Below are 262375 nucleotides of genomic sequence, written 5' to 3'. Positions count from 1 at the left end.
TTTAAGCCTCAATGGCTTAAAACCTGGGGCAAAACTGAATCGAGTCACAGGTGCCTGGCTTCAAATAATCCATTTTTCTCCTCACAAGCAGTTTTCCATCAAAAATAGAAACACCAGCAGTCAAAAAGCAAAAAGCCATCATCATGGGATGACCCAACACGCTGCCTTTAACCCAAAACATTTTCCTACACCGCAGTAGCCCAAGCTCTGCCTTTTCCCACCCACAACATCTATTTTTCAACAATAAAACCCCACTGAAAAATGAAACAACCGTGTTTCCACAACGCAGCTCTTCTGGAATTCCTGCCACAGGTTTTTCTTAGCAAAGCAGCTGGAGCCAAAGCGCTGTTTCCCTGGTTAAAAAAATCTCCTTGCATTTATTTTTAGCCTACCATTGAGTGCCAAACGCCCTCAACTGAGCCTGCTCTGGCCAGGTAACGTGAAGCATCCAAGCCCTGTGATGCAGGAGGGAACTGAAGTGATTTTCTCAATACTTTTCTCCTCCTTTGACAAGCCGAGTGGTAGAAAACCACAAGGAGCAAAGGAGCATCATCACGTTAGCAAGGGGCTTTTCAGAGCACACGCGCCGTAATTAATAAACTATAATCGATACACTGACAACATCAATGCAGAAGGGCAGGAGCAAACCCCAGAGCCCCCGAACCCACAGCCTAAATGTGCATAAATGTGCTTTTAGCCCCAAATCTCTCAAAATCAAGGTATTATTATTATTATTCCACCCCGCCTTTTGCTTCAGCTCCACCATGCATTGACTAACCCCCAGGGCTGCTCTTTGGGGCCATCATTATTCCATTATTATTTCTAATAATAGTTATAAATCTATGCCGGTGGCTAATACATTTTAAAAGTCCTTATTTCATTCATCTCCACACTAAAATGGGATCCTCTAACTAAATAGATGGCCACATGAGAGGGAGAAACGTCCCTTCTATATGGGCAAAATTCAGAATGTAAGTCCCCATACGTTCAGCCCTGCCCTGCCCCCGAGCCTGGGAGGCAATGTTAAGGCTGGATTTACTGTTTTCCACCAAAATGAAGTTCTGGGGGAATTAAACCCCCCCTCATTTTTAAAAAACATTGCAGTATTTCCTGCTTGTCAGTCACTCAGGGAGAGGTTTGGGGCTTGAATGTTGTGTTTTTCGAAAAATGGGGAGTATTTTCAAAGGATTAATGTGGTCTTTCTCTCTGCGTAAATGGAAGGTTTTAGTTTTTTCAGCTAGAAAAAAACATTTCATTACAGAAATCCCTTCGCTTCTGCCTTAAACCCCCCCAAAACTGATACAATTCAGCTGCCTTTGAGACCAAGCATCTCAGCAGCTCACATTTCCCCCCCCCCCAAACCCATGATTTGCCAGAAACCTGAATATTTTCTTCCTAGAATAACCTTTGTCCCCACAATTATTTGCTGCATTTGGGGGCTGTGCATTGCCCGGCATACCCAACACTCCTACAGCATCTCCAAGTTGTAAGGGGAAAAAAAAAATATATTTTTTTTGAACACCAACCACCATTGGAAATCATTTGCTTTTTCCATAGGATGTCCCTCGCAAAAAACACCTCGATCAGCTCACAGCCCTAAATTCCCTCCAAACACCTCCAGGAAGCATCTCCCATCACTAAATGAATCCTCCTAGGAGATATATAAATATAAAAGCGCACATGCACAGATATATATACATATAAGACGTTTGAGCGGACGTCTTCGCAGCTGTATAAATAGGCTGATGACAGCCACGGGGTGGATATAAATAAGATTAAAAGTTGTAGGCACCCTTTCCCTGACATTTTTCCCCCCTTCCATCCCCACACATCTTGCGGAGGGGATGGAAAATACCTTCTCCAGCCTCCTCCAAACCCCATTTTTGCATCAAAACAACATTGTTTGCAAATAGGTGGGTTAAATCAGGACCAGCCTTGTGGTTTTTTTCTTTTTTTTACCTAGGCTGGTGGGAGTTACATCCATCCTCATCTTCACCAAACTAATTGCAGTTGAACAATGCTAGATACAGACAAAAATACTCCTTTTCCCCCCTTTTCACCAATATTCCCTGTTCCAAATATCCCCACTAATGGCCAATTGGGGCCCCTCAGCCTCGGAAATGTGTTAAAAAAAAGCATTAAGCAACAATTGCAGGATCTTTTTCTGATGCTGGCAGCCATGTTGAGCGCTCACTTGAACTTTCCCCCCCCCATAGGATGGGTAGAAAAAAAGAAAACTACTATAAAAATGAGCAAGCAGAGAAATAAGAGCAGAGCGTGGCCATCGCCCACCTCCCACGTCATCCCTGGACAGGGGGCCACGGTGTGGGGTGATGCTCAAATCCTGGCTGCCTTCTGAGCATCTCACCCCCACGGTGACCAATGGATGGGGCACTGCACGGGTGTCACTGTGCCCGTCCTTTCGGCTCCATCCCTCTTTCAAGCCCTTGCAAACCCAGAGCAAGCCCTCTTTCAGCACGAGCTGTGTTGGCAGCGACCAAACCCAGAGCAGCACCCTCTGCTCCACCAGCAGGTTGCAAGAAAACCACCCTGAAAGCTCAGAGTTTTGCAAAAACAGCTGGTCTGCATCCCCACTGCCTTCTTTCTGAGCGTCCCTCCCTGCATAAATAACGGCGGATTTGCAACGAAGTATCCCTCCCTGCAAAAATAATGGGGGGGTTGCAACAGAGCATCCCCCCAGCAAACAAATAATGGGGGGTTTGCAATGAGGCATCCCTCCCTGCACATAAAACGGAGGGTTTGCAATGAAGCATCCCCCCAGCAAACAAATAACGAGGGGTTTGCAACAGAGTATCCCCCTGTTGAACAAACAATGGGGAGTTTGCAAAGGAGCATCACCTTGGTGAACAAGTAATGGGAGGGGGGTGGGTGCAACACGGCATCCCCCTAACAAACAAATAATGGGGAGTCTGCGATGGAGCATCCTCCCATCAAACAAATAACAGAGGGTTCGCAGCAGAGCATCCCCCTGGTGAACAAATAATGGGGTGTTCACTAGCAATACCCTATGCACGGAGTGAGAAGAGGGAGGGAATAACCCACCACCCACCCCTGAGCTGAGCTTGTCACCGTCTTTAGTGACTGGAACAAATCCAAAGTGTCGACCGAGACCGTGTTAAGCATTCAGGGAGACAAATGCCAGGCCCGAGAATAAAGATCGGCTGCTCCCGTTTATTTCCATAAGGCAATAATAACCCGCGCCTTTGCTTTATGAAGTCAAATTTGTTACGGCGGATGAGCTGTAAAAAATTGTGGAGTTGGGGGGGGGGGGGGAGGAGGAAAAAATAGAGGCTATAAATAAATTTGTAATTTTAACATGCATTACCATGTAATTGAGAGGGTAAAGGATGGAGCCGGCGCTGGGTCGGAGCTACCTATGGGCTCCCATGGGTTTTTTGGCTGAGCTACGAGCCCCTGGGGTCTGCTCCTGTTCTAGTCGGATGGTGGCTTTGGCCAGGCATGGAGGAGCCCAGAAAAGAGCAGGAAAAGGGGGTAAATAATAATTCCTTGTTGCAACAAGGCATGGCAAACGATTAGCAAGGAAGAAGAGCCAAACAGCCCAGCCTCAAAGCTCCTGCACTGATGAGGAAGGTCAATTTGGGATTTAAACATAGATATCTAGAATCTGTGGGCTGAGGAATAACTGCTAATTTATCTTCAATATATATCAAGGGCTCCAGGAGAGCAGTCCGCCCTCGGATGGGCATCAGGGGACTGACTTCTGCTTGGGAGCAGGGCTTGAAGCGCTGACATGGGGATGTTGGGGCTAAAATGGGACCAGCGCATGGATGCAGCATCCTTTGGGATGGAGGCATCACAAGGAGGAGGGACAATGGGTCCCAAGTGTTTGCAAAGCCCCAGCCTGGTTCTGCAGAGCTGGCCCCTTGGCAGTTGTTAAAAAAAACTATAAATCTCCACGTCTTGATGGTCAGGGCCACTCTCAGAGGGGAAATTTTCAGTGCAAAGCTGGACAAACACAGCTGCTGTTCCACACAATATGGAAAACCCTTCCAAGCATCTTGCCAGCCCGAAATCCAACCCATGCACTGTGTTTCCAACCTCAAGCAACAGCAACAGACAGACAGACAGGACAAATGCCTTTTAAAAGCAGAGGGCACCTCCCCACTGGCTCAGGGCTGCTGCACGTGGCCATAAGCCACAGGGATTTTAATATATTTTGCTAAAATACATTTTGGGAGCATCCGCCCCATTGCAGCTTTGCGCACATGGCTGCAGGCTTTGCCAACGGAGCGAACGGTGACCCAGGGAGCGCACAGGTCTCCCTCCCGTCATGTTGCCCACCTTCCTATTCCTTCTTTTTTCCAGTATTTTTCCAGAGCCTTTTTCCCTTCAGGTAGCAACGATGCCAGGGTCAGCAGAACCCAGCCCCACTGCCATCCTAGGCACAGAGATTGCTGATTTATTAACCATCATTATCGCTTGCTTGCAAAAGGCTGTCAGGTCTTTTTTGTGTCTGGTCTTGCTCTGCCATGCTTGAGCTTACTGAATTTCGGGGGGCTGGTCCAGGGCTTCTTCAGCACAGGCTGGGGTTTTACAGGTTAATAGGACAATATATATATATATATATGTAAAAAAATGGAAAAATCACTTAATAAAAGGGCTGTGTCTTGGGGAATAGGGTGGGTTCATACCCTGAGTGGTGTTTCCCTCCCAGATGGGGACCGAGGAGGGATGCTGATGGCAGCAGGAGCCTTTCCAGCTCTGCCTGCATCCCCGTGTGACCTCAACTCCTCCGCGGATGCCCTAAACCTTGGGAAAAGCCATGGCTGGGAAGGCAGGGCTCACCGGGACCCAGCCAAACGCGATCAGACAGGTCCCCTCCAGCCCTCTCCCGTCTCCCTGGCACAGCAGGAGCAGGGGGCTGGCTGCCTCCTACCTCCCCCCTCCCTGTAGCAAGGCAAATACATCCCCGATCCATTTGCAGAGGGATTTCCACAGCGGAGGGGCTCGTCTGGAGACAATCCTGGCTGGCACCGGGGCGAGCAGCTTTCCGACACTTCTCACCGCCCAGCTCCGCAGGAGCAAACAGCGGCCGACGCCTGTTTAAACAGAGATGCCGTCGGGTGCATCGCCTGGCTGTTTACACTCCTGCAAAAGCAATATCACCCAAGCCTCTCTCAGCTGTCATCTTGTTTCACATCTCATCTGTGCCTCCTAAATTCTCTTTGCATCCCATACGACGAGGTTTGCTTCCCTCTGCAGCATTCCTCCCAGCAGCCGTAACCTGAAGGGATTGCCCAGGTCACTCAGCCTGACCTTTGTCAAGAGGAAAATTGCATTTCTTCCAATAAATTCACTGCAATCCCTACGCACCTCTGCTCCAAGTCATCCTCTGTGCTAACACCACCGGGACAGACCTACACCAGCTGCATCATCCAGACCTTCCTCCTCCTCACTCACTTCCAACATCCCTCTACCAGCTTTGCTTTCACTCAGCTTTACCTCCCCAGCGCATAAATCTGCAGGTTTGAAGCAACTATAAATTTTTTACATATTGTCAAGGGAGCTCTTACAATGTCTGTATCACCTTGGGCACATAAGATGTTTTGTGGAGCGGGGAACATCCATCCATCTCAGAGAAGAGTGTGTGTTTTCTGCTCTAGATGCTGACTTTAAGCACTGTCCATCACCCAGCAAGAAATACAGATAACAGACAGCACACGCCAATGCAAACAGGTGAAATTCAGGCACTGGGGAAGTTTTCAGCCAAGTTTTCCTTTTATTTCCACATTTGAGGCTCCTTCCCAGAGGTGTAAATGGGATTTGCTTGTTTGCATGCTTTCCATCCCTCCCAACAGCACTGTATTTGCTTTCTGCCTTGGAAGAAAGGTGAATTATGCAAGCTCTCCCAGCGGCCAGGTTAGCAAGTGCTACTGCAAGCAGGTGAGCAAAAAAACCCTCTGGTTTGACCCAAATTGAAGACATGTAGGTCGATTCCTCAACATCCAGGTAAGGAAGACAAGCCCGTGATGGGTCTTGTAGCATCACTTTAAGTGTAATACGTTCCTGGTGGTGAGGGATGGGTGAAGGAAAAGGAAAGGATGCTTTTTGGCTCAAAAGCCTCAAAATGGGGGTTTTGAGGTGACTGACCAAGCCAGCCCCAAATTTCAGGTTTTGGGCACAAGAAGCAGTCACACAAGATGAGCTTTCTTAGAGAAAATGGGTTAAAACAAGCAATGCTAAATACCTTACGGGACAGCTTGTTGCTTTACTGAGACCAAAGCAAAAATGAAATAAAAGTAAGCTTTTTTGGTCAAGCCCAAGAGAACTCAGCAGTTCATCGCTGCTGCACCAGAATATAGGAACGGCTGCCAAATTTGGGGGAAAAAAATATCCAATCCTCCCACCCCAGGGGCTGCCCGTCGCCTTTGCTTGTGGCAGATGTAAAAGCAGCCGGAGGACGAGCTCAGATGCAAAGCATCCGCGTGGCAGGCGTCAAAAATTCACTGAGATGAATCACGCTCTGATCTCCAAGAGCATCCCATCACCGCAGGTGCTCCTCTTCTTCATTAAGACCATGTTAAGCAACACATTTTGAGCACAGCACAGGTCTTTTGAGCTTAAAAACACGACCCCGAGTGTTTTCCCCACTGCCTGTCTACACCTGCTCTGACTCCAAACGACTCCTTTGGGAGCACCAGGATAGTTTCGCTGCTCGAGGTTTAGCAGAAAAGGGAAAATAATGGAGAAAAAGCAAGATCCTGACTCCTCAGGCACCTCTGCCTATTTTATCTTTAACATTTTTTACTGTGCTTTTCTGTGGTGGGTTTCCCCCTCCTCCCACCGCTGCTTCACCTCCCAGCATCGTGAGCGAGATGAGCAATGTGACTTGTGTATCCTACTAAAAGATATTTAATAAATATGCAAATCACTCCCCGCATCTCCTCGGGCAGGTGAGGTGTGCGAATAGGCTGTAGTTAAGTATTAAATCCAGCCACCGCCAAGTACCTGGAGAAGAGCAGAATAAACCAGAGCTGAAGTTTGCATGGAAACAGGGTAAAGAAACGCATCTGATGGCAGCAGGGAAGCTTTTCTCATTGAAAAACAAATCCAACACACCGTGCCATAGCACTCACCAGTCCAGATTGAAGTGAGCTGGAAAAGAAAACAGCTAAAACCGCAGCATATAGTCTCATTACAGGCCAGACGTGTGAAATTTTTGTTTCATCAAGACAAGTTTTCCCCACTGGGTTTTTGCAGCATCTTACAGCCCCCGACTCCTCTTCCAGTACCACCAGTGCCTGCTTCCTCATCTTTACCCTATTCCGTATTTCCCAGGCCCATAATAACCTTCCTACCAGGCTCTTCTCTTGGATAAATAAGTCTAATCTTTGTAATCGCTCTTCAGCGTTTTTCCAAGGCAGGCAGGCTTTATAAATGCTTCCCCCAAGGAATAAATCACTATTTCCCCCCCCAACCGCAGGCTAGCCAAAATAAATACAACACCAAGCAAGCCTCAAGATGGGAACAGGCAGGCAAGCATTTGTTGGTGTCTTATGCCACGCTCTTGAGCACACTATGGTTTTCCCCTATTTTTCACCCAAACCCTCCCAAATCCACAGAAAACTGTCATCCCTGTAGAGGGCAGGAATAGGAGAACAGCTCAGATTTGAAGCAACACCATCGATTTACCGGGTTATTCCATACCACCATTGCTGCGCTCGGTATTTTTGCCTTCTAAAGTGTTAGATTTGGGCAGGAGTTGTAAGAAAACCCACTGTAAACACCCGACTTTCCAGCCGAAGAACTTTGCAAGCGTGATCCAAGTGCCTTTTTATTCCCCTTTTCTTTGAAAGCGCTGAGCGTTCCCCTTGCCAGCTACCTGCCCGCACACAAAACCATGCCAGATGGCCCATCGCTGCCTGCTGCCAGCTCCTGCCCATCCCTGCCGGTGCTGGGGAGTGGACCCATGGGGCCATGCTCCTGCCATATTGCTCCTATGGGAGCAAATGCTAAAAAAACCCCACAAACCCACCCTAAATCCTCTAGAAAATCACAGAGGTAGCGATGCTTTATATAGGGGTGGAAATGCATCCATGCATCGGAGCCAGCGGCCAGCTGGGAGAAGCAATGTTGTGTGTCACACAGGGCTCGGAGACTAAAAATGACCTTGAAAAAGAGCCAGACCTTTCCAGGGAGATGCAACAGTGATGCCAGGACAGGAGGGGTTTGGTCGATTGGATGCACAACTCGGCATCAGCTCAAGCCGTGGTGTCGGCAGCCAAATATTGCAAGTGAAGATGTATAGGGTTGGCCTTAAACGGTGCAGAAGGGCAGCCAGGTCCTGTACATCTCCCCCATCAACCAGAGAAACCAGCAGTAATCTGGGTTTTTGTAGAGCAAAAATAAATTTAAAAAAAGAAAAATAAGAAAATCGTCTAACAAAATATAATGAATAATAATTTTGGCGCTGCTTGAAGCTTTCACTCCTCTGCTGGCCCCGGCAAAAAGGGAGCAGGAGCGCTGTGTTCCCTGGCGCTTCGGAGCAAACCCAGCAATAATAAATCAAAGCCAACCACCACAACCCGCCGCGAAGCAACGAGGAGGCAAAAGGGAAAGAGCATGACCCAGCTCGCGTGGGGAAAACGCCAGGAAGGGATGGGAGCCAGGTGCTTTGCTCCAGCTCAAGGCAATAGCTGACAGAGAATTCTGCTTTTTAAGGTTTTTTTAGTTGGTTTTTTTTTTTTTTGTTGGTTGGGGTTTTTTTTGTTTTGTTTTTTTTTTAGCCTTTCAGAGGAGACCTTGCCCTCCTCGGGCTGTTTTACAGCAAGCCTGTCTCCATTCCGGGCACATCCACAACCCTGCCCGGCACACGACTATTTTCTTTGGAGACCTGACCTTGGCCTGTAATGGGCAGATTTACAAGGAGGAAAAGCACCTTGAGGAATTTGCAGAAAACTGACTTTTAGCAAGGAGGCATCTTGTTTTCCTTTTGCTTTCTCCATTTATGAGTTCTTTGGAGATTTGGCTAGACATCTGCTTGCGAAGGGGCAGCTTTTGGGGATGTTGCAACATGACAGTGAGCAAAGAGTCACCGGCAATGTCTGACCCAGATCCTTTCTGCTCCTTTACACCAGCGATGGGATCCCTTCAAGATAAACCTCCCAAGAGGATTTCCAGCTAAAGAAGTAGGGAGGGGGAAGCGTTACTACGGCTGGAAGAGGTCAGGATGAAAGACTGAGCAAAAAGCAAGAGAGAAGCAGTAGAATTTTAATGATATTTACTTTATTCACAAAGGGAAGAAAAAAAAAACCCAACAAACCAACAAAAAACCACCAAAAACTCAAAACCTTGGGTTTGTGCATCAAAGTGCCTGGCTGTAATGCTGCCAGGAGAAGGCGGCTGGAAAAAGGCCACGAAAGGAGCTGCCCCTTTGCATTCCGGCTCTGTGCATGAGTTACAGTGCGATTCCCGAGGACGCTGGGCTTATCGCTCCTGATAAGCCTCTTTTGATAGGTCTGGCAGTGAGATGCGAGAAAGCAGTAATTAAATTTTCATGCGGAAGAAGGTTTCTGCTTTGCGCTCGCGTTGGGAGAAGTCAGCAGAAATGTCAGGGTGGGCCAGCGACGGGGGGATTGCAATTGTATTTAGGGCAAGGCAGTAATACTAGAAAAAAAGTAACACTTTTCAGCTCAGAAAGCAAGCACAGACCTGGGAGCACCTTCTCCCCCCCAGTATTAATTGAACTGCCACCTTTTTACCCACTAAACACATACAGACAACCTGAGAAGTTCACAAGTGGTGCAAAGAGACTCGTAGTTAGGTAGTAAAGCCAACTCATACCTGGAAATCAGCTTGGAGGGGTGGATAAACCCAAAACGACCTTGGAAATGGGTCTGCTTAAGATTTCCAACCCCTCTAGAGAAGCTCAAGTCCACCAAGGACATGGGCAAGCAAGGGGACATAGTGACCTAGATGCTCCAAGAAGCTTTCCCTGTGGTCAACCCACCAAAGCCACTACTTGGATGAGCCTCCACCAATACCTGACACTGCCAAATTTTGTGGGTGACCTTCAAAGAGTTGCTGTCATGGCTGGTCCAGGTCCAGCCACCCCAAATCCCAGGGGGAAGCTTCTTTTCCCAAAGCACAAAGAAGAAAACGAGGTTGCCAACACGAGAAGAGCATCGTTTCCTCCCAGAATGAAACACAGCCCCAACAAGTGCTTTTTAGCTCCAAAGAGATGAAAAGCAGTGGAGGAAAAGCTATTTCAGGTGGAAGATGCAATGTGATGCCCTACTTAGGCAGGTGCTTCATCAGCCAGAGGAAAGGACTTGACTTGTGTCTATTTTATGAGGTCTTTTTCTCCATTCTGCCGAGTGCTTGGCTGTCTCGAGGCTCCAGACTTCCAGTCGTTAGAGGCAGTTATCTCTATGCAATTTAATTAAAGTCTAGTGTTTAATGACACAACGTGCTGCTAATTATTTTTCACTGGTTGTCAGGAGGTTTTTTTTTTTTTTATTGGTGGTTGCAAAGCAAAATTTAATTACAGCAAAGAAAGCACAGGGGTACTGTCTTGAGGGCTTTTGGAAACAAAGAGGCTTGGGTGGGCAAGGGGTGCATTCGGCTCTGCTCAACAAGGACTATGAACAAGAAATATTGTCTGGGGAAAATCACCACCACGTAAAGATGAGAAATGGGGTCCTGAGGGACACCCCTGGGTTGGTCCACTCTTGGCCAACGTGGTCGTGGAGACACATGAAGAAGCTGGCATGTAGATGCAGCCTAAATTTGCACCTCTTCTCGGAGATGTGGTCTATGGAGGTGCCATACCGTGGCAGCAAGCAGGGGTTTTGGGGGGAAGCAGAGCTTATGGGATGCAAACAGGTTGAGTCACTCCAACTCATAGCGTGAAAACTGGAGACAGATTGAGTTTGCTCATGCAAGATGAGACTCCTTGGGTCACCACCATAAAATACTGACTTTTCTCCTTAAAATAGCTTCTGACACAGCAAGTCAAGTCTTTCAAGCTGTCTTTTTTTTTTGGGGGGGGTGGGAGTGGGGAGAATCTATTTACAACTCAATGCATTTCCTCTTTCAAGCCAAATTATTCCCCGTTGGAGCCTTCGTTGTTCATACTCTACCAAACGTGTTCACCAGCAATTTTAGTGCTCCACAGTTTCGCCTCATCAGCAGAAGAGGGATTTGGGAATCCTGTTTTCCCCTCCCTGCCTCCAAGCCTTTGTCTGCTGGGAGATTTCCCCTCTCTAAGCCTCAGTTTCCCTGTAAAGTCGAGATAATGACACACATTTATTTTGCAAATTGCTTTGATCTCTACTGTTGAAGGGTGTTCTGCAAGACTTAATTACATGTGTCACCACCAGCCTTTGCTGCACACATTAAAGTATCTTAAGCCGCCTAGCAATGCAGAGGAGATCCGTGCAGAGAGAATTAAATGTGCAATATGCTCATCTGAGAGCAGAGTTTTGCAGTTTTGAAGAGGGCTGGTGAAGTTTTGCCGCTGATAAGTAGCTTTGAGGAACTCCCCAGCATTTTTGCATACGTTATTATAGGGTTTTTTTCTTCGATATTAAAATACATCTGCTTGGCACTGCACTTGGCAGTGGGTCTAGAAGCAAGAATCTTTTCTAGCAAGATGCAGACAGGTCCCATTTTGCTGCAAATAAACCCAACTTTCGAATGCAAAAGCCCCACTGGAAATTGTTATTTTCTTGAGATCTTTGAAACACCTACGCACTCAGATGGCACAAGTGGCGCGTGATACACCCGATAATTATAGCTGGTCAAAACATAGAATTTCAGTCCCAGGAGAAGTTCTGACATACTGAAATTTGCAGGTTTGTTCCAGCTGATGGAGAAGACATCATTGCAAAACTGCCCACAGACATGGGGGTGGTTTCTGTTTTGGAGCATCACCTCCAGAAAAGGCTGGGTGATGTTACAAAACACTTTTGGTGGAGCTTTAGTATTTCATTAACGCGTGATGTGGTAGCGGCCGAGACATTAGAACTCTTGCAAAAGCATAAAACAGTCATTAAATACCCCAAACCCTCAATGATTGCGGGGAAGAACCTGCAGCAAGCCAAGCTGGATGATGCATTTCCTCAGCAGCACGACCTTGACGAGATGAATATTGCAAAGACATCCAATATCATTTGCATCCTTCTGCCCACGACTTTCCTCCTCATCAGCCATCTGCTACCCTTGAAGGGCTCATGCTCTTTGGGGAGAGGTTTAGTTTCCAAGGCCGGAAACAGCAAGATGAGCTGCAGTAAGAGCAGCAAAAAATCCAGGAAGAATTCGGAGGTCAAGCATGGAGCCGACCCAAAGTGCTCCAAACACCCTCTTCCTAAGGGCTTGCTGCAGCCTTTGCACACACAATGGCAAAGACAAAGAGACAAGAAGGGAAAAAGACCAAAATGAAGAAAGAAAAAAAAAAAAAAAGGGGGGGGGGGAGGGGTTGGGGGGAGAAGAAAGAAGGGAAGAGAAAAGCAAAATGCTTCCCAGGGAAAAGCATCCCATCCCCAGTTCCCACCAGCACGGCAGTGGGCAGGTTAGCGAGCGGCAGCAGCAAAGTCTGGGCAAGAGCCACCGGTGCAATTATTTTGGGAAGAGGAGCGTGGCCTGAGAAGCTCGTTGCCATCCTTTGCAGATCTTTAATGAACCTTTAAACATGCCAAAAAAAACCCAAAAAAACAACTCACCCAAAAAAACAACCAACAACAAAGCGAAAGGGAAGTGAAAAGCTCTCATTAAGGCTTTTGGCAGATCTGATTAGTGGTTTTAAAGCCCTAAACAACCGCTTAATTGGTAAATCCTCCAGTAGCCAAGGAAAAGAAAGGGCCAGGCACAAAAGCGGACTGTTTTCCTTGTTGTTGGAGAACTGCTCCCTTCCTCCCCGGGGAGAGGGCAGGGCTGGGTGATGGCATTGCCAAGAAAAATCAAATATCCCGCAGAAATTCCCCTCTTCCCCCTTTAAACCTGCTCTCTCTGTAAAGCATTGCATCAAACTTTGCATTTCCCCACCTCACCCAGCCAAGATGCTTCATAGGGCACCAACAGAAAGGGCAACGAGCAGGGACCTCGCCTAAACCCAGGTCATTAGCGCTCAGCAGTAATTTGGGTTGATGCTGAAGGCTGTGGCCGCATCCCTGGCCACACCTGCAAACAACCCCTCACTGCTCGGTTCAGGTTTTGTTCCCAGCTCGGAAAAACTTCAGGATAAAGTAAAATCCTAACAAAACCCAAACAGAAACAGCCAAGCCGCAGCCGTGCGGGATGGACGGCCAGCTCAAAGCCATCCTTCCGCACCTCTCCCTTCGGAGAGCGCCGCTGCTTTTTTTTCCCCTCTTCAGCTTTGGTAACCTGGAAAAAAGCAAACTTCTCCCAGGCGGCTGAACAAATCCCTCATGCTGTGACTCAGCCGGCAGCGCGATGAAGCTGCTCTCCCACACACGCCCCATGCACCCTGGCACGCTGTGAGCTCGCCCCATTTCCCTGGGGCTGGCTCCATGTTTTGGCATTCTCTTTGCAACTTCCACACTCTGCAGCAAGAGCTGGGGCTACCAGCAGCGGTGTGAAAGTTGGGCTGGGGCTGTCGTTCCCTGGAAAAGTGGGGTTTGCAATAGGGCTCCCTGTCCCCCTCCTGCCTCCCTCCAAAATCACTGCAAGGCTGCAACAACCTCCCGTGCCCAGGGATCTGTTGCAGTGGGGTTTTCACACCGCCTCCCACATGGTGCAAGCACCGCTGGCTTTTATTTCCCTAATTCATCATCCGCTTTGCTATTTCAGCTTCACTTCACTGTCGCCATCCTTCACAGGCCTATTCCCAGCTTGGGTTCTGCAAGAGAGATGCCATCATCACAACTAAAACCATCTTTAGTTGGGATGATGCTCGCACCAGCATCCCTAAGACCCAGGTACCCCCAGGCTGCTGCTGGACCACAACTGACTGGAGCAGCAGCAAAGCACTGCGGCCGAGCATAGCCCCGTGTCTCTCCTCCTCCACTTGCCCTAAAACAATTCCATGCAAACTGTGCTCTGAAGAATTTGGGACCCCCAGCCTCCTCCCTGCCTCCTGCTACCTCAGTGCCTTGCTGCCTTCCTTTGCTGGCATCTGTAACGTTGCACCAGGGATTAATTTGGCCCTGTGCCTTCATTTCCATCCTTGGCCTTGAATGTCCTTTGAGCTCCTCTTAAAAAGAGATTGATTAATATGAAATTACTCAAAGTCCTTTTAGCCAGCGCTGGTTTTGACACCGAGAAGGAAAGGGTAGGATGACGGCACCCAAGTCAAACATTTGCCAAATTAATTCCTCTGCTAAAAATTGTTTCAGATTTTAAGTATTATTTTTTTTTAATCCATCATGCAGTAATTCCCTAATTAGCTTGGCATTGCCTGGGTGACGACACACTGATCTGATTTATGAAGAGGGAAAATATTTTAGGTAAATGCCTTTTTACACACATCCCAACACAAAGGGGAAGGAAAAAACCCAACCGGGTGCGGGAGACCTCCAAAAGCTAAGAAATGTCTCTTAACTGCACGAGAGCATGGAGTTAGAGGGAATTTGGTCTCGGGGACCCAAAAGCACGCAGGGGTGGGATGTGGGCAGGATGGGCAGCAGTGCTAGTGCCCGCTGGCTGCTGGCCACAGCCTTGGGAAATGGCATTAGGGCCACTGCTGCGCTGCTGCCAACGCATTGATGCTCCATTTAGGATCAAGGCTCGTTGATCCCTCATCTCTGAGTAACTAATTCAAGCTCCCGGGGGGTGGTGGTGGTTTGCTTTTGTTTGGGTTTTATTTCTTTATTTTTTATTATTATTATAGATAATGGGTATGAATTTTCCCACACTTGGAAATGTTCCCATTACTGGCAGAATTCTGCACCCCCACTGGTGCAATGAAAGTGTCAGGGCTCAGCGCCCCATCTCCCCTCTGGGTCTGCATCGCTGCCCTTTGCTCCCGGCAGAGCATCATCACTGCCAAGGGCTCGGTGCTGAGAAAACCGAAGCCTCAAAACCCAGAGAGCCCAAACCACAGCTCCTGAAAACACTGAATCAGCACAGCGCCTTTCCCCTGCACCACTTGCTCTCAATTTTGCTCAGGTTAATTAAAGGAGGCAGAAAATCCTATCTTTGGTGGTCTCAAATTTACAGTAACACATGTCCTGTCATCGCCTCAGTGCAAATTGATTGCTTTGCCCTTACAAAACCAAAAGAACCCCGAATTTCCTGCAAAACGTTTCCTCTTCTGCTTTTCCACGTCAGCGCTGTTAACCGCACCCCTTCCCCTTGGTTTCCTGGGCACAGATCTGGAGGGATCATCCCACACCAGGGAAAGCCAACCCTACCCCAGGACACACACTAAATTGGAAGCAATCTCCCCCAAAAACTTCCCTGCAGCATTCAGCTGCTCGCCGAGGAGCATCCCCCTCCCACAGCCATCCCTTTGCACTGGTGGGTGAAGCCATTCCCACCTTATCAAGCACTTTGGCACGCAAGGTATTATATAATCCCACAATATTAAGATTTTTCCAGCCCCCATAGGATGCCTAGAAATAAAAGAAGGGAGGGGAATAATCCCACTGCAGCCTGGTGATGGACATATCCATCCCTTACACCCACGTGCAGCTAAAAAACCCTGGGGGAAGAGAAGGGGCGCCCGTGTTTGGCTTGAATTTAGCCCAACACCTTAAATAAGCCCCCCAGGATTTCACCACCATGCACCAGGTAAAGAGCAGCCCCCCAGAACTCTTCGAGCTTGGGGTCAGCTGCCTTTTTGCTCCCCAAACCAAGGCTGCATTGTCCGCCCTGCTCAGGAGGTGTATCTGATGAGCAGGGGAAAAGAAACCCAAAACAAAACACCCAAACCCTCTCCACTGGTCCTTCCAGAGCCAAAAAAACCTCACTCTGAACCCCAAAAGTCACCATTTGAACCCCAAACCACCTCAGCATTGGCACGCAAGTTGGTGGAGAGGCCACAAGAGAGAACGGATGGATTCAAAGAGGAAATAAAAGATGGATTGGGGGAGGGAAAAAAAAAAGAAAAAAAAAAAAGAAGATGCTTTGGCTCAGGGAGAGTAAGGGGAGATGGGAGGAGGATGCTGAGGAACACTTGGAAGTTCAATTTTGCATAAATTGGGGCTGAGCTGAGCCAAGCCTGCAGGGACACGCTTGAACATTGCTCTGCGGCACACGTCTTTGCTATGGACAGCAAAACTGCCTTTATCCCGCCCCACTCCTTGCATTTCTTTGGGATTCATCCATTTCAAATTGAAATCTGTAAATAGCCTTTTCTTTCCCCCCACAGCCACCCCCTCCCCCCTCCTCCCTCCTCCTAAGCTGCTTTAATTTCCTAAAAAAGATGTATTCCGGCTACTTTGACTCCTGTTACTGATGATCCTGGCTCGGGAATTGCCACCAGAGGATTTGCTCTCCTTTCATTGCTCCACAAATGCGGTGGGCAAAAGGGACTGGTGGAGGTGAAGAAATCCTTCAGCCTTTCCAAAATCCTGCCTTTCCACAACTTCCCAACATTCCCCCCATCACCGAGACCTCAGAAGTGGTTGCAGTCATCCATCAGGCAGTGATTTCCCCAGTCTTCCCCCAATATCTGCTTTTATATATTATTTCTGGCAATAGTAGAACAACAAAAACTGGGGTAAAAAAAAAATATTTAAAAAAATATCACATTTTAAAAGCAAAGTGTTAAGGCAAGGAGGCTAAAACGCAGCCAGCCCTAGCAAATCCTGTTAATAAAGATTGAATTTTGTCCTTAATGGGATTAAAAAAAAAAAAAAAAAAAAAGAGGGAGGGAGGGAGGGAAAAAAACATATAGATAATGGAGAGAAAATAATTGGGTGGTGTAAATTTTGTGTTTAATCCAAATTTTGGGATAAATATGTCCTCGTGTGGACACTGGTGGCTTCTTCCTGAAGCCCAGCTTTTTCCCAGGAGGATGGGACCAGGGGAGCAGTTTCTCCTCAGGATATTGATAAATGCTTCTGCCCCAAATCAGAAGGGACTATTAGAGATAGATAGATAGATATATATATCTATATATAATCTCCAGAAAGTTGGAATACTGAATGCTTTTAAAAAATGATCAGGTCATTCCTGATCATCAACAGATTCTGCCGTGGCTTTACCCATTTCACACTCCCCTTCTCCCCTCACATTTCCTTTTTTTAATTGTTTTTCCAAGGAAAAAGCCCCCAGATTTTAAACACAGTTGCCTAGGAAAAAAAAAAATCCTTAAATGGATTTATTTCTTTTTTTCCCCAAATTTGAACCCCCCCCTGCCCCAACCTTCAGCCTTCATCAGCCCCGTGCTCCACCTCTTCCTCCCCGGGCAGCGCCGTGGTGATGCTGAGCCCATTAAGGATCTGGAGGCTGTAAATCATCCCATTCGCAGCTGGCTGAAATGCCTGGTCAAAAAGGGGGAAGACTGATGGAAGTCTTATTTAAACATTTGGGAAGTCATTTGGGGGCATTTAAGTCTTTCTTCATTTGCCGCCGGCCCCTCTCCGGCGAGCCGGGGGCCTGAAAGGAAGACTGATAGTCGAAATAAACCTTCTAATTGGCACCTTTTTCCCTGTCTTTGGCCAATTTCGAGTCTTAATCATGATGAATAAGCGGGAGACCCAGGCTGAGCAGGTGCTGGGGTGTGGGGGGAGGTGGTGGGACGGGAGCATCCCCCCTCTATCCCATGTTCCTGCGTTTCCATTGGTGCTGGCCGCCTTTATCTGCCATGTTCCAGCCAGGATGCTGCATTTCGCTCCCGATCACTATCTCCCGGGGAAGGCGATATCTTCCTGGCCAGCAGCTGAAGCCTGCAAGCACCTTTGCAGACTAAAAAAAAAAATAAATAAAAATTATCCTTTTTTTTTTTCCTTTTAATTCTTTTTAACAAGCTCCGGGAGATTCAGCCAAGCGAGCACTGGGCAGGACATCCCAATAGGTTCCATCCTCAGTCTTCAACTGACCCCAAATCCCACCAGGCCCATCTTTCGTTGGGATATTTTGGCATTTTGGGGTATTTGTAATGGGAAAAATGCAACATACGACCATTTCCCGGGAACTAAACCTCATGCACCCACTTTTCCACATAGATTCGTGGTGGATTTCCTAAAAATAAGCCTTTTTGCAAGCTCACAACAGCCTCCCCCAATGTACGGTGGTGCCCCATGCCCACTTGCAAACCACAGCTGGATTTATGAATAATAAAGTTATTTTGGCAATTTCCTGGAAAAAAAAAAAAAAAAAAAAAAAATATCACACAATGCTTCCCTAGCATCCTTGCAAAGGAGCCCAGCACCCCACAGCTCCATCCCAAGAGGAGGGAATAGGCAGCACACCAAGTATTTTGGGGGCTAAAAAGCAGGAAATCAGGGCTGAAGTCTGCAGGAGCTGTTTCACCTACAAAGTCCCGTTGGTGGGCTGGGTCTCAATTCCCCAGGGATGAGCCAAGGTAGGGATGCGATTTCAGGGCCAAGCATCATATTTGGTCCCTGGGCTGGTCCCCAAAATCCCTTCCTGTGAGCATGATGCGCCCTCGGGATGGCTTTGGTCCCCCTCTTGATTTTTCTACACTGTTCCATCGCTTTATTCTTGGAGATTTACATTGATGTTTGCCATAAAACATTATTTTTGTCCCCAAGCAGTACTCTAAACAACACTGATCCACTTCTTGCTTTTATTTATTTTTTGGATGGCAACGTGATGGGCCAAAGCTGTTCTCGATGGTGCAAACCCACCTGGGAGCTGCTCCCTGAGCAAAGGCAAAATATGAACCAAAAAAAAAAAGTGGATTTATCTCATGCAAAAGGGATGGGCACAGAGGGAAAAAGCTCAGGAACTGGTTGTCTTTTCTTTAGGGAGGTTTCTTCCACCTTCCCCTTGCAGGGTGACCTGTACCACTATAAATTCCTTGGGGTACCTGTAGGCTCCCACGTGCAGGTGGCAAATAAAGCCGGGAGCAGATTCTCCCGATAAATAACACCTATCCCAAGCAGATAATGGCCAAGTTCAGAAACTTGCACCCCACAAACGTGAAAATTGGATTTCACTGATGTCCTCAAAGAAAAAAAAAAAACCAAAAACAAACCATATTAAAGAAAAATCCAGATTTCCCCATCTCTCCAGAGGAAAACTCCTCCGAAAGCATCAGTTTAGGCTTTTCTGAAACATCAGCTTCTGTATTTCAAAACCAAATTAAAGCCCAAATGCTTCAAAGTGGGGGAAATAAATAAAGTGTTTAGGTTTTGAAAAAAAGAAGAGATAAAACAAAGCATTTCTGCTCTCTCCAGACCTTTCTTCCCCAAACAGGAGCCTGGTGAAACCAACTTCATTTTTTGCAGCATATGGTTTTGTTTTTTTTTTTTTTTTTAACAGATTATAATTCAGTCGAGACATCTCCTGTTGGATGTACCAACCTCTGCCACCTTCATGGAAATCCGTCTCCAAGGCTGAATTTGACACAAATTGCCTGGGGACCCAAATACATCCTTAGGAGCCAGCTCCTTGAATTTGAAAATGCTAATTTCTAATATATAACACACCCAAGTGGTGCTTTTTATAAATGGGACCTTCGCACAGCACGGGTGGGTCTAGTGATGGGGACAAGCTCTGTCTCTTGATTTTTAGTCTGACCCCGTGCCACCCAACAGCGGCCCGAATGCTGCCCACCACCAATAAATACAATTTTGGGGTGACATACAGTATTCCTCCTGCTGGCAGGCACGTATTTCCCAGCCTGTCAGGTGCAAATGAGATGTTCATTGCAGCCTCCGCCATGAGCATCTTCTGGTGAGATGTCATTGCCTTGGAAACAGGCACCGTGCTGCTGTGACAGCAGCGTTTCTCCTGGTGGAGAGTCCCCCCCTCTCCCCAGCTGCCAGTATTCACAGCTGGAATAGCTCCACTGGGTCCCACCACCACTCCAGTACCGACACTGGTGTCCTCCAACCATCTGGGGACAACCCCAAACTCCTCAAGCTTTGACCAGCGGAGCTCTTCCATGGCTTGGGGTTTGGGGACAGGATGCCACCAGGTCCTCTGTGGAAGAAGGGCTAAATTTTCCATGGTCCAAAGGCATCACCACCATCAAATATCCCCAGGAAATGCCAAGATGGGCATCTTGGCCACGCTCTTCACCTTGAACAACTCCATGTATGCCACGGCGACGTGCAACTGGTTTTTGCTGCATTCCCCCAGTCACACCGGCTTTCCTATGGGGCCCATTATCTCAGGGCAAGCGAGCAGAAGAGTCTTCCCGAAATGTTGATTGCAAAATCAATAGGCGTTTCATTTTAATTGAATTTCTGAGCCAGGCAGGAAAGTCGGAGCCGCTTCCGCTGCTCCTCTTGCACGCGGGCTGCGGTGTAGACAGGCAAACGGACCATCCCGTTGCGGTCAGATGAGCCAACAACTCGGGTCAATCCAGCCTCTTGTGCATCTAACAGCCCAGACACTTGAGGGCAAGATGATTTCATCAGTGATACTAGCTTGGAATCACCCAGCTCTCACTTTTTTTCCTCCTATCCCATCCAAACAACATCGTCTTGCTGCTGGGGCCAGCTTCAGGCACATCCAGAGGGTCCAGGCACTGACTGCAAGAAGATGGAGAGCTGGGGCAACCCACAAGTTCTAATTTATTTTTTTTAAGACAGAAAATTACACGGTTCAATGGATGCAGGTGACCCAGGAGGCTCCAGCCGGTGATGCATCCCTCAAATAACCATCATCGCCAGCTTTGGGCTCCAAAAGTTTCCAAGGAAATAGTCCTGCCTTTAGCCCTCGGTTGTGCCAAAGAAGATTTTGGAGGGGTGCATTTTTCCTTTCCTCGTCCAGCCCCCGCAGATCATCCACCAGCATGCCCAAACATCGTTACCAAAGATATTACCAACCAAACCCTAATTTTCCTGCCTGCATATGACTCCACGGACTGCCACATGAAATTTCAGATGCACAAAGTGGATCAATACCGGCTTGTTCGACCGTCCATGTTAATTTGCAATTTGGATGCAGAAACCGCTCACGCATTAGCAAAGAAAAAAAAAACAAACCCACAACAAAAACAGAGCAGCAGAAAGCAGATGGGGAGCAACCCCCCGTGCTTGGAGGGTTTAGGGGGGCTGGAGAGATGTACAGAGCTCTCGGGGAAGATGAGCAAGACCCCAGCCAAATCCAACCTTAATTTGGGCTCTGGATTTAGGCAGAGCTACTAATTGCCCCCGTATTTTGTAGGAAGGTGACACAGCTCTGCATCCCTCCATCCCTGCTCTAATATCCAGCGGGACAAGGAAAACAAATAAGGAAAAACTCCAGACAAAGCAGCACCGCACCACCATGGGCAAAAACCATGTGCAAAACCACGTGCAAACCCTTTTTTGCTGTATTTTCTGTGTTCCCCACGACACCAAACCCAGGCGCTGGTACAAAGTAGCTGCTTGGTAGGAGTTCCAGAAGAATCTACATCACCCAAAGGGATATCACCCTGCCTCTTCCCTTCAGCAGCACCTGCAAAAAGGATGGTTTGGGGGTTGGGTGAGTGTTTTTTGCACCTCCAACCCAAATCCTTCCTAAAGGAAAAACCAATTTGCGCAGTAGAGGCGTCCCATTTGGAAAAGCCACGTATCCACCCTCAGGCTCATAGTGCAACTGGAAGATGCAGACATGTGAAAGGAGGCAAATAGCCCCCAAAATAAGGTTTAAAATAGCCCCCAAAGTAAGGTTTAAAAACTCCACTGAGCTTCTGATGGTCCCCATCTCCATGGCAGTTGCCCCTGTAAAGGGCTATTTGTGGTCCAGGTCCTCAGGAGCACAGGGCAGGGCTTTTGGGGCAGCCCCATGCACCTCCCGTCAATTTCTTCATCCCCAACCTCTCATTTTAAACACTTTGCTAAATCACAAATTGTTTCATCACTGCAGAAACCTGGGGTTTTTGCAGCAAACTGGCCAAAAATCACAAGTTCGTCTGCTCCTGGGCATGAGACACATTGGGGTGACTGCTGCTGGTGCCAGGCACTGATGGGTGACCCCAAAACTCAAACTGCTGTGAGCGTTTTCTTGCTTAGTAGCCTTTTTGAAGATACGCTGGAGCTCAAGTCCCCAAGGGATGCTCAGCAAAAACGAATTTTAAACCAGGGTCCCCCCAGAGGTACCAAGTCAGGGACCATGCGCGGAGGCGCCTTGGAAAGGGTCACCCATCCCCATGGGGACAGCGACAGGCAGAGCCCATCCCCGCTGCAAAACCACTTCACCCACCAAAAAAAAAAATATATAATGACATTATAATTATAAGTTAATTAAAGCAGAAGAGATCAAAGACACTTTAGACAGATTAATGATACGACGAGTGCCAGAAATTTTCCGCGGTTTATGCATCAACCACATCGCCGGCGCCTTTTTCCAGGCTCTGGTGCTTTTGTGCGTGCCGGGCAGCTCTTTCATTCCCCCCTTGATCCCCCCCTTTTTCCTTGCCTCTCTTGATGGATGAAGGATTTGAAGTCCTAACAGCTGCGGGGATTTGTGTGGGGAAGAGAGGCTACATTCAAAGGATTATCAAGTGAAAAAATCAACTCGCTTTGAAAAAAAAAAAAAAATAAAAATGAGGAGGGTTGAGAAATTGCTGGCACACATGGAGAGACGTGTGTGTATATATATTTATTTTTATATATAGTTATGGATATATATAGTTACATATTTTGTATCTATTTATTTTTTAACAAGTCTATATAAAAACAGAGAGGGGCCAAAATTAAAACAGAGAAGGCAAATTCAGGAATAAGCCAGCATCTCATGAACTGGAAGTGGGGTAGTTTCCTATAAGAAAAAAAGGGCATTTCCCAGCTTTCAGCTCCTCAGCCCTCATTTTCTCTCTCTTGGCCGAAGAAGATAGTTTTCTCTTTTTTTCTACCCAAGGGATGCTCTTCTCCGTGTTGGGGTGGCGCATGGGCCCAGGGGACCATGGCGAGAACTGGGGGGGATGTCTCTCTGAAAATCTCATTTTCTCTCTGCCATTGCCTCCGAGGGCTGCATTTCCACAGGGAAAAGCAAATGGAAGCCCAGATAAAAAAGGGAAAAAATAATATAAATCTATAAACACCCCCAAATTGGCAGCCAAAATTAAAATTTCCTGGGGAAGGAGAAAAATTCAACCCGGAAAACTAAAGGAGAGCTGGGAAAGTGATCCAGTCCCCCCCCCCCCCCCCCCCCAAATGCCTCAGAGGGAGAGAAAGACCAGCAAAATCCCCTCTAGAAATATTCCTACCCTTGCCCCCACAGGACATCCCTCCATCGCAGGATGAGCATGCACTGAGGGAGTCGACTCTGGTAATTGCAGTCTCTAAATTTCTACAGGCAAGGGCCTGACCAGGCAGCAAAACCCCAATGTCAGGTTAGCTGTCTTTCACTGAGGTCATTTAAAAGAAGAAAATGGCATTTAGATGTGATTTTAACTAAAAACACATTCAGATGTGTCAGTTAAATTGGCTTTCTGCAAATGTCTTCCTCTTCGGGGAGAACAGATTGAGTCCTAGTGCTCCCATAATAACTCCTCAAATCCAGTTACATGTTTCAGCCGTTTTACACATCCCCCACCCTCAAAATAGACCAAAATACATAAACCCCAACTTTTGAACCACTGATAATCTTACAGATTTAATTCTGACTCAAGGATGCTGCCGAGACGGGGGCTGAGCAACAGCCTGGGGGTTTTCGACGTGACCACGTGCCTCCATCGGTGTCATCATACATCACTGCAAGCCATTCATTATCCCCCCAAATATTGTGAGCAGATTTGATGTCACCTCCGCGCACCCGTCCATCACACCTACATAACCAAGACAGCTGATTGACAGCTTAGGATAAGGGAGTAAACAGATACACAGTGGATAGAGCTTTCCACCCATAAAGTATTGCTTTTATATTAAAGTCAACAAATAACACCATGGCTGTAAGACATGGGAAGTGGCTTATTCCCTGCAATCCCCCTTCCAAAGCTGCTCCACATCCACCTCTGCCCCAAAATCGGCTGGGTTTTGGCAGTGGGTTGGGTTGATGGACAACGGTCTCATCGGGGATGAAAAACCCTCTGAGCTGTTCTTCTGCAAGTGGCTTTTCATTAGGGTGTCCAGTTAAAAACTGGTGAAACAGCTCAGGAGGACTATAGGGGATTTAGAGATGGGGTTCAGAGGTGCATCATCACCATCAAACCTTCAGCTATGCAAAGAAGCATCCCCTATAGGCACCTGGTGACAACAGACAGGCTCCGATGGATGGGGACCAGCATCATCCCAACATCTTAACGCCAAGCCCTGTCTTCCAGCTCTTCAACCCCTAGAAACCACCATCAGGAGGAAGACTACCCAAAAAGAGCACGCACATGCAGCTCTACCTTGCAATTATCCACTGCCTGATTGCAAAGCAGCTGGAAGGACCCGTAAAACCAGCAAGAGCAAATATTTTTTGCAATTGCGAACACTTTGCATGGGGACATCACGTTACTGCAACGCAACTGCATCCTTCCGGAGATGCACCAGCTGCTGATGCACCAGCTCCAGCCTGAGGCCCAAAAATTCAGGACCAAGGGGCTTGATGAAGCCACGGGGATGAGTACAGCACGTCCTCGGCCTGTAATTACAGCGTAGCTGCTTCGGAAATCAAGAATAAAAAGCAAAATCCCCAGATCTTGATGGCCCACTGTCACCAGCAATTAGCTGTGAAATCTTCCAGCAAAGCAGGTCACCTTCACAATGACATTACATAGCTTTTTTTGCCTCCCTCCCCCCCCCCCCCCCCCCCCCCTTTTTTTTTTTTATAAGGTCAGGCTAGAGCAGGTTTGGGATGCAGCTTTCTCCACCTGTCCAAACTCGGACATTAAGTCATTTTTATTCAAAATATACCCAATGTGGATAAATCTGACTTGTTGAACTCACATCACCCAAGCACACATCTGAAAGACAGGGCCATTGTGGTCCTCGATGCTCAGTATCCTCCTGTCCACCTGGGTGATGCTCACATGACGGGGCTTCACCGAAATCCCTGGTAGAAGCCAGTCTGGAAGCAAAATGAGCCTCCAAAGCCTCCAGGTTTGCCGCATCCCATCCTCAAAGCTCAACCTCACAGGTACCAGAGGGGTTTTCTCTCACACCAACACACCTGGGAGCTTCGAGCTGTCATTGTCTCAGCATAGAAGAGCCAGAGCGCAGCAGATCCTCCCCACAAAAAGAAAAAAACCCCAGCGATTCAAGGAATTAGCGGCTGTCTTGCAGATCATTTTTATATTTTGTTCAGATAAACACGGATTTTGGCTCCCTGCCCAGGCCAGCAAAAGCATTTATCTCCCGAGAAACACCAGGGACCGGGTGAACTTTAAAAAATAAAAAATAAAAACCAAAACCAAAAAACATAATTTCCCACCTCCTCCTGCCATCTCCCTCCTCCAGCCAGGGAGAGTTGTTGTTTCTTTCTCTGTAGCAAGTTCATTTCTTAAAAATACCATTTTCCCCAGCTTTTTTTTTTTTTTTCCCCTTTTCTATTTTTCTCCTCTCCCCCCCACAATTCCTCATGCTAATTTATGGAAATCAAACCTCGCCTGTTCCCAGCCAGGGATAATAAAGGGAAGGTATTAAAAGAAGGAGGAAGCCCAGCAAAGGGAGGACTGTAAATACTAATTGTTCTATATGGAGAAGGCGGTTTATTTTCTTCTTAAAGGGAAGGTTATGTTTAATTAAATCTGCTTGTTCTCTGCTTTTAAATGAGCTCTGAGCCTCTGTCATCGGGCAGGGGAGGATGCTCCGCTGCTCCCACCTTCCCCAGGGACCGCGGCCGCAAAGGGGCCGTGCTGCCAGGTCCTGCTTGTTGCAATCACGATGGTGCATGGGTGAGCACCTATATGTGCAAAGGGGTCACCTGGGTGCAAAACTGATCAAGACTCATTTTTTGCTGGGAAACTCAAGGATCGCACATGCTCAAGTGTTGTATTTCCTAGACAAACGGCTTTTGGACCACGTACCGGGATGCAAACCTGCCTGAGGACCTCTCAGAAAGGAGCACGGAGCCAAACGCAGCCAGGAGTTGGAGATAAAGCTCCTTTGCCAGCACATTTGGAGAGATGCAGCCCATGAGAAGCTGGAGATGCTCCAGAGAGCCCCATTTACACGTCTCAGTCACTGCATCCCTGCTCAACCCAGCATCACCACCGCAGGTGATGGTCCCTCCCTTCTCATCCTCCTCGAATCTGGATTTTGGGGGGAGGTTTATACCTGTTATTCTCTTCCAAGTAATTAAATACAGGCAGCTTGGTGCTGCGAGGCGAGGTATTCCCGCCCCCTCCGATAACATCTCGGATCGTTCAATTCTCATTGCTCCAATAATCCAGATCTAATTTGCCAGGAGCCAGGCGCCGAGTCTTTCGGCACTTCATTAGGGCACGTGAGCAGCATTTCATTACTGCAACCCCTGCTGCCATCCCCAGCAAATTTCCCTTTGGAAAAGTCCAAAGTAAAAGCCAAATTTGCAATCCATGCAATCCCCAGGGATTCAGCCAGTTTCCCAAAGGCATTTTTGGTTGCAGGGGGTGCAAAGTTTCTGCTACCCAGACCCGGATTTACCCTTCGTGCTCCCCCAGTTCGAGCTCATTTGAGCTTTTCCTAACGGGGGCAAAAATTAACACACTTTCATGGGGACAATTTTTACTTCTTGAAGCTTTATGTGTTCACCCAGACCCAGCAATTATTTCTGGAAATACATATTCCCATGGGCCAAGGGACAATGTTTATAATCCCCATGCAGCTAACCCTCCCCCCTAATCTGTTTGAACCAGGCTCAGAAAAAGCTGAAAAGCATCATTACGAGCATTTTCCTTCAGGATAAGCGTGCCCTTAGGGGTGGAAAACCAGGGAATTCCATGGATGAGGGGGAGATCTTAAGGGAGGATTTGGGAGCATGAGGGAGGATAGGAAGTACAGTCAATCCAATATACACTAAATTATCGTTATGGGGGTTTGGGGAGAAAATTGGGGTGGGTTATTCTACATATAATCCAACTTCTGTGTATCCCCCACATGCCTTAGATGCGGCTGATTTAAGGGCTCACGGGGGTGTTGGATGAGCCGAGCCCCCACTCCAGGCTCTTCCAGCATCTCCTCTCCGCAGGTGAAGGGACAGACGAGGCAAGGAGAAAGGGAGACGTAGCGATACGAGGTGTGTGGGGGGGGTGGGGAGTGAGCATGAGCGCAGGCTGGAGTTATTTATAGGACATGATTTTGTGCGGGAGGAGATAGCGATGCCAAAAAGAGATGGTAAAAATAATCCTGGAGACAGGTGCCGCTGCCTTGGGGAAGAGGCTGCTGCCAGCGACAGCTTGGGGGAAGTGCAAGGTAAGAAAAAGGAAAGGATAATAAAATAATAATAAAAAAGGTATTTGCGTTTCTCTGCATCATCTCTCACCCACGTACAGAGAAACCTTGTCCTTCGCAAAAATCTTCCCACCACAAAACTGGAGGCTGGACTTCATGGACTTCCCTTCTTGCTGTAAAACTAGGGTGCACCGATACCTCTGGCTCAGGTTTTTGGGAGCAGAGAGCTCCCTGAAGCCCAGACAAATGGCCCTGAGGAGGTTTGGATGCAGGGCACAACCACCAACCATTTTCCAAGGGAAGGGTAGGGAAAATATGCCCCCCAGATCCAACCGTAATTCCCTGCACGCTTTGCCCCACGGATGGCAACCTGAGTCCTGAAACTATTTTCCACAGCCAAGCCTCTGCTCAAAACGGTGTTAATAATAATAATAAAAAAACACAACAGCTTTGTTAATTTGCCTGCAAAGCTCTTACTCTCTCCATAGGGGCAAAAAAGAAAAAGCAGAAGCCACGTTATTTTAAGGAAAAAAAATAAATAATCCATTTTGCCGGGTATTTTGCCATCAGCAGCCATCCCGGAGCTATTTGTGCTGCAGGTTTGGCAGGGGGAAGGGACCACACCAGACCCACTCCTGTCCTGCCCCATCCTCACGTTGCAGGGAGGCAGCTGGCACCGAGAGGGCTCCTGCTTTTAGAGATACATATATATAAATAAATATAGATAAGTAAAAATAGGCAAAGCCACCAGAAACGGAGGAGGGGATTAATCACACCGCACGAGGAGGGAGGAGGTGGCACGCACTCCAGCTCCGAGGAGCTGCAATCGGATAATCAAGGCGAGCGCTGGCAGTAAAGTGGCATCTCGACGTCTTGTTATTCCTTCCGTGACCTCCTTCCCTCCCTCCTCTTCCCCCCTTTTATTTTTTTTTCCTGCACAAATCTATCTCCTCACCCTCTTTTCGGAGCAGCTTTCATCAACTTGTCACCCAGTGACGGTGAGTTGGGCTGTGAGCGCAATGCAAAAAAACCCAAACATCAGTAAGAAGAAGGGAAAAAAAAATTAAAAAAAAATATCTAAACCCACCCGAAGCTTGATGATCCATCCCAATAACACAAAACCTGGGAATATGTTCCTAAACTGGCGGCATTTTTGGCTGGATGAGCTGACGGCGGCTGCTTGCACCTAGGTGACCAAAGGCAAGAGGAGAAACAAGAAGATGGGACAAGCCTTGCTCTAAGCATGCAAGACACGATGGGCTCGGCTTGCATCAAACCCAAAAAGCCAAGTTGGGCTCTAGCACATGCTGGGATGGAATTAATTTTATTTGTAAAGTAGAAAAAAAAAAAAACCAAACACTTTTCTTTCCCCGCCCCCCTCTTTCCTTGTTTCCTCTTGGCCTGGGAAGTGCAGAAGGATGAGGCCAGGAGGGATCCACTGCGCTGCACGGTCCTATGCCTCAGCTGACAAGGGGAGGACAAATGAGAGCATTTAGGCAGTAATTAGGCAGTAATGACCTACTTGGAGGTCTCTACCGTGTAGGAAATAACCTGAGCTGGGAGTTGGGCAAAGCCAGCTTGAGTGTACTCAGCAATTTATCAGGTTATTGCTGGCTTGCGGGGAACCGCCGACTGAGTCATTAACCCCATTATGGACTTCTGCTTCTTATAGATATCCTCTTTTAAATAAAAAGTCTCTTTTTTTTTTTTTTTTTAAAAAGAAAAAATCCCAGACCCTCAGTTCCTCCAAACTGAGAGCTGCTGGGCTCCTTTAGCCTCTTCAAGCAGAGCAAAGAAGCATCCCCACAGGTGCTAGAGAATGCACAGCTGCCTTTGCAGAGCCAGCATGCAAAAAAAAGGGGAGGTAGCCCCAAATTTCCAGCTCTTGGAGGCTCTTCATGCCTGGTGAACATACCCACCCCCAAACAGAGCCTTTTGCCATACTTGAGCATCTTCCCATCGCTATATATAGATGCTTTTACTTAGACTGAAGGAATTAATTGTACTTTGGGGGGGGGGGGAAACCCACATCTTTGTCCAAGTTTCATATTTATATACTGCCGAGCTCATGCAGTTTTAATGAGGGTTTTGGCATGCTGGCTGAGCTGGAGCAAAGCCACATGCTGTCTCCTCCTCAAATCCTTCTCTGCCAGGTACGGAGCTCACCTAGCTCCAAGACACCCCCCCCAAACCCAACTGGAGATCCTCAAGGGGGCCCTGGATGGGATCCCATCCTCCTACAAAGGGGCTGGAAGTAACATGAGCCATCCTGCGTGAGGTTTCTAGTAATCCTGGGGGGGGGGGAAGGGGGGGGGGGGGGGTTGGCAGGGAAGGCTGCAAAGACAAACCCCCATGCTGTGACAGAAGCCGGCGTTTCCAAGCCTGGCACCAGAGCTTGGTTTTGGCTTTGAATCCAAGTTCAAGGTTTCGCTTCCTTCCAGTTCACTTGCTCCTCACAAAGATGCCAGGGGGACACAGGCAGCTCGCAAGCAGTAAGAGGAGCGGACCTTTCATGCATCGACTTTTTTGGCCATCCTGGCAGCCAACCAAAAGAGAAACCCAAGGTGGGCTTCACCTTCATCGCTCAAGATGTCTTTTAGATAGTCATGTCTTGGCAATGACCTTCATGCTCTTAATAGTCGACCAAGAAAAAAGGAGATCTATAGGCAAGAAGGCAAAGAAAAAGGACAGTAACAGGACCCTAAAGGCACTATTTTTTTTTTTTTTTCTCTGTCTGCTGATCCTTAGGGGAAGGTGCAAAACCTACCCTGGTACCAATATCTTTGCCTCAGGTACCTAAACCCAGGCAAAGCACATCCTCCTCCACAGCATCCCCTCTCCCAAAACTTCAGGAATTGTGTCCTCACCAGGATTTAAGAGAGCATGGCCACCAGAGATGCTCACGGCGTGGAGCATCCTTAATTACCACTACATCTCATTTACTCTCCAGGGTGGTATCATCTTTGCAGCATCGCCGCAATGCCTCATCGCAGCATTAATGCACTGTGACTTACACGACATCTTCTCCGCTGCGTTGCCATGCCCCACACCCACGGATTCACGCAACCGATCCAGTCCTCAACCTGTCACGCCGCCTTAAAATCAACAGCGGGATGACTCTGGGATGCACAAGGCAGCCTGCGAAGGGTGTGAATAATTCATGCACAAGATGTGGAGAGTGATGCGACATTGCCAGCACATGTGGCGGGGATCCCGTGGGGTCCAGCAGCAGCGCTGGAGCAGAGCAGAATGAAAAGCACTTGGCAAGTAGATCAGTTGCCAAAGAAGAAAGGAAGGAAAAGGTTAAATAAACAGGTAAATATATATAATAAAGCATGTTTTGGCTTGCGGAAGCATTCACACTAGTTCCCAGGGGTGCATTCTTGAGTCTGGGCGTGATGCTCCAGGATGAACAAAGCTTTCCCTTCTCACAAGGAAATTGCTCTTATTTTTGTAGGATGACAAACATTAGGTACAGTCCAGGGTGGTTTGCAAAAAAAACCCCACCAACAAACCACAAAAAAAACAACAACAAAAAAACCCCACCCCAAGAACCAATCAACAAACAAGGGGTGCTGCAGAGAGACGAGACCCAGCACACGATGGGACAGGACCCCAGGCAGCAGAAGCCTGATATCGCGTGACAACTGGTCTCCAAAAATACATTCCACCCTAAATGTTTCCTCTCCCCAAACCCATTTAAATCCACATGCCGCAGAGCGGGTGAAGCAAACAGCCATGCAAATCCCAAGCACTTGAGATGGGAGGAAAACAACCTCGAACAGGGGGCTCTGCCTCATACTGCTCATACTTGAGAGCCTCCCAATTTAATTTTAATTTATTTTCCCCATTTCTTCAGCATATGCAACCAAGGAGGCCGCACATGAAGTGTCACGAATGACCTCTGCGCAGGCTGGGATGCAGGATGTGATGCAGATCCCAAGCATCCCTGGGGGGCACCTGTGTCCTCCTGAAGCCTCTGACCCCAAATTACAGAGGATTTCTCCTCTTCTTTCCTTCCCAGACTCCAGTTAAGAGTCTGAGCAGGAGAGGGAGACAAACAAGGTCGGCCAGGAGCCTTTGCAAGGGTTGAACACCAAATCAACACTTTTGAGCTCAGTTGCACGAAGCTTTTTTGGGATGCTGGGACTTTTGGGCAAAACACAAGCTGGCAGATCATTGCATTACTCAACTGCATCTTTTCAGTACCTGCAATGTCAAAAAGAAGGTGGTTTCTGCTCTCTGAGCACCAGCAAACCCCTTTCCACTGGAAAAAAAAAGGAAAGGAGAAAGAAGTTTTGGGCAAAACCCTGGAAGAGGAGGTATATGCATGGCTACATCCTTGTCATGAACAGAAATGCCCCCCAATTGGGAAGTAAATAACGGGGCTGGGTGTGCAACCAGCAGCTCCCTGCAGCCTCACCAGGATGTTCATCCCTGACATCACCACCAAGGGTGATGAAAAGACCATGGACAAGCCATGTCACAGCTTTTGGCATTATGAAACCCCTGTTGTCACCTGAAGCATCCCGGAGGGCAAGAGGCTGCCCCTGAGCCAACAGGTAAACCCAAACATATGTTAAAAGACCATGATGGATGGCAGATTTGTGTCGGTTAGAGGCACGCCAGCTCCCAGGCGTGCTTCTGCTCATTCCTGATTTCAATTTCCTCCCATCACCCGCTTCACTTTCCAAAGGAAATCATTTGCAACTACAAAGCTGCTCCATTTTGACAATTTCAGAACATAAAAACCTATTGCAATCACTCCGAAACATCTTCAAAGCAGCACCGCTGTCAGTCAATCACCCTTCCCTACCTCCACAAAGGCACTCTGCGGAAAAAAGGTTCATCCGAAACCACGGACAAAATTTAAGCTGCTCTTCTGTCTCCCAAATCAAAAGATCTTTTATGAAAACTGAACCACTTAGGAGTCTATATTTAAGGAGTTATTTTATATCACGGGATCATTTGGCTCTGTAGCCAAACTACTTCTTGTGACCGCGAAGACTAGAAAAACCCCTGTAGGTTAAAAAAAATCCCCCAAAACCTAGGATTTTTTTTTTTCTTCCTGACCACGTGGCATCTCAGCTCTTTGCTCCTGGGCTAGCAACAGGACAACAATGAAGATATCAGTCCCTGGAGCACCAGGGATGCAGGTGTAGAACAGGCTGCAACCAGAGCCAGTCACAATCTATTCAATCTCTCTCTCTCTCTTTTTTTTTTTTTGGTATGAAAAATTGCATTAAGCTAAAATTTGTGCAGAATTGGGAACCCTCCACGCTTGTAATTACTTACTTTAATGTGCTGTTTGACAGCTCTTGTGATTACTGTAGTTTTAAGGCTCCCGGCATCTCATCATCACACGAGCGGCTCAGGCTTTGGGAAGAGAAACGCCAATTTCTCCCCCTTGTGATTGCACAGAAAACCTTGGGAATTCAACCAAAATGTGCCCAAGCTGGAAGATAAACGGGGAAGACCCTCCACACGCCACGATCCCTCCTTGTTATCTCCGAGCCCAGCTAAGTCCCACCAAGCTGCTACTAAACCATTTACGGCGTGAAACGGCGCATCCAAAGGGACCATTAGTTCTTTCCCCTCTAACCAGATTAGCAAAGCAGCTCTTTGGCGTGCCAATAATCCTGGCTAGCATTTGCCAGGACTGGCACCTCCTGTGCCAAGCCACTGACCCACGGCTGAGGACCCAGGTTTTGCAAAGGGGGATTTATGGAAAATCCCCCGTGAATCCCCAGCTCCAAGTATCCAAGCCAAGAGGAGCTCTGCAATATATCCAACGGGGCACCCAAACCCCTTCCTGAGCCCCTCCAGACTTCAATTTCTTCATCCAAGTGGATGGACGACCAAACCATGGTGTCCACCATTTGGGTTCAACCCCTCCAAAGCTCCCGGCCCCTTACCAAACTTTAATTCCTTATTCCTTTTGCAGAGGAGAAGAAAAACCCCTCCAGGGTGCAGAGAGACAGAGCAGCATGGAAACATCCACATATTTCCCAAATTCTGAAGTATATGGGCCCATCAGGACCAGAAACTGCTTTGCCTACTGCAATTCCCATTCCCCCAGCCTGGGTGCACGCAGACCTCCAGATAAAGACATTTTCATATTTAAATGTTTTCTTTGCCTTGTCTGCACTTTTTGTACTGATAATGAAAACACATTTACATTGGTGGATTTTAATTTAATGAAACGATGCTTCCTTTCCCCCCCCTTTAAAAGCCTGGTGCTCACATTTATTTCCTGCCATTGCCTGGTAACACTTGAAGCAAGCAATTCAGCCCTGGAAACGAGGACATTAGTATAAAACATTTAAACTATAGGTGGGGGGGAAAAGCAGACAATAGTAGACGATTGCAAGTTATATGGTACGAACAAGGGAGTGCCAATAGAAATGCTCCCAGTCAAGGATGAGAGGAGAAAGGCTGTCTATAAATTAACTCCACCTGCATCTATATATACCTGTGCTGATCCAGCAGCAAGTAAAGTACACGGTGTTCTGGTGAAATGAAAGGGAAAGGAAGAAAAGCACAGAGGGTACAAACGGGCAGCCAGAGGGATGCGTTGGATGGAAGCGGGTCCAGCTGCAATTCTGCTGCCCCTTCCCAGCATCTCCCAGCCCCATGGGGTGATGCAAGGATGGGAAAGAAGATGGCAAAAATAGCTATATAACGCAAATTTCCAAAAACAGCTTTGGCAGGTGGGGTGGATGGGGAGATGCTCCAGGAGATCTTCTGCCCCTTATGCCCAAAGCAATAAAATCGTACCCATCCCTGTTAACCTAAGCCTATTTCCCCTGTGCAGCCTAAATTTGGGCTCTGAAGCACCCCTGGGGAGGTGAATATCCAGCCTTGGAGCTGGGAAGCTCGGGCATTGGGAAGGCATCCCCATCCCATCCCCTCTCAGGGCTTGGAAGAAGGAAAATTATACTGAAAAGTCAAGTTGCGGCAAGCTGGAGTGAGAGGTCAATGAAGGACACACAAACAGTAGCAAAAAGTTTGGTTATCTTCTCAGAAAAACAGAGGTTTATCTCATAGTATCACCCCCAAGCCAGGCTGTGTAGTTTTGACACGTTTGGTGGCGGGTTCCCAGTTCACGCACCAGCATCCTGCCATTCCATATAGCAACCTGGCAGCTATTTTAGGAAAAAACCAGCCTGATTTCACTCAGGTCCTAAACGAGCACATCATGCCATAACGCCTCCATTAGCCAGCTTACAAATCCCTCACAGCCATCCCATTAATTACTCTTTCCTCCCCATTTATAGAAGCCCCGTGACTTCGCGGCTGCAAACCCACACCATTACGCTGCTTCCCATTTACCTGCACACCCATTAGCAAAACGAATTAAGCTTTTAGCCATGGCTCTAAATGACACGACTGGTTCCTCTCTGGCCATTCCTCAGGATGTTTTGCATTTAGGAGGAAGCTAAAACTGCAGAAAACGCAGCGTTTTCCTCCTTTACAGCCGAGCTTTTACAAAAAAATCAAGCTTTTATTTAAAAAAAAAAATTGGAGGTTGCACAGAACCCTTGTTCCCTTGCCCTGGGATGAGCTTTGGGAGAAATTCAGCTTTACACCACTGAACCTCACCCAGCACAGGTGTTTTGCCCATGTTCAAGGTGGTGGAAATGAGGCAAAAAGGGCCAATTTTCATTTTTTCCCCCAAATCCAGGATCTTTATTTTTTTTGCACATGTTGCAAGCACGAGCTGGTGCATCCCAGCACAACCAGGAGGCCACGCACAGGGGGCAGCCAAAGGGATGTGATGCACCCTTGGGGAATGGACACCGAGCAGCATTTCCCACCACCCAGATAAATGGCCTAATTACAGGGCCAGCTAATTAAACTGCTTCTTGGACCAGAGGAAGGGCGAAGTAGAGCAGCGCCCAAAAACCAGGACACCGGTGTCATGGTGGGGACCCCAAAAAGCAGGTCTGGACGTCAAACATACCACCAGGGATGTGTCCCCCATTCCAGGTACCGCAGCTGGTGCATTTTTTATCCCAGCAGTTCGGAAAAGCTCCGGACCAGGCTGGGATATACGGAGCAGCTCAAGCAGACAATGTAAATCCCTCCCTGGTGGGACACACAGTGCCAAACCCATCACAGTGAGGAAAGCCCACGAGATAAGGTCAAAAAAACCCGCTTTCTGAAGCCCACCTTCTCCAAAAAAAACCTACAAAGCACAAATCCACCTGTGCCAAAAGACTTTCTAGAACAATCTCCTTCATAAAACCCACCGTTTCCAAAATAGCCGGGATGTAAACCACAGGAGGAACATACCGTGCTTCTTTCGATGCAGGAGGTGCAGCGCTGCCTGGCAGGTGTCAGCTCTCCTTCCCCAACACCAGCATCCCAGGTCCTCCAGGCGCAAGCCCACAACTGGGCAAAGCAAACTGGTGAGGATTAAGTTTAGAAGAACTATTTTTTCCTTTAATTTTGAGGGGAAAAAGAAGACTGAAAAGCCCAGCAGCAAAAGCCCCAACAGCCTCTCCTGCCCAGGAACCATTGGGGCTACCACCTGCTCCTAATAAGCTACAGGTGATGTCCCACCTGAAACAAATAAACTCCTGTCACCCCAATTATATTCAGCTGCAAAATTTAAAGGGAAACTGCAAAAAGCAGCTGCATCTTGTAGAAGCAATTCCCTTCTTTTGCCCATGTCCCTTGGGGGAGGATTTCCAAGCTCCTGCTGAGGTCAAATCCACCACCTAAATCCAACCTAGGCTGAGCTCCTTGCCCACTATTCATGCTCTTCTGCAAAACGTTTCTCCCTTATTACATTTTTAAAGGATTAAGTTTAAAAGGTTACGGAGGTGGGAGCAGCACGGCATGACTTGGTGCACGTGTCTGAGGTGCCCATTGCGGCTCCAAAAGGACCATGTCTTGGCATGATAAGAATCTCAGTATTAGCAAGGGGAACAGGGAAAAATCTCAATATTAAAAAGGGGAATAGGGAAAAATCTCAGATTAGCAAGGGGAACAGGGAAAAATCTCAGTCTTAGAAAGGGGAACAGGGAAAACACGGAATTTTCTTGCAATACATGGATTTTTCTCCTTGTGTTTCAACCCTATCACCAAGCAAAATATATAGTATTGCAACATTTTGCTGAAATAAAAACTAGATTTCAGCAGAGCCTGGGCCATCTTCAGCTTTATTAATAGAGATTTTGGTTTGTTTTGTTCCCCCGGGCTGGCTCCAACCCGTGTCACCACCTCGGTGACACTGACGCGAACAGGAGAGGGATGCTCGCGTGGTGCGATGGATGGAAACAAATAGGTCAGGCTGTCAGCAGGCACGGGGACTTGCTCCTGTGAGCCTCGCTTTATCCCTCAGCAGCTGCAAACGGGCCAGATCCTGCCAAAATTTAAGCATTTATTCCTTGCTAATCACGGCAGCAGCGTTAGCAACGCCACCGAGGTGCTTAAGTGCTTCGCTGGCTGGGTTTGAGTGGGATTTTTCTGCATTTATGTGTCTTTTGGGAATCCATGGGGTGGTTTTTCTTTTCCTTGTCTGTGTAATGGGGACATTACAGATGGGGTAAATATAGGGACAATTTAAAGCAAGTCATTAAGCAGAAAAGTCCTTGAAGTAAATAAATCCAGGGCAGGGGGATGGTTCCAGCAGCAGGAGAGGCTCAGAGCAAGGCAGGGGAGCTAAAACCAGGCTGTTTGGGGGGTGAGGGACCCCCCAGCTGCTAAATACACCCTAAAAAAGCGCTTGTTGTGTTCCGTCCCATTGGGATTTGCACGGCTCCATCTCTGGGTACTAGAGAGAAAATCCACCTTCTCCCATCACTTGAAGCTTTTCTCATTCTCCCCTTTCCTGTTGAGTTCCTGGTTATGAATTTACTCAGGAAAGGGAAAAACAAAACGCACAGGAGCTGTTCCCAAATAGGTGTTACCACGGAGGTTATTTTTTTACAGAGGACCGGCCAACTCGTGAGCAGGGTGGAGAACCTCAGGCTCCCATTTTTGAACCCCCCGAAGGGTTAATACATCTAAGAAAGGGAGAGAAAAAGATCTCAAATAAAGCCATTACATCCCATCACCACCTGGTCTGGATAAACCACCATCGGATAAATGGGGGAAAATTGCAAGAAGGTGCACAATGACCCCGAGTTATTTCCGAGCGATTATGGAGGATAACAGTTATTACGGGCAAGAACGAGGAAGGTCAAACGGCCTGATCCTGGTGCAACGCCACCGTGCTGCTGTGCTTAGCGTTGTGCAGCTGCTTCCACCGGGAATGGGGGATTTGGAACCTCTGAAAATACCCCCTTGGTGAAAAGCGATTTTCTAAACCTGGGTTAGTGCAGGAAAAATCAAGCCTAAGTCAGACAAGGGGGAAAACTGCCTGAATTAGGGGTGTCCGGGAGCTTGCAGGGGTGGAAATGTGCTATCATGGACTGATGCTCTGCTACCGCACCCCCTGAGCGACCCTGGGCATGTCCCTTAGCCTCCGCTCAAGGCCTGCCTCCAGCCACTTCACCAAAAATACTCATTTATTTTAAATAAGATTCCTTTTCCTATAGAAGAACTCAGCAAAAACATAATCTTTTAACTTTTCCTTGGAGAAATAGCTGAAAAACCCACCATATCCAAGCCCACGGAGCAAGATGCCGTGAGGATGCAGGGATGGGACAGGAGTGAGCAGGGAAATAAGGGAAACCAAGAAAAAAAAAGAAATTTGAAAGCATGGATCCCCCTCCCCGCTCCTGCCAATGACACGTTATTCGACTCTCCCATGAGGGACACTAATTTTTATGGTGGAGCACACTTGTCTCCCTGTTATAGGAATAATTTAATTAACTTGGAGAAATGTAATTAATTTTAATTGTTCGTGATAATTCATTGTTTAATATGATATTAATAATTACCAAAAAAATCCTAATGCCCAGTAACTGTCCTATAATGTGCTAATTAAACTCTCATATAGGAAGCACTTAATTTAAAGCATTGGGAAATTGTTTCTGGTCTCCTGAGCCTGAGTCAGCGACCCAAGACAATGGAGGGAGACAAGAAGGGAGGTACGGCTGAGCCCACTGCACCCCGAACCCCAAATCCACCTGCAGCTGTTGGGTTGGGTGGCAATGCACCTGGATGCTCCTTTCTCCTGGGATTTTTGATTTCCTGAAGTTATCTGTGTGGGGTCCATCCCCGTTCTCCAGCAGCCCGCTGCACCCCAAGAACGATGCTCTGTTGAACTTTGCAGGGTGGAAAACGCTTGTTTCCATGTCCTCCGCTGTTCTCATAACCATCTTAAGTACTTGAATATACAATTTCCATCAAGGAATTACATGCTGCTGGCAGCCTTTTAAACCAGGGAAAGGACCCCCCGTGGAACTGTTTGCTTTCTTGGAGTGGCATCATCTTCAGCAAAGGATTTGTCCTCTAATTGCACCATCTGTGCGTTGGGATGATGCGATTGCATCCCTTGTTTTGCTGTTTTTTTTCGCCTATTTCTCTTTTTTTTCCTGCCTTGGAGAAAAGTTCTGTAATTGCAGGTCTGAATATCTCCCCAGCCCAGGGTTGGATGCTCAGACCCCCCAGGTCCCAATATCCCCCCAGCCCATGACTCAGATGATCAGACCCCCGGGATCCCAATATCCCCGCAGCCCAGGGCTTGGATGCTCAGACCCCCCATCTCCCAATATCCCCCCAGTCCAGGGCTTGTATATTTGGATCCCTCAGCTCCCAATATCCCCCCAGCCCAGGACTCGGATGCTTAGACCCACCAGTCACAAGACTCCTATTTTGGGGTAGTTTAGTGGGAAATATGTAACAGGTACCAAAGCAGCACTCAACTGGGTGCAAGACCCTGTTGCACCAACTGTCCCCTGACTCAAGCACATCCCTGAGTCATGATCCCTGCCTTGTCACAGTAGGATGGACCCACACACCCATAGAGATGCTCCCCCAAAAGCCAGACCACACCGTTCCCAAGCTGCAAGGCCAAAAACGGGGACCGAGCAGCAAATCTGGGGCAAGGAGGTGATGCCCAATGCCAGCTGGACACATGTTTGTTCACAAAGCGCCCAGCACATAGTGTTGATTTGAAGATGGAGGAGCTGGGGGGCTTTGCTGCGCTCAGAAGAGTTGGTGCTGCCAACAGTGTGGATGAAATCCTCGCTGGAGATGCCAAACCCACCTCCACCCTCTCACCCAGAGCTCGGCCGCTCACCCACCGTGGCAAAACTGCTTTTCCCTGGACAGCGCAGCAAGGACCTCAAAACCCTTTTTTTCTTCAACTGTTCAAAGTTTGATTTTTGAACAGCCCTTGCAGAGAGACCCTTGAGGGGGGAAAGACACACACATCTCTTGCTCTACGAGCAATGCTCCCATTGCAGTGCCACGCAAAGCCTTTGCTAAAAATACCTCCGCCTGCTCTGATGAGGCAGGAGACAGCGGCTCCCTGAGCCTTCGGCAGCCGTCATTAACAGCTCGCATCTGCCTGGCTGGCAGCAAACAGCTCCTTTTCCATGTGGAAGTGTTAAAAAAAAAATTAAATATATCTAACAAAATAAATAAACCCGCATCATTTGTTTTACTTGTGAGCCCTGGAGTGATGGGAGATCTGCTGCAAAGCACCTGTTTGCTGCTTTCCCCCCTCCCTCGCAGGTGGGTTTTGCACAGCTTGGGGAGAAAAAAAAGAGCATGCAGGAGAGAAGAGAGCTGCCTCCATGTAAAATAGCAGGGGATGGAGCTAAGCAAAGGGAAAAAAACCCTCTTAACGCAAGTGGGGTGGTGGGAAAGCATCTCTGCAAGCTGGGAGAGGCTGGTAGACACCACCCAGCTCTCCCTCTCTGCGTGCACAGGGAGAAGACATCAACGGACTACAGCAGCCACTGGCATCCCCACAAGAAATCCACTGTCCCACCTTGCAAACGATTTGTTGAAGGACAAGTCTGGCAGAGCAGATCCTCATGGGTCTCAAGAAGATGGTAGTGGGCTGAGGAGCAGCTGCCTGCAGAAGCTGGGTGCCCCCCTAAACCATCACTGCATTCCCCCCCATCCCGCCGGTACATCACTGGCAAGTAGCAATTAGCACCAGAAGAAGAAGTAGTCTCGCTGTAATTAGTGTCATTTACTTAAAACGCTCGACCTTGAGGAGGTTTTCATCGATCTAAGCTCAGGCGTTGGAGGGTTTGATAGCAGCCACATCTCCCATGTGCGCGTAACCCCCCCGTCTCACTGCCAACCCTACAGCACTGTATTGAGCTACAAGTGTTCGGTCTCCAAATTAAGTAGGGGGGTGTGTTTTGCTTGGGGAAAAGGAGGAAAGTGGGAGCAGATGGCTGCTGGCTGTGCCCCAGCTTTGCAAAGGGGACTCAAGCCTTAATTACTCCTTTCCCTTAACCTCATTGCACCTTGAAGTATTTCAACATCACTGTTGCTGGCGGTGGGGATTGATCGATCGTCCCTCCTTTGGCATCCAGACGGCCTGATTAATGTAAAACTAACCAGTCGCTCCCAACCCTGGGGAATGAATCACTTAAATGTGGGAATTACTCAATAAACTGTTCAAACCCGCAATAAACTGAGCCATTAAAAATTAATCGCTTGACATCCCTGCCATGTAAACATAGCTAATAAGACTGGGGTAGGGAGCGGAGAAGGCGCAACAGCCCCACATTGTTTGTGTTTCCCCACTCTTACCCTGAAAACATCATCAGAAAGCCCAGCAAAGGACAGAACTCTTCCAGACTCAACCGAGCCAAGGACTGGCAGCTCAACACCGATGAACCCGCTTCATCTCCCACAGGAGAAAGGCGAGGGGTTTTATTTTAAATCCCTTTCCTCCCATAATACATCTGACACTAATCAGGGTTCCAGCCCCATGGGAATCAATGATTAATGATGTTAAATATAGCAGGAGATTGCGAGGGTAAAATTAGGCGCCATGCATAAAACATCACAGCTCCTCGTTAGATAGTCAAATTAGACTAATGGTTTGATGTTCACGCGGGCTCTGGCCCTGTAATTATGAATGGACCAGCTAACCTCCTCCCCAGCTGCACATGGCTTGGATGCTGGTGCTGAGAAATAGCCTGGGCTCGAGCTTTAATGAGAACACAGCCATCATAATTAGTGCACAAGGACGTACCAGGCTGGGGCTGAAGGTGGACCTGGACATCCTGAAGGTCAAGGGTATGGTGGAAACAACATGGTCCCACTGAGCAGCTGTTGCGCATCCCTGATGGTCCGCTGCAGCACGTGGTTATGTACCAGGATGGGATGGTTGAAGTCAGCATCGTTATGGCCTTGCCCTTGGATCAGCATCAACATGGGTTTGCCATAGGGTCAGCAGCGATACGGGTCAGCTTTGCCCAGCAGTGTGGTCATAGATCCAACGTCCTCGAGGCTCGGGGTAAGGGTTTCCTGCAGCACGTGGCCCTCTGCCCCAGCGGGGTAGTTTGAATCAGCATCACTATGGCTTTGCCATGGGGTCAGCATCACTGGGGCTTTGCCATGGGGTCAGCATCGCTGGGGCTTTGCTGTGGGGTCAGCATCATTCGAGCTTTGCCGTGGGGTCAGCATCGCTGGGGCTTTGCCATGGGGTCAGCATCGCCGGGGCTTTGCCATGGGGTCAGCATCATTCGAGCTTTGCCGTGGGGTCAGCATCACCAGGGCTTTGCCGAGGGGTCAGCATCATTTGAGCTTTGCCGTGGGGTCAGCATCACCAGGACTTTGCCATGGGGTCAGCATCACTGGGGCTTTGCCGTGGCGTCAGCATCATTCGAGCTTTGCCGTGGGGTCAGCATCACCAGGACTTTGCCATGGGGTCAGCATCACTGGGGCTTTGTCGTGGGGTCAGCATCACCGGGGCTTTGCCATGGGGTCAGCATCATTTGAGCTTTGCCGTGGGGTCAGCATCACCAGGACTTTGCCATGGGGTCAGCATCACTGGGGCTTTGCCGTGGCGTCAGCATCATTCGAGCTTTGCCGTGGGGTCAGCATCACCAGGACTTTGCCATGGGGTCAGCATCACTGGGGCTTTGTCGTGGGGTCAGCATCACCGGGGCTTTGCCATGGGGTCAGCATCATTCGAGCTTTGCCGTGGGGTCAGCATCACCGGGACTTTGCCCAGCCACGTGGCCATCACTCACCATCCCCTGCCAGAGTAGGCTGTTGCCAGAGCTATTTGCTCAGCATGGTTTGCAAAAATACCCTCCAAACCCCCCATCTCCCAGCCTTACAGTTTCACACCATCACCCTCCACCCTCCCGGTCACTAATTAGCTCCAAGCAAAGCTATTAAGAGCCCAAAGCTGGGGAGAGGAGGGGGAACGTGAAGCCATCAACATATATAACCGGTTCCTCCCAAATGAGTGCAGAGAACACAAATCTGGCTGTAATTAATCTCATTATCTAGGAAAGAGAGAGACACGGAGCGGCTGCGTGGCTTGAAAGGGTTGTCAAAAATGAGAGTACGGGAGGGATAAGCCTTTGTGAGAGTTTAAGCTCGGACAGCCACCAGCCTTCAAGCCGGTTTCAAGGGAGATCAGAGCGTCAGGGAAATAAAGACAGGAGGAAACCAGCCTGGAGGAAGCAAATTCAATAACGTCTTATTCCGTGGACCTTTTTGCTTAAGAAGTGAGACAAAAATAGCCCAAATAGGCCAAAAGAGCCGCTCGTCACCGCCTGCTGCTGCCTTGTCGCATCCCCGGCAACCCCAAGCCAGCGGCCAGTGTGGGATGGGAGCATCTGCGCTCATCCTGCGAGCCAGTGGGCCACATCCTGTCCCACAGAGCTGTGCCGGGACTGCACCCAAAGCATCCTTCAGGAGAGGTGCTGGAGGGGGGGAGAGCCTTTCTCAGCACACCGAAGGGGATGAACTTGGATTCCACAACGGGGAGCAGGGCTTGGAGCCGGCAGCTCATCACCAACCCGCCCCCCCCCAACCCACTGCAAACCAGTTAAACAGCCCCGCGGCAGTGGATGCGTCCACCCCACACACACACTCTGCGCAGCAAGACCCCCCAGCAAACAGCTTATCCAGGGGGGAAAAAAGGGGGAAAATTCCCCCTCCCAGCACTGGCAGCAGCTGGTTGGGGGAGCAAAAGCCCCCCAAAAGTTGCAGATGGCTATTTTGTGCCATTTCTGAGATTGTCAGTTGTTTGGAGAAGAGGAGATTATAGCCTGTCAGGCAATCTGAAACTGAGCCAGGCGGGATCTTTGCAGTCTTAAACCCCTGAAAACAAGTCAGCAGATTAAAAAAAGCAGTTACAAATAAAATTAAAAAAAAATATATATATATAAAAAAACCCAAGCGCTTTTTTCCCTCCTTCGGCTGTAGCGAAGCAGGAGACACAGCCCCAAACCCAACGTGGCCTCCATCAGCCCCACGCTGGGGAATTAATGCCAGCCTTGACGAGTTTTTCCTATTGTGTTAGCATCTTCGTTTGCTCCTCTGGCTTTAATTGCAGAAGGCTGGAAGGAGGCAAAGCCACAGTGCTCAGCCCTGGGTTCAGGTTCCCATTAACACACTGGGGGTGCAGCCCAGGCACCCTTCACCCCAAACATGGTTCATTAGCCAAGAGCAAAGCACCCAGCCACTCACTGATGTGTTTTTTCCCCATCTGGAGCAGGATTTGCCCTTCCCAGGTTTTCAAATCCCTGCTGAGGAGGCGTCTGCCCTGCTGCATCCCAACTCAGCCTGGGCACATCCCCACCACAGCAATCCATGCTCTCCTGGGGGTTGCTTTTTTGTCCCCCCTCTGAGACTTTTAAACCCTCTTCTGCCTCAGATTCCCCCCGCCCAGCATGACCCAGCATCACCAGCTGCATCTTGCTCCGGTGAAGACGTTTGGGGTTCGGCACCGGCAGCGGATCAAAATGGCTTTGTCAAGGCGGATGGGAAAGGACGTGTCCACTTGACAGATTGGGGGTTGGCGGAGGGGGGGGTTGGCTAACAACCTGAGAATTGTCATTTTTGACAAGGACTTCAAAAAGCTCTAACATAAAGAGCGTTTAAGCCTTGTTTCTGCGAGAGGCTCCTGCGAGAGCACTTTTTCCCTCACCGCTCACAGACTGCAATCCTATTAGGATGGTTTACATCCCTGAGCTGGGGATGAGACCACAGGACCCCTAAATCCGCACCCAAGGGGGTTACCCCCACCACGCAAGGCGTTGCACTCCCATCCTGTCCTCCCCGACCAGGAGCAGCCCCATCCTTTCTCCCTGCAAACCCCCAAAGCTCTGCAGCCCTTTGCATCAGCATCATGATGCAAAAGCAAAGCCACCGCTGGTGCGACGGCGTTCCCAAGGGACAGCCGTGTCCCCACAAGGAACAGCAACCGTTATTAAAAGTCCAATAATGTCTGGGAGGTTGCAGCTTTGATAAGTACTCAGCTGCGTGGCTGTGGTCAACCGCATTAGGAAAATGTAAGTAGACTAATAAATTCTTGAGTGATTTTTTTTCTTCATCTTCAGAGTACCAGGAACTCACTGAGTCTCATCAGCTGGGGAAGCCACGGGTCCCGTGGCTTGGGTGGATTTAAGATCTCAAATCCGGGGTTTTGGGCTTGCAAGATCAGCCAACAGGGAGTTATCAGGAGGCTCTCCAGCCCAGTTCTCCAGCCTTACTGGTCCCAGTTGTCACCATCCATGAGTGCAATGACCCGCACCGGGTTAAAGCACGGGAGCTGGTCCTGCACAGGTCCTGCCACACATCACCAAGCATCTTTCCACCTCTTTAAGCTAGACTGCCAGGACCCTGGGTCGCATCCACACTCCCAGCAATAAAGGAGCTCACTGAGAGCCATGCCAAAGTTGGCTTCACCCTCCCCATTGCCTCCCTTCCCATTTCCCAAATCTCTGCCTGCAGCAAAGCATCCCAAAGGCAGCAGCTACTTCCCAGCTCACCCAACTTCTCCTCTTGGCAACCTTTGCTGGCAGAGCCCTATCACCAGGAATAGCAACGCGTGCGGAGGTCCAGCTCTTGCAAACAATGATGCCTGATTAAGGCAGCTGCCTAATATCCTACCCTGGGAAGGGGAAACTCTTCCCAGCAGCTCCAACTCCCGTTGAAACAAGATATGAAGCATCTCAGGTCCATCTCCCCTTCCCCGCATGCCCACCAGCACAGTGGATGGTGGCAGAAAGGTGTTTGCATGGCAAATACATTCTCCAAAAGAGCAGCCAGGAGCAGGACAACCCTTGGACTCTGCTCAGCATCCCCATTTTGCTGCCAAAAAAAGCCCAGGACGAGACCAGGCGAGCTGTATACACTTCAGCCAGTGCACCATCCTCCAGCCCCCTCCTTGCGTGGAAGGTACTGAAGCAACTGCTTCATAGAGACATCATGAATCAGCCTTTAATATAGCGTACGTTGCATTATTTTTAGCCAGGGACACTATTGTATTGTGCTTGTGCGCAGGAATCAGACCATGAAATTGGCTGGATGCAGACTAGTCGTGTTTGTCAGCATGAACAGGCAAACAAGCAGCTGAGCCGTGCCAGGGTGAAATGTTAAAAGCATTTAAGTGCCATTTAATGGCACCTGATATTAGCAAGCTGGGCATTCAAAAAGATGCGTCGTTATTAAACGGCATCCTTGGCAGCCGGATCCCATGGCCCCGGTCAAGTTGGGAGCGAAGGTTGCCCTAAAATTAACCTGCCTACCCAAATTCAGGGTCTGGCAGGGCGCCTATAGCAACCCCGCACTATATAGTGGCTATAGGAAAGGCAGCACCGCCCTCGGAGCAAAACACAGCCGGCTACAAGCGCTCCACCTCCAGCTCAGCAACCCCTGGGCCTTGCAAGCAAGCATGGGAGCAGAAACCCCTCTTTTTTTAAAGGATAATTTAAGCCCCTGGGGCTGGATCACCCCCACTGGGGTTGCAATTGCTCCAGTGCAGTTAATAGTGGCTCTATCCCAAGGATGCTGCGGGAGGCACCCCCCAGCCATGCAAGGGCTGGGGACAACGCTAAAGCAGGTGAAATATCCCCGGTGAGCATCTGAGGTGGTCACGGGGGCTTCCACGTCTTTATAGGCTAAAAAGGGAAGAAACTGGGGTCGTCCCGCCTCCGCAGATTCAGAGGAAGAGTCATCAGAAACCAAAGCCCTGCTTGGAGGGCGTCAAGCCAGGAGTTAAAACAAACCCATCCAAGATATCTGAAGAGGGCAATCACGGCTCTTCTCGCAGCCCAAATTGTTAGTTTAGCAAATTACTTTTGAACAGCCCGTGTTTTGACATTTCTCAAGTGTTTTGCTTCCCTTCCACCCAACTCAAGGTGACTGTTTCCCAGCTCAAACACTCGGCCAAGAGTAAAATAAGAGCTTTGGAGCTTGGGTTCCCCCTTTGCTTTGAGAAGCAGCTGGTCGAGGCACCAAAAAAAGATGGGAATGGGGACACCCCCATCACCTCCCTTGGAGTCACTTATGGGGCTGCAAAACCCACATTACCTGGGACAGGGGAAGCGGAGAAGCAAACCAGCAGCGCAGAGGATGGGAACTGACATCTGCCTCTCCTCTGCACTCATTACTGCACTTAATTAGATTAAAACTAGCTGAAACCGTAACAGCTGAGGAGAGGTTGTTATTGGTTATCAGGTGCCTCTACAAAAATTAATGGTGAGTGATAAAACCAGAGCCATCGCCTGAGGTTGGGCTGAAGATGCTCCTTCCACGCCTTATTCATGGCAGGAGTCAGCCAGGAGCAGAGGTCAGGTCTACCCTGCTGCTCTAACATTAGTCACTTGGTTAAGGTTTAGAGCCAAGTATTGCACTGCAGACACAATTAGCAGGTGGTATTTATTTTGCCTGAGGCAGAGGATGTTCTGCTGCAGAGCACCTAGGTGAAAAATAAGGAGGGGGGGAAATATCAGGATTTAGTATCCGGAGCCCCTGTCTCCCCCTGCGATGCTCCTGCAGTGGATCTGTACAGCAGCTTTGCTAAGCCTGGACCCAAACTCGGTTTCAAGCTTCACAAGAGTCTCTGCTCTGCTGCTATATTTGATGTCTCTCGCTCTCTGGCTTCCCCAGGGGCAGAGCCCAGAGGAAAGCTTGCAAACGAACGCGAATTTCTGGAGGTTTTTTTTGTTGTTGTTTTTTTTTTTTTTTATCATCTTTCCCAGGATTGAGACGGCTGCTCTCTGTGCCGGTGCCGTGTAGCTGGGCTTTGATACCACAAGCCGCAGCCCAGCGGGTTACTAGCTCCCCTGCTTGCTTTAGAAGCCAGAGACAAAGATACCACAGGGGGATATTTTGCATGTGAAATTCATCTGCGTTTGCTGCCGGCAATGCCTGCAGCTGGTTTCAGTGGATATGGCACGAGGAGAGTACACGCACCCCTGCGCCAGCTGCACTTGGCTGTGCCTTCACCCCAACAGCAGGCACAAAAGGCAGCGAGAGCTGCAGAAGCAGCAAGGGAAGCACCAGGTCATCCCTCTGCAAAAGGGATTTCAGCCTCCACAGCACCGGGGCTTGCAAACGCCAGTGATGGGGGGGTCAGCTTTTAGCCAAACCCCTTCCAGTCTGGCTCCAGTCCACCCGAAAAGCAGCCTCTGCCTTTGCTCCTCGCCCTCCCAAAGTGCTCCTTGAAGTTTCCCATGGAGCAGTAATGTACCTCCACGCAGGGAAACCACCCTGTAGCCCATGAGGAGATAAACTAAAAAATAAAAAGCTTGCCATAAACCAGCTTTGGAAACACACCCGGCAGGGGTAGCGGCAAGATGAAGAGCCATTGGGGTGTCACCAGCGCATCAAAGCTCAAATACCTTCCTGAGGATGCTGACAGGGCTGATAGCTTGGCAGGGAAGGTGGGTGGATGTTTTCCAAACTTTCCCAAGGCTCATTATTGCTTTTCTTCCCTCTTCCCCAACCCCTTTTGGGTTAAACCCCCAAATCCCAGCCTGGATTGAGCCCCAGCTACTTTTCTATCCCCAGCAAACGCGATGCACGTGGTACAGCTGAAGGAAATGGGGCATTTGGGGAAGGACCTGGCTCCTTGGAAAAGCAAAGCCTAGCTCAAGGGGGAGGACAAAGCCAGTTTTTAGGCAACTGGGGAGCACTGAGCGGGGCCCGAATGCCATCCCAGCCAAGCCAGGCACCGCACTGGCAGCCAAACCCAAACTGGCTCAGCGCCGAGCTGCAGCGTGGCTTTTGCAAGCCCCCGTGCTGCCAAAATACCTCCTAGGTCAGGTCGGGGGCTGAACCCCAAATCCTGCCCTCCTCTGCTGCCCCCCTTGCAATGCCAAATACACCCCCCCAGCCCCGCTGCACGGCCACTGCTGCAGCATCTTTGCCCTTCAGCTGTTGCAAAGGTGAGAAAATGAAGGTGGAGAGCTAGAAATCGCTCCCAGCTGCTACTAAAGCTCAAGGAATAAAAGAGGATCGTGGGGAACTGAAGCACCCCCAGGTGAGCTGCCACCCAGTTCCCTTCTGGTAGCAACGTGCCTGCCTCGGAGGTGCCCTGGGCAAGGGAAAACCCTGGAATGCCGGGCTGAGGCTGCAGCCAGCCACCAGCTGGTTAAGCATCCGACAGCACTGGGATTATTACCTGCTGTTCAGTTGGGTTTAATCCTTCCAAATTGCTGAGGCAAAATTCACTTGGAGGAATTAAGAGGGCACAAATATTGCCTGTTAGCCGTGGGAGGTGACTCCATCCCGCTGCTCTCTCTCAGCCCATCCCCACCCCCCACCCCCCCCCCGCCCCCACCCCCGTAGCTTTGTTTTCCTAAAGCTTTTTTTTCTGCAAACACCCCGATCGTTTTTAGAAGCCGAAACGATGCAGCCCAGGCACGGCTCGACGTCCGCAGCAGCCAGCCACGTGTGCGAGGGAAAATAAGCCAGAGATTCAGCTGCACTTTGAAATATTTTTTTTTCTTTTTCTTTTCCCTGCCACACAGCTGGGTTTAGCATCCAGCCATCCACCTGCAACAGGCTCTGCCCCTCAGCATCCATCCTGCTGCATGCATCCCTTAAATACGGGAGCATGCAGTCGCCCTTCTAGGGCATCGCAGTTTGCTACCAGCTCCTTTAGAGCAAGAAGAGGTTGGAAAACCAGCTCTGCATCCCATCTTTTTTAAGCAGGCAGCCATTTCCCCACCGGGAGAGCGTGCAAAGAGCTGCAGCCGTTAACCCTCCGCTTCAATTAAGAGCGGGGTGAGGATTTGCACGTCCAGCCCCGGCGGCTTCAATCATGTCAGATAAGGGATGAGCAAAGGACGCCGGCTCCTTGAGTTATTTTGAAGGGAAACAAGATCGAGGGGATGAAGTGATGCTCATGGGCATGGTTTGCAAGCTCTGGTCCCAAAAGGTGCAGCATCCTGAGGGAGCCCAGAGCTGCAGAAGCATCCCAGCACCTAAAACCTCCCCCATCAAGCTGGAGCAATTGATTTCTCACATTTATCCAGCCCGGCTGACCTGGGAAAGCCTTTTCCAGTGGGATTTTTACCCAGGATTTAGGGGATGCCCTTTCCAGGTGGTCCAAAATGTTTTTTTTCAGGCTGATGAGGAAGCCTGTAACCTTATTTAAAAGTCACTTTTGCTTGTAATGGAGGCACTTACCCCTCGGATACATCATTCGCTGCACATGGATTTTATTGCTGGTAATAACTCCCGGAAAGTCCTCAACAGATGGAAATTTTATTTGGCTAATCATTGCCGTTTGAGTTACGGTGAGGAAGGCACTGGTGGGGGTGACCAGCTCCGGGAGGAGGTGGGGGCTGTGACCCACCAAAGGAGCTGGGCTAGGGCGTAAATTAAGGATGCTGCAACTTTCCCGACCTATTTTTATGAGATGGGGGACGAGGAAGGGGAGAGAAAATACCATCTCTTCCTATCCAGCAGAGCTCCCTTTCCAGGAAAAATAAGGGAAAAAGGGATTTTTAATTTTTTTCTGAGTTAAACAAGCCTCTCTGAACAATTCTGCCTGGAAATGACAATTACCAGCCTATTCATTTATGCATTGTGGACATGGGAGATATATATATATATATATATATATATGTATAGGGGAGGTAGTGCTGCATAAGCCTTTCTAGCACTGCTCTACACACGTAACCACTCCTCATATATGCTTTTTTTAAAAAAAACCCAGCTGATTCCCATGTAAACTGCTCCCAATCCCCACTCCCCATGGGGACCACGCGTGTGACGATGTCCTTGCCACCAGAGCTGCTGCAGAAAGCAGGTTGGAGCCTCCGCTGCCGCAGAGCCCAGACTGACAGGGGTGTAAGGGCTGGATCCTGAAGGATTTGCACTAAATTTGGTGAATTCTGGAGGAATATATCCCAAATGGATTTTTTTTCATAAATATCTATGTATATAATTATAGATGTGTACATACCAGCTCCAGGCTTCTTGCCCTGAGCAGGATGGGGGAGAGGGACTGGATGAAAACCAGACCCAAGATGAATTTATTGCTGTAATTAAGGTCTAATTAGTGCAGAGAGACCTTTTGGAAATAAAGAGATGGGGTTGCAAGCCCCAAAAGCAAAGGGATGGGGGGGAAAGCAGAGCCTCTCCTGCACTGTAGCCTGGGGAAGGGGCATGCAAAAAATAAATTAAAAAAATAATAAAGGAATATAACCAGGAAGGATTTTAATAGCAAGCAAGGATGTTAACCCTTAAATCCCTCCCGTGCCCAGCCAGGGGGAAATATCACCCTTCAGTGGGTGCTGGAGCAGGTAGCACCCACCGAATGGGGAGAGAAACTGAGCCCAAGGGACTTACCACTTGCTGTGGTAAGAAAATCATTTACAGATCGGGTCTGGTTTGTCAAGCATTTATTTTTAAGCAAAGCTTGCTTTCATCCTGCCTGGCAGCCACTTGTTGTATTTGATAGAATAATTTCCACGCCGAAAGCCCTCTGGCCGCCACACTTCCTCAGGACTTAATAACCAAACACCTTCATACGGACCCCAACTTCATCCTGCGGAAATAATATTGTCCTTCCCTACTGCGTATATATATAGATATAATTCTAAAATATTTATATATATATGCGTACCTATAAAATATATAACGCATCTAACGTGCAGTATGTGAGTGCTTTTAAATGCAGGAGCAAGGAGCAGTGCCGGGGATGCAGCACCTGGTGCAGCCCCCCAGCCCTCTCCATCCCATCCCAGCTCCTGCACCCCACTTTCCTGCAGCAGTTTAATTGCTTTCCTCTTTTAATTGCTCCTTTCAAGACAGGTTTCTCATCCCAAATCTCAGGCGAGCCCATCTTCAGAGCAGTCTTGCCTTTGCAGCTCAAAGCAATTTCTTCTTTGCTCCTTTCCCCCCCAGGCTCCCACACTGCTTGTTATGATGATTATTATTATTATAAATTTATTTCTTTTTTTTTTATTTTCCACTCGCAGCTTGAAAGGAGGAGGGGGGAAAATCCAGGAGGAATCAAACTGGCTTGATTAAAGGCAACGCAGAGGGATGATGGGCAGCGAGGAAGGGAACTGGCTTTGTTTGCATCTCCTGGGGAAGAAGCCAAGGGGAAAGCACGGCAAGGCTGCTTTCCTTTTGCAGCGCCACGGCTGGACCACGTACCCCTCCCAGAAACCCCTCGGATTCGATTTCCACACCCAAATATTGGGGAGGTAAAGGAAATTTCTCCCCCCATGGTTGCAGCCAGCTCAGGCATCTCATAACCCAGCTTATTCCCCACCAGGCACCGTCCGCTTGAAGGACACGGCTGCTCCAGCATCACGCTTCCTTTGTGATGGGACATTCCATCTTGGAATGTTCTTGGTTCTTGGGATGATGAAAAAAGCCACAGAGATCCCACTGATCACAGCCCAACATCTCCATCCTCTTTGGGAACCTCTTTGGGACATACCGACATGACACACCTGTGGCGATGCCACCAGGGCACCACTTTGGGACATGCTACCATGGAAACCCTTGGAGATGCCGCCAGCACACCTTTAGGACATACCACCATGGCACCTTCGAGATGTATCACCATGGAACCCTTGGGAGATGCCACCAGGGCACCACTTTGGGGACAAAACCACAGCATCCCTCACAAAGACCACCCACGGCACCTTTGGGAGGTACCACCACAGCAGCCCTGGGAGATGCCACCAGGGCACCACTTTGTGGACAAAACCACAGCATCCCTCACAAAGACCACCCACGGCACCTTTGGGAGGTACCACCACAGCAGCCCTGGGAGATGCCACCACGGCACCTTTGAGACGTATCAGCACGGCACACCCAGGGGACATGCCCCCCCTCCACAGCAGCTCTCCAGGGGAGCCAAGGGGCCCCACCAAGCTCTCCCCACCTTTTTCCACAGCAAGAACTCACCCTGAGGGCCCACAACCGCCCTCCAGGCTGGTGGCCGAGGCACAAGCCCACCTTAAGACCTGGCCCACCATGGCACATCCAGCCACCTCAAGCCTGCAGCAAGGCAGGGAGCAGGAGCACAGCTACACCTAATCCAGCCCCTGACCTTCAGCCAAGAGCACAACTGGAACATCCTTAATCCCTTGGTCGGGGAGAGCCACATGGCACTGGCCACCAGCCAGCCCAAACCAGGAGGAGCATTTCAAGCACCCGGAGAGGCTTTGGGGCAGGGGCTGCTCATGAAGCCATCGCTCTCCATCCCCTCTGCAACACACAGGAGAGCTGAAGGCTATCGACCACCGAGGTCTGGGCAGGGCTTGGTGACAACCAAAGAGGATGGAAGAAGATAGGAAAGGGTAACTCCAGCTGCCTACAGACGGGCAATGAGCCTGGTCTGGGTGGAGGCTCCCACATCTTCAGGGGTGAAAAGCACGACTGAAGCAGCTTCCCATTGTCTGTACCTGATTCTGGCCACGCTGGCACAGCAAACACATCTCCTTACCCGCTGTGGACCATTGCAAGAGCAACTGCAAGGATGCTTGCGTGAGATGCTCCATGCATGATGGATCTCCCCTGGGACAAGGGTCATGAGCCTGTTTCTCCTTGAACATATCTGAAAGAAAAAAAAACCCACAAACCAGCCCCACCTCCCAAACAGTTCTAACCCTTCAAAGTAGCAAAAATCCCCATTTTAAGTCAAAAAATCCACGCCTCACCCCCCCCCAGCAAGCTCTCTGAAGCCAGGGGGCTGTCCCAAGCCCCTGCAGCTCCCCTAGGTAGTGTCTTTCAGAGAATAAGCAAAAAAAAAAAAAAAAAAAGCAAAAAAACTCAAAAAGTCTTTCTTAAAAGATCTCTGGGATTTTATATATTCGTTTTTGTTGACACAGTTGTTAAAGGGAGCCTTCTGCTCAATAACATTTGCTGGGCGTTTGCAAACACCGCCTGCAAGCAGCTCACCAGCTGCCCTGGCACATAAACATCCGGGTGAGGATAACGAGGCTGGAGGAAGGGATCGACACAGAGAACATCAAGGAGAAGAAAAATAGGGAAGTAATAAATAATAATAAAAAAATCATAAACTTGGGAAGATGATTCTTGGTGCAGAACAGCCATCCTCCAACTGGGATGAGGGGGGAGCGTGTTCAGGTCTTGCAAAAGCATCTTCTGAAGAGTACCAGCATAGAAATAGTTGCATTTAGCGCATTAAATACACTTTTTGCCTCTTGTGCACGGGAGATGGTGGTGACCCTGCCCAGGGCTGTCCCCAGATTGGGGGAGATTGGGGTCAGGCCACTCTTCGGTTAATAACGCAGCTCATTAAGGCAGCAGCAACAAACCTCATTGGTCTGACAGCTCCCCTCTCCTTACAGGAGCCCAACACACACCGTTAGCATGAGAAACATCCTCGTTAGCTAGAGGACATCAACTTGGGAAAAAATATGCCAGGTTGTAGAGCCTCCCGGTGCCATCAGGCCATGCGTGGGGGGACAAAACCTGCAGTGGCATCTCCTCCCGGCTTCAAAAGCAGCAGCGCAGCTCGATGTAGCATCCTCATTTTGGGGTATTTTGATTGCAATTGTAGCTCAGGTGGCTGGTGAGCCCAGAGGGATGGTGTCTGGGGTCCCACAAATTGTTTTTAAGATCCTCTTGCTAAATAAAGTGCATACTCCACAGCTGTCATTACATCCAGCTCTGCAATAAATATATATATATTTTAACTGTGCCATTGCAATCACATAGCGTGGGAAATCCTTACAGCTCCATGGGGTGATATCCCTCGAGAACCAGCTGCTTTCTCACACACTGACCCCAAAGGTGGTAAAATTGCAATGGAAAATAGGAAAAAGGGGTGGAAAAAGCCACAAGCTCTTTTGACACCCTTCCCACGGACATCACAGATGCTCATGAGGATGCTCGTGGTCCTCCAGCTGCGGCTGGTCTGGAGATTGCCCCCCTCTTCATGCCATTTCATGCAGCTGAGATAGGGAGAAAACTTAATCAGAAAAGACTTTAAGGGCAAAGAAAGAAAAACCCAGCAAAGCACATTTGATGGCTAATTAGAAAAATACTCAGAAATCGGTACAAGGCGGATAATCTTCGCTCCCTGGCAGCAGGAGCCATGCCGTCCCATTTCAAGGTTGAGCGGTTGGGAATTTAAATCTGATAATTGTAATGCTACAAATGAAAATCAAATTGAAGCCAGTTAGAGGATCGCATTATAAATTGATTTAGTCCTCGGACAAGTTTCCACCTCCCTGGCCTTGTGTTTCTCTGCCGTGGACGGAGAATGCTCTGGGTACCAGAGATGCAGGTGACAGGGTACATCCTTCTCCCCATCTTCCCTCCATCCTGCACCATTTCTGGGGAGTGCAAAAACGGGCATCTGGGGGCTTCTGATTGATTTTTGAGGGTATATGAACCCCTTGGGATGTGTCGCTGAAGCAAAGGAAAGAAAACATTAGCACCCAAGCCAAACCCAGTTACAAAATACTGCAAGGAAACACACCGATTCCTATAGGATTTATTTCCACGCTCCCAAAATTTCCTTTCCTCTGGAAACCGCGAGTACTCAACTCCCCAAAACAGGGGATTTTTGTACCAAATATCCTCAATTCACAGTCAAAAAAATGGTTATTTCAGCCAAATCCCCCCGTTTCGGCGCAGCCGGCACTCGCTGAATGCTCTCATCACTATTTCTGCAGCTCCAAGTGCCCCAATATATACAGATTCCTTCTTTATACAGGTAATAATATACATCATATTTATATATATATATATTTATATATATATATATATATATTCACACGCAGACACACAGACACCTTTGGCCAAAGAGCCGGCACCTCCAAAGCCCGCAGGGAGGTTGCCGTTCCTGCCATTAAAAACTCCCCTCTCCCCATGCACAAAGCTGTTTTCTTGGGGGGGGGGGGGGGGGGGGGCGGGGAAGAAAAAAAGCAAAAAAGCCCATTTTTCAGTCTTTTCCTCCTTAAAAAAAACTAAAGGGTGATGCACCCAGGGCAGGACCACCCCCGGCAGCTTTTGGGTGGCTTTTTGAGGTAGGTGCCGGGTGGATGGGTGGGGGGGGTCCCGCGGTGCTATAGCATCAATGGCACCTGCCAGATGAGCAGGGTGCTGTCGGCATCGCTTCCCCGGCGCGGCGATTCAGCGTTGAAGTTACGGTAACCCCGGCCCCCCGAAACGATGGCCACCGAGGAGATCTCCTTGCGTGGGGTGTCACGGGCACAGGGTCGGCTCCGCACCCAGACGTCGGGGTCATCAGCCATCTCATAGATGGAGCCGTCCTCCTCCGTGTGCGCCGGCGTGCCACCCGTGGGCGCTTCCCGCACCGACAGCAGCTGCCCGGGGAGGTGGGAGGTGGATCGCAAGCGGTATTGTAATAAAATCCCTTTTTTTCTCATTTCCCGAGGTGGGGGACCATCCAGTTCTGGGGGTTTCTCTTCCTCACCCTCCTCTTCCTCCTCCTGATCACCCTTCAGCACATCGGGTGCCAGGGTGCTCAGCGCCACTGCCAAAAACTCCACGGGGCCACCGTGCCCATTGAGGGACACCATGCCTTTTCCTGCCAAAAAAAAGGGGGGGTTGCTAAAAACAAGCCCCAAAATAAGGATGCATCTGCCCAGGGAGGGGGTTTGTGGGTGCTCACCAGTGATTTTGGGGATGCCCTCCAAGCGGGGCACGGGCAGCAGCACGATGATGCCCTGGTCAGTGCCCACCCAAAGCGAACCCTGGCAGATGAGCAGGCTGGTGACACGGACATGTTTTTGACCTGCATGAGCGGGGAAAGAAAAAAAATTAAAAAAAGAGGGTGAGGGATGATTTTACAGCAGCATCTTCGCAAATAACCCATCACCAGTGGATTTTTCATGGGGAACACACTCCAGAGCCCCTCAGAACCAAGCAGCATCTTTGCACAAAGGTCTCCACGCCAAGGAAAGCACTACAAATATAAACAAAAAAAGGAGGGGGAGAAAAAAAAAAAAAAAGTGAGACTTCTAATGGCAAATGAATATTTTATTGCCAGGACTTAGCGCTGCACGGCGTCGAACTCGGCAAAGCAATATATCTGCGGAGATGCAACTCCAGTTTCTCCAGGAGGACTTTATTAATGACCTGTCGAGTTAAAAAGGATGAGGGAGCGCAAGTTCAAAAACGCATTAATACCCAACGCTCACTCGCCCAGGAAGAAAAGGAAGTGATAAATATTTTAACATGCCCTAAAAAAAAAAAAAAAAAAAAAGGGAAAAGTGACTTACATGAGTATCGTGCTTATAACTAATTACACAATTATGTTGCTCTGTAGCTGGAACTAGGGGAGAGCCAACCTTGCAAGCCTGGGGCAGGCGAGAGCCGGGTGGGTGGACACAGCGGGGAGATGGTGCTGGATGGTAAGGTGGGGAAAAAAGGGGTGCACAGGGTAACGGCAGTGGGGTGCACGCATAGATGTGTGCAGGGGTGCAAGGATGTGGTGCAAGGATGCATGCATGGGGATGCACGTGTGTCTGAGGAGGCATGTGAGGATGCACACGCAGTGCAAAGATGGGGTGCAAGGGTGCAGGGGTGCAAAAATGGGGTGCAAGAGTGAACGGGTGCAAAGATGGGGTGCATGGGTGCAGGGCTGCAAAGATGGGGTGCATGGGGTGCACACACTTGTGCAAGGGTGGGGTGCACGGATGCAAAGAGGAGGTGCGCCTCTGAGGTGAGTGGGTGCACACACGGGGTGAGCGGATGCACGTGCACACACAAGGGTGGGCTGTACGGATAAGGTGCACACATGGGAGCAACGGGTGCAAAGGTGGGATGCAGGGATGCGCGCACGGATGCAAAGGCACCACTGGCTCTGTCTCTGCATTCAATGAGGAGAGACCCCAGAGGCCCAAGCTCAAATCTTTACACCATTAACCAAATAAATTCCTCACAGTTTCTCTGTACATCAGCACAGCCATAAAGCAAAGCAACACACCCATGGGGTGATGCCCCACCTTGCCCATTAATTGCAATTAAGAGCCAGGGAGAAAGGGCAGCTCACCCGGGAGGACGAAGGTGGTCCTGGTGGCAATATTGATCTCCTGCAGATGCTCCAGCGTCTCGGTGTGGAAGAGGCGGATGGAGGAGCCTGAGGAAAAGGCCATCCAGACCCCGCTGCCCGCCTTGATCATGTGCGTGACGCTGGCCTCCGTGTCCGGGTGGGCCTCGAAGGTTTGCTACCAGAAGGGGAATTGCAAAAATGAAATCAAAAAGTTGCTCCCTAAAACTGCTGCTGCCTTGGGCTCTCTCCAGGAGCTGCATGGGGAGGGGACCAGAGTGACCGTGAGGTCCCCCCATCCTCGCCAGCTCTGGCCAGAGGACACCAAAACCAGCCCATCTCCAAACCCCTCGGGGGTTTTTTTGGATGATAACACAGCATTTCCCACCCCCTCCACCTTCTTTTTCTTCTTTAAAAGACTCATTTGCCTGATGAGCTGCATCTGCCAAATCCACCCCAAGGTGGGACAAGACCTTCCTGCTCCCCTCCAACGACAAAAAACAGTGACAAGGCTCAGCCCCCTTGCAAGAGCTCTTTGGGGATCACGGACTGGTCCATCTGCTTCCCAAACTCCCCGCCAGAGCATTTCCCTACCAGACACAGGATGCAAACTGCAGGAAAAACATCTTCTTGCATCCAAAAAGTTGCCCATGCTGCAGCCTGGGCTGCGGGCAGGATTGAGGGATAAAAACACGTCAGCATCAAAGGGTTAAATCACTGGGGGAGAAACCTGCAGGCAGCAACTTCACCCTCCCTCTCCTATGGCTTCGAGACATTTTTTTGCCTTAAAATTTATTTGATATGCGTATTAAAAAAAAAAAAAAAAGAGGAGCTGGTATCAACCCCCTTCCCAGAGAGGACCAGCACAGAGCATCCCCCCCAAACCAGCCCAAACCAGCGGTAAAGAGAGACTTTTAGGTGATGTCCCCCTCATCCCCCACCCCACAGGGGGTTTATTCCCGAGTCTCTGGTCCCACCCAGGCAGACCCAAGACCCTACACTACACAGCTCTCCATCAAATACCATTTATACCATCCCCCAAGCATCCCACCACCACCGTTTTTTTCCTCCCCCATCACTTTTCTTCTGCAAAAATTCCCACCCAGCTCCTGTCATAAATAAAATCAGAGACTGAAAGCGAATCCAGTCCCCGATGCATTATTCATCCCCGGCACCGCCGTTAGGCTGGATTTACGACAGCTAATACATGCAAACTAAGTTTGGGCACTAAATGTGAAAATTAAAGGTGGGAGAAAGGGATTTTTTAAAAGGAAAAAGCAACTATTCAGCACTCCCTGTTTATGCAGCTGCAGAAGACATCTCTGCATCCTCTTCCTGTGACACCATGTCGGAGGGAAGGGACCCAAAAGTAATGAAAAGCAGCAAAAAGCAGCAATAAAAGGTTGGTTTGGGCATTGCATAGGCAGGGATGCGCCTGTGCCTGTGCATCCTTTGGGGCTTAAACCACGGTGACCCCCCCAAAGCCACCTCTGCATCCCCCTGCAGATGTAGCACAGGGGTCCCGGCGATGCTCCCTACCTGGGCGCGGAGGCTGGTGGCATCGAGGACAGTGACCTGGTTGGCACAGCTGGCCCAAAGGGTCTCATCCAGCGTCAGGAGAGCTCGCACGGGGCCGGTACCCACAGCCAGGCGGGTGGGCTGCTCCGCCAGGTCCCACAGCCCCCCTAGAGCAGAGATGCCAGGATTGGGGTAGGGGGGAGCAAGAAGATGCTCAGCAAAAAGGAAAATCATCTTTTGATACAGCTGAAGCTGCCCTAAAGGGCTGCTGGGGTCAGCTGCGAACGCCTTGTGTCCCCAGCATCACCCAGGATGCCTCTGAGCATCTTCGTGCCACAACCCCAAGGATGAGGGGAGTTCACACCCCCAGCTTCACCCCCCCCAGAGCCCCTTTGACCCCGTGCAAACAGCTTGTTAGCAGCAAACAACTGGCCACCTGCAACACTCCGGCACGTTCCTTGCTGGAAAAGCCAAAAATTGATTTTTTAATTTATTTTTTATTTGCTCTTGAAGCAACACTCCAGAGCCGATTCATCCAGGGTGGATCTGGAGTGTCTGTGAACAGCATCCAACCTGGATTTGGATGAATTCACCACCAGCAGTGGCTGAGAAGCTTCAATAGATAATTGCTCTCCTTTCCTTATTTCCAATGCAATTTTTTTTTTTTTTAATAAAACCGTAAGAACTGAGGGATAAAAGAGCCCTTTGGGCGCTCGGACCTCTGCTCCCATCAGCAGGAGTTTGCAACCGAGCCATCTTTCAGCAAATCCTAATTTTCACGTAAAAACAAGCTATTTCAGGTAAGCTTTTTCTTTCCAAAAAGATAAGGATAAGATTAAAAACCCCACCCTGCAGTCCTGCCAGCAGCTGGCTGCCTTCAGTGTGCCTTTCTGCAATTGAAATTAAATTAAAGGCACTTTAATTGGCTTGCACCGTTGCGGTAAGGTTGGAAAGGGGATGCGCAGCACCCCAAAATGCAACTGAAGTGGTTTTACTGGCTCTGGGTTGGTTTGGGTGCTGCTCTCTGCAGGTTACCTGGGAGCAAATGAAGGTTTTTGTCCAAAAATAGGCCAATGTGACATTATTTGAGGCTCTTTCCTACCCTCTAGCGACAAAGCAAAGGCATTTAAGAGCCCAGGCGAGGAGTCCCTGGGGAGGAAGGCTCTCAGCAAGCCACAGCCTTGGCCCCAGCTGGAGCCAGGGAAAATAAACCCAAAATCAAGCTAATGAAGGAAAGAGGTTTTGTGTGGATGAGGTTTGGAGGGGATCAGCTCGGTTTATAGCATGAAAAAGGTAAATTTTTTGAAGCCAAGAGCTCCGATTGCTTGCGCATCCCAGTGTCAGACCCCTCCTGCATCCCTCGAGTGCAACCAGCCTCCCAGCAAACCCTTTGCTGCGGTACCAACCCCTCCCCAGGACTGTTTTCTACCCTTTTCCCCCCAAAACTGAGCCCCTTCTGCATTCGTCTTGGCGACGTAAACCAGCTTCCCCTCTCCCGGGCTGCAAGGAGCAGAATGAAATAGTGGGAGCAGGGGGATAATGACAAATATTTATCACCATTTTAGCAGCCAGCGTATCTTGCCGGCACGAAGAACCTCCTGCTCCATACTTTTGAGGGGTCCCACCACAAAGCCTGTCCGAAAGCATGCACGGGGGTGCCCTCACCGTTGCTGCGGGGGTAGGCGGCCACGGTTCCATCCTGTAGCCCTGCAAACAGGTACTGGGGGCTGTGCCGCAGGCAGAGGACGGGCTGCATGCCCGGGCTTTTGCAGGTCAACAAGCACTGCGTCCCCGTGTCCACGCTGCCATAGACGGCGATGCTGGGGGGGGGGGGGGGGGAACAGGGGGGAGATGCAGGAGATGGTGCTGGTCCTCAAGGCTCGGTGCTGGCGATCGCACCGGAGGATGGATGCAGAGGCTGCGGGCTCACCTGCCATCCTGTAAGCCCAAGCACACGGTGGGATGCGGGGATGCGGGGGGCTGCTCGGTGGTGGGGTGAGGCTCCTGGGTGCCCGCCGGGCCCCCCTCGCCCCCCTCAGGGATGTACTCCATGCACAGCACCGGCGAGGCTACCGGGAAGGACTTCACCGTCCGCGGCACGGCGCGGTTGAGGGAGAAGATCTCCACCTGCCCCCCTGCACCTTCCTGCCCCCCCCCAACCTGCGGGGAGCAGAAAAGGGGTGTTAGCACCAGCCACGAGCGCTGAGGAGGGGGTCTGCAGCCAGCATGACCCAAACCCGGCAGGTTTTGCCCCGTTTTGGGGTGGGTTTGCTCACCCAGAGGTAGCCCTGCGGCAGCGAGGTGCTGACGGCGGAGAAGCCCAGCAGGGAGGACTGCACAGGGTTGTGCACGGCAGTGCCAAGCTGCAGGAAAGATCGGGGCGTGGGGGGGTTACAACACCCCCGAATTACCCTAACACATGCAGGGTATCCATGCACGCCCCAAAATTCGGGATCGAGCCACAGCCTAACTTGTATTTTTAATTTTTCCAGAGTGGATTGCACCGATTTCTGCCTTTGCAACCAGCCTGGCCGCCCCATCCAGCCCATCCGCCATGGGATTTCTGCCTTTATTCCCCAAAATGATGGATGTAAAGGGGAAGGAGGTGTTGGGGGGGGGCTGGAGAAGAACTTGGCTGTTGCTCTTACCTGCAGATCGAGGGCCTTGGAGGAGAAGGCAGGCATGTGGCAGGAGAGGATGGGGCACCAGAAAGGAGCTTTGCTCTTCTTGTCTTCATCGGGACAGAGCCAGCCCGGCTGGTTCTCTTCCCCTGTGGTGAGCAGAGGAGATTGAAGACAGCCAGGACACCCCTTAGCATCCCTCCCCTCCCTGATGGGACCCCAAAATCAGGCATGTGAGGTGCAGGGTGCTCATCTCCAACCCTAAACCACCACCATCATCTGCAGACCTGGGGTACATCTCACCCCTCTCCTCCAAACTACTGCGCAGCACGCAGCCAAACAACTGCCTCGAGTGGCAGCAAAAAAAAAAAAAAGCCCCCCCAAAAACAGATAATATATAAAGGGGGGGAGGGAAATACACCCTAATGTGTTTCTTCACATTAGGCTTTAATGTGTTTTCATTTCGAACTCATGGATACAGGATTATCCCCTAGGCATCCCAGATTAAAATAAAAACAAAACCCAAACCAAACACATAAACTGGTGAAAACAAGAGAATCAAAAATCTTTCCAGCCCAGGGGGATCCGAGCACTCAAATAGGATTTCAAATGATTTTTTTTTTTCCCTTCCATTAAAACTCTTTTTCTTTTGCTGCAGTGGCTGGTGGAGTTAAATAGGAATAGGGATAGGGAAGCAGCAGGAGGGACGGCTCCTCCTTTGCTTATTCATATTATTTCATGGAAAATGGGTCAGCACCATCAGCACGAGAGCCAGTGGAAATCCATCACCAGGTGATGCCAACCTGGAGATGCCACCTGAGAGCAGCAAGCCGCATTTTGAGCCAGAATTATCAATTCCCATCATTTCCAGTTGTGACCTCGCAAAATGTTCTCTACCCCTTTGCTCTCAATTCCCCCCCCCCCCCCCACTGCCCCATTTCGCATCAGGATGCTGGGACTGAAGCAAACCACCTCGCCACGCTCCCAAATCTGGCTTTTCAGAGCAAGGGTGATGGCAAGCCCCACGCCATGAGACCACTCACGCAGTCCTATCTTGGCCAAGTGCAGGCGATTCACCCAGGAGATCTTGCTCAGGGGGTTTGGGGTGATGAAGACCACCATGACGCTGATGGGGCGGCCAGACCTGCATAGGGAAAGCATCATCACGTTGATCTTCAGCCTCCTCCTGCCCAGGGTGGGAAGAGCCCATCCATGATCCACAAACTCACTTGTCCGGCTTCCCAGGCAGCAGAAGGCGGAGGCGGCACTTGTTGGCAGAGTGGATCTCCTCTTCCTTCACCTTCATCATCCTCTGCAAGGCCAAGCACCAGTCCTGGGCCACCGTCATGTTCAGGTTCTAAAGAAAAAGTCATAAAATCACAGCAGTGCCTCCAACACAAGCCTGAATCACCCCCAACTATCATCTGCGGGGCTCAGGAGGATGAGGTGACCAGCAGCCCCTGAGGGTCCACACGGTTATCGCAACGCAGCCAGGCTTGGTTCCACCCAAATCATGAGTCTGACCATGCTTTGGCACACAGATACCTGGTAGGTGCCATGCAAGGTGCTGATGAGCAGGGTGATCTGCTCCACCACCGCCAGGTCCTTCTGCAAGTCCTGCAGCTCCTGGAAGAGTCGTGGTGGCCCCAGGTAGACTTTATCTTGGGTGGAAAAATGGAGAAATGAGGTCCAGGGAGGATGCTCCATCCCACCCCACCGAAACCAGCCCAACACAGGATCGAGGGATGGGTGCTCACTGTGCGAAGCCTGCCCGGCTGGCGCGTGCTTCTTGGCACCGGCGTTGTGGATGACGACGTTGTCCTTGTCGTAGGCACCGCTCTCCTGCCCCACCTCCACCACCTGCACCTGCGGGAGGGCCGTGCTCCACTTCACCACGTATTTGGGACCCAGGGGCACCAGGCTGCTAATTTCCAGCTGGCCTCTGCCGAGGGAGGATGCAAAAGTGTAGGTAAATCCATGAGCAGGCACTGTGGCTTGCCCTGCGAGCCCTGGCAAAATGCATTTTGCAAGCCAAGCCCCTCCACTGGTAACCCCACGCCATGCACTGGTGCATGCCTGCACCCCCAGATGTGGGGCACACGACCACAGCAGACCACAAGCAGCACCTACCCTGCGTTCACCGGCCTGAAAGAAGGGAAAAATGGTTAAGAAAGAGGTGTGATGGGGAACACCCCAAAGGTTTTCCTCTACAGCATCAACCTCCACTAAGCCCTGAGGTCCTAGCAGGCTCCCAGACCTCGCACCAGCTCCAGGACACCACAGTCAAGAGGGGATGGGGCTTTGCATGGAGACATGTCCACAGTGGGGGCAAAGCAACCCCAGACCAGGTGGTTTCCCCCTCCAAAATAAGGTGAGGGGGTTTTAAAACTCCGTGGGGTAGAGCGAGAAAAACCCACTAAGCCCTGAAATCGAGTTGGGGAGAGGCAAGGTCCTTACATCGGTGCTTTGCAAAGGGATTTGGGGGTCTGGGGCCATCAGCACGTACTTGAAGTTGATGTTGGCGCAGACCAGCATGTCATTGAGCAGGAAAACCTTCCTCTCCTTTGACTTGATGAGCTGCCCCCGGTCGCCGTACACCGTCTCCGTCAGCGTCTCGCAGAGCAGGAGCTGCCGCTGCCCCGAGCTCAGCAGCTGCAAAGGGGATGGAGCAGGCAGGGGGCTCAGCCTGGGGGCTCTTGCAAGCCTCCTGTCCCAAAATTTGGTTGCTTTTCTCTTATTGCAAGGATTTTCCTCCAACCAGGACCACACGTGGCTCCCAGCTCTGCAGAAATGGCCGTGCAACAGGCTCTGGGGCTGCACAATGCAAACCCCCTTTGCACCCTGTATGTCCAGCCCCCAGGAAAGCAGAGCCCTGGAAGACCGACGTGGTCCTTTGGCAGCTGGTTTTGGGTCTCTCTTCACCCCCCAGCTCTAAATCCCAGTCCCAGGGCTGAGCTGGTGGGTGCCCCGCTGCGCTTTTTGCCACCACGGCCCAGGATATGTCGCAAGAACTTCACTTAGGGGATGTTTGGGTTTTTTGCCACCAACAGTTGCAAAATCAGGCGGATGAGACAAAGCAACTCATCCTTGCTTTTCGCTGGAGAGGAATTTCCCCGTGCCAGCCTCAGGATTTGCTTTTGCTCAACATCCTTTTGGATAAAACCGGGATTCTTGGCTTCCCCACCCCCTGACGCAGAAAGGAAGGTGGAAGCAGCAAAGCTCAACCAACCAGCTCCAAAACATACCCATCACAAGGATGAGGGCGTGAGGCTGAAGGACCCACCTTGTTGAGGCTGCTGCGGTCGCTGATGCTTTTGCTGAGCTGCTGGATTTCGGCGACTTGGTCGGCCAAGCGCTTCTGCTCGTTGAGCTTCTCTGCCAAGGTCTCCAGCTCGGTGAGGGCCAGCTGGAGGGACAGGCGGTCCGCATGGCCCTTGGGAGTGTTTTTCAGCATGTCCTGGAGCAGGGAAAGGATGGGGGACAAAAGCCACCCCAGGAAAATCAGCCCTGTGGGGACTGCTGTGATCGGAAGCGCTTTCAGCACCTCCGAAATCAAAGCTTGGAAGAAGATCCTTGGGATGGTCCCCAAAGCTGCAACCAAGCTGCCAACCCGAACCCGCGTCCCTTCCTAAACCCTTTCCCACAGCACCCAGGTTGCAAAAAAATGGGGTGCAAAGCAAGAGAGGTGCAGGTACCCCTTGCCCATACCTGCAGGAGTAGGATGAACTGAGGGAACCTCTGGATGGGCTTCACCATCAGCCCATAGAGCGTGACCCGGTCGGCGCTGGCCATCTGCCTCTTCTGCAGGGGCGGGGGGCAGGGAAGGCAAAAAAAGCAAAGTTTTCAGTGATAACAGCACCCAGCAGTGCCATGTGCCTGCGTTTGGGTCCTGCTCACCTTGAGGAAGTCGAGGAAGGCAGGTTTGGTGAGACAAGCCTTCTTGATGAGGGACATGGCAGTGGTGAAGTTGTTGACATAGTCGCTGTAGACGTCCAGCACCATTGACTTGGAGAACTGGGGAGAGGGCAGGAGGAGAGGTGCGATGGCGTGGGGCTCCCCCAAAAAGGAAGGCTCAGCAAAACGGGGTGGGGGTGGGGGGGTGTGTTTTTGGAGTGATGCTGAGGATGCTGGTGGTACCCCAGGTGGGGGTGCATCACTTGGATCCTCCCCCCACCTCAGCTATCACAGAGAGGAGTCCAGGGGCAGGTTTGGCAGCGGTCCCCCAACTTTTCCTCCTACCGAGGCCACGAAGAGGTCCCCGATCTTCTCTGCCGAGTCCCACTCAGCCACGCGGGAGGCAAGGGCGATCTGGAACATGGAGTGGCACTGCAGGATCTCCTTCAGGCGAAAAAACACCACCTGGCACTTCCTAGCGCTCAGCACCTTCGGCTCCATCTCCATCAGCGGGTTCCTGTAATCCTGCAGGAGGTACCGGTGCATCAGCATCCCTGCATCCTTGTGCGCTCCTGACCCCTCCCCCCCCCCAAAAAAAAAGGGGGGGTCCCCCACCTGCAGGATGCGTTTCAGGGAGTCCACGTAGCTCCGCTCACTCTGCACGATGGAGCCCAGGATGTGCCGCCGTACCACCTGCAACAACGCTGGGGGTCAGCTGGGGGGGCCCCCCCACCCTGAATAACGGGATGGGGGGTGCACCACGGGCACAGCGTGCTGCAGAAGTGCTGACACAGCAGCATCGCTTTCTGCTGACCCGCCCTTCCCTGCTTGCTCAATCATGGGACCAAGAGGAAGCTGTGCCCCCCCCCCCCCCAACCCCCCCACCCCACACTGACCTGCTGTGGGCTCAGCCCCTCGGGCATGGGCCCCAGCTCCGGCGGCGGGTGCTTCATGTCAGAGACTGTGACCTCCAGGAAACCTGTGTCCTCCTCCTCCGAGTCCCCTGCAGGGCAAAAAATCCACAACCGAATGCCAAAAATCCCCAAATTTTAGACTTTTTTGGGGTCTAAAGAAGAGCCCGTGGCCCCATCAGTGGCTTGGCTGGGGATGCGGTTGGGTTTGGAGCTGCCAGCGAGATGGACTCCAGCGTCCTCCCAGCATCGTGTGTCCCTCCCGGAGCCCCAGCCACTGTCACCGGACACCAGCATGAGTCAGGCTCCCGGCAGGGACCGAGCCAGCTCCCCACGGGAAGGGGACAAAAAGTGTCCCCGGCCCCCCAACAGCCACCCTGGATGGGGGAAGAGCCCCCACCCCCGTCCTCACTCCAAGGGCGGGTGCAAGCAGGGAAACTGGGGGGGGAAGGAGCCACAAGCCACAAGCCGAAGAAAATGGGGAAGGCAAGAGGCCAACACTGGCCGGCCGGCATGGCGATCCCTTACCCGAGGCCGAAGCAGCTGAGGAGGAGGAGGGTGAGCGAGCCAAGGCGGCGTCGCAATGCAGGGATGGCCGCTTCTTCCACATGGCCGCAACGCCCCGCTACGGCCACCCCGGCCCCATCCCCATCCCCTATAAATAGCCGGGCACGGGGAGGACCGGCTGGGCTGGAGGGGAGGGCGCTGGCGGCCGGGTGACCTTTTTCCTTCCCTAATTTTGGCAGGGAGGATCGCCACCCTTAGCTGCCAGCTCCGTCAGCTCCCCCTGCCCATCCCCGTGCCCGGGGGATGGGATGCTCTGCAGCACCCTGGGGACGGGATGCCCTGCAGCACCCCGGGGACCCCAAAAGCATTTAAGCCCCCACCCTGGCAAGGCTAAGCCGCATCAGGGACATGCAGCGAGGCTGGGACACACACGCCGGATCCCTCAGGCAGCCCCGGCTGAGCCACCAGGCCACCCACTGGGATCCTACCTCCCCCGTGTTGCTCCAGGGAGACCCTCGAGCTCCATCGGGAAGGCGGCTGCTTTTCCGCCTCCGCCGCCCTCCTCCTCTGCTCCCCAACCCCTATGTGACAGCAGGAGGGTTAGGAAAACACCCCAAAAATCAGTATTTCAGGGCATATCTTGCCCTGTGTCCAAGGGAGGCACCCATGGGTGCTGGCGTGGTGGGGCACTGTCCTGCTCCCAAAAGGGCATGGGTGCTTGGAGCAAGGAGCGAGCCAAACCAACTGGGCTTGCATGGGGATGCAAAGAGTGGGGGAAAAAAGTTAAAACAGAGCTTAAACCGCAGAAAATAAATCAGCAAAAGGAAAAGCTGAAAGCTGTAAGGATTTATAATGAAATTTTTTAAAAACCACCCTCAAAAAGGCTTTTTTTGGCTGTCGAAGGCAATGGGGGTTCCTCTGCTTACCCGGTGCTTCTTTCCGGTGCAGGAACGTCACCTTCCTCATCACCGCGATCTTGGTCTTCTCCAAACCATCCTTGGTGCCGCTTTTAGCCGCTTTCATCAGCTGTGTCATCTGGGCAGGGGGGCAAGAGGGACCAGGAGGCTCGAGGCAGCACCGAGACCCCATTTCAGGTCTGGATCCAGCGGTGCCACCCCTTTGGGGACATCCCCCCACTTTGGGGACATCCCCTCTGAGCATCGTCCCCGTTTTCCCAGGCAGCCCGAAGGGGAGGAAGAGAAGGCAGGTGGTTGAGGAAGAAGGATGCTCTGGCATCTCTCCTCCCTCCGCCAGGACATGGCTGTGGGCAAGCAGGCACAGGCAAAGCGGGAGCATGCAGCAAAAGCAGAGAGGAGGGGGGGGAAGGGAGGCACGAGCACATCCATCCCCTCCTCACGGCCGGGGGTTTGTGTACCAGAGCGCAAAGGTCGGGGGGGGGGGGGGGGGGGGGAGCTTTCACACCTCAAATCGCAGCGGTTTTAGCCCAAGCTGACATCCAACGTCACCTGCCCAGCCCAAACTGGCCATAAAGTCCCAGCCTGGATGGTTTGGGGCTGGGAAAGGCTTTGCACTAAGTTTCTACGCCTCCCAAGAATCTCCTTCCCCACCTGATTTCCACCCTGTATCAGGGGAAAAACCTTCTCAGATCCATCTAGCCCACGGGCAACCTTGCTTCGTCCAAATGCCCCTTAAAAAAAAACAAACACCCAAAAAAAGCAAATGGTTTGGGCAGCTGGAGGACGGGGAGCTGCAAGACAGATGGACACGAGAGGCAGCTTTGCGGTGCTTAGCTCGATTTTTTTTTTTTTCTCCTTTGGGGGATAAATCAGGATGAATTCAACCTGGATAAATTCTGGGAGGGTGGGTTGTTGTTTTTTTTATCACCCCCTGGGAAATCTGGGGGACAAGGGACAAGGGAGGGAGGAGGGACAGTACCTTCCAATCGTACTTCTGCTTCAGCTCCTGCATGTCTCTCCCCCCAACTCTTAAAGCCAGGATGTCCCTCTTAGTCCTGGCGTATCTCTCCTTTAGTCTATTCAGGTCTGGAGAAAGCTGAGCCCAAAGCAAACCAGGCGGGAGGAGAAGGCAGAGGAGGCGAGAGAAGGCAGAGAAGAGATCCAAGTAAGCAGCAAAAAAAAAAGGAAAAAAAAAAAAAGGAAAGAAGAAAAAAAAACAACACAGAGGAGGAGAAATCATCCCAAAGCAGCACAGTACAGTCAGCATCTTCCCAAAAATCTGGCTTTGCTTGAGCAGGGAAGGGAGCAAGCGCAGGGAAAGGCAGCAGCCACGCTCCAGCAATGCCAAAATGCAACAGGAAAGGGGGGAAAAAAAAAGGGGGGGAGAGGGGAAGGAAGGAAAAAAAAATAAATAATGAACCACCAAAGTTTCAGGCTGGCTTTGCAGCAGGTGACCCCAGGAACCACAGCATCCTCTGCGGGAGCAGCTGGGCTTGATGCTCCAGTGCCTTTATCCAAGCAAACCCAAGGGAAAAAAAAAAAAAAAAAAAAAAAAAAAAAAGGAAAATAATAATAATAAAACCATCAATTCAAGCATTACCTTGGGCTGGAAGGATGCCCGCTGCTTGGCCGGCTCGGCCTCCGGCTTGGTGTCCTCGCCCGAGTCCTCGCTGTAGCTCTCGAATTCGCTGGAGCTCCAGCCCAGCTCCTCGCCCGCCCGCGGCCCCTCGCCCCGCTGCACCTCCTCGTAGATCAGGCTGCGCTCCGTGCCGGCGCCTGGCGAGCAAAATCCAGCTCCGGCTCCTTCCAGGGAGGCCATTCCCCTCCCCAGGGACCCGGAGAAGACCCCCCCAAATCCTCAGGGTCTTGCAGTCCCTCTGGAAACACATCTGCCTTCATCCCTCCCCAATCCCAGCGGTTTTCCGGGGTTATCCCCCTGAGCATCCTTTCTAAGATGCGCTTTTCCCTGCTGGAGCGTGCCTCAGTTTACCCAGCTGGAAAATGGGCTCGTGGTCCCTGGGGAACCGGGGAGAGGAAGGTCTGTCCCTACCGTCCTGCTCGGCATCGAGAGTTTCACAGGGGACATCGTCGTAAATCACATCATCCTCCACCTCCGGGAACTCGAAGCGCTCACCTTTGGGCGACAACCCCACCCCCACCCCAGGGACTCAGGTCAGCACCCCAGGATCAAGCCAGGATGGAGGAACCCTTCCCAAGCCTTGGCAGGTTTGGGGGTTGTTGGGGTTTTTTTCAGCATTTTAACCCACCTTGGCAGATGCTTTTCCTCTTCCAGGTCTGGGCATCGATGTGGGGGTCTCCACCAGCCTCCCCATTGCTCACCCCCACCGGCAGCCTGCAGGGAAAGGGGTCAGGGAGCACCCCGGGGTGCAAACCCCCCAGGATCAGATGCACTCAAGCCCCCCACCCCCATCACCTCCCATTCCTATTACAGGGGTTCACAAACACAGAATAAAGCTTGTATCTGGGGCCCCCTGCCCTTGCCCATCTGCTTCCTCCTGGATTTGGGGGTCCCAGATTTTAGGGTCACGATGGCTTTTTAAGTAGGTCCAGGCAACCTACAGGGGGATGATGCAAAAGACCCAAAAATGGCTTTTTTTAGCCACGGCCTGCTGCAGCACAGGAGGATGCGCCAGCATCGGGGAGCACAGGGAGAAGGTCCCCAAACCTGGGGGGGTCCTGACCCTCTCGCTGAACCTTGTGCCTGGGCTGCCAGGGGGGCACAAGCCCTCCTTGCAGCCAAATGGGCATCTTTTCCCCCCAAATCTGCAGCTGGGGTGAACACCAGCCCCTTCAAACACCCACCCCCACGGGTTTCTCCCTCATCTCCTTGGTTGGGGGTTGGAGGAAGCCCCCATCACCCAGTTAACCACAGACCCCCCGATGGCACCCACAGCCCCCACAGATCCCCAGGGCTGCAGGGTTCACCCCAAAACCCTGGAGCTCTCCTGCTTGTAGCCCCCTTTGCAAGCAATGGGGAGAAGTTGGGGAAACTGAGGCACGGCAGCAGGCCGCAACATATTGAACAGGGCAGGGGACAAACCCCAAAGCTGTGCTTTCTCCTTCAAGGACTCAAAACCCCCTAAAATCCCCCCCAAAACCCCACATACCCTTCCTGGGTCTCCGGCACCAGCCCATCTGCGGAGAGGAAAAGCAAAGAGAACCAGCGCTGGCACCCAGGCTTGGGTGGCACCACCCTGGGCACGTGAAGGGGACACAGTGGGGACATGGGAGACACCAGGGACCCCCCGCCCATGTTCCTCACCGACGCCGGAGCTGGCAGCACGCCGCCTACGAGGAGGTGCCCGGAGGACAGCTTCGCCGCTCGGCTCAGCCGCTGAGTCCTCTTCCTCCTCCTCCTCTTCCTCGCTGTCCTCAAAGTCAAAGGCTTCACCGAGGTCTTCCTCCCCGTGGGGCAGGGGGCTGGGGGTCTCCAGGGCAAGATGGTCACCTGTGAGCAGAAACCCCGTCACTTGGTGTCCCCCTGCAGTGCTGCTGTACCATAGCAGGGATGGAGGGATGGGAGGGATGCAGGGATGGGAGGGATGCAGGGATGGAGAGGACAGAAGAGAGCATCACCCCAAAAACCTGCAAGATGCAACAGCCCTTCATGTTTTCACGACCCAAAGAGGCTCTGGCAGGGATGTGTAGGATGCTCCCGGGTGATTCACCCCCTTTCTGCCAAAGGCTGGGTGTGTGTCCCCCCAAAAAAAGACCCCAGCTCTGGTGGGTTGACAGTACCTACTGCAGGATGGGGGGGCAGCTCAGACGAAGCCATGGCACAGGGGGTCCGGACACTCCGCCTGGGCCCTTCCCCGAGGCTTTCCTGCAGGAAAGAAGGAAAGGGAGGTTGAGAGGGGCAATCCGCCCCCCCCAGATCCATCCCCAGGAGAGAAGGCAACGTGGAGAGACCCCAGGTGGGATGGATCCAGCTCCGGCCGCTGTAAAACCTTGCAAGGAAGCAGAAAAGCTGCTCCCAGGTCCCAGTTTGCCCAGCAAATTCACCCCATGCATGGCAAATTTATCCCGTGCACGGCAAATCCAGCTCCGAGCATCAAGGTTGAAGGTCTCGGAGGCTGGGAAGCGCCAAGCATCCTCCTTGCAATCGATGGCTCATCCGCTCGGGTAACCAGAGACGCCCAGCACAACTCCCTGAAAGGTCGCCAAGAGGAAGAGGAAGGACAGAGCAGGGACCCCCAAGTCCAAGGGATGATGCAGCAGAAAGAAACGACACCCAAGAGGCTGCAAAGCACAAAACGGGGCCAAACTCTGCTCATGTGGTCCTGCTGGGAGCAGCAACTGGTGCACGACGGATGCCACCACCCTGCTCCGAAGAGCTGTGACCCCCCCAGCAACCATTTCTTCCATGCCTGGACCCTCATTTCCTCTGGGAGGTGGATATAGGGGATGTACAGACGCAGGACTGATCCCCCCCAAAAGGATCTATTTAATCCCCCTGTACCACAACCCCTTCAACCTGCAGCACAGCATGGGTGCAATTGCCCCACATGGGTTTGCAGCAAGCCATACAGCTCCAGGGCCACCTAAATATATATGTGTGTATATATATGTGGGTCTAGAGCACAGCAAGAGGGAGCTGAGGTCTGGGACCACCTCCAAAATTTGCATTCACCCCTGGAAAACAAGCTAGAAACTCCTTGCAGTCTCAGCACGGGCACAAGCTGACGTCACAACCCTGCCAGGCTGCCAAGTGCTCAGCGACCCCAACCCCATCCCACTGCAAACCCCCCCAAAGCATCCAGCTAAAACCCACCCGACCCTTTCCCAGCCCTAAAAATAATTTAAAATAAACCTCTTCCCCCCGCTTCTTGACCTGCATTACCGCCGCAAATATCCTCTTCCAGCCACTTTTGCAACCAGCCCCTTGCCTCCATAAACAGGTTAATAGAGATTTGTTTGTGGGGAGGACGCGGGGACACTTATTTTTTCCTCCTGGAACTCTTTTCCTGGCGCTGGAAACAGCAAGCAGTTGGCAGCCGAGGCTGATCTCATATGTCACCTAACCTGCTTCCCATTAGCGTGGGAGCAGCAAGTCTCTTCTCTCCCCACTTCACAAGCCCTGGGTTTTATCCCTATGGATGTGATGCCAACCAAGCCATAAATCCACGATAAACCAGCCCCAGGAGATGCGACGGAGCAGAGGACCACAGGGGAGAGAAGAGGAAAAAAAAAAAAAAAAAAAAGGAATAAGCCATATTTCTGCAGCAACACCTCCAAAAACCAACCAAAATGAGTTTAAAATAATGACACCTGGGTAAACGAAACCCAGCAGAGAGATGCTTCTTGTTTTATCCAGAAACCAGTTTGCTTAGTGGTTTGGTTTGCCCTTCCAGCCACACAACAGCTTCTGCATTCAGAGAGGGGAGCAAGGAGGACGATGCGCAGCCAGGCCCTGTGGCTTGCTCCCGGTTTTATCCTGCTAGCGGGGCAGGAGAAGGTCACATCCCATTTTGACAGTTGACATAAGCTCCCATCAGCCCGATTTGTCCCAGGGCTGGTTATTTTTCCGGCCGCGAGCACGCCTGCCCCTGAGGAGAATTACCAGCTTTCCAAAACAACCCACTGCAACCTTTAATTGGGTCTTGTTAAATTTAAAAAAAAAAAAAAAAAAAAAAAAGAAAAAAGGTTATTTTGCATAATTTTTAATAGCAAAACTGCTATCAGGGGTAGAAGCATCCCAGTAGCAAAAATGAAAAATGCATCCCGTGGGATGGGGTGAAAAGCTGGTGGGACAAGCTGCCCTACCAGGGAGATGCCTCCAAAGCAGCGTGGGATGGCAAAAAGGGGATGCAGGATAATCCAAGAAGGACGTGGGGATGCAACGTAATCCAAGAGGGATGCAGGGATACGATCTCATCCTTGGGAAAAAACGGCTAGAAAGCCCAGGGGAGCTGCCGGGTCCTCACCCCACCGGCAGCATCACGAGCTGCGGCTCAGCACCGTCTCCTTCCCAACCTGGGTGGGGAGGGAAAATAAACGGAGCCGGAGCTAAATAAAGGCAGAAAAGCAGGGCCATCTGCTGCGGCCAGCCCGACCCCTTGCCTGGCAAGCTGGCAGCTCTCGGGCTTTATTGGGTTTATTTTTAGCCGTCGCGACGGAGCGACAGGTCCCAGCTGGCAGGGACGGCTGCCAGCCCTGGGGACCCGGCCCTGCTCCGAGCATCATCCTCCACCACGCTGCCCCATCCTGCCGACCCCCTTTGTCCTTCCATCGAAGGGTTTGCAAAAAAAATCCATAATATCGCAACCGGGATTTACCCCGGGAATCCCTCCTGCTCCTCTCTGCGTCCCCGCCGTGGTAATCCCTCCTTATAAATAACCCCGGCACTATTTATAAGGGATGGAGCGGGGCGGGATAGAAATAGAAATTCGCTTTTGTCTCCCAAAAGTTTCCTCCGACTCCTTATGAATCCCTCCAGCTGGTGGCCCCACATCCCAACTGTGGCTTCAAGCCTCATTTCACCACCCGGATGATTTACCACCGTCACCTCAATCAAAAAAAAAATAAAAATTAATTCTGATTATTCCCAGCCAGGGTAGAGTAGCACCATCCCCGGAGCAAAGCAGGGATGTTTTCTCCCCCAGATCCCCGTCCTTTAAAATAATAATTCAAAAAAATCCCAGCAAAAGTCTTCTGCAATTTGTTTTTTTCCCAGCCCTCATTGGGTCTGTGCAGTGCATTATCGGTGCTTTTATGGCAGAGTGGTTTATTTCCCAGTTTTCCAAGGAAAGAATTGAGGAGATTTGAAGGCATCCGTGTCGGAATGAGGGCTCTGGTGAAGAAAAATTATACTCAGTCTTCAAAACTTCCCCAAATCGGGTGTTTTGATGCAGTTGCAGGTGGAGGAGGCAGCAATAAGAAGCAAGTGGTAGGAATGAAACGATAGCAAAAGATGGGGGGTCCCCCTAAAAAAAGCCAACAGATATTTTTCCCCCAAAAAAAAACATTAAAAAAAGGTTTTCCCAGAAAAAAAGCCAAAAGAGCGGGTTTGCCCCTGAAAAAAAATTCCACGAAAAGTCCTGATTCAAAGCAATTTGGTGATAATATTTTAAATGAACTCTTGCCAAAAAGCATCATCTTATAGGAGAAGCTTTTCCTCAACACGGTGTTTCCCTCTTTCGCCTTGAAACTACTCTTCTGGGCAAACAGCCTGCAAATATTCCAGCTAAAACCCGAGACCTGGAAAACCGCCACTGTTTTCCTTCTGATTCGCTTTTCAACATCACCGCTTAACCAGAAAAAATCCATCCCTCGTCCAGCTCATGCCGTGAGAAGTACAAACGCAGGGGGAAAAGGGGGGGGAAAGAAAAAAAGAATCATAAAATCAGAATTATTGCACTGAATTTTTTTTTTTTTAAAAAGAGCCTGTGCTGCAAAGATTTCTTGCGGAGAGACCCAAAAAGCAACAAAAAATATTTATTTATTGCCAAAAACCTCCCCAGGCCAATGTTTACCCCCATCTCTCCTTCTCAATGTTTGCAAAGCAAATGCAAAGTTCACCCACTGCAAAACTATCCCAGTCAGGAATCTGGAGGCAGAAGAATTTGAATTAAAAATAACACCAAAAACAGCGAAAAATTGGGATTTTTTTTTCCCTATTAGTGTTTCCAGCTCAACATTCCCAACAACTTGGTGGTTTGCTTTATTGCAAAGCTCCAAATTAAAGCATCTCCCACCAAAATTTCCTCCTGCTGGGGCGCTGGGATCACCTTTTTTGGGGCTGAAAAGGGACTGAAAAATCAGCATCAGGTGATGATGCTGATTTATTTGAGATGCCCCCCTCCCCCCCCCCCCAAATTCTCCACTTCTCCCCCCATTTTGCAAACACCAGCTTAAGCACCCCATCAAATACTGGGGGGGTTCCACCCCGAAAATGCATTTCTATACTTTTTTTTGGGGGGGCTAGTATTTTTGAGCAAAATGCTCTTTGCAACCTGGCACCTCGCTAAAACACATTTAATACTTAAAAAAAAAAAGAAAAAGGGTGCAAACAGAAGGAACAAAAATAGCGCTGCGACTTCACCCCCTTTGCAAGCCTTGCAGCGTGCAATGCAACCTGGTGCAGCAATGCAACCAATGGCTGGGAAAAAAAATAAATCAATAAAATATCGCTAAAAAGGGGGGAAAATTACCATTATTTGCTGTCAAAATTATCCCGGAAGTTCTCACCCCTCCCAAAATTGCAGTTTCCTGCAGGTGCTGCAAATCCCAGCCGGGAAAACCCAGGAGGGATTTGCAACGTCGTGGAGTTTGCAAGAAAATGGGGTGAACTGGGAGGAACCGGTGCGGAATAAGCGCGATGCAGAGACGGCCGCCCCCTCCCTCCCCATCGCTCCTGCTTTGGGCTGATATATTTAAAAGCAATAAAAAAATAAATATATATACATATAAAATATATACGGATAATAAAAGCCCCGATCGCTGGCAGCAGCGGGGAGGCAAAGGGCAACCTCCTCCCCCCACCAGAGGATGCGATCAACTATAGATCCGCATCCTATGTGGGATATAGCGGGATTTGGGGCGGGATGAGATGAATTTTGCTGACCTGGGAAGGCCGCGGCTCCTCCGGCTTTGTATCCGCATCGGCCGAGCAGGCCCCCGGCGGGCAGGCGATGGCGGGGAAAGCAACCCCCAACCCGATGGGGATTAACCCCCCCAGGCCCCTACAAGGGGGTGCCCAGGGTGGGTGACCCCCAGCTGGCACCCATCCCCCAGCCCAGCACCCCCAGAGTCCAGCCAAGGGCTCGCTGCCGGATGGGAGCTGCGGTCCAGCGGCTGCACCGAGGGATGCCGGGATTTTGGGCAGCATCTCCCCCCCCTCCTCTTCTTCTTCTTCCCAGGCAGCTCTGATTTATACTCTTGGTGATCCCAAGCCTAATAAATAACACACACCCCCCCAAGCAGGATTTAGCCCCTTCCTTGCCTTTTAACCCCCTGGATGCTGGGGTGCCTGGTTAACCCTTTCGCTGCCAACAGCATCCCCCATGCAATAAACAGCCCGGACCTGGGTGGGTTTGCAGCAGGAGTTTCCAAAATTTCCAGGCAAAGAGGATTTTTTTCTTTTTTTTCTTTTTTCTTTTTTCTTTTTTTTTTCTTTTTTTTTCCCAGGATATTTTACATCCAAGCCACCAGCTGTGGGGCTGGCAGTCCCAAAACACCGCTCCACAACCCCCCATTCCAGGGTGCTTCCCCCACACCAGCTTTTCAAGCCATAACACCACCATTCCTCCAAATACACTGTACAGAAAAAAAAAAAAAAAAAAAAAAAAAAAGACAAGTTACGGCGGTGCAAGGCTCCCTCGCACACCTTTCTTTAAATGCAATATCCTGGCTACTAAATGCACCCGTCTTACCTATTTCATCGGAGTTTGGGGCTGTTTTTCTTGCTGGGAAGGAGTTTTCTGCCACTGTCACAGCGTTACCTGCCAGCACACCCCAGCTGCTGCCGCCCAGCCCTGCTGGAAAACATTCCTTGCAAACAAACTCAACAGCTGCCAGGTTTATTCCAGCTTGGAACCAGCCAAACAAGCCCGGCAAAGAAAAATAAAAAATAAAATATATATATCCCAGTGCCCTTCGGATGACTTGAAGGCAGCCGAAAGGAAAAAAAAACACAACCAAATCCCTTTTCCTTTGGGTAACGACATTGCTGTCCTGCCCGGTGCTGCTGCCTGTAGAGGTGCTGAGCCCTGCCAAAATCTCTCTGCAAGAGGGAACAGGACCCAAGCATCGCCGCAGAGAGGGCTTCACCCCCACCGTCCCCCTGTTTGGACAGGGGAGACCCTCCCCAGCCCGGTTTGGGGGGGGCTGGGTAGCAGCAAAAGCAGCTCAGCGGCAATCACGGAAATTAAAGTCATTTTTCTGGTTTTTCAGATCACGCTTCAATCATGACTCAACCTTCCATTCCCTGGCCCAGAAACTTCGTGGAAAGGACTTCAAGCCCTCCCGAAGGGGCGAGGGGCCACTGCACCCCAAAACCAGCTCTGCAAAGCTCACAGCAAGGGGAGAATGGAGCCAGAAGCACCCCAAAGCACTCCCCTTCGCAGGCTGCTGAGCCAGGAGCATCCAAAGCACCCCCCCCTTTGCAGGGTGCTGAGCCAGGAGCACCCAAAGCACCCCCCCTTGCACTTGCCTTTGCACCAGCCAAGCAGAAACGCATCCATGGGGCGCACGCAGCACCACGTGGAAAGGTCGCAGCACCCCCCCCGGTGGGGGACATCAGCCCCACAGCCAGCTCTATATGGTACAGCCATACGTCCGCACAGATGTATAGCGCTAACCGTCCCAGTGAGCCGGTGATTAAATGGTTTTCTGGCCCCGTTGCATTGGCAAAGGGGGTGAGTTTATGCACCACCACCCCCGAATTGCACACACAGAGCACTCAAAAGTGATGTGCAAACCCCCTGGCAAGGGTGCACCAATGCACCCCGGAGTATTGCCCTCCCTGGCACCCATAGGGTGCCCCCAGCCCCAAAAAACTCACCCTGTGCTAATTAAAAATAGGAGGAACAAGAGATTTCCTTGACGGTGGCCGGCGTGTTGGCACTGGTGCGGTGCCCAGCGTGCCCGCAGCACTGACTCAGCCAGGGCTGGGTGCCGGCGTCAGCAGGGCTGGGCTACCCTGGGGTACTGGGAGCTGAAACACCCCCCCAGAATAAATAAATTCTCAAGAAAAAGAGATTAAAACTAAAACAATGCCCTACAGATCATCTCCCCTGCAAGCCAAGGGGGGTCCTGGCTGCAGCACTCAGCCAAGAGGCCCCCCGACCTTGCAGGGCTGCATGTTTGCAGCAGGGTTGCCAACACCTGCAAGAGTTAAGGATGCTTTTCCAGCTCCTTGCTTCGAAGGGATGCCATGCACCTCCTGCTTGCATGCAGGACACCCTCCATTTAGCCAAAAAAAAAAAAAAAAAAAAAAAAGTCCATCCACCTGGTTTTATTCACCCACAAAGGATTGGGGATGCACGTGGCTGGCTGGGGTCACCCACCCGTGGTCACAGCACCTTAATCCCACCTGCCAGAGGATTTGTGTGTGTGTGTGCTTCAAGGATCCAGACCTTCACCCCTCCAGGAGAGGACATTTGGGCAAGCAAACAGCTTACACCCATGCTCAGCCCTTCAATAAGCAGCCGCCTCCTTCCCTCCTAACAATGCTGATCCAGCCCAGCTAGCCTCATCCTGCAACACCCCCTGCAAAAGCCACCACCGCCTGGTTTAAAATGCAAACCCCAAGCAAAACCCTGCCCCACCAAAAAATTAAATCTCCACCCTGTGCACATTTACACCCTCCCTGTAAAGCTTCACAACATATAAAATGCAACAGGAACTCAATCAACCTGTTTTTATGGGCGTGAACTGAAACTTTTTCAAGGAACTTTAAATATTTGGCATTTAAGTATCTGTAGAAGCACACCATGTGCTTCTGCATGATATGGGATAGGTGGGATGTGCACAGAGGGAGGGCATTTATTTAAATATATATATGTGAAAAATATTTAAATATAACCATTCCATGGGTGTGCGTATATATGTATTTATGGGTAGCTATGTAATTGAGGTGATGGAGCCAGGCCAGGGATGCCCTCTGCTGGCATCCTCCCTGGGAAAGCTGTGGGAAACCTTTTTCCAAAAGGTGTCCCAAATTCTCCAGAGTATTTTTGGAAAGACCTTGCGGGGAGGCATCCAAAGCTGCCGTCTGTGGCATCACGGCAGCCTTACAAACGCTGGGTGCAGATACCGGCCCTCTTGGTGCATCGCGCAGGGATGCAGGAGGGCAGCTGAGCTGCTTTTGCTCCCTGGTCTCCCGAACAAAATCTCCTCAGAGATGCATGAACCCGCCTGCAAGGTACGTGGGTACAAGCTCGCAAGGCATGCATGCGTTTTTTAGCTCAGCCCTTGCTGCTTCCACATCTCCTTGTAACACAATTCTCAGCAAAACCGGGATCTTGGTAACAAAACCCTCCTGAAGCCCCTTCTGCCTGCGACGTCCCGAGGCAAACCAGACCTCACATTCCCCTTTCCCTTGGACTAAAGGCTTGGGAAAGTTTAACGTACCCTTCACCCGGAGGATAAATCGCCTCCCAGAGCATCAGCAACTTCCTACAAGGCTCCAGCAGTGCAACCGGGCTGCAAAGGCAGCAGGAAAAGGGATTTGCATTTATTGCAGCAAATCTCACGCCGGATGCACCAGCCGGTTTTTGCTCCATGCAAACACCCCCAGCCTCCATTCCCATGCTGCACCCAAAGCCACCCTCTCCCCAGGACAGAGGGATTTTTGCAGAGGGTCTTGCTGCAACCCCCCTTTTCCAATCCCTGGGAGCGCATCCCAAAGCACAGTCCCTGGGGAACCCCCAAATATCATTGGCCGGGGATGCAAACCCCGCGGCCAGATCCCGGTTGGGGAAGGCAAAGCAAGGCCAAGGTTATCCCAGGTGAGCCGCTCCCCATCCCAGACACCCTTGGGAATTAACAGGTAAGACCAGTTTTTCCTTTATCCAGGGAAAAACCAGTTTAACCCACAGCCTGACGCAACCTGCCAGGATCACCTTGAAATCTTCCCATCCACGCCATACAACCCAGCAGGCATTGGGGGGGGGGGGGGGGGGGGGCAAAAAAATACACATTTTTAGGGACAACTGGCCACGTTCCAGCGCTGGCAGAGTTTCAATGACATCACGTTCCTACCGGAATCATGGAAAATCCCTAATTAAACTGAGTTCCCCCTCCCCGCTCCTTCCTCTCCCAAATCCAGCTGGAGCATGGGCAGGACGGGAGGTCGCTGAGCTGAGATGCTTTGTGGATGATTCCGTAAGTAATAGATTTATTTTTTTTTTAACCACCTAGGGGGTTATTTTTCTTAAATAACAACAGGGGTTTGCCAGCAGTTGGGCATTTTGGGGTGGGTGGGGGTGGGGGGTGGCATATGGCACCCACCAGTATCCCATGGGAACGGGTCCCCACGTTGCAAATGGATCACAAATTGCAAATGCATCACATTGCACATGGATCACAAACTGTAAATGCATCACACATTGCAAAAGCATCATGCTCCAAATGGATCACAAACTGCAAATGCATCACACGTTGCACATGGATCACAAATTGCAAAATGGATCACAAATTGCAAATGCATCACATTGCACATGGATCACAAATTGCAAATGCATCACGCGTTGCAAATGGATCACAAACTGCAAATGCATCACACGTTGCATGTGGATCACAAACTGCAAATGCATCACACGTTGCATGTGGATCACAAACTACAAATGCATCACACGTTGCATGTGGATCACAAACTGCAAATGCACCACACGTTGCAGTTGCATCACTTATTGCACATGCATCACATCCCGGCGTGCCTGCACAAGATGGAGACACCAAAACTGAAGCTGCCAAGGAAGGTCAGGGCAAACGCACCCATCTTCCCCTCCTGCAGCATCTCTCTTTGCAATAAAGGGAATGTTCTGGTAAAAAAAAAATAAATCTGCAATAAGGAGAGTGAGCACGTTTTCCTTCCTGCCAAAAAAAAAAATATTTCTTTGGGGGGGGGGGATTAAGTCAACCTTCCCACTGCAATAAAACTTGCTTTGCAAGAAAGGGAGCGTGACTTTGCTCCCTCAAAAATCTTGCTTTGCAGTAAGGGGAAGGAGCGCACCTTTCCTTTGCAACAACTCTATGCAATAAAGGCAGTATGCGCATTTATTTCTTGGGAAAAAACCTGTTCACATTAAAGGCAATATGCGCATTTATTTCCTGGGGAAAAAAACCCACCACTTTGCAATAAAGGCAGTATGTGCATTTATTTCTTCGGAAAAAAATCCCTTTGCATTGAAGGTAGGATGTGCATTTATTTCTTGGGAAATAAACCCTTGCAATAAAGGCAGCATGTGCATTTATTTCCTGGGGAAACATCCCTTTGCATTGAAGGCAATATGTGCATTTATTTCTTGGGAAATAAATCCTTTGCATTAAAGGCAGCATGTGCATTTGTTTCTTGGGAAAGAATCCCTTTGCAATACAGGCAATATGTGCATTCATTTCCTGGGACACCCCACACACACACGTTGCAATAAAGGCAGGATGTGCATTTATTTCTTGAGAAATAAATCCTTTTGCAATACAGGCAGCATGTGCATTTATTTCTTGGGAAAGAATCCCTTTGCAACCCAGGCAGCATGTGCATTTATTCCTTGCAGGGGGAAGAAACCCCTTTGCAACCAGGGGCGCGTTTTCGCTCTTGCAAAAAAAGCCTAATTCTCCTGTGCAAGAAGCAGCGCCTTTTCCTCGGCCATTAAAAAAAAAAAAAAAAAAGAATTAAAAAATTTTAACAAATCCTTTGGGAAGCAGGGGAGCGCGTGCACACCCCACCCCCACTCTGAGCCTCTTCGCGTTGCTCTCACCCTTCCCCGAGTCTTCCCGTCCTAAAGATGGAGCTGTGGGTGCCGAGCCGGACTTTGCAGCCTCTTCCTTTGCAAAGCAGGATGATGCCTTTTTTTTTAAAAAAAATTTTTTTTAAACACCACCCCCCCCCCCCCCGCCTTTCCTGCCCATACATGTGTTTCTGTTTTGTATTGTAGCATTTGTTCTGGCGGCTCATATTTACATTTTAAGTGCATCTGGTGGGTGGGCGCTCAGGGAGGAAAGGGAAAAAAAAAAAAAAAATTACCTCCTTTTTTCTGCAACAGGAAACACCACCAAAAATATTGCAAAGGCCCCGAGTTGTTGCTTTCTTTATGCTGCACCCTTCGCCTTAAAATCAGGTTTGCAATGGGGGGGGGAGGGGGGGGGGGGGGGAGGTAGGGAAGGGGGGGAGGAGGAGGAGGGGAAAAGGAGATGGGGGGGGCTTAAAATGCCTTAAAAAAAAAAAAAAAAAAAAAAAAGGAGAAGGAAGGCGGATCCACGTGGTGTAATGGGGGCAGACAGAGATCCCATTGTTTCCCAGCAATAATCAAGGGGAAATTAAAAAAAAAAAAAGGGGGGGGGGAGGCATGGAGGGAGATGGATGGGGGGGGAGGCCCCAGCCGCGTAGGGGGCTGGGATTTTTTTTCCACCCCCCCCCAAAATATTATCCCCCCTCCCCAAGCAAAAAAAAAAAAAAAAAAAAAAAAAAAGCTCCCCCCCCCCGCAACAAGCAAATAAAGGCCGGAGGCAGCGGGAGCACGAGCGGGCAGGTGTGGGGGTGCGGGGGTGCGAAGGGTGGGGGATCCCCGACCCCTTCCCGGGAGGGGGGGCGGGCTTCGTGGCTCCGGGCCGTTTGCTTGCCGTGCAACCCCCCTCCCCCCCCCCCCCGCGAAACCCCCTTTACACCCCCTCGTTTGCAACCCTCCGCAAATAGCCCCTTTGTAACCCCCCCGTCCGACCCCCCCCCTTTTCAAAAGGTCTCTGCGCAACCCCCCCGTGTACCCCCCTACACCAGCCCTCTGCACCCCCACTTTTCCAGCCCCCCCCGCAATCCCCCGTTTGCGACCCCTCGCTTTGCAACCCCACATTTCCAACACCCCCTTCGCACCCCATTTTCCAACCCCCCCTTTGCAAGCCCCTTTGTAACCCCCCATGCCCCCCCTTTGTAACCCCCCTTTGCAAACCGTCCCCATACAGCCCCCCATGCCCCCCTTTGCAAACTCACCCCTTTCAGCCCCCCCTTTGCACCCCTTCTTTACAAACCCCCCTTTGCACCCCCCCTTTGCAAACCGTCCCCATGCACCCCCCCCTTTGCACCCCCCCCTTTTGCAAACCGTCCCCATACAACCCCCCCTTTGCACCCCCACTTTGCAAACCCCCCCTTTGCAGTCCCCCCTTTGAAACCCCCCTTTGCAAACCGTCCCCATACAACCCCCCCTTTGCAAACCCCCATCCCCCTTTGCACCCCCCTTTGCACACCGTCCCCATACAACCCCCCCTTTGCAAACCCCTCCTTTGCACCCCCCCTTTGCAAACCGTCCCCATACAACCCCCCCTTTGCAAAGCCCCCCCCTTTGCACCCCCCCTTTGCAAACCGTCCCCATACAACCCCCCCTTTGCAAAGCCCCCCCCTTTGCACCCCCCACCCACCCCCGGCTTCCCCCGTAGCACTCGCTCCCCCCGCCGGGCCGGGCCGGGGGCGGGGGGTCCCCCTTGCCCCGGCCCCCCCGGCGCGGCCGGGCGGTGACGGCGCGCTGTGCCCAGGCGCCATGCCCCGGAGGAAGGCGGCGGGGCCGCCCTGGGACGCGGGCCCGGGCCCGGGGGCGGCAGCGGGGCGGCGGCGGCCCGGCGCGGCGGCGGCGGCGGGAGCGGTGGCGGTGGCGGGAGCGCGGCGGCGGCGGGCGGAGCGCGGCGGGAGCAGCGGCGGCAGCAGCGAGGACGAGGCGCCCCGCGAGCGGCGGGCGCGGCCCGGCAGCCCCGGCAGCCCCGGCGGGAGGCGGCCCGGCAGGCCCGGCGCGGCGGGCGGCGGAGCGGCCCGGGGACAGAGCGTCGTCATCTGCGAGCCCGAGCACAGCAAGGAGCGCATCGTGAGCGGGGCGGGGGGGATGCGCCCCCTGCACCCCCGCGCCCCGGAATGCACCCCCCGCACCCCCTAACGCAACCTCTAATGCACCCCATAATGCAACCTCTGCTGCACCCCCCGCCCCCCATAATGCAACCTCTGCTGCACCCCCTGCACCCCATAGTGCACCTTCTAATGCACCCCCCGCCCCCCATAATGCAACCTCTGCTGCACCCCCCGCCCCCCATAATGCACCTTCTAATGCACCCCCCACACCCCATAATGCAACCTCTAATGCACCCCCTGCACCCCCCTGCACCCCATAATGCAACCTCTACTGCACCCCCCACACCCCATAATGCAACCTCTGCTGCACCCCCCGCACCCCATAATGCAACCTCTGCTGCACCCCCTGCACCCCCCTGCACCCCATAATGCAACCTCTACTGCACCCCCCGCACCCTATAATGCAACCTCTCATGCACCCCCCGGACCCCATAATGCAACCTCTGCTGCACCCCCCTGCACCCCATAATGCAGCCTCTGCTGAATCCCCATGCACCCCATAATGCAACCTCTGCTACACCCCCTGCACCCCATAATGCAGCCTCTACTGCACCCCCTGCACCCCCCTGCACCCCATAATGCAACCTCTGCAGCATCCCCTGAACCCCCTGCACCCGATAATGCAACCTCTACTGCACCCCCTGCACCCCATAATGCATCCCCTTGCACTCCCCCGCACCCCCAATGCAACCTCTGCTGCACCCCACACACTCACTAATGCACCCCCTAATGCAACCTGTAATGCACCCTCCCTGCACCCCCCCGCACCCCCGAATGCACCCCTTGCACTCCTGTGCACCCCCCCCACCTCACAATGCAACCTCTACTGCATCCCCCGCACCCCATAATGCCCCCCCACATGCCAGTGCACCCCCATGCAACCTCTAATGCACACCCCCTGCACCCCATAACAACCCCCCACGTCCCCTAATGCAACCTCTGATGCACCCCCTGTACCCCCCTGCACCCCACAATGCAACTCCCCTTGCACCCCCATTGCAACCCCCTGACACCCCTAATAAAATTCCCAATGCACCCCCAGTGCAGCCCCCCTTGCACACCACCTAATAACCCCCAATGCACCCCCCCTTTGCACCCCCTAATGCAACACCCCCTTGCACCCCCCCGCAGCCCCCCCTTTGTACCCGCAATACACCCCCCACTGCACCTCCCCTTGCACCCACCCCTTGTACCCCCTAATGCAGCCCCCCCGCTGCACCCCCTTACTGCCCTCCCCTAATGCACCCCCTGATGTACCCCCCATCGCACCCCCAGTGCAACCCCCCCAGGGTACCCCCTAATTGCACCCCTCACTGAACCCCCCCATTGCACCCCCCTTGCATGTGTCCCCAGTTGCACCCCCCTTGCACCCCTCAATGTACCCCACAATTCCCCCCCAGTTGCCCCCCCCTTGCACCCCTTTATTGCACCCCGCTGCGCCCCAGTAATGCAGCGCCTCATTTCATTCCCCTAATGCACCCCCTTAACGCGCCCCTCTGCTGCATGCCCCCGGCCCCCCGCGTACCCCCAAACTGTACCCCCAACATTGCACCCCATCGCGGTGCTCCCGCCTGGCCCCCCCTTACTGAGCCATTTCATCGCCCCCCCCCAAAGTTTCACCCCATCGCACCCCTCAATTACTCCCCCCAGCTCCATCCCGCTACCATAAATGGGGGGGGGGGGGGGGGGGGCGGGGAGCAGTCCCCCCTCTTTTCCAGCCCCCCTTTTTGCCCTGTGTCCTGCCAAGGTGAAATCCCAGCCCCTTTTTGGTTGGGTTTTTTTTTTTTTGCAATTGACCCATTTTGGGCTTTTTGGGGGGGGGCAGGGGCGGGACTTTTGACCCCGTGCAAGCAATAGCTGCAATGTTGGGGTGTGCAATCAGGGACCCCCCCTCCACCCTGCTGCCCCCCCACATCCCCAGTGTCCCCCAAGTGCTCCATGTCCCCCACATCCCCAGTGGCCCCCATGCCCCCAGTGGCCCCCGTGTCCCTGATGTCCCGCACGTTCCCAGTATCCTGCACACCCTGTGTCCCCAGTATCCCCCATGTCCCCAGTGTCCCTGGTATCCCCAATATCCCCCACACCCGCAGCGTCCCTGGTGTCCTCCATGTCCCCCACACCCCCAGTGTCCCCAATGTCCCTGATGTCCCCCACATCCTCAGTGTCCCCATGCCCCCCATATCCCCCACATCCCCAGTATCGCCCGTGTCTCCCACATCCCCAATATCCCTCACACCCCCAGAGTCCCCCATGCCCCCAGTGTCCCCCGTGTCCCTGATGTCCCCTGTGCCCCCAGCATCCCCACTATCCCCCATGTCTCACATCCCCAGTATCCCCCACACACCCCGTGTCCCCCATGCCCCGAATGCCCCCCGTGTCCCCCATGCCCCCCGTGTCCCCCATGCCCCCCTTGTCCCCCGTCCCCCCGCGTGGCTGATGGTGTCGCGGCTCCTTGCAGAAACTCGAGGGCGCCAAGTGCCGGGGGCAGCTCCTCATCTTCGGGGCCACCAACTGGGACTTGATCGGCCGCAAAGAAGTGCCTAAGCAGCAAGGTGAGGGGCGCGGGGCTCCTGCACCCCGAAACCGGCCGCCCTTTCCACTTCTAATTAATTTTTTTAATTATTATTAATTAATTTTTCTTGGTTTGGTTTTTGTTTTTTTTTTTAACCAGTTGCATATCATGATCTGGGATGCGGGGGACACGGGGACTCCCGTAAAGCAACCTAAAAGCGCTGCTTATTTTTGATGCGTTTATATTTAACTAAATCCTCTGCTTATTTTTAGGCATTTCTAATTTTTAGTTAATAATACTGGGAGGGTTGCAGTTGGGTATTGTAATCTGGGCCAGAACTTGGGGTACGGGGTGTGCTGGATCTCCTGCGAAGCAAAATTAACACATTGCTTAATTTTGGTGCCTTTAATTAATTTCTTCTGCTTATTTTTAATGCTTTTATATTTTATTTTTATTATTCATATTTTTGGAGGAGCTTTTTTGCAGTTGCGTAGCATAATCTGGGCCAGCACCTGGGGAGCGCCGGATCTGCTGCAAAGCAAAATACATGCGCTGCTTATTTTTGATGCATTTTTATTTCGTTAGTTTTTCTCCTTATTCTTGATGCATTTATATTTAATTACCTTTTCTAATTAATTGGGGGGGAGTTACAGTTGGATATGGTAATCTGGGCCAGAACTTGGGGGGCGCTGGGCTTCCTGCAAAGCAAAACAAAACGCGCCACTGCTTTTTGATGCATTTATAGGCTGTTCATTTTCCTAATTATTTCTAAGCCTTTGTGTTTAATTATTTTTTTTATTGATTAATTGGGGAAGGGGGTTGCAGTTGCACATCGTAATCTGGGTCAGAACTTGGAGTGTGCCAGATCTGCAAAGCAACACACGGGCGCTGCTTCTTCTGGATGTGTTGATATGCCGCTGATTATTTTTTTTTCTGTTGATTTTTGATGCATTGATGCCAAATTAATTTTTGCATTAATCTGGGGGTTGTGGGTTTTTTTTTTTTCAATACAGTTGCCTATCGAAATCTGGGCCAGAACTTGTGGGGGCCGCACAGGTACGGGTGTCTCTCAGGTATTCAGGTGCGGAGCGTGGTTTCGGGACCCTGCGCCGCTCACAGCCTGCTCATCACCACCGAGGGCAAGCTCTGGAGCTGGGGTGAGCGACAAGGGGGGCTGGCACCCCCAAAAAACCCTCTGGCCACCTGGTAGCCTGATGCCAGGAGGCTTCATCCTCCCATTTTGCTGCAAAACCTGGCGATTTTGGGCTAGGTCGCAATGAAAAAGGGCAGCTGGGACACGGGGACACGAAGCGGGTGGAAGCGCCGAAGCTCATCGAGGTGCTGGGGGGCGAAGCCATCGTGCTGGCAGCCTGCGGCCGTAATCACACCCTGGCCCTTACAGGTATGAGGGGGGGGGGGAAACCTGACATTTTAAGCAAATTATCTGAAATCAGCCCATTTTGCCCCCAAACATCTTTTTTTTTTTTTCCTTATTGCATTGCAGAGAGTGGCTCGGTGTTCGCCTTTGGGGAGAATAAAATGGGGCAGCTGGGGCTGGGGAACCAGACGGATGCCGTGCCCAGCCCCACGCAGGTATCACTGCTCCTTTCCGTCCTTCCCCTCGTGTGGTTTGAGTGAAAAAACCAACAGATTTGGGGGTTTCTCCTTGAAAAAAATCCCTAGCAGAGCCCAAACCCCTTTAGGAACTCCCGAGCATCCCTCTCAGGGAGGGCTTCATGTGCAGCTGCGGTGGGAAAAGAAAAATGCAAGAATTGAAAATAAACCCCCAGATCTGAGGATTTTGGGGGTTCCCCTGGGAAATTCAGCTTTTTTGCCTTTTTCCTCTATTTTTTACCCCTTTTTCTGCAGATCATGTACAATGGGCAGCCCATCACCAAGCTGGCCTGCGGGGCTGAATTCAGCATGATCATGGATTGCAAAGGAAACCTCTACTCCTTTGGGTGCCCCGAGTACGGGCAGCTGGGTACGGTGCTGTTTTGGGGTGTTTTGCTGCAATTTTGAGGTATTACGGGGTTGGGGGGTGGTGGTGAGTGGAATTTCCCTGCCTCAGTTTCCACATCTGAGTGACGAGAGCATCCCTCCCCTTTACCTCCAGGAAAAGTGGCGGGGTGGGAGCTGCAAATAAAAAGGGGGTTGCGAGGGGAGAGGGGATTTCTGCAGGTGACGTGGGACTAGTGGGGTGCAAAGTGTGGGGGAGGGCACCCCGTTTTCATCCTGTTGCTTGTCCGCAGGGCATAATTCCGATGGGAAATTCATCGCCCGGGCGCAGCGGATAGAGTACGACTGCGAGCTGGTGCCGCGCCGCGTGGCCATCTTCATCGAGAAGACCAAAGATGGGCAGATCCTGCCTGTCCCCAACGTGGTGGTGCGGGACGTGGCGTGCGGGGCCAACCACACGGTACGCGCGGCCGGCGGCGCCTTGTGTTCAGTTATTTGCAAATAGCGGTGTGCGTGAATGCAGGAAGGTTTGCAGCGTGCATGTCAGGCTGAACGTTTGCAGGGTGCGGGTGTTCGCAGGGTGCACGTCAGGGCAAAGATCTGCAGGGTGCATTTAAGGATTAAAATTTGCAGCATGCATTTTTAATGCACACGTTGCAGTGTGCATGTCAGAACATTTGCAGCGTGCATTTTAAGGGTGAAGTTTTGCAGCGCCTGTGTTGAGGATAAGATCTGCGGCATGCATTTCTAAGGATTGAAGTTTGCATCGTGCATGTAAGGCTAAATATTTGCAGTGTGTATTTAAGGATTGAGATTTGCAGGACGCATTTAAGGGTAAAGTTTTGCAGCATGCATGTAAGTGTAGAGATTTGCAGCGTGCATTTAGGGATGGAGATTTGCATTGTGTATATAAGGATAAATACTTGCAGCGTTGCATTTCAGGATAAGAGATCTGCAGTGTGCGTATCAGGATAAATACTTGTGCTGTGCATTTAAGACTACAGATCTGCAGCCTGCATTTAAGGATAGAGTCTTGCAGCCTGCATGTAAGGATTGAGGTTTGCTGCATGCCTTTAAGGCTGAAGGTTTGCAGGGTGCATTTAAGGATAAATACTTGCAGCGTGCATTTTACAATAGTGATTTGCAGCATGTATATCAGGATAAATACTTGTGCCGTGCATTTAAGACTACAGATTTGCAGCCTGCATTTAAGGGTAGAGTCTTGCAGCCTGCATGTAAGGATTGAGGTTTGCTGCATGCCTTTAAGGCTGAAGATTTGCAGAGTGCATTTAAGGACACAGATTTGCAGGATGCGTTTAAGAATAAATACTTGCAGTGTTGCATTTCAGGATAGAGATTTGCAGCATGCGTTTAAGGATAAATAGTTGCGCCGTGCATTTAAGACTACATATTTGCAGCCTGCATTTAAGGATAGAGTCTTGCAGCCTGCATTTAAGGACTGAGGTTTGCTTTAAGGCTGAAGACTTGCAGGGTGCATTTAAGGATAAATACTTGCAGCGTGCATGTAGCATTTGCGATACGCACCGCAATCGATGCCGTTTATGGCGGCCGCTGCGGTTTTCCCTGCAACAAGCTGGTCGGGTCTCAGCTGCTCATGGGTGGTGGGGGGGGGGGCGTTTCTCCATCCCCAGCTCGTCCTGGACTCGCAGAAGCGCGTTTTCTCCTGGGGGTTTGGGGGCTACGGGCGGCTGGGCCATGCCGAGCAGAAGGACGAGATGGTGCCTCGGCTGGTGAAGCTCTTCGACTTCCCGGGGCGCGGGGCGGCGCAGATTTACGCCGGCTACACGTGCTCCTTTGCCGTCAGCGAGACAGGTCGGGATTTGGGTGTTATTTGGGGGTTTTAGGGGATGCCGGGGGGGTGCTGGAGCTTGACGCATCATGTCGGGGGGCTTGCAGGCGGCTTGTTTTTTTGGGGTGCCACCAACACCTCCCGGGAGTCCACCATGTACCCCAAAGCCGTGCAGGACCTCTGCGGCTGGAAAATCCGCAGCCTGGCCTGTGGGTAAGTCCAAGCCCCACTGCCCCGCCCCCCCCCCCCCCCAAAAAAAAACCAAACAAAAAACCACCCCAATTTCCTGGTGTTTTGGGGTGCAGCCACCTATGGGGTGGGGGGTGGGGGCACAGGGTCACCCTGCCTTGCACCCCACTGCAGGAAGAGCAGCATCATCGTGGCGGCGGACGAGAGCACCATCAGCTGGGGTCCCTCGCCTACCTTCGGGGAACTGGTAAGATGGATTTACTGGGAACCCCCAACCTCTTGACACCCCAGACCCCTCTGGCAGCTCCTAGTGGCAGGAACCGGCTGCTTGCCAACCCCCCCCCCCCCCCTCCACACTGGTTTCCCCCCACCCCGCTCCATGGGATGCGCTTGGCAGGGCTACGGGGACCACAAACCCAAATCCTCGACGGCTGCCCAAGAGGTGAAGACCCTGGATGGGATCTACACGGAGCAGGTGAGTGGTGCTGGAGGGGGGGCCACTGACCTAAATACGGTGGCTGGGGCCGTACACAACTCATCACACCCATGGGGTGCTCAAACATGGTCCTGGATGAAAAGAAAGGTTGTGGGGAGCGGGGGGAGGAAAGCAGCAGGGCATGGTCTCGTGCCTCAGTTTCCCCACTCTGCCCCATCCCAGGTGGCCATGGGCTATGCCCACTCGCTGGTCATCGCCCGCGACGAGACCGACGCTGAGAAAGAGAAGCTCCGCAAGTTGCCCGAGTACAACCCCCGCACCATCTGAGGGGCTCCCCCGTTCGCCGGGACCCCCCCCCCAAACCCCGCTTTTCCAAGCCAGCCGCGGTTTTAACTACCTGTTCTCCCATTTCCAAAGCCTTGGGGTTTTTTTTTTTATTTCACACTCCCTTTCCCCCCATGGCTTGTTGAGTTCCCGACCGTAGCAGGATCTTTTGGCACATCCAGGCTTAATTTTGGGGGGTTATGATTTGAATTATTTTGACTTTATTTGTATTTTTCTGCATTGCTTTTTATTATTTCCCCTTTTCCCAGCCGCAAACATCCCTGGCTGCAGGCTTGGGGTGAAACTGGGGACCTGAAGAGCAGCTGCAAAACATCTCTTTTTCCTCAATATTCCAATTTTTTGGCATTTTTCCCAAATACCCCCCACTTTGGGTGCTATAATTTTGGGGGTCCCCCTGCCCCCCAGCATCCCTTTTCCCAGAGGGATTCAGGATACGGATGTCATCCCACATCCCCAAGGGCCAAACCCATCCCCAGCATCATTTTGGGGCTCCCCTCGCCGCTATCGCAGCCCTCGCCCACCCCAGGGAGATCTCAGGTATGAAGAGGGGAGCCCTAAAGCATCGCGTAAGCTTTTTCTTGGAATTATTCTTGATTTGTTTTTAATTATTATTAATTATTTCTGCCTGGTTATCAGCCCAAAGTCCCTCCTACAACGCTGTGCACTGTGCTGGAGAAACGAGGTGCCTTTATCGAGCAGAGCCCAGCTCTGCCTTCACGCAACCCAAGGGTGATTTTTTTTATTTTTCTTTCAAAATTTTTAGGGTTTGTTTTGAAATACTGATTTTTTTAAGTCCTTTCTGCTCTCCCTGACGGGTCGCGCTGGGTGCTCGGGGGCGGTGGTTGCCGCATTCGCGCCCGTTTGGGTTGTTTCGCAGTAAAAAAAAAGGGTGGGTTGGGTTTTTTTTCTTAATTTGCTTGGGGTTGGGGGTTATTTTGGGGTTTTTTTGGGGTGTGTTAGAGAGAAAATATCCAGGACAGGGAGAGCAGCTGGGTGGAAAAGTAAAATATTCCGCTTTTTTAGCAATATTAGGGTTTTTTGGAGTTGCAGCACAAGCAGATGCCGCAGCCTCAGTAAAAGATGGGGTGGAAAAATCACCAAACCCCCACTTTTACACACACACACCCCCCCCCCGAAAAGCATCATTTCGGTTCATCCTGCCTTCCAGCAAAATAATTTTAGCCTGATTAAACTTCTCCCCCATCGGCCACCCTGTCCCGGCCACGGGCGAGCAAAGGAGGAGGCTCGAGAAAGAAAATAATCCTAAACCACGAGGATCTGGGAACAGCTCGTCCTTTAGCAGAGGGTCCTGGGTTAGTGCTGTAATTGTCTTCTTCATGTTTGGTTTTGTTTTTTTTTTTTTTTTATATTTCTTGGAGTAAATGTTTAAATAAATGACGTCATTGTGTACACCCCTCTCACTCTTCACTTTATCCACCCTTATTTCTTAACTCTTTTTCATTTAAATTTGATTAATTTAACCAAAGGGAGGTGCAGGGGATGCTTTTTCCTTGCCGGGATGCACGCCCAGCATCCCCAAAAGGAAATCCACAGCCATTAGAGGGCACCATCCTGCTGCCGACAGCATCCTCCATCCCAAAATAGCCTCCCCCCAGCATTTCTCTTTCATATTTTGCAGGCAGGGTGCAAACACAGGGCGGCGCATGCATGTCTGAGTATTTCAGTGCATGCCTGGGTGGTTGTGTGCATGCCGGGTTGTGCTTTGTGTGTACACATGGGTGGTGTTTTTGTGCATGCACGCATGGTTTTGCACATGCATGCAGGAGTTTGTGCATGTGTGTGCCTTGTTAGACATCCCTGTGTCTGTTTTCTGTGCATGCATGTGCATTTTTGTATGCGCATGCAGCAGTCTTAAGGGGCACACATGCTTGATGGTTTTGCGTGCACATGTCTTTTTGGGCACACCTGTATTTCTGTGCCCACATGCATGTGTCCTTTTGTGTGCATGCATGTGGTTTTGTGCACACACGCATGTCTGGTTTTGTGCATGCATGTGGGTTTGTGCCAGCACACGTAGCCTCACGTGTGTGCACTTTGGGGCATGCACGTGTGTTTTTTGCCCATGCATCACTGCAGCAATAGAGAGAACTGTACAACCCTGCTCACCGCTTTTTTCCCCCGCCCTGTTTAACCATTTTAATTGTAATTGCTGTGCCAGGAGAGAACGCCCACGTGCCACACCACACACCCAGAGAGTGACAAAAACACCTGCCCGTTTAAAACAAAGCTTCCAACCTTGCCCCCAGCAAGAGGGAAGCCAGGAGGAAGCTGCAGCCCTTTATTTCAAACCATTGAAGGCACTTGCAGGGATGGGGAGAGGGCTGTAGGGAGAGGGGACTTCAGGGCACCATGTGCCACCATTTGAAGGCGAGGGGCTTACGGCAGACGTTGGTGCCACAGTGGACCTCCCCAGAGAGGACATGGTAGGAGTAGTAGTCGTCGATGAAGGTGCAGGTGAGGCCCAGGGGCTCCAGCAGCGCCCGCACCCGCTGCTCCAGGCAGCATTGCCCACCCACCAGCGGTCCAAAGGGCTTGGGGATGCCCAGGTGCCTGCCCAGCACCAGCATGTTCACCTGCAGCATGGGGATGGTGGTGAGGGTGCACATCCCAGCCCAGATTCACCCCGGAGGGTCAGGGCAGGAGGAGGATGCTGGGTGTTAGTTACCATGTCGGGGAAGTAGGCTGAGGCACCAGTGGCTGCGTCGCCTTGGAAGAGCTGGGGGATGTCAAGGATGTCCGGCTCTGTCAGCCCGAGCGCCCGCTTCAGGATGTCCCGGTTCCAGTTGATACAGCTCTGATAGGAGGGAGGCGGGAGAGATGGATGGATGGATGGATGGACAGAGGGAGGGAGGGACAGAGGGAGGGGCAGGCAGGTGGAGGGAGGGATGGGTGGAAGGAGGGAGGGATGGAGGGACGGGTGGATGGATGGATAAAGGGATAAGAGGGATGGATGGAGAGCAGAGGGATGGGCAGGCAGGTGGAGGGAGGGGTGGGTGGAAGGAGGGATGGGTGGATGGATGGATAAAGGGATAGAGGGATGGACAGAGGGACGGGTGGGTGGATGGATAAAGGGATAGAGGGATGGATAGAGGGACAGGTAGACAGATGGACAGAGGGATGGAAGAAAGGGTGGAGATGGGGAAGAAGGGAGGGAGGGTTGGAAAGGAGCCCCCCCTGCTCCCCTTCTTTACCTGGACATAATTATTGAATTTCCGGAGGCCTTCGTTAGCCAGAATCTCGTTTATCGTCCGCTTGGGCACGTCCTCCAGTCCTGCAGCACAGATAACTGGGCAGGAATTCTTCCCCCAACACATTTGGGATGAGATTCCCAGGTCTGATCCAGGAGCTCCCCCATTTCAGGGGTCACGGGCAGTGAGCTCGATCCCAACCCAGGAAATCAAATCTGCGCAGCTTTTTAATTAATCCTGCCCCCCATCTTTGCTGCTGGCAGCGCTTTCCAGCCATTAGCTGGGTTTCAGGGTGTCATGCACTCACATGCCCCGTTGCATTTTGCAGGAAAAAAGGGAAAATGAACCCATCAAGCCCCAGTTTTCCTCCTCCCCCCTACCCTCGAACATCACCGCCTCGCCAAACCCCTCCTCTTGCTTCTCCTTGAGGAGCTGGTAGCAGGCGCCAGGGCTGGCCAGGAGCAGCCGAAAACCCTGGGGAGGAAGAAGGGATGATTGGGGGGGAGGGGGGGGGGGGGATAAAGGCTGCACCCCACTTTTTTCCCTGCTCCAGGACTCGTTACCTTCCGATCAGGTGCAGGGACGAAGCTGAGAAACTCATCTACGTGGCCGACGAAGAGCCAGTCCGAAAACAGCTCCACCGGCGCCTGCACTTTTTGGGCAACGAGGAAATCCTTGACGGCTTTTGCCATCCGCCGGCCACCGAACCTGGGGGGACACAAGGAGGGGGGCTGCCATTTTGGGGTGCCCAAGGTGATGCTCTGCTTGCAACCAGCCTCAAACAGTACATAAAAATCTTTTTTTGGAGGTTTTTTCCCCCAATGCTTCAAACCCCCATCGTGCATCTCACCGGGGGAAGCTGCTGCCAATCAGGATGCGGCCCAAGGGATACTCCTTGCCCTGAACCGTCACGGGGGGGCTCACCTCCAAATTACCAAAAGAATCAAGGCTGGAAGCACCCTCCGGTGCTTGCCGGGCCACATAACCAAAATCAGGGCCCTGGATGGGGAAAAAATAGGGATAATGGTTAAAAAACCAAGGGGTAATGGTTAAAAAAAAAAGCTGTAAGCACCCAAAGTGCAGTGCTCCCAAATCATCCTCCCTGCTGGCTCTTCCCCTCCCAAAAGTGAAGGAAAAATAATAGATTTATCCTATTTTTTTAATGGATTAGCAAAGCTTTATGCCTTGCTGGGGAAGGGAGGAGGAAGGGATTGGGTACCAGGATGCTCTTGACGGGGAAATCCTTCAGTCCCTGGTCACGGGGTGAGTCAAAGACAACGGGGAAGGTCTTGTGGGGGGCTTGCACGTAGCCAAATTCGACCTCATCCTGGAAAAGGGATGGAGAGGGTTTGGGGGACCCCCCCTGGAGCTGCTGCAGTGAGAATGGGGCTGGGCATCATCCTGCACTCACCTGGATCCAGCGGTCATGGCGGTTCTTTGGCAGCGGACAGACAGTGAGAGGGCACTTGGCTTTCTCAGCCATGGCACCCACGGCCGCCACAAAATCCTCGTTGTCATCCACACTGGGAAGAAAAATGGGATACGGGAACTGCTCCAGCACCAGGCAGGATGCAGCCACCCACCCAGCACCCACCTGCAGACAAAGACCTCCAGCGGTGTTGCTGTGTTGGGAGTCATGATCCACGGAGCTACGCGGAAAACCACCGTGTCAGTGAAAATCGGAGTCTCCAGCAAACCCTGGGAAGGCGGGGAGGGGCAGGGGGGCAGTGTTTGGGCTCTGCTCCCCCCCGTCACAGCTCACCCTGACCCCCCCAGTGGCTGGTACCTTCTCAGGGCTCTCCAGCAGCGTGACGTGGAAAGCCACGAGCCCTGAAAATCCGACGTCGGGGAAGGCAAGCCCCTCCACGTAGAAGATGCTCTCCTCCTGATGCCGGCTGTGTTTGACGGTGTAGGCGAGCTTCGAGCCCCCCAGCACGTGCTTGTAATCCTCCAGCGCCACGCTGTCTGTGGATGCAAGCACCGTGCAGCCCCCTTAAACGGCCGACCCCTTTTCTGCAGCGTTTTGGCTCTTTTATTTTTTTTTTTTTTTTTGGCTAAAAGACATATTTGATCCCATGGAGCATGCACAGCGGGAACAAAATCAGCCAGTGCATCAGATAAACCCCCGCCACGGGATGTAGGCTGGATGCTACAGAAGTGGTACCCGCCCCGCTGCAAGCATTTTGCTTGAACGGCAATAATCTGGGGTGCCTGTCCCCCCCCAAACCCCAGTGTCAGCCACTCACTGCCGCCATAGAAAACGCCGACTTTATCAGCGTCGCTGAAGTCTACGTGGAGGAGGAGGTGATGGCCGGCAAAGATCGTGCGGGGACCTCGGGTCCGCAGCACCATCTGTGACATGTCCTTCAGGTCTGGCAGGAAAAGGGGTGTAAGAAAGGATAATCTGGGGGAAAAAAATAGGAAAATGGGGGTTTCTTGTATGGGATGTGCCAGTACCGGCATAGGAGCGGATGGCGGTGTCACGGTTATCCGGCATCTCGGCTTTGGGATCGTCGCGGTCACAGTTCACTAGCAGGATGGCCCCATGTCCGTCGGGACCCCACGTCCAGGTTGCCTGGCGGGGGGATGAAGCAGGGCTGTGGGTGTCAGCCATCTCCCCCCATCCCACAGCAGTGCCGGGGGGCTCCTACCCCCCCTTTATACCTTATCCAGCAGTGTCCTGCTCACCGTCCCGCTGCGGTTGGTGTCGGCATCCAGCGAGACCTCTGTGGGGAGAGGGATGCTGGGGGTGGGGGGTGGGGGGCATCCCCACCAGCGCCATGGCTTGGGGGTTCCCCCACCCCACACACTTACCCACGCAGGTGAGGTACAGCATGGCTCTGCCCACGGGCACCCCGCCAGCCTCCCCAAAATAAGAAATCCTGACCTGCAACAAGGAGTGGGTGCTCGCCACTGTGCAGAGAAGGGCCGGACCCTGCCGGTACACCAGCACCCACCTTTTCGTCGCCCACGTCCTTGCTGAGAGCATCCATGGCCAGCAGCACCTCGGCGCCGGCGGCCAGGGGCCAGCGGCACACGCTGGAGGGCAGCTTGACGCTCTGTGTCTCATGTACCACGTAGAGCTTCACGCCCGGCGTCCCCTGCACGTGGAAGGCAACCGCGTCTTTGGGTGCAGATCTGAGATCGGGGGAAAACCCAGTGAGAGCCCCAGGTGGGGGCATTGCTGGAATAACAGAGCGTGCGGCCAACCACAGGTGACACAAATCCTGCCACGTGCAATATGCAAGGAATCCTGCAATGTGCAATTCCAACAAGTCGTGCAAAAAGCACTGAATCCTGCAAAATGCAATTGCAACAAGTCCTGCGATACGCAGTTGCAAGAAAGCCTTCAATATGCAACAAATCCTGCAATTTGCAGTTGCACCAAGTCCTGCAAAATGCAGCAAACCCTGCAAAATACAGCTGCACCAAGCCCTGAGATATGCAACACATCCTGCAATGTGCGATTGCATCAAGTCCTTCAATATGCAACAAATCCTCCAAAACGTGATTACAACAAATCCTGCAAAAGGCAATTGCAACAAATCCCGCAAAAGGCGATTACAACAAATCCAGCCAGAGGCAACAAATCCTGCAAAAGGCAGCGGCAACAAATCCCGCAATATTAATTGCAACAAACCCTGCCATTCACACAAAATCTTGCAACATTCAACTCTATCAAATGATGCGAAATGCAACAAGTCCCTCAACATTAATCACAATAAACCCTGCAACATGCACCAAATGGTGCAATACTGAGTCGCAACGCAGCCCACAAAATGCCACGAGTTCTGCAAAACGCAACTGCAACAAATCAATACCACAAAACCTCCAAATTGCCACAAATCCTGCAACATTCCTTGCAGCAAACCCCCTGGAGCTGTTTGGGTTTAGCGTGGTGGTTTTTTTTTTCATGGGATCACCCAAATATTCACGTTTAACCCCCCCGGCAGTGCTGGCAGCGAGGTCTGACTGGTTGCATCCCCTTCAGAGTGAAGCAAAGCTGCAGCGGTCGGGCAGGCTGCAGCTCGCATCACTCCACCCGGCTGCAAGAGGCCACGGGCGATGGGCCAAGGAGCACAAATCCTGACCGCCAGGAGGGAAGCACAGATCTGTCCCCAGGGGGGAAGGAAAAAACCCATCCCCACGGCAACTGGGAGAGGATGGGATGCTGTCGGCAGCCATGGTGTGGTGGGTTTGGATGCAAAATAAAACCCCAAGCTTCTGCTTGAGCTGGATTTCGAGGAAACAAAAACCCCAAAACCTGCTGCTGAAAAGCACTTGAACTTGGGCTGGGGCCAACGAAGCAGCGAAAACCCCCAGTGCTGGGAGGTGACGTCCCGGCCAGCAGCGCCGTGGTGGTTTCACTCCACGCATTCCCCCCAAACAGAGAAATATTTCAGTTTTGCAGGACACGGCAAACCCCGCCTGAGATGTCAAACTCAGCCCAGGGCATCACTCAAAGCTCCCAGGGGGTGCTTTCTGCACCCCAAAAACTGCAAAATCCCCCTTGGGGGGGTCACCACCTGGCTGTTGCATCGCGGTTTAGAGCATCCCCTTCCTCCCAGGGCTTGGCATCCCCTGGGAAAAACACCCCAAGCGGCAGCACTGCCCCGGCCTCACCCTGAGCTATTTTTATCAGTTTGATTAATGGGATAAAAGCAAAAAAAAAAAAAAAAGCAGATTTTGGGTTCCTCCCCCCCTCCATCAGCATCGTGGCTGCTTACCCACAGACATCCAGGGAGAGCTCGGTGCCCAGCACGCAGACAGTGCTGGTGGGACGCTGGGTGGAGAGCTGGACGCGGCGCTGCTGGGCCATGCTGGCAGGCCCCTGGGGCACCCTTGGGTGCTGCGATGGGTGGCACAAGGGGATTTATAAAGTGTGGCTGCTGGGAGGGGATTAATCAAAGCCCAGCTTAATCCCACCTCCGGGCTCTCAGCCTCTAGGCTGGGTGTGCACTGTGCCCGGCCGTGCTTCCTGGTGATGGGAGTATGAATCAGTGCGGGGGGAAAAGCACCCCAAGACACCCACGAGGGTTTTTTCTTTCTTTATAAGAAGCCTGGGGGTGGGTTGGTTCCCCCCCCTCCCCCCTTAGCACAAAGAGACGCTGATGTGACCAGCCACCCTTAAACCCACGCTATAAAATATTCAGTGTGACACCAGAGCCGAGCTGGGGACATGCCAGCACCAGGCTCGGTGGGGTTTTATTTCTCCTCCTAAAGGGTTTTATTTGTCTAGCTGGAAAAACGAGCTTTAATTCTTATTTTAGGGCGGGCTGAAGGTACAAGCTGGGTGCTTGCCCATCCCCTGGCTGCTGCATGGGCCGGGGGCTCGGTATGTCACCTGCAGTGGGGACAGAAGACCCCACCATGGCTTTAATTGCCTTTGTTTTAATTAAATCCTGGTCTCGGCGTGGGAGAGCCCTTTGCTGATGCAGCTGTCCCCCCACCAACTCCCTGCAGGGTCATGCGCCGCTGGAATTTAATATCGCTCCTCAGGGCTGGGGAAACTCAGCAGAACCATAATTGCAGGGGAAATGGGGTTAGAAATCATCTTTTTGGGCAAGAAGAGGGGCGCCAAGTGGGACACATGACTTTTTGGGAGCCATCCCCCTCAATTCTCCAGCACCACTTGCAACAGTGTTGCAGCAGTGTGGATGGGAAGTGTGGCTACACTTTTACACCTCAAAAAGTACTGCTAGAAAAGCAAATTGACCAAAAAAAGTGGGTTTAGCCCAATAATAGCTCCCAGGGCTGCACAGGGCTAAGCGACGCCTGGGACAGGCCACTGGTTTCAGTTCCTGGTGCTGGTTCCTGCTGCGTGATGGCAGCATGGGCAGGGGTGCCAGGCTGGTACGGGGAAATGCCACGCTTTGTTTGCGATGAAAAGAGGGAGAGAAAGAGCGGCTGGGGCGGCTGCATACGGAGAAGGAAATTTTCTGGCTGGGGAACGTGTAAAATGATTCCCACAAGGAAGGGGCTCTGCCTCCACACCGTGCTGGGGTGAAGAGCCAGTGTTCCCAGCAGGAGGTGGGTTTTTGGCTGATATAGGGAATGGGGTGGTGGTGGTGGTAAGGTGGTTATTAGCCAAAAACCTGGGATAAGGGACTGTAAGACCCATTAGCAGTGGGACGGGGCCTCAGACCCCCCAAAGCAGCCTCCTTGCCTGCTGATTCACATGCACCACATTCCCAAAGATGCCCTGTGTTGTCCCCATCCCATAAAACCACCATTCCCCATAACAAACCCATGTGCCTAAAAAAAGGTCTTAAACAATATTTTCAACCCAACAGCAGGGGAAGAAAGGATGGGAGACGGGAAAGAGCTGCGCCCTTGGTGCTAATGCAGCTTTATTGGTGAAACCCTTTATTTTGCTGCGTTTTCTGATGCAGCAAATGCCCTTTCACCCTCCGGTTGCAGGACCTAAGCTCACTCCTGGGTGCTTCAAGGCACCATGTGCCACCATTTGAAGGCGAGGGGCTTACGGCGGACGTTGGTGCCGCAGTGGACGTCGCCAGAGAGGACATGGTAGGAGTAGTAGTCGTCGATGAAGGTGCAGGTGAGGCCCAGGGGCTCCAGCAGCGCCCGCACCCGCTCCTCCAAGCAGCATTGCCCACCCACCAGCGGTCCAAAGGGCTTGGGGATGCCCAGGTGCCTGCCCAGCACCAGCATGTTCACCTGCAGCCAGACCAGAAAATAGCATTTGCCACCCAAAAGGTGTGTTTGCATCAGGTGTGGACAGAAAAAGAAGGGTCAGAGGGGAGGAGGTCTCACCATGTCTGGGAAGAGGGCATCTGCGCGGGAGCCCTTCAGGATGAAGAGCTGGGGGATATCAATGATGTCCTGCTCACTCAGGCCCAGCTCCTGCTTCAGGAGGTCGCGGTTCCAGTCAATGCAGCGCTGTGGAGAGGGAGGACCTGGAACTGCCACCCCTGGCCATCCCAGCCCTCCGGATCCCATGCACAGACCCCTGTGTGCCCCACTGCATCCTGCCTGGAGCCTCACTTGCTCCATTGCATCCCACCCCACCCTTTTGAGCAGCCTCCTGAACCCATCCCCAACCCCAGCAACCTCTTTTTCCTTCAGTTTTGACACCTCTGCAGTCACCTGGGGCATCGCCCAGCAGGACGATGGGCTTGGGGTGAGCCACCACTCAAGGGTGTCTGGCTTCTTCAGTGGCTGCTCTTCTCACCCGCCTGTTTTCACACTGCACAGTGCAACTCACATCACGTTTCCTTGCTATTCCCCAGGATCTCTAAAAATGCTGCCTGCACCCAGAAATCATGCAGCAGCAATACAGAAGTGAGGAGAGCCAATCTGCTCAAATCCACGGCTGCGAAGTCCTACCTGCACATGCCTGTTGTCGTTCTTCAATGACTCGTCTGCCAGGATCTCATCAATGCTTCTCCTCTCACTGCCCTTCAGCCCTGCATAAGGATGGGAGCAGAGCGTTAAGGGATGCCTGTAAGGGACGCTGGTGGTCCCTGCCACGCTGCAGGGATGCCTCGCCCACTCCCTTACCAACAAGCTGAGTAGCTTCCCCGTGGCCCTGCCTCTGCTTCTCCTTGAAGAGCTTGTAGCAGGCGTTGGGGCTGGCCAAGAGAAGCCGGAATCCCTGCGGGAGACAGCCCGAGGGTCACGCTTTGCTGTTGGTGGGATATTTTATCCCACCGTCCTGCTGAGAGACAGCCCGCTGCTCCCAAACACAGCCCCAGGCATTGTAGGGTGCACGGGATGCCACCGTCACAGGGTGCATGGGATGCCACCCAGGGACTCACCGTTTTCCAGGAAGCCACCCCAAAAGAAGGTGCATCACCCCACTCCCCCTGGGTGGACAAGCAACTGCAAAAAGGGCTTTTTTTTTTTTTTTTCGTTTGCAGAAGACACCCCGTGCGGGAACAGGGATGGCTCTGGGGACCAGTACCTTCCTATCATAAGCAGGGACAAAGGTGAGGAATTCATCCACGTGGCCCACGCTCAGCCACTCCGAGTAAACCTCCACCGGCGCCTGCACCTTCTGGGCGTAAAGAAAATCCCTGACCGCCTTGGACATCCGCCGGCCGGAGGACCTGGGGAGCAGAGGGAGGAGGAGAAAGTGGGTGGCCATCGCACCCCTCCCCAAGATTTATCCCCATCCTTCCCCTGAGCATTGTGCCAAGGGGAGAAGATGCATTTGCACATCCCATTTTTATGGCAAACGGCTGGAAATGGTCTGAGCAATATACATCTGTATTATATATCAATGTATCTAGATATTGTATATTAACATATCTAGATCCTGTATATTAATATGTTTATATTGACATATAATATAGCTTTATTATACCTTACTATCTCCTCTATATATTATTATATATTAATATATATCTAGGCCATAAATATCTCTAGGCAATTGTGCATAACATCCTCTGTTCTGTTTGGGCATCTTTCACTCTGTCCTTGTGAATCTTAAATTACTCCTTATGCAGCACTTTGTGCGGGCGTGAAGTTTTCTTAGACAGAGAGCAGTAGGCTGGGAAAACATTAATTAAACTTCTAGTAATAAGGGATAATTACAGTCCCGGCAAGGCTGGGAAAATGCCATTTACCCACCACCATAACCGAAGCAAGCCCCCTGGCTTGCAGCGGGGCTGGGGTTGGAGCATCCTGTTTGTTATCCTGGATCAAATCCCATCTGGATTCGTCCCCGTTGTTATTTCTCCAGGAAAATAACCTCCTTTGTGGAGGATTTTGCAGGGCACTGTTGTTCCCGCAGGGCTGCCTAGCACTGCCTGCCCAGAGCAAAACAATTTCCAGTTATTCAGGGTTTTACCCTTTCCTGGATTTCCCTGCTTTTCCTTTTAATAGGATAGGGAAAAAAAGTAAGCCCAGATGCTTACAGTGCTGTAGGATTGGAGCAAAAGCACCAGCAGCTTGGGAGGGGGTAAAAATCAGAGCGGTGGCAGGATTTTGTAAGGTATGAAGGAATAACAATGCGGTTTGCATGTCACATCTGGGGTCTGATGGGAATCGCCCCAAATTTCCACTCCAAAGGGTGCAACCTCTCCTCATGCAAGGATTTCTGGTGCTTCCCCACATCCCAGATGGAGGGCTCGAGTTCCCCTTGCATCTCACCAAGGCAGGGGGCTGCCGATCAGGATCCGGCCCAGGGGATACTCCTTCCCTTGCACTGTCACCGGTGGGCTGACATCCAGGTTGCCAAAGGAGTCAAGGCTGGAGACGTCTCTCCTGGGGGGCTCACGGGTCACGTAGCCAAAATCAGGACCCTGGGGAAGAGAGGAGCAGTGACAGGGACCACCTGGGTGGGGGATTTTGCAGGGAGAAAGGGGGCTGGCAATGCAGCCACGCACCAGGATCTTTTTAAAAGCAAAATCCTTCAAGCCTCTGTTCCTGGGTGAGTCAAAGACGACAGGGAAGGTCTTGTGTGGCGCTTCCACATAGCCAAACTCTAGCTCGTCCTGTTGCAGGAAGAAGAGGAGGAGGAGGAAGAGGAGAAGGAGGGCTCCTAGCAGAGTGATAGCCATCTCCACAAGGCATGTGGTGAGGGTGGAGGAGGAAACATGGCACACCTGGCAAAGCCCGGCTATTGCCCTTAACCCCAAGGGAGGCAGCTGTCTTGCTCTCCCTGGGGGGTGACACCCCACCTGGCATGGGTCACCCCTGGGAAAGCGACACAGGGCCACAATGGGCAGGGAAGAGAGGCAGGGACGGCAGGGCTTGAGCATGCTGCGGGGCACCCTGCACGTCCAGCCGGCACACACCATGTCCTCCTGGCAATGCACTGTGGGGCCCCTCTTGCAGTGGAGACCCTTTTGCAAAGCCCTACGGCATCCCTTTTGCAATGGAGTCCCTCTTGCAAAGTCCCTTTTGCAATGGGGTCCCCCCTTGCAATGAGGTCCCTCTTGCAGTGCCCCATGGGGTCACTCTTGCAAACCAGGGTCCCTGTGCAACATTTCTGTGCTGGTTGCCACCACCAGCAGCATTTCCCTATGCTTTAGTTCGTGGTTGCCTGGTGATGCCTCTTAGCATCCAGGTGCTTCCCTGAGCAACTCAGCCAGTCCCTCCCAGAGGTGCCAGCAACAGGGGTGACACCTTATGTGCCCCAGGAGCTTGTAAGGGACCAGAAGAGCCACATATTACAAGCGTCAATTGATGACCTGGATCCAGCGGTCACTCCGGGTTTCCACTTCTGAACAGATGGTCAGCTTGCAGTTGGCTTTCTTCAGCAGGACCTGGAGCCCTTCCAGAAAGACTTCATTGGAGTCTGAGCCTCGCTGGATGCTGGAGGGAGAGGAAGGAGCGAAGGCTGCAAAGGGGGATCACAAGAAGCCCCTCACAACCCTGACCAAGCAGCCCATTCCTCATTCCTAATTGCGCTGGGCAATAGTGCTGCACGAGATTAGACCCCAAAGAGGGCCCTCCAGCCTTTCTCCTTGGGGTGGCAACGAGTGCCGCAGTGCCACCAGGCTCCCTACCCAAATACTGCCTCCAGTATAGCATGCACAAAGCTTGGCTCACCCTATAGCTGCTACATATCAAAGAAGGGCTGAAAACTCCTCCTTGGAGAGTCCCCCAAGGCAGGAGAACAATGGGGTGACATCGCTCCTACCTGCAGACAAAAACCTCCATAGGCTGCTGGGTGTTGGGTGTCATTATCCAGGGTGCCATGCGGAAAACCACTGTATCCGTGAAAATTGGAGTGCCCGGTGAATTCTGCAAGGGGTGAAAACAGCGTGGAGCAGCGGTTGAAAACCCACCATTGGGGGACTTGGCAGGGGATGGGGCAAATCTCACATACCTTATGGGGGACCTCCAGCAAGCTGACGCTGAAGGAAACCAACCCAGAGAAGCCCACATCGGGGAAAGCCAACCCTTCAACGTAGAAGGTGTTTTCTCCACTGCCGACATGGTCCAGCACGTAGGAGAGCTTGTCTGGCCCCAGCACAGGTTTGTACTGGGGGTGTGAGTCACTCCCTGGAGAAATACCAAAATACCCAACCCAAGACAGTGTGACCAACCTGTCCACTGGGCTGGAAAGAGGCACCAGTGAGGAGGTGGCTGATGCCAACGTGGTCTGCAGAGGAGTGGGTGTGCCTCTCCTTCTCTGGGGAACACACTTGATCTTCCTATACAAAGAGGACTCTATACCCTCAGGTCCAACCCTTTCAAGATGCGTGGCTCAAATTAAGCATCTAATGATATACTTGGGTTCCCTGACCTGATTTTGCTTGGGGAGCTGGTGGCATTCAAAGGCAGAATGTGCTGACCGACGAGATGGGCTGCATTGTGGCTGGGTCATTGCCTGCACCAAAAAGGTGCTGGGAGCCACGTGGAGGTTATCTGTCCCATGGGAACGTCAAAATTTCAGCAACGTCCTTGAGAAAAGCTTTTTTTTTATCCATTTTCCCATTTATTTTTTCCATATAACCCCATCTTCTACAACAGCAGAAGAGCTTTGGGGATAAGTGAGTGTTTCCAGCAATCAGGGCTGCCCAGCCTTTCACCACAGTGAACAAAAAACGTAGGGTTCACCCACCTTGGGGTCATGCACAGATATCTGGGAAGAAAGGAAGAAATACTCACGGATAGCATGGAAAACCCGTACTTTATCCGCATCCGACTCAGGGACATGCAGGACCACCTGGTACTCAGTAAAGATAGCACTGGGACCCTGAGTCCGCAGCAGCATGACAGACATGTCCTGAAGGTCTATGGTGGGCAGGGGGAAGTGTGGAGAGAGGGGAGGGCAGGGGGAAGGGTGGAGAGAGGGGACATGGAGAGAGGAGATGAAGGTGTTGCAAGTGGGAAACATCCCAGTGAGACCTTTTGGGTCTCCTTGCACCGCGGATGACACGCTACCTGCACTGGTCCGTATGTCCACCTCACCGCTGTCCGTCCCCCCCCTGCCAGGGCTGTCCCGGTCGCAGTTGACCAGCAGCACGGCACCTTGCCCATCTGGACCCCACGTCCATTTGGCCTGGAGGAGAAGCACCCAAAAGGGGTGAAAGCAAGATTTCCTTAATTCCAGCCTCCTCCAAAACCAGGGAAAACCCCACCACCACGGCCATGCTTGAAGGACAACCCACAACAAGCAGTCAAGGCTAGTGGGGAGACAGCAATGATGCTTTCAAGCCACTAAATTTCCTAACCTCTAGCTTCTAGCAAGGCCAGCAAAGGCTATTTCAAACAGATCTTGTCTTCCAACAAGCCAGAAAATATCTGCCGGGCCTCATCTAGACAACACTACGCTGTTTCTAGAAATACATCTCATCTTGATGTACAATTTGCACTGCCAATTGGGCTGCAGCTAATTACCCAGGTGTAAGTGCTTGGGCATATGCAGATATATTGCCAAAGGGGTAAATGTCTTGCTGTTTGCTAAACTTTTAGCTGACTCATTTAGTGGCATGTTTCAAGTCCAAAATGGAAAAAAAAAAAAAAAAAAAAGGCGGTGGGGGGAAAGGCAGAGTGTTTTCTCCTATGTGGGCTGGACTGGAGAGGTAGAAGATTTTGGTACGGAATAAGAAAATAATGACTTTTCCTTCTCAATTAGTACATTGAGAATTTGCCAGGTTATTTGCCCTAATGCAGACATCAGAGGCACCACCCAAGTCCCTCTCCCTCCTGGGGATTTTCGGGGAAGAGACTGCAAAGGGGTACACCCGGCACTGACCCCCCATACACCGCCTACAGCAAAGTTTCTCCTTACCTTGTCCTTCCCTTTGCTCTTCACTCGGCCACTACGGCTCAAGTCCACATCCAGGGATACATCTGAAACATCAAGAGGGAAGGAAGCCACTGGCAGGGGAATGAGCTCTCAACGGCATTTTGGGCTCAGCCTTGGCACTAGCCATGAGTCATCCAACACCAACCCCACCTTCATGCTCCGATGCTGCTCCAGACCCTGTCTCCAACAAAATGCTGATAGAAAAGCCAACTTTATAGCTTTTCCATGGCTTTCCCCCTTTGGTCTCCAGCTATCGTCTCCCACCTTGGTTCCTCCAGCAGGGACGTAATCACTTTATGGCATATTTTGTGTTTTCACTGATTTCATATTGATGATACTGTTTTTCATTATGCCAAAACATGGTGGAGGCATGAAAGAGTTTTCACCACGGGTGAGTGGTCACCTAAATAATTACTAGGCTCGATGCAATGTTTGAGAAGGACTTTCCCTTACAGAGCTCTTCTTGGCCCAAATCTCTGTCTCTGCTGCAATAAAATGGATGTTTACCAGTGACCTCATCTAAACCCTACCTAAATCTGTATTAAGCCTACCTCAACATAGAAACTCCTCCAAATGGGAATGTGGAAAACACAGGCACTGGTCCTTCTCCTTGATGCAAAGAGGAGGACATGGAGAAGCTGAAAATGAAGCTCTAAATCTAAGCAAGTGAAAAACATTTGTAAGGCAAAAGCCCTGCCGACAGCAGTGGCCCCATGGGACATGGGAAACTATCATGGTCATGGGACACAGGAAACCATCAGCCTCTACAGGTGCAATTTTAGGAGGCATATGCATGACTTAAGGACACAGGTCTGACTGTCATGTGAACACTTTAGAAAAACCCAAACTTAGGGTAATTAATCCATCCAAGTGGAAGGCTCTATATCCAGACTGGTTGTCTAGACTCCCTTTGTAGTCAGCAGAGGAAAATAGGCATTTCAAGGGAATGATTCATCTCATCCTAAACTTCTAAAATAGGTCAGACGACTACACTTTGGTGCCTGTTCCTCACCCCTAGCTGCAACGGAGGTCAAGGAGGGGGATGCCAGCCAAAGTTGGGTGAGATGGTCTCCTTTGGTTCCTCTGCCACCAACGCAATGGCCTTGGCAAGCAGAGGAGGATGCTCGGTGTGTGCGTTGGGTGGGGACACAGCCCAGCCTGTGTCTTTTTTGCACCATATAAGGCAGCATAATAACATTTTAATTATTTCCCTCTTGCTTGTCAGCATCAGTCAACACCCAAACCTTCATTGCACATTGCAGAAGGGCAGCCCGCGCCCCCCACTTAACTCCCATCCCATGAACCCAACTAGATCTTGGCATCAGAAAGAGTTGGCCGGGTTTGAAAAAGCATTGCTGTAATACCTACCTACGCAAGTGAGATACAACCAAGCCACCGAAAGCTCATTGCCTTCTCGTCCGTAGTATGAAATCTTAACCTGCAAAGACATCATCAGATCATGACCCAAGTCCTGTGTCACATCATGATGAGTAGGTCTTTCTACTCACTGGGTTGACCAACCAATGCTATACACCAAGTTCTTGGAAGATTCATCCAAGTCATTCTCCATTAATCACAGTTCAGCGAAACCATTTCTGCCTGCTTCAGCACAGAAACAGGCATGGAAAAAGCCAAGGTTGGAGTATTTTTTCTGCTTGGCATGGAATTTTTGACACCAGCTTTTGCAGCCACTGCTATCTCATCTTTAGGGCTCAACATGTGAACTTCTCCTTCTTAGTTTCATTTTTCGTAAGTGATAATTACACAATTCTGTTTAAGTTTGAGTTTTTTCCACGGAAAAAATCCAATGTCAGAACCACCTAGAAATGCTGGAGCCTGCCCATAACCCTCCCTTCTCTCTAGAAATTCTGACTTATTTTTCAAGTTGCTTAAGCAGCAACTAACCTTATTGTCATTTACTGTCCTGCTGGTGACATCAATGGTCACTACAACCTCTATATCTGGATCCAGGGGCCATCTGGAGTTAATCATGGGTTTTGTCGTGAGGCTGTGGATGATATGGACCGTAACTGCGGAGGTGGCATGGACATCAAATGACGTGGCACCTTTGGGGGTAGATCTGAAACAGAAAGCAGTGTTGGGTTATAAACCAAGTTGTCCCTCCTGTTCTCTGTGGAGCCAAATACTTGAACCTGGAATTAAAATCCAGCCTTAACTGGGTGGAAAGGACTCAGAAACCATCTCCAGGTGATGAAATGCGTCATCTGAATTTTATATGTATTATCTCTGTGGCAGTGTTGAGCAAGCAGAGCTCCCACTGGAGCTTCAGCACGTCCGTCTGTGGTTAAGCCTAGATTGCAAATTGCTGAAGTTTGGGCATCCAATCTCCCTCCACAACAGCAAGAAAACCCCCAAAATGTCAGTATCTCATGAGAAAACCCCAACAAAGAGCCAGGACAATTTATTATGTCAACCATCCAGGGAAATGGTTATTGTGGACCATACCCTGACCTGAGAGATGCTCAAACTGGAGCAAAGCCTGAATCGGAGCATGGAGAACACGCACCCCACCTGCATGACATCCCTCACCTTTGAAGTGCTGCCTACCTGCTCATTACAGCACCCCCATCCCAGGAGCACGAGTGCTCCGACCTGTCTGCCACCAGGAGCCAGCCTCCCCAGCCACACACAAAAAGGGACAGGGTGGTAAATTTTAACAGTGAGGAGAGAAGAGGGGAGGGAAAAAAAAGGGGACAGAAGAGATTTATTCCCAGTGTTACTCTTGGCATGGCATCCCTGGTACCTGCAGTGGCTTTTAAGGGAAGATTAAAGAGTCATCTTGCTTGTCATCCCTCATATTTAACATCGTGCAACATCATAAATCCACCTGCACACTGTTGCACACTGTGACTTCTCAAATTTGGGTCTATTTGCCCTGATTTTACAGCCCTCACACCTCAGCATCATCACCAGATCCCCACTGTGCACCATTTGCTGCCCCAAAACAGTCCAAACCACAGTCAAAGCTTGACACATCCATCACCAAGCTCCCCCTGACCAGTGCTTTGCAGGAACAAAATGATCCTATTTTTTTAGTTGAAAGAACATCCGCCGTCTGCTTTTTTGGACCAAAGCTCAAATTTGCTACCAAGGAGCCAAATCAGCCTATTCTGGGGCTTGGGCTCCACATTTAAATGGAACTGATCTTGCTTTGAGTCCTAATCCAGGGGGGGAAAAATTGCAAATAATAGGGTTTATATATTCCCATCTGGCTGAGGGAAAAAATAATACTATTTAGGGCAGCTGAAGCTCAGTCTGAAGCCTTTTTGGGGGCTAACAGCATGTCCTGGCTTGGCTCCAACATGCAACCCCAATAATTGCTATGGATGCAATGCCGGTTGGCTTGTCCTGTAGTCTCTATCATTATAAACATGATTTATTAAATAATGACAATGTAACAGCAGGGTAAATACAGCCTCATATCTGGCCAATAAAGCAACCCCCATATTTAATGCTGGATTTAATGGAAAAATCTCTTTTTATGAAATCACCTGCACAAACCCGCTGGTGGATTTTTTCTGCCTGAGCCACACATTTTATTCTTTAGCTCATTTTAGCTCCAGCCAAGTTGCCTGTCTTGAATTGCTCTTGCCTAATGTTTTCACAGCCAGAAATAGATCACGTTTAGCCAGGGTGTGCACGGGCTTTGCCTGCAAATCGTCATGGCTCAGCTACATTTCGACGCCTTGCATTTGCCAGAGCCAACGTCCCTCTTTTGGCTGCAGCTCCCCATGGGACATCATCCCCTAAAACAGACCCAGCGGGACATGTCCACCATGCACTGAACAAACTTGCCAAATCCTTGAATGAACCCATGATGTGGGCTCAAAATGAGCTCTGATTTTCCCCCAGCACCCATTTCTCCTCCAAAAAGCGAACACGCCATTGGGCTCCCCCAAAACCCATCAGCTCTATAGAAAACAACAGGGATAGCCCGGTCCCAAGCCTTACCGGCGTGTATCAAGGAAGACCTCGGTACCCAACACGCAGACACCATAGCTGGCATGGCTGGTGGACATCTGTATGACGTGACGTTGGGGCATGATGTGCCGGGGACAGCGGCCACATGTGAAGAAAGCTGCTGCCTGGCTTTGTAGGTAAACCAGCAGGACTGGATTAAAAGGCAGGGGAATTTAACTCCTCCTTCCCTCGATGACGGGGTTCAGCCAGGGGACCCTTCAGTCTCCACCTCCACCACCCAGCAAGCTGCCGCCCTGCTCAGGGAGATGGAGGTGATAAAGCAGCCCCGGGAGGGGACACGGGCAGCTCCAGGGAGATGACACCCAGCAGGGGGGCAGAACAGGGTGGGTAACACCCAGCCGTGCCCCAGGATGCTTGGCAGCAAGCTCTTTCAGGGTTTATTCTCACTTTTTTATTCCCTTATAGCTCCATATAAGGACTCCAAAGCTTAATGCATTAAACATTTTTACCTCCTGCTTTAGGGCAACGTGGTTGTTTAGGGTTATTACAATACACTGTATCATTAAAATAAAGCATTTTCTTTAAAACAACCCAAATTTTCCATCTAGCTTCTCTACGAGTGACTCACGGCCTCAGCTACCCCATTAGGGCAATGCCCGAATAAAGCCTAACAAAAGGAGATGTTTGTTCAGGTTGGTCCTTCCCATAACAACTCCCGAGGAGCACGACAGGCAGAAACGGGTGCAGGGAAAACTGGTTATTTGGCATGCAGGGAAGGGGAAAAAAACAAACAAGAACAAAACAATAAGAGGCTTTCAATGGAAATTAAAAGTTCTCTGTGTTTTGCTTGGACATTACCTTTCAGGGGAACTGGGGTTTTTGGGGCATACAGCAAAGCTCCCATGGGAAACATCCACGTCACTGGAAGATGTCATCTATCAGAGATAGTCATCTCTCTCCAGGCCATCCCAGGAGGCTTTGCCTGCCTGCAAAGAGGGAAACCAAGCGAGATTAACCTTGCTGAAGCCAGAAAGGAGGTCTCCACCACTTCTGGGGAAGGAGGCAGCAGCTAAGATGGAGGAAAAAGGCAGTGCAGGGACAGAGAGCGCACCAACAGCCCCATCGCTGCAAGGTTTGTCCACGCAGCAAGGGGGGACGCAGGGTAACGTGGTCATGTTAGGGATGCAATGGGCAGGACAGGGCTGGAACCAGAAGAAATCCAGTTTTGTGAGCAGCAGGACCCCTTGCAAGCCCAAAGAACCTCTTCTAAGCTTGGCAGAGCTAGAAGGACTAGGCCTCACCACTGCACCGAGCTGCACGTCCTTAGCCGGAGGAGCAGTGACCTGCACACACCTTCCCCTGCAAGATCAAACCAGCTGCTTTAAAATATCTCCCAGCCAGTCTACATTAAAGGGCTCCTTCTGACTTTAATTGCAGCTGAAAAAAAAACCCCAGCACTGTGTCTCAAACACAAGAACAGTTTTAATAAGATCGTGGGAGCCTGCTTGAGGTGGCCAGGATGCTTAAGTGGGGAATGCTAGTGGCATTTCCAGGCTCTCCAGGACCTTGCCTTGCTTGGCTTGAAATTTCAGATAAAACCCTGTTTCCCAAAATCCAGCACAAGCCAAACTCCTCATGGTAACAGACTTGTGAATTTTGTTGGTTCTCAAGGTCCCTCACAGAAGCACAAGCCTTCATGCACCCCTAAAACCCTTCAAGCTGGGGTGAAGCAGAGCTGGCACAGTGGGCAAGGAGCTTGCTGCATCCTCCAAGGAAGAGTCTGGCCACGGCAGCATCTCTACCAAAGAGAGCTGCAAGTTGGATTTCCCACTCGTGGCTGCTGGTCACACTGGTTTGGACTGGGCATGGTGCTGAGCTTGCCACCTGCTGTGATTTTAGCATCGTATCCTGCTCAGCTGGTTTGAATCCTGTGCCGGACAGGGAACACACCTTAATCCCCACGGGGTCAGGCTGGTATGGTCTGTAATCTGGAGGGAGGTGGAGGATAGTGGTTTCAGGCTCCCAGTGAGCATGAGGGCTTCAGCAGAGGGTCTGGGAACATGTGCTTCTCCAAATCCACCTGGGATCACACCTGTCCAGAAAGGATGGAGAGACAGTGCTGAAACCTCATCTTCATTTTGGGTTTGGGGTTTTTATTCAGCAAGTTTAGTCACGGCACATTTTGAGCCACCACGGTCACTGCGGATGCTCACTCAAGCCCAAAACACCTCGTCTTCGTTGGGTGGTACCTACACTCACTCCTTCTTCCTCCTCCACCTGCTATTAGCACCAACATGCCTGTGCACAGGGAGAATGACGATTTTAAGTCATCTGGCCCATTCAGAGCTGAGTGCTCCTTCCTAATAACACCTTGTCCTGAGAAGTTGCTATTAAGATCCCTGGTACACAACAGACGGGATCCCGCCTCTCCATCAGATTGTGTGAGCTTGGTCAGACTTGGTTTTTGGGGCTCACTTCATCTTTCTCCCAATTTCAGCCAGCTCCATGATGGAGCTAGGTCCGACCCCCCAGTGCTCCCCCAGGAGCCCCATTAATAGCCCAGACCCCCTTGGGGCGTTTCTTCTCACCCATCCTGCACCACCACTCTGTCAAAGAAAGTTTGATAATCTCCTTAAGCTGATAATTATACCTCATTTATTATTCTGTATGTGTAATTGCAGGCATAAGAACTTTTAAGAGCCATGTCAGTCTAATTACTTGCAATAGGGCAAGACATTGAACCAGTTATCAAGTCCCACTTGGGTTTGCATGAAGTTTTTCCTTAGGCATGTAGCTGTAACAGCAGGGCAGGAGCATCCCAGGCAGGCACAAGTCCCCTCTCAAGGACCTGCATTCCCCATCCCAGTTGGAAGCCAGAGAAGATGGGCAAGAGGCTGGTTTGGACCAGCAAAAAATGCTTTTAAAGCTGGTAAAACCCAACAGATTGCTGCCAGTCCTGGTAAAACATCCTGGCTTTGCAACCACTTTGTCCTGGGTGAGAAAGCACCAAAAATCCCTCTCCATCTTGTCTTCTCCCCAAAGTAAAGGTGTCTGCCTGGCTTGGAGAGTTCATACCTGGCAATCCAAGAGCAAAGCACCCCATAAAACTGCTTTTGCCTTCCGGGGCTGGAGTCATGCACGTACCCCTGTGCTTGCCCTGCCCACGCTTTCCCCCGGCTTTGCATCAAATTTGCTGCCCTATAAATATCTCCCTCACTGGGGCGAGCTGGATGCCTCTTCCATAGAGAGCAATAAAGCCACAGGTGGGCTCCGCTTCGCCCCAGCTCCTTCATCCTTGCTGGTGGGTTGGTTTCGCCTCCTCGAAGCTGCCTGCCTCTTCCAAAATAAAGCCAGCGCAGGCAGGAATAGGCAGGAACAGGCAGTGCCTCATGGCTCGATTGGGATGGGCACCTGTTTGCACCTCCTAAACATGAAAGGTCAGCCTGAAAGGACTCTGTCGGGGGAACATTTCCCTCCTACTCTTTGCAATAAGGCACGTGCCTGCTGGCAGGGAGCCACAAAATGACCCCAAACCCCCTCACCAAGCACCCATGGAGCTTAAAACCCCCTTGTACACACCTGCTCAGTCCTCCTCAGGGAGGAGATGCTAGGCGATGCGCACGTGAAAACCCTCAGGAATGAGCTCGCTGGGGCTGTTTGCAAGTTCCAGCACTGGGATCTGTTCCCAGGTCCTCGAAATTAGGGCAGGCAGGGATCCATCAGCGGCGGGGAAGTTTATGCAGAGCAGCTCCTAATCTGGCAGATCTGATTTTTTAAAAAAACAGAGAACTCCTCTGACCAGATTGACTATAGCCACGAAACCACGAGCCTCCAGACATCTACATGTATATAGATATCTATCTATCCATATATACACACATACGTCCTGTGATGGTTTACCATGTCTGATGTCCCATCTGATAGCACAGCGTAGGTCCTGCATCACAAACAGCACTTTTGACTCCTGAAAAATCCTGTTCTTGCAGCATAAACTGAGGTTTATTTAGCCACTCCTGGGGGGAGTCACCCAAGCCGTCACTGTGATGGGGACAGGCAGGTCCTTGTACTTGTCCCCAACACCAGATGCAGGTATGGAGATGGTGCCTCAGCCACCTCTCCGCAGTGTGATTGCCCCTCTCCTTCGTCCCCAAATGAGACATTGCAATGGGTGGGTGCTTTGCCAAAGGCTCTGCAAGAAGGATTTAGTATTTTCCCCACTGCTGGCATAGCTGCAGCAGCTCCATGAAGACCTCCAGAGGCTTGCAAAAGCCCCAAGGCTTGCAAAGACCCCAGAAAGCTTACAAAGACCCTACACAGCTGGCAAAGAGCCCCAAAAGTCTCCAGGAAGTTTGCAAAGACCCCAAAAAGCTTTGGAAGACCCCACATGGCTTGCAAAGACTAAACCTGGTTTCCAAAAACCCCAGGAAGCTTGCAATTGTGCTCAGCAATGCAAAGTCCTCAATCACACTTGATGAGGTCACAGCAAAAAAACCCACCAAACTACAGATGTGAAAGTGGATTTGAGCTTATTTCCTACAGCCCAGCCACAAAGAGAAGAGAGCACTGAAAAAGAAAAGCCCGAAAGGGATATAAGTAGGGAACATCAACCTGAACATTTCTGCTCCTCACTAATTACTTGTGGCTTCCAAAATCTGGGGCAGAAGTTTGGTTTTTAAAATGAATATTTAGCTTGATGTTAATAAATAATGCAAACACCTGCGTGGGCAGCAATTGCTCCTGACGTGCTCCACTGTAGTGCAGGGTGGCAAATGGCAGGTTTGTCATGCAAAACCACCTCTGATTTCTCCTCATCAGCAACTGGCTCCCCAGCTTCCCTTTGAAAATAAGCACGGGGAAAAGAACAAGGGGAGAGTCCTGTTCTAGCCTAAAGGCTGGGAAATTGTATTTCTTCATCTCAAAAGCAGCCAGAGCTTTTCCCTAGAGAGCAAAAACAAGCGGATACCCAACAGATGCAAACACCTGCCAAAACCCAAAGCACTGCAAAATCATCTCCACGTTGAGCTGCTCATCCCTGTTTGGGGTCAGGGAGATGCTAGAGGGATGGGGAGTTGGGGACAGCTGGGGGAGCTCCTTGCACAAGGCTGGGAGCCAGCCAGGCTTTGGGCCAGCTCCCCTCCCTCTCCATCCTTCCCTCCCCTTGGAGATCATTTTCATGGGGCTTTAGAGGGTCCAATCCAACTGCCCCCTCCCTTCGGACAGGGGTGGAGGCTGCAAAGTTGTCATCCCAAACTCTGCAAGCTCCAAGAGCTGATTGATTTGCTCCAGGGCCAGAGGAGGAGGAAGGAGGTGTGCCGGGCAGGAAGGAGAAGCAGCTGGGTGCTGCCAGGGGTCTCAGTGCCACCCAGAGCAGGTGGGGAGCGGCGTGCGTGCCCATCGTTGGGGCATCCAGGCTGCTGCACAGGGAGATGCCAGGGGACCGCACACTCCGGCTGCAGCATGGGAACCGCATCGAGGCCCTGTGCGTGCTGGGCACCCACATCTCCGCCGATGTCTACAGGTGAGTGGGATGCCCTAACAATCCCTTTCCTCCTCCATCTCTGCACCTTCACCTTTCTTCTCCCCTTTACCCCCTGTTTAACCTTCTGCAAATTTCCCTTCCTCATTTTTCCTTCTGCTCCCTCAAAACCCACAGCCTTGACATTGTGATTTAATGCAATTTGTGGGCAAAATCCTCCCTGGGCTTTGCAAATCTACACAAGTCCCAGGAAAGCTTTGAGCATCCGCATTTGCACGATATGGTATTTACCCCAAGTCTGCAACAGCAATGGGTTTGATCCATTTGTGGTGAACAGATGCAATGTCATCTTGGAAAGCTGCTGGAGCGTGGAGGGATTAGCAGGAGCTATGGGGATGGACTGCAAAGGAGGGGATGTAGCTGGGAGACAGGAGGAAAACAAGATCTAGTGACCAAGCAGTGTCCAGCGAAAGCATGCAAGTCCCCACAACACCAACCCTGCTCCCCTAAAACATGAAGTGCTGTACTTCAAGATAATTATTCCCCCAAAGGAAAAAGTTTAAAAGCTCATTTCATGGTTAATTCTGGTCTTTGCTGCTTTTGCAAATCTTACCCTTGATATTCAAGCCAAGCAGCACAGTTACAACTCACCTGGCGTCTCTCCAGGTCAAATCTCCTCCCAGTGGGATTCCCAAAACCCAGAAACAAGGAAACCAAACCAGTTTTTCCATGCATAATTAAATGTAATTTAACGATTTAAGAAACACCCAGGCAGCAGCAAATGAGCACTTAGATTTCCTCTCCCTCTCTCTGCAACGGGCACAGGTTTGGTGGGGCTATCAGCATTCCGAAATCCAATAAATGATGCTGTAACGGTGATACGGCGTGAGCTCTCGGGTGTCAGCAGCATGCATGCTCAAAGGGAGCCTGCATCTCAGGAGCTGCAAGCAGCCCCAAAAATAATAACCCTGGAAAGATGGGGAAATTGGGGAAAAGGAGCCAGAAGAGGGGAAGTGGATGTGTGGAGTGACTTGGGAAGAGCAAGGACACATCAGACTGGGAGTGGTGCTACACTAGCTGCTTCAGGGTTGGATAAAATCACTCCGAAAATTAAGAGTTTCCCATGGTAAAGTCTCCCAGCTGGCTTGCCACACTGTTATGATGAGCTGTTAAATACCTGGTTTGGCTTGGTTGGAAAATAAACACAGATTTCTCTATTGAAGTGCAAACTCAAGTTCAGTTCCAGCAGCACCAAGTGCTTTCTTTGGCTGTGATAATTATAGATTGTAATCTGCACCAATGGCTATGAAACCGACTCATTTTACTAAAATAGCATGTTCTGCCCTAAAAAACCCAAGACACTTTAAGCATTCCCAGGCAGGGAGGAAAGGGCAGAAAGGTACCAGCAGTCAGCGTGGAGACGCCAGCATGCCCAGTCTTGGCTGTGTTCTGGGCAGTGAAATTAGTTGCAGTGAGAACCAGGTGGTTTTGAGATAAACCTCTAAAAATACAAAGCATTTTTGGCAGGGCGGCCCCAGCTGGGGCAGCTTCCTTCAGCGTGAAGCACACAGAAGGGGTGAGCATGGAGTTGGTGTGCCAGGGCCAAGCGGAGGTCATGTCAGCCCCCAGCAGTGGGACACGGTGGCCACTGGATGAGGGGACAGTTCTGAGGTTCAGCATGAGCCAGGCCAGCACCGAGGTCAATGATAACAAGGTAAGAAGTGGGGTGCTGGGCTGTGGGACCTCCACAGAGGAAGAGCATCCTTTCCCAAACAGGCATCTGGGGGTTTGCAGGTAACTGTCAGCTTTTACACAGACGGAGGGCAGCCCATCAACCAAGCCGGGGTCTTCCTCACTGGCATCGGTGAGTACGAAGGCCTACTGCAATGCAGCAATCTGTCTTCACCCCCTCAGTCCCTTGGGGTAGGGTCCTGTGACGTGGGGGAAGAGACGGACCCAAGTTTGCAGGGTTTGGGGGGCTTTTGCACTCACCCAACCTTGCCTTACCCTGAGATGATGGTGGGGTCTGTCCACCCAGGGATCTCTCTGGATGTGGATGCAGATCAGGATGGCATGGTGGAAAAGAACAACCCCAACAAGGTAATTCAGCCTGTTCCACGGCACAGAAAGTCCACAGGCTTGCAAGAGCCTGAGCTCACTAAGCTAAGCCTCAGTGGGGTGTTTTAGGCAAGCTGGACCTGGGGTCCTGAGGGACACGGGGCCATCCTGCTCGTCAACTGCGACAAGGAGAGCCCTTTCACTCCAGCATCAGACTGCAACGATGAAAGGGTGTTCAACAAAGAAGGTAACACAGCTTTAAAAAAAAAAAAATCACATAAAGCAAAAAATGCTCCATTATTCCCCCTCTTTAACCTTTTTTGAGATGAAATTTTGCTTGGGAACCAGCTGCCCATGAGCTGCTTTCCACCAAGCTGCTGAGTAAGCTTCCCACATGGGAATTCATTTTTTTTTAATGCCGTGCTAACTAATTGCGGTCAAGCAGGGGCATGAAGCACAGCCAGAAAAATAGCAGAGGTGCCACTGACGGCAGAGCTCAGCCCAGGGTTGCTTCGCACGGGTGAAAGGAGCTCGGGGCAAGGCATGCGGCCGGCAGCCAGGAATACACCCGCCTGTTCCTGGAAAACTAAAACCACATGGAACTGGTGCCCATCAGCTTTTTGAGGCCAGAGATCAACTGTGCCAGGGCTATGGGGGGAAAAAAGAAACTGGCATTTGCTTCAAAGCACAAGCCACGAGCTTTGCTAGCAGGACCACAGGTTGTTTTTCCAGCTTGCAAAGGCTGGTAGCAAGGGAAGAGCAGATTTCTTGGCATGGGAGATGCAAACCCCAGGAGGGAGCATACAAGTCAGCCAGAGCTGCATGGTGCAATCACCCATCACTCAGGTTTTTTGTTTGCAACCCAGATTTGCTGGACATGTCTCGGATGGTCTTAAGGACTGAAGGGCCACAGCGCTTGCCCCGGGGACACGAAATCATTCTCTATATTCCTGTCTCTGATGCTGACAAAGTTGGAGTCTTTTATGTGCAGAGTAAGTTCTTCCTCACCTCCTCCTCTGCCCCTTCCTCCTCATTTGTAGTGCTCTGGAGATCCCTGCAAGCTCTTTTCTTGTCCTCTCCATGCTCTTCAAATGGCACTTCTAAAGCAAATCATGCCCTTGGCATCCCTTCTCCAATTTTTTTCCAGCATTGAGTATTCTCTCTTCTCAATTAATTGGAAAACTTTGGAGATCAACAAGCAGAGGCACAGTGCCATAAAGCCATTTATCCAAGGTCATCCAGCAAAGGAGTAGTAAAAAAAAAAATAAATGTGTCCTGATACCCAGATGTTTTATCCATGATGGCAATATGCTCTAGGACACATTTTCCCCTCCTTGTTCCTTGTTGTGGGCCCAGCAATTTATTCTCTGGGACCAAAAGCACTCATCCAGCCCAAAAACATGCCATTAAGCAGCCTGGCCTTATCCCTCCATGCAGGAGCAGTCTGTCAGCAGGAGGGCTGGTGGCATTGTCATCCCATGGTAGGTCAGATGGAGGCTACAAGGGCAGAAACACCACGAAAACATCTTCCCCATGACTGCACCATTCAAGAAAAGGCCAAGACATTTTTCCTCACCCTTTTTGTGCATGACCACAAAATTTTGAGCCCCTTAACTCCTATTTAAAGGTACTTCTGCCAGATGAAGTTGCATCTACCCACAGAGATGGAGAAGCTCTAGCACACAGGGATTGTGGTACCTCCTTGCACACAAGCAAAATAGACTTGAAACTGTCAATGAAGTTTTGGAAATTGCCCACTTCTCCCCTTTTTCTTGCAGATCCCTTCTGCAGGCAGCGCTACATCCACGTGCTGGGCCAGAGGAAGCTGTACCACACCGTGCAGTACACTGGTGGGGCCACTGAGCTTGACTTTTTCGTTGAGGGGCTCCGCTTTCCTGATGACACCTTCTCTGGGCTGGTCTCCATCCATGTCAGCCTCCTGGAGACGCTAGCTGAGGTCTGGGTGCTCCAGGGAAGGGGCACAGATGGGAGGCTGCAACAGCCCAAGAGGCATGGAAAAGGGGAAGGGGATTGAATGAAGAGCAGTGCAAAAATGACCTCAGGGGTAGGGTATTTAGGGGGAACAGTGGTAAACAGGGTGTGGAAAGTCCTTGATTTGTGCTTGCCTCCCGCAGGGTATCCCACATACACCAATCTTCACTGACACAGTAGTGTTCAGGGTAGCACCATGGATCATGACTCCCAACACCTTGGCACCAGAGAACGTCTTCGTCTGCAGGTAAAGGCCAAGGGATGATGCCTTCCCAGCCAAATCAGCATCAGCCCCACAGTCTCCCTGGAGGTCACGGAGACAGGCTGGGGTGGTGATGGGCAGAGGGAAAGGCAGCTGCCTGCAGGGGATGGGATATCCATCCTCCAACAGCCCTTCATCCCCTCCCTCCTGCCATCCACTTTCCCAGCATGAAGGACAACTACCTCTTCATCAAGGAGATAAAAAACCTGGTCAACAAGGCAGGCTGCGAGCTGAAGGTTTGCTTTGGCTACATCAACCGTGGGGACCGCTGGATGCAGGTAGGTGGGCACCAGAGAGAGGGCAAAACTTTCCCTCCCTGCTGATGTGCCCCATGCAGGTTTTCCTCCCTTCTTTAGGATGAGATTGAGTTTGGCTACACCCACGCTCCCCACAAAAGCTTCCCGGTGGTGCTGGACTCCCCTCGAGAAGGAGGGCTGGAGCAATGTGCCATCAAGGAACTGCTGGTAAGAGCAGGACAGTCGCTCGCATTTCCTGAAGAGCAGCTTGCAGGTTTTTATGCTTAGCCTATTTCACCACTCCTAAATCACTGCTTGCACTTGGCTCGTTGAAGACCCTACAATGAATTGCCTAAAAAATGAGAATTTAACACCTCTGCATGCAACTGCATGGAGATACTACCCCATCCACTTCCAGCTGGGAGTACACCAACATCTCCCTCAAACCAAGGATCAGAGCCTAATCCACATCTCAGCCACACAGAAAACCTTTTATTCAGAAGGTGCTGGACAAGAGGAGAAAGGAGGCGCTCACTCCTCTGGCAACAAAAGACTCTTGCCAAGCTCTGGGATAGGACTGGATTTCTTCACCCTGAGTATCACAGCAATGGGCTGGTTTTTCCTTTCCTCCTCTAGGCCTGCAAATACGCAGCAGCTCCCAAGCAGGAGAGGAAAGGAAAGCACGAGAGGGGTCAATTTACTTCCTCGGAAGAGGACAAGATGCAGCCAGCTGCCAAAATCATCCCTGTGGGGCTTCTTTGCCAAGGCAACGGGCCAGCCACGGGCAGGGCATGCAAAGAAGGCTGCCTGGGAGCGCAGTGACCCTGGCCAGGGCATTTTGGGAGAGCCCAGCAGACAAGCATGGGAGAAAGATGGATCGAGTGATCCCTTTGAGATATCACCATACAGAATGGGCAGGACACCCCCAAGTAGCCACCAAATCTCTGCCCTGTACACCCAGCCAGGCCCTGACAGCAACCTCAGCCCTGGTCGTCTCTCTTGACTGTAACAGAAGAGGACAGTTCACTTTTTTTTTTGCTGCATGTCACTTTGGGGAAGGTTAAGTACTTTCAAAGGCATTGAAATAAATAGTTCCTCATGCCTGAAACAAGCACATGCAGTCCTAGATTCATCAGGCAGGATGGGAATAGCACGCTGATCCGCTCCTTCGCAAATTAGCCAGGCAACCGCTCCTATCTGCCCTCTTTAGGAATTGCTTTGCTTCATATTTAGAGAAGTAATTTCAGCCTTTGGAGCTACTAACACATTATACTCCAATTTCTGCTTTGAAGCCTCCTCTAATCCCCACTCCTAACTTTCCAATCTCATTTTCCAGCTAGGAATATTTAGTCAAACGCAACACACACAGGTCCTCCTCTCACCCCAGCCAAACCCTAAGCCCCTGGGACCCCATGCCAGGGAAAAAGGAGACGAGAGGGAATTAGCCCCTCAAAATCAATCTGGAACTGATAGGACTTGGATGCAACCTGCAAACCTGGGATGAACCATCGCCTTGACAGTTGAAACCGTACTGGCTCTGTGGTTTATTAAACTGAAATAAGCTGAGAGCAGGTGTTTCATGCCCAGTCCCTACCGCAGCACCCGGGGAAAGGATGTGACCCCCAGCCATCCTCCAGACATGCTCCCCAAAAATTCATGCGGAGCCTTGGGGAAAGGCAGGCCTGCTGCATCCTCTCTATCCCAGCTTCTCCAAACACCCTCAATGAAAAAAAAAAAAAAAAAAAAAGCAACTCCTAGATCAAAGCCATACACCCTCAGGTCTCCCTGCTCATTTTTACCAACCTGTGTATTTGGTTTACCCCTATGGAAACTCAACACTAGCGAGCGACGGGGATTTAATGCAAACCCAACAGACACCTGATCTGCTGTGAGCTCCAAGCCCATACTGACTTGAACCAGAGAGCAAGGACAGGTTCAAGGCAGGATTTTTGTCCCACTACTGCCATTTTTGCCTTGGTTTTAACGTTGCAATCTCTCCCTTAGGCCTTTGACCCTGACACATCACAACCAAGGCTTATTTACCACTGCATGCACAACGCCCTAAATCCCAGATATATCAGGTCCTGAAAATCAGGGCTTAAGTAGGATTTAAGTGAAGTTCAGCCCTTCAGGTGGCTCTTATGCCTGGAGCGGACTTACCCTCAGGGGCTGAAGTTCATCTAGCTCAACAAGAGTCATCCAGATCCTCAGCTTCAGGGCTACACCAGCACCTAATTAGCTTAATGCAGACACTTAAACATTGGCTGTGGGATAGCAGAGAAGATCCCTCCCCAGCTGTGCCCCGGCATTTGTCATTTATTACCAAGACCAGATGACCCTTATCCTCTTGCCTTTCCTCTCTTTAGCCTCCCCCCACCCATGGTCAGCCTCCACTCTTGATATTTTTACCCACTGGAGCAGGTATGAGCCCACAGCAGGAGAGATAAAAAGCAAAGATATGGAGGCAGGGGGAACTTAGGGCAAAGCCCACAGTGATTTCCATTTCCTTAGGGCCCCGACTTTGGCTACGTGAGCAAAGAGCCTCTCTTCGAAGCCACCACCAGCCTCGACTCCTTCGGCAACCTGGAGGTCAGCCCACCTGTGACCGTGGCAGGGAAGGAGTATCCCCTGGGAAGGATCCTCATCGGCAGCAGCTTTCCCACGTAAGAGATGGGAAACCCACATGTATGGGAGCAAGGGAACCACAAGTGTCCCTAAACATCATTAAAATCATGTTAATGGGCTTAATTAGCCATTCCCTGACCAGCTGTGAATATGGTCCTCTGTGGGGCAGGTGCACCCAACCCCAGTGCTCAGTCTCTGCCTTCACATTTGCACCCTTCTTTCTTTCCTCCACCTTGGTAGCAATTTATGTGTATGTACATATTAATGCAAAAATATTTATTCCCCCTCTTGGGGATATTTCACTCCCAGATCTGCAGGGAGGAGAATGACCAGAGTGGTGCGAGATTTCCTCTATGCCCAGCAAGTGCAGGCTCCCGTGGAGCTCTACTCTGACTGGCTGTCTGTGGGCCACGTCAACGAGTTTGTCAATTTTGTGCCCACCTCTGACAAAAAGGTACTCCAAAACCCCATGCTGTTTCCTGGTTTCTCTTCCAAGATACTAATCCCATTGAGGCACCTCTAGGGAAAACCCCAAAGGTCATCTGTTTAACAGTCCCAGCCAGTATTTTTTTGAGTTTTCACCCTGCCCCCAAAATGAGGGCTCTGAATGCAAAAAGGGACTTACTACTCTAACAATCAAGACAGACAGAAGAAAAAAAGGTGCCAGCAAAGGTAGCCCAGGAAATTTAAAGCTCAAGATTCCCAGGGCTGGCCAGGGCTCACAGCTGCTCAGCATCTCCCAGATGTTTCCGGAAGCTAGCTCTTTCCTCTATCGTAGCTTTATTACTTCTGAAACAAGACTTTTCCCATTAGGGGCAACTATGCCTTGACCTGGATGGCTCAGAAAAGGAGTATTTATGCCCACTTTTGCCCTCCCCAGGGCTGTGATAAGCCCTATAAGAGATACCATCAAGACTGCAGCAAGCAGCCTCCAGTACTCCACCAAGGAGCAAGGAAACCATTTCTGCTGGTGGGAAGCCAGCCAGCATATGCATGGGGCTCAGACCCCAGAAATCCACAATTCCCACAAGATTAGCTTAATAATGACTTTTGACTGCTTCTGATGAAGTCAGAGCACAATTATTCCCTTGCTCCATCCCCCCCCTGCATTGCAATGCCAACCCAGAAACAAAAAACCCCAACAATCCAGGCAGCAGCAGCAACATTCCTCACCCACCATCTCAGCTCACTCAAATCTCCAACAACCACCCTCCCGGGGGGTTTATACACCCCACCTGGGGTGGGCAGGATTGGACACAGCTGCAGCCAGGCTGCAGTTTCCCCTCCCTGCCCCAGCAGCAGTTTAAGCCCTCAGGGTCAGTTTGGAGGGTATTTGCCAACAGCATAAATCACCAGATCTCATTCAGATACAGCCCCTCAGCACTGCAATAAAAAAGGCAATAAATAACAACAAAAGACATCTATTTTTAAGAGTTGAAGCTTGGATTCCTTGCAAAAATAAGTCCCTGAGGTTCCCCCAAGGCTTCAGGTAAGCAAGCCACTTTTGGTGACCACTCTCCCTCCTGTCTTGCCCCAGCGATTTCGAATGCTGATGGCCAGCCCCGCGGTGTGCTACAAGCTCTTTCGGGAGAAGCAGAAGGAGGGCCAGGGCGAAGCCACCATGTTCAAAGGCAAGGGGACAGTGGGCAGCTTCAGCCTAGCTTTGATGTCAGCTGAGACAGCCAGAGCCACCCCACCAAGCATCTGGCCCGAGGGCGGCAGTGCCTGGCCAACGTGCGGTACTGGGGGGAAGTGGGGACCTTTTCCCACCCGGCTGCCCTTCACAGCTGGCAAGCGGGATGCCTGCCCACCATACCCAGCCTCCTCAAGCCCTATTTTGGGAAAGCGAGTGGGACGGGAGGGATAAAGCCCTCTGCACAGAGGGGATGCTTGCTTGGTGGGATGGAGCATCTCTGTAAATGCCAGCAGAGCTCCAGCACGGAGTGGGACAACTAGGGGCTCTCATGTCACCCCAGATTAGTACCATTTTTTCACGTTTGCCCTTCCCTCCATGCAGCAATGACATTTTGATTGCTAGTTTGGGCATCCTTTAATTGGAGTTTTAAACATCATCCATCCACGACAGGGCTGTGGAAAGATCTCCCTGCCTCTGTGGTCCTGTTGGGTCACTGCCACCTGCCTGGGACCTGGCCGTCCCCAAACAAGGGGTGGCCTCCATAGAGGTGGCAACTCGGGTTTTATGGACCTGAGTGGAGAAATTCAGCAGGTAATGATTCCTGTGGGCAGGAGGATGGAGGACAGGGCCTTTCCACTACTCTTTCCAGTGGTTTTCTTCCCACCCAGTTTCCCAGCAAACCAAGAACTGGGACTCCCCGTAGCCTTAACACCAAGCTCAGGAAACAGATTTTTGGGGACTTTTTCCACCTCCATACCATGACTTAAGCCAGGCTTCTGCTAGCACTGCTTCATTTTGATGGGGGTTTGCATTTCTAGGCTACTCGGGGGCAGACACAAAACGGGTCACCATTAACAAGGTCCTTTCCAACGACATCCTGGTGCAGCAGAACCAGTATGTCCAGGTAATAACCAATATTTCCAGTAATAACTGGTATTTTTTGCAATAACTTCCCCAGGATGGTACAAACCTTTAAGGGAGGTGTTGCATTTTGGCTCTCCTCCTGTGTAAGATGGTTTTGGGGGCCATGCACACCTGTGTCCCCCTGCTCAATGTGCTCTTCTCCATCCCCTCCAGCGCTGCATCGACTGGAACAGGGATGTCCTTAAGAAGGAGCTGGGGTTGACAGAGGAGGACATCGTTGACCTGCCGGCCCTCTTCAAGCTCGACAAGCAGGGCAAAGCTGTGCCGTACTTCCCCAACATGGTGAGGGGCGTCGCTGCTCCCCAGATCCTCTCCAAAAAGCAGTTTATTCAGTCAAGATGAGTCCCCAAAGTTGTCCCTAAAAAGCACAGTATTTACTTCTGTCCAGAAATAGGAAGTATCTCCAGCCAGGCTCAGATAAGCCCAGGTCTACCATAACTTTGTGGCCTTGTGTTGCTTGAAGTGGGATCAACCTACATAGTTTTGAGGTAAAAATCTTTCAAAGCGGTGAAATTGCAAGGCATGGGGCTCGTCCCTGGAGGAGGGTGGCTGCAAAAAGTGGCATTGACGCTCCATTGTGTGGTGAGGTCGATGGAGGAGGGTGGCCAGCAGCTTTCCTTCGGCTTCCTCAGTCCTGACACTGCTGGGTTCCCCTTCTGTCACCCCACAGGTCACCATGATCATCCTGGCCAAGGACCTGGGCATCCCCAAACCTTTTGGCCCCGTGATGGGGGGTGAATGCTGCCTGGAGCAGCGGACCCGCTCTCTCCTGGAGCCGCTGGGCCTACACTGCCACTTCCTCGAGGATGTGGCCTCCTACCATGGCAGGCTCGGGGAGGTCCGCTGTGGCATCAACGTCCAGCGGCGGCCCTTCACCTTCAAATGGTGGCACGTAATGCCGTAGTGAGGCTTGCACCTCAGCCCCCGGTGGCTTTTTCTCTGTGTGTTGCTTGCAATTCAGTTAATAAATAAATTTGCTGTGAGGAAAGAGGCTGGAAATTAAATAACAGACGATAATTGTGAGAGAAAGAGGGGGAAGCCCTCAAGAGGGTGAGGCCAAGGGGATGCCATTTTGGCCCTCACCCACCATTTTGCCCTGCCTGGTGTTGGGGCAGGTGGGAGGGTCTCTGAAAAAAGAATAAAGCCTGGAATTAACGGAGGGACGCGCTGAATTCCCTTCTCCCCCAAAAGCGGGGGGATCCAGCCATCCTGACCGCGCCATCCCGCCTTGTGCCACAGGTCCCGCCACACGCAAGATGGCGCCTCTCCTGCGGCCGCCGCCGCACCCAAGATGGCCGCCGCGCAGCCCCGCCCCCTCCCAGCGCCGCGCGCTGTGGCCGCCCAGCCCCGCCCCCTCGCTCTGCCGCCCTCCCGCCTCCTTCCGCTTCCGGGTGGAGCGGGGTCGGAACTGCGCAACGCCAAGATGGCGGCGGCCGTAGTGGGAGTCTCCTTGAAGCGCGGCGTCCCCGCGCGGCTCCTGCGGGCCGGCCCGCGGCCGGTGAGGGACTTAGAGCCGCTTTGCCCCGGGAAGCCGGGTGGGGGCCCTCGGGGGAGGCCAGAGGCTGAGAGCTTGGGGGGCTGGAGGGGGTGTGAAGGGGATTGGGGGGTGAGGAGGGCTGAGATGAGGGAGGGGTGGCTGGTCGGCGGGAGGGGCTGTGAGAGATTTGGGGGTGGGCAAGAGGGGAGGGAGCTGAGGGGCAGGAGAAGGTGCAGAGAGAGGTGGGAGGGAGCTGGGGGGCAGGATAGGGGTGCTGGGAAGGAGAGGGGGGCAGGATGAGGGTGCTGGGAGGGAGGGGGACCAGGAGGGGATGCAGAGAGGGCTGGGAGGGAGCTGTGGGGCAGGAGGGGGTGCTGAGAGTGGACTAGGAGGTGGCTGAGGGGCAGGAGGCATTCCAGGGTGAAAAGGGGGTTCAGAGTAGGTAGGAGAAGGGGGGCTGGGCTTAGTGGAAAGAGGCTGTGTGAGTGGGGTGCTGGGGAGGGTCTGAGGGCAAAAAGGAGCAGGAAGGGGACTGGGAAGGATTTAGAGAGAGAAAGGTTGACAGGAAACTGGGGGCACAGGAGGCCCAGAAGGGGATTGGGAAGAGATGTGGGAGCAAGAGGAGCAGGGATGTAGGGTAGTTTGGGGATCGGAGAGTGGGAGCATGTGGCCTGGAGGAGGAAGGAGCTCCGGGGGCAGTACTGAGAGGATGTGGTTTGTTGGCCTGGAGCTGGGTAGAGACACGGCTGGGAGCTTCCAAGGGCAGTTTTGGGGCAGGGAAAGTCTTCAGGGCTGTGGAGGAAGGAGTGTCTGCAGGCACAGCAGGAGCACCTGTGGGCTGCCATTTAGTTTTAAGATTATCTCCTGCCTCGTGGAGGAGCGAGCCCCAAGGCCACAGGTGGTTGTGTGTGTGGGGGGGGAACGCTGCTGTGGCAAATCCTTGGGAGGAATCTCCAAAAACTGTATGAATACCCAAGTACAAAGCAGTGATGGGTCCTGCAGCTCTCATCCTGAACATGCAGCCTCAAGTCATTTTTATGCCTGACTAAAAGCCACCCCACCGGACCTAAGGGCTGTTTTGCTGTTGTTTGAATACAGATGTGTCGGGGAGTGCAGACAGCAGCTGCGGCAGCGCCCCGTATGAAGAAGTTTGCCATTTACAGATGGGATCCCGATAAGCCTGGGGACAAGCCCCGCATGCAGACATATGAAGTGGATTTGAATAAGTGAGTATGCGCCATTAGAGAGAAGCTTTGCTGCCAGGCAGGTGTGCTGGGGCTGTGTGTGCGTGCAGGTTATCCTGCAAGTGATAACAGGGGGTGGTTGAGGAGCAGTTGAACTGACAGCTAAAGGTGTCAGCAGTCTCATTAAGCTTCAGGGACTGTTGAAACCTTGTTGGAGTGGTGAGGAAGGTGGTGTCTCAGTTGTGTTGCAGAGCACCTTGTCCTCAGCACAGGTGAGATCAGTGTTAATTCCTCATAAAGCAAATCTTACTATGATTGTGTAGGATTGTATTTGCTTCCCTCACCTGTTGGTGCTGTGTGACAAATAAAACTGCACCGTGAATGCTGGTGTCTCAATAGCTGTCAGCAGTAAAATGATAGCTTTGTTTTGTGACTTCCGTGAGGTTTTACCTGTGTCCCTGGGTTGTGTTGAAGACTTGAAGGTGCTGGTGGGTTTAATAAGCTTTATTTATATAGGAAATTTTGGGGCGTGTTCCCGAAGGAGAGTGTTTTACATATAGCTCGCAGTCCCAGACCTAGGAGATAAGGTGGAAGCCTTATCAACTCTTCTCATAGTTTTCATCACAGTTACATCTAATTTGCAGGTCATATTAAATTTTTAGTAACCACTTGCACACTTTGGTGTAGCTATCACCAAGAAAACTCTTGCTTCTTTGTGATTCTTTGAAGGGGTGCTGTCTTCCCTGTGGTGCAGAAATCTTCGCCTGGGCACATGTGCCTTGGTTTCGCTGAGCTCCAGCTCCTGCTCTTGCCAGAGGAATTCACCTTGAGCCCTTTCTGAAAGCTTCAGATACAAAGCCATGCGGCTCCTAACTTCAGATGCACATGATGAAGAACTCAAATTACTGTGTCTTTTGCACCAGTTAATAATTTCTGGGTGTTGCCCTGTCTGCTGTGTATAAAGTTACATAAGTTGTCCAAGACTGTTTGGGTTTGCGTGCAGCACTGCCTCTTGTGACTAATGAGGACAGGCAGACTTGTTAAAACCTGACCCAAAAGGAGAGAACCAGTAGTAAGGCACTTGGTTTTCAGTTGTGCTGTTTGAACCTTCCCCAGCTGAGCCAGATCTGGGCATCAGCAAAAGAAAGGGCTTCTCCTACCCTGACCCTGGGTCTGCCGAGGCAAATAGGTTGTGCTACTGATCAAGAGATCTCGTATCTTGTTGCCTGGGATTGGCAAAAAAAGTGTGTTGTTAATCAGAGTTGATCAAAGTCCTTTTCGGTGCTGCTTAGCTAGGGTGCTAAGACATCAAACACTGAGGCTGGGAGGGAATTATACAGGTTCACTGACTTCGTTTTCTGTTACAGATGCGGACCTATGGTGCTCGATGCTCTGATCAAAATAAAAAATGAGTTGGACTCCACTCTGACTTTCCGCAGATCATGTAGAGAAGGTAAGAAGGATTTTCCAGCCTGCTAAACCGAAAATTGTCCTTGAACACTGTTGCTGACAGTGTACGTTTAACCGCTAGAAAACTTGAGGGTGGATGGCAGCTTACCACTCTCATCTTCCAGCTGCTGTATAGGAAATACCTCAGTGGATCAGGTAGTAAAGTTAAACTGCATATTCACAGGGCACAATCACACAACGTATGAGCAGTATGCTTCAACAGCCCTAGTCGTTCCTGTTTCTGTCCTAATCTTGTTCATCTTGCTGCCCTGCAGTGATGGACTGCCTAAGGAAGTCTAGCAAGAGACACTGCGGCAGAAGGATTGAGGGGGCAGATGTGGTGAATGGGAATGAATTGTAGGGGCTGCTTTATCTAGTGCTAGTGTGGAAATAAGAAAGGGTGTAACTGGAAGAGTACTTACAGGACTTCTAGGAATAGCTTCAGGAATCTTTTTTTTGGCCCTTTGGCTAAGCTAAATGATTGATTGAGGGAAGGGCCATCTGGTGGTTTTACATTGCAGAGCAGCTGGCTCGCTCTCATACAGGTACAAATCAGTGTGTCTAACTGCATTACAACTTACCTGTCCAGGTGACTTTCCCTGTAAAATATCCTAATTCATGGGTAATGTTAGGATGCTGAGCTTAAAATGATAGCTGTGGAAGTGCAAGAGGGGAGGATGCCTTTATGGATTGACTTTTGATTTAATTAGGTAGGTTTGCAAGCATGAGAAATTTAGGTGCAGTTGATGCCTAAAGATGTTTTGGCTTGGATCTGTATGAAAAGCAGCCTTTAACGCAGGCATTTCCTGTAGAATCTGCATAGCAGGTAGAGGAATGTCATATGGTGTGGTTGTTCTCGGTGTCTGATATTTAGGTAGCCAGTGCTGGAATTAGTTGCCCTTTGAGAACCTGAAGACGGATTTTTGAAGCTGGGCTGGTTCGGTCTTGCCCCTTTTCTACCATGCAGAAAGAAAAAAAAAACAAAACGATCGTGCATTCCAGTTGCATACCAGTGGGTTTGTATCTGCAGTCCTGATTCCCTCTCCAGTTGACTGGAAAATACTTGTAACCATTTCTCGAGTGGGAGGAATAACCTTGTTCAAGTGCCAGCCTTCAGCTGGCAGCGAGGGGAAGGCCCATGCATCCAGTACTGAGGCAGACTGTCAGTTTGAGGAGCAGTGGCATTTCTCTGACTCATATCAATTGATATGTGTTAAATCCTCAGAAATTAGAGTTTTGCCCTTGCAACATTTGTCATCTTTCTAATATGATGTTAGGCATCAGTCTGAATTGGATACCCGAGCTCCTGACCTGAGCAGTATCTGTGGCAGTTCTGCAGTGTTTTTTCTTATAAACCTTGGCCCTTCCTAGGCTTCATCTGATCTTCCTGTTACTGGGAGATCATCAGTGGTGTCATTTACTCCATTTGTTAAGCTATTTATATGCTGTTTGTTCTGGTGAGTGTCTGTCCTCTCACCTTTGGGAGTTATTGAATGCAGTCCATGGCACCACTCTGTCCTGCTGCAGGAGGCACAGAAAGAACCTTCTGTCTTAAGGACTTTAGTTTTGTGCTCCTGACCTTCATGGATGTTTTTGACCGTAACTGTAGGGCCAATGGGGGATGCGTCTGGGTCTCATGTTATAATCTTAGCGTTAGCTGCTTCACATCAATACGAGCTTGTGCTTCAAACTGGTGAATAAAGCTGAATGTTTTCCCCACCCTAAGTAGCATGTAAAACTAATGAATGATGCGAAAGGGATGAGGTGTCCAGGCAGCTTGTTTGCTACTGTGGAAGGAAGCTCAACACTGAGAATGTGTTTAGGCTTTAATGAAAGTGACTCCCGAGTTTGTTCTTTATTTAAGTAGCAACATGTTTGGCCTAATGGCAACTTCTGGCGTTTTTCCTGTCACGTACAGTTTCTTGAAGACACCCCGGGGGCATGTTTGGGGCCAAGAGGATCTTTCTCAACTAGGATAAGAGGGTGAATTTCTAATGCTTTTACTCTTTCTCCCACTCAGGCATCTGTGGCTCTTGTGCTATGAACATTGCTGGCGGAAACACACTGGCCTGTATCAAAAGAATTGACACCGATCTCACCAAGACCACTAAAATCTACCCTCTCCCCCACATGTATGTGGTGAAGGACCTTGTCCCGGTGAGTGTTGGCCTCTGTCAGCATGCGACCAAGGGTGACAGCATTCCAGGCAGCGTGGGGTTCAGATTAGGCTGGAAGGGATAACGTTGGGAGATGCCAACAGGATCGGGTCTCACGATTCACATGTTACTCCTGCTGGAGTTTTCTGGCTTGGGTGGGTGTGGGCTTCACAGCAGTGACTAAATCTGTCCTCGTTTGGAGGAATGTGGCAGGCTGAGGCAGAAAATGCCTTCTTCTGTTGGAGTGGTAGTAAATGTTCAGTCTCTCATGCGTCAGTTTAGCTTAATAAATGTGTCCTCTTTGCCTTTTGATTCCTAGGACTTGAGCAACTTCTATGCACAGTACAAATCCATTGAGCCTTACCTGAAGAAGAAGGATGAGTCAAAACAGGGCAAGGAGCAGTACCTGCAGTCCATAGAAGACCGTCAGAAACTGGTTACTGCTTCTTTTCTACCATTGAAATCCCTTCCAGATAAGACGAGGGTTAAACGTTAACTTGCAGTAGCTTCTAGTTCCTGTAATGGCAGAGCTGTCTGGTGCAAAACCCAACGTGGGTGGAATCTGCTCCCTGAAATGCAGTGTCATGGCATGCCTGCATTGCTAGGGGTAACGTTTGCTAATGAAATGCAGTCGCGGTTGTGATGGGGACTCTGATCTCATTTCCACTGTCTGCGCTGCGAGGCCATGTGTGTTTGTAAAAACATTGTGAAGGCTACAGGCTTGTAATATTCCAGTGGACAAAAGGCACTGCAGCTTATGCTGGCATGTAGGCTGTCGGGCTCGGCGCTGGCTGTCTTGTCTAGCTGTAGCATGCTAAGCAATGTTCTCGTGTTGCTGCTTGTTGGGTTTTATCAGCCCTAAAAAAGCTAATGGCAAAAGCTAAACCCTTTTTGGATGTGGAGACACAAGCATGATGTGTTAGTGCAAGTCTTGGGATGTCTGTCTCGAGCACTGCTTTGTTTGGAGGGGCTTTTCTGGGAACGTAGTAGTGTTGCTCCAAAGTTTCTGCGTAAAGCTGGAGGGTGTCTGAGGAACCTTTTGAACAGCTGGGGCATAATAGCTTTTCAAAAAGCTTATGGTGTGGGTAAGTTCTTGTCTGGATTTCCTCAGCTGCCACAGTAAGTAACATTAAAATCAGCAGTTTCTCTTCTGCCTCTGACCTGTCTTGGTGGATCCATCACTTCATGGTTGAAGGCTTGGCCTGTCAGTGCTCCGCTGTGGTTGCTGCTGCGGTAGGGACACTGAGTAGGCGCACAGTGGGCAGGCAGCCTAGATTTTTGGCAAGTGGTAAGAGAGGTGAGTGTGAACAGCAAAGAGGAAGGCTGATTAAAGGGGATTCAATGAAAACACGTGAGCTATGGTGACCTTTGAAAGTTTTCCATTATGTGTGTTTGCTGTGAAGCTGACATCCAATGAATAGACTGGTCATGTGCCTGGGATGTCAGCAGCACCATGCGACTGGCGCTGTGATGTCATGACAGCCGCAGGATTTTACAGTCTGAAAGAATCTCTATCCAAGGGCAACAGTTAGTTCTCCTGCACCACTTCATAATGTTATCTGTAAGGACTGAAGGGATTCTCCCTTCATGTGGTTTTCATGAAGCGACATCCTTGAAATCGCTTTCAAGTAGAAATAAGCAAACCTAAAAGTGACTGCAAGAGTTGCCTCTGTCTTTTGCACAACTCTTAAACTTGCTTCTTATCCCCCTGCTGAAGTTTCTTTTACTTTGAGAACAGCCTCTGTGCAAGAGAAACTTGCATAGAGAGTCAGCTGAAAAACTTCCACCTTTTTCTTTAAATTGTCAGACATTTGAAATGTTACAATTGGAAATAAGACAAATATAGTAAGCCAGGTTAGGTAACTGACTTGCCTAGCCTTGGCAAGTCTTTGCAAAAGACTAATGTAGTAGACTTTTTACAACCTCCCAGGAGTTCTGGCATCGTGTATCTTTCCAAACTAAATTTAATGAGACCTTTGTCCCAAAACAACTTTCAGATACATAAATTAAGGCAGACTGAAATCTGTCTCTCAGCCTGGGGGGTTGACTGAGCTACTTGGAGATGGGAGACCTGCTCCTCAGTTTGTCTTCTGCCCAGTGTCACTTCCATGTAGGTCTACCTTTCTTTTCTTTGGTGCCTGAAATGAAAAAGATCTTCATCTCTCTAAAAATGGTGAAATGGCTAAAGATTTGCACCGGTCCTGTTCTGTAAGTGCTTGGGGATCCCCTCAAAGCACATGCTAAGCTATGAGCTCTGCTCCCTTGGGTTGCTGGGCAGACTTTGCTCTTTCTTCTCTTCTGTAGCACAGCCTTGAATTGTTCGTTGGTTATATATGTGTTCATTAGCCACTCACTGGGATGGGCTGAAGGAAGGAATGCTGGAAGATCAAGCAATTTCCATGGTAGTCTTCAGTTTTTCTCCCCCTGTAGTCACAGAGTTCATCGTACGGGTTGCACTGAGAGGATTGCATGCATTTTGTTTCAGAGGACCTGCATGTAAGAATTGCTTTCTTAAAGCAGTCTGCTTCAATGTAAGGTTTCTGGAGCCACTCTTGCAGCATGTCACTAGAGGGGAAAGTGCTGAGGGAAGCATGTGCTCTTGTAAACCCTCTTTAAAAAAGGCTTCGTCACAGATTTCTGGAGTGGCTTGACTGTGGTCTCCCACCCCCGTGCAGGACGGACTCTACGAGTGCATCCTGTGTGCCTGCTGCAGCACCAGCTGTCCCAGTTACTGGTGGAACGGGGACAAGTACTTGGGTCCTGCAGTACTGATGCAGGTAAGGACAGATCCCATTTGTCACGTGGGACTGCTGAGGGACTCGCTATGTAAAAGAAATATTTGCGCACACAGGTGGGGTAGTATTACATAGTCCAGATCCTGGACCAGAATTCCTGAGTTAGGTGTTGCTTTTTAACATTTCACACTGATTACAACACCTCGAAGAAGCACTTGGTGTATCAAATGCCACTGACTTGCAGGCCTATCGCTGGATGATTGACTCCAGAGATGACTACACAGAGGAACGCCTGGCACAGCTTCAAGACCCATTTTCTCTTTACCGTTGTCACACTATCATGAATTGCACAAGGACTTGCCCTAAGGTACGTGTGTCCTCCATATGTCCCTTTTGGGGTTACTGGCTTGTTTCCAAGCGCCCTGTATGAAACCAATAGGAAAAAAAACCCAAAAAACACTTAGGTTTTTGTTTTCCTCGAGCTTGCCTTGGCTTGTTCGTCCTTTTGAAACACAGTGAGTTACCAGCGGTCGTGCCTGTGATAGTGACTGTACAAGGGGATGTGGCAAAGTATCACACATCGCAGGAACATCTCTTCCTCGTGAGCAAGACTTTGAGAATCTGTCTGTGTCCAAGATTTAGGAGCGTGACAGTAGGGCACTGCTCATGTGAGGGACGCTGCCAGCAACAGTATGGGGAAGTTTTTGTCCTGAGTAGCCCTGTCAGTGGTGTGAGCACTGTAATACACATAGCCCCACACAGTGCGACCTCAGGTGGTAGCAGCTATCCCTTATGTGTTGTGCATCTTGCATTTTTGGCACCTTTGAGGGATGTGTTTTATGCTGATGTTCTGCTGTCAGGGTGTTTCCCAGATGGTTTGTTCTCTCTGGTATTTCTTCTGCGAACTGAGCAAGCTTTCCCAAATTGGAGCATGCCTCCTCTTCGTCTTGCAATGACCTTGTGCCTGTTGTTGGGCAGACTATCAAGTTTTGCTTTCCTGCCAGCTGTGCTGTTTTCTAGCTAGCATTGGCTTGCACCTGGTGGTGGAGTAATTCTCCTTGAGCTGTGAAATAACATGAAGGCAAATTTTTGAGTGGATCACAGATGTGGGGAAAATGAGATGCTTGAGAACTGCGTTGATGGGTTTACCAGGAGCACTGCATGCTGATTTTTTTGTGTGTGTCTTTCTGAAGTGATTCCCTGACTACAGATAATTCCTCCTTTGTATAGGGAGGTAGCTCGTGATCCGGTGTCACCCATAGTTCAGCAAAAGACAAAGGTTCAACCTGAAGACCTGCTTGTATGTGGGAATGTATGTAGCAGTGGGGAATAGCGCTTGGTCTCAAGTTTTGAGACACATTTGTGGTTAATAACACGTTTCCACTCACATGCTCTAATCCTGGTTGGTGTCTTGATCAGCCCTGAAAGACTGCACGGTGAGCTCTGCACCAGGGTAATTTCCTGTTCGTTCTCTGTCCCGCAGTGCTGCTGCTGTAATCACAAGGATACAGCAGGGCAGTTGTGATCCTTCTCTCATTTTAAGATTAGGCATGCTTGGTTTGGTAGCAGTGCTGCAGGATTAAGGGCCTTTGCAGCGTGACATGTGCCTATATTGTAGAAAAACCTTCTTAGGCAAGCTTAGCTGGCTTTTGTGTGAGGAGCATTTTCATCTTGTGAGTGTTCTTGCTCACCTAGTGTCCTCTGATACCGAGCGTTTTTTGTTTCAGACAAGGAGAAAAGCCACATCTCTTGTACTGTCACTATCGGGCTTCTACAAGGCAGTTCCCTCCCTCCAGGTGTCATCTCATAACAACCTGTAAAAGTGTTGAATTGAGCTCTGCTTGAGCTTAACTAAAAGTTCCTATGGCTCAGACACTCATTCTTCTTTGATCCTCGCGTTGTTGGTTAAAACCAATCCTCCAAAGTCAAATGAGTGTTTTTCTTCAAGCAGTGGGAAGTGCTGCTGGCTCAGCCTCCAGGTAGAGGAGCTGAGCTCCCAGCACTGCGTCTCCATGCCGGGCTGGCTTGCTCTTCCCTTATAAATTGAGTCTGGAGTGCAGCAAACCTGCATCAGCACACCTTCACCGAGGGGCTTTGCATACCACAATACCCACAGAGCTGTCCCTGGGTATCCTGTAACCTCCCAGCACTTGAAAGGGAGCCCAGTATTAAGCTGGACTCCAGCTTTTAGGCCGGGGGGCGTGGGGGGTGGGGGGGAAGGGGGAAGTGCTGAGTGCTTCCTCTGCCAGCTATTTCTATCAGTAGCAGCATATTTGTGAGTTTACTATGAGTTAGGTTGGGGCACAGAGGGCATGATGCTCTAACACGCTGATTTCCTGAGGAGCTAACAGACTTCTCCTTTTTAGGGTTTGAACCCTGGCAAAGCAATTGCTGAGATCAAGAAGATGATGGCAACTTACAAAGAGAAGGCGACCGCTGCATAATGCTGTTCCCTAACTGGAAGTGTAACACACAGACGTGCTTTACCTGAAAGTAATTTATACCTGATCTAGCAAGAGAAGGTTCCAGCAGGGAGTTTGGCATTTTTCCCATAGGTTTGCACGTACAATAAATACTGTAAAAAGAACAAATAAGAATTGTTACTTTATTAACAACATTGAACTGATGCTTCTGCCCCTGTTGTAGAATCCCAAACCTCGCTGGTTTGTGGTTTTGTGTGTGTGAGCAGCCGGAGTCACCTCTGAGGTTCTGCTGTGGGATGAGGATTTGAAAGTGGTCCCACAAGCAGAGACAAACGGTGATGGAATTTCTGTAGTGACCTTAATCCCGTGTCTTGAAAGCAAATGCATGTGTGGGAAGAGACCTGCAAGTAATAAGCCCTTTGGCAATGAGCAAGAAAAGAATGGAAGCAGCTGGGAAAGGGGAATATTATAAGGATCTCACCGTGTCGTGAAATCCCGTGAAGACCTGGAGCTTGCAGGGTGCAGGCATGTGGGAAAATACCAGTGGCGATGCCGCTAGGGAAGTGGGTCTTGCCACCACCCTGCTGGGGTGCTTATTTTTGTTCCCAGTCCTGTAGTAGATGAGATCCTATTTGCTCAAGGTTGAATCTTTCTCTTTGCTCTGGTACAGGTGGGTTTTAGCTCCACATTCTCAAACTTGTGATGTTTGTAGTAGGCTGTGGTAGGTTGTTGCTGGAAGCAACTGTTCGCACACTTTGGGAGCTGGAGGAAAAAGGAAGAGCTTTCTCTTTTGCTGTTTAATAGGGAGGTTTTGTCTAGCTGTAGTAAAAAATTTTAGAAATGTCATGATGCCACTTCTGAGACACAGTGTGGTAAACCAGGATGCTGCCAGCGGGTGGGAAATGAAGATTGAGGTGGCATAAATCTGGAAAGGCTTACCCCAAAACTGACCCTGGTTTTTCCATACATTTCTCTCTCCTGCAGCAAGGGAACCTTGTGGCTGTGTCAAGAAGCCAAGCTGATGTCGGTGTTTACATGCTGCTTTTTTTTGGAGCTCATGTCTTCGTTACTGCGAGCTGATGCAAGACAGACTTCCGTAGGTCAGAGACTTCACACTTAAAATCCACGTGGCTGCTCTTCCATGTCACTGGATTGCCCCTATTTTCTGTGTCTCGAGTGAGCTGTGGTTAAGGATGGGTGTGTGCCGGTCCTGTGATAGAGGAGACCCCTCTGTTGATGTTAGACAGCAGGGCTGTGTTGTCAGTCCCGTTGCACTGGTATTTCGGGATCTGTTGCATCTCTGCACTTGGTCATCTCATCTCCCTGCTTAAATCCAAGGAGTTCCCATCAACAGCTCAAAAAGAGCTTTGTGAGCCCCCTGCTCCCCTCCCGCTATGCTTATTTTGGTTAATGTTGGGTTTTTTGGACAAGTGGAACTGGTGGTTGCCTTTTTTATTCAAAAGCTAGGCGTTCTTGCTGGGAATAGGGTCAGCTGGAAATGCGGAGGGAGTAAAGGCAGCCCCTTGCTGCTTCAACTCGCTGCAGCGGCTGAGGTTTTTCTCTTCTAATTAGCAAAATCTCCTTCACCTTTGCTGTCAGGAGGTAGCACAGGCTGTACCCGAGTCACATCCAAAGAAAACACTGGCGTTATCTCCTTTCCTGCAAAGGAAACTGAAACTCCCATATGCCAGGGTGGGTACAGGGGGGAGAGCAGGTGCTTTTTGGCCACTGCAGCGGAGCGTGGTGGGCAGGAGCAGCCCTTCTCGCCGGCCTTGGCTGTTTCGGGCAGTGGGTTTGCAGCACTCGGAGCCATGAAAAGCCAGGTTTTGGCCCGAGGGGTTTGCACGAGGGGTGTTAGGGGGGTCTGCACCTGGCTGTTGGCTTCAAAATCCCCTCGCAGCAGCTTTCCGGGAGGGAGCCCTGCTGCAGTGGGAGCTGTGCAAGCTCCCTGGCCTTCTGCGTGTGGAGTGGTGGGCATCCAAGGGGGGAGAAAGGAGGGCTGCAGAGCCCTTTTGTGGGCAGAGCCCAGTGCATTTCCTTGCAAAATGGGGGGGTGCAAAGCCTTTTTTGAAGGCAGAGCCCCATCTCTTTTTTGGAAGCTGTGGGGGTGGAAAGCCTGGTGCATTTTCTTGCAAAATGTGGGGGTGCAAAGCCCTTTTGGGGGCAGAGCTTTGTGCGTTTCCTTGCAAAATGTGAGGGTAAAAAGCCCTTTTGGGGGCAGAGCCCTGTGCTTTTTCTTGCAAAAACGTGGGGGTGCAAAGCCCTTTTTGGGGGCAGAGCCCCATCTCTTTTTTGGAAGCTATGGGGGTGGAAAGCCTGGTGCGTTTTCTTGCAAAATGTGGGGGTGCAAAGCCCTTTTGGGGGCGGAGCCCTGTGCATTTCCTGCAAAATATGGGGGTGCAGATACCTTTCTGGGGGTGGAGCCTAGTGTGTTTCCTTGCAAAATGTAAGGGTGCAAAGCCCTTTTCGGGGGCAGAGCCTGGTGCATTTCCTTGCAAAATTTGGGGGGGCTTTTCTTGCAAGATGTGGGGGTGCAAAGCCCTTTTTGGGGGCAGAGCCTGGAGCATTTCCTTGCAAAAATGTGGGGGTGCAAAGCCCTTTTTGGGGGCAGAGCCCCATCTGTTTTTTTGGAAGCTGTGGGGATGCAAAGCCTGGTGCATTTCCCTGTAAGATGTGGGGGTACAAAGCCCTTTTGGGGGCAGAGCCCTGTGCATTTCCTTGCAAGATGTGGGGGTGCAACGCCCTTTTGGGGGACAGAACCCAGGCATTTTTTGAATGATATGGGGGTGCAAAGCCTGGTGCATTTCCTTGTAAGATGTGGGGGTGCAAAACCCTTTCTGGGGGCAGAGCCTGGTGTGTTTCCTTGCAAAACGCGGGGATGCAAGGCCCTTTTGGGGGCAGAGCCTGGTGCATTTCCTTGTAAAATTTAGGGGTGCAAAGGCCTTTTCCGGGGACAGAGCCCCGTCTGGTTTTTTTGGAAGCTGTGAGGGGTGCAAAGCCTGGTGCATCCCCTTGCAGGATGTGGGGGTGCAAAGCCCTTTCGGGGCGGAACCCAAGTGTTGTTTTGTTGGGTTTTTTTGGTTTGTTTTTTTTTTGGGGGGGGGGGGGAGGGGGGTGGGGAGTGCAGACCCCCTCGTGGGGCAGCCCCCGGTGCAGTGCCCTGCCACGGGGGGGCTGCCGGGCCGGGAGGTGGGTGGAGTGGGTGGGCAGCACCCGGGGTGTTTCCTTGCTTTTTTTGCTTTTTTGCCTTTTTTTTTTTTTTTTTTTTTGGGGGGGGGGGGGGGGGGGGGGGGGGGGAGAAGGACTACAAGTCCCAGCAGGCGCCACGCGCCGCCCTTCCGCCGCGCGCCGCGGAGCTGGGTGCGCGCGGGGCTGCGGCCCCCGGGCCGCCCGCCATGAGCTCAGGTCAGGGGGCCCGCGCGTGCCGGGGGGGGGGCTGGGGGGGGAGGGGGTGTCTGGTGTGCGCGCCCCCCCGCCCCGCCCCGAGCGACCCCCGCCCTTCGCGCTGGGCCCCGCCGCCGCCTTTGCCTGGCCCCGGGGGCTGCATTGCGGGGGGCGCGCGGCTGCCTGCGGCGTGGCCCCGGGGGGCTGCAGACGCCCCCCCCCAGCCGGCCCTGTGCCCCGGGCTGTGCAGGAAGGGGGGCTTGCATGTGGGGGGGGCGCAGCTTCGCTTCTTTCTCTCTCTCTCTTTTTTTTTTTTTTTTGCTTTGCTTTATGGTTTTTTTTGCTTTGCTTTAGGTTTTTTTTTTGCTTTGCTTTAGGTTTTTTTTTTGCTTTGCTTTAGGTTTTTTTTTGCTTTGTTTTAGTGTTTTTTTTTTTGCTTTGCTTTATTTTGCTTTCCCCTCCAGCAGGGTTTCCACAAGGAGCAGCTGGGCACAGCGCAAAGCAGGGCGCTGCCCCCTCCCTGCCATGACAGCTTGAGGGGGTGACAGAGCAGAGGGGGGAGCACAGTGCTGTCCCATGGGAGCCCCTGCCCACCTTGGGGTCTGGAAAATGCTCTGCAAGGCCGTGGCTGACAGGGTCGGTGGTTTTGCCAGTGTGGGATGGTGCAGCCTTCGGTGGGTGCTGAGCCCTCGTGCTGTGCACCCCCGAGCTCTCAGCCCTGCCGCCGCCTGGGACCCTGCGCTAAGGCGTGCGCTGATTAATCTCTGCAAAACTTGGGGAAACGAAACCCAGGCGTCTCTTTCGGATGCTCCGAGACTTGTCAGACCCTGCGGCTGAATCCCTGCAGCCCACTGGGGGCTGCTTCCCCGCCGGCCAGTTGCTCTGACCTGGCGTTCAGGGGGGCTCCAAGCCCCTCGGGGTCCACAGCTGGAGCAGAGCATCCCTTGGCGGCACCTTCAGTCAATGCTGCAGAGCCGGGGCTGGATTTTAAGGTTGTGAAGGACCATGCTGCCCTTCTGACCCCATGAGTGGAGCAATCCCGGGGTTTTCTAGGATCGATAAAGGATGTTACGCAATGTCAGGTGAACGGGCACTGAACTGCCATCACTGCTGACCACGGGTTGGCCTTGCAGCTGGAAGACCCTTTGCAAGGTTGAGGCTGGTGGAGGGAAAAAGGCATCCAGGGATTCAGAAGAGGCTGAGAAATTTGCTATGGTGCTGCAGAAAGCATCCGAGCTCCTTGTCGGCCCCGTTTCCCCTTCCAGGGCACGCGGGAGCAGCGCAGCGCCTGCGTACTTTGCCCGTTGCCTTTCAGGTTTTCCCCCGGCCGGCACGGAGGAGTTTGTTGAAGGTGGCACCGGGTGCAAGAGGAAGCGCTTTACGGGAGGAAAGGGAGGTGTGTGCCCCCGCCGTGGCCAGCCCGGCTCAGGGGGCTCTTGGGGTGGCCAGGCTTGGCTCCGTGGGACTTGCCATGCTATGCCATGGCCGTGGTCCCTGCCGCTCTGCCCGTCTTTTGCAGCACAGCAGCGCTCGGGGTTAAACCTCACCCCTTTTTTTCCCTGCCCTGCTTGATTTAAGGGTGCTCAGGTTCAACGCTGCAGGTTGTCTGTCCCTGCCCCCTCCCCCTGCGAGGTGGGAGATGCTCTAATCCTGCCTTATTGCACCAAAACAGATGATGGGCTGCGAGGAGCACAGCCCCTCTCTCCCTAAGGGGGGTAGGAACCCTTTATTTAACCAAGATTTGGGGAAATTATGGGGTTTTGATATAAACAACCTTCTTTTTCCCCCCTCACCGGTGCTTGCCCTGGCGAGGATGCTCCCTGAAGCCGCCGGGCGCTTACCTCTAGCTTGGCAGGTGGTTTTGGCGTACGCTGAGGTCTTGCAGAACAGGGTGCAGGAGAGGTCAGGGCGATGCCTGCCCGGGGTGGGGGAGAGAAGGGTTTGTCGGCCATTGCCTCAGCCGGTGTCGTCAGCACGTGGCAAAGCAAGTGCTGGCAGTGCTGCCGGCTTCCTCGTGGGCAGCCTTTCCCTAAAATCCAACCCAAAACCAGCTGGAGATGGACAGGGCTGCTGGGAAGGCACCTCGCCTGCAAGGACTTCGTTTTCTCACCCGTTGCAAGGGTTTGATGCATGAGGGTGATTCCCCCTGAATCCCCGTCCCCCACGTTCCCATTTTTATCGAGCCCGTCTCATCCTTTTGTTTCTTCCAGCCTTGGGGCGTTTTTCCGGCTGCGCTGGGCTGGTGGATGCGGCCGTGTCTGGTAAAACACGTTTGTTTGCTCCAGCTGCGTGGTGGCAGGGCGGCGGGTTCCTCTCCGGCTGGATCGCGCCGATGAGTTTATGTTGGCTTGGTGGAAAGGGCTGGAGAACCAACGTCATCTCATCCCAATCCCTCACTGTGTCTGGGCTTGCAACTGGCTGTGACATCTCCCATCCCAAACCAGAGCCTGAAAGCTCCTCATGAGTTTAATTCTTGCCCTACGTGACCCAAACACCATTTTCCTTTCGTCATCCTTCCTTCCTTCCTTCTGCCTCATCCTGATTTTCCACGTTTCCATCTCCAAGGGCCCAGACTGACCTTGCCTACCCCATCCCACCGGCCAGACAACACTAGACCTTGCTGGCTGGAGCAGTGACCTCCCTGGGTGGACGTTCTGGTGTGCAACCTCTAGCCCATACACGTGGGGGGGTGGATGGATCAATGGATCGCTGGATGAGGGATGGATGGATGCTGCTTGGGAAGCCCTGAGCATCCACTGGGGACCATGAGAGTGGAGAGAGGTCTAAAAGTCCTCTTGGGGTTTGTTTTTGTCAAGAAGGTTGCTTATAAAAGGGCTGTGGTTGCAAAGGGAGCTTGTGGAGAAGGTCTCTGGCACCAGCACGCACCCGCTGTCATCTCAGGCTGTGTCTGGGGGTGGGCAAGGACCGGTACTGGCATTCCCAGTCCCCAGGCAGGGCAGGGGCTGTGCTCAGGGATGCTCAGTGCTGTGAGGTGTGTGGGCTCAAGGTTTCCAGCCCCACTTTCTGGTGTCAGCGTACCACGCTTCCCGGCTAGGACACGTGCTAGCTGTCAGGGCATCCTGAACACCTTTCTCCCCGCTTTTTCCCCAAACCTTGGCATCAGGGACACGTGCTGGTTCACTGAAAGGTGCAAGACGGAGCACGAGCTGGTCTGGGAGCCAGGCAGCTGCCGGGACTCCAAGCAACCTGGGTGTCAGTGGTGAATTGCGGCTCCCCTTTTCCCTATGGAAGCTTGGCTGGTGCATCGCTGACCCCTCCCCGAGTCCGCAGCCGCTCCTGGCTGGTTTCCCCCCGCAGCAGCCGCAGAGGGAGAAGCAAATCTCTCCCCAGGGCTTTTGAGCTCTTGGGGTAAAGCCCCCCTACTCCAGGGGCCAGAGGAGGGACGGCCGGTGTTTGCCCACGAGGTGCGGCCGCTGCGCCACGATTCAAACTGGTCGTGCAGCTTCGCGGTGCTGTGCCCTCCCCTCCGCGGTGCTGGATGCTTTCCGGACACGTCCACCGGCAGGCAGGTGATGACGGCTGGACCGATCCTGTCCCGACCGGGGATGGCTCTGCTTGCACAACCGGTGGGGTAAGGCGCGGTGAGTCAAGGCGAGAGCCTCTTCTCGCTCGCCGTGTTTTGGGGAGCAGCCGGGAGGGTGAGAAAACCTGCAGGGACAGGGATGGGCTTGGGCAAGAGCCGCAGCTCTGCAGGACAGAGCCGGTGGCGGCCGTGCTCGTGCGCTCCTCTGAAAGATTTGCTGCTTGGAGAAGCGAGAAAGTCGCACGGGTTTTGTTGTTGCCGAGAGCAGAGTTCAGGCGGGGAGGTGGGCTGTGCTTCTGGCGACCCCAGCCTGGTTCGGGGAGGTGCAGGAAGCAAACTGCCTTGGTTTTGGGTTGTTTCCCCATTTTTCCCCCTCCCGCAAACCCTGCGGACGGCGCTGGGGAAAAGCTTTTGTGCGAGGCACCCCCTGGCCCTCTCCTTTGTTCTGCCCTTGTGAAGGGCGGCACACGCTGCTCCTCGCCCTCCTGCTCCCGGCTTCGGTTAACTGGGAATCGACGCTTTTCGCAGGGTTTGACGCCAGCAGTGGGGCGATCTGACGTCTCCCTCCCTCGCAGGCCCTTGGCAAGCTTTTTTCATTTTGCTTCCTGGTATAAACCGTCCCCTGGGCTTGTTCCCTCCCCCCCTCCTCAACCCAAAACTTATCACTTGGAGCGGCACCGGTTGCGTTTGGGGAGCTGGCTACTCCCTGGGTCACTTGGCGAGGTGGAGACCACAGCCCTGGTTGTCATCAAAACCAGGGGATGGTTTTAATTAATTGCTTTTGTCACCTGCAGATGAGCTTTGGGGTCGGACTGGGGAGCGGCAGGAATCCAGCTGGGGTGGCTTTTCCAGCAGGGGATGGCTGCGCGGGCTCCCACCCGGCGTGGAAATCGTTAAGCCGGTCTGGGTGCTCTCCTGGAAACCTGCGCCCAGCCCAGCCAGGAAATTATTTACCGGCTCCAGGGTGGGAACTGGCTCCTGGGTTGGTGTTTGTGCCACGTGTTGTCTCCCCCGCCGCTGCTTTAAAATCCCAGAGTTGGGACACCGCAGTTTATAATCCGTCGTGAATTTAGGGGATAAGCGGGTTCAACTTCATGGCACGGAGGGGGGCAATTAAAATCGCACCTGGGACGATTACGGCGATGCTTTCGGCAATCCCCAGCGTCTCCCAGGCTGGGTGTCGGGGTGCAGTGGAGACCGGCAGGAACTGGAGGTGCTGGGACATGGTTAAAACTGGCAAATGCAAATTTTGTGGCCCCGTCCTCGGTGCAGGGGGAGACACAAGGAGCAAACAAGCATGAAAAGTGGCTGGGAGAGCTCTCCCTGCGTTTGACCTGGCTCTGCACCAGCCCTGCTCCCTTCCCCCGACTGCTAAGCCGCTGTGCTTTTCTGCCAGCTTTTCTGCCCGGGTTCCTTTGCCATGGTTCGCGTGACCGTCACGTGCCGCGGGAGGGTGACGGGGCAGTGCCGGGGTGCCCCGTGCCCGCAGCATCCCCCTGCGTGGCCGAGGTGGCCCCGAGCCGCATTGCTGGGAGCCAGGGTGGATGGCAGGGGGGGGACACTGAGCCTGGCCACCTCCTGGGACTTATCCAGGGATATCATCGCTGCAGCTGGGAGCCTGTCACTGTGGCATCTCCTGAATAACCCCTCGGATCAGCTCCCCTTTTATTTTTTTTCTCCTGTTTTTTCCCTTTGCAGACAGCAGCAGGCTGCTGGGGAGCCAGCGGCCGGGCTACGGGACGCTGCAGCGAGACGTCGATAAGTCCCGCATGGTAGGTCTGAGGGCTTCGCCGCGGGGAGGAGGGCATGCCGCCACTGGCTTGGCACGAAACCCATCTATTGTCCGTGCCACCGGCACGAGGTGGTGGTTTTCCAACCCCAGATCTACTTGCTTGTCACCTGCCTGGTGTTAAATCAGGCCGGGAGGCTGAGAGCTTTCATCAGTTCAGGATGTCGATGCTTGCTGATCTTAATTTCAGTTTGGTTTATGAGTAAGCATTTCCATAAAGGTGATCTCCTTTCTTCCAGGAGGTCACAGGCTACCAGACCAAGACATGGCGGGTGGCCCTGTGCCACGCTTGCTCCGTGCTGACGGCCGGGCTGCTCCTGCTCCTCTTCCACTGGAAGCCGAGCCTGGAGGTGCAGGCGAAGTGCAAGCCCTGCGCCCTCGGCCAGGCTGACTGGGTCATCATCAGGGTAAGGCCGTGGAGACATCCAAGGGTCTGGGCTTGGGCTCTGCCACCAGCTTCCTGGGAGGGCCCTGGGCACATTCTTTGCTGCTTGTCCCCCTCGCTGTGTCTGATACCTCCTTTCATCCAGTAATGAGCTACCCCAGAGCCAAGTTACTGCAGGGATAGTTATTATTCCCACAATAATTTCGCACTTTCCCCTTCCCTAGCAGCCAGCCCAGCTTCCGTGTCACTTTATTGTGGGGATGGGTGGCTGGGGGACTCCCTGCCTGCCTGCGGAGCTGGGGGCGGGCACGAGGGGAGCTCCCCGTTCCCCGCTGCTCAGACCCGTGCCTGTGTCGCAGGACCGATTCGGACAGTGCTTCACCACCCGCGTGCGCACGGAGGCTCTGGGCGAGGGCAGGTGAGCCGGGCTCACGGCCCCGCGGCGATGCCGGCATCACATCTGCGTGTGGCTGCCAGGGAGGGGGTGGATGGGCAAGGGACAGAGCCTCGGGTTTTCCACCCCGAGCAGCCTGGAGCATCACCCTGGGGCCAGGCTGGAGGACCGGAGGAGCAGCATCGCCATCGGCGTGTCGGATGAGGAGGAGAGCCGGGACACCATCCGGCTCCATGAGAAGGAAGAGGTAACGCTCGTGACCCTTCCCACCTCCCACCACCCTTCCCACCTCCGCCCCCTCAATCTTCTCCCTTGGCGTGGGCTGCCCTCGTGTCCCGCTCACACCTGGGTTTTTCCTTCCTGCTCCACTCAGAACAACCACCTGCGGTACTATCTCTTCGAGGGCATGCGCTACATCTGGATCGAACGGCGGCAGGCATTCTGCAAAGTCAGGTATTCCTCTGCCCCCCCCCTGCCCCAGCCGACGTCTGGGCATCTCTCTGCTGCTCTCCTTGGCCCCTGCACCCCCTCGAAATCATCCTGACCTGGCTGGAAGTCACATAACCACACTGGAGCTCCTCTCTGCTCTCCCTTGGAGCCCATCCCTGGGGTGTTGGGCTGGGGATGCTGTGCTGCCTTTCCCCCGCCCCCCAGTTGTCGATGTTGCCCGTCTTTGTAGGCAGAGGAAACTGGGCAAAGTGGTTTGGCAGCTGTCCCGTGCTGGATGGTCCTCAGCATGCTGTGCCGCTTGCAGCTCTCCGAACTGTGCCCCTTTTGTTCCCGCTCCTTGGCACCTGCAAGCTGCAGCAGAGGCTGAGGAACAAGATACTCTCCCAAAGTGGTGGTTTTTTGTCTCCAAGGACTTGGACATGGTGTTTGTTCCTCTGGGCCAGGCTCCTGCTGATGTTGACTCTGTTCCTCTGTCTTTCTTTCCCCTTGTGCTTGACAGCCTCTTGGATGAAGGTTGGACCTGCGCAGATCTCCACCTCTCCCAAGCTGGGCTCGACCAGCAAGACCACAACACCAGGTAGGGATCTACCAGCGTTGTGGGACACCTGGGGAACACAGACGAGGCTTTTCTAGGGGCCAGAAAATCCCGACGCCTGGTTTTTTCTTGCACTCAGACCTCTAAATAGAGGACAGCTAGGTGGGCTGGGTTGTCCTGGCTTGGCTTCTCCACATAACGGGGCTCCCGAGGGGGTCTGGGCAGCGTGGGGGTTCCTCGAGCTGGAAACGCAGCTTTTCCCTAGCGTGCCTTTGCTCCTCCTTTGCTTTTCTCTCCCCTTTGCAGAAGGAAGATCTATGGACCAAACCTCATCGAGGTGCCGGTCAAGTCCTACGCGAGGCTGTTGGTGGAGGAGGTGTGTATCCACGGGGCCGTGCGTCAAAAGGGCGAGTTGTCCCAGGGCAGATCCTTCCCCTGCTCCGTGTCCCTCACTGCACATGCTTTGTGGGCCCTTTGCAGTGGGGAGGAGAGGGCTTCAGGAGAGGCAGCTTGGGCAGCGACCAGAGAAGGCAGAGCTGGTACAGCTGTGGAAGGGACCCATCCCACCTCTTGGCTCAGGCAGGAGCATGCCCAGGTAGTTGCAGAGGTGGCTGAGCATCCTCAGGAGTACTGACCGCAAGCAAAGCCGGGGAGCATGGGGGGATTTGTAAGAAGTCAGTTGGCTGATTCCCACCCCCCAGGGAAGGAACAGCTTCTCCTCTGCATAAGCAGTTGTTCCTCAAAGAGCCTGGAGGTCTCGTGATGGGCTGGACAAAGCTCTCCCTGCCCCAGACCTACTCACGCTCCTTGTTCCCTTCCAGGTGCTCAATCCCTTCTACATCTTCCAAGTGTTCAGCATCGTGCTGTGGGTCTGCGACGCCTATTACTACTATGCCGCCTGCATCTTCCTCATCTCCACCATCTCCTTAGGGCTGTCCCTCTACGAGACGAGGAAGGTGAGTGGTGGGCTTACCTGGGACAAGGAGCTCTAATGAAATAGCTCGTTTCCTGATGCTGTTTGACCTCTGTGCTGATGTTGAACTCGCTCTGAGCCCAGCTGGGTGAGGACATCCCGTACTCCCAGCAGTGGGGCAGGTCTCCTTGTCCTTCATCTCAGTCCTGAGCCTTCGAGACCTGTTCTATGGTGCTTCGCCGTGCTTTTTGAGCTACCCTTGGGTGGCTGCTAACTGCTCCCTCCCTTGCAGCAAAGCGTCACGCTGCAAAATATGGCCAAGATGTCAGTGGGTGTCCGAGTCCGCCGTCCCAGCGGAGGTGAGTGCGATGCCCACGATGAGCCAGGGTTCCTGGTGTAAAGCTGCTCGGGATGGTGCCGGGACGATGTGTCTGAGCACAGCCGTGACTTTTCCAGAGGAGATGGTGGTGAGCTCGGCGGAGCTGGTGCCGGGTGACTGCATCAGCCTCCCCACGGACGGGATGCTGGTCCCTTGCGATGCCGCGCTGCTGACGGGCGAGTGCATGGTCAACGAGAGCATGCTGACGGGTGAGAGCCCCAGCTTCTGCTGGGGGCTTGGGGGGAGAGGACGAGCCTTGTGTCTCAGTGGCCCTACGGCAGCCCCTTCCCATCCAGGCTGGTTGGCTCCTGACCCCCTCAGGGTGATAAACCTGGCTCGGGGATGTTCCTCACCACAGGGGAGAGCGTGCCGGTGATGAAGACCCCTCTCCCAGCTGGTAGCCGGGCAGCCAGCCCTGTCTATTCCCCCGAGGAGCACCGGCGGCACACCTTGTTCTGCGGGACGCAGGTCATCCAAGCCAAGTCCTACGTGGGCAGCGAAGTGCTGGCCGTGGTGACCCGCACAGGTAATGGATGGAGGGGAAAAGCCTGGATTAAGCCGCGTCCTTTGGAGCGGCACCTTTGCGTGTGCTTACTTTCTGTTCCTCTCCCTCAGGGTTTTGCACGGCCAAAGGGGATCTCATTAGCTCCATCCTCTACCCCAAACCTGTGAGCTTCAAGTTCTACAAGGATGCTGTGAAGTTCGTCCTGTTCCTCTCCATCCTGGGTATGTCTGAGCATGGAGGCACGGCCGGGGGCTGCCCAACTCCTTTTAAACGGTTGAGCCCACCCTGCAGCTGCTTTGCTTTGTAACCCAGCCCCTTCTCCCTCCCGCACAGCTTTTATCGGCACACTGTACAGCATCCTCATCTTGGTTAAAAACCAGGTAGGGTTGTTGGAGCTGGTGAATCCTTGAGCGCAGGCTGACGCTGGGACCGTCAGCCGATGCGGGTGGGGATGAGTGGGGGCTGTCAGGATGCTCACCCTCTTCCTCCTCGCCTGCCAGGTCCCCGTGGGGCAAATCATTATCCGTGCTCTTGACCTCATCACCGTCATCGTGCCCCCGGCTCTCCCGGCTGCGATGACGGTGGGCACCATCTATGCCCAGAACAGGCTGAAGAAGCAGGGCATCTTCTGCATCAGCCCTCCCCGTATCAACCTCTGCGGGAAGATCCGCCTGGTCTGCTTCGACAAGGTGAGTCTCGGGCAGCGCCGTGGGACCACGGTGTCCAGCTCAGGGGGGCTGGCTGGGACCCACCGTGCTCTCCCCGCAGACAGGAACTCTGACCGAGGAAGGCCTGGATGTCTGGGGGGTGGTCCCGCTGGAGAGCAACCACTTCATGCCCATCGTCCACGAGCCCCGCTGCCTGCCCTCCGGCCCCTTGCTCTACTCCCTGGCCACCTGCCACACAGTCTCGCTGCTGCGGGCGCAGCCCATTGGGGACCCTGTGGACCTCAAGATGGTGGAGTCCACCGGCTGGGTAAGACAAGCGGTGGGCAAAGTTGCTTATCTGTAAAAAGGGAGGTGGGACACACCTTGTTCTGGCAGGAGAGGGGGTGTTTGAAACCACCCGGGGGGGGGGGATGGGGCTTGGGGGCTTGCGTGGCAGGGCTTTGCCATCTCGACGTCTCCTTGGTTCCAGCGCCTGGAGATGATGGAGGAGGGGGAAGGTGAGCTGCCTGCCTTCCAGCAGTTTGGGATGAAGGTCTTGGCTGTGATGAAGCCTCCGCCCGAGGAAGAACAGCCACGAGACACGGTAGGTCCTGCAGAGCAGAGTGGCTCAAGTTGCCCAGGTCGCTGGGTCTGCACCCCCAAAGCGCTGCTGTGCTTCACAGCCCCTGCAGAGGTTGCACCTCCCAGGAAGGCTCCTGCCTGGCCCCGACACCCGCTCCCTCTCCTCCACAGAAGCACCAGTCACCCGTGGGGATCCTCCGGCGTTTCCCCTTCTCCTCTTCCCTGCAGAGGATGAGCGTCCTGGTGAAGCTGCCCGGCGAAGCCTCAGCCCACCTCTACACCAAGGGGGCACCGGAGATGGTGGCCAGCCTCTGCAGGAAGGAAACTGGTATGCACTGGGGGAAGTGCTGGGGGACAGTGGTTTGCTGGGAAGCAGCTGGTCCGGCTGCTCCATCATCCGTCTGCATCCCTGCGGCTCACCCCACGGGGAATTGTCCTCGGTGATGCTGCTGGGCAATTCCCAGAGGCACAGGGCTTTGGATCAGCTCCAGCCGCCTGTGGGGAGGAAAATCGAAGGCGGGGAAGGGGGTTGGAACCTGGGTGAGAATCCAAAGCCCTTGGGGATCTTGAGCATCCAAGGTTCGTTCAGGAATTATTTTGACCTCGCTTTTCCCCTGGCGGCTGGCAGTACCCGTGGATTTCTCCCAGATGCTGCGGCACTACACCACGGATGGTTTCCGGGTCTTGGGTCTGGCTTGCAAAACCCTGAGCGCGGTGACCACCTTTGAGGAGGCCCTGCAGCTCCCCAGGTTGGTGCCAACAACTTCTTTTCTCCGTTGAGACCTTGCTTGTTCCAAGGGTTTCATGGGATGTTTTGCTGCCCTGCAGCCTTGCCCCATCCTAGCAGCCTGCGAGGGATTAAACCCTCACCCCCACTAAAGCAATTCCTGGCTACCCCCTGATGGATCTGTAGCCGTTTACACCAATTGTTTCTCTCTGCCTTGCGTTGAAGATGGTGTTGACCGGCTCGTTGTATCCCACCAGGGACTCGGTGGAGAGCAGCCTGACCTTCCTGGGGTTCCTCGTCATGAAAAACGTCCTCAAGCCGGAGTCTGCGCCTGTGATTCACCTCCTGAGGAATGCCAGCGTCCGCCCTGTCATGGTGACAGGTGACCCTGCGGAGGGGAACAGGGATGCTGAGCTTGGGGAAGGGATGGGACACGGACAACCCTTGACGTTCTGCAAGGGGTGAAGGGTTTCTCCGCCAGAAATCGGTGGCCTGAAGCAGCCGGGAGGCACGGCAAGGACTCCTGGAGCCTGGATGTGTGCATCCCTGCTCCTTGTTTGCATTGCCCTGCCAGCAGGCTCACGGCAGGCGGGGTGTGCAAGGGTGCAGGCTGCTTTTTCATGGATGCAGCGTGAACCCACAGACCCGAGGTGGGCAACTTAAACAGCAAAACCGCTCATGGTTTCACCGCTGCTGATAGAAATGTCAAACCTTGTGAGCACCCTGAGCTGCCCAGCTAACGGGGGGGACGTAGGAGCCACCTTCGGGTGTTCTGCAGCAAGGGAAGCAGCGCTGCCGGGGTTTGAAGCTGCTGCCTTTCTTTGGAGGAGGGAAGAAATGAGATTTTGGAGCTGTCCCCCAAAACACAGGGAAGGAAACAGACCCCCAATGTGGCTGTGGTGGCTGGGAGGGGGGGGATGCAGCAGGTTTGAGCTGCTCTTGGCTTGCAGCCGTGTGAGACCCCAGCCCCACCGCCTCTTTCTGCCAGGAGACAACATGCTGACGGCCATGAACGTGGCCAAGAGCTGCCGCATGGTGGAGCCGAAAGAGCGGGTGGTCTTTGTCAACGCCTCCCCACCCAGCCACGACAGACCCGCCGCGCTCAAGTTCATCCTCGCCGAGCACTCCCAGGGCGAGGAGCAGCCAGTGAGTCCCAGGGCAGCGTTTCTGGGGGGATTGTAGAGCCCCAAGCTGCCGGTCACCTTGCAGGACTCTCTATTTTTCCCGGCATCGTTGCCCTTGGAGGCAGCTATGGGTGTGATTCTGCCCCTTATTAACTGCCTGCTGTAGGGAAAGATCACTTGCTCCTCTTCCTCCCCGGGAGCACATCAGGCTGGAGCTGATGCTCCAAACACCCTCGTTGGATGCAGCCCAGCACCGTGTTGCTCAAGTTCTGCTCCAGGTTTGGCACGAAGGGCTTGGCCACACAAGCCTTTTATCCCAAACACCATCATTTATATGCTTGAAACTGAGGTTGAAGGGCCAGCGCTTCACCTCCTGCCCCGCCTGGGTTGAGGACGCCGGTCCAGGGACTGAGCAGGGACCTGAGCGTGAGCCAAAGCCCCGCTGCAGGAAACACCGGCGTTTTCCTTGGCAGGGTCCGCAGCAGCAGGACGGCTGCTCCCCCCAGCCCTGCCACTTCGCCCTGAACGGCAAATCCTTCGCCGTGCTTTGCGAGCACTTCACCGACCTGCTGCCGAAGGTGAGTGGCGGCAGGGAAGCCTCTGGCAGGGTTGACCTCACCAGGGTTTCATCTTGCAGCCTCGGAGCTCCAAAATAAAATGCCCTGAGAGGGGTTTTTTGTTGGTGCAAGGTGCCCTCTGCCCTGCTGAGCTGGCAAAGCTTAAAATAACCCAGCTCCTCCTGGGTGCACGGAGATGCGGGGTGCTGCCGTGCTTAATTACCTAATGTACTTCTGCATCTTTGTATTAAAAGGGGTTTAGTGATGAAGTTGGATTCGGATATAGACTAAAAAGCAGCTAGTCAGTTATAAGTTTTGAGAGATTGATGTTTGAGTTACATTTCAGTAAATGATGGCTAAAGACATCGTACTAGGAACATCCGCAATGTTTGTATTACGTAGTTCTACAGAAAGTTACAGAATTGTTTGGGTTCTTTGTAATCTACCGAACTGGTCAACCACGAGCAAAAGTTGTTAGAACACAGGTAATTTTTGTTTGATTCCAGATACGGAATGAAAATTTTGCATTTAAAATTTTGGTGAATGCTTTCAGAAATTAATAGATAACAGTACTAAACCGATGTCTCTGAAGTCATGTATTCATCATACTGCATAGTAGGATGCTCAGGCTTTACTACATGCTAGCCTTTTGTTGGGATTGTGTACTTGTTGTACAATACCGTGTTGTATTTTACCAACGGGTTTTAGTGATGAAGCGTACAGCTGCTCTTCGTGTAAGTGCTTGTGACTTGTAAGATGTTAACCTGACGTGGGGAATCATTAGGAGCCTTCCCTCTGCAGATCCTCATCCGAGCCACCGTGTTCGCCCGCATGTTGCCTGACCAGAAGACTCAGCTGGTGTGCAGCCTGCAGGAGCTCAAGTAAGCGACTGCAGCCCCCAGGGATGGAGGGCAGAGGGGGGCAAGAGGGGGTTCACCCTCCACCCGGAGGCTTCTCTTGTGTGCCAGAGCTGCGGGATTGCATCCTGCCCTCTCCCAGCTGCGGGGTGATCCTAAACCCGGGGGTGCGACACTGAAGACCCCGGGCTTTTTCCCCCCTCATCCCGTGGTGAAATATGGGACCCCTTCTCGCTGCAGCTACTGCGTGGGGATGTGCGGGGACGGGGCCAATGACTGCGGGGCACTGAAGGCGGCCGACGTGGGCATCTCGCTGTCGGAGGCGGAGGCGTCGGTGGCCTCGCCGTTCACCTCCCGCGTGGCAAACATCGAGTGCGTGCCCACCGTCATACGGTGAGCGCTGGGAGCCTCTTGGGGGTGGGGGGACGGACACCCCGGGGGGCTCGTCAGTGCCTCTGTCCCTTCTTTGGGACAACTGGTGGAGGGGGTGTCATGGCTGAGTGAGTCTCATGCTCTCTGCAGGGAGGGCAGGTGCTCGCTGGTCACCTCCTTCGGCGTCTTTAAGTACATGGCCCTGTACAGCCTGGTGCAGTTCGTGTCCGTCCTGCTGCTCTACACGGTGAGTCCCACCGTGTCCCAAACGCCCGGGGTGCTGAGGGAGGGATGCCTTTGGGTCCCCTTGTCGCGGCTGGATTTTAATCTGTCCCTTTCCTAGCCCCTGCACTGAGCGCTGGTGGTTTCTCCTCTGCAGATCAACACCAACCTGAGCGATTTCCAGTTCCTCTTCTTCGACCTGATCATCACCACCACCGTGGCAGTGCTGATGGGTCGCACCGGTCCTGCCCAGGAGCTGGGAGTGGAGCGTCCCCAAGGGACGTTGATCAGCGTCCTCGTGCTGGGCAGCTTGCTCCTTCAAACGGCTCTGCTCATCACCGTGCAGGTCCTCAGCTACTTCATCACTGTCTCACAGAGCTGGTGAGGAACCCGGCTTCGTGTGAGTTTAGTGAGGGGCATGGCGCGGAGGATCGCGACGGAGCCCCAGTGCTTGTCCTTGGTTTTGACCAACACCAGCTGGCATCAGGGATGCATCCAGCCACCTTGCAGCGAACGGTGCCCGTGCGCTCGTGGAGAGCAAGGGGCTGGTGTGTAGACCCTCTCCTTGCCTCTCGCTTCATCTGACCCTCTGCCTTCTCCCCTGCCTGGCTCAGGTACGTGCCGCTGAACAGCACGGTGATGGCTCCCCAGAACCTGCCCAACTACGAGAACACAGTCCTCTTCTGTGTCACGGGCTTCCAGTACCTCATCCTGGCCGTCGCCATGTCCAAGGGGTACCCGTTTCGGGAGCCGCTCTACACCAACGGTGAGGATGATGCTGGCCACGGGGATGAAGAGAGCCATCAAACTCGCATCCTCCTCCTCAACCCTCTTCCTTCTCGCCCTCAGTGCTGTTCTTGGTAGTCCTCATCCTCCTTTTTGGCCTCATGATATGGTTGACCCTCTACCCGCTGGGCTTCCCCAAAACCCTGCTGAAGCTGCAGGGCATCGATGACTTGAATTTCAAGCTGCTGCTGCTGGGGGTTGCTGCCCTCAACTTCTTCGCCGCCTTCGTGCTGGAGGTAAGGGTGGGCATGCGAGGGATGCGTGTTGTCCTTGTGGCTCTGCCCCGGCAACCCCTTTTCCAGGAGCTGTGGGCGCGGAGGGAGCAGGGCTCACCTTGGCATCACCTTTGCCTTCTCCTTGTGGTCCTCAACCTCCTCAAAACCCGTTCTCCCCTCCCTATCTTTGCTGCAGACCGCCCTGGACCACGGCTTGCTCAGCTGCCTCCGCAAACTGCGCCGAAAGAAGGTGTCCAAGAAGCTTTTCAAGAGGCTGGAGAAGGAGCTGAGCCAGCAGCAGCCATCCTGGCCACCCCTTAACGAACCCCTCTTTGCTACACCCAAGATGTCCATTGCTGTGAGATAGCACGCGTCGGGCTGTCGCCCTGCCTGCCGGCCCCTGGACGCTGTTGTTTATTTATTGCTCCTGGGAAATGGAGGGGCAGTTTCCCGCGGGGAGACCCTCAGCATCGCAGCTGTGAATCCCCACGTGCTGGTCCTGCAGCCGTGGCTGAGAGGAGGAGATGGCGGAGAAGGAAACGGGGGAGGGGGGGAGAAGGTGAAGAGGAAAAGGAGAAATGATCCAGCTCAGCTCTTCCTCCTGCTGCTGCCCTTGGACCCGTTTCCCCGTGCTGGGCACCGGTACAGTTTTGCAGGGGGGTACTGCCTCCTTTTTCTTCTCCTGGCTGGTCAGAACCCCCGAGAAGAGGGTCCCTGATCTTCTCCTGGCGAGGGCACCCGTCCCAGCCTCGCATCCCTGCTCACTGTGAAACCCCCCCCCCCACCACCTCCCCCTGTGACCACCCTAGATGTGTAGGGACTGTTTACAAACTGCCCTGTCCCTGACTTGCCAAGGATGCTGCTCAGTCCCCAGCACCTGGGGACCAGCCATGGGCACCCTCTCTGTTTGGGGTGCTCCTGCCAGAGCACTTCTGCTTTCGGACGGGAACTTGTAGCATTAAAAAAAAAAAACCAAAAAAAACAAAAAAAACAAAAAAAAAACCCACCCACAAATCTCTTTATTTTTTAACTCCGGTGCATCGAGGTGTAAGCGCAGTCGGGGGGATGACGTATGGCTTTCGGTTTCCTTCTGGTGCTGTCATGAGCATTGTCTAATAAATTAACACTATTTTCTTGACCGCTTGCTTGTGCTGCCTGGCGTGGATGGAGCGCTCAGGGCAGGATGGCAGTGATGGAGTGAGTGTCGGATGGAGCAGGGGAGCAGGTCAGGGAGGTTTTAGGGTCACCTCGTTTCTCTGGAAGCTGCAAAGATGCTTTCCTCGATGCCCAAAAGCAGAGAGTGAACTCCAGGACAGCACCGCTGGGATTTCAGCAGCCCAAACTGAGCATCAGCGAGTAAACAATCCCTGAGCCTGTTTCCAGCTAGAATTTCCTAGAAAATAATAGTAATTGCTGGAAAAACCCAGGTGTCCTCGCCAAGACTGCAAAACCTCACTCCAAGGGATGAAAAGCCAGTAGATGGAGACGCCGTATCCCGAGTGGGGAAGAGCTGATCCCTGGGGAAGGGGGGATGCTCTGCATCACCTTCCCAGGGGTTTCTTTCAGCTGCTTGCTAGCCTGGCTCTTGGATGGAAGGCTGCTTCTTGCAGGGACTCGCCTGCATGGAAAGTCTAAACCCCTCCGAGCGCCAGCGGCGCCTCTCTGCCCTCCGGGAGCTGGGGATTAGATCAGGAAATGAGGCACAAGCAGAGGTAAGAGGTTTCCTGAAATCTTAGCCAAGGCTCGAGTTATTAAACCAGCCTTCCTGAGCTTAAGAAAAAAAAAAAAAAAAACACCAACCAAAAAAACCCCCGAAACCCAAAAAACCCACCATACAACCCTTGGAGATTTTTGCTTGGCAATTTTAAAAGCAAAAGGGACCCAGGTGCAAGGGACCTGCTTGCACCTCGTTTTTCCCCCCCTGCACCGGGGTGTTTTCTTTGGCTGGGGTTTTGCAGGGTGTTCCCCGCCTCGGGGGGCGGTTTGCAAAGTCCATTTAATTATTAACAGGCGGCTCCTGCCGTTAGCTAGAGGTTAGCAGGGCTGGGGCCGAGGACAATGCGGCGTTGCAGGGCAGGCACAAGCTTTGGGGAAGCGGCTGTTCGAGGGGCTTGGAGTCGTTTGGAGGGTTTTCTCCATCCTTCAGACTGGAAAACCAGGCTCCATATGAGACGGGAGCACCTTAAAAAAGCCCTCTGCCATCCCTCCCAGTCTGAAACTGTGTTTTTCTCCTTGTTTTTAGAGCAGTGAGACCCCCTCGGTGAGTTTTGGACCAAAAGTGGCTGCAGAAGTGTCCATACCCTGGCACAACGCTTCGTGGGCTTGGTCCAATGGGTGCAATCCTGCCCTATGGGTGAAAAATCACCGTCTCCTCCCCATTGCTGATCCCCATTCCCACGCACGCCGCTGGCCGTCTCCAGAGAGCTTCTCCCTCCATCCCAGCCCTCGAGCACCCACCATTTGCTCTGTTGCTGGGTTTGAAGATGCTTAAAATCTGCAGGTTTTTATCCCCCAGGGCCAGGCTTGGTGTCATTGCTGGGCTCGGGGGGGGGGTTTACAGGGAGCATCCCCTCGCCGGGATGCAGCCGGCATCCTGCATCCTCTGGGATGTCACCGGCAAGCCGGGAGAAAGAGGGCCCCATGGCCAGCAGTGCTCGCTCCAGCATCCTCAGCTTGGGTTGGAAAAAGGGGATTTTTTTCTTTTCCTTTTTTTTTTTTTTTTTTTTTTTTTTTTTTTTACCCCCCCTCTATCCTGGTATAAAGCTTTAAATCTGCTGCGGGGTTGCAGCATCCTCGCAGCTCTGGGGGAAGATGGAGCGCTAATGCCAAGCTTGGAGCCAGGAGGGGTGATTTGGGGTCCCAGCATCCCAAATTTAGGGGTTTTATCTCGGTTTCCCTAAGAGCAGCCGAGATCACAGAGCAATGCCCTGACACGATCCTTTCATCTCACCCTCCAGCAGCACAAAACCCAGCCGAAACCACACGGGCGTGCTTGGGGCTGCACAAAATCCTCCTCCCTCCTTGCTTTTATGATTTAAAATTCATCGGGCTGAGGGGGGGGGGGGTGGAAAGAAAGAAAAAAACCCCAAAACAACTAGCCCTGACGAGCGTTGCATCAATACGCGCTTATTGATTTATTTTAATGACTTGTTATTTTTTCCCCCAGCAGGCAGGGGAGGAGGAAGGGGCCGGCTCAGGTGTGGCATTAGGACCCAGCGGAGCCCCCATGTTGGAGGTAGGAGGTTTTTTGGGTTTTTGTGTGTTTTTTTTTCTTTTTTTTAACTCTCATTTCGGAGTTTTTGAAAGCAGAGAGAAGAGACCAAGGCGGTGGGCAAGGGCAGAAGCAGCACTAACACCCAGAGCGGTAAGGACCAGGCGAGAGAGACCCCCCCACCACAGCCCCCTGCATCAGGCAGGGATGCTGCCCCCCCCCAAAAAAAAGCAAATGGGGCTGAACCCCAACTTTGGGGCTTTGCAAAGTCGCCTTAAAAACTCCACGGGTCGGGGCAGGCAAGCTCGCAAAAGCTGGTTTCAACCTTTTAATCTCATAAAAAGAAAAGGCACCTTATTTTTGGGGTGCTGAAGAGCTAGCGGCCGCGGGGGGGGCCCATCTTTGCAGCCTGACAGCTGTTGTAGTTGGTTTTTAACCACTTCAAAAAGTCTAAAAATACCCTAACGTCTGAAGGAAGCTCTATTTTTTTTTTTTTCCTCCTGGAAAGAGACTGTAGGAAAAAGGGGTATTTTCATATTTCTATTTATTTTGCTCCCCTGGGGGGGGTGGGGGTGGGTGGGGCGGGACCCTTGTGAAAATGTGATGTGTGAGAATGGGGATGGGGGGAAAAAGTTTTTTACCTTTGGTCAAGGGCCAAAAAAAATTTGAATCCTTTCATATTCCCTTTGTTCTCCCACTCTCTGGCAACTGGAGAGCTTACAGAAAAAAAAAAAAAAAAGGAAAAAAAAAAGAAAAGAAAGGAAAAAGAAAAAAAAAGCTGGGGGAGGGGGGAAAGGCTGGGGGAAGGTGGGGTTTAGCAGAATGAAAGAGAGAGACTGTGGTGTTCTTTCTTCGGGGTTGATTGTTCCCAGATGTGCAGTTGCAAAAACATCTGGCGCGGTTGGAGTCGCCGGACCCCTGCACGGAGGGGAGAGGAGCTGTGGGGAGGGGGGGCACCCAGCATCCCTCCCCAGCATCCCCCCGGCTTGCTTTGGGAGAGCCAAAGGTGGGGAAGGAGGAGGCTGGAGGTGGCCCCCTCCCCTCCTGGCAGAGTTTGGGTCTGGGGGGGGTGTGGGGTGACCCTCGGCATCGCTCCCAGCTGGGGCTGGAGGTGGCGGCGGCCGCGCCGGTGGCCGTCGAGGAGAACTTTGGCAAATGCCATCGGGGGAAGACGTGACCCGGCTGTCCCCGTTCCCCGGCCAAACCCTGCGAGCGAGCTCCAAGCTCTCCGGCTTCGGGGGGAACCAGACCTCGGGAGAAGCCTTGTGAGCTGCTTTGGTGTGAAAAAACTGGGGCTGGCAGGGCGGGTTAACCCCGAGCAGTGCGACCGCGTCCTTGGGACTGCTGGAGCCGTGAGAGGACGCGTGGGACGCCGCTGGAGGTGGGCATCCCTGTGCCCCCCAGCCTTGCCCCGAGCCCTCCCGGGTGGGATACAGGCGCCCGGTCGGGGTGATGTGGGGCAGCGGGACGTCAGCATCCTGGAATCCGGAGAAGTGGCAAAGGTCGGGATAGGCGTCTTACAGCCCCTGTCTGGCACCTCGAGGTAGCCCCAGGCCCCCCCAGTCCCCTGCACAGCCCTGGCCTGGCCAGGACCCAGCTGCTGTCCCCAAGCCAAGGTCTGCCAGCAGCCGCCAAGGCTCCATGAAGCCTCCCAGCCCCTTGCCAAGCGCCTGCCGAGCCCCGAGCTGCACACTGATCTCGCTCATCCCCGCACAATCCCTTTTATCCCAAGACACGTTTGGCCTCGGTTAAACCTGGGCCTGGGGCTTCCTTCGCCGTGGGAAGCAGAGGGGGCTCACGGGGAGCCGGGTCCCACCAAGGCGGGTTGGAGATGGAGTGCTGCTGGTGCTTCCTTGGGACCACTGAGCGCTGACTGCCAGCTGAGCTCGCTGATCTGATCCCAGCTCGGGTAAGGAGCAACCTTCTGGCTTTCCCAAAGCTGGGAAAGGTCTGGCAGGCAGTTGTCAACATCTCCAGTGCCTGCGAGCCTGGGGATGGAGGAGGATGTGGTGCCTAGAAGATGCAGCCCTTTGCCGGTGGTGAGGACATGGTGCCCAGAAGGGGCTGCACTTCGGTGATGGGGCAAGATATGGTCCCCAGAAGATGCTATGCTTTGGTGATCTTGAGGGCATGGTGGTTAGAAGGTGCAACGCTATGGGAATGGTGCAGGATATGGGCTCTGGAAGGTGCTGTGCTTTGTTGGTGGTGCAGGACGTGGTCCCTAGAAGGTCCTGTGCCTTGATGGTGGTGAGGACATGGTGGCTCAAAGGTGCTGTGCTTTGATCATGGTGAGGGTGTGGCCAGAAGGCGCCGTGCTTCAGTGATGGTGAGGGCATGGTGGCCAGAAGATGCCGTGCTTTTGGTGATGGTGAGGACGTGGCGGCCAGAAGGTGCCGTGCTTTGGTGATGGTGAGGACGTGGTGGCCAGAAGGTGCTGTGCTTCGGTGATGGTGAGGATGTGGCGACCAGAAGGTGCCGTGCTTTGGTGATGGTGAGGACGTGGCGGCCAGAAGGTGCCGTGCTTCAGTGATGGTGAGGGCATGGTGGCCAGAAGATGCCGTGCTTTTGGTGATGGTGAGGATGTGGTGGCCAGAAGGTGCCGTGCTTTGGTGATGGTGAGGACGTGGCGGCCAGAAGGTGCCGTGCTTTGGTGATGGTGAGGACGTGGTGGCCAGAAGGTGCCGTGCTTTGGTGATGGTGAGGACGTGGTGGCCAGAAGGTGCTGTGCTTCGGTGATGGTGAGAATGTGGCGACCAGAAGGTGCCGTGCTTTGGTGATGGTGAGGACGTGGCGGCCAGAAGGTGCCGTGCTTTGGTGATGGTGAGGACGTGGCGGCCAGAAGGTGGGAGCTGGGGTGGGTGCCTGCTGGTACTGATGCATACAGCTTGTCTCCCCCCATGCCTCAGTGTCCCCGCTCCGGCCGCAGTGCTGGGAGGACTTCCCCATCCTCACGGCATCTCGGCGCACCAGGAAAGCTGATGTGCTTTATCCCTGATGGCCAAATGCATTCGGTTGGGTTTCAAAGGATTTTTTGGGGAGAATCCAGGGGTGGGTGGGTGTCCCTTCAATTTTCCCCCTGGAGCTTGGCTTGGGATGAGGAGAGCAGCTGGGGAGCCTCGAGCGCCCAAGGCTGCCAAACCCCAGCACCCAGCACAGGATTTTTCTTAAAAGCTCTTTTTCCCTCCCCAAATCTCCACATCCCCTTGGATTTAGGGGATGCCCAAGCAAAGGCAGCCTCCACCGACAGCAGGGACCCCCAAAATAAGCCCTTTGCCAAGGAGCAGGGCTGAAAATCCCAGGAAGGGAGCCCCGAATCTCCAGCTCATGGGTCTGTTGTCACCGGGAGGGGTCCAGATGTCTCCCCCCATGGTGGTGATTCAGACATCCCGGCATTTCTTATCCCCCCTCCTGCCCGCGGGATATTTCAGGGCTTAGTCCTTGCAATTCCCCTGGGAGCGCGTGGTCAGGGCTGGAAGCCCAGCCTGCCTTTTTTGGGGGAAGTTTCTTTATTTTTTAGGGTTTGGGGTTTTTTTGGAGCCAGTCCTTGGGGGCGTCTCAGGCAGAGATGCGGGGAGGGGGCCTGAGAGGAGCTGTGGTTGGGGATGGGGAACGGAGGGGTCTGGGGGTCCGTATCCCTCCCCTCCACTAACCCCTCTCTGCTTCCCTCCGCCCCATCCAGACTCCTCTGGCTGCATCCCGGCCCGCGCTGCTCCTCCATCGCTGCTGTCAGGATGAGAGCGGTGGGGCTCTTCTTGCTGTGTCTGCCAGGTGAGTGCCCCATCCCCAGGGGTCCCCAAGGTAAGGTGGTACCCCAGGAAACCCCAAGAGCCGGCTGCCCCCTCAGTGATGCTTGGGTGCCTGCATCCCCTGGGGCAACCATCGCCTTGCCACCTCTTACACCCCAAAATTAACCCAGAGCCCTGGTGTAGCCTCATATTTAGGCTGGGACTGACTTGAGGTTGGGGGGCACAGAGGCTGCGTGGGGTCTGGCACCAAGGGAGTCTCCTCCTTTGAGGGAACATTGAGGTGGCACCATGGGGTGGCAGAAAATAGGCACCTCAGGGCCAGGACAGCATCCAATAAAGTTGTATTTGTAACCTCCACGAGGGGGCTGGCAAAAGGCAGGATGGAAACGAGGAGGGAGGTGACGGACCCGGGAGCCTGGAGCCAGGAAAACTTTGGGTGAAACCAGCTCCACACAAAGGCTAGTGAGCAGATGGAAAACATTAAGCAGGCGAGGCTGAGGGAGCCCGGGGAAGTGGGGGCAGTGCAGGGGGTAGCGGGCAGAAAAGATAAGTCCCATCCTGGCATCATTCCCAGCGATGCTTTCCTGGTGGATGCTGCCTGTTGCGAGGATGCAGAGGGATGTGGTGGAGGGATGGATGGATGACGGGGCATCACGGTGTGTCCTGGGGATGGGTCCCTGCCGTGCCTGGGGGGCTGGGGGTGACCTGCTCCCCCCTCCAAAGCATTCTGCCTGCGTGATTGCATCAACTCCTTGCACGCTGGCCTTTGAACCCCATTTTGCCCCTGGATCTATGGCAGGATTAGCTCCCAGGGTGTCTGCAAGGGATGCAGGGACTGCCATGGTCCCCCGGGGTGTCAGGAGCATCACAGGGGTCAGCTGGATGGTGGCCCCTGCTCCAAGTAGGGTCGTGGTACCCAGGTGCCACAAGACAGCAGGATCACCCGGGATCATCCCCAACTGCACCTGGATAACGTAGGAATCCTGGGCTGGTGCTGGCTCCCTGCCAGCAAGCATCCCACTTTTCTGTCCCTCATCTTCTCCGGGCGCTGTGCCCCTGGGGACAACTGGGGGATGGTATTTTGGGGGTCGATGCGAAGCTGGCAAGGCAGAGGCAGAGCGGGGAGCCCCGAATCCCTGGGCTGGGGGTGGCCGTGCCCCTCCTGGTGATGCTTCTCCCCTGGCTCTGTCTCCCCAGCAGCGCTCCTGGTCCAGGGACAGTACAGCAGGTTTGAAGGCATCACCTACCCTGAGCCGGTGCAATATTCTCAGTACGACCAGCAGGCAGGTTAGAGCACCCTGAACTGGGAAAGGCTTCGCCCCCTCTTTTTCCTTTCTTTTTTGCTTTCTCTGGCCCAACACACGTGGGTCTGATGCCTCTTTCTGTTTCAACACTCTTTGCTCCATCCTTTTCCTCCTGCCCCTTAAATTCCCAACCTCCTCCTCCCACCTTCCCATCTCCCACCTTGCGCACGTGCCTCCCCATTCCTCACACTGCCAATTATATATTAAGCCTTTTTAAGCTTTAAAACCCAAACCCTGGTGGGATGTTGCCCAGGTTCATTGCTGGGGTGGCTGCGGTGGGGTTGACCCATCTGCAAAATCCTGGGGAGCTCATTGCCCGGTCCTGGGGTGTGCTTCTTCCCTAAAACTCATCCTCAGCCTCTGCTCTGTTTTCTCTTTTATTCCCCAGAAATTCAGGATTATTATGACTATCACGGTAAGTGGTTCCCCTGCAGGATGCCAGGATGAGGGAGGCGGGGGGGCAGGTTTTTGGGGTGTGCCTGCACTCTCTGTCTCTTCACAGATGTCACCCCCCGTGCCCCCGAGGAGCAGTTTCGGTACCAGTCCCAGCAGCAATCCCAGCAGGAAATCGTGCCGGCCCCGACCCCAGGTGGGTGGCAGCTGCCAGCCCCCTCCCCATCCCAGGGGATCTCCATCCCTCCCCTGCACCCTTAGCCTGGCTGTGCTCCCCTCCGGAGCAGCTTCACACGTGCCAGCATGAGGATGCTCCAGCCCTAAAACCCAGGGAAAGGGCAGCCAGGTGTTTTTGCTCCATCCCTAAATTTGCTCCCCCCATCAGCTGCTGCCCCCGAGACCGAGCCCACAGAGCCAGGACCCCTTGGTGAGTGCTTATTCCCCTCCTCGGTCCTGGGAAGGGGGGCGTTCATCCTCCCTCGTAGCCCAGCTAGGGGAGGGGATGTGCTGCCACGCTCACACCTGGGGTGAAAATTAGAAGCTGGGGGCGGGTGGGGGGGAAGGTGCCGAGCTGCTCTGAAGCCCATCCCCAGGGCATCAGGCCCCCTGCTCTGGATCCCTCAGAAACCCGCTGCCTTTTGGCCTTGCAGACTGCCGGGAGGAGCAGTACCCCTGCACCAGGCTCTACTCCGTGCACAAGCCCTGCAAGCAGTGCCTGAACGAGATCTGCTTTTACAGGTGAGCAGGGGTGGGGGGAAAAACTTCCCTGACCCCCCCCTTTCATATTTCAGGGACCCCCTTCTGCTTTTGCACCACCCCCCCCCCCACCTTTTTTATCCCCCCCGCCCCATCCAGCCTCCGCCGGGTTTACGTGATCAACAAGGAGATCTGTGTCCGCACTGTGTGCGCCCACGAAGAGCTGCTGCGAGGTAAGGGCTGGGGGGGTGCACCCCACATCGGGGGTGTCCCCACCCAGGTCACCCCTTTTCCCACGGTGGGGGGGAGGAAAAAAATCCCAGCCACCACCCGAAGTTGCTTCAGGCATCGCTCCACAACCAGTGGACCGAACTGGGGTGCCATTCTGGGGGGCTGAGCCACCCCCCTGCAGCACTGTGAAACCCCGGTCCCCACTGGGGGTGTCCCTCCCTCCTCCTCCCTGTTTTTCCTACATCCACGGATTCTTTCTTTCCCGCTGTCCCCGCAGCCGATCTCTGCCGTGACAAGTTTTCCAAGTGCGGGGTGATGGCCACCAGCGGGCTTTGCCAAACCGTGGTCGCATCCTGCGCCCGCAGCTGCGGCGGGTGCTGAGCTCGAGGGGAACCCCCCTTCGCCAGCCGCATCCCGGGATCCCAACCCCTTCCCATCTCCTCTCCTGGGTACCCATCCCACTCCGGATCCTCACCGTGGTGCTAAAGAAACTGTGCATGAAAGAGCATAAAAAAAAAAAAAGTCCATTTTTTGTGCACATAATAATTAAAAAAAAGGGGGGGGATTATTTTTATTACTTTCGTTATTATATTGTAAAGGGGGAGCGGTGCAAGCCCCCGCTGCCCCATTTTCTACGTAGAGTATCCAAGAGATAAAGCGTAAGGGTCGCTGCGGCTCCCGACTCATTTTTTTTGGGGGGGGGGGGGGAGGGTGTCTTATTTTTGGAGGGGGGTGTCTGGTTCTTTGGGGGGGTGTCTGATTTTTTGGGGGGGGCTTTCTGCCTTTTTTGGGGGAGCGGGTTCTGATTTTTTGGTGGATTTCTGATTTTTGGGGGAGGACTTCTGATTTCTTGGAGGGGAGCTGATTATTTGGGGAGGGTCTAATTTGGAGGGGGCTTTCTGCTTTTTTGGGGGATGACGTTCTGATTTTTTGATGGATTTCTGATTTTTTGGGGGAAAACTTCTGATTTCTTTGGGGAGGGTCTAATTTCTTGGGGGGGGTTCTGACTTTTTGGGGGAGGGGGTTCTGATTGGTGGATTTCTGATTTTTGGGGGAGGATTTCTGATTTCTTTGGGAAGGGGCTGATTATTTGGGGAGGGGCTAATTGGGGGGGCTTTCTGCCTTTTTTGGGCGGGGGTTCTGATTTTTTGGGGGAGGACTTCTGATTTCTTGGAGGGGGGGCTGATTTTTGGGGGAGGGTCTAATTTGGAGGGGGCTTTTTGCCTTTTTGGGGGATGACGTTCTGATTTTTTGATGGATTTGTGATTTTTTGGGGGGAAGACTTCTGATTTCTTTGGGGGCTTTCTGACTTTTTGGGGGAGTGGGTTCTGATTTTTTGGTGGATTTCTGACTTTTGGGGAAGATTTCAGATTTCTTTGGAGGGGGGCTGATTTTTTGGGAAGGGTCTAACTTTGGGGGGGGGGGGGGGTTGCTGCTGATTTAAGTGATTCCCAGTCATCCAGCCCCGTGCACAGGAGGAAGGGCTGTGGATGATGGTTTTGGGGTGTTTTCAGGGTGTTTTGGGGCTTGTAAAATAGCTGATTTTGGAGTAGTTGGGGGAAATAGTGCAGCTTGGGGGGGGCTTAGTTTGGGGGGGGTGTCTTATAGAAAAAAGTGCTGTATAGAGGCATTTGGGGCACGTTTCCGAGTCTCACAGAAGCTGCTCTGTGGTTTGGAGGGTTGATGCTGGGGTGTTGCCTCGTTCCCCTATAGAAAAGGGGGGAGGAGGGGGCTCTGCAGTGTTTAGGGCTCAGGTTCCCCTATAGAAAGAGGGTTGGGGTCTGGGTCACTTATAGAAAATAGTTTGGGCTTTAGGGGTTCGGCGTGGGGAGTTTCTCCAGGTCCCTCACAGGGAATTGTGTTGTGGTCGTATATAGTGAACAGCGCTCTTATATAGCATGTTGCTTATATATATATATATAATATATATATATATCCGTTCTCTTATATAGCATATAGCTCATATAGGATGCACCTGTCAGTATCTAGTTCTCATACAGCATGTAGCGTGCAGTTCCCTTACGCAGCATGTAGCCCATATAGGATACAGTTCTCTTACATACTGTGCAGCTGGCATGTACAGCATTCAGCTCCTCCCTATAGCATGCAGCTCTTATGCAGCACCTATATCGCATATACAGCTCTGGGTGTAGCTCCCATATAGCACGTGGTTCTCTTGTATAGTGTGCAACCCCTATAGCATGCAGCTCTCGGTATCTAGTTCTTATATGGGGTGGAGCTTGCTTATATAGTGTGCAGGTCATATAGGATATAGTTCTTTTATATACTGTGCTGCTCTCTTACACCACGTGTGCAGCCTCCAGCTCTTTCAGCATGTAGTTCTCTTCTATAGCGTGCAACCCAGATAGCGTGCAGCCCTCTTTATATTGCACCTGCTCATATATAGGGGGCAGCTCTATAAGGTGTATACCTTTACACAGGGGGCAGCTCTCTTTTTATAGCATGTAGCTCTTACAGAGGCTGCAATTCTCTTATCTACAGCCCTATAGCATACCCCTCTCTTAGAGAGTGTGGATGCAGCGCGTGGTCCTTACATTTTCCAATTCCCTTACAGAAAGTTGCCCGGGGTGGGCTTCCCAGTTCACGGGCTGGGGAGCACGTGGGAGGGCAGTGGCACCCCAGCACGGTGCTGCTTCATGGCCCCGGTGCTAATAATAATAAAAATAATTTATTTATTAGTATTTCTTAATATTTATTCCTTGCTATTTACTGTTGATTGCTGTTATTTATTATTAATTTGTTATTATTTATTATTCATTTGCTATCATTTAGGGACCTGAATCAAGCCTTGCGCCCCAGCAGACAGCCATTTGGGCATCCCCAAAACACCCCCCACCCCAAAAACCACCGCCCTAGAGCAGGTGTGTTTTTGTAGAAAAAAGGGAAAAATGAGTGTCGAGGTTGTGAGGCGGGAGGAGCATCACGATAAATCAAGTGGAATATATACAGGGTTCTCCTGGGGCTAAAAAAATCAGTATTTCCAAACTTTTTGTTAAAAATCGCAATAGAAAAATGGGAAAAACTTCCCCTCAGGTCCCAACCTATCCTGAAAATACACGAGTGGCATCATCTCATTGGTAAAGTGCACGGTTTTGCTTGAGAAAAGGGAATGATGAGGTGAAAATCGATGTGTGTGTTGAGGCGGGGGGCTGGGGCCACTGACCCCCACCCGTGAGCTGAGTTGTGCTGGTCTCGGGGAGGGCGGGCTAGATGGTGCTGGGGTGACGGTGCAGCTCCTGCCCCTTCAGCAGCGCCATCTGCAAGGGGGGGGAGATGGGGGTCGCAACAAGGAGGGGACATGGCCCGTGCCCCCGTGTCCCCGCCCCCTCACCTGCTCCTCCAGGCCACGGTGGCGATGCTGCGGCGCTGGCTGGGTGATGCGCAGGCGGTCCAGCTCCCGCTGCAGCGCCGCGGTGGGCGCGGGGCTCAGGGGCGACGGGGGCTGCGGTGCCGGTGCCTGCCCAGGGGTGCCAGTCATCCCACAGCTGGTCACTGGTGGGCCCTGCACTGGGAGGGGTGCCCGCAGGAGCCCAGCACCATCCCAGTACAAAACACCAGCATCTTTCCAAACTGGGATGAGCCCAGCCCTGCCCCAGTGCAAGCACCAGCATCCTTCCAAACTGGGATGAGGCCAGCACCATCCCCGTGCAAACACCAGCATCCTTCCAAACTGGGATGAGCCCAGCACCATCCCAGTGCAAGCATCCTTCTGAGATGGGAAGCACCCCAAAAACAGCCCAGCACACTCCCAGTACAACCCTCCAAGCAAGCTGGGACGAGCCCCCGGAGCACCCCAGCACCCTCCTGCTGCCAAGCGAAGGGTGCAGCGAGCAGGCAGCACCCCGGGGTGCCCCCCCCCCCCCCCGCCCCCAGCACCCACCTGCAGCAGCTGGATGCGCTGCCGTGCCCGCGCCAGCTCCCGCTCCGCCGTGCCCAGGGCACGAGCCAGGCCGCCCTTCTGCGCCTCCAGCCGCAGCGAGTCCTCCCGCGCCCGCAGCGCCTCCCGCTCCGCCTGCGGGATGGGGATACAGGGATGGGATGGGATGGGATGGCACCACGACGCCACACACAGTGCCACGTGCCCAGCATCACAGGTTACAGACATATATATTACAGGTATACAGCGTATAATGCATATAGCGCCTGTAACATATAGCAGGTGACATAAAGAATAATTCTAGCAGCAGAAAAAAATACACATTTTACCTATAAAATGTAGCAGATTATATATCTAAAACCTATAGCAAGTAACATATGTGTGTATATAGGTATATACGCAATACACATACTACATATAAAATGTATATTTTTAGAATATGTATATACAGATAATACATATATTTGCTGTATTTTATATGTAAAATATATATATTACCTGTGATAATATATTTATATGTGCTATATATAAAACCTATCTGCTGTATCTTAGATGTGCTACACATAAAGCCTATAGCAGCTAGTATATATATTACATATAAAATATAGCAAACATTATCTGCTATATTGTATACATACTATATATAAAACCTATAGCAGCTAGTGTATATATGTATAACATATAAAATATAGCAAACATATCTGCTATATTGTGTATGTGCTATATATAAAACCTATTGCAGGTAATATATATTACATATAAAGTATAGCATATATAGAGAGCACAAAGTATAACAGATAACATATATAAAAAGTACAGCAGGTAACATAAATATTCACTATTTTTTATACGTAAGATATTACCTGCTATATTTTATAGGTGCTATATATAAAAACCATAACAGGTAATATATATATTTTACATATAAAATATGGCATATAGAGAAAGCACATATGAAATGCAGCAGATATAATATATAAAAAATATAGCAGGCAATATATGTGTCTTACATATAAAATATGGCATAGAGAGAGCACATATGAAATATAACAGATAATATATAAAAACTATAGCAGGTTATATATATCTTACATATAAAATATAGCAAATAATGTATATGTGCCATATGTAATACAGCAGGTAAGATAACATAAAAAAAGTACAGCAGGTAATATATATATCTATAAAATACAGCAGATAATAATATATAGTACCTATAAAATACAGCAGGCTATAAATAAAAATATAGCAGATCTATTTTATCTCTATTTTACATATAAAATACAGCAGAAAATAAATATAAAAATACAGCAGATTAAAAAAATACTCTATTGTATATATTTATATGCAAATATATATATTTTAAGTGCCATAGACCTTACGCGTAGCGGAACAGCGTGCAAGATATGTATAAACACCCTATAGCTGAGCCGGGCTCGGGGCTTTACGCTCAACCTGCACCCCCAGTGCTGCCTCCTGCTGCGCTGGGTGCCAGCCCCCGCGGCCCCCAAGGGTGCTGCCCGCGGCCTCACCTTCTCCAGGGTCCTCCTCAGGGCGCTCCTGTCCTTCTCCAGGCGCAGGGCGACGCGCTCGGCCTCCCGCCTCTCGCCCTGCGTGCGGGCCAGGGCGCGCTGCAGGCTGCCCACCCGCTGCTGCAGCCCCCCGTGCTGCTGCTGCTGCTGCCGCAGCGCCTGCACCGGGGGTCAGCCAGGGCCCCCGCCACGGTGGGGTAAGGGGTGCTGGGGGGCGGCAAGGGAGTGGTACAGGGGGGCAGGAGGGTGCTACAGTGGGGCAAGAGGGTGCTTGGTGCTGCACGGGGTCAGTAGGGTGCTGGGGGGCAAGAGGGTGCTACAAGGGGCAGTAGGGTGCTGGGAGGGCAAGAGGGTGCTTGGTGCTTCATGGGGTCAACAGGGTGCTGGGGGGGGTAAGAGGGTGCTACAAGGGGTCAGTAGGGTGCTGGTGCTGCATGGGGTCAGTAGCATGCTGAGGGGGCAAGAGCATGCTACAGGGGAGCAGTAGGGCGCTGGGGTGTCAGTAGGGTGCTTGGTGCAGTGTGGGTGCTGGAGGGGGGGCAAGAGGGTGCAATAGGGTGCTGGCAGGGGGCCAGAAGGGCGCTGGTGTTATAAGGGGGCAATAAGGTGCTGTAGGGGGGTGGGAAAGGGTGCAGGGGATGCAGAGGGGCAAGAGGGTGCAGGATGTTGCATGGGGCGCGTGCAGGCAGCAGGGTGCTGGGGGGGGCAGAAGGGTGCTGGTGCTATATGGGGGCAATAGGGTGTAATGGGATGCAGGGGAGGGGGCAATAGAGTGCTACGTGGGGCATGCAAGAGGGTGCAGGGTGCTGCATGGGGGCAAAGGATGGCGCATGTGGGGTGCAGCCACCCCCGCTCACCTCCTGCTGCTGCCGGACCTGCGCCTCCAGCTCCTCCTTGCTCCGCTGCAGCACCTCCTGCTCCTCCCGCAATCCCTGCAGCTGCTCCCGCAACGCTCCCTTCTCTTCCCGCGCCTCCGCCAGCGCCTGCCGTGCCACCTCCAGCCCCTCCTGGCATGGAGGGGACCCCCCCAGTGACCCCTACGCCAAGACACCCTGGTGTCACCCCACCCCAGGGTGTCCACTCCCACCTGCAGCGCCCGCCGGTCCAGCTCGCCAGCGGCCAGGGCGTTCTGGAGCTGCAGCAGCTGCTCATGGACCACGGGGACATCGGCCAACGCTGCCGTGCTCGGTGCATCGTCCTTTGAGCCACTCTCCGCCAGCACCGCGCTCAACCGCTCCATCGCCAGCTGCAAAGCTCCGGCGCGCTGCTCGCTCTCCGCCAGCTAGACCCCAAACCATAGCAAAATTAAATATAAGCGTTACCAAAAAAAAAAAAAAAAATTATCTGTCCAATGGGGATTTGGAAGAATTAGCGTGGATACTTGTTTCTGGAGCAGCTCAGCACGGTCCTGCATCGCCCGTGCCTCCGCTTGCCGCTCGCCCAGGGCCAGCCGTGCCCGCTGCAGCTCGCCCTCCAGCACCCGCTGCTGCAGCTCCAGCCGGGTGCTCCGGCTCTCCGCCACCTCCAGCCGCCGCTTGGCATCCTGCAGCTCGGCCTCGCTGGCTCTCACCGCGCTCAGCCTCTCCTGCAAGGCACGGGGTGGCTGGCACACAGCAGGAGAGGGGCAGGATGCGGCCCCCCCACCCCCATGGCGATGCCCACCTGGGCGGCTCGGCGTTCGCCCTCGGTGGCATGCAGGCTCCGTTCCAGCGTCGCCACCTTCTCCCGCAGCGCCCGCCGCTCCCGCTCGCCCCGCCGCAGCGTCTCCTCCTGCAGCAGCAGCGTGGCCTGGGTGCTGCTCAGCTCCGTGCTGCGACGCCCTGCCAGAGCCACCCCACTGTCACCCACCTCCCCAGAGCATCCATGGGGGATGCACAGGGGAGTTCCAGCGTTACTCGGGTCGATGAGGGATGCAAAGAGGTTTTACCATTTTACTGGGATTTATGAAGGCTGCACAGGGGGGTTCTACCAGTTTTAGTGGGATTTACAGGTGGTTGCATGGGTCTTTTATCAATTTTATTGGGCTTTACAGGGGATGCACAGAGGGTTCTACCAGTTTTAGTTGGGTTTACAGTGGTTGCATGGGAATTTTATTGGGGTTTTCAGGGGGTGCACAAGGGGTTCTACCAGTTTTAGTTGGGTGTACAGGGGATGCGTGGGTCTTTTATCAATTTTATTAGGGTTTACAGGGGATGCGCAGGGGATTTACCAGTTTTACTGGGGTTCACGGGCGATGCACGGGGAGGTTTACCAGTTTTAATGGGGTTCACGGGCGATGCACGGGGGCTTTTACCAGTTTTAATGGGGTTCACGGGCGATGCACGGGGGCTTTTACCAGTTTCACTGGGGTTCACGGGCGATGCACGGGGGCTTTTACCAGTTTCACTGGGGTTCACGGGCGATGCACGGGGGCTTTTACCAGTTTCACTGGGGTTCACGGGCGATGCACGGGGGCTTTTACCAGTTTCACTGGGGTTCACGAGTGATGCACGGGGGCTTTTACCAGTTTCACTGGGGTTCACGGGAGATGCACGGGGGCTTTTACCAGTTTCACTGGGGTTCACAGGCGATGCACGGGGGCTTTTACCAGTTTCACTGGGGTTTATGAGGGATGCACGGGGGCTTTTACCAGTTTCACTGGGGTTCACGGGCGATGCACGGGGGCTTTTACCAGTTTCACTGGGGTTCACGAGTGATGCACGGGGGCTTTTACCAGTTTCACTGGGGTTTATGAGGGATGCACGGGGGCTTTTACCAGTTTCACTGGGGTTCACGGGAGATGCACGGGGGCTTTTACCAGTTTCACTGGGGTTCACAGGCGATGCACGGGGGCTTTTACCAGTTTCACTGGGGTTTATGAGGGATGCACGGGGGCTTTTACCAGTTTCACTGGGGTTCACGGGCGATGCACGGGGGCTTTTACCAGTTTCACTGGGATTTATGGCTCTGCACAGGGGCTTTTACCAGTTTCATTGGGATTTATGGCTCTGCACAGGGGCTTTTACCAGTTTTACTGGGGCTTACAGGGGACGTAGAGGGGCTTTACCCATTTTATTGGGGTTTACAGGCGATGTGTGGGGGCTTTTACTGGGTTTACTGGGCATGCATAGGGGTTTTACTGGGGTCCATGGGAGGTTTACTGATTTTAGCAGGATTTTGGGGTCGTGCATGGGGGAAATCCCACCAAGCATGCTGCAGCCCCAAGCAGCATCGCCACCCTCCCCATGCCTGTTTCCCCAAAAGCTCCCGCTCGCCAGCGAGGCGCCAGCATGGGACAAATCACCCCAAACCCCACGATTTGGGGGGGGATTCCCCACAAAAAAACCATCACCTTCCTCGCTCTCAGCCACCAGCTTCTGGAGCTGCTGCGCCCGGGCACTGGCGCTGTCCCGCTCCTCCTCCACCTCCTCCAGCTGCCGGCCCAGGGTGTCCACCTGCACCCGCAGCTCCTCCTGGGGTGAGAAAAAGGGGTGAGAAAGGGGCTTTTTGGGGATGGGGGGAGGGCAGGGGAAGGGGGAGGTGTACCCGCTCCCGCTGCGCATCCTGCAGCTCGCGCAGGAACTCCCGCAGGGCTGCCCGCACCGCCTCGGGCTCAGCCGCTGCATCGGGGTCCGGGGATGAGCTGGGGCTCCCCGACCCCCCTGGTCCCTCACCTGTATGGAGACAAACAGGGTGGGTGGCATGGGGACAATGGGGCGCAGCACCCAAGGGAGGACCAGAAGCTGGAGTGGGATGCGCTGCAGTGGGATGCACCCGTGGGACACAGGGGACCCCTAGGGATGTAAGAAATGGAGTAATGGGGTGATGGGGGACCCCAGGGATGGAGAGGATACAGCAACAGGGTGATGGGGTGCAAAGGACGGCACACAGGGTGATGAAGATGCAGGGGACAGAGTAATGAGGTGATGGGGGACCCCCAGGGATGGAGCAATGAGATATAGGGGACCCCCAGGGAAGCAGAGGATGGAGCAGTGGGGTATGGGGGATACAAGAGATGGAGCAATGAGATATAGGGGACCCCCAGGGAAGCAGGGGGTGGAGCAGTGGGGTATGGGGGATACAAGAGATGGAGCAATGAGATATAGGGGACCCCCAGGGAAGCAGGGGGTGGAGCAGTGGGGTATGGGGGATACAAGAGATGGAGCAATGAGATATAGGGGACCCCCAGGGAAGCAGGGGCTGGAGCAGGCAGTGGGGTATGGGGGATACAAGAGATGGAGCAATGAGACTTGGGGGACCCCCAGGGAAGCAGGGGCTGGAGCACAGCAGCGGGATGCACTGCAGCAGGATGAACCCCTTTCCCCTAAGCACGGGCTGGGGCACCGGGGGTCCCCAAGGACTCACCCTTGCCCGGGGAGCCAGCCTGTGCCCGGCCGATGCCCATGGTACGGCGCAGGGCGGACTGGAGGCCTCCCAGGCGGGTTTCAGCAGCGCGGCGTAGTGCCTCGCCACGGGCCAGCTCAGCTTCCAGTCCCTGTGCCCGACCCTCGGCCGCGCTCAGGCGCAGGCTCAGCTCGGCCGCTTCCCCACGCGCCGCCTCCACCTTCAGCTGCAGGTTGCGGGCATCAGCCAGCAGCTTTTTCTCATTGCCCCGAGCCTCCTCCAAGCTGCGGGCCAGGTCCTTCTCTCGCTGCCGAAATTCGCCCTCCGCCTCTGAGAGCCGCCGCTGCAGGTGCTGGAGCTGGGAGGGGTTGGGTGGGAAGGGGGTGATGGGGAGGGGTGAGGTGCAGGGTGCGGAGCGGGTGATGGGGTGCAAGGGATGGAGCACAGGGTGATGGAAATGCAAGATGGAGCAACGGGGTGATGGGGACCCCCAGGGATGCAGGGGATGGAGCAATGGGGTAACAGGGATGCAGGGGATGGAGCAATGGTGTGATGGGGACCCCCAGGGATGCAGAGGATAGAGCAATGGGGTGATGGGGACCCCCAGGGATGCAGGGGATGGAGCAATGGGGTGATGGGGGACCCCCAAGGATGGAGCTTGGGACTCCCAGGGATGCAGGGGACACAGAAACGGCATGATGCGGATGCAAGGGCTGGAGCAACAATGTATGGGGACCCCCCCAGGGATGCAGGGGATGGAGTGGTGGGGTGATGGGGACAAGCAGGGACATCAGGCCCAGAGCAAGGGGGCAATGGGGGTGCAAGGGACCACCAGGAATGCAGGGCAGAGAGCAGGGGGCAATAGGGACACAGGGGACTGAGCAGTGGGGCAACAGGGACACCCAGGGGCATGGCATCAAGCAACAGAATAGTGGGGACACCCCAGGGCCACAGGATACCAATTACAGGGGTGACGGGGATGCTTGGGGACAGCAGGCACCAACTACAGGGTGAGAGGACAGGGACACCTAGATACACAGGGTACCAAGCTATGGGGTGCTGGGGACACTTTGGGATGCGGGACACCGAGCAACAGGGTGTTGGGAACCCTTGGGGACTCTCCCACCTCCTTCCTGGCGGCCTCCGTGCCAGCCTCGCTCTCTGCCACCTTCTGCCTGAGGCCGAAGGCTTCGCGGCGGCTCTCCTCCTCCCGCTGCTCCTCCAGGGCCACGCGTGCCTGCAGGTCACCCACCTCCTTGCTCCTCTTGCTGTTCTCGCTGTCCAAGTCCTTCACCTGCCCAAGAGGGAGATGAGGGTGATTTGGGGGCACCCTGAATGGGTGGGAGGGTCCCCACCATCCTCCTCCTCACCTGCCGGCGCAGCTCCTGCAGCTCACGGCGGGCGTCAAGGCGGGCACGCTCCAGCTCCCGCAGGGTTGCCCGCAGCTCCGTCACCTCCCGGTCTGCCGCCGCCCGCCCATCCTCCACCAGTGCCAGCCGCTGCTCCTTCTCCTCACTGGCATGCTTCAGGCTGCGGGAGGGGGGAGAAGGGGCTGGCATCACCCCCCGGGGGCATTGCACTGGCCCCAAGCATCTCCCAGCTTGGGCAACTCCCCATCCTGAGCATCGCCCTTCAAAGGCATCACACCATCCCCTGCATCCCCCAATTTGAGCAGTCCCTTGGCCCGACCATCACCCCAGCCCTGAGCACCCAAAATATCGCACCGCCTCACACATGCCCTGATCTAGAGCATCGCCCCATCCCCTGCATCTCCCAACTTCGGCATCCCATTATCCTGAGCATAACCCCAACCTCGAGTATCGTCCCATTCCCTGCATCTCCCAACTTGGGCATCCCACTATCCTGAGCATCACCCCAACCCCCAGCATCACCCCATCCCCTTGTCCCAAGCATCACCCCATTGCCCTGCATCTCCCAACTTGGGCATCTCCTTCTCTCGAGCATCGCCCCATCCCCTACATCTCCCAAGTTGGGCATCCCACTATCCTGAGCACCACCCCAACCCCCAGCATCACCCCATTGCCCTGCATCTCCCAACTTGGGCATCCCACTATCCTGAGCATCACCCTGACCACCACCCTCACCTGATGCGCTCGCCCTCGGCACGCCGCAGTGCAGCCCGCAGCTCCTCGTTGGAGCGCCTCAGGGCCTCCTTCTCCCTGGCCTCGTCTCCCAGCGCCCGGCGTGCCTCCTGCACCTGCCGCCGCTGTGCCTCCCGGCCCTCCCGGCTCTCCCGGGCCTCCCGCTGCGCCTCCAACAGCTCCCGCCGCCCCGCCGCCCGTGCCTCCGCCACCAGCCGCAGCTGCGCCCGCGCCTCCTCCGCCTGCAGCCGGGGTGCCTGGCGTTAGGGGGGATATCTGGGGGGGTGGGAAGGTGTCTGGGGTGGGAGGGTGTTCACCTCTCGCAGGGCAGCATCCCGCTGCTTGGCCGCCACCATCACTTGGTCACGGAGAGTCTTCGCCTCCCGCTCATGGGCCACCGCTGTCTCCTCCGCCTGCACTCGCAGGCTGCGCAGTTCTGCTGCCAGGCTCTGGGGGGGGGGGTGTGGCACGACACCCTGAGTTCCCACCACCACCACCCCCGGGCAGCGTAGGGGTCCCAGCAGGGGGGGATTGCAGTGGGGATGGTGCAGGAATGGGGATAAGGATGCTTGGGTACCACAGGCGAGCATCCCCCCCCCCATCACCAGGGTCTTGCAATGGGGAGAGGGGGGGGCTGCAATGGAGGGGGTCACTAGGGGGACTGCAGGTTGGAGGGGTGTGGAGTGGGCCTTGCAATGGCAGGGGTGAGCCTTGGGCATTGGGGTTTGCAATAGGGGGGTGCCCAGGCACGGGGGGCTTGCAGTGGGGGGCTGCACCCAGGCATATGTGGGCTTGCAATGAAGGGGGGGCGGGGCAGGGGGGATGCCCAGGCATGGGGGTTTGCAATGGGGGGCCCATGGGGGATGCCCAGGCATGGGGGTTTGCAATGGGGGGGCCATGGGGGTTGCCCAGGCATGGGGGTTTGCAATGGGGGGGCCATGGGGGATGCCCAGGCATGGGGGGTTGCAATGGGGGGGCCATGGGGGATGCCCAGGCATGGGGGTTTGCAACCTGGGGGGGAGCCATGGGGGATGCCCAGGCATGCTTAGGCATCGGGGGTTGCAACAAGGGGGGATGCCCAGGTATGGGGGCTTGCCGTGGGGGCCACACGGGGCTCTGTGCCATTCTGGGGGGGGGTCCCAAGACATCCCCCCACACACACCTGCTCCTTCTCCTGGTGGCCGCTGACCTCTCGTCGCTGCTGCTCAAGCTCAGCCGTGGCCTCGGCCAGGCTCTGCTGCAGCCCCCCCAGGGTCTCCGCCAGTGCCGCCCTCTCCTCCTCCTGTAGCGCCAGTGCCTGGGGGGCACGTGGCTCAGCCGGGGGGGGCGGGGGACACCAGAGCTGGGACTGGGGGGACACTGGGGCCACCCACCTGCTGCTTCTCGCTCTCGCACTGCTGCCGCACCACCGCCAGCTCAGCTGCCAGCTCCTCCTGCTCCCGCACCAGCCGCCCCCGCTCCGCATCCAGCTCCTCCTGCTCCCCCCAGAAGCACTAGTGAACCCCCCAAAAATCTACATCGTGCCCCAAAAATCAGCATCACGCTCCAACAATCAGCATCGCGCCCCCCAAATCAGCATGGCACCCCAACAATCACCATTGCACTAGAGATAAATCACCATTGCACCCCAAAAATCAGTATTGCACCCCAAAAATCTGTGTCGCCCCATGCCTACCTTCTCGCGCTGGAGGCGGTCGAGCTCGTCCTGGTGCGCATCGCGGGCGCTCTGCAGGGCCACCGTCACCGCCGCTGTCTCGGCCGCCGCCACTGCCTGCCGCCGCACCTCCAGCTCCTGCTCCCGCTCCTGCCGCACCGCACCCAGCTCCGCTGCGGGGACCCCCCATCAGTGGGGACCCCCAAGGAGGGCAAAGTTGAGGGGGGGGGGGGGGGGGGGATGCGGTGGCAGAGGAGGGCTGGTCCTGGCCCTGTTGCAGGTAGATGGAGACGGAGACGGGGGGACGGAGACGGGGGGACGGAGACGGGGGGACGGAGACGGGGGGACGGAGACGGGGGGACGGAGACGGGGGGATGGAGACGGGGGGATGGAGACGGGGGGATGGAGACGGGGGGATGGAGACGGGGGGATGGAGACGGGGATGGAGACGGGGGGATGGAGACGGGGGGATGGAGACGGGGGGATGGAGACGGGGGGATGGAGACGGGGATGGAGACGGGGATGGAGACGGGGGGATGGAGACGGGGGGATGGAGACGGGGGGATGGAGACGGGGATGGAGACGGGGATGGAGACGGGGGGATGGAGACGGGGATGGAGACGGGGATGGAGACGGGGGGATGGAGATGGGGATGGAGACGGGGGGATGGAGACGGGGATGGAGACGGGGGGATGGAGACGGGGATGGAGACGGGGATGGAGACGGGGGGATGGAGACGGGGGGATGGAGACGGGGGGATGGAGACGGGGGGATGGAGACGGGGGGATGGAGACGGAGATGGAGACGGGGGGATGGAGACGGAGATGGAGATGGGGGGATGGAGACGGAGACGGGGATGGGGGGATGGAGACGGAGACGAAAATGAAGATGGAGACAGGGATGAAGATGGGGATGAAGATAAGGATGAGGATGGGGATGGACAGGGGGATGAAAATGAAGATGGAGACAGGGATGAAGATGAGGATGGATGGGGATGGAGATGGGGATAGGAATGAAGATGAGGATAAGGATGAAGACCAAGATGGGGATGAGGCTGGACGGGGATGACAAGAAGGAGGATGAGGCTGGATGGGGACGGAGAGCTATAGGGACGGCTGGGTGGGGATGGCAGAGGTGGCAGGGATGGAGCGGGGACCAGGACCCCTCACCCTCCAGCACCTCCTTGGCCTGGAGCAGGGTCCGGCCCTCGGCCTCCAGCTGCTGGTTGCGGGTGCTGAGCTGGGCGAGCTGCTGCTGCAGCTGGAAGACGCTGCTCTCCAGCCCCTCCTTCTCCGACCTGCCCGAACACCCACCATGCTCAAACGCTGGGTGCGGGGTGGGGGCAACACCTCACCCCACCACCAGCACCCACCTGAGCCCAGCCGCCTCCTGGGCCCGATCCTGGCCATGGCGCTGGGCGGCAGCGAGCTGGACGGCCAGGCTGGCCCCCTCCTTGGCCAGCCCCTCGCGGGCCCGGCTGAGCCGCAGCAGCTCCCCCCGCAACCGCTCCTGCTCCCCCCGAGCCTGCGCCAGCGCCTCACCCGCTGCGCTCTGCTCCTGCGCCGCCTGCGGGGTACGGGCTGTCGGCGGCACCCCACCGCCCCAGCACCCACCCGCCCTCCCAGTGACACCAGGCACCCTCCCAGTTGCTCCATGCATCCACCACGGTCCTCCCAGTTAGTTAGTCTATGCATCCTCCCAGTTACCCTGTGCACCCTCTCCATGCCTCCCAGTGGCCCCACTCAGCCTCCCCAGCATCCTGCCAGTTAGCTTGTCCATCCGACCCAGCCCTTCCAGTTCCCTCATGCACCCTCCCCACTTCTCCCAGTTCCCCTATGTACCCTCCCCATCCCTCCCAGTCATCCTCTTCACCCTCCCAGTTGCATTGTGCATGCTTCTCATCCCTCCCAGTTGCCCCATGCACACACTTTTCCCCACCAATTGCCCCACGCACTCTCCCAGTTACCCTGTGCACGCTCCCCCTCCTCCCAACTGCCTCCTGCACCTTCCCCATCCCTCCCAGTTGCCACATGCACCCTCTTCACCCTCCCAGTTGCCCCAAGCACCTTCCCCACCCCTCCCAGTTGCCCCGTGCACCCTCTCTGCCCCTCCCAGTTGCCCCGAGCACCCTCCCCGCCCCTCCCAGTTGCCCCGAGCACCCTCCCCATCCCCCCATTACCCTGTGCATGCCCCCACCTCCACCCGTTGTCCTCCTGCCCCATCCCAGATGCCCCGTGCAGCATCCCTATCCCTCCCAGTTGCCCCAAGCGCCCTCCCAGTCACCCACCTGCCCCAGGTGCTGGCGCAGGCGCAGCTGCTGGCCCCGCAGCACCCGCAGCTCTGCCCGCAGCCCCCGGCAGCCCTCCTCGGCCGCCCTGCGTGCCCGCTCCAGCCCCTGCCGCTCGGCCGCCCCAGCCCGGCGCCCCTGCTCCAGCCGCCCCCGCAGCAGCGCCAGCTCCTGCCCCAGCTCCCGCGTCCGGATGCGGCCGCTCTCCCGCTCCTCTTCCAGCCGTGCCAGGGTCCGGCTCAGCTCCGTCTTCTCCCGCGCCAGCCCGGCCGCCAGCTCGCTAGTCTTGGCCAGGGCATCCCGCAGCCGGGCCTCTTCGGCTGCCGCTGCCCGCTGCGCCGCTGCCAGCACCCCACAGCTCCCCTGCGCCTGCCGGGTGACCACAGACAGACACGGGGAGGGGTGGATGGACAGGGTGATGCTCACGGGTGCGTGCGCCGGCATGACGGACAGGGATAAATGTGTAGGGATGGATGGACAGATGGACAGGGACAGCCAGGCAGGGAGGGACAGACAGATGGACAGGCAGGATGCACAGGGATTAACGTGCAGGGATGCGTGCACGGACAAACGGACAGGGCAAAACAGATGGACTCTGCGTCATGCCTGCACCGCTGCAGCACCCGCTGCATGGGGTTGAGCCTGTTCCTTATGGCGTTGCACCCGCTGCCTTGTGGCAGGGGTAAGCCTGCTGCACGGGTGTTGCACCCACTGCATGGAGGGGGTTGCACCCACTGCACGGGGTTGTACCTGCCGCACAGGGTTGCCCCCGCTGCAGGGGTTGAGCCTGTTGCTTATGGCTTGCACCCACTGCCCTATGGCAAAGCTAAGCCTGCTGCATGGGGTTGCACCCACTACATGGGGTTGCACCCGCTGCATGAGGCTGCACCCGCTGCCTGCTGGAGCTGCACCCGCTGCGTGGCAATTGCACACTGCAGGGGGTTGCACCCACTGCATGGGTTGAGCCTGTTGCTTGCGGGTTGCACCCACTGCATGGGAGCGAGCCTGCTGCACGAGGGTGCACCCACCGCTGGGGGCCACGAGGTGGGGAGGGGGGCACCCACCTTGCTCAGCGCCTCAGTCAGCGCCTCCTGCTCACCCCGTGCCACCTCGGCCTCCAGTGTGGCCCGGCTCAGTGCCTCCCGCGCCTCCAGCAGCTCCTGCTGCGCCCCGGCCCGCTGCGCCTCCAGCTCCTCCAGCTGCTGCTGGCTGCCAGCACCCATGGGGGCACCCACGGGGAAGGGGGGGGTTGCGGTACCCACGTGGGGGGGCACTGCAGCACCCCCTGTTTTGCAGCACCCACTGCAGATTTGCACCCCACCCTTTGGAGGGGTGGCAGCGCCCACCTCGGGGAGAGACCCTGGGGGGCAGGTCAACACCCACGCAGGTTTTGCAGCACCCACTTGGTGGCAGGAAGTTGCAGCACCCAATTTGGAGGGGGAAGAGGTGGCAACACCCATATGGGGGGGCTTCAGAGGGACCCACTGAGATTTTGCAGCACCCACGTGGTGGGGGGGTGCAGCACCCAGCTGGGGGGGGGAATTGCAGCACCCAGATTTGGGGGGAGGTGGGAGGGGACCTACTGCAATTTTGCAGCACCCGCTTGGGGAGGGGGATGATGCAGCACCCACTATCTTGCAGCACCCACCCATGGCCCCCCCAGCCCTGTGATCCCCCCAACCCCGTGCCCCCACCTGTGCTCCAGCTGCTGCCGGGCGGCCTCGGCGGCGCGGGCGGCCTCATCCCGGGCATCCTCCAGCCCCTCGCCCCAGCGCTGCAGCTGCGCCCGCTCCTGCTGCAGGGCACCTGCCCGCTGCTGCTCCCCCGCCAGCGCCTCCTCCGCACGCAGCCGGTCCCTGCCAGACAGACAGACAGACAGACACGGGGAGGGGTGGATGGACAGGGTGATGCTCACAGGTGCGTGCGCCGGCATGACGGACAGGGATAAATGTGTAGGGATGGATGGACAGATGGATAGGGACAGCCAGGCAGGGAGGGACAGACAGATGGACAGGCAGGATGCACAGGGATTAACGTGCAGGGATGCGTGCACGGACAAACGGACAGGGTGAAACAGCCAGGGATGGATGCACAGAGAGGGAAGGGTGCGCAGGGATGGATGGACAGACAGACAGGCCAGGGGGATGGATGGACAGAGAGACAAGCTGATGCACGGGGACAGATGGACATGCAGAAACACACAGGGAGAGATGCAAAGGGATGGAGGGATGGACAAACAGACAGGCCAAGAAGCACAGGGGAGGACACACCAGGCCAGACAGGGAAAGATGCAAAGGGGCAGACAGACAGACATGCCAGGATACGCAGGGACAGACAGGCATGCAGCAGGACACAGGGAAAGATAAAAAGGGATGGATGGACGGACAGACATACTGGCCAGGACGCAGAGGGATGGATGTGCAGGGACACACCGGGCTGGACGGACAGACAGATGGATGGGTCAGCACACACAGGGACAGACGGACACACGGATGCAAGCACAGGGCCAGCCACGCAGGGATGGACACACAGACAGACAGTGGGTACCTGCGCAGGACTTCAGCCTCGGCGCGCAGGCGGGCCACCTCGCACAGGGCCTCATCCTGCGCCCGCCGGCAGCCCCCAGCCTCGGCACTGAGCTGCTCCAGCTGCCGCTCGAGGGTCCTCAGCCTCTTCTCACTGTCCTCCAGCTCCCGCCGCAAGCTCCCAGCCACCTCCTGGCTGGCCTCTGCCTGGCTGCGGGCATCCTGGGACGGGGGAAAGGTCGGGGGGGTCAGACTTCATCATCATCATCATCATCATCATCATCCTCCTCCTCCCCCCACAGCCCCCTGGCACTCACCTGCAGCTGGAGGTGGCGGTGGCGCAGGGCGGCGTGCACAGCGGCAGTGGCAGTGCTGGGTGAGAGACTGCGGCGAGGGGACGTGGAGGGACACGGGGAGGACTCCCGGGGTGGCGGTGGCTGCTCGGGGTCATCTGCCAGCACCGCCTGCGAGGAGAGGGTCTGCCCTGTCACTGGGGGGAAACTGAGGCAGGGAGGGGGAAAACCGAGGCAAGGAGGGGGAAACTGAGGCAGGGAGGCGGGGAAGGGGGAAACCGAGGCGGGGAGGGGACCCTCCTGGCTACAGGGCATGGGGAGGACCAGGGAGTGCCCAGCACCTGGGTGATATCCTGCAGCGTCTGATGGAGCAGCTCCACCTCCGAGCGCAACGTCTCCACCTCTGCCAGCGATGGCTCCTGGGCGCGTGAGGCCTCCTACAAACCCCCAGCACAGCATCAGGCATGGCCAGCGCACACAGGGCATCGCAGCCCAGCATGCATCACCCCCCAGCACGCATCACGTGTCGCACCACAGCATGCATCATGCCCCAGCACGCATCAGGCATCATGCTCTGGCATGCATCATACCCCGGTGTGCATCGTGCAATGCACCCCGCTGTGTGTCGTGCATGGCGCGCCGCTGTGCAGAGTTTAGCATGCATCATGCCCTGCTGAGCATCAGATCCTGGCATGCACTGCGCTGCAGCACAGCCCGTTCATCACCCCCTGCGGTGCAGCCCAGCCCCGCATACATAGCGCTTTGCATCCAAGCATGCGCTGCACCCCGGCATGCATCATGCATCGCACCTCTGCGCAGTGTGCATCGTGCCCCTGCATGCGTTGCACCCTGGTGTGCATCATACATCACGCTCTAGCGTGCAGCATGGCTCAACGTGCATCGTGCACTGCACCCTGACATGCCTCATAGCTTGGCACGCATCCTGCCCCACCGAGCACCACAGCTTGGCATGCATCACATCACGGTGTGCGCTGTGCATTGCAGCTTGGCATGAACCGCGGGCCATCTTTGCACCCCCAGACGCGGCACGCATCCCACCCCGACCCTCATCACGCCCTGCGCTTACCAGGTTTTGCAGCTGCAGGGTCAGCGCCTGCACCGCCTGCTCCTTCTCCTCATCCTCAGCCCGCAGGCGCTCCAGGGCTGCCACCAGCTCCGCCAGCCTGCACCAAAGCACCCAGCAGCAGCAGGACCCTCCAGAGCCACCCCCCTCTGACCCCCCCCAAACCCCCCCTTACCTGGCTCCGAGGGCGGCTTTCTCCAGGTCGGTGTCCCGTGCCCGTGCCGCCAGCTGTTCCTCCAGCTGTGCCAGCCGCATCGCCTGCTTCTCCCGCACGGCACCCGCCTGGCTCTCAGCCAGCCGCAGGTTGGCAGCCAGGTGCAGGCAGGCGGCGTGGGCAGCCCTGCCAGTCCGCGACGCCTCGTGGCTCAGCTCCGACAGATCCCTGCAGCATCAGTTGGGAGACACAGGATCGGACCCCAGGCCAGCCCTGGGGAGCCGGTGGTCCTTGGGGATCCTCCAAGAGCCTCGCTGGGACCCTCCTGACCTCTCAGTGGTGGCTTTCATCTCCCCGAAGTGACGCCTGAAGGCCACCACCTGCCTCCAGAGAGTCAGCAGCCGGCTGTGCTCGTTGCTGAAGTAGGTGTTGAAGGACTGCCAGCGGGATGGAGCCGCGTCGGCTGCCGGACGGGGGCTGCGAGGTCCTCTGCCTCACCCCCCCGCGCAGCATCCCACCTCCCCTGGCCTCCCATCCCTCTGCCCTCTGGTCCCCAAATCTCGGTGAATGCCCGCACAGTCCTCCAGAGCCAGCAGCCCCTCACCCCCATTCCCTTCCACCCGCCAGACAGGGAGAGGGGGGACAGCCTCGGCCTCGCATCACCCTCCCATCATGTGCCACACCCCCTGCACCCCAAAATCCTTCTCTGTGCAGCATCTCCCATGGCTCCGCATCCCTCCCCACATCCCTTTCCATGCCACGTCCCTCTGCCTCGCATCCCTCTCCCCACCACATCTCCCACAGCCCAGCATCCCTCCCTGCATCCCTTTCTGTGCCACATCCCCCTGACTTGCATCCCTCTCCCTGTGACCCCCTGTTCTGCTCCCTGCTGGATCCCTGAGCCCCCCCTGCATCGCGCCCCCCCCCCCAGACCTCCTCCTCGCGCCTCCACTCTGCCTCCCGCTGCTCCAGCTCATCCCGCGCTCGTGCCCAGTCGGCCGTCAGCTTGCGGATGTCCTCGCTCAGCGCCGCGTTGGCCACATTGGCTTGTTCCAGCTGCTCCCGCAGCATCGAATTCACCTGCACCAGGCTGCTGCTCCTGTCACGGGGGGGGGCACACATGGCCGAAGCATCAGCGTCACCTCGGGGGGGGGGTCCCGCAGCTCCCTGGGGACTCCTGCTCACCTCTGCTGCTCCTCTTCCAGCCGGATCAAGGCATTCTCCAGCTCATTGCTGCTCTCCTCCTCCGGCTGGGAGCTGCTTGCATCCAGCTGGCTCTGCAGGGACATCAGCCCCCTCATCACCACCCCAGTTTGGGGGTGGGGGCAGGGCAGGGGACACCCCCAAAACTCTCCCTTACTGTCAGCCTCTCCTGCTCCAGCTCCGTTGCCTTCTCCAGCAGCTGCTGCTCCACTTCTCCACATTTCTTCTTATACTGCAACAACTGCGCAGAGGGGACGGGGTGGGTGACACCAAGTGGGGGGGCCCAAAATGTCCTTGTGTACCCCCAGAAGGCTTTACCTTGGCTTGGAGCTTCTGCACCAGCTGGGCTTGCCGCTGCTGGCCCTCCTGGTACGCCTGCAGCTTGCGCTTGTAGGCGGCTTGTTCCTCCTCCAGCAGCCGCCGCAGCTCGATGTTGTGCTGCGCCAGGCTCCGGCTTTCCACCGCGTCCCGCTCACCCGTCTCCAGCCGCAGGGTTTGCTCCAGCTGGGATGGAGTGGGGTGGGGGGATAGGGGAGATCCTGGAACACCCCCTGCACCCACAGGGCTGCTACATCCCCCTCAGCACCCACTGAGCATCCTCTGACTTCACTCGCAATGTCCCATCCCAAAGCCATCGCTTTGGGTTGGTCCCACAGCAAACCCCCATACAGTCAAAGCTAAGATCTCCCCAAATTCTGCATCTCCCCGTCTCTGCACGCACAGGAAGGGGATGATTCGGAAATTTTGGGGGTTAAAAATATTCCAACTTGGAATCTGAGGGTTCAGCAAAGCCCCATCCCAGTTTGCAGTGGGCTGGCTGATGGATAAAGGATCCTTGGGCACAGCAGCGCCCATTCGCCTTGGGGTATTTTCCTGATATTTGCTTTTTTTTGTAAATAACCAGGCACAAACAGAGGGGCTGCCCCCCAAATCCGAGCAGCCCCTCAACTTGGGTCTCCCCAGGAGCCACATTCAGCATCTGGCTGCTGCCCAAAGGCCTTTTTAATTCCCCCGTTGCCACGGTAAAGGGATGCAAAGTTGAAAGAAGCCCACGGGATGTGTGTGTGTGTGTCCTGCTTCCTGAAAAGCAGTGGGATAAAGGGATGGGTGTGCTTTGAGCATCCCACAGGACAAGCCCCGGCAAGCCAGGACGGGTCCGGACAAGCCGGGCGCATGGCACTGAAATCCCCATCGCATCAGCACGTTGCAAGATGCTGCAGCATCTCCCACTCGGAGCATTGCATTGGGAATGCAAAGGTTCCAGCTTGCATCACCTTGGTTTTGGGGTTAAAAAGGGTGGGTTTGGGTTAATCCAGCAGGTGACTCACCCGCTCACTGATGGCGTTGTACTTGATGGCCAACTCATCCCGTTCTGCCCGGCTCTGAGCCAGCAAGTCCTCCACACGCGACAGTTCCTGCTGCAGGATGCGGTTCTCCTCCTGGAGGGACAGCAGCGAGGACATGGCCCCCGCGACGGCCGCTGCGGGACGGGGACGGGGCTCAGGGCAGCTCCGGAAAAACAGCGGGATGGGGATCCGGCCCCGGGATGGGGATCCGGCCCCGGGATGAAGCTAAGATGCCCTTTTGCTACCAAAAGCTGCTTTGTTCCTTCAGCAGGGAAGGGGGCTGGGCTGAGCCTTCCCCACGTGCTGGGCCAAGGCCACGAAAAGCATTTCCCCCACCCAGCTGCAAACGCTGCATCCCCTGCACCCCAGACATGCTGAGCGATGCAGTCTGCAGTGGCAAAACTGCTGGAATGTGAAGCTGCAATCGCAAGACCGCTGGAAATTTACAGCCGCCATCGCAAAAACTCTGCGACTTTGTAGATGCAACTGCAAGGGCTGCAGATCTGTGTTTGCGATTGCAAGACCGCTGCAGAATTACAGTTGCAATTGCAAGAACACTGCAGCTTTGTAGTTGCAATCACAAAATCGAGGCAAAGCTGCATTTGTGATGGCAAAAGCACTGCAGGTTTATAGTTGCAGTCACAAAACTGCTGCAAATCCACAGCAGCAACTGCAAGACCGCTACCAAATTGTTTGCGATTGCAAGGCTGCTACAGATTCATGGCTGCAGTCGCAAAATCACTGCAGATTTGCAGTTGCCATCACAAAACAGAATTATACGTGCAGAATTATAGTTGCAAATGTAAGACCGCTGCAAATTGGTGTTTGTGATCACAAACCCACTGCAGATTTATAGCTGCAATCACAGAACTACCGCAAATTTGTCATTATGATCACAAGTGCGCTGCGGATTTGCAGTTGCTGTCCCAAAACTGCTGCGGATTTGCAGTTGCTGTCCCAAAACCGCTGCGGAGTAGCGGCTGCAATCACAAAACTGCAACTTTAAAGTTGCTACTCGCAAAACTGCTGTCGTTTTGCAGACGCAATTGCAACACCCCCCCAGTTTTGCAGACGCAATTGCAAACCCCCCCCCCCAGTTTTGCAGACGCAATTGCAAACCCCCCCCCCCAGTTTTGCAGACGCAATTGCAACCCCCCCCCAGTTTTGCAGACGCAATTGCAACCCCCCCCCAGTTTTCCAGGCACAACTGCAACCCCCCCCCAGTTTTCCAGGCAAAACTGCAACACCCCCCCAGTTTTCCAGGCACAACTGCAACCCCCCCGTTTTGCAGCTGCAATTGCAACCCCCCCGTTTTGCAGCTGCAATTGCAAACCCGACAGTTTTGCAGTTGCTCTCACAACCCCCCTGCAGTTTTACTGTTGCTGCCGCCAAACCTCTACAAATTTACAGCTGCAACCACAAAACCGGTGCAGATTTACAGTTGCAATCGCAGAACCGCTGCAGGTTTCCAACGTGCGATCATGACACTTGCAAAAACCCACCGCCAAAGTGCCATTTGCAATGGGCCCCCCCCTGCCCCCCGCCCTTGCCACGCTGTGGCCGCTCCCGCGAGAGCAGTGGCCAGTTCCCGTTGCAGGAGGGGGGACCCCCCACCTCAACCACAGCCTCCGCCGTGGGCTCCGCTTCACTCATGGGGTCCCCGGGGGGGGCCCGCCGAGCCCGTTGCACCCCCTTGCCGTGGCCTCCTTCTCCCAAAGCCCCTTTTCCTGGGATTTTGGGGGCTCTGTATCGGCTCGTCGCCGGAAAGCGGATGCGTGGTCGGGATTAGCCTGAAATCTTGGCCTTCCCCTCACTGTGTGACGGCGAGAGCGGGGACCCTCCTCTTCCTGGCCACCTCGGGGGTCCCAATGCCTCCGGGAGGCTGCGAACAGCAACGTTTTAGCATCCACCACCAAAAAAAATATCAGCGAATATTCCCCCGGCCCAGCAGGGCTTTGTACATAAACAACCAACAAGGCTCTGAGCGAGAGGGGAATGAGCAAAATCAAGGAAAACATTAAAAAAAATACCAGTGCCCGGCGCTTCCCCATGCCCAAAATCGGTGGAAATGTGCTTACTTCGCCGTGCTGTCCCCCCCCCGGCAGGATGGTGCTGGCTCCCACCAGGGAAAGGAGCTCCTCGGAGAGAGTAAGCCAGCCCTTTCGTTAAGCTCTATACTCATTAAGCTCATTAAAGCCCAGGGGTTTGCTCTGGCAGGAAAAGCTTTGGGGTGGAGCATGCCAGGGTTGCTATGGGGCAAAGCAGCATTAAACAACCGCCTGGGGACGTGTCCCCTCCCCGCAGCCACCCCAGGGTGACAAATTTTACCCCCTGGGGTGATTAAGGACTTTTTGCCCCCACCCCAGATGGAAAGCCACTGGTAAATCCCTAACTGGAGCTCCAAATCCTCTGTGCTGGTGGTTGGAGGCATCCCTGCTCCCAAAATAAATCACAGATCTGACCCCGAGCCACCCTCTGCCAGGGAAATGCCCCCCCCCCGCAGCCGGGGCAGCACGCTGTCTCACCCCAAAGAGCCACTGATTAATGCTGAGGAGGAGACAGTGCCAGCACCAGCTGATGGGATTGAGGATTTATGGCGTCTGGGGTCCCCCCAGCCAAGTGGAAGCTGACACGAGGCTCACCCCAAGTGTTAGGGACACAAGAACCCTCATTTCCCCCCTCCCCCCCGCGATTCCTTGCCTTACCTTCCCGGCCCAGAGTTCTTCCCAAGCATAAAACCACTGCTAAGCAACAAGCGTCTGTTGTGCTTTGCTGTCCGACACTGTCTCCTCAACACCAGCAAGGAGGGTGAACCACAAAAGCTCATCACAGGCCCTCCGAGCCTTTAAGGAGGCAGGTAAAAAAATTCTTATTTGGCATCAAAACCATTTTATTACTCGCTTTGAAGCATTATATCTCTCGCCTAGGTTTGCGTACTCGCTGCCAGGCACCGTTACAAGCTCTGAAACCAAAATGTTCATCATCCAGTTGGAAACAGAAATAATAAAAATCCAAGGCACTGCAAAAAAATAAGCAGGACTTTTTACACTGAAAGGCCTTCATATAAATAGGTAAGAAAATATTTATTTGTTTAAAGAGGAATCTCAACCCCAGCTCTGTCAAAGAGACCGACTCTGTTCTGTCCGTAACTGCATGTTATCGCTTAATAAAACGTCCACAGAAAGAAGTATCCATCTTCAAAATAGAGGAGAAAAAAAAACTTCCCAGAGCAAGAAATTAGGAATTTCAGCATCGAAACACAGCAGTCCGGCTCCCCGCCTCCCGCATCGCAGAGTTAAGCGCTCAGAAAAAACCTGGGGTGACATTCAGCATCTCGGCAAGTTGTTCATCTGGATTCTCCAGGCAGGATGTCTCCAGGAGGATGCTCCCCGCTGAGGGAAGGATCTATCCAGCCCAAATATGCGAGGAGAAAGCAGAGAAGGCTCTGCTGCTTAAACCTTTAGTGAAAATTACCTTAATTGGGGCAGTGCTGCAAGCAAGAGTCCTCCTGCTCTAAGTGCACGCTCGCCCTCTCGTTATTAAGGAGAGGCGATGAAGCTGATGGCGTTGGTTTTTTTTGCGAAAGGAGATGCCTCAAAAGTTTCCTGTGATCCAGGTAGAAAATAAAATGCCCCCAAGGCAGAGGGCACTGGTGTGGAGTGTTTTAAGGCACGTGTCATTTTACTCTCTGGCACTTATTTCAGCATTTCGATGCCGGGTGGGATTTAAGGGCAGGAGCGGGGTGTCCTGAAGCCCCTGCTTTGGTCCTGAAGGAATCACAGTGATCCCAGCACCCGCGCGGGGAAGAGCAGACAATGGGCTGGGGTCAGAACTGAACCCAGCCTGCGTTCGCCTGAGTTTGGTTAGAAGCTGACCTGGAAGGAGAGAAAAAGGGGGGGAAAAAATGGTTTTAGACACTGAAAGGGACTGCAGCACGCAGGGAGGGAGCTGGACAGCTGCCAGGGGGTCCTCCAGGGTCGCCCCAAAACTCTCCTGCTGCACAGAGCGGCCCCGAGCAGCGGGGGAAGACGGGGCATGGTGCTGGTGCTGGGAGGATGAGGAAGGCAGCGCCCACAGACCTGCACCGAACTCGGGGAATTTGCAACGCGTGCCATCAGCACCGCTTTTAAATCCCAAACAGGGGTCTGGATGGAGCCGCACCCCCAACCCAGTGGGGGTTTTTCAGCAAAACAAGTAGGACTTGGATCACCCACGTCACCCACAAACCCCACATGGCCTCACCCTGAAGCTTTGGCAAAGTCTCCCCAGACGTCTCCAGCAACGGCAGAGGGAGCAGCAGCAGGCTGCGGCCAGGACAAGAGGGAGTCTGTCAACAGCCAGGAAAGTCAGCAAGAGAGAAAACAAACACCAGGAGTTATTTCCCACTTATTCCCAGATTCCCCACACTGTTTTTCCAACTTGGATGGATAAAACAGAGTCTAAAGAGCTTTACAGTCGTCGCTGTATGAGCACGGACCTGTGATGGGGGTGCCCGGGAGCTGGGTGGGCTTGGGGAGCGAAGATGGCTGCTCTCCAGAAGGAAAAACTGGAGCGGAAGATTTTCCTCCAGGAGGTGGTGGGAGCAAGCTCAGGCCCCCAGGCCCCACGGGACGTGGTCGGGTGTTCCCTGTTGCTCCTTCTTTTTTCTTCATGTTCTGAAAGAAAGAAGGAAATGGGAGTGATATCACATTTAAATCCAGAGCCAGAGCATGATTCCTCCCAGCCACGGGTCACACAAATCCAGATTGCTTTAATCTGGGGAAAAAAACCACCACTGCTGTGCTGTGACGTCCCACTGCTGGTGCAGCAAAAGGGGTCACACTAAGGATATTTTTACCTGCAAATCCCCACCACGAACCCAGAGACACAGCTCAGTAACTGGGAACTGTAATACAACCCCTCTGCAAATCACTGCGTGCATGTTATCATGAAAGGCTTCCTTCTACATGGGGATTTTGGGAAGAAGCCACTGCTTCCTCTTGTGCCACCCAAGGGAAAGGCCAGGAATGGACTGAGCTGGAAAAGCCCCTCACCGCAATGTTGAGTTTGATGGTTTGCCCCTCCTTAAAGCCCAGATCCAGTTTTGGTCCCTGCTCAGGGTTCTCGGCCTGCCTGGCCAGCTCGCTCTGCTGCCTCACCCATCTGCAGGAAGTAAATAAGCAGAAAAGGACACATCAACGACAAGCCTGAGGCTCTCTGGGACAAATCCTGCCCAAGATCATCCCCTCTGCCTGGCAGCAGCTCTTTAAAAGTGCTGGATGTGATCCGCGAGACCTTGCCTGCCGGAGCAAAGTGCTACAGGCAGCACCAAGGGAACCAGAGGCACAGCCCACCCTGCCCTAAAATCCCACTGCCTGCCAGGAGCTGGAGCAGCACCCCAGTTCCTCACGAGCAGTCCCTTACTGGTGGCATAGGAGAAAAGGAATTTGGGAATCTGCCCGATTTTGGACTGGGAAGCCTAGTCTGTGACCCTGCTAATAGACTGGGAAATATCTGAGAGAGGGAGAGCTGCCTGCAGAAAGGCTGCATAGACGAACAGGCATTTCCCCCTCTTTACACCATGCTTGCTGGCTCAAGCGTGACAGGAGCTCACCGCTTCCTCTCCCCCACCATTTCTGGTGGACATCTGCAAATGAAAAAACCAAATCAAACTGAGAGGACACAGGGAGAGGCACGAACTCACTTAAAATGGTCTTGCAGAGCCACGTTGAAATCAAAAGCATCCCCTCGGTCGACAAAGCCAACTCCAATAAAAGCACGGCGGCCTGGGGAAGGAAGAGTAAGGGCTGGGATCGCAAAGCAGAGGAGGAGGAGGGATGGGACATACCACCCCGCACAGCCTCATGCCTGCTGCCTCCTTCAACTGGAGCTGGGACTCCAGAGATTGAGATATGGGACTAGAAACAGTTTTAGTCTGTTGGTTGCACATATAGGCTTAGTAAAAGCAGCTTTTAAATTAATACAAGCAAGTCAAAGCAGAAGCTGACATCACAGCGATGATCCTGTGTACAGAGGTGTCTTCACACTAACGCTGAGCAATGAAATTAAACTGGTTTTATTCCTGGTGAAGGACAGAGCGCAGCCAGCGTGCGGGAGCAAAATAATTCATCCCTTTGCCATCATACGCAGGGAACATTTAGCCTTTGAGAGCCAGAATCCTTCATAAATAAGAGCAGCAAGGGCACTGAAGACTTTCCTGAGGCCTTCCCCAAACCCATGCCCCGCGTCTCATGACACACCATTGCCATCTTCAATCCGGATGACAAAGTATCTGCTGGAGTCTGTCACGCTCTCCACAGCAATGCCAGGGAACTGTTCCACCGGTGCTTGAGCAAAAAGCTCACCTGAAAAAGAGAAACAGGAGCAGGTTAACACCAGGGCACAGCACCTCTATGCCATCCTCATCCAAACAAAGAGGTACGAAGCCATCGTCTTCCCTCCTCCCTACCCGAGGTCTTGTCCTCCAGCTTAATGAACGCAGTCTTGCCCTTGGCTGTGATCCGCAGCCTGCCGCTCCACGCCGGCTGGTCCAGCTGCCACTCTGCAGCTCTGGAGAAAGAGGAAACAGCAACAGCTGTCTGAGCTGCCTCTCACAGCCCAGACACCACCAACAACCTATTGTAATGCCTCTACAATGCATCGCAGAGGTTGTCTGCTGGACCCTCCTTGTTAACAGTACCAAAGCAGAGCAAGCGGGAGCCCTCTTGCACCCCTGCCCACTGCAGAAGGAGGCAGGTTTATCACGACATCTCTCGTTTCACCCCCAAAACAGCTGGCCCCCTGCAAAACCAGGCGTCAGGTCCCAGCGGGGACCAGGCACCAATTGCACAAGAGGTTTCGCTTCCCTTTCTGCAGGATCTCCAGCTCCAAAGCGGTTTCTCAGAGGTGCTGAGCTGCGTTAGCTACAGCCTGGCACGTCAGCAAATCTGAGGACTGACGGGAGAGGAGCCCCAAAACACAGGGGGGCACAGATCCCTGGCTGGGGGGCAGAGATGCTTTATGAGGTGCAGGGCTCGCCGCCCCATAGCGAGGGGCAGGTCCCACGCACCTTATGGAGAGGGGACCCCCCCATCGAGGCAGCAAACCCCGCGCACCCCATGACAGGAGGCGCAGACACCCCACGGGAGGGAGGGGGCAGCCGCCTCGTATAGGCCGAGGGAGGGCAGCAGCCCCCCCCAGCGGGAAGGGCCCCCCGGAGAGGCGCAGCCCCCACCTGTAGCCGCGGTTAGAGGTCCGCGGTGGCACCCGGTAGACGTGCACCGCCGGCTTCACGCACAGCACCGCCTCGTAGTCCTCCGGCTCCGCTGCCATGGCCGCCATCGCGGCGGAACTCCGCCCGCCCCCGCTCTGGCCCGCCGCCCCGAAGGTGCGGCCCCGCCCCCTGGCCCCGCCCCTTTCCCCAGGCGGGGCGGCTGCGAGCGGGGCGCCCCCTGGCGGCCGGGAGGCGCCGCTGCAGGGAGGCGGAGGGGAACTGGTCCCACTGAGCTGCTGCGACTGGGAACCACTACGCGGCCGCACGGCGCCCGGCTGCGGCCAGCCCCCAGTCCGGCCCCGTCAGGGCGCGCTGCCAGCCGGGCATGCTGCTGCAGCACCTTTCCTCCCTGCTGAACAACTGCGGCACCAAACATCTTTTTTTCCATGAATTCCCATTAAAAAAAAAATATTAAAAATTAAGAATTAAAAGGGGGTGATGGCCTGCGGCAGCTGCCAGTGCACTCCAACCCCTTCTCACCTTGGCTGGAGACACCCCGATGGCCTCTGCCCACCTCCTCCAGCAGTTCTTTAGCACAATGTCCAAGCTGGGAGGCCAGCACATCCCAACAAAATAAATAATTAAAAATAACTTAACAAGCAGCACAAGCACAGCTCACACCTGGGTCTGGAAGCCCCATCTTCCCCCCAGGCACTGCCCCTTCCCCCTCTCCTCGGACCACATCTCCCCAGCAATTCTAAAAATGGGGTAAAAATTCCCCTTTTTGGGTTAGGAGTGGCCGATTACAGCCAAATGCTCCCAGATTTTACCTTCCTGATGAATTTTTAAGCATCTACTCACGCTGGGAGCCTAAGCTGCTACTGAAACATCCCTCTTGCAGCAGCCCCTATGAGAGACGGGGATAAAAGACAGAAAAGAAGAAAAAAAAAAAAAAGTCGTTAAAAGTTTAAAGACATTTATTTAAAATACAATTTATAAAATGTTTTCTTTTCGGCGCACGTTTTGGGGTGAAAACACGCAGTACCGTGCTTATCCTCCACCTTCCCGGGATGAAGTGGCTTCCCGCAGGAACGCCGCCAAGCCCTGCCCGCGGGCGGGACGTATCCTGGTCACCGGGATGGAGGAGCCGGGAGATTTCGGTGCCGGAGGAGATTTTGGTGCCGGAGGAGATTTCAGTGCCGGAGACAGAGATTCCGGTGCCAGAGGAGGTGGCAACTTTATCACTGGCCAGCTACACCAGGAATCAGATGGATTTGGGGGTGTTTTGGCTATTAAAAGCTATTTTTAGTAATAATTAAGGAAAGGCGCGGTGACTACACTTATTGCTGACGTCCTTCTCCCCTCCCGCTCCCCTTCGGGGACTCATCCCACACCAGCCTGCAGGGGGGGGATAAATATGGGACACACACACCCCACCCCACCCCCAAAAAATAAAGCACCGGCAGTCGGGGATGCCTGGGGGATGTCTGCTTGCCCCCACCTCACCACCATCTTCGGTGCTTTAATCAGCTAATTAATGCTCTAGCGGATTCTTTTTATACACAGGTAGTTTTATTTTACCGGTATATTTTTTTTAAACTGTATTTCCACACATGTCCTTTTCTACGGTCGCTTCCCTTTGTGTAGAAGATGTCAAGATTTGCTCGTTTACCCTTGAACCTACTGAGCACAAAGCGGCAGGGAAGGCTGCACCTGTACAGAATAATCCGCTGAGAACCAGAAATGGTTTTCTAGGTACCGTCCCCTCCAAGAAGAGCATTTAGTGTTCATCTAATCCCTCAATTTTAAGTGATATTAAGGTAGGTCAGCTTCATCCAGGGGGAAACATCAGCGTTCTTGTGGAGCACCAGCCTCCCTGTCCTCTTCCTGGGAGCTGGAGGAGGAAAGTCCCTTCCCTGAAGCCTCGCAGGGAGCCAGCTGCCGCCAGGAAGACGGAGAAATCATCCGAACTTTAACCAGTGCCGTCTTCCTTCCTGATGTCTGCAATTTCGGGAGGCAAACGCAGCTTGTACCGTGACTGAGAGATCAATGGGAGCCTTCGCTCCACCACGCCACTCTGCTTCGGACCCTCGGGACATCCCGCTGGCCACTGTAGCGCCAGCCACTCGACGAACGCAGGCCATATGGAGCACAGATCCTCGCCACCTACTTGTTTCACGGACTGGAGGGCGCTGGCTATTCTCCTCCTCGCGACAGAGCCCTAATTCTTCACCACCTGGCTCTCTCTGCTGCAAAAAATGGCTGGGCAGCAGGCATTTTCATGGGATCGGTCTACATTCCCTTCTCCCCAAATACAAAAAGAACAAAAAAAAATAAAACCGATGTATTTTAAGCTTTTCTTCAAAGCCAGCAGAAAATACTAGCCAAGCTTTAACAGGTGCAAGACGTAAACTAGGTCGTCAGACTCCGCCAGCTCCCAAGGCAATCTGAAAGACCGGGTATCCCGGAGTTCACTTTCACGTGCTGATGGCAGTAGAAATAAGAGAACAAGAAGCAAGAGCTTGCCAAACCCGAGCCATTAAAGTCGCAGAAATTCATTGAAACTCCTTTTCAAACACTTAACTACCTCTCTCAATAAAAACAAATGGTTAAAATCCTTCCCATGCACTCCGTTGATCTGATATACAGAAAACAAAACAGAAAAGAAAAATAAAACAGATCCTTTGAAAAAGAACTTGCTCTTTAAGTGATGAGGACAACATGCGTGTCTGGGGAGCTTCCCATACTTTTTTTTTTTCCTTAAATGCCAGGTTATGAGTACAACAAACATTATTGCTGGCGCTGGCTTCAACCCAAGTGGCACACACACAACTCCCTGCACCCGTCCGAGTCCTTGATACCCCCCCTCACTGTCCCCCTTCCCATTTGCAGCGACTTGGGGACAGCCCTTCTGGGTTTGCCAGTCACAGTGGGTGGAGAGGGGAGGTCACAGTGCGTGGGGTTGAAGGTCACAGTGGGCAGAGCAAAGGGGATCACAGTGCAAATAAACCAGGTAGTTCCCTTTGCTCAAGTCCGTTTGTCCGCCACGGCAGTGCGACCCGTGGCGGCGGACCCTGCCTTCCGCAGCAGCATCTCTCGCCCGCGTTTATCTGCGTTGTTTGAAGCCTTGTGAGCCATCGGGACCCAGCGGCTGCCTGATCACATTATTGGGCTGTCTGGAGTCTTCCGGCTGGGAGATCCTTGTCGGCCTGCAAGGAGAAAGGAGATCAGAGACGGAGGCAACGTGGCTGTGTAACGCTGTACGCCTTCAACAAATACCCCCGCCCCTGCCTCGGTGGGAAGTCACTGCCATGGGACAAGCATCACATGTTGCTCCCTGGGACAGGGACCACCACCAAAAATCAAACCAGCCCTTCATTTCTTTCCGAAGAGCGGCCAAGACCCATGCTGCAAATAAAAGGGTGAACATGGTGCCTTCAAATAATGCACATTCATTTAAGAGTGCTTATGCCCAACTCTCCCAGCCGCACGTGGCATCTCCCTTAAGTCCAAACCCTCAGAAAAGACGAGGGTACGTCCTGCCAGGATAACTCTGATTGTCTGCACTCCTCTATATACCACAGCATACTCATCCAAAGGTCTAAGATAACCTTTACGGCCTTAGCAGGCACTTGCAGTTCCCTCAGCTCCCACATATTTGAGATTTAAGATGCCTTGCTTGCTAACAAAGCACTCCTTTCTCCCTGCTGGCCTCACTTTACCCTTCAAGGAGCTCACCCCACTCCTTCTGATAGGAGGGAGTTTGCGAGGAGCACAGGCAAAGCTGCCATGGCGCAAAAGGCTGCTCTGACCTGTCTAGAATGGGTTTCTCCTGCTCTTCTTCGGGGCTCGCGCTGCCCAATATTCGTTTCCTGGCTTCCGCGTACTCTGCCTCCCTCTGTGCCAAGGATTTCACGGGGAAGGCTGGTCTGCTGGCAGAGTTGGGATTGCTAAGCACACCGTTGGTCGTCGGCCTCTTCAAGATGCGGATCTGCGGGGGAGGACCTGCAGGAAGGCTGTCGTCCTGAATCACGATCGGCACTTTAGGAGGAGATTTTGACTTTCTACTGTTTTAAAAGAAAAACATTTGGTTGGTACTTGTTTTCTACAGCAAGCATGTTTTTCACTCTGCGTGTGAATTCCTCCCAGTCAGATGTCATTCCTGTGATTAAGAGGCAGCCTGTAATAATTAAAGACCTTGTTATATTTATAACCCTAAACTAGAGCTGCAGGCAGGTTTGCAGGAGATCAGCTCAATAAGGGAAGGAAAAAATCAATCCCTGCTGCATTCAACATCTTTAAACTCAACCAAAGGAAAGGGAAGCAGACACTGGACAAAAGTTTTAGCGCTTCTACTCAAAGATATGGGTATAAGCACCTTGATTCCATTCCCTGCAGGTATTTTTAGGGCTCCTCTTGCCAGGATACTCGGCCTTTGGCTCCAACCCTGCCATTTCACTCCTCCAAGCCAGCCTTGGCCCCCACCTTCACTATTTGAATTTTTTTTTATGGTCCCTTCTCTGTGCAGAATTCCTAGAGAAGTAATACCATGACTCTAAGTGGCCTACTAAGAATCAAAGGAGGGGGGGGGGGGTAAAGCCAACAAGAAAAAGACTTGTCAGAAGTGATTAGAAATATTTCTGCTAGAAGATGGCAACAAACACAACCCGGCCCCAACCCAAAGTAAGCAGGAAAAGAGTCTTATTGATGCAAGACACAGCAAGCCAATTCAGGGCCACGAGTTGGGATTACCTGACTCACCCATTTCTTCCTTTGAGTGTCTTTTTCTTAAATGGCTTCCCCATAGCTGTAGCTACATCCAGTCTGGGAGACCCGGCTCTGAAATAAAATCACTCTCAAGAAGCTTTCTGCTAGCCTGCTACGGATCGAAAGGGCCATCTAGTGGCATGATTACAGAGATTCCCTATTTCTCAGCTCTAACCCAGTGCTCCCTGGCTCAGTTTGAAGCTGTTTCCCCACTGTCCCTGCTCCCCAGGCCTTCAAATGTCCAAGGGCATCTCAGGAAATAAGGTTTTTTGTGTTGGTTTTTTTTTTTTTTAACCGACCCGTGCAGCATCATTACCTTTCCTTCTGCGTGATCTTCAGCTTCTTTTCCAACCGTCTGTCTATTTCCTAGAAAGGAAGGAGATAAAAATAAAAACCTGAAGGCTCGTCTTGGAGACTGGAGTTCGAGCCTGTCTGCGCACACATTTAATTTCACTCTTCCATACAGCAATACTATAAAGGAGGCAGAGAGAGTGTGTGCCTTCATCAGAGGATGACTTGCAAATCAAGAGGCAGAGAAAAACAAAGCCACTACATATATTCTATTGCAGCCATTAATACACCTACAGCAGGCTGTGAATTCTGCATGTCAAGGTGAGAGGGCAGCTGAGAGGCACTCATCTTTCATTTTAAGGACTTCGGCTGGCAAAAAAGCTCTGTTAAGGGTAAAAATTCACAGGAATACACAGCAAGGTATCCCCAGATCTGAGCAGGAACTGGTGCCAAACCTCTCAGGCAGAGAAACAGCACCAGCAGCCAGGCAGGGCGATCCGCATCAGACTACATGCTTGGTTTCAGCAGGGCAGCTCAGCCCCGAAGCCTGCAGCCGTTTGGAGGACTAGCCGGCAGGTCTGCATTCCTGCTGCTTGCTGCAATCACCCTCCTTCAAAAAAAGTCCCTGCCCTGCCCGACATGCACCCAAGGACTCGCCAGAGCAGAGCAGAGCCTTATTGCGCTTCTCCTTCCCTTTGCAACATAGCTGCAGAGTCATCAATCAGCAGAAAGATGTATTAATCACCCCTGAATGCCAACAGAGCGTGGCTTTAAAGCATGTCAACTTCTGACCAAAGCTTGCATCTACCTTAGCAAAGGTGTTATGTTTTGCAATCGGAGCAATTATGCAGAGAAATCTTGCTAAACAGAAAAATAAAGCCAGCTTTCAGGCCCAGTCTTGCTTTAGATAACCTTCCCCGACCTCGCTGACATCTTTAGATTCTCACAACTGCTGATGCTATTAAAAGAGCCTCCGAAACAGCAGTGTTTTATTTAATCATCAACGAAGAGGAAAAAACCCCTACCTGACAGTGTCCTAGTTTCGCCAGCCGATAACTGGCAATACTGAAGGAAATTCCAATCTTCTGGCAGAACACAGCTGCTCTACTTTTCAGGACAGTTTGCTTAACTATGCTAAAAGCTCGCTGCCAGTGAGGCCTACCCTGCCGTCAAAAACCGCAGCAGGCACAGCCCAGTGAAGAAACTGGTTTGCACAGTAATTCTCCAATGCCCCAATAAGCAGGGAATGAACACAAGTCGCTACAAGATGCCAAACCATGGTGTTTGCTCTTGGTCACGCAGCTACACAGGCCAACAGTCCATGGTAGGCTCCATCTAGAAGGGAACAGTTACAAACTGTATTTTTGATGACAAAAGGTGGGTGGGGGGTTGAATTTCCTACCAAGCTCTGTAATGGGAGGCGACGGGTGATTTGTAAGAACAAAAGCAGCCAAGGGCTTCACATGGCACTGAGCTGAAGACCAGGTCACAGCTAGAGCCTCCCATAGAGGGCAAACACACCTGCGCTTTCCTTCCTCTTCAAGAGGACTGGGAGGAAAATCCCATCCCAATGCTGCTCTGGAAGACAGAGAAAAATGTGCATCAGCCGCCTCCTACCCACAAAGGCAGAGGAATGTTCAGCCGGGAACTGGCAGCAGGGAAACGGATATCCCAGCAAGGACGGAGATGTAGAGCGGCCGGCAGCAAACAATGAAAGTCAGGTTAAGGGGAAGGGGTTAGCTCATCTGCTTGCACTACGCCTCAAGAGGTTATATCCTGCTATAGAAGAGTCTTTGAAACACTTTTTCAAACCGAAATAGTTAACCGCACCTCCTCGAGGCCTCTTGGAAGTGGTAGATGGGAAGGAAGCTTCCTTAAATATCCCTTATTAAGTACTTCAGTGCATGGGGGAGAGGGATGACAGGAGGACAGGGTGGAGGGTGGGGAAAGCATGCTCAAGAGCATCTCAACTCATTTAACTTGGCGTTCGGCGCTGTGTGGTGACTACGAAGCCAGCTGCGAGTCAGAACCGCAGCACTGAACTACTCAACTAGGGCAGACAAGCTCGACGGCCCACAGCGAGGACCATGGGGCACAAAAGTATGACAAGCCACGTGGCAGCCACAAGGAAAGCCCCATTCTCATCTCACCTCTCTCCACCCTGGCAGAGGAGAGATGACTTTGACAAAAGCCACGTTTCTACATTCCTGGTGGCTTTGCAGGTCAGTCCTGGGGCTAAAGTCGCAGTCCATACCTAGGACTATGAGATCCTGTAATTGGAAAGCGTCAGTTTGACCTCAGCATCTGAAAAACACGCTGATTAACACGACTGTCACACTGTCTCCGAGCGCTGCTGGACAGCTCTTGACGCCCTCACACACGCCAGACTTCCTCTGACTGCATCCTCTGACACCAGAACCTGCAGCTTCCCTTACCAGAAAAAAAATCCATAGTTCTTCCATTTGCTTAACACATGCAAACTTATTCCAAGGAATCCTTCAAAACCTGCCATCACAACACCCCTCCCCAGACGAGCCCTTTAGAGTCTCAGTTGCACTCCTTCCTACACCCGTACAGACCGTTTCTTGCAAAATATTTGGTACTTTGGTCTCTCATCCCTCTGTAACTGCCAGTCCTCACTAAGTGAACGTGCACAGCCTTGGTTCACAAGCCACCACATGCAGGCTCAACAGTTGCTCTGAGCCTGGGGAGCTCCTCACCAAGGAGCAAAGTAACAGGGCAGCTAAAATATCCTCCAAGTTCTAACACCAGCGACTGTTAGAACCACTATGTACTCTGCAAAACAAGAGGCTTCCTTCCACACGTAGAAATCCTGGCAGAATAATATAAAACAATCATCCCCACCAAATACACACGTATCACTCTCACCCCATCCAAATGTCTTACATGATCCTCGTAATCCCCAGCACTGCTGAGGGGATTCCAGCTGCCTCCAGACATGCACTGAACTCTTGGGTAGAAAAAGTCTTCCTTTGTTTTCAAAGCAGACAGCTAGTGTAAAAAAAGCAGCTCCCCACCTCACACACACCTCCTGATGCGTTAGAAGTTGTCGTGTTTTCTTTTCAACTCACGGACTGACCCTGTCTTTTCTCAGCAGAAGTCACAGCACTGCAAACTCAGTGTTCGATACTACTGTGTTTGGAATTGTAGGTATGGAAGCGTTTGAACAAGGATAGCATTGCCAGATCGAATGGGCAGCCCTTAAACGCCCTGCAAAACCAACTCAAGACGTTAGCAGCCTAACACAGTTAGCAGTTCGTGGTGGGAATCACGCTGCACGAATTTACAAGCTTGAGAAGCACAAACACCTCAATATGGCTTAATTCTTAATAAAATCAAATCCCGGCCGCAGCTCTGCACAGATCTGTTCGTCTGCTGATGCCATTCCCCTTCCACTGCTATGCCACATTGTCACCGAGCTGTGTGGGTAACGAGATAAAATTAGGACCTGACTTACAGGGCAAGTGCCAGGAGCACTACAACAACCCAAAGGCACGAGCTCACAGGAGAGGCAATTAGACTTGGCATTCAAGGACATCACACTGCACGTCCCCAGTAGCCGGGCAGGTCGCACCATACAAACCGCAGTTATTAATCTTCTTAGGAGGCTCTCCCTAGCTTTCATTTCCCAAACAAACTTATCTATATAATCAAAATCTAAGTCTCCTTTACATCCCTGTTCAAAACACCCTCCCCAAAGAGTACTAAAGAATCTCAACAAACTATTTTTAGTGCTATTATGTCTAGATACTAAAAAGGACCCAGACAAACAGCATGAAGAAGACACTGTTCTTTGACATTTAAGCCGCATTTGTGGATGAGGACGTAATGGAAACTAAACTCCAGCCCCATCATAGCCATCCTTCCTGCCCTTTCACCCTGAGAAAAACAGCAATGCATGAAAGGATCAATAAAATGCCCCTTGGAAAGCAGTTAGACACCAAGACACAAACCTGCTGCTTGGATGTGACACTCCTATGGTCTGTCATCCTAAATAAGTACCCCACCAATATAGCTGATGCTTTTGCGATGTTACTGGCGAGCTGACGGTGGATACTCCCCCCCCCCCCCCCCCCAACACTCCAGAAATGTGCCCTTAAGGAAGAGATGCCCCTGCAGAGGCTGGGTCCTACAGATCACGGTTTCACATGGGGTCTAGGCACATTCCCAAGTAAACCCAGTTCTCCAGCGTGCTGCAAAGCAGAGAGAGGCCCGAGTCAGCCCTAGCTGTTGTCTAAAGAACTTTGTGGGAATAACTGTACTGTGTCAGACACGTATAAAGAATTACCCTTCCCATCATTGCCAGCAAAGCCTCTCTAAATAGACTAAACAACAGCAGCTCCAAGCTCTGCTGATACAGGGGAAAGGAACAAGATAACTGCTGGCTATTTTTTATTTCAAGTTTAGTGAGTAACCACAACTGAATGTTAGAAGGAAGGCAAAGGCTTGGGCTTCATATAAACCCCTCACTCTCAGAGGGTATCTCCCCCTTTCCTCCAAAATTAGGTTACTTTGCAGAAATTGAGCAAAGATACCTACAGGCCCTCCTGCCAGAGCACAGGACAGTCACTGATAAAGGAAGCTGTGCTCCCTTAGATATTTGATAACATTTCAAATATGCAGCTCTAGAAAACCATTAACCACGTTCTTTGATGTATTTACTGGAGTTTACTCCCAAACACAACCTTCTACCCTTGCTCATCGAAATAATGTGGAAGATCAGACCCAGAAAGCGGGGGATTTAGGCTAGAGTTGCATCCTCCCACATCAACACTAAAAACAAAGCCTCATCTGCTTTTATTAAAAGCACCATCAGATACTCTGGCATTTTCTAAAGGACAGGAGATAAACTTCAAGGCCTGGTTAATGTTCTCTTCTTTAGGAAAAAAAAAAAAAGGTTTTAACATCTGAGGTTACCAAAGCTGTTAATGGGTACCCAACAACTTCCAGCTGCAGATATCAGACTCACTACTTCATCGAAAACACAGCCAAGAGCAGAACTAGATAATTCTAAGGTACCTCCAAGCTGACTTCTCATTAGCTACCTATTTCTTTCCTCTGAAGATAAATTAATCTTCTATTAATTACTGAAACATTCCAATTCCTGAGGCTATTGGGAATCAGACTGCTTCATTAATTAATTCTCCAAGTTACTCTTCTTACTTCAGATCCTGGCAGTGGACTGTACCCAAGGAAGCCACAGATGCTTTTAAGCTGTGCTGGCATTTACATCCTCCATAGGTAGATAATGCTTCTCGGCAGCTAGGATATTGGGAAACAAGACATGAGAGTATTTTTGGGAACAAGCCTGGCAGGCACCACACGGTATTCCCAGCATGGACGTGTTCTGGGCCACGGGAAAGCTTTTGAGAGGGCTGCAGTTCCTTCTCCCTCCCTACCCTTTGCACCTCCTGGGGTGGGCATGTCGCACAGATGCTCCTCAGAGATCCAGATTGGGAATATATTTACATCCCTTATCAACCTAGAAAAAAAAAAAAAAAGACAACCAGCGGCTAAACCCTAGCAAAAGCCCTCTGCATGCTTTTCCACAAAGGCATCGGAACATCTCTTAATCTAGAGGATCACCTTTACCTTCTGCAGCCAGGTCCCTGCCCAGGGTCGATCAGCCCACCCAGCTGCTCAAGGTCTGTGACAGCAGGTATGAAACAGCGACCGCTCGAGTGACCCAGGCAGGGCCACACAGGATTTGCTGCGATATCCCAAACCCAATACTCACTTCACGGTATTAAGGTACCTGTTCATTCCCAACCTACAAACACCACCCTTCTTATCAAACAAACTGCCTCCACCTAAGCAATGCTGAGCAGCAGGAACAAAATCTTGCCAGATTCAAGATTTTTTTGACCAACGACAAACACTTAAAGCAAATATTCAGCAGAAGTTTTACAAAAATCATTTTGATCCGTGAAGCCAAAACCCATCCTCACAGCCATGACATCAAAAATCCGTGGTTATCCTCCCAGGTTTCCTCCAGGGTACAGTTGCTGCACACCAAAACCCTGTTAATTTGTCCTCTGATCACACAAGTAGTTGGCAGACCGGAGGTCACAGTATTACACTCCAAAATATTTCCCTTTTGACTTCTCTGTACTTCGATCATATTTAGCAACTCAAAGCAACGCTAGCCAAAACCTTTATAACCAGGGAATGCGCTGCCTTTGCTGGAGGGTGAAATTCACGGTGGGCAGCCCTCTGCCACTCACACAGACCAATTTAAAGCCAACAGAAATGAGGTTTCTTTGCAAACCTCCGGTGAATGGTCCCCACCAAGTGCCACAACCCAAGCAGCTGGCAATCCCCATCCCCACACACAAAGGACAAAGTTCAGTCACACACATTCGGCTGCTCACATCCTCCCCAAGCAGCCTGTAATCAGATGATCCGGGGGGCTGTCTCTCTCTCTCTGGTCGCAATCAGTGAAGCAAGGCACAGTCTCACCAAGGGACCTAGACTCTGGACTGTGGCAGTTTTAAGTACTGTCAGGGAGGTTGTAGGCAGCAGCTGGGAGCTAACTGCCCTGCAAACTGTCTCTCAGCAAACTGAAGTGGAAAAAAAAAAGATACAGAAGATAATTTTTTATTTTTTGGTAAGCTTTTTGGGGTTGCCAGACTAATATTTTATCTGCACAGACTCTGACTTTAAATAAGTTATGAGTTAAGAAGACCCTGATATACTCAAATACTAGTTAGTGGAGGAATAAGCAATCAATCCAGCTGAAGAGTGCCAATTCCAGGCTGAGGATTACCTGCAACCTTGGACACGGGGCTTCCACTCCAGTTTTGGAGCCCAGCTTCCCACTTGACATTTAATTATTAGTTTAACCAGGTAAATGGACTCAGGTGTCACAAACAGACCTCTCATTTGCGATCTCCCTCTTCCCTAAAGCCAGCTAGGCCACGCAAAAGAAAAACAAGCCAGGCATTAAGTCATATTAGTGTTTACTAACCCAGACTGGGTCTTTGAAGCCTGGCGCTTCAACCCTTATTCGTAACTCGGACAACTCATTCATGCTTTACACGCTGGTTTTCCATCCGTAACTCGACAACAAGCAAAACCTCCCCATTTCACTGACATTTTGAAGACCTCTTAGATCTAACAGCGATCTAGAGGCCTCACCAAATTCTGCTGCACCAGCATTAACACCCCTGTGCCTGCAGGACCCCTGGGATCAGTGAAGCTGCTGGAGTAGAGGGAATCTGCTTGGCCTGTGGTGATTCAGCAGGGTGGCACATACCCAGGGAGCTGCTCCTTTTTCAGGCAAGCACTGGGTAATTCTGATGACACAGAAGACTAAAAGACAAACAGAAGCCATGTTAAAGACTGGGGCGGGGGGGGGAAACCCAAAACCTGAGGATCAGTTTTACAGCTACTTGATGGACCAAACCAAAGTAGATCTGTGTCAGGTTTTCAGGGGGGGTTCCCTCAGCCTATGAGATTGGAGCGCTGCCTGTTTTGGAAGGCAGATGGGCAAGAGATAAACGAGGTAAATTGTAACTAGGAGGCCACAGCATCTCTGCTCAGCCTGGAACTGCCTCTTGCTGAGAGCCACCTTCTTTAAGGCCTCAAGTAAAAGCTTGCAGCCTAACACCAAAACTACACACACAAAAAAAGACCAGCACTAAAAATCTGATGTACTTTCTGTCCTAAGGAATACCACCTGGGTGGAACATTAAAAAATTACATGCCAAGAAGCAGGCCATGAATCCCCGAAGCCCACCACGGAACTCCTGCTACATGTCTACTGTTCCTCAGAGATGTGCTGTAAATAATACTATATACAGTTGATAAAAGGAATAAATAGCAAATCAGGTTAGGAGAAGAATATGTGTTTAAAGCTGCTCCTTGGTGTCTCTTTGTTTTATTGCATATTTCTCTTGAGCACTGACAATGACTGTCACATCTTGAGCCCTTACATTGTGTTCTGTCTTGTTCCGCCTCGGATTCACACCAAATAAAAGTCAAAAGATGATAAAGGAAATTCCTTAAGACAAAAAAAAAACCCAACACCCTGTGATGACAGGACCAGGCCAACTTATATGCCTTTCCCGTACATCATTTTTCCTCTTGCACCGTCAATAGAAGATCCGCTTCACCCAGGCAGTTCCCAGGCTCCCCTGCCCAAAGACTGCAGCGGGGTTTTGGGCACAGAGAGCAGCAGGTGCACCTGCAATCTCCTTCAACTGCCAACAAACAAGTCACTCATGGTGACTGCTCTGCAGCAGTGCCTCTTCCTGCCTTCTGTTCCTCTTTTCTCAACCTGCCTACCTCTAGTAGCTTTGATTTCTGTAGCAGCACGGACAGCCTACAGTCTCCAACTGCACCAGCATCCCTTTGGACCATGAAAAACTGAAGACAAGAGGAGGCTGGGCTCTCCCCTGCTCCATCCCACTTATTTTGCTTCCTGCAGCCACCAGCAGCAGCAGCAGGTCTCCTTCCTGCCAGGCAGGGTTTGAAAATGACCTTTCTAAACCATGACAGATGCCAAAAGGCATCTCCTGTCTCTTATCTTACGTAAGAGCTCCTGCCGCAGACAGCTTGCTTTTCTTGTTGCTTCAACTGCATCCAAAACCCCAACAACTGCAAAAGCAGTTGCAAGCATTGCAGCAGCTCCTCAAGAAATCTCTCTGCTCAGCAGCACAAGCACCACAGAGTTTACGAACACAAATTCCCAGCAGTTTGTACTGGAAAAGGATGTGAGAAAGGACAGGCAACAGATTACCCCTTCTAAGGGCTTTAGCAGAACACCTAAAAGGTACAAGCTGAAAGGACAAAGAAGACAGACAACCAGTGGCTGGGATTTGAGCACCCCTACAATTTTAAATCATTACTCAAGGCTACAGCTATCATCAGCTCCCGCAACACAAGCTATGTTCCTTCATGGAATGATTTAACAAGTGCCGGAATTAACCCCACCGCCCAGCACGAGGCTTCCTATGACTGCAGTCTCACGGCATTGGCAAGAGGAGAGGGCGAGCGCTTTGCTTACGCTGCCTGCCTGCCGCTGGCATCTCTCACACCGCTTGGCAAGGGCATTGAGTTACAGGCTCTATTTTGCTACCCTTTTTCTGGCCAGCTGTAACCCAATCTCCTGACCAGAATCAAATTCAGTCTTCTCACCAAGTCATTGTTGTGAAGTCCTTCTGCCCTCTGATCGTTAACGAGCCCACTGAACTTATTAAAACAGGAGTCTGCCTGGCAGAGATGGTTTCCTTTCTCTCGTCGCACTGTTGTGAATACCCCGCAGATCACCCGCCCACACTCCTGCTAAAATAATAATTTTATTTTGCAAGCGTAGCGCACACACAAGTGCTTTGGAGTCTCTCAGCATGAGAGACGTGATGAAAACTTCGGCTATTGAGCTGCCTATTAAAAGCAGGCGAGAACTTCAACTGCAACACTGGAAGCTGCACTAGGCCCCACTATGACTCTCCACGTTTTGTCCTAACCAAAGAGCACGTTCACCTCGAGCGAGGGGGAGAAAGGGCTTTTGATGTGAACCCCCAGCTCTGCCAGAACACCCCGTGAGACACAGCCCACCCGCCCCTCCCCCCAGGCCCTGCGAGGGTTAACGTGATGCTAGGGAGGCACGTTTTGTGGGAACCCCTCTGAAGAGGGAACAAGCTACCCGCCATCCTCCCAGCACCCACAACACGCTCCTCGGCAGCAGGAGCTTTATTCCGGGCTCGGCTGCGACCCGCACCGACCAGCCGCTGCCGCCCTGCCCGCAGCCCCACAAGGCCGGGCAGAGAGAGAGGTGGGTCTGGCAACCAAATGTAAACCGGCGGCAGAAGGACGGGCAGGGAGCGGATCCCTGCGGCAGCCCCGGCACCGGGGGATGAAGAAGAGGCGAGAGGGAGGGGCTGGGGCCGGGCTGCAGCCCCCCGCGGCGAGCGAAGCCGCGGTCACTTTAAGAGGCCTAGCAGGCACTGCGTGCCCTCCGCGCCCCAGCGCCTCCTCCAGCGCCGCCGCACCGCCTCCCCCTCTCCCCCCGCTACCTCCCACCCGCCCGCACCGCCCCGAGCAGCCGCCCTCACCCCGCTGTCGGCCGCCTCCTCCCAGCTCTCGGCGACCTCCTCATCTTCCATTTTAATTCCCCTCCGCCGCCGCCGCCGTCAGCCCGCGCCCCGCGCATGCGCCGCCACCGCCTACCGGGCCGCGCGCCTGCGCCCCGCAGGGCAGGGGCGGGCACAGCGCACGCGCGGCGGGCGGCCGCGCGCCACCACGTGCGGCAGGGCGGGGAGGGCGGCTCACCCGCGCCCCCTGGCGGCCGGGAGGACCGAGGGCGGGGACGGGGTACGGGCACACGCGTGTGCGTGGCGCTTGAACGCCCACGCCGAGCCAAACGCTCGAACAGCTCGGCGATTTTGGGGTGTTTTGCCTTAATTGAGAGCCAAAGTAACTGACCGGGATTTTACTAAATGTTGTTCGTTAACCACTCACCACAGCGTCCCTCGTGCAGGCACTGAGGTGTCCGTGTGTCCTTCCATCACCCCAGTTACACAAACTAATCCCTCCCCTACTCTAAAATCTCGTAAGGATAACCCAGTCCAGCTCCAGCCTTTAAAAATAGCTAGATTACCCCCCAAAAACCCTAATTTATTACGTTCACCTCATTTGTAACCGTGACACTTACCATACCAGTGTATTACTTTGAGCTCTGAGTGATACAAAGGTATCCAGGGTGAGGGTGGGATTTAAATTTTGCTGTCTGCAAAATTAAATGGCCCTTCCAGTGTCCTAAAAAATCCAAGCATTTGGACAGGTAGTTACAGAAACTGCCCTTAAAATTTCCCCCAAGCACCCCACCCGAGAGCTGCAGTTTGCCGGCAGATGGCGATCAGCTTCTTAAAAAAAACTTAACACAAATAAAACCCTTTTAAAAAAATCCTGACACAAACACAGTGGTTTGCCCTGGCCCCTTCCCCAGGTCTCCCTCTCTTCTGCCAAGCTCAAAATCTGGGCAGGGAACTGCCGGACACCCTCACAGCTGAGTTTTGGGGGGGTTGTTTATTGAAAGAACTGCTAGTGGGGTTCTGCTGGGCATATAGCATTGGAGGTAGGTGGGTTATAGTCTCGAATTTCAACTTTTTTGGTACCCCAGAGGGGCTGGAGATGGCATCTCCCCTCCCTGGGAGAGATGCAGGGCTCATGGGAATGGTGCAGGTGGCAGGAAAGGGTGCAGCAGCCTCAGGCTGTTCCTACCCATCCTCTGGGATTTTTCCAGAAGGAAACAGGAACCATGTTTTCAAGCAGCCAGTGCTCGGTATTGTTGGCTCAATTTGTAGCCTATTTAATGTCCCAGCAGTGTTATTCATGGATGTTTCTCTACATTCTGCTGGTTTCACCCATACCATAAGAAATCCCAATCAATCCCATTCCCAGCCATGGTACCCATTTGACACTGAGCATCCTACCAAAATGCGCGCATATGTTTTGGGAATGTGATCTTAATAATTGTATACATGGACCCAGGTGAACACTGGGTTACTTATGTGCATGTGGACACATTCCACATCTCCTTTGAGGTAATCCCAGCCTCCACAAGGCATTTGGGGCATCCAATTCAGCAGGGCATGTATCCAGAATGCTGAGCAGCAACCTCTGTGGTAGATGCAGGTCTGTAGAAGACAGAGAGGATGGCAGCGCCTTCCTTTACCCCTTTCCCAGAGGAATAATGCCACCCCACAACTCAGCAGCATGACCACATGTCAAAACACAGACCTATCACGTCCAGACATACGTACCCCCACATGGAAGGGCTCCAGTGGCACTGAGGGCTCCCTCCTTCCCTCACTTCTGTGGTGAAACAGGCACCTACTGTCCTTCAGGCACATGGACCGCCCCCCTCTCCCTTCTGGGACATTCCCAACTTGCCTCCTGCCTGAGGAGATGGCCAGGCCCTGGGAGAGAGGCAGCAATGTGGCTGGCCTACAGCAGGTAGCCCTGACCCTGTGGGTCCCCAGGCCCCGGCTGTGCCTCCCCAGGGAGCAGCTGAAGAGGGGAGCTCGCAAAGGGGCAAGGCGTGAGGTGAAGGGCGGCGGGTGAGGCCTGCGAGGCAGCTAGGAAGGAGAGGGAGCCGCCCTGCCACCTTCTCCGCAGAGCCGACCTTCCCAACATGGCGGCCTCGCTCGCCCGTCCCTTCCAACATGGCGGCGGGACGGCGCGCGTGCCCTTAGCGAGGCCCTTCAAACATGGCGGCCAGAGTCCGCCCCGATGCTATGGCGGGCGGAACCGACCTTCCCATCATGGCGCCCCCGCCACGTGACCCCGCCTCCCCGCCCCCTCCGCTGTCATGTGACGCGGGCCCGGCCCGCGCCTGCGCAGTGCGCTCTCCGCCGCGGCCGGAGCGGCGGTGGCGGCAGAGGGGAGGGGAGGGAAGATGGCGGCGCCGGTTCGAGCCGTCACCCGGGCGACGCGGCGGCCCCGGCGTCTGCAGCCCTGAGGGCCTGGCCTAGCTGCGGCGGGCGGTGGCCGGCGGCAGGTGAGCGGCCCCGCGGTGCGGCTCCCTGGGGCGGGGGGCGGGGGGAGCCCCGGTGGGTAGCGTCCTTTCCCTGGGGAGCGGGGCGGCGGCGGCGGGCCCGGCCCGCCGGGCCCCTCAGGCCCCTCAGGGCGGGACAGGCCTCGCCTGGAGGAGGGCACCCATTTGGAGCCTTGAGGGTGGGGCTGAGCCCCTCTTTGCCTCTTATCTCTTGGGGGGGGGGGAGGGGCTGGTATTGAGGGCAGAGCCACCGGGGTGTTGTACCACCCCCACCCCCCGAGGGCTCGGCCCTGTGAGGGGGAAGGCCCCTTCCCGCGGTGGGCACCAGCAGCCCCGGGGGGGACAAGGTGAAGGCAGCCCCGGGGTCTTTCTCAGTGTTGGGGGTGGGCAAAACCTGCCCCCCTCCAGCCCCCCATAAAGAAAAACAAACAATCAAAAACCCCACCAGGTTTCCCCCCAAAAATCAGGGTTGGCGTTGGGCAGCCCCAAGGTGCTGGCTGGCAGGGCTGGGGGCTGCTGTGGGCTGCGGCTGCCTCAAAGGCTCATCTATGTAAAAACAAAGCTGAGGCTTATTCTCCAGTTATTCTCCAAATAACTCCCTGTCTTGACTCGCTTCCACGTTGGTTCATGGCAGGCTGCTCGCCTTATAGTGTATCTCTATTTGTTTTGGTCCTGAAAGCATTGTGTTCAATCGGCAGCAGTGGCCAGCTCAGTATTTATCAGCCCAACAGGGTTTGGGGTTTTATTCCCCATTGTCTTCACTGCTAATTCCTTGTCGGTGATTTGAAAATGGTTTTATTTATTATTATTTTCTTGTCACAACGGGGCTGGGCTGAGCAGACACTGCAGGGGCTTGTCTCGATGCACGGGTCTCGCTCAGGAGAATTACCTCATGCTGCCTGCAAGATGCTGCCCAAACCTCTCTGGGGTGAAGTGTCTCGCTTCAAGCCTGTTTGGGTTTTCAAATCAGCCAGGGCATTTCTTGGGAGCCATAAAAGCAGAAGTAGAGCCTTGGTACCTTGCTTTTAATAAGCTAAATTCTTAATTAATGCTTGGAGGAAGAACAAAAGGGAAGTCGTGCAAACTGAAATGCTTGTCTGCAGTACAGTGAATTGGTTTGTTACATGGGCACTGTGTCCTGTTTGTAAGATAACCCGGTTGATCGCTGGGGATGTTGTTTGTATTATAATGGATTTAATTATCACTGGTGAGACCAGCTCATGCTGTAGGTCAGCAGCTGAAAGTCCCCCCCTTTACTAAAGGGGACACGAATTAAAATAAATTACATTTGAGGTGCTGCTGACCTAAATTTGTAACCTGGGTGTAACAATGTCACGATGTCTTTACCCACCCTGCCTTCAAAAGTGAAGGAGCCCAATGCCTGAATCAATCCGCTGCCTTGCACGTGGCCTCATGAAGCCCCGAACTGGTGATGCTGCTGCAGTGCCCTAACTAATTGCTTGGTATTGCAACGCAGCAGTCGCAGCCTGGGCTTGGCCCTTCCAGAAAGTCAAATCTCCGAGCCAGCTGTTAATTCAAGAGTTAAGAGACTTGCTGTTATTTCCTCATTTCCGTGGCCATGCATGTCGCCACCACCATCTCTCCTTCTTTTTCCTTACGCTCATGCCTGAGAGAGGCCAAATACCAGGTCCCTCAGGTTTGCCTGGGGTCAGTCTTTCCCTGGTGTCGGAATTGGGAGAGAAGAGAACAAAATCCTGGGCAGGAATCTAGGCTATTCCCAAGGCAGGATGATACATCTCTTGCAGAGGGAGAAATTACAGTTGTTACTGTATCGGGTTCAATCCTGTTCACCAGGGCTTTTGTACGTGCATGCTTCTAGCAGAAGCAGAATTGCGAAGGTGTTTGTGTGTGTTTTTCCTGCTGTGTTACCTGGTATTTTAACTGATGGGTGACTCCGCCCAAGCAGCATTTTTTCCACAGTGGCAAGTGAAGCACTTGGGTTTGAAAGGCACCGCATGGTTTTATTATTGTGCTGGTTTCCAAACCTGCGCTCATTTACTCTTGTGGACTCTTACAGGCAGTATGTGTAATTTAAAATTTTAATTTGAGTTTACTGCAGCTTTTAGTCTCTGGGACTCAAATTTTCTTTGTCTTTGGCTGTCGGAGAAGCCCAAGAAGAAATCTTGCCTGCAGAACAAATGTTATTGTCCTGCCTGTGGTTGGTATAAGGATCGGGGTGGTTTATTGCTGCTGTTGAACGTGTGTTAACTTTGACTTGGGGGTTTCAAGCTGCTGGTATTGCTAGCTGCTGCGTGGGGCACCTTCTGAAGGCGGGAGTTTGTTCCCAAGGATAGCAGGGATGCGCTCCACTATCTTGTCCTTAATCTCACGAAATTTAGTGTGTAAAATCTTCACTTTTAACAGAAGGAGTGACACTAGCTGTAGCTTTGGAGTGGGAGGATGGGGGTGGTCTGTTCTCTGTGTGTTCCCAGTGCACAACTGGTTTGTGAAGGTCTGTTTTCAGGACTTCAAAGAGGCATTGGGTTTCGGTGCAGCCAGCTTCGCCCGCTGCCGATTCCAGCCACTTCCACAGGATGTGAGCGACTGCTGCTGGAAAAGGTTCCCACTTTCTGTATAAACAGAGCTACGCCTCCGAGGGAAGTTATTTTTCCCTGTGTATTTAGTCATGGCAGGCTTTGTAAAACATTGATTCAGGCTTTGCCCTGAGAAATATTCTTTAAAGTTGAACGTAAGTGAGCTTTGAGCCTTGGCTTTTGAAATACAGCATCGCATGGGGATGTCTGTGAGAACTTAGAGAAGGTGTTAGAGCCAGAGCTAGGCTCAGATTTGGTCCAAATCTAGATAAAAGCCTGTGAAAAAGGACTCTGGTGGCCCTGATAATGTGTTCCATGGGTGTTTCTCCAGGTAAGAGCTCCTTTTGGAGTATGTTTTCTGATCTGAGTGGGACCATCTGCAGTTGTTGATGTCCCAGAGAGATGCGTCAAGGTATCTGGGCTGTGCTGTCGTTAACAGCTAATGCAGCTTTTTGATGTAGTTTAGAAATTCAGGTCAAAATCCTTTTTGAACTCGTTTGTGCCTTAGATTAAATGAGTGGGTTGACACATCCGCATCGAAAATTGTGGCTTGTGTTGAGCAACGAGTGTGAGAAAACGTGGCTCTTGCCTTCAAGAGCTGCATTAACCAAAGCTCAATGAGAACATCAGACCATGCTGTGGACTGTATTCGCTTCCCCATTTCTATGGCAATTTTAAAAATATTTGTCTTTGCCAGCTGAACACTACTGAAACCTCTGTGACTTAATGTTTGTTTCCCCCCTACTTAACTTAGTTCAGGCAACAGTGACTTGCAATTTAGACACACTGTATCTCTTCATATGTTTTCAGACTAATTTTGAAACACTTGTCTGGCTTACTTTGTTCCCTGCTTGGGCAAATTTTGTAGTAATATGAGCTTTTGAAGGCTTAAGGTAAGTTGGTAGAGCTACTTGAATTTGTTTGGGGCATCTTGTTAGGTTAATATTGATGTGCTGTGGTAATGCTCCCTTCCACCCCTGGTCTTGTCAAACCTCAGATCAGTGTTGATGGCCCCATCAGTGCTTTGGGATGTGTTTGAGGGTACCCCTGGTCTCCATGGCAAAGTTGTGTTTGGTGAAAAGCTGCTTTTATTTGAGTTGGTTGTGAAGAGACGGTGTTAGGAGGTGTTGTGCTGCCAGGCTGCTTCATATGTGAGGTGTAAAAGCAAGGGGCTGTCACAGAATGCTGCAAATCATTACCAAAAATGTATGATAACCTTAGCAAAATCGGTATTTTGTGATATATGTTCTGCCTAAGCAAAGCTCCCCATGAAGCTGCAGAAATTATTGCTCTTGCCACTAGTGACTGTACGGTCTGTCTGCACATGACACATTTCAGTGAGCCAAAGATCATCTGTGGTTTGCTGAGCGATTTTGGGTGTTTGGGATAAAAAGCTTCTCATAAATGTAAAAAACTCGCTGTTAAGTCGAGGTAACTGCGGGAAGAAGCTGTCTGTCCCAAAACATTTTACATCGGGGAATCCATGATATGTGTTAATCATTTCAGCTGGCTTTTTGTCAGGTTGGAGAGCCTGCATTGATACAAGTGATTTATCTATACATCAAGAAGGATGACGAACCCCTTAGGTGCACTTATCCTCACAGTCAGCTTCCAAGGAAGGGGCTGTCTGTGTGCAGGGCATTGAGCCTGTTCAAAAAGCCTAAGTCTGCAAAAGTCAAATATTTTCAGTTGAATCTCTTCTTTTTTTTTTTTTTTTTTTTTTTTCCTCTTCTTACTGGTATGAGATGCACATTGGATCCTTTTGCCAGCATGTGAAGGCGCCTGCCCAAAACACCTTTAACGAGAGAACCAAATAGCAGCTACTTTTGTACCATTGTTGTTGCATCCATTCTGCAATTATTTAGTTCAGTTCCTCCATCGGGCAGCCACCTTTAATCTGAGCTGTTGAATGCGTGCTCTTCCTGCATTTGTTTTTAGGCTGGCTGTTTTCTTTCCTCATTGAGACTGCTGCCGGGGTCTCCTGCAAACCCGCCGGACCTTCAGGCTTTGGAGCAGCAGCAACCCATCCTGCAGACATGGACACGCATTGTGGCTCGGGAGGGGATGTGTGGGATGCTTTAGCCCGCTCTGTACCTGACTCTTGGATGCTATGAAATCTCAGGGCTTCATAACATGGGACAATATTGGTTTGCCCTGCTTTCGTGCCCGGCACAAAGCCAGGCTGTGCTTATCAGTTAGGGGTGCCTGGTGGGGTGGCAGGAGTGCTCGTTTGGGATGTTAATGAGGGGAGGTCTTGGGCTGCTGGGGAAAGCTGCATATTTGATGATGAGGTAGGGATGAATTTGAAATTAGCACAATTTTCCTGAATTTATTTGTTTATTAACATAGTGTGGATTTGACTTATTTTCTTTTTTTTGTCTTCTCTTTCTTAGTATTTAATATCTAGTGTTTTTAAGCCTCACTAAACAGCTAGTCTTGAGATGTGTCATGTAGGATAGAAAGATAACCCTTGCTTTTCTCAGTGGTGGTGCATCCCTGACTTGCAGCGCTCTGGCTTCTCAATGCATTGCCTTTATCATTAGCTGGGGAATAAATAAAAAAACACTACAAAAAGAAATGCAAATTCTCAAAATGTGTGGAAACTGCAGCAAATCCTCATCCAGCCTGCTGGGTGGGTCAAACTAGCTTTTGTGAAATCTATTTTAAATGGCAATTCCTGGGTTGTATTTTCCTGCAGGTGGCTTGCAAGATCTGCTTGGTGGTGGTGCCAGTGCTGTTTGCAACCCCTCACATAGAAGCGTGGGGGTCTTCCCTGTGGCTTTAGCCCTGTTTCTTTGTACTCTAAAGCCTTGGGGTCAGGGGGAACGCAGAGCAGTCCTTCCTGTTTTATAATAACAGCGTTGCAATTGCCACCACCCTGCAGGCTGTTTTGCACACTCATGTCACCAAAGAGGAAAGTGTTTATTCTTCCCTTCCCATCTGCTTTACCTCCTGAAGGGTTTAAAGGGATCCTCTGTTGCTCACTTGAAATGACATCGCTGTTTGCTGGGAGCTGGTTGAGATTTTCCCCCACCAAGATGCTGGTTTATGGGAAAAAAATGTGTTTAGCAGAAGCTTTAATACTAGGAGAAGAGCTCTCCCGGTGCTCACTGCCAGCACCATATTGATAGCAAATAAAAGAGACGCTGTCTAGACTGCCAGTCACCGAGCTACTGACAGCTCTGCGGGATTTTCAGCAATGAGAAGACACGCTGCCTCAAAGTCAGTCCCACCTTGAAGCTGATTTTTGCCCCTTTGCTGGGCTCTGCCCTTCGCCAACATGTGCATCTCGTGCTCGTGAACCTTTAGGGTACCGTTCTTCTCTCCATCCACATTGCACAGTGCGATCAGGGGCTACATAGTCTTGTATTTGCAGAGACTGATGGGTGTTTGCCCTTGCTTGTTAACACCTGCTAAAAAAACCCCAGTGATTAATTCTGCGTATTCTGAGTCTATACGCTCAAGCCCTCTTCATGGGTGTCGAGACAAGTGCTTAAGCTCAGTGCTTGCTTTTCATGAATCTTACTCTTTTTCCATCACTTTTTTGTTTTGATTGGTGTATCTTTGTTTCCAGCTCTTCAAAAATAAAACACAGCTCTTGGTGCTATCTGCACGTTCATCTTAACTCAGGAGAGGCCGTGGCCTAATTTCTTCAGCACAGGTCAGAGAGCCAGAAACCTCTGGTATTGTAATCCCAGTGCTGTTGAGGGCTTGCTTGACCTCAGCTTCTTGGTGCTTTTGTGCCTTTACCTATAAAATGGGGTTAATTACCACTGTGGTGCTTAATGAGCCAGGCACTGGGACACCCGTCGACACTGCTTTTGTAAAGGCATTTGAGGTTGTGTTGGGCAGGTATGTGCTACACTGCCGGATTCGTATCTATCAGTGTAAACTCCTTTTTTTTTTTCTTTTTTTTTTTTCCACGGGTGAGAGAGAGAAAATTTTTTCTGTATTGTTGCAATGCCTGTTTAGCAAACAGATCTGCCTTTAAATTCCCTTTGGTGTGATCCAGGCCTGCTCCTGGGCAATATTTGCTAGATGGTTAACTCTGTAGTTGGCAGCTTTCATCAAAGGCTTTGCACCAGGAATTACAGAAACTGGTTTGAAGGTGGCATACAAATTTATTTGATGCGATTAGGTGAGTGGACATGGCGAAAACACGCTTTTAGTGTGTTAGACACACAATACGTGTTACAGCTGAGCAGCTCATCTGCTAGGAGTTAAGATAAGGAGGAAAGCATCGTTTGCAGTGCTCATACGCTGATAATGTCCGTGTCAAGATGGTATTAGATATCTTGGTACCCTGCTTGCTAACAAAGAAAAAAAACATTCTATCAGCGCACTGCTGCGAAGTCAGCAGTCCATCTGAAAGCAGTAGATATCGATTTAAATTAAACCTTGGCTACCCCGGGTCTACACTAATACACGGCTTTTTCCAGTGCATCCTCTTTTTTTTTTTTTTTTTTTTTTTTTTTTGTCCTGAAAGTCAGTACCCTTGAGCTTGTCTTCATTTCAGATTGAATGTCTCAGTGGTGCTCATGACTTATTTCTTAGTGGATAGGGGAACGATGTGGTTTGTGAATTTAGGGTGCAGAATAACTTTGTTTATTGCAAAAAGGAAATTCTTCCCCACCCCTCCTCCAGCACATGCATGTGCTAAGCCAAAGACCATGTTTTGGGGGGTAACTAGAAGCTTGAATGTGAGAGCTTGCATGACAAGTTGCCCTGCTGGTAAACCCTGACCTTGACCTGGCATTGGCTTAATTTAATTTTCCTGAGCGTTAAAACTTCATTCTTTGTTCCCACAGCAAAACGTTAAGCAGGAATCTTGCAGTGGTGTTAGAAACCTGAATCTTGACTGGTTGTCCTACTGCTTAAAGCAACAAGAGATTGCCTCATTTACATGGACAATGTTGCAGTGTGGGTATTAACGCTGATTATTTAAGTCTCTTAAGGTGCTGGTAGTTTCTGACGGAAGTCGTGTGGAGCAGCATGTGTCTGTCTCTCGATGAGCTCTTGCCAGGGTTATTTTCCTGGGAGCAAAGCTTCTGCAGTTTGCTCTCCCTCTCACGCTAATTCCCTGACCCTGTCGCCCCTTCCTGCCTGATTCAATGAAAGGATAAAGGTCTCAAAGATCCTGAGTTGCCCCAAGTTTCACAGGACAGGAAAGGGAGACGAAAGACCCTGTGGGCACCCTTGCTGAAGGCAAGAAAGCTCAAAATCCTGGAGATCAGAGGAGCTATGGGGGAGGAAAAAGGTCTGACACCCCCCCAAGTCCAATGCTGCAGGCAGCAGGGGCTCACCCACAAGCGATGCACCAGTAGGAAATGACATTTTTGCTGCTTCCCGAGCTGCCTGTTTTGCTGGCTGAGCTGGAGGAGGTGGATGCGATCCAGGGCTTTCCCAGCCAAGGAAGCCGTGCGCCAGGTCAGACTCTGACACTTGCTGCGGGCTGCTTTCCTGTGGCAGTGTTTGCTTGACACGTGGGCACCTCGGGGACTGTGGTTTCCTCCGTGTGGGCAGCAGTTTAGTGGGAATTGTGTTGGGAGCAGCTGTTTGGATTCATTGGGTTATGCTGTGCAAAGAAAGTTTTTCTTTTTTTAAAAAATAATCCCAACCGCACTGAATAGCTGCCTCTAATGCAGTCTGTCAAAAAGTTGGGAATTAAACCACCCAATATGTACAGGTACCTCCTAGTTTTGTTAGCAAACACTTCTCTAAGATATTTCCATGGTTTACATGCAATTATTTTGCCTGAATAGTTTATCTGGTCAGCTTGGTGATAGAAATGGGCATTGGGCTGTCTGGAAATGTAAATACAGAAACGATGTTTCAGAGGTGTGTTTTCAGATATATTTTTCATACAGTCAAAACTGAACTGGTTTTTAGACCAGTAGCATGTCTTTTCCTCATGGTTCAGCTGTAAATTTGCCTTCATTTGCCTGAAACCTGTGTACAGATTAGCCAATTTTAGCGGATTTGGGATGTTTAAGAGATGTCTGTAGAAAGTAAGGAGTGCTGTGTCATTTTTACAGGCTGTTCTCAAAATAATTAATTTAACTGCAGCTTTCCAAGTGCTGCCCGCAAGCTTGAGACCTGCTACGCTATTTTAACAGAGGAGAGAGGTGACAACTATTTCCAGGACCTGCTGTTGTGTGTTTGCTTGGCATTTATTGAGCAGGAGTTGTTGCTGATGAATCAGTGCAGGCAGGTTTGGATAGGTACCGAAAATCACATCAGTTGTTTTTATCCAGGCAGCCGCTGTGCAAACTGTTCGTCCTTAGACAGCTCATGTTACAGCGGGAGAAGCATCTACACGTTTTCTTGTAAAATCCTCTATTTCCAAGTCTCAGAGCCTTTCATTTCCTTGTTTAGGGATCATTCGCGTTTTCTGGCTAGCATGCAGTTTTGCCTTTCTTTCTGAAATGAATCATGATTATTTGTTTTGCTAGGAAAACGTTCAGGCGGGAATCATTTTAATTAGCGGCTCGCAGGGAGCCGGCAGAGGGAGTATGTGAGCCCCAAATACTAATTATTTACAGCCCTGCAAAATTTAGGGTGATTTCAGTAGAGGGGATGAATCACAAGAGCAAACCTAGATACAGACCCACCAATTATTACACCAGAGTGTAATTTTCCAAACAGGCCCAATGTGGGTCTGAGTTGCTGGAATGACCCGTCCTACATTTGGAGAACCCCAGCTAGGGTTGATTTTCAGACTTGCTGATTTTTTTGGCTTGGTTGGAGGAGGGATGTCATGTCATCGAGCAATTAATGAGGTTGCAGAGTTGGAGACGTGCACGTGGAAGCCCGAATTTTTATTGAGGAAACTGAAGGAGCGTGGTGCCCCATGTACAGATGCCTGGCCCACCTGGATCACTTTTTAAACTTAAGGGCAAATGTATTTAATGCCCAGTATGATTAAATTTGCAGATCGCTGGCCAACAGCATGTGTGTGAGCTCAAGTGGTACCTCAATAAGAAATATACCAGCTGCTTTTGTGCTGCTAGTGCTTATCAAGCCAGATTTTGACAGGTTTTAAAGAAGTTAAGCTGTTTTAAGTGTAATAATGCTGTCAAAAGGAATTAGGAAGCCTCCAAATCCCATTTGTTGTGGATGGGGGGGGTTGTTGGATGTTGGAGATCTCTCCTTGTTTAGCAGCATTCTGCAGGGATATCTGGAGATGGTGCCCTCACTTTTTGGTCTAGTTCTTGATTTGTTAATATTTTATTAAGCTTCTAGGCCAATTCTGAGGTTTTGTCCTGTTTATTCCATAAGCAAATTCGAATGACAGATTTTGCTGTGTACACCTGAAGTGCGGAGTCATGAAACTCGGCTGTTTCCTCTTGTTGTCATGAGCTGTACACTAATAACAAGTATATAAAATGTGCTGCATAGGTTTGTATTCCTATAATAAATCCAGAAAAAACCTCAAATTTTCTCTCATTTTGTAGGAAGAAAGATTAGGCGTAATTTATTTTTAGTTGCTGTGCTGATTGGGCAGTAAATCTTACTGTGCAGTGTTATTACTGGTTTTTTTGGTGAAAGTTTACAATAAAAATGAGCAGGGATCTGGAGTAGCTGAAGGTTAGCTCATCATCGTCGGGAGGGAAGGAGGGATTTCTGGTAACTTTAAACCTTTTTATTACAATAATCAATTAAAATTCAGTTGCAATCATGCTGTTTCATTGCAGCATGGACCAGGTTATATGGCACTGTAAAATGAAGTCATGTAATTTTGAATTTGTCTCTGGAGTCTATAAAAATACTGGTTTAACAGGGAAAACACAAGGCAGGGAGGTAATACTGAAAGATACAGATTTGACTTTTCAAACTTGCAGATGGAGTTTAGGAAACCTTTATTTTCATGGGCGAAGCTAGGTCTCATATGAAAGAAAAAAAAAAACAATTTCCTGTTGAAGGGCGGCTAAAGGGAAAAAAAAAAGGAAACGCTGTGCTTCAAAGAACTTGTAATTGCCTGTTTTGCAGGGATAAGAAGAAAAGCATGCTGTAGGTATCCCTGAGGTCTTGCTCCTTCATCTGGGTGCGATGCTCAATGACAGCACAGACAGGATATTGCTCATCGTTTGGTTTCCCAGAGGCTTTGTTTTCTTTTTGCTGACTAAAATCAGCTTTTTCTTTCCATTCTTGAACTTCTCTAGCAGTTGATTTTCAAAGGGGTCAGCTCTAACTGGTGCAAGTTTTGGGGGACTGGAAACAACATCTTACTGAACAGCGTTTATTCCTACCCGGAATCCAGTGGCTCCCACAGACCTTTCACTCCCTGTGCTCTTGCTTTCATAAAATAGTGTGCTTCTGCCTAGGAAATAGTGCTTTATTTTTTCTTTTACATCACTAGAAAATGGCTCGGGGCTTCTGTAGGGCAACTGATAGTAGCAAAAGCCAAACTGAAGCGGGCGAAGCTGCTGTTGAAGTGCTTGGTGGCATGGCTGCATGAGACAAACAATAAAATACTGTGCAAAAATAACCCATCCCAATACCATTGGAAATTTTTTTCAAGGAAAGCAGCCTAAGACTTATTATTAAATGTGTCTGATGGAATAGGCTTTTTTTTTTTTACACTGGGTAAGAGAATAAGCCTAAAAGGTCTAAATGTCCCCATAAATGCTACCCTGCCGTGCAGATGGGCCTGTTGACAAGCAGAATAAGCAGTTGCAAAGTATGAGGAAGAGTCTGGAGTGAGTTAGAGGCAGTTGCTATCTTCCAACCCTAAATTAACGCCGTAGCTCCTGATTGCCAAGTGCAATTAACCGTTCTGTTCTGCAGAGTCCCTTTCTCGTTCCAGCTGCAGCAGTCAGCCAGCCAGGGCTGGGTCCTTTCACACACCTTTATTATTTTTTTTTTCCCCCAGGTGAGAACATAGCTTCTATGATTATGTTTGGAGAGAGAATTTTTTGTGGCATGTGAAAATGAGCATTCCCTTATGCATAATGTGCTCTGACTCAATACTATTGCACGGCCTCTTATTTTCATTCAAGAACTTTCCCTTGGAGGCTTTTTCCCCTAAAATCTGTTGACTTAAAGGAAAAAAAAAAAAAAAGGCCAGGTCAAAAACCCTGCGGGTTCAAGCACTTCTTAAAACAGCTGAGAGTTGCGGAGAAGAGGAGGCAGCTCGGGATGGGAACCACCGATGCCACCCACGCCTGTGAATTGGGGTCAATGGGACCAGGAGAGGTGCTCGCAGGTAGGAAAACCTTGCTGGGACAAGAGGGGGTTTGCAGGAGCTGGCTGCCTGATGTCACTACCAGGCTTCAAGAAGTGCTTAAACCTGGTGGGTTTTTTTGCCTGCATTTTAATATTCCTCATCTGTTTGTTCCACTGCAGTGGGTAATTACTTTAGCAGAATAAATGGCAGGTTCTTAAATGATTTCAGGAGGGGAGAGAGGGAAAATTGAAATGCTGTGAAAGGAAGAAAAGAGTTACAACGTTTTGCCAGCTGGCAGACACACAGCTTTTAGGAAGGGCCAGGCAAATCTGATCAGTGCTAGTGGAGCTCTGTTTCAGCTGCCCTTCTAGCGTTTCTTTACATGTTATTTTAAGCAGCTGCAATTCCTCCTTGGTAGGGCTTTAGGCAAATTTCTGAACGCTGTAAAACCTCTGCTGCTGGAATATAAAGGCACTTCTCCACAACCAGGAGGGCTGTAGGGTCCAAAATATGATGCTTCAAGGGACTTGTGTTGGCCTTTGCAGCAATCAGTCCAAGCAGAATGGGGCTCCTGGATCTGTTTTAGTGAGTTAATTGAATTGCATATACTTTTGGATGAGAGATGACTGCTTAAATCACTTTGCTGCAGCTTTTTGAGTGCTCAGAGATTAATTTTAGTCTGTGTACAAATTGAAGCCCAGGCTGGTACAAGCATAGAGCACCTGGAGAGCCAGGATGAGTGAGAAAGCACCTATTGCATCTCCCCTGAACGCAAACAGGACAGAAGCACTCTGTTCTGCTCTTCAAATAACTAGCAAAAACACTGGCATGGGATTTCCTCCCATGGATCTGCTGAATAATTGGTAATAGGAGCTTGTTGGGATGCTTTAGCTCTCTCTTACTGACTGTCTGAGGTTTTTTCCTTTTTTTGATGTTGGAGCAGGGTTATAGGACAGGGCTTTTCCTGCTTTGCAGTCTGGGAGTAGTTATTCCCAGCCCACTGTTTCCGTGCCATGAGAGCAAAATCTGCATCCATGGCAGGTCAGGCTTGAAGGGTTATTTTGACAGCAACTTGCCTTTTGGGAGTTGTTTGTTGCCAGTCTTGTTTTCCTTAAGAAAAATAACACATCATGAGTGTGCAAAGTTGATGCCTAAAAGTTTAGAAAACAAGGATCTAGCAAAGTAGATGCATTTGAATATTTGTAATATTATCAAGTGGTCTGGTAAGACCAGACAAAACCCAGTGCAGCTTCTCCATCCCCAGATCTGCACGAGCATGTGCTATTTGAGGCATCAAGGGATTTTGCTACTCCTCCTGCCTTTTTAAAATTGGCCCTAGAGATGCTTTTCTAACGCCTAAGCTGTTTTGCGCCTGTGATTAGCTTGCTATGTTGTGTGGTTCCCAAGCCCGCTCCAGAGGATTGAAATTGGGATTTAATAATTGGAAAAAAAACCTTGCTAGCCAGGCATTCGTTCCTGCACTTCTCAGCAGACTTCCTGCAGTAGGTTTTGGACATTATTTAAAGGGCAAATAAAAGCTGTTGGGAAACACACATAATCTTTGCTTCTAAACCTTAATAACACAACAGATGTCTTGTGTGAACCTGTCGAGCTGAGGCTTATGTTCGGTGTTGTCACCCGCAGGTGCCCTGTTGTACCTGATCTGGATGCAAATGTGCTTATGTTTGGTTTTCTAGCATGTTTTCAGGGTGTGAAATGCCTTCTGCTCTGCCTGGGTAGGTGTTCTGCTCTGTTTTCCCAAGCTGTGAGATAGGGACCAACCCTCCTTCCTCCAACCTCCCTGGCTCGAGCAAAACCGCATCCCAAGGTTGGAGTACTGGCAGCCTTTGGCTTCCTGCCCTGTCATGTCAGGGTGGAAATCAGCACATGCGCTTCATGACAATAGATGCTTTTGCTTGGAAAAAGACCCAACCTTCTGGTTTTTAAATTATTTTTTTTTTCTTTTTTTTAGTGCAGCTTCACTTTTTCTTTTTTAGTTTTCCATTTCTTAATCTTTGGGAATATGTGTATTATCTGCTGCGTAATGCAGTTTGCTGGCAGCAGCAGCAGCGCTTGTGTCAAAGCATTTGGGTTTCAACCTTTCTCTGTCATAACATTGACTCTAAGAAGGATTTCTGACACGGGAAAATGTGCAGAGCATCTGTTAGGCTGATAACTATAAGTTTAATTTTGACGTCGTTTCTACTGAAGATTGACAGCCCTTAGGATTTTCTGAAGCTGCTTCATTGAGGAACCTGACAAAAGTGGAGAGTAATGCTGTCGAATGCAATTTTTCTGAGCATTAATTAGTTGTCATGGCAAGCTTTTCCGCTCTGCATCTCTGCTGTCTGTTATTCCCGTGGCTCTTTGGCTCAATGCATGCTGGGATGGGAAAATCCTAGGTTTAGCTAGGGAAGACAGTAGAGTTTGCATCGCTGGAAGCTTTTTAGTTTATTCCTGATAGCTAGGTAACTTAAATTCCTTCAAGCCGTATTTTCTGTGATACTAAGAGTTTGGTAAAAATAAGGTACTATAAACTTGTATTTAAGTGTGTTGGGCAAAAAGCCATGTCTTGTCTTCCCTCTTGAGGAGTGGGTTTGCTTCCTGGGCTTGTTGTGGATGGGATTTGTCCCATGGACTGCGGTGATCTGCATCCCATCATCCCAGTCAATCTGAGACCTGGAGATGCCTGGGCAGCCTCTGCCTGGTGAAGTTGGGAGAAACTCATGCTGAGCGATGTAAGAGCTGAAACCTTGCCCTCATGTGGGTCCTCCATTACAACCTGCTGTGCTAGGAAAGGATAAAAAGGGAATTTGTGGTTGCAGTTTCTGGAAAAGAAAGTCCACGTGTCATGTTCATGAGCTGTTATTTTGGTGTGACCTATCAGTGCCTGCAATCACAGAGCCATTGCATCCCTTAGTCTTCACCCAGTGGCACTGGAAGGGAAAATTCTTGCTGTTCTCCCCAGAATAGGTTGGCTGCTTCCTAGGAAATAGGGTCCAGGGATTTGTTTTGCAGCAATGGGCATGGGTTTAACTGCACACGATGCCAGCTGGCCACATTGGATGCAGCCACTTGTTAAGATGAATTTATTTCATGATATATTTCTGTCATCGATATGTTACCTTATACTCAAGTTGTTCTGAATCGCTGGAGATAACAATATTGGATATTCCAGCCTTTCAGCAGCAGTAAATCTGTGGGGATTTTGCTTTCCTCACCAGCTACCAGAACTGTGTGCAAGTATTTAACAACCAAAAAAAAGGGAATGTTAAGGGAGAATGGGTCAGGGTTTTTTCCCCCGCTGTGTGCTACTGAGAAATTGCTTGAGATAAAGCAGGCTCACTGGCAAAACTGGTTATGCAGGGGAGGAAGAGTTCCAAAGCTGTTCCTTCGATCCTTTCGTGCCTTGGGTTGCTCTCAATTCAGTGGGGATCCCTTTCCCAGTCACTGCCCAGCTCTGCAGTGCAAACCAGCCCAGGCCACCAGTGTGGCAGCACGGTGCCTCTCATGCTCAGCAAGGGAGCAGGGGTTCAGGAGGCTGCTGTTCCTCCAGTGTGCTGGTTTTTTGCTCTCTCTGGACCTGTCTGTAGGCAACAGCAGGGCTGAGAGTGGGGAGAGATGAAGTGGCCTGGGAAAATGCTGCGCTGATGGAGAACAGCTTGTTCCTAAGCCGTGTTCAGCCTGCTTCAAAGCTGTGCAAAAACCACGTCCTTGACTTGGAGTTTGCTGGGGTAGAGCCTGACATAGACCTTTGGTGTAACATACAGAGTTAGCAGATGTATTTCTGATGCTATTAATTTCCTTTGTGACCTTACTGTTGTCTCTTCCCCGCCCCCCCACCTCCTTGCAGCTGTGAAGTGGAATGCCATGGCCAGTTCCTCGGACAGTGAAGATGACGGTTTTATGGCTGTGGATCCAGAAGACGCTGTGGTCGAAGGGACGATGGAGCAAGACGATGAGCCACATGCTGAGCTGGAGGTCGAGGAGACCAGGCATAACAGATCAATGCTGGAGCTCCCAGAAGAGGTTTTGGAATATATTCTCTCCTTCCTTTCACCCTATCAGGAGCACAAAACGGCTGCCCTTGTCTGCAAACAGTGGTATCGACTAATCAAAGGTACAAATAGCTGTAATGAGACTGCATTTTTTTAATTGTGGGAACACGGATTTGGATCCTAGCTGCTCTTTTGTTAGCCTCCTCTATTGTTTTCCCCTCAAACTGAGAAATTTGACTTACACAAAATGCCAGAAAAATAGCTACAGCCATCGGGTCGCTTGCTTTGCTCAAGGTATTGCTAATAATGGTGCAGAGTTGAGTCCCTCTACCTCATTTGAAGTATAAGAGAGTGAAACCCCAAAACCCCCATGATGGAGCAGCTCACTTATGTCGCTTTTGAAAGCTCCCCGTGCGTAGCTGACGTGCAGTGCTGTTGGCCTGGCATTCAGGCTTCCTCCACCACGCAGCAGCCCCCACTGCCGGCATGCCGTGTCTAACGTGGCTGTAATTGTGCTTCGTGGCTGTAATTGTGCTTCGTTTGCATCTTGCTCGGTAATTAACATTCCCAAAGCTTATGCTTTTGGCTGGAAACAAAGCCATGTCTGATTCTTACAGCTCTGCTGAAGATAAGTGGTATACAAAATCTACATTAATATAGATCTGCATATTCAGACTTCCTGAAAGAGTAGCCCTGAGATACAGATACTTTGCTTTGCCTCTGTGCAGCATTAATTCTGAAGCCTCATGGCAATATTTTAATGCTAGATATATATGTTACAACAAATAGGTAGGTAAAGTTTGGACAAGGATACAAACAAAGCTCTCTGCTTCAGTATTTTTTGAATATATTGAATGGTTTCTGTTATGTTTCTGTTGGGGACATACACTTTGGTTGCAAGCATCATTAAAAAACAAGCAGTTTAAAAGGAGACCACAGTTAAATCGGTAGGAAATGAGGCACGCTGCTGCATGAGGGTAACTTGTTTCCTCTGGAAAATGCAGAATGGGTGTCAGGTGAGAAACGCCTTTGGCGGGTGTGTGGGGTGATGTCTAATTTATGGACTTCTCTGCACATGGGAAAGCATTGCTCAGATTCCAGGCATTTTCTGCCTTGCCTGGACGTTAACAGGCTGGAGGTTAAGAAAAACACAGCTGCTTCAGAAGCGAACATTGCACAAAATTACTCTTTTTGCATAATTTTGGGTCAGCAGCAGCCCACACCCCTGTTGAAAGGTTTTTTTTCAAGTGTCCATGGCCCTTGAGTTGCAGCTTGGGTGTGCTTTCTCACACGTGCTTGTTCCTGGAGCAGCCTTAAGAGATGCAAAGGATGCAGCTGGAACAAACAAGCACCTGGTGATTCACCCCAAAATAGACTGTGGGAAACATCCCTGGAGTGGAAGGGAGGGCTGAGCAGCCCGAGGCACGACGTGGTGTTGGAGTGAGTAGTCCGAGTCTCGAGTCTCAGGGGATGAAGTGGTGCTGGGCAGCTGTGCCATTTTTGTGGCAACTATAGTAAAAAAAGGGAGTGTAATTGCTAACCTGTGTGCCATGAAGCAGAGAGGTCACTTGAGGTAAATGCTGGATTTGTTTTCTCATTCATTTTTCCTGTTTGTCAGGATACATCTGCTATGAAATCCGATAGTTCAGATTGTTTCTCACATGAGTCTTGGTGACAGGCTGCTTAAGGACCCTGGGCTTTTTTCTTTTTTTTTTTTTTTTTTTCTTTTATCAGAAAAAAACCATCAACTTCCTGCTTTATATCGTGGAGTGTGATTTCTTACTGGGGGTGTTCCTGGCACTGGGTTTTCAATAAACAAATCCTTGGGAAAAAAATCTGGGCAGATTGTGGCATCCTCAGTGCTAGGGCCGCTGTAGCGTAGCGGATGCCACCAAGCATCTGTTGAGCTGCTGCAGTCATAAAACTTCACCAGACCCTTTTCTTTCCACAGGGAGCAGTCTCTGGCCCCTCTCAGCACAAACATAGACATATGTACTCCATACACAGAATTAATTGCAGCTCTGAGGCTGGCCTGCTCCACAGAGGAGCTGTAGTCAGCCAGATCTGTTCCCTCACACAGCTAAGGAGGAATATTTTCACCTAAGGCACACTGACTTTTATCACTGATGTCTCCTCTCGCATTTATTTTAGATTCCTTTGCAGTAGCTGCGTGCATGCTCTTAAAAATTCATTATTGCATGTTATTTGTTCTCCAAGGTCCGTTAAGGGAAGGGCAGCTGCCTCTCAGGGGGTGTGATTAGGGGACAGCAGGTTTGTGTTGCAGCAAAGAAGGCTGAAAACCAGCTCTGCTAAGGCATCATGCGTGTTTACCTTTCACAAAGCTTTGCTTTACCAAGCTACAGCTGACAGATACTGGAAATGTGGTGAATCAGTTCAGTGAACGTTGCTGACTTCCCCATTTGCAGAGTCCCCATTCTTTATTCTGTTTAATCCTCTGAATTTCCACCAGTGTATTTATAATCTAAATACAGGGGTTCTTTATAATTGCTGTCACGCTGCTTGTGCAACTGTGCAGGCACGGTTTGTTCCCAACCTGCCTCAAATTTTGCTGACATCTTGTTTTTCCCTAGGTGTGGCCCATCAGTGTTATCATGGCTTTATCAAAGCAGTGCAAGAAGGAAATATTCAGTGGGAGAGTCGCACTTACCCCTACCCGGGCACCCCCATCACACAACGCTTCTCGCACAGTAAGTAGCTGCTGGGGAAAGCTCTGCTCACCTTGATTTGCAACGGGAAGCTGCAACCGAGGGGTTTGCACTGCATCACTTGGGATGCAGCAGTGCCGCACGTGCCTGCCGCTGCAGCAAGTGTTTCAACAGGTCGGTGTAACGCGCAGCTCTGCCAACACAAGCACTTTGCACAAGAAGAAGGATTCAGTGGCTGCTTGCAGTAGTTATTGCCTCATTGCTCCTAGGAAATGTTAATGGAGCTGGGGTGGGGGTTTTGCTTGCTGGTTTTGTGTATTTTACATGCGGCCACCTTTCCGCAGCTCCGAGTGTGAGCTGTGTCCTCTTTGAGAGAAACCACACGTAGCCCTAGACTCAAGTCATTACTGTCAAAGCCAATGAGTTTGCCTAGCCACGGCACTCAGGGATGTACGTTGGCTGCTTTTACAGCAGAACATCTATATCTGTGAGTAATATAATTTGGAGGAAGGCTGAGTGTGGCTGGCTTCAAAATAAAACAGAGAGCTGCATGTGAGAAGTAAGCATATTCACTGGTAGAAGTAAGCAATTCAGTTGACAATGCTGCTTAATGTGTGGGTGAATTTGCCCTGCTTCCAAGTTTCTGGAAGAGAACAGGAAAAGCATTCCCATTGAGGGAAAGATACTTAAATAAAATGTGTTATTTGTACTGCAATAGCATGGAGCTGCCTCAGCCTGCTCCGCCATGTGATGTAGTCAAATATGACAAAAATTCAGTCTTTGTGGCTTCGTTGCTGGGTCTGAGCCCTCTGGGAGGCAGTTCTTCCGAGGAGCAAATTTCATTTTTCTAAAGGTAAATATATGTGGTGTAAGCCGCGCGATTCCAAGAGCAAGCAGGCATAAAATTTTCATATTCCCAAGTAATAATTCATGAAGAAACCAGTGTGCAGCTTTCTGCCAAGACAAGTTCAGGAGACACTACAGGAAGCTCTGGTGAAGTCATTGTGCTCTTCAAATATTTCCTTGTTCTCCTAAAGAATAAAAAAGGCACCACTATTCATTGCTTGTTTTTAAGTGGCCGCGTTAAAGTGCTTATTAATGACTTGCAGATTTGTGTGTGTATTCCCCTCATTTTTTGCAGCCTTTTGGCAACTGATGAGCTTTAAGGGCTAAGTAGAAATTACCTGAACAAGGCCCAAATACTGCACCAAAGACCACTGTGTGCTCTTCAAATTATTCTGCTGCCCACCAGGGGTTTCCTCTGAGCGTGCTGCTGTTACACTTGATACAAAATGAGTTGTCTTGCTAAAGCCACTGCCCTTGGAGCATGTAATCTGTATTAGCCTCGCTATTTGACAGTGTCCTGGCTCTAGTGAGCCCTCCGTTGCTACAGAAGCATTATTAATGCACCTTATGTCCAGAAGGCTAGTCTGGATTAACTTGTTTGCTGACTTAAACTGATTATTTATGTTTTTTTAAAGCTTTTTTTAAGGTTTCTGCATCTGCTGTATCTGCTTTCCCTACAACAGAGTGTTGGGTGTTCGTGGGTGGATTCCAATATTAAACTGAAGCTACAAATTATTAACTGCAGAAATTCAAACCGAATATCTGTTTGTGATCTAAAATACTAAGATGCGGTGAGCAGAGGTGAAGCAGGAACAGGAGGTTCAGGGAAGAGGGCAGTGAGGGAGGACTTGCAAACCCCTTTTTTAGGGGTGATTTGCCAGTTTTTGTGGAAAGACGTCATCTACCAGGCATGAGTTGTTTGAAGTCAGCTACTGTTGCCTGTTGGCATTAAAGAAGTGGCTAGGGCTATCTCTTTTCCAGGATTTATTAGAAATATCCCAGAAATGCTCATATGGAGCATAAAAGGACAAGCGAGAGAATTTTAAATAGTTGGAGGTCACTGTGTCATCTTATCAGTTCGGAAGGGAGTAATAGAAAAACTGTTTGATAAGGAATAATTAATGGAAGTTACTGTTGTCTCATGGAGAGGGAGTATTTGGCAAGGTCTTTGATCATACAACTGATAACAAACTTTATGGATGAGCGGTAGGTTTTCTAAAGGATTTGACTGAAGCTGCAGAACATCATACAATATCAGTAGTGCTGGTTTTTAGTTCTAAATGTACAGGTTTACTGGAAGACATGCTTCACGAATAGGTTTTTTTTTTTTTAAAGCTGAACACCAGGTATAATGTTTGCTGTAGTCATCTAATTCTTTTTAAGCCCTAACGTATGAACCTACAAATATCATAGCAGGGCGATGACTCATGTGGTTAAATAACTGGCCACAATCAGGACACGATGTCAGAAGGCACAGGAATGCAGAAACGGAAAAGCAGCAGAGGAATGTCGACCGTTGTGCCAGAAATATTGATCTTTTGATGGAAGAGTGACTAATTTTAAATACTGATTATTTTTTTTCCATGCAGTCTGGGGAGCATGGCACCAACATGATGACTAATTAAAGCAATTTTGTGGTTTACCCTGAGAGGCAAGGGAGAGGTAGAAGCTGGAATGTTGTTTGTTTTACAGGATGGGCTGCTTTTGTACCAGAGCTACAGCTCTTAATATCACCCAGCTTTGCTCCGTATATCCCTGTCTTTTGGCTGCACTGCATCCCTGCACTGCAAGGAGCATGAAAATGGTATTTTAGAGAATAAGGAGATAGATGTGGGATTTTCTTTTTTTCCCCACAAAGATGTGGAGAGCTGGGCTTTCTGAGGTCTGGTGCATTCTTCTCGTGCTGCAACTTGCGGCGCAGTTGCTGTAAACATCTGTGCCAGCCAACAGGACCGGGTGCTTTCATCTGCAGCCCTACCTCCTCGGCGCCGCCATCCTGCGGGCTCTCGTGCCAAGCGTGGCTGGGCGTGGAGAGGTTACCTCCAAAACCCAGCTCCGCGTTGGAGGAAGCAGTGCCAGCAGCTCAATGTACAACACTTGCAGCATTGGCTTGGCAGGGTCCCCCTGGGAGCGCCAACGCCGAGGGCTGTCAGCCTTTAGCCGCAAAGCTGTGGTGCTGTTTTCAGCCGAGGGCCGTGTAGCAATGGGATTTCAATAGCCAGGCTGACTCTTTCCCCTCTTTCCGATGGGGATTACGACCTTTGAACTTGGATAGGTTACTTTATTTGATGTACTCAAAGTTTAAAAAGTCAGTGCCCTTTAATTATCGTGAAGGGCATGTGCTTTGCATTCAGTTTTCCCTTCCCAGCTGATCTTTATTTCAGTTATCTCACGCTCTGGGTGAAAGTCTCTGATGCTTTGTTATGCAGCACTGAGGGGAGACAGGAACATGTTCAAAGCAAGCTGGCTCTGTCTCTGTTTGGGTATCAGTGCCTTCAGACATCAGAAATACTTATTCTCTGCATTTCCAGTTACAAAGATGTGCCATCTCTGCATACTGAAACTCTGGGGGATGCTGAATTTTACTGGACTCTAAAAAACAACTAAAAATCCATTCAGTGTTTTCAACCCAAAAAAGAGCTAAAGGCACCAAGGACTTGCACCCTCCTCCCCTGATGTATTCTACACCTTTGCAAGGCTGATAAAAATTGCAGTTTTCACTTGTGCTGGTTTTTTTCCCCCTAATATTTTTTCCCCAGAAACTAATCTGTCTTCCTCAGCTTCAGAAGCTTTAAATGGTTTGCTAAGAAGTAGGAAAGCACAGTTTAAATTATTTTGGTCTAGGATTAAAATACATGCCATGCAGACGTCATGGTGCCTGGCTGGCTGGCCTGGCTTTTAAATCCAAATAGAGGAGAAGAATGCTGCCACCTCCCCTCAAAAATAATAAATGAGCTGTGCTGTTGTGTGAAAGCAGTGCCTGCCAAGGGCTTGGCGTGGGGAGGAGGTAAGAGGCTCTCGACCTGTCATGGTTTAGGTAGGGATTAGATTTCTAAGGAAGCTAAACCTTTCAAGAAAGGTGAAGTCGAAAAACCACGGCATTGCTTTGCACCAGGCTTTAATTGCACATACGTATGGTGCAAAGTACTGGCTGGTGCCTTCCTGGGTGGAGGTGACATTGCAGCCTACAAGAGGTCTTACCATGTAGAAATGATGTACGGTCGAACCTTAAGCAGTAGGTAAAGCTATAAAAATGCTCTTAATCGTTATTTCTTCCTCAATCCCATCCCAGGTAATTCCACTACACCACTGTTTATATACCCTCCACCCCAGACAGCTCCAAAGTGATGTGTCGTGGCATATGGGTGCATATTGTATTAGTTTGGTAAGACGGGTTGAGATGATGACAGTTCAGTTGCACGTAAGGACGTCGTGTGGATGCAGGCGGGGGAGAGCTGGGTGGTCTCATCCTGCGGAGCACATCCCGTGTCTTCAGCTCCCCCGTTCCCTCTGTGTGGTCAGCAGAGCGCCCTGGATTTCTCACTAAAAGCCAAGGCCGTGAGGGCTTCTGGCTTTTCAATAGAGGATCTGCATGACAAGCCCCAGGTCAGACAATGGGACCCACGGCAAAGGCCACCGGGCGTCATGGCATCCCCTGCCGAGCCGTGGTATTGTCTGCAGGCACTTGAATGTGCCGGTTTATGGCGTCGCAATTCAGAGTGGTGGGATGAATGTCGCTGGCGTATGTATGGGTGGGCTGTGTTTAAAGATCTCTTTCATGCTGGAAATACATACCTCTGGGCTGCAAAATTAGGACTGTAGGGCTGGGTCACTGGAAACCAGTGGCATGCTTGTACTGGTCTAGAGTGAAGCCGGAAGCAGGGACGACTTTTCGAGAGGATTTTCTCAGAGTAGTTTTCTCTTGCTATCAGAAGTAGGTTATCAGCCTTTCACTGCAGGTGCTCCTTTTATAGGTGCTTTTTTTTTTTTTTTTTCCCTATCTTGCTGCTGTTTCAAAAAGGAAAAAAGCGTTTATGTCTGTACAAGCTCTGGAGCAGTCCTGTGTCCCATCAGGTCAGCTCATCTGAATCTATTTTTATTTTTTAACTGGTGAACAGCTGTGTACAACATGTGATGGAGAGAGAGAGGGAAGGAACGGTGCAGCTGGCACCCCTTGCCATGCATCTACCTCCACTTTTGCTTCAGCAGAGAATAAATATCAGTGCTTTTTATCAAAGCCGCTGTATTTGCATGCTAATCCTTCATCTTGTCACTTCCCTTGTGCTGGTTATTTACGACACCGTGTGGTTCTTAACCTGGAGGTGCTCTGTGGAGGAGCTTCTGCATAATCACGGGTGCTTCTCACCTCCATCTTGGACCCAGGGCCAGATGCTGCCCTGCGCCATGGGCTGCCTGCCTGAACTTTGACTTTTCCTCTTGCTTTTCGTGTTGGGCAATATATCGCTTGTCATCACAAGGGTGATGACTTCTGCTCCCTCTGAGCCCTGGCCGGTACCCTTCAGTGTTCCCAGAGCATAAAACATTGTGGCTTTCTACCATGCACTGGCACATGTGTGCACGGATATGGTTTATTGTGGTTTTTCGCCTCGCTAGACTTGATAATAAATGCTTGAGAAATCACTGGGGAGGCCTTGCTCATGTTGAAAGGGTCGATACTACTTTTTGATTACTTTTGGAGGGCACCTGTATATGAAGTTGGGCTTTACAGAGAGATACTTTGGTTCTGGGTGCAATTCAGGCAGTGAGTCCTCTTTTAGACAAGTGCCGGTGCTCCCCTGGCCGGGGCTAGGGGATTGCACACAGGATTTAGTGTTTTGGGACTATCCGTATGTGTGCTGCTGCATTCCTGGTATCTAGAGAGCTTTAAATATGTCCTGGGAGATGCAATAACAAACGGAGCAATGCCCTGGCTGACAGATCGAGGCTTCAGAAACAACCTTGTCTTTCCTGCCAGCCACAGTGTCCACTTTTTACCAAAGCTCTGGGGGAAGAATTTTACAGAAAGCACAAGAATTGAGATATTTCAGGCTGTGTCAAGTCAAGGGAGGACTGCATTTCAAACACATTGCACGCAGGTTAGCGGAGCAGACAGCACCCGGCCGATCGGAGGGCACGGATGCTGAACCTGCTGCCTGATTGCCCAGCCCAGGAGCTGAAGTCACCTTGGCTCCTCAATCCTTGGCTTGCAACTGAGCAGCTGGTGTGAGTTTTGTCTATCAAAGCTGCAACCAAAGGATGAGCTTGCTCTTCCAGCGTTGCCATCAGGCACTTGTTCCACTTCTGAGTTAGGCAAGATGTGGAAGAGATGATGCTGCCTTGCAGGGATCTCCAGAACATGAAAGGCAAGGGGTCATCATACAAAGTCAACGGAGCTCATTGTGTTTGAGGAGGGAAATGCAGAAACTGGGAAATCCTCTTTGTAATTGCAGGGGTTTAACTTTCTGAGCACATTGGAGTCATGTTTATCCTCCAAGGCAGATAAGCTGAACGAGTCATCTTTACCTTATGTTTAATTTACTTCTTGTCAGAGGTGCCTGGGTGCCACAGGATGCTCGCTGCCAAAGGAAAACACCTGCATAATTTCTTTCTTGCTGCAGAGTTTGGTTTGGGGCCAAAAGCTCTTTATTTCCCTGGGTATCTTTGAGGGGCTATCAAGTGCGTTCCCTCCCCATTCCTCATCTTGCTGCCCAATCCTTTCCCGTACAGAGCAGAGGGAGTGCTCACGTAAGATACACGTGTTTCAGTGGTGCTTTTTCTATGATGAAATAGGGTAAAATGCTGTCAGATTTTGAAAAGGAGAATAAATGACCAGGTCTAGGTACATGGGCCAGTTTCTTAATCTAATTTGGCGACCCTATAACCATACGAACTAGCTTAGAGAAGTTAAGTGTGCTGAGTGCGTTAATTGTAGCTAATCTAATTAATTACAAGCTTCTAAGGCAGCTTTCTTTGCGCTTTTAGGAGCAGCTCTGCTTGAGAGGATAATCATCTCAGAAGTTCTTGCTGGAGGTTTACACTGGTCAGGGATACTCCTAAGCTGGCCCATGGTTTTATTGACATTGGGGCAGCCCGTCTGCTTTTCACCTGTCTGAAACCCAGAGGGGGGTATGGGAAACTATCTTCACCCAAAAACATGAAGGTCAAAGAATTAACTAATCTGTGCGTTTGCTTTTTTCCAGGTGCGTGTTACTATGATGCTAACCAGTCGATGTACGTGTTCGGTGGCTGCACGCAGAGCAGTTGTAACGCCGCCTTCAATGATCTCTGGAGACTTGACCTGAACAGCAAGGAGTGGATCCGGCCCTTGGCATCAGGTGAGAAGTGGCAGACGTGCAAACTCCCCCACTGCTTTATCAAAACTTACCTTGTTCCCAGGGCTGGCTGGTCTGATTCTGTATTTCCCTGTGTGTTTTATCATCTGACTGGTTTTCAGATTATATCCCTTTGGTTTTTTGCATCAAACTGTGCGTATCCTCATGCATACAGCACCGCGCTGCGTTGTTCCTCCTTGTCTGGAGCGGTTGCTTGGTGCTGGTTTGTGCCATGCCTGATGAGTGACACTTACCTGTGGCCGCAAGAGCCTGTGTTGATAAGTCATTGTCCCAAAGCTGAGATTATTAATTTTTCTAGTAACTTTGGTAGCTGCCACTTCAGGTATTTTGAGGAGTGGAGGAGACATGCCTGTGCGGGCTGCCCACAGCAACCAGGAGAGCGTGGGAAAACAGGTACATTCCTGCAGTCCGTGCACTCTGAGCAGGGCAGGAAAATGCCACAAATTATTTCCCACACTGGTTTTTGTACTCAAAATTTTGTCACACACGGCACACTTGTTTTCCTCTATATTTCTGATTTTGACTAAAATAACTTTGAGAAAAGCAGAAGAATTGGGGGAAGCTCCTGGGGGGGAAGTCAGTATTAAACTAGCCATTTCAGCAAAAGCTTTACATTAACAAAGAGTAGGAAGAAGAAAAGGAGCTCAGCATCCACCAAGCACTCCTTGTGGGCTGGTCTGCTTGGGTGCAGGCTCGCTCTAACCCTGCTTCGTGTGCTCTGAGTATCATGGGTTACATCATTATTGTTTAAAGTAATATTTTCTTGTCTGACACTTTTTTCTTATATAAAGTCCTCCAAAATGCAGATGTGACATTTGACCAATTCTCAGAAACTTTGAAATGTTAACATGTAACTTATTGCTTGATGACCGCTCACTGGATATCAGTCCGCGCAACTGTTAATGTTTTGATTTGATTTTTTTTGCGTCTGCGCGTGCACTCTATGATGCCTATAGTTGAGAATTAAGCAGTCATGGACTTAAAATGGAGGAAGAAAACAAACCACAGCCTTACACGTATGTGGAAAGTGGCTCTTGCTCTTCCTCCTCCCCTGCCGTAGCACTCTCCCTCTACTCAGGGGTAGAGAAGAGGCCATGGGTAGCATAAACAGGATACCGGGCGATGCAGACCTCTGCTCTGACCCAGGACGTCTATTCTTGCAGCCCAGCGAGTTCTTCCGTCGGATTGAATGTGGGGCACGACTCGCAGTTAAGGAGTCCAGCCGTCGGCACCCAGCTTTGCTCAGTCACTCTCTTGGTATTTCGCAAAGTCAAATTCCCACTGCCTTACTAACAAATAACACTTTTAAAAGAACGAGTCCTGTGGGAATATGTGTCAGAGTTAAGTCCCATGGGAAGATCCCCCGAGGAAATATTTCTGCATGCTGTCATGAGCGCCTGTAGCGAGATGGGATCACAACTGAAACTTCAGGCAGTCTCACCGAACAGAGAGCGCTCTTGTTCCTTGGTCTTCAGAGAAGATGAGTCACCCCACGCTTGTGCCGGTGGTGGTTTCTTACACATAGCTGTGCGCTTTTTTTGGGTGGTTTTTTTTTTTTTTTTTTTCCTGTGTGCCCTTAACCAGAGGGTTGGCACCCACTGCCTGGGAAAGAATAGTGACTGGAGGGGGCAAAAGCAGAGAGCTTTGAAACTTGGGAGTCAGATGTAAATAAGGCAGGAGGGATCTTTTTAAAAGAAGAGCTGACGTTGATTGATTTAACACTTGCTGTGTGTGCAGGCTAATTGCTTGTGGAGGCTGAGGAGGAGTTCCCACACCTGGCCCTATAGACTCTGTAGGGTAGGTCTTGCCCCAGAATAAGACAGCAGCTTTTCCACAAGGCTCATTCTTGCTCAAAGAGGTTTGATCACGCTCTACTTATGCCCTCATTAAGCATGGGCATCTTATCTAACGAGACCTAAAGGGAGTGGGAGCGTGGTGCCAGGGTGATGCTAAATGCTTTAGATGCAGCTCAGGTGAGCTGAAACAACTTAATCCTTTTTCCCTCTCTGAAGGGCTTTTCCAGGAGAAAACACCCTCTTTTTTTTGTTGTTGTTGTTTGTTCATACCTGTTTTCGTTTGGGTTTTCTTACTTGCAGGCATTAGATGACATGAGCGCTGGATAATTCATCTCCAGCCTGAGCTGCTGCACTTCATCTAGGAGTAAATATTTAGCCTTCAAAGAAATAATTGGCCCGTGTTTCTTCAGTCTCAGAGACAGAGGAGGGAGATAATTGTTTTTAAAAAACCCTAATTTTTGAGGTTTCAAAGTATTTTTTTGCTTGGATCTAAAACAATGGCATTGACTTTCTACTTATTAGGCTGGAGCAGAACAAGAGAGTTAATGCCTAGCTTTTATGTAGTGTTTTTTTGCTGGTGGAGTTTAATGCTCTACAAAGGAGGCTCTAAGGCAGCAGGATCTCTTATTTTAGGAACGTGAACAGGAATGCCTCTAAACTCTTCTCCCCCAAGCTCTTCTGGCCACTTTTGGAGCTACTTTCCACCTCTTCCACTCCCACATTAAGAGTTTTACTGGAGCAGGAGGGGAGTGATAATTAATGGCCCGTATTATGTGGGAAGCCTGCAATGTTATCCCAGGATAGGTGGTCCCTGGGAGGCAGGTGCCTTTCTCCGTGTGTTGGGGATGATTTTTTTTTTTTAAAACCTTTATTTGCATAATTAATCCAGGCATTTCTTTGATTTTTAGCCTATCTGCACAGAGAACTTGATGGAGGACTGGAGGTGGTTTACGCTGGAGTCTGTTTATCCAGCTAGAGGCAAGGGTTAGTCTCGACTCCTCTGTAACTCAAGCTGCAGCACGCCACTCTCGCAACGAGGGTGCAGGCAAGATGACTTTGGCGGTGATAGTCCTCTGGTCCTGTAGTGTCCCATCCCCCCGCCCCCTCCCCAAGAAACAACCTCTCGTGCAGCTGAAACAGCCAGGGAAGAAACCAAAATCCATTTGAAACAGAGATTCCCAGGACTTAATGCAATGGGTAATTGCTGCAGGGGTTCCCATAGCGTCAGCAACCCCGCACCAAAGCCCTCGCCTAGAGTCAGCTAACCCAGGATCCAGCCCTGGATCTGCGGCGCTGGTGGCAGGGATTTTTCCTATTTCCATGCAGGTCTGTGAAACACTCTTGATCCTTCCATCTCTGTGCGATGAAAACTGCTGGCAGGTCCTGGGAGAGGCTGCCTCGGCCATCAGCACAGACCCAGACCCTTTGTCGTCGTCTGTGTCTCCTGCTTGTGTCATCCTCAGGCTGCAGTGGATAATTTATAGGTAGAATTGAGAGCATATCCCCAGGCAGTTATCCATCTGGCCTGCCTGTGCTATTTCAGACTGTGTGTTTCTGCAGACTTTCTCTCTTCCTGTATTTGTTAGTTTATATTCCTCAGGAGCCCGGCACTTTGCCTCTGTCTGTCAGAACTGTACACTAAACTGGGAAATACTGTTTTTAAATCAGAAATATAAAAATTCCAGTAGTTTTTGACAGTGTTCCCAGAGGCTTAGGGGACAAAGGTGGAAAGCTTTTCTTTTTAAAACTGAGGCCTTTACTGTGCTTATAAAGTACAGAATGATGATATAAGGACTGGGTCTTTGCAGGGAGAGGGGTGCTAGCTGAAGTCCTACAGGATCTGTGCATCCTTCCTGTTGTTTCTGCTTTGTCCTCAGCCAAGTGTGATCCCCTGCTTTCCTTCCGTCTTCCCTGCAGCTACCTGGGAAGGCGAGAAAGCTGGAAAGACCCCAGTCCCTGCCCTTGACACAGTGTGTTTTCCCACTGCCAGGCCGTGATATCCCACTCTGATATCAGGGGAGTTTAGGAGACTTGCGGCTCCACTTTTCCTGTTTGCTGTGAAAAGGCTCGCCGTGCAGCCGGCCCTGCATCCACCCTTCCGCTGGGGGGGTAGAACTCCCCAGGACTTGTTTCCTGGTGTTTTTGTCTCCCTACAGTCGTGCTGCATTTGCTTTCACTGGAGAGGTGGGAAAGCTTCTCATCTCTTTCTCAGAATTTTAGGACAAAATCAGGCTTGGAGGCCAAACTTGTTCATTAGATACTCTGATCCTTTCTGTCCGCGTTCACAGTGTCAAGATGTAGCTGCATCAGAGCAGCTGATCTTCCCTTCTTCAGCCTGAAAATAAGTAGAGACCTTCAGCCTGAAGTTTGCACTTAAAACCTCCCGGGTAGCCTTAACACAGCACAGTAAGTGTGCAAAAAAAACCCCTCTCCCACATCCATTCCTCTTGGCTCTGTTCTTCCCCCAGGTCCCCTCTGTGCTTTGAGTGGGAGCTGCTGGAGTTTGAGGATCAGGTTTCCCCTTGTGAGCTGAGGGGAAGGTGCCTTTGATGGTGTTGTGTCAACAAAACTAACAGCCCAAAGGAGGTAGGAGAGTCTCTGCTGTCACCTGCCCCAGGTGATTGTATCAGATGTGGTCCCTGTGCGGTGGGAGGCTCTCTTGGCTGGAAGAGAAACCTGCCTGTTAGTTGTCGAGCACAAGTGGAGTGGTTTAGCCTTGACAAAGCTGTGCAAAACCCTTGCCTCCAGCAAAACAAAATGCCCTGTTTTCATCATCTCCTTACAGAAAACAGCGGTAAGTTTTCAAAACAGTTGGTGAAGTTTCATAATGCTGGTCCCAATCTGGAGTGAGCTTCCTTGTTTGTGGCCTCAGCAGTGTGAGCTTTGTGGAGCTGGAAGAAGATGTGAGCCACAGCGCAGGACTGGACTTCCCAAGGAAGGCAGGTGGTCATGCAGCTGAGATCCAGCAGATGTCCAGCCCTTCGCATCCGCACATTGGTGCAGCACCTTCATCCACAGCTTAAATAACGGACAGGACCTGTGGCTGCAGGGCAGTCCATGGGGAATGGTGGGATTTCTAAAGAGTAAACAGTTATAGTAGTGGAAACCTCCTCATGTTTGGATTTAAAACCCACTGTGTCTGAAGATCTCTTGAGATCGCAGATTGTTCAGTCCTTGGTTGTGTTTTGCCTCTTCTTTTTTCTGAACAGCAGTAACCAGCTGAGACTCATTGCTGAATTATTCTGCCCTGATCCCTGTATTGCAGTTCTTCTGTTCCCATTGCAGAGTGACTTGCCTTGTGGTAACTCGGCAAGCGATCCAAGGCACATCCTTGCTTTGGGTATTAAAAAAAGCCCTACAAAATCCTGACCTGACCATGCTGGTAGCCTCTCAAGCAGCACTTTTTGTCTGGGGACTGCTGCTGGTCCCCAAGACTTCAATTGCGAGATGTTTCTTAGCAAAACAAACAATTCCCCCATACACAAAGACGGAAACCAGGAGAAGCAGGTTTTGAAAATAAACTTCCAAAATTTAGCCCAACTCATTTCCACTTACAGCCCTTGAGGGGAGGGCAGCAAAAGGGTTTTCATGTACCCGTGGGTTTCTGAACTTGCTGCGGTGTTGAACAGCACTTTTTAATTGAAGGCACGCCTAACTTTTAATAAAAGTTTGGGATCACCTTGAGCACACTGAAGCCATGTCATAGCTGCTGGCCTCCTGGGAATCAAAAGAAGTGAAAAGTTGATACCTGGCACAGAATAACGTCTCTAATTATGACTGCAGCTGCTGGCTGCGGGTGTCTGATACTTCAAAGTAGAACAGGTTAATGGAACGGATGGAAATCCCTTGCAGTATGTACGGTGTCTTTCTGCTGTCGTAGTATTAAATGCAGCCTGGAAGAGAGGAAAGCTTTTCTCCAGCTCTTTTCCTGATCTGCTTTGTTTCTTCCTCATCGCCCTTTGAATTTAGTAGCAGTTGGGCATACTTCTGCCTTTGCAGAGCTAAAACTTTCCATGTTATCATCAAAACCCTCCCTGACTTTCCCACCATGATCAAAATGCTCTTTGAGCCCTCAAGTCCGGAGTGACTTGACCCCGTTGAAAATCTGCCTGACTGGAGCTTGCTTATCGCAGAGCTAATTGCTGCCCTTCTTGAAACAAAAACACGAGTTTCTGGGCTTCGTTCTGTCCCATCCTTTGGGACTGACACTGTCGCAGCATGGGTTGCTTGGCATTGCTTTCTGTGATTTAAATATATTGAGTGCTTTTCCCCTCTTTGGGCTCACAGGTTTACAAGGAGGTGAGTAAGCACTCCTGCAGAGTGGTAGTAGCCTTTGACACCTGTACCCTCCAGCCTGGTGTTGTCCTGTCAGGCTGGGAGTGACAGGGAGCACTGAAGGATATGAAACCTTTCTGAAATTCAACCTGCAGGGCAGAAATAAAGAGGCAAAGTGCATCTTTTGAAGAAGCATCCTGGTAACTAGAGAAATCTAACTGGCAGTACGTACAGAAATGCTGCAAAGCACAGGATGTCGAGATTGTCTCGTTGCAGGTATGCAGGGCAGTAGCCTGCTGCTCCCAGGTGAAAACCGTGTCTGTGCAAGTGTTAAACAATTTATATTGCAAAACATAACATTGCAGGGAGTGGGAGCTGGGTTTGCTGCACTTGGAAACAGCAGGCTATGCCCTGCTCTCCGAAGGAAGCAACATCTTTGAATATAGAGTTTAAACTTCATTACTGCCCTTCCAGAGAGCGAGCCCAGAGCTCGTTTGGCAGGCTCTGAGCTCTGGCTCTGCAGTGCTCGGGGGTTTCTCAGTGCCTTTTGGTCCCTCAGTTAGCCTGTGCGAGGCAGACAGGATGCTAATTTCTTCTTTCTTTGCTTGGGTGGTTTTGAAAAATCTCTTGTGAAATGTGTGTTATTAAATATGAAATATTTCAAGGGCAAGAGATGAAGAATCAGCAGGTGAAGGTTTGAGGTTTTGGTTTTGGGGTGTTTTTTTTTCAAAAGCTGTGACACCTCATTGGGAAAGCACTGCTTGTGCGTGGAAGGCTGGTTTCCAGGATTAATCCATCGCTGTTTGGTTTCAATAGGACTGCTCTGTGGCAGTGATTAGGTGCCTAATCTGAGTGGGTTTAGGTTTACAACGCACATCTACCCTCCCTTTGATTTGCCCGGGCCCTGTCTTCCGCCGTTCTCGTGGCCTCTCTGACTGTTTGTGCTTTAACCTCTGATCAGCTTGTCATCTCAATCCATTGTCTTCCAAATTTTGCTCATCCAGCGTTGCTTCTTGTGCGCGGGGTAGCTCTTGCCCCATGGGATGGACACCCTGCCATAGCTGACCCAGCAGCATTGCATGGATTACACCAGGGATGCAGAGGTAGAAAGTGCATGTGCAAATTTGGCATGTGATCTGCTGTTTGCAAGGATCTATCCTGCACAGGCAGGAAAAGCCAAAAGATTCCTCTCTTCTTCCCAGGGCTCTTGGAGGCTTTCTGCCTGGGAAATCTGTTCCCTACAAAAAAAAGGCAGCTGCTTGGAGAGACCGGTTGTTTAAATGCTTCAGAAGTAAAGCCCTTAAACTCTTCAGCTGCTCAGTGTGATGGGAATTGGATGTGAACTACTGCTACCAGGGTAAAAAATATACCTGTGCCTCCTATTGAGCACCGCACCTGAAAACCATCTTGCTGTGTGGCTTTCTCCATTCCTCCATCCCTGAATCATGCCTGGCTGCCGCCTGTCCCTTGCTCCAGCTGGCCTTCAGTAAGTTATCCTTATCAGTGCACCCGAGCCGCGTTCCTGGAGCATTTCCAATTGCTCCCAATATCTGCAGAGGTCATAAAGTCACTCCATAACTTCATTCCTCTCTTACAGCTTGAGGATGGGGGACAGAGCCTGTTCAGCAATTAAAATAAGGAGTGACTGGTCCTCACCTTGTCCACAGGGATGCTGGGATGCTACTGTTGTTGCCTCTTCAGCATCAGCATGTGCGTCATCGCAGGAATGCGGTGCCGGAGGCAGGCAGAAATCGCTTTGAAGATGCCAACCCGCCCGCCTGCACATGGAGGTGGGAATGGGCCCAGGACTTGGGACCAGTGGCAGCAGAGCCAGCTTTTGTCTAACGAGCTGTCACAGTGGTGCTTGGAGACTTGGTAAAGATGGCTTTACATCAGCAAGCCAAAACAACTGGTAGTTTCTTTCTCCTGTTCCCTGCTTTCAGTGCACCGTGATCATTGGAAATTCAGCAAATTTTTATCCGTAGGTGAAACATGGAGGGGAAAACAGTCCCTGCTGTGGGAAATTTGCTTCTCGGAGCGGTGGCTCGCCTGCTTTTGTCAGCAGGTCAGCCAGGCATGTCTGACCATGGCGCTTCCACAGGGGAAGATGCTTTACCCTTTGGATGCCCTGCTATCCTGCCTCGGACAGTTCAGCCTGATGCGGGGGAGTACGAAAGGGAAAAAGCAACAGAGGAAGCTGGGAGAGAGGTGGCTCGAAGGGAAGTTGATGTTTTAAGCGATGATCAGGTTTTTCTCTTCCCTCAGTACAGGTCCAGGGACTTGTGGTCCTCTATAAGGCAAGAGGTAAGCTGAGCATCTGTACTTTGGTGCAGAAGTGGAGTCAGGCAAGGAGATCCCATGCATCCATTCATCCCTGAGCCTGTGGGTTTGTTTTAGTCCATAGGATGCTGAATTCCTTTTGTTGAGATCCCTGACACAGAGAACCTGGGTCTCTGTGTAGGCTGCAGTCAAGACAGCCCTGAAAGAGGGGAGCTGGTTTTACTTGCCTTTCCTTGTTGCATTTCACTGGCTGCCACCCTGTCTGTCTTGTGTTCAAAAGGAGACATCCAGCTGGTCAGCAGAGCTGCCAGGAGTTTTTCGGGAGTGCTTACTCAAACGGGAGCTGGCGACCTTGCCATGGTAAAGTCAGCAAGTCTGCGCATCTCATAGAGCAAGAGCCTCAATAAGGAATGGTTTCGATAAAACTCTTGTCTCCTGAATGATGAAAGGTAGAGGGATTTATTCAGGATTTTAAATCAGCCTGTATGGCAGTTGTCACTCTAGAAGCTTTCTTGCATGTGTCTGTGTGGAGCAGCCCTTCTTAAGACACTATCAGCATGGATTGAGCAGAACGGCATGAAAAATAGCTTGTTGCTTTAACTTTGTCGGATTTAGATTCTCAGAGAAAAGCTCCCTGGGCGCAGATCCCTCCCGAGATTTAATGGAAGAATTTTTCCCACTATTGCCTTTATCAGCCTCCGGGAAGGATGCAGAGAATTTTTAGCCTCCCTGGTGCCCGTTTGTGATGCACAAAGGTAGCCTCGAGCAGGGACTGGGCGAGGGCTGGCTGATGCACACCACTTTTCAGCATCACGGGTAGCACGCGCTCATTTTAAACATGACCCCTAGGCCATCTGAAAATACTACCGACGAGTGTGCTATACCAAAATTGGGGAAAACTATTTGTAGCCCTGTTGGTAAATAAGAAGTCCATAATCTGTAAAAATAGGTTTGTGGGGTTAGGAGTCCTTATATAGGCAAATAACTAGTGGAGTCTTGGTGGTGGTGCTTAGCATCTGGTAGCTCCCAATGAGTTTGGAAACTTCTGAAGGTCTCACACATCTGAGAGTTGGGTACCTGCTGTTGAAATGATGAGCAGAAATCTTTCTCTTGCCAAACTCCTTCCTCCACCTGGGAAAGCCAGCGCTTGGAGAACAATTTGCTTCTTCATGGTCTCAAAGTGCAAGCCTGTAATCTTTCAAACCAGTACTTCCCTCAGCAGAACTTAGGGTTGATTTTGCAAGAGTTTATTTTTTCTATAAAGAGGTTTTTTTATTTGTTTTACTTTCAGGGGTCTGTGTTTTTCCTGACAGTTGGTTTCACAGCCCTGTGGAGAATTTAATTTCTTGCAGATACCTGCTTGTCGGAGTTTGGCTGACTGGAGCCAAGGTATTTGCAAAGTGTCAGGAGGCTGTGAGAACAGCCAAGGCATCTGTGAAACCACCTATTTTCTTTCCTTTTCAGGAAAGGAGGCTTAAAAATATGCAAGCAGGCGCCCCAGCCACATACACACTGGTTGTTTACATTGGTGTTGTCTCGGATATAATTAATGCATTGCACCAGAGAGGAAGCTGATAGCCTGAAATCGGCTCCTGCCTGAGGCTGGTGCTGTCATCCCGGCCGTTGCCCTCGGCGAGAGGCGCGGGAAGTACCGAGGTGCGATAGAGGTTTCTCTGACCATGAGCTCCCTGGTCATTTTGTATCAAGTTATTCCTTTCTCCTCCCGGGTCCCTCACAAAGCCATCCTTCCTTGGCAGGTACATCCATCATCAGGGGCACCTCCGTTTTGGGGTCAGTGCAAGAAAACCCTGCTATCCCATGGCTAGATCATTCTTATCAGCTGGGGAAGGAGCTTTGAGGAGCCTTCGGAAAGGTCCTGCTGAGAGGCTTCGGGCAGGCTATGCTGACATCTATCGGCAAGAGCTCCTTCCAAGGCAACCCAGCCAGCAGGCACGCTTCCCGACTCGAGGTTTGCCTTCTTGAAGCCTTTGCCTGAAGGACCCTGTCCACCAAGGTTACGTATGCAATACTCGAGACTAAACACGCAATATTCCCTTTGCAGTCTATACCCTAGCCAGCGTGACGTCCTTTCAAAGACTCTTTAAACCCTCGTGCTGCGTAGCCTGATTTTACATCTTTCACAAAAGCAGCTGCAGTAAAAAAATCTCCTTAAATCCGGTAGGCATGCGGAATGACGAAGCACTAGCTCATGCTTGTTTGCGATCCAAAAGGTGAATATTTATTCCTGACTTGAAATATTTAGCGAGTTTGGCATTAAGCACTGGATTTACCAGAACAAGGGAGAAGAGCGCACTTCTTGTGTAAAGAAAGCGTAGTGCAGGAACCGACGGCTTGCAAATGAAAATAAGGGGGAAGACAGCAAGTGAGGGAAGGGCTGGTTAAAAGGAAGATGGAAAGAGCCGGACTGAATGTCCCTTTGTGTGTTATACTGGGGTTTTCAGTAGGTAGGTGTTTTGTTTTCAGTAAGAAGTTGCATTCTCTTTGCAGCAAATTCCAAGACGAGCGTAGCCCTGCTCTTCCCAGCGCTGAGCTTTTTGCATTTACTCCAGTAGACTTTTCTGCCTGTGCCCACAGGATACTCTTTAAAGGATGGTTGAGGTTTTTTTAGCCCCGTGGTAGCTATAACCTCACCAAATTACACAGCAGCCATTTCCTGAAATGCCAATAATTTGGGGGTTCTCGGACGTCTGAAATGCCTCTGCTGCCTCCCTCGTGCTGTGGCAAACAAAACGGGAGCGTGACTTGAGCAAAAAGTGTGGAGCTCAGCAGAGCTGGGGCACGCTTCTCCGCTAACCCACACATACCTCGGTCCCTTCCCTACAATTAGCTGGTTATTATGGCGTTGTGTAGTCTGATACAGCAATTTCCATCCCTCCGTTTGCCTCCTGGAGGGAAGACAAGTCACAGGAGCTGATCAACCCTTTCTCTGCAAGCGCTGAGCTCTTTAATTGGCATCAGAGCTGTTTTGTGTAGGATGTCAGGCTGTTACTCAAATCACTTGAAAGTCTACAGGGTACAGTATCACTGAAGGGGCGGGGGGGGCAAAAAAACCCAAATATTAAAGCAGAGAGAGGTGGATTGCTGGCTGGCTTTTTGATTCCACCCACCTAGAGGGAAAAACAGCTTTTGCAACAGCGGCACCCTTTACCGCAGGGCCAAATTTGCATTTCCCAAAACCAGGTGAGATGATTGCGAAGGGGAACATGGCATGACCTCACAGCACCTCGGAGCGATGCTGCTGGTGAGAAACACCCAGGGTGGACTCCAATAAAACCTCTCCTGCAGCATCGAGGTGCATGAATTGCAGTGGTGCTTATTTGCAGCTATTAAGAGATAAGGGGGCGAAGCTCCGGGGTGTTCTGGCACTCTTATCTCATTGCTGTTTGCTCAGCTTGCTGTGTAAGGACATTTTTGCCAAGCATTAGCACAGAGTGACTCAGTAATCCTGTTGCACAGGGTTCAGAGGACACTACCTCTTTTCAACAGCTTTATCGGGCTCGGAGTCACAGCATGTAAGAATTTCCTGGCTTTAAAAAAAAAAAAAAAAAAAAAAAAAAAAAAAAAAGACTATAACATTGCAAAAGCTTGGAGGTGACTTATCCTCCACGGCGGGGATTTCTGCCTCCACCTTGTAAAGACTGCAGGAAACCAGACCTTTGGTTTGACGCCGTGGGTTTGACTGGGCTTGTACCATGGGTCTGTGTTATTGCAGGGTGGGATTGCAACACTGAGAGCACAGTGGAAACTTTTCTGTGTGGAAACGTCAGGGGGGCTGCTGTGGTTTGGTTACATACTGCCCCTAAACTGCAAAAAACCCTGCCAGTTGTGCACAAATATTTCCCCTGCTACCTGAGGGGTGTTTTGTAGGTAGCAGATGTATGTGTCTACAGAGGTTTTGTTTCCCTGCTGGGGAGACAACTCGCATCTTGTTTAATTTTTCTTTAAACTCTTACAAACTGAATTCCTGTCTACTTCTGAGCAAGGAATTTTATTTTTTTTTAAGTCAGATTTGAGGGAACACTAAATTGCATGTGGCTTTGGTAAGGGAAGATGATACTTTCCTGGCTCTTAAAAGCTTTAACATTTAGGCAGGCCCAGCTAAAGCTGGTCTTGAAAATATTCATAGTCCCAGTGCCCTGTTTTGAACATTTTGGGGATAAAACCAGGTGAATGTCAGATGCTGGATCTGAGACGGCTGACCAGTGAGTCCTCAATGTTGGGGTTTGACTTGGAAAAGAGCTGGTGTGCGATGTGCTGGGGAGATGTCCGCTCTTCTCACAGGGGCTCTCCTTTGGTGTCTCCCAAATCCGATGCTAATACTGGGATTGCCAGGATGCTCATCCTCTGCTGGTCACGCTGTATTCCAGCCTCTGGACCCCTGCTCACCAGCTTGTTGCCTGCCTTTTGTGAAACCTCGCAAACTGCTGGCAGGGGGAAAGCTTTTGGGCAAATCTGCAGACTGCTGTGGAAAAATCCTGGCTGGCCTGGGAAGCAGAGGGATTTATTATATTTTCCTTCTCTGGTTTCTCTTCCCATCGAAGGGGAAAGATTTAGGGATTTCAGGCTGTCATGTGAGTTTGGGATGGACCTTCGCATAATGGAGTGTAGTCGAGGTAATGCCTTGACCAGGGTAGATGATGGTGCTGGGGTTGATGAGGTTTGCAGATTTGGACCTCTGATTTGGCATCTTTAAGTCTGCCAGCCTAAATGCCGGGCTAATAAATCCTGGCAGAGCATCAGGCCAGCTGCTGCCGGTCAGTTGGAGGCAGCGCAGCAGGTTTCACCCTCTTGCTGAGCGGTCGGGGGAGAGCAGGAGCTCTGCATTCTGCATGCCGCTCCCCCAGAGCTGCACATGGTTTAAAACAGCAACAGGACAGGGTACCGCTCCTGCGAGGAGAGCTCTGAGGCAGGGCTTTTGTAAGTCAGAGGCAGAGTGCGTTAAGTCCAAGCCATCCTTTTAGCCTTGTTTCTGCTGTGACATCCAAGAGCTGGGTCCATTTTTTTTTCCTTTCTCAAAAGGAATTTGCTTTTTACTGCTTCTCTTTGACTCTCTCTAAGCAACGCAAGCTCCTTGGGGTGAAATCCTGCACAGCCTTTTGTTCTTCGGCAGGTGGGTTATACTGAAACACTCTGACTTTGCAGAGGTACAAACCATTTGGAAAGCACCAGCACCAGTCACTAGCAAATGCTGCTTTTCATACCTTACTATGCAGATTCAGCTTCTCCCTCTAGCTTTTTCTTTGGGATTATAATGTGCTCCATTGCTCATGTGCCCACCAAATTAAGCATGTCCTTGTGATGGGACCTGATTTGTTGAAGAAATATAATTTGTTCACAGTGAGCAGCTGGCTTTGGCAGGCAGCTGCTGTGTTTCCAGCGTGGCTTGAGCCACAGTGGAGCAGGATCATTGCCTTGTCCCTTCTTTTGCTGGTGCAGGTGGTGGCTATTAGCCCCGAGCCCTTCCCTAGGAAGGTTTCATATGCCTTTGGTGTGCAGATTGCGGGCGGCTTTTGAACCTGGGAGCTTGGCTTCCTTTGCACCTTGAAATCCACTGGTTGCTGGACGAGCTCACTTTAATTTCTCAGCTTTGAAATTGGAAATGCGGCTGTGGGCCTGTTTTTGTTTATCCTAGCATCTTGTGTAAATGGAATCAGCTGGCGATGATGGTGATCAGCTCACTGGAGTTGTAGGGAGAATAGCATCCTCCCTTGCTGGAGCTAAGGTGGCTTGAGAAATCCAGCAGATCAGGCAGTAGCGGCTCCTGGTTGTTACTGGTAGCTCTAGTCTCATCTGCCTCTGTTGTAATAAAATTCCCCAAAATTTATCCCCTTGATGCAACCCCAGAACTCTTCCCCCCAGGATGGTGCAAACCTTTGGCTCACTCCAGTGCATCTCTTTTACAACATTTCCCCAAACGATATCGATCCGAACCTATCCTTTCATCTGGGTAATCCCATCAAATTGGGCACCTTGTATTGTTTTCCCCACTTCATTTTTATTTTAAGCTGCACTTGGTATTCGTTTTTGGAGTTGCTCGGGGCTGCACCTACCATAGGAAAAGGCTCATCTGGAAATCAGTTTTACACGTGCCCTTACAGCCAGGCTTTTATTTTGTGGCCGCTGATCTCTGCGCATGCTGCTCAGTTGCATTAGACGGCTGAATAAATGGGCTTAAAAAATGCTTATAAGGACAGATCCTAAATAGATAGCATCCAGAGCTTGTGTCAGAAGCGATCAGAGGCTAGCATTTCTCTTCCAAACATCCGTGGAAGCCGGAGATCTGTGTTTGTGTTTTGAAAAGTATGTATCTGCTTTGCGAGCCAGGAAAATCCATCAACTGGAAAAAAAAAAATAGCTCGGACCAGCTTTTAGCTGCTCATTCTGACTGAATAAACAGCATCAGCTGTAAAGAGATGTTGCCTTCTATGTTTAGGAGTAGTTAATTGTGCCTGCACTCTCTGCCTGCTTAAATTCTTATCCCCAAGGAAAGATAATCAGATACCAGGCTGGATGGTGTTATCAGGGTGTGGAGCTTGGAAATCCAGCCAGGAAGAGTCCTCTCTGCCCTCTGACCAAGGGAGCAGCAGAAACCAGTGCAATTAGCTAACGATGTTCTTCTGCAGGCACTTTGGTCCCTGGTGAGGAACAGAAGCCGTTTCATTTGCAAGCGTAATCCGGGAGAGGAAGAAGCCCTCCCGTGTCAAGTACATTCCTGCTGGCCTTTGAAACGCTGCTCGGCACATCCTCTCAAGAGCTCGGACTTTGAGCAGGTTGTTATGCGCCCCATGTAGTGGAGCGGTGTCCCTTTGATGTCCCTGCTCCCGTCCCTGCGCTCTCTGCATACTTGAGACCTGAAGTCACAAAGGCTGCCGGTCGCCTTCCCCCCTTTGCCTGGGCAGGGCAAGCTTTGCTCTGGCTCCCTTGGGGTGCTCCGGCCCTTCCCAGGACAGTGGCAGCAGCACCCGGCAGGTCCCCTCTGCTTTGGAGAGATAAGCGGTATGAATTCCGCAGGTTTCAGCTGCTTTTTGTCCACGTGTTTCACTCGAATGCAAGATCGCTGAAGCCCTCTCGGGTACAACAAGCTCGTGGTGCGTGTCTCTTGCAGAGAGCATCTGTAGATATCCCGGCTGCCCGGTTGGAAGAGGTTTTGAGAGCCCAACTGCTCTTTGACTTGTAAAACCCAGGTTTATTTCCTGCATTGCAGAATGAAACTCCGCTCGCTTCCAACCGTACAACATCCAATAACAGGCAAAGCTTCCTGAAAAACCAGGGCTAGCCTCTGCCCTGGGCTGTTTATCTGTTGTTGACTCATTTGGGAACCATCTCGGTGTCTGAGGTTGGGGTTGACCTTCAGGTTACAGCAGTAGGAGGGTGGCACCGTCCCAGACCATTCGGAGCGAAGTGCCAATCTGTTTCTCCATCTTGGCATGAGTTTAACTAACCTTTTTTGGTTTAAAATACCCTAATTTAAAACCAGCACCTCTCACCCCATGCTGCCTTGTGGCGTCCTCAATGGAGAAAAGCTCAGCCAGCCAGTTCTCTACAAGTCAGGTAGAAATGTTTCTAGCAGTCTAGCTTGTGATGCCAAGCTTGGGAGAGCAACTTTAGGCTCTTGCCAGGGAAATATTTAGGCTGGAAACCTGCTGGTGTGGATTAATGAATTGCACACAGCCACGGAACGAGCCAGGAAAACAAATGTGGGAACAAAGAGTAACCAAATGTGACCCTCTTCTGGCACTCTCATCTTTAAGGAGACCTTAGGTGTAGCTCTGGCCAGGCTATATATGTGCCACAGCAGAAGAATTGTTTCCTGCACAGCTTTATTTCCCTTTTTCCCCTATAGCTGTATACCTGAGCAGCAGCAAAATGTGCTTTGTCCCTGGAGAAAAGCTCAGGCACTCTACAGCCATCTCCTCTGTGTCTGGCCGGGGTTTGCTTTTTGGCTGGGCTCTTAACCACCCACCACCTGGAACCCATCGCAATCAAATTGCTTTTCTCAGCTGCAGCATCTTAAAATAGCTGCTCTGGTTTCTTTTAAAAATAGTCTGTTCTGCATGTCATTACCTGCTAAAAATTCTTCTCCAAGTCCTATTAGGACATTGGAGGAGAGAGGTCTGTTTGGTGTATCGGCCTTTTTGGAGAGGGTGACGGTGCTTCTGTGGCCACGTGCGCTGCCTTGCCCTTGAGCTGCCCTCGCTTCCCACGGCTGGGCACGCGCATCCGTGTTTTTCGGGTGATGTATTTTAATTATTTTGAAAGCGTGACTGCAGAGGTAGAGGAATCTGCCTGGTGCTGGTGACAGCTGTGGGAAGGAGGATGCTCAGACACATCAGCCCTGGCTGGAGAGGCTTTAGCTTTTCCTGGGAAGCAATTTGGCACCAAACGCATCAGCAAGGTAGCGACACAGCACCTCGGGCTGCTGGAGTGGGCAGGGTTTCTGGTTTTGCAGCAGACTGCGGCCGATTTCCTGACATAAATTCAAAGGGATCCAATCCTTTGATAGCCACCCTCACAAAGGGGCTCGTTGCATTGAAGTTGCTCTTGCTCTGAGCCAGTTAAGGACTGATGTGGTGGCAGCAGGGTCATAACAGAGCAGCAGCAGGTTGAGAGGTGAGCTCTGCGCTTCGCTGCACTGCAGGAAAACCTCTGGGGTGTACAGCATTTTCCAAGCATGGCAAATCGCAATGGCACCGAGCCCAAGAGGTCACATCGTCTGGCTTGTGCAGGTCCTGCTCAGGAGGTCCCTGCCCCCTGCAGAGCCTTTTGAACCTTAAACAAGCCAAGCAAAAGGTTTCTTAGTACTATTTTTAGAGGAGTGCTTTTTTTCTGCGGGCTCGAGGAGTGACTTAATTCACACAGCAAAGCGTTTAGGGTTTAATTGTGCCACTTGACAAAAAAAAATGTGATTTGGTGCACGCTGCCGCTTGTGAGTACCCGAGCGATCTGCCACGAGTGACTCTGGATGCGCTAGAATTGGTATTCGTTCTCCCCCCTTCCTTAGGGAGAAGTTACTCGGTATTTGGAGGTAATTATTGCTTTTATTCTGTGCTAAAGCAATAATTTCCAGGGATGCACTCAAAAACTAGCAATTTCCTGCCAGTGAGTGACAGATGTTTTGCCATACATGAGATGTGCTTTCAGGCTCCTACTAATTATGATGACACAAATCGGCTGTAGTTTTCTTCCCAGGCTCCCAGCTCTAATTTTGCCTTCTTTTCTGCATTTTTTTTTTTTTTTTTAAAGGTAGAGTCCATGTGTTGTCACACTTCAGTGAAAACCGATGCAGAGTGCAGTGTCTGTGTTCAAGCATGGTTTCTTAACCTTCCTTTTCTCTATCCCTGCCCAGGTTCGTATCCCTCGCCCAAGGCTGGCGCCACGCTGGTGGTCTACAAGGACTTACTTGTGCTTTTCGGTGGGTGGACGCGGCCGAGCCCTTACCCTTTACACCAGCCAGAGAGGTTCTTCGATGAAATCCATACGTACTCACCCTCCAAAAACTGGTAAGAGCACATCTGGATTCAAAGCCCAGGCTTTGATCCTGTAAAAATGTGTCTGTAATGCAGCTGGAGTAATGCCGGAGGGTGTCTCTCTGAGCCCGCCTGGGAAGCTATGCACGGCCCTGGTTTCCTAGGTGTGTCTAATCCTGGTGTGTCTGCGATGCTTTTAATGAAACGAACCAAAAAAAAAAAAAAACAAACCAAAAAGCTGAAAAAAACCACCCCACAAAAGCACACCGGAGATGTGGACATGCTGCTGTCTAGCACTTCTTGGCTGGTGGTTGCTTCCATATGGCTCTCGACTCATACTTAAAAAATGCCAGGCTCCCGGAGGGCTCCCGGCCAGCCAGGTGGGAAATCTGGATGTGAATATTTTAAAAACTTAATCGATGTAGCTGGGAGCAGTGAGACCTTTCTGAGGAAAGGAGAAGATAAAGCCTTAACTCTTGGAGGTCTTGATTTTAGTGATAGTCCAAAACTCACAGCTCCTGTGGGCCTCCAAGGGAGACGGGATAAAGCAGGTGTTTGCACCCTGAGCAGGTATCTGCACCATTTTAGAAATCTCTCTGCCTTTACAGCTCCTGGATGAAAGCATCCAGCAGTGACCAGAGAGATGGCAGGAATTTTCCTTTTCCCTTTAAACGCCATTTGGCTGGGTTCAAACCAGGCTTTCTCACTGATGCTTGTGTGTGAGAAAGGAGAGAATGTTGTATCAAAGCGGCGATGGTTCCTGTTCCTCTTTTCACTGAGAACTTTTCATCATCAAAAGTGTCAATTATCCAATGCACTTTTGGGCAGTGTCGTTAACAACGCTGTAATTAAACAGCGTTGGAAATAATTCAAGGCGAACTTAATTGAAAGGGGCGATATTTCCAGCTTGGCTCTGTGACTTTGTCATGCTTTAAATATGTTTAGCACATTAGTATTTCTAATTAGTTTCGTTATTATTTGGATTTTTGGAGGTTTTCCCTGAGGTTTTCCTCTGTAACATGTTCTTGAGAACTTTGCCAGTCCCTGGGATTTTGCTTTTTGCCATTCAATTGGCACTTGCCTTTCTGACCCGATGGTGAATATCTTCCTCTCTCTTTCCCTAGGTGGAACTGCATCGTGACCACCCACGGCCCCCCTCCCATGGCAGGACACTCCTCTTGCGTTATTGAAGACAAAATGATCGTCTTTGGGGGTTCACTAGGATCTCGACAAATGTAAGTCTGGGGTGAGGGTGCCTGACAAGTGCTCTTGCAAGTGAGGAGCGTGTCGTGGTGGTCCTGGGGTAGCTCGTAGCATTTCAGAAGGAAATTTCCACAGGGTTTTGGGGTCTGCCTGCTGGCTTAGCATACCCTTCGCTTCTTTTGGCAAATCCCCTTGAGGCTTCAGCCGGCAAAAAACCCAGTTCTGCCATAAAACTCTGCCCTGAACCCATGTTTCAAATGCCCAGGGGGCCCAGTTGTATTGTCAGCGCTTGTTGTCTCGCCCTTGCAGGAGCAATGATGTCTGGGTGCTGGATCTCGAGCAGTGGGCTTGGTCCAAGCCCAACATCGCCGGGCCCAGCCCTCACCCACGAGGTGGCCAGTCTCAGGTGAGCTCTCCTTCACTAGCTCAGCACCAACACACACTGCCAAAGCTGAACCAGACAGAGCTTCATTTCCAGCTTCCAGGCAGCTCTCAGCAGGTTGCCTGAAAGCTAGCACCCGATTTCCAAGTTATCTTTGCAGCCTTTGCCCGACGGGGCCTTGTTTTCCCAAGCCATCTGTTCTGTGAGGGTGCACTTTTCATCTCCCTAACGTTTAGGCAGGTACCGTGCCATGTCTTGCACATGACTCAGAACTCTAATGAGCATTTCTAGAAAACAAATGGCTGTTTTAACCCAGCAATCATCCCCCATGGCATTTAAGATCAATCAAGTGTTATCACAGGTTGGTTTGGCTTGGGTCCCTTTTGATTGCTCCGCTTTCCTGATTCTCGGTTCAAGTGACTGCGGATTGTACCCGCTCAAAGCATGGGTCTGGCAGCACCTGTTTTATTGCCTGCCCAGGGCAGGGAGCTCGTGGGAGTCACCCAGCTTGATGCAGGTATCTCTGTTGCAGCTGCCATCCCTGCCTTCCCTTCATGGTCCCCGGGAAGATGGTCAGTGGTTCCCAGCGCGCGGTTCATCTCAGCCTAGCAGGGCACCCAGAAGAGATCGCGTGGGTCGTGCTTGAACGTGCCTTTCCACCCACTGGAAAAGGAGACTAGGGGACTAGTTCACCCACTGCCAGCATCTAACAAACATTTCTGCAAGCGTGTGCCCTCCCAGACAATCCTTCCACGTTCTCCCTTATTTGAAGAGGGGTGTTGAGTCCCCTGCGCTTTGGCTCACCTTCAGGAAGTAATTGCTCTCCTTTGTAAGAGGAACTGGTTTGCAAGCTGTTTGGGACAAGGCAGTGGGGTGAACCCTGCATCCCACTTTGCCTCAGGCACAGCAAAACCGGCTCTCCATCCCAGCTCCCCTCCTCATCCCGGGGCAGACAAAATTCGGCAGTGTCTGCGCAGCTGAGAAGCCATAACCTGGCTCTCTTTGCACTTGGAGGTCTTGCAAAAAGCGCTGGGGACAGCTTCACATCCTTCCCGGTCTGAAACGCTCTTCTTTGCCTCCTCCAGATCGTAATAGACAACGAAACCATTTTAATCCTCGGTGGCTGTGGTGGTCCCAATGCAGTAAGTATCCTGGGCCTGAACTGCATGTGTCTTGCCGTGACTGTGAGCCCTGGGTGCTGGACTAGGGAGAGGGGGGACTTGTCATGTTACCCAGAGAGCATTTTATTCTGCAAATCTGGGCACCCACATTTTAGATTTTCCAGAGAAGCTGTCTAGCTATTGCTACAGCTGCTTTAATTAAGAAAGAAACACCCCAGGCACTACCTGAGCAGGTCGCCAAGGTTAATTGAACCTCAGAAGAATTAATCCTGATTTTATACTGGGGTAGGAGGTGGACGTGAAAGGATTTGTCCATGGCTGTGGTAGGGTGTAGTCACTCCTGGGTGGTCAGATCCTGATCTGGGTCACCCTTGCTCCGTCTGCAGCAGCAAAGAACTGCTCCTGCCTCCGATGGGGTGATCTCAGCAGCAAACCAGGCTCCTAAATCTCAAACCAGACTCCTAACTCTGTCCCACTTTTCTTCACAGCTGTTTAAAGACGCCTGGTTACTGCACATGCATGCGAACCCCTGGACGTGGCAGCCACTCAAGGTGGAGAATGAAGACCATGGAGCCCCGGAGCTGTGGTGCCATCCTGCCTGCAGGGTACGGACGCAGTGGGGTCTCTGCTCTCTCATACACATTCATTGATCTTTATTCCCTGCCCAGGGTGCTCCATACCCCCGAATTTTTCCCCAATACAGTACAAAGGATCATCCCGCCATCCGTAACCTATTATATCCCTGCTCCTCTTCCAGGTGGGACAGTGTGTTGTGGTCTTTAGCCAAGCCCCCAGCGGGAGAGCCCCGCTGAGCCCCAGCTTGAACTCTCGTCCTTCTCCCATCAGCGCCACGCCGCCCGCCCTGGTCCCCGAAACACGGGAATACCGTTCTCAGTCTCCCGTCAGGAACACGGACGAGGCTCCCTGTGTCAACGGCCGCTGGGGCACCTTGCGACCCAGAGCGCAGAGGCAAACCCCCTCAGGGTCCCGGGAAGGCAGCCTCTCCCCGGCTCGAGGGGACAGTTCCCCTGTACTCAACGGTGGGAGTTTATCGCCTGGAGCCCCAGCGGCTGGCGGTGCCTCCTTGGACAGCCCCGTGCAGGTTGTATCACCCAGCACGCCTTCCGCGGCTGAAGGATACGACCTAAAAGTGGGGCTTCCCCTGGCACCGCGCCGGGGATCGCTGCCGGAGCAGAAAGACCTGCGTTTGGGATCCGTCGACCTGAGCTGGGAGCAGAAACCAGCTTCCATCATCTGCCAGATGGACGCTGTGGAGGGCAGGACAGTCAGCGCGAGCGTGAGGAACCCCCCTGAGCAGACCAACGGCATCCACACGCCGCCCCACGTCGCCAGCTCCCTCCCAGGGGCCGTCTCCCCCGGCGCGCTCCGGAGGAGCTTGGAGGCCGTCAAAGCCCTCTCTTCCAAAGGCACCTCGGCTTCTGCGGCGTTGAGCCCTCCTCTGGCTTCTTCCCCAGGGTCCCCAGGTGCTGAGACGGGCTCGGCGGCGCGTCTGGGCTCTACCCAAGGCGACGGCCATTCCTTACCTCCCATCGCCCGCCGCCTGGGCCACCACCCTCCCCAGTCCCTCAACGTGGGGAAGCCTTTATACCAGAGCATGAACTGCAAACCCATGCAGATGTACGTGCTGGACATTAAAGACACCAAGGAAAAAGGACGAGTCAAATGGAAAGTGTTCAACAGCAGTTCGGTGGTGGGGCCACCCGAAACCAGTTTACACACGGTGGTGCAAGGCAGAGGGGAGTTGATCATATTCGGTGGCCTCATGGACAAGAAACAAAACGTGAAATACTATCCCAAAACAAATGCCTTGTACTTTGTGCGAGCAAAAAGATAATGCGGCCCAAGCCCTTCGCCGCCATCGCCTTCTCCCTTCCCCCCCCGGCTCTTCCCTCTCCTCTCCGAGCCCTTACTCTGTCACGCAGGCATTCAAACTGTGAATTAGGGAGAAAGAAACCAATAAAGTCCAAGCAAAACCTCCAGCGCTGCCCCGCCAGTTCCCAGTAAGACCCGACCCCAGTTAAGCAATCCATGTTTACAGGCGGGGAAGGACCCACGCCGCTGTGATCCAAGCCAAGGATTTGGGGTGAGCAGGTAGGGAAATCTGCCATCCAGTATCCTCTTGAGGTTGGTTTTCTTTTCTAGGGGTTGGGGAGGCTTCGTCTCTCTCCCAAAACTCCTCGCGGGACGTGAATAAAAGTGGGTTTATAGGAACAAACCAAACACCGCAGGCAGGAGGCTGGGAGCTTCGCGCACTGATTATTTCTGTGCTTGACTCCGTAAGGAAAACAACAGCAATACCCCGTCAGGAACCTTGCAGTGCTGCGAACCTTTGCTCAACGCAAACATGATGCCTTTTTTTTTTTTTTTTTTTTGCCTTTCACCCCTTTGGCCTGCCCCTCTCATTCCTGGCCTCTGTAGGGGACCGTAAGAAGGAAGAAAGGACAGGTTTTTTTGCATCAAAATGCCAAAAATAGTAAGAATTAGCTGGGCGTTAGCATCCTGCTCTCCCTGCCCTGTGCTGGATCAGGCTTCAGGATCAGCCCTGATCCCTTCTGATCAGCAGAAACCCACACCAGTTACGCTAGAAACACCGTTATTCCCCCAAAGCTGAGAAATTCGGCTGCCCGTTCCCTTCTAGACTCGAAGGTTTTGTTTCGGTCAACAGCCCAAACCCATTCAAGGCCAAACC

The 262375-nt window shown here is 52.0% G+C and overlaps 12 protein-coding genes and 1 long non-coding RNA gene across 39 annotated transcripts; 7 read left to right on the top strand and 6 right to left on the bottom strand.

Annotated features, from left to right (window-relative positions):
* Positions 1 to 55178: 55178 nt before the first annotated feature.
* Positions 55179 to 77832, bottom strand: ARHGEF10L (Rho guanine nucleotide exchange factor 10 like). 5 transcript variants are annotated; one of them, XM_056332126.1, is made up of 28 exons: positions 77478 to 77832; positions 71845 to 71929; positions 71369 to 71554; positions 71214 to 71241; positions 70353 to 70438; positions 70136 to 70219; positions 69686 to 69861; positions 69065 to 69181; positions 68095 to 68203; positions 66647 to 66753; positions 66366 to 66443; positions 66096 to 66275; positions 65754 to 65870; positions 65565 to 65657; positions 65140 to 65313; positions 64363 to 64508; positions 63614 to 63798; positions 63402 to 63517; positions 63086 to 63213; positions 62900 to 63000; positions 61884 to 62005; positions 61512 to 61598; positions 61166 to 61395; positions 60901 to 61055; positions 59257 to 59402; positions 57721 to 57895; positions 56338 to 56460; positions 55179 to 56253 (listed from the first exon to the last, which is right to left on the bottom strand). In XM_056332126.1, the coding sequence occupies exons 2-28, from the start codon at positions 71879 to 71881 to the stop codon at positions 55769 to 55771; spliced, it is 3771 nt and encodes a 1256-aa protein (XP_056188101.1). In that variant the 5' UTR covers positions 71882 to 71929; positions 77478 to 77832; the 3' UTR covers positions 55179 to 55768. The 5 variants fall into 5 exon arrangements, with proteins under 5 accessions (XP_056188101.1, XP_056188103.1, XP_056188102.1 ...); XM_056332128.1 differs by lacking the exon at positions 77478 to 77832 and adding an exon at positions 76670 to 76900; XM_056332127.1 differs by lacking the exons at positions 69065 to 69181; positions 77478 to 77832 and adding an exon at positions 76670 to 76798.
* LOC130146206 (uncharacterized) lies at positions 66766 to 69609 on the top strand. The gene is made up of 3 exons (XR_008820787.1): positions 66766 to 67219; positions 68117 to 68262; positions 69161 to 69609. It is a non-coding gene; the product is annotated as an uncharacterized LOC130146206 (long non-coding RNA).
* Positions 77833 to 82654: 4822 nt separating the features above from the next.
* On the top strand, positions 82655 to 93316 carry RCC2 (regulator of chromosome condensation 2). The gene is made up of 13 exons (XM_056332133.1): positions 82655 to 82886; positions 84292 to 84614; positions 87114 to 87207; positions 88181 to 88324; positions 88438 to 88569; positions 88672 to 88760; positions 89037 to 89151; positions 89420 to 89586; positions 90779 to 90959; positions 91044 to 91149; positions 91300 to 91372; positions 91523 to 91600; positions 91784 to 93316. Exons 2-13 carry the CDS (start codon positions 84297 to 84299, stop codon positions 91886 to 91888), a joined length of 1602 nt encoding a protein of 533 aa, XP_056188108.1. The 5' UTR covers positions 82655 to 82886; positions 84292 to 84296; the 3' UTR covers positions 91889 to 93316.
* Positions 93317 to 94166: 850 nt separating this feature from the next.
* Positions 94167 to 100114, bottom strand: LOC130147057 (protein-arginine deiminase type-3-like). Its single transcript, XM_056333829.1, has 16 exons — positions 99843 to 100114; positions 98073 to 98253; positions 97930 to 98002; positions 97780 to 97841; positions 97573 to 97690; positions 97362 to 97487; positions 96902 to 97080; positions 96710 to 96813; positions 96527 to 96638; positions 96335 to 96442; positions 95966 to 96114; positions 95679 to 95823; positions 95496 to 95589; positions 95119 to 95198; positions 94593 to 94721; positions 94167 to 94500 (listed from the first exon to the last, which is right to left on the bottom strand). Exons 1-16 carry the CDS (start codon positions 99932 to 99934, stop codon positions 94267 to 94269), a joined length of 1986 nt encoding a protein of 661 aa, XP_056189804.1. The 5' UTR covers positions 99935 to 100114; the 3' UTR covers positions 94167 to 94266.
* Positions 100115 to 101558: 1444 nt separating this feature from the next.
* On the bottom strand, positions 101559 to 112044 carry LOC130147056 (protein-arginine deiminase type-1-like). The gene is made up of 16 exons (XM_056333828.1): positions 111815 to 112044; positions 109748 to 109922; positions 109211 to 109280; positions 107825 to 107886; positions 106975 to 107092; positions 106699 to 106824; positions 105914 to 106089; positions 105725 to 105828; positions 105273 to 105396; positions 104466 to 104573; positions 104230 to 104381; positions 103040 to 103184; positions 102637 to 102730; positions 102463 to 102542; positions 101890 to 102015; positions 101559 to 101793 (listed from the first exon to the last, which is right to left on the bottom strand). The coding sequence occupies exons 1-16, from the start codon at positions 111904 to 111906 to the stop codon at positions 101560 to 101562; spliced, it is 1986 nt and encodes a 661-aa protein (XP_056189803.1). The 5' UTR covers positions 111907 to 112044; the 3' UTR covers position 101559.
* A 5039-nt stretch (positions 112045 to 117083) lies between these two features.
* Positions 117084 to 128184, top strand: LOC130145792 (protein-arginine deiminase type-2-like). The gene is made up of 16 exons (XM_056331155.1): positions 117084 to 117302; positions 118788 to 118974; positions 119055 to 119124; positions 119299 to 119360; positions 119448 to 119565; positions 120185 to 120310; positions 121097 to 121275; positions 121454 to 121557; positions 121739 to 121850; positions 121929 to 122036; positions 124320 to 124471; positions 124743 to 124887; positions 125971 to 126064; positions 126888 to 126973; positions 127147 to 127275; positions 127664 to 128184. The coding sequence occupies exons 1-16, from the start codon at positions 117211 to 117213 to the stop codon at positions 127895 to 127897; spliced, it is 1998 nt and encodes a 665-aa protein (XP_056187130.1). The 5' UTR covers positions 117084 to 117210; the 3' UTR covers positions 127898 to 128184.
* Positions 128185 to 128361: 177 nt separating this feature from the next.
* Positions 128362 to 138591, top strand: SDHB (succinate dehydrogenase complex iron sulfur subunit B). The gene is made up of 8 exons (XM_056331150.1): positions 128362 to 128491; positions 129569 to 129696; positions 131022 to 131107; positions 133124 to 133260; positions 133579 to 133695; positions 135935 to 136036; positions 136239 to 136361; positions 138361 to 138591. Exons 1-8 carry the CDS (start codon positions 128417 to 128419, stop codon positions 138436 to 138438), a joined length of 846 nt encoding a protein of 281 aa, XP_056187125.1. The 5' UTR covers positions 128362 to 128416; the 3' UTR covers positions 138439 to 138591.
* Positions 138592 to 138717: 126 nt separating this feature from the next.
* On the top strand, positions 138718 to 157556 carry ATP13A2 (ATPase cation transporting 13A2). Of its 7 annotated transcripts, none has more exons than XM_056331143.1 (30): positions 141773 to 141822; positions 144367 to 145403; positions 147044 to 147117; positions 147374 to 147541; positions 147879 to 147937; positions 148049 to 148160; positions 148287 to 148366; positions 148863 to 148940; positions 149205 to 149274; positions 149720 to 149854; positions 150104 to 150170; positions 150253 to 150399; positions 150549 to 150716; positions 150806 to 150916; positions 151029 to 151075; positions 151196 to 151384; positions 151464 to 151670; positions 151833 to 151946; positions 152096 to 152252; positions 152553 to 152673; positions 152909 to 153033; positions 153640 to 153797; positions 154249 to 154353; positions 155134 to 155213; positions 155430 to 155582; positions 155712 to 155808; positions 155941 to 156164; positions 156398 to 156549; positions 156633 to 156805; positions 156981 to 157556. In XM_056331143.1, exons 2-30 carry the CDS (start codon positions 145301 to 145303, stop codon positions 157149 to 157151), a joined length of 3645 nt encoding a protein of 1214 aa, XP_056187118.1. In that variant the 5' UTR covers positions 141773 to 141822; positions 144367 to 145300; the 3' UTR covers positions 157152 to 157556. The 7 variants fall into 7 exon arrangements, with proteins under 7 accessions (XP_056187120.1, XP_056187121.1, XP_056187118.1 ...); XM_056331142.1 differs by having other exon boundaries at positions 141779 to 141822; positions 144012 to 145403; XM_056331145.1 differs by lacking the exons at positions 141773 to 141822; positions 144367 to 145403 and adding an exon at positions 138718 to 139517.
* A 365-nt stretch (positions 157557 to 157921) lies between these two features.
* MFAP2 (microfibril associated protein 2) lies at positions 157922 to 167041 on the top strand. 4 transcript variants are annotated; one of them, XM_056331154.1, is made up of 11 exons: positions 157922 to 158496; positions 159027 to 159284; positions 159951 to 160019; positions 163675 to 163763; positions 164942 to 165028; positions 165434 to 165460; positions 165548 to 165634; positions 165824 to 165865; positions 166089 to 166176; positions 166294 to 166367; positions 166643 to 167041. In XM_056331154.1, the coding sequence occupies exons 4-11, from the start codon at positions 163727 to 163729 to the stop codon at positions 166744 to 166746; spliced, it is 546 nt and encodes a 181-aa protein (XP_056187129.1). In that variant the 5' UTR covers positions 157922 to 158496; positions 159027 to 159284; positions 159951 to 160019; positions 163675 to 163726; the 3' UTR covers positions 166747 to 167041. The 4 variants fall into 4 exon arrangements, with proteins under 4 accessions (XP_056187129.1, XP_056187127.1, XP_056187128.1 ...); XM_056331152.1 differs by having other exon boundaries at positions 164939 to 165028; XM_056331153.1 differs by having other exon boundaries at positions 159951 to 160148.
* A 744-nt stretch (positions 167042 to 167785) lies between these two features.
* CROCC (ciliary rootlet coiled-coil, rootletin) lies at positions 167786 to 191680 on the bottom strand. 7 transcript variants are annotated; one of them, XM_056331119.1, is made up of 36 exons: positions 191472 to 191680; positions 190381 to 190648; positions 188749 to 188900; positions 187739 to 187924; positions 187578 to 187661; positions 187403 to 187494; positions 187151 to 187316; positions 186548 to 186654; positions 186239 to 186445; positions 186067 to 186163; positions 185321 to 185416; positions 185004 to 185150; positions 184709 to 184908; positions 183856 to 184017; positions 183226 to 183370; positions 182162 to 182530; positions 181247 to 181440; positions 181044 to 181171; positions 179896 to 180047; positions 179594 to 179695; positions 179383 to 179517; positions 178538 to 178669; positions 178224 to 178462; positions 177489 to 177648; positions 177245 to 177412; positions 176140 to 176476; positions 175321 to 175448; positions 175127 to 175247; positions 173458 to 173615; positions 173177 to 173380; positions 172883 to 173077; positions 172653 to 172802; positions 171796 to 171954; positions 170267 to 170398; positions 169718 to 169888; positions 167786 to 169643 (listed from the first exon to the last, which is right to left on the bottom strand). In XM_056331119.1, exons 3-36 carry the CDS (start codon positions 188881 to 188883, stop codon positions 169593 to 169595), a joined length of 5409 nt encoding a protein of 1802 aa, XP_056187094.1. In that variant the 5' UTR covers positions 188884 to 188900; positions 190381 to 190648; positions 191472 to 191680; the 3' UTR covers positions 167786 to 169592. The 7 variants fall into 7 exon arrangements, with proteins under 7 accessions (XP_056187094.1, XP_056187091.1, XP_056187097.1 ...); XM_056331116.1 differs by having other exon boundaries at positions 188749 to 188859; XM_056331122.1 differs by having other exon boundaries at positions 169718 to 169843; positions 188749 to 188859.
* A 150-nt stretch (positions 191681 to 191830) lies between these two features.
* NECAP2 (NECAP endocytosis associated 2) lies at positions 191831 to 196137 on the bottom strand. Its single transcript, XM_056331124.1, has 8 exons — positions 195980 to 196137; positions 195215 to 195315; positions 195006 to 195110; positions 194450 to 194531; positions 193800 to 193908; positions 193244 to 193421; positions 193009 to 193093; positions 191831 to 192641 (listed from the first exon to the last, which is right to left on the bottom strand). The coding sequence occupies exons 1-8, from the start codon at positions 196084 to 196086 to the stop codon at positions 192593 to 192595; spliced, it is 816 nt and encodes a 271-aa protein (XP_056187099.1). The 5' UTR covers positions 196087 to 196137; the 3' UTR covers positions 191831 to 192592.
* Positions 196138 to 196917: 780 nt separating this feature from the next.
* SZRD1 (SUZ RNA binding domain containing 1) lies at positions 196918 to 212907 on the bottom strand. Of its 7 annotated transcripts, none has more exons than XM_056331126.1 (5): positions 211093 to 211226; positions 201042 to 201091; positions 200720 to 200797; positions 199771 to 200025; positions 196918 to 199167 (listed from the first exon to the last, which is right to left on the bottom strand). In XM_056331126.1, the coding sequence occupies exons 1-5, from the start codon at positions 211141 to 211143 to the stop codon at positions 199065 to 199067; spliced, it is 537 nt and encodes a 178-aa protein (XP_056187101.1). In that variant the 5' UTR covers positions 211144 to 211226; the 3' UTR covers positions 196918 to 199064. The 7 variants fall into 7 exon arrangements, with proteins under 7 accessions (XP_056187101.1, XP_056187100.1, XP_056187102.1 ...); XM_056331125.1 differs by lacking the exon at positions 211093 to 211226 and adding an exon at positions 206201 to 206426; XM_056331127.1 differs by lacking the exons at positions 200720 to 200797; positions 211093 to 211226 and adding an exon at positions 212803 to 212907.
* A 493-nt stretch (positions 212908 to 213400) lies between these two features.
* FBXO42 (F-box protein 42) lies at positions 213401 to 261665 on the top strand. 2 transcript variants are annotated; one of them, XM_056332372.1, is made up of 11 exons: positions 213428 to 213539; positions 224964 to 225296; positions 229111 to 229377; positions 231847 to 231963; positions 238968 to 239102; positions 256839 to 256992; positions 258084 to 258194; positions 258472 to 258568; positions 259630 to 259686; positions 260154 to 260270; positions 260423 to 261665. In XM_056332372.1, the coding sequence occupies exons 2-11, from the start codon at positions 225230 to 225232 to the stop codon at positions 261518 to 261520; spliced, it is 2220 nt and encodes a 739-aa protein (XP_056188347.1). In that variant the 5' UTR covers positions 213428 to 213539; positions 224964 to 225229; the 3' UTR covers positions 261521 to 261665. The 2 variants fall into 2 exon arrangements, with proteins under 2 accessions (XP_056188348.1, XP_056188347.1); XM_056332373.1 differs by lacking the exon at positions 224964 to 225296 and having other exon boundaries at positions 213401 to 213539.
* Positions 261666 to 262375: the final 710 nt, after the last annotated feature.

This window comes from Falco biarmicus, chromosome 3 (assembly GCF_023638135.1).
Source record: "Falco biarmicus isolate bFalBia1 chromosome 3, bFalBia1.pri, whole genome shotgun sequence".
In the NCBI taxonomy this organism is placed as follows: Eukaryota; Metazoa; Chordata; class Aves; order Falconiformes; family Falconidae; genus Falco; species Falco biarmicus.
The sequence above is the reverse complement of the archived record's forward strand: the minus strand, read 5'-3'. Positions and strand labels throughout refer to the sequence as shown.

What these genes read in the sequence shown, in the direction of transcription:
- ARHGEF10L (XM_056332126.1), bottom strand. Translation starts at nt 71,881, where the DNA reads ATGGCTTCGTCTGAGCTGCCCCCCCATCCTGCAGTAG. An exon ending in TGCGCCAACATCAACTTCAA is followed by an intron (nt 63,799 to 64,362) that starts GTACGTGCTGAT and finishes CTCCCTCGGCAG; the next exon opens with AGGCCAGCTGGAAATTAGCA. An exon ending in CTGCCTGGGAAGCCGGACAA is followed by an intron (nt 63,001 to 63,085) that starts GTGAGTTTGTGG and finishes TTCCCTATGCAG; the next exon opens with GTCTGGCCGCCCCATCAGCG.
- RCC2 (XM_056332133.1), top strand. Translation starts at nt 84,297, where the DNA reads ATGCCCCGGAGGAAGGCGGCGGGGCCGCCCTGGGACGCGGGCCCGGGC. An exon ending in TCACACCCTGGCCCTTACAG is followed by an intron (nt 88,570 to 88,671) that starts GTATGAGGGGGG and finishes ATTGCATTGCAG; the next exon opens with AGAGTGGCTCGGTGTTCGCC. An exon ending in CGTGCGGGGCCAACCACACG is followed by an intron (nt 89,587 to 90,778) that starts GTACGCGCGGCC and finishes CTCCATCCCCAG; the next exon opens with CTCGTCCTGGACTCGCAGAA.
- LOC130147057 (XM_056333829.1), bottom strand. Translation starts at nt 99,934, where the DNA reads ATGGCCCAGCAGCGCCGCGTCCAGCTCTCCACCCAGCGTCCCACCAGC. An exon ending in TCCCTGCACCTGATCGGAAG is followed by an intron (nt 95,590 to 95,678) that starts GTAACGAGTCCT and finishes CTTCCTCCCCAG; the next exon opens with GGTTTTCGGCTGCTCCTGGC. An exon ending in CAGCCTACTTCCCCGACATG is followed by an intron (nt 94,501 to 94,592) that starts GTAACTAACACC and finishes CCCATGCTGCAG; the next exon opens with GTGAACATGCTGGTGCTGGG.
- LOC130147056 (XM_056333828.1), bottom strand. Translation starts at nt 111,906, where the DNA reads ATGCCCCAACGTCACGTCATACAGATGTCCACCAGCCATGCCAGCTAT. An exon ending in ACGACAACAGGCATGTGCAG is followed by an intron (nt 102,016 to 102,462) that starts GTAGGACTTCGC and finishes CCCTCTCCACAG; the next exon opens with CGCTGCATTGACTGGAACCG. An exon ending in ATGCCCTCTTCCCAGACATG is followed by an intron (nt 101,794 to 101,889) that starts GTGAGACCTCCT and finishes GTCTGGCTGCAG; the next exon opens with GTGAACATGCTGGTGCTGGG.
- LOC130145792 (XM_056331155.1), top strand. Translation starts at nt 117,211, where the DNA reads ATGCCAGGGGACCGCACACTCCGGCTGCAGCATGGGAACCGCATCGAG. An exon ending in CCGAGGTCAATGATAACAAG is followed by an intron (nt 118,975 to 119,054) that starts GTAAGAAGTGGG and finishes GGGGGTTTGCAG; the next exon opens with GTAACTGTCAGCTTTTACAC. An exon ending in AAAAGAACAACCCCAACAAG is followed by an intron (nt 119,361 to 119,447) that starts GTAATTCAGCCT and finishes GGGGTGTTTTAG; the next exon opens with GCAAGCTGGACCTGGGGTCC.
- SDHB (XM_056331150.1), top strand. Translation starts at nt 128,417, where the DNA reads ATGGCGGCGGCCGTAGTGGGAGTCTCCTTGAAGCGCGGCGTCCCCGCG. An exon ending in CCGCAGATCATGTAGAGAAG is followed by an intron (nt 131,108 to 133,123) that starts GTAAGAAGGATT and finishes TCTCCCACTCAG; the next exon opens with GCATCTGTGGCTCTTGTGCT. An exon ending in TAGAAGACCGTCAGAAACTG is followed by an intron (nt 133,696 to 135,934) that starts GTTACTGCTTCT and finishes ACCCCCGTGCAG; the next exon opens with GACGGACTCTACGAGTGCAT.
- ATP13A2 (XM_056331143.1), top strand. Translation starts at nt 145,301, where the DNA reads ATGCTTTCCGGACACGTCCACCGGCAGGCAGGTGATGACGGCTGGACC. An exon ending in ACGTCGATAAGTCCCGCATG is followed by an intron (nt 147,118 to 147,373) that starts GTAGGTCTGAGG and finishes CCTTTCTTCCAG; the next exon opens with GAGGTCACAGGCTACCAGAC. An exon ending in CAGCAAGACCACAACACCAG is followed by an intron (nt 148,941 to 149,204) that starts GTAGGGATCTAC and finishes TCCCCTTTGCAG; the next exon opens with AAGGAAGATCTATGGACCAA.
- MFAP2 (XM_056331152.1), top strand. Translation starts at nt 163,727, where the DNA reads ATGAGAGCGGTGGGGCTCTTCTTGCTGTGTCTGCCAG. An exon ending in TCAGTACGACCAGCAGGCAG is followed by an intron (nt 165,029 to 165,433) that starts GTTAGAGCACCC and finishes TTTATTCCCCAG; the next exon opens with AAATTCAGGATTATTATGAC. An exon ending in AACGAGATCTGCTTTTACAG is followed by an intron (nt 166,177 to 166,293) that starts GTGAGCAGGGGT and finishes CGCCCCATCCAG; the next exon opens with CCTCCGCCGGGTTTACGTGA.
- CROCC (XM_056331116.1), bottom strand. Translation starts at nt 190,419, where the DNA reads ATGAGTGAAGCGGAGCCCACGGCGGAGGCTGTGGTTGAG. An exon ending in TGCAGAAGCTCCAAGCCAAG is followed by an intron (nt 187,662 to 187,738) that starts GTAAAGCCTTCT and finishes CCCTCTGCGCAG; the next exon opens with TTGTTGCAGTATAAGAAGAA. An exon ending in TGCGCCAGCACCTGGGGCAG is followed by an intron (nt 181,441 to 182,161) that starts GTGGGTGACTGG and finishes CGTACCCCGCAG; the next exon opens with GCGGCGCAGGAGCAGAGCGC.
- NECAP2 (XM_056331124.1), bottom strand. Translation starts at nt 196,086, where the DNA reads ATGGCGGCCATGGCAGCGGAGCCGGAGGACTACGAGGCGGTGCTGTGC. An exon ending in CCGGATTGAAGATGGCAATG is followed by an intron (nt 194,532 to 195,005) that starts GTGTGTCATGAG and finishes TTCCTTCCCCAG; the next exon opens with GCCGCCGTGCTTTTATTGGA. An exon ending in CCATCAAACTCAACATTGCG is followed by an intron (nt 193,422 to 193,799) that starts GTGAGGGGCTTT and finishes TCTTTCTTTCAG; the next exon opens with AACATGAAGAAAAAAGAAGG.
- SZRD1 (XM_056331125.1), bottom strand. Translation starts at nt 206,263, where the DNA reads ATGCCAGCACAGCTTAAAAGCATCTGTGGCTTCCTTGGGTACAGTCCA. An exon ending in GTCCACTGCCAGGATCTGAA is followed by an intron (nt 201,092 to 206,200) that starts GTAAGAAGAGTA and finishes CTTCCTTTCTAG; the next exon opens with GAAATAGACAGACGGTTGGA. An exon ending in ACACTCAAAGGAAGAAATGG is followed by an intron (nt 200,026 to 200,719) that starts GTGAGTCAGGTA and finishes CTTTTAAAACAG; the next exon opens with TAGAAAGTCAAAATCTCCTC.
- FBXO42 (XM_056332372.1), top strand. Translation starts at nt 225,230, where the DNA reads ATGGGAACCACCGATGCCACCCACGCCTGTGAATTGGGGTCAATGGGA. An exon ending in GATCCGGCCCTTGGCATCAG is followed by an intron (nt 239,103 to 256,838) that starts GTGAGAAGTGGC and finishes ATCCCTGCCCAG; the next exon opens with GTTCGTATCCCTCGCCCAAG. An exon ending in GCTGTGGTGGTCCCAATGCA is followed by an intron (nt 259,687 to 260,153) that starts GTAAGTATCCTG and finishes TTTTCTTCACAG; the next exon opens with CTGTTTAAAGACGCCTGGTT.